The 245,207-nt window shown below is 38.8% G+C and overlaps 4 protein-coding genes across 19 annotated transcripts; 2 read left to right on the top strand and 2 right to left on the bottom strand.

The window, feature by feature from the left end:
• Positions 1-8,217: 8,217 nt before the first annotated feature.
• Positions 8,218-121,539, bottom strand: SMAD1 (SMAD family member 1). 6 transcript variants are annotated; one of them, XM_026106171.2, is made up of 11 exons: positions 121,437-121,539; positions 119,857-119,926; positions 116,337-116,518; positions 115,102-115,186; positions 57,652-57,760; positions 34,287-34,914; positions 20,940-21,197; positions 18,016-18,132; positions 13,968-14,189; positions 11,544-11,800; positions 8,218-9,646 (listed from the first exon to the last, which is right to left on the bottom strand). In XM_026106171.2, the coding sequence occupies exons 6-11, from the start codon at positions 34,684-34,686 to the stop codon at positions 9,503-9,505; spliced, it is 1,398 nt and encodes a 465-aa protein (XP_025961956.1). In that variant the 5' UTR covers positions 34,687-34,914; positions 57,652-57,760; positions 115,102-115,186; positions 116,337-116,518; positions 119,857-119,926; positions 121,437-121,539; the 3' UTR covers positions 8,218-9,502. The 6 variants fall into 6 exon arrangements, with proteins under 6 accessions (XP_025961956.1, XP_025961955.1, XP_025961957.1 ...); XM_026106170.2 differs by lacking the exon at positions 121,437-121,539 and adding an exon at positions 120,898-121,239; XM_026106172.2 differs by lacking the exon at positions 121,437-121,539 and adding an exon at positions 120,484-120,677.
• On the top strand, positions 121,374-157,609 carry OTUD4 (OTU deubiquitinase 4). Of its 4 annotated transcripts, XM_064510771.1 has the most exons (23): positions 121,570-121,799; positions 124,582-125,139; positions 126,666-126,749; positions 129,387-129,437; positions 131,292-131,338; positions 135,519-135,591; positions 136,053-136,134; positions 136,939-137,083; positions 139,156-139,213; positions 139,589-139,706; positions 139,942-140,006; positions 141,479-141,579; positions 143,089-143,213; positions 143,355-143,535; positions 145,132-145,297; positions 146,680-146,800; positions 148,900-148,955; positions 149,508-149,591; positions 150,229-150,367; positions 151,743-151,822; positions 151,898-152,012; positions 152,725-152,765; positions 154,971-157,609. In XM_064510771.1, exons 2-23 carry the CDS (start codon positions 124,975-124,977, stop codon positions 156,204-156,206), a joined length of 3,333 nt encoding a protein of 1,110 aa, XP_064366841.1. In that variant the 5' UTR covers positions 121,570-121,799; positions 124,582-124,974; the 3' UTR covers positions 156,207-157,609. The 4 variants fall into 4 exon arrangements, with proteins under 4 accessions (XP_064366839.1, XP_064366841.1, XP_064366840.1 ...); XM_064510769.1 differs by lacking the exon at positions 121,570-121,799 and adding an exon at positions 121,374-121,483 and having other exon boundaries at positions 151,743-152,012; XM_064510770.1 differs by having other exon boundaries at positions 149,511-149,591; positions 151,743-152,012.
• A 2,417-nt stretch (positions 157,610-160,026) lies between these two features.
• ABCE1 (ATP binding cassette subfamily E member 1) lies at positions 160,027-177,050 on the bottom strand. 4 transcript variants are annotated; one of them, XM_026106166.2, is made up of 19 exons: positions 176,873-177,050; positions 176,235-176,316; positions 171,212-171,384; positions 170,816-170,901; positions 170,204-170,301; positions 169,687-169,804; positions 167,589-167,726; positions 167,369-167,438; positions 166,150-166,246; positions 165,142-165,231; positions 164,431-164,552; positions 163,633-163,854; positions 163,124-163,183; positions 162,983-163,041; positions 162,694-162,804; positions 162,458-162,600; positions 162,243-162,365; positions 161,040-161,151; positions 160,027-160,803 (listed from the first exon to the last, which is right to left on the bottom strand). In XM_026106166.2, the coding sequence occupies exons 3-19, from the start codon at positions 171,312-171,314 to the stop codon at positions 160,756-160,758; spliced, it is 1,800 nt and encodes a 599-aa protein (XP_025961951.1). In that variant the 5' UTR covers positions 171,315-171,384; positions 176,235-176,316; positions 176,873-177,050; the 3' UTR covers positions 160,027-160,755. The 4 variants fall into 4 exon arrangements, with proteins under 4 accessions (XP_025961951.1, XP_025961953.1, XP_025961952.1 ...); XM_026106168.2 differs by having other exon boundaries at positions 176,239-176,316; XM_026106167.2 differs by lacking the exon at positions 176,235-176,316.
• Positions 177,051-177,146: 96 nt separating this feature from the next.
• Positions 177,147-220,112, top strand: ANAPC10 (anaphase promoting complex subunit 10). Of its 5 annotated transcripts, none has more exons than XM_026106179.2 (5): positions 177,147-177,225; positions 184,146-184,262; positions 185,710-185,800; positions 186,668-186,788; positions 219,724-220,112. In XM_026106179.2, the coding sequence occupies exons 2-5, from the start codon at positions 184,148-184,150 to the stop codon at positions 219,952-219,954; spliced, it is 558 nt and encodes a 185-aa protein (XP_025961964.1). In that variant the 5' UTR covers positions 177,147-177,225; positions 184,146-184,147; the 3' UTR covers positions 219,955-220,112. The 5 variants fall into 5 exon arrangements, with proteins under 5 accessions (XP_025961964.1, XP_025961966.1, XP_025961963.1 ...); XM_026106181.2 differs by having other exon boundaries at positions 177,174-177,687; XM_026106178.2 differs by having other exon boundaries at positions 177,174-177,914.
• Positions 220,113-245,207: the final 25,095 nt, after the last annotated feature.

Below are 245,207 nucleotides of genomic sequence, written 5' to 3'. Positions count from 1 at the left end.
TTAGGAATGCATAATTATTGTATAACCTAAAGAGGTTATTGTCCATCTATTGCTCCATTTTAAAGCCTTCTTCTTGAGGAAGAGAAGCTGCCTTTACAGACATACTAACCACTTCTTAAAAGAAAAAGAATCTCTATGACAGCTGTGTCTTTTTAATGAGAACATATGGTCAAATATAGCCCAAGTATGCTACCTCCTCATTTTTTACTACTTCTGATCATCTGAAGTTTTTGCTGACAAATCATAGAAACCTCAACCTTGCTTCTAGTGCTGCAGGTGCAGCCTGGTTCATGTGTAAATACTAACCTTTACACATGCAGGCTTTCACCCACAATTGTTTGTATGCAAAGTATGTGTGTCTCAGATCAATTTAAAAAAAGACCTAAGTGTATAAGGCAACATCTGGTATCTGCACATTCATCCAGCATGTGGAAGCCAGTTACAACCATGTTTTCCAAACTTGTGTGGCATTAAAAAGGTTACCATATGGAGATAACTAGCAGTGTTATTTAGATTAGGTTTTCAGCTACACTCGGTTCCCTACAAGGACCATTTCCTGTTTATGTGACAGGCATGCCACATTTTTCAGGCATGCTAGACACAGTTGTAGAAATAATGAATTTTGTCTAGGCATCTTATGTATGACACCTGTGTGAGGCCATAGGGACTTCCAATGCAACAAATCATAGTAATATTACACAAAATGCAAAACGTGACCAGAGCGCACAGAAAAAACAATGCAAAGGCCACAAACTGCATATGCTTTCATCCACTTTACTATTGAAAAAAACAGAGCAAAACCACCCAACAACTCTGAAACAACACTGAATGAAAAACAGCGGATGCATACAACAAGATCACTCATACCACGTTCAGGCTACCCTTTCCCCTCTCCCCAGTCTAACACGGTCTAAGTGCTAAACTAGACTGCTTTGGACTGGGAACCAGTTCAGGTTCCTCGTTTAGGACTGCTTCGTACAGCCACATAGTCGTAGCCCAGCCACCCACCCACAGCCACTGGCACAGAAAGGAGCGTTCCCCGTGCTTTATTGAGTGACTGGAGGAAAAGGCAGCTGTGAGCGCATTCCCCAGCACTTCCGCAGCCAGACGCTCTTCTGGGACTTGCCTGTCACTGGCCAAGCCCCCTGGACTAGCTCAGTTGCACGGCTGCAGCTCATGGCGCTCCTCTCCTATGAAGGAGAGGAAGAGAAGGGAGAGAGACAGAAGTAAGAACAGCTTTCAGTTCTTTTCATCTCCCTGCCCAGCTTTACACATCATAAAAGCGACATCATACCTGTGTCCAATTCAAGAGGGTGGTGGTCAGAGGCCACTGTACTGAATCCACCTCTGACAAAAGGCCAGGAAATCAAATCTTGTTGCGTAGCCCTAACCTGGTGGACTTCGACAATTTCTGACAGTGAAGAAATATACGTTGAAGGTTGGGGGAGAAAGGGGAGAAGGGAGAAAGATGTCTTTGTCCGCACATGCATCTCCTGCAGAAAGACATGCACACACACGCTTTGACATATTTTTACAGTCCAGGCTATAGAAAACAACAAAAAACAAAAAAACACCAAATTGAATGACCTTGCCACTGTACATGCATCTTTTTTGCTTCTGTTGATTACTCACAATATAAGTCAATCTGAGGCTTGTAAAGCCCTAATAAACCTGATGAACAAGCACATGTGGCCCTTTGGTGCAAACACACTCTACAGGATAAGCCTTCTCATACTCTGAGGCAGGAGCCTCATGTAATTATTTTGATTAAAAAAATGCATATACATGCTTTTTTTTAAATGTGAGCCCATCAAATGTGAGCCCATCAAATTCAAACTAAGCCCTATTGCTGTATCTGCTCAAGTTTGTTCTTGTGGAAATTGCTGGAGCATTGATTGCAGTAATATGATTCCTGACAGTCCAAGACCAATACAATAAGCCAGAAGACAGACCTGGCCACAGCGCCCAAAATATATTCTGAATTAGCACCAAACCAGCCATTACCAGTAGGGGTACAAAGAAACCCCATACACAAATCAAGGCCTCCTCCATGAAAGAGTATTTACAAAGCTTTTCTCCTGGCACAAGATAAAAATCCATCTCCTGGAACCAAAAATCTTCAGAGCACCCAGATCAAGGTAGTTTCTTTCTGCATTGCTGCAGAACATGGCGTGGACCAAATCCAGCAGACACAGGGATCAAGCTGTGTCTGAGCTGTTTGTACGGTTTGTTTGTATTCAAACCATTACCTGAGTCATGTTCAAAAGGAAGCCATGCTTGCATCCATTTTTCAATCAGCGTTGTTGCCAGCCCTAAGGTGTATGGTGATTTTGACTAGAGGAGACTGGTCTACAAGTCTGAAGAAATATCTGATGGGAGAGCAGCCATCTTTTGGTCTCTACATAATATATACCTGAAAGCCCACAGCACTTTCAGATCTCAAAATATCAACAGAAGGCAGAAGCGAGGGGCTCTCTGAGATGAGACAGAAACTGCTTTCCTGCCAAGAATCAAGTGCTCCAGGAAAATAAAAAGTCTTATTGCAGCATCACACACATCAAGTCTCATTCTTCTGCTTGTACTAAATTAGACTCAGGAAACTAAAGGAGAAAAACCAAACAAACAAACCCCCAAAATTCCAAAGTAATCCTATAAAAGCAAGGGAAGTAGAAGTTAGAAGCACCATTTTTCTTTTCATAAAAGAATGCATCTACATTTTACAGGATACTGGAAAACAAAGAAGCTATAATAGGAAAAGCAGAATATTCTTCACAAAGGCAGACTGAGCTGTCCCACCAATTCTAAGCAAGTAATATGTCCACTAAACCAAACTCTTTGAGCAAGGAAAGCCTGTCTCACAAGTGTAGAGTGCCTGTTGTAATACAATTACACATCTTAACATTTACTACAACAGAGATGTAAGTGTCAGGTTTTTAGCAGTGCTATGTGAGATCCTAAGGCCTGCCTACAACCTGAAGCACATGAAAGAGCTTGTTTCTCCTTCCAAGCTTTACCTTCTCCTTCCAAGCTTTACCTTGCTAGCTACACAGCTGCCTCCTTTGAATTTTCTAGATTTAAAGCCTCAGATGAACTGACACGATCATGAAGAGAAAATTGAGATTTTTAAACTTAAATATTAGCGGCAGTATGAAAAGGAGGATTAGGAACCAATTCTTAAGAGAAAACTAGGAAACTGTGTCCATTAGAATAAAAATTCTTACTTTTCAAAAACACAATTGAATCACCTTCTAGACCTCTGGACCTGTTGTGAAGTGCTGGGTTGTGTTTGACATTATTTTTGATGACACTGGCTGCACAGGACAAGTTCCCTCCACTGAGATGGCCATGCCATTCTTTTCCCTAAAGCAGTTGTCAGACCCAGGTAAAAACTATGCCCATCTTTTCCATTCACTGCAATAGAACTGCTCATGATTGCAGCCACATTAAGCTCAGGGTATGCTTATATTGTAAACACAATAACAATTCTAGTAAGATTATAGTGGATTTGTATGGATCAGGAGACTGTCTCTTCTTTACAACCACTTCTTGAAAACCAGTTCACCATATACCTCGTTAGACTTAGCTGCTGCAGCTGAAGAGAGCATCAACTCCCACAGCTGGGATTAATGAAATGGGAGCCACCTTGTCAGCCACCTCCACTAAATTCAGCAGAGGTAGGAAACAGCCTCAGCAGCTCACAGCATGTTAATGTACACGGACAAACTGGTGGCAGTTAGCAGCGACACACCAACGTGTGACCTGCAGCGCCTCAGGACCAGGCACAGCGCCAGGCGAGGATGGCGGCCCCTGGGAACAGGAGCTGTTTCAGCCAGGCAGCGTGTATCAGCAGCCCTGTGAATCAGAGCTCAGCCACGCAGGCCCAGGCTGCAGCCACGGCAGGCAGGTGCCAGCTACACACCTTCGTTTGTCCTGCACAGGTTTCCTTTCTGAATATCAGTCACCAGGGCAGGTGGAGAGTACAGTAGCTTCATTCCAAAAAAATTAAAAATAAATAAAATAAAATTGAACAACTCATTTATTATGGAATCTGTTTAGAGAGAAAGACGGTAAGAACAAGAGCAAAGCTGTCTTGTGAAGCTGAAGGCAGTAGTCGGGGAACATGACCACTAAATAAATACAAACACATCCCGAGTGCCTGGGCTGTTGTTTCAGTCAGGTGCAAACCAAGTGACATATCACCACATAAAGAGGAAAGAGGGGGAATCTTAAGAAGTCTTTAAAACAGCAATCCTAAGCAAAAGTGAAATCCAATAGTATGGATCTGTCTCACTTCACCTTTCTCCTCCAAAAAGCACTGCATTTCAGAAAGTGTGTTTGGAGGGGGGCAGGGGGGAGGCACAGTGCCTGTGAAACATGCATATCTTTATGGGTGGCTTCCAGTGCCTACGGCAATCCATAGTTCACCTGCCTTTGGCAAGCATACTGGAGAGTTTTGTTGTCTGACTGAAACATACACCCTACAGCAGGTATGAGAAAAGAGTCTAACAGAAAGCTTTTTGGAAAGAGCAAGGAAAAATAAGGAAAGTTAAAAAAAAAAAAAAGATTCAGAGGTAGGTTGGGCTTAGAGAACTAAAGAAAAGATAGTGGCCCCTAAAAGCATAACACACCAAGAGGGTTTCTCTTGGTTGAGCTGTTAAAGTCCAAGGGCAGAAAGGGAGAGACTAAAATAAGGGCCATTTTCACTCCTCTCCCTCACAAAATTGTAAATGTATTTGGAGAAAATGAACTGTGAGATGATGCATATGAAAAATATATTGCTCTACCATGACTGGTGATGGCAGAGTTATGTTGTATGTTTAGGCACACATCCAGAAAAAGGTGACTGCCAGTTCACACACAGTTATGAATCATGCATCTCCTAAGGAGAGTAAGAGGCTGCAGTGTACTGAATGAAGGAACCAAAAGCAGTTAATAAATGCAGTTTAAGCTCATCAAAGCACAGCTGACTTCTAAAGTGTTGATCAACAGTTTGAAGTGTGGCAAGACAAGGGAAAAGAACAGGCCGAGTAGTACACCAAGAAGGGGCCATGTAAGTTTCGGACATCTCTGTACTTCTTTATTGTTTTAAAACAATAGCCACAGAGCTGTAATCTTTCAGGCTAGAAAGACAACTGCAGTTGTGAAAACAGCAGGAGCAAGAGAAGTGATTTAGAAAGAGAATGGCTGTGTCCAACCAGCTAGCAATGACAGGTTAGTGAGTCCTAGAAGATCAGATCCATGATATGTTTAAACATGAATTATTTCTTTCCATCCCTTCCTAAAACCACACAAGCAACCATGACTACCGCTCTTGGCTGGCATCAAGTCTTTTAAAGGCTTCATCAGAGGCTTTTATATGGTTAAAAAGTCATCCCCACCTCAAGAGAATTATTTTCTTTCCAGCACTTAAAAGCTGAAGCACAAATTCCAAAATTCAGCTCCATAGAAATACTTGTCTCAGCATCCCACACTGTTCACTGCTCTTCCTCAGTTCTTTTTCAAAAACAGTTATGCATGCCTTATTGTTTTTTCTTAATGGGGACCCCTCTCAGCTTTTCACCTTGTAGTAGTCCCTTCTCTATTTGACTCTGCTGTTTAGATTAGACCCAGGAAACCAAGGGAAAATAAAACCAAAAGGCCAACAGGGACTCACCTGGTACAGAGCTGACAGTTCAGGCCCCCAGGTTTCTAGCTCTTGTCTTCCTGTGTTTTATGGGAGGCCAGAAAGAAACTCTTCTGTTTCTGTCTTATGTCTTTTCCAGTTTTCTGACTCCAGCTATCCAGAACAGGGCAAATTAGCAAGCAAATTTCTCCAAGCCTCTCCAGAAATCTTCACAAGAGCCTCAGCTAGGAGTTTTCTCCTCCAATATAACTTCTGTCCTACCTCCTCTTTTCCTGGCTATTAGTCCTAGGTGCTACTCCAATCTACTCTGCTCAGCTAATAAAATCCAGCTGGGATATTCTGCGCCATCACAGGAAGGTACACTTTTTGCGCACACCTAATGTTCCCTGGCCACAAACAAAAAGCTGGATAACAGATAAAGAGAATATTATGTACACTGCATTGCAACAGTATCAACAACATAGAAAACATAGAAAAACACACAACAGAAGAGAACCTGCAAAGCCTGGGATCCCACAGAAGTACTACCAGTAAAAGTTTTTGACACATCAAAGAGCTAGTATTTTCTGATTTTAATCCCAGTTCAGGAAAAACAGAGAGGAATTACAGTAATGTATTTAGAGACAGGCTCTTGAAATATAAGTGTGTATTTTCTGATTACATCAAACTCTGAATCTCAGTAAGATTTTGTAAGTGGAAAATGACCTCTGGGGTACTGCAAAAAGCTTTGGTTAAAAAGTAAAAAACAAACAACCCGCCCAAACAACCTTGCAACTCCTTCTCCTATCCCAAAGGCACCCTCAAGCAATATAAGAGAATATAAAATTGTAAAAACCTAAGTCCACTAGTTTCTCTTCAATGATCAAAAAGGTCAAACTGTGCCATCTGACTGAATTTTCATTGTTCTGTTCTCCCACTTGGCTGCCTCAAAACACACAAGACACTAATATTCAAAACCATTCACAACAAAACTGTTCTTTCTTACTCCAAAGCTTTTCAGGGTTTACCAAAGATTTCACAGGGTCATCCAAGTAGGGAAGGGCAGAAAGGGTCTTACTCTTATTCCTTAAGACATGCCTGATTGCTGGTTACAGCACTGATTTAATCAAAAAAAGCCAAAACAAAACAACAACCCCCCCACCCAACTGCTGTATTCCAATAAAAGGAAGGAAACTAGGGGGAACAGTTGCAAGTTAATGTAGCATGGGTAGGAGATGAAGAACACTTTGTTGTTCACGTTCTCTCCGTTTTTTTCTGATTTTGGTCATCTTTAAATTGTATTTATTTTTCTATGACTTATGTTTGCATTCATGATTGCTTCTTTGTGAAGAATATAGGCTAAGCTGAATTAAAAACAAACAAAATTTCTCTCTTTGAGACTGACAAATACAAGAAAGGTTCCTAACCAGGTCATCCTACGTATGCAACTTGAATATTCTGCAATTAATTTTTTCCTTCAGGAGCAGAGAGAAGGTTCGTTTCAAAAACCTATACCGAACCAATGGAATTAAGCTTAAAAACAACAGCAGAACAGGATTGACTCACTCTCCAAAAATGGATATTACTCATCACAGTGCCATACGCATGCATACATCTGGCTGAGATGATCATCTCCGTTGCTCAGCTTCCCCTTGTGCTTCTGCCCAGTGCACCCCCAGTGGGCTCACGGCTAGGTACAGGGGCTGCCTGCCTGGTCTCCCCTAAATCTCCGACTCCTTCCCCTGCTTGCCAGGCTCTGCAGCTGCCAGGGGACAGTCCCCAGGGCCCAGGCAGAGGCGTGGGGAAGGGAGCGCGAGGCTCCCACTGCTACGGCAGGGAGAAGCTGCTGAAGGGGCAGCCCTTGCTCCAGCAGGTCTCCAGCAAAATCGCGGCAGGGCCCGGAAGGAGGCAACGTTGCCCACAAGGTAAACTGGCCTAAGGCAAACAGTCCAGAGACTCTGCAAAAGTTGGTGCACAAAAATGGTGTTCAAGTATCTCCCTAATGGAACACAGGCAGCCAAGGAACAACTCCCCCCGATGAAAAATACTATGTGGGAGGGAGGCATTTTTTGAGGGAGACCTCTAAACCTTTCATGAAGCAAGATCAGACTCACTAGTTCTATTTTACAAATAGGGAAGACAGAAGCAAAGAGAAGAAATACCTACACAGCAAGGCCAGATCTCATTTGAGTTCCTATTACTTTGTAGACGTTTCCCCCGAAATTGCTCAGAGCTCAATGCAGTATGTAGCTGTGCTTACTGAAAAATTACCTTCACACAGCTCTGCAGATTTGAGTCTGCTAGATACTTCAGTGAAAGGCAGAGAAACTCTCTGCTGATACAAAGACTGTATGTTGAAATCGCACAGAAATTTTACTAGGTGGTTAGGATACTTAAGTGTTACTGCATCCATTCTGATCTTGCCTAGTTAAGAAATCTTTCTCTCTAGAGAACCCATTTATCTCCTACACTGAGTATAGTAGTAGGGTTACTAACCTGTGCTAACTGTAAGTGTCCGAGTTCAGCATCTCCTCATTTCTAGCTGTTCCTCCATCTCTACATCTGGTTTGTTAAAAACTACTAAGAAGTGGACAAGACAAGGTTTTAACCAAATGTAAGCAGTAACAACAGGTTTTATTCAAAACTTCCAGTAAAGAGGACTCACTAGTTTTGGAATAAAGGTACTTAGAAGTACTACAGCTTATGTAAATATAAAAGATCAGAGAAAAGAAAATAAACCAAGCAGTTAAAAAAAAAAAAAAAAAAAAAAAAGAGGTTAAAAATATATATATTTTTTATAAGTTTGAAATAGACCCATTTTGAAGTCCTCCAAACAATTAACAGTTACTAGGTTTGGCAAAACAAGATTCTCTTACAAAATTAAAAGCCTACTTCTGTTACATAAACTGTATAAAACTGCTCAATAGTTAAAGAGCATACTGTACAATTTTGTCTTGAAATACATAGAGCTGCAGCCTTTGAACTGCAGGAATTAATTATTTTGTCCTCTTCACAGGTAAAAGAATTAACCAGCTGCGCAATTGCTTTGAAGGGAAAGGAAGAGGCAAAAATAATCAAAATATAGTGAAGCCACTATAAAAAAATGAAATGCACAGCAAAACTCAGACCTCAGTTTAAACTAACAAGCTATGTTTACAATATATTCTACATTTCAGTTGTCATTTTCCCACTCCCACCTCCCCCCACTCAAATATTCCTAACTCCTTTATGGTCTAAATCTAATTAATTTCTAAACTTCCAGATAAACCATACATACATTTAGCAAAAAACATACCTAACATTCTTACAGCAGTATGGTCAGGACACAATTTCAAAAAGATTATTACACAGTTACTGAGATTAAACCCTTTTTTTTTTTTTCCTTTTAAGAGAACAGCAACCATCAACTAGACAAATGGTTTTAAAATGTACTGTAGAAAGCCTGCAGAAAACAGACTTCACCAACATGGGCTTGTAGCGCCAGAGGACACAGGGAAAAAAAAGAAAACCAAAACAAACAGTGAACGCTGAGCATAAGAAAGAGAATCTCGGAGTGCCAACTACAGGGAAATCCTTTGGGAACTCAGACTGACAGATTGTGTTTTTGGTTTGGTTGTCCCTGTTACGCTAAGCCCTGAAAATCGACTTTGCAATAGAACATTACAATGTAAACTAAAATTCTTGATACCAACAGTATGTCAAAGGGATTTATTTATTTTTTTCTGAATCCAACAGTTGGTCACCGAAGTCAAGTATTTTCATGGCTCTTATTCAGCTGTTGCCAGTTCGGGGCGGGGCGGGGGGGGGGGGGGGGGAAGGGGGGGAAGTGTGTCTGACTCATATGTCCTTCAAGTACATGCAGGGCTCAATAGTTTCCAAAATGCAGGAGCTTGGGACCTTTTAAGACACTGAAGAAATAGGATTATGAGGAGAGCCCATCTGAGTAAGTACTTTATCCAGCCACTGAAGGGGACCATGAAGGTGTATCTCTATCCAGCATGGAGTGCTCGTGACATCTTGGCGATGATATTCAGCTCCCCAACCCTGGAAACAGAATCATAAGTGGGAAAAGAAAAAAAAAGAAAACACCTTATTTTATTATATCAAATACACGAGAAGCATACTTCAATCATCTTCTTTCTTACTGAAATTACTTAGCTTCCAACAGTGATTACCACTGTGGTCACAAATGACCCTTGATGTACCAAGTATTATCATATTTCAACAACTAATCTTAAGTAAAAAAAAAAAAAAAATTAAAATTTGGAGGAAGTGACATTTTGAGATCTCTTGGAACTAAAGTTTTTAAATTCTCAAAGAAATAACTGGTGGCAGTGCAAAACTTCCCTGTACCTCACTGCCAAGTTGCATGATATCCCATAAAGACTCTGAAGAGGGGGATAATGAAAAAGCTGTCTCTGTCGAAGCCAAAACTAGAGCAGACTGAGGAAAAAGTGCTGCCAAACAGATTGATAAATTAAAAAACAACATGTCATAGACTGACAGAGAAGTGGGGGTGAGGCTTCTGTCTGACAGAGCAAAGCATCTTTTGCAGGATGGACAGAATAAACCAGAAACATTGGCATTTCTTTTTGGAGAAACAAGGCATGGTCATTCCCCAATAGGCTATTTCCCAAGCTGAGAAAAGTGCTGATAGGTTTTTCTTTCAGCTCATACCCAAATTGACTACAATAATTATCAAGGATATAAGCAGACATTTATACAACATTACAAAATAATTTTGTAAGTGAACCACAGAGAGGGGATGGGATGGGAGACAACAGTAAGAAGATAACTGCAGTTACAGTTTGCTCTACATTAACCTCTAACGAAGGGGTTACTCAGCTCCCAGCGTAGCTGGCAGCAGCTCTAACTGCTGTGCAGCACAACATCCAGCGTGGAGGAGGCCCTGTGCGACTGTCAGACAACCACCCATACACACCGAAAGTTTCTATCTCCCTATCTTCTTCCCTCAAGCAGTGCACTTCAGCAGATTACCTGTGTTGTTTGACTGGTTTCAGATACATGACCAGCCCCTTTATATCAGTGCATATTTTGAAGCTCATGACCACCCTAACAAACCATGACCATTATCCTTATGTGCCCTGTAGAACAGAAAGGTATGTGTATTACTCTCAGTAATTGCTGCAACTCCTAATTTGGGAGCTGCTGGTCAAGGCAGATTTAGAGGATTATGCTATCTATGCTCCAGCAAATGCTATAATCACCTACACTGCAGTCCCAGCTCACCTCTCAAAAAATGTCAGCCAGGAACAGAAGCATGAAATTCAGCAGGACTTCTTACAGAACAGGAGATGGGCACAGACTAACACGGTCATTTAAAAGGGCAAAAGCTGATGCTACATAATTGATTGGTGACTTTTCTGCTTTTAGACCAAGTAATTAACCACTCAACTCTTCTCAAAATGTAGTTGTACTGTATTAAGCCATACGCCCTCCAAAATTAAAAAGACAAGCCCCACAATTCCAGAGTAATTATGCAAATAATTATATATATAAGAAAATTTTATATATACAAAATTTTTATATATATACACACACACAAACATACAATTTAAATACAAGTATTCAACTGAATCAATATGGTAAAAATAGAGGCAATACAACGAAGTTAAAATAGTTAACAGACATGACGGAAACACTTCACGAAGTGACTAGCAAGACATCTGAGAAAACACCTTCTGGAAGTCACCTCAGTTTTAAACGTCTGTGCGTTAATAGAAGATTTATTTTTCCCATGAAGACAAATTCATGTCTTTAAGATTTGTCTTACATGTAAAGAACATTATTCTGTAAATATTTAAATTTAACGGTCATTAACGGGTTGATGCAGAGAGGCAACAGACCATTCAAAATCACTGTATTAAGAAAGGATAATTTATTTTGCTTACAAAATATGCTCAAGCAAATTTTCACATACCTTTACAAAACTCATACGGAGAGTGCACATCTTAGTAAGCTCATACACTGTCTCAAAGCCATGGTTCACTGACTGAGCCAAAAGCTGAGCAAACTCTTGATTATTGAAAATCTTCAAACTGCAGCCACTAGGAATTTTGCAGACGGTGGTTGGATGGAAACCATGATGGTAGTTGCAGTTCCGACTTTGCACAAAAATACTGCTGTCACTAAGGCATTCAGCGTACACTTCTCCACCAACATAATAGAGATGAACACCTGGGAGGAAAAAGTTGATGCTGGGAGGTCAGATGAATTCAGACTGCATATCTATTTTTCATGCTCTGACTTTGTAGAGATACCTTTTTGCTTAAAGGGATGAACATTAATTACATATCAGACCATCATCAATCTGTCTTAACACTTGATTTTTACTTTTCTGTTCCATCAGTCGGTGATTTTAAAGGAGCACGTGTATGTACGTGCATAAGAAAAAATCAGTAACTGCTGCAATTAAACATGCTGCATTTTTGGCAACAACAAACCAGCAAGTACTGCAGTAGTTCTGATGCTGTACATTGGATGACTTGACCACCTGAAGTTTGGTCTCATTATATTTATATGAAACGATGAATGGGAACACAGGAGGAGAGAGCAGAAAACTACTGCATGCTTTGCAGATACTAGAACAGTCCTAAGCAGGTTTCTCTGGAAAAGTCCTGAATATCAGTCTGGCTAGCATGAATCTTTTAGACTTGTTGTAATGCTTTAAGACCAGGAAGCTGGCAAAAGAAAAGTGTTCACGTTCCTCAAGTGTATCCCTGAAATGAGGGTAAACACCAAATTTACAACCCTCTCCCCTTCTACCTTCTGCTCCCTCACATGCCATTGATGGCAGCAAGCACCAATAGCATTGCATAAGATACAGGGGACCTCTGTGGATATTCACTGTTAGTAGGACTCAATTCCAAAGGCTTTGAAAAAGCATGAAAATTTGCCTATTTTAAATGGGTTAATGCCATTAAAATGGGTTATTTGCTGTTTAAGCCATTCACCTCCCACAATGTCAGGAGACAAAAGTGAACACAGAATTTGAAAACTAAATTGAATTAAGTCAGATAGCTTTGACCGTGCTCTATCATTTAAAATTTTGCTGGTGACCATGTCTGTGCATGTGTGGATACACACATATACCCCATCTGATCAGCAAAACAGCTTCTGGCTATGCCTGCAGGTTCAGGATTTACTCCTTTTTCCTAAAGACTAACAGTTTTATGTCATCATTAACTGCATACATTTACTTAGTCAACAGCCTCCTCGCCTCTTCTACTCTAATTTGATACATACACAGTTGAGTGCTTCAGTAAAACTTTGCTTGCAGTTGAGTTACTTTTGCGTTTTTAAAGGGAAAAGTGAACAACATGTTAAATAAATATCCCACTACTTGGTACGATGAATGGAGAGGAAAAGAAGGAACAAGTATTAGGTCTTGAGTGGCACAGCACAGCTATGATACACTGCTGTGAGCTGCACACGTCCTCATGTAGAAGAAAGTTTTCCAGGCTAAAGGCTAAAACTTGAAGACCTAACTCTTCCATTCAGTTTCAATTCTGTCCTCTTCTAAAGAGAAGAATGCTTCATTAACTGGTACTTATAACCACTGCTTGGACCCTGAACTGTTTCAGAAAATCCAGAGCTTATTAATAATGTAAGCACTTTAAAAAATTAGTCTGGCAGGAATGCCCCATTGTAGGGGGCAATGTTAGTTTTGTGTGACATTTGCATGACAGGCAGGTCCTCAAAAAAGAGAGGAATATATTAAGTCAGATATGAAATAGAACCTTTTTTCTTTTGCAGGACGTTGTCACAGCTATTAAAGAGAAGATGAGCACAAGATTCCCACTGAAAGAATCACCAGCCTGTGAAAGAAGTCTCTCTCAGATGCATTTGCAAAAACTGTTTCAGCAGGTTGTCTCTCTAAATAGATGTTAGAATAGTTAACTTATGTTGGCAGTAAGGATAGCTAAAAATTTTGTGTGCCAAGAACTACTGTTAGGATTTACATGTGTACCAATAATCAAGATAAATCAAGACATTTCATTAAACAAACTACCTTAAGCTCTGATTAAGATTATAATAGTCTTCAGGCAAATAAAAATTGATTAGGGATAAAAGCTTCCTGTAATTACACAACAGGTAAGAACAATACTTTGCTTATAACACTTGGCCAGAAAATTATATATTTACCAATGTTCTAATAAACACTTATTGCATGCATTAGGAAGATCAGCCTGCCCTGGAGGCTGGCATCCAAGACTGTCATGTTGAGGGGAGGAAAAAAATAAATACAATTAAAAAAATCAGCCAAACCACATACAAAGACAACCAACCTTACCTGATCCCACCCCAAAACCCCAAAACTTGAACACAGAGATCTAAAACTCACCTTTGCCAATATGCCGCCTCGTATTCTCAATGGTGGAATTCCGATTAACATTGGAGAGCAGCCCAAGGCAAAACCTGTTTTTGTTGTTGGACGGATCAGTGAAGCCATCGACCAGCACGCTTGTGGAAGAAGCGTGGAAGGCCTCCCCGACACGGTTATTGAGCTCGTAATAGACGATGGAGCACCAGTGCTTTGGCTCTTCGTAAGCAACCGCCTGAACATCTGCAAAGCAACCAAGGAAATGTTACAGTCTAACGGCACTGAAATACAGGACTCACATTTAAAGTGTCATAAACCTACAGATTTTGGCTTAAGATCACTGAAAGATGATCTGGATAAGCAATTGCAGTTAAATGAAGGCTCTTCTGTCTTCAGTTATTTTTGACTTCTTCAGAACCACAGACATACAAAAGAGCAATTTTACATCAATATTGCTAACACAAGACTTGCAAAAGAAAAAAAAAAAGTTGGCACTAGGTACCCACAAAAATGCGCATGAAGCTCCCAAGCACATACCAAGCAGTGCCCCACTATCCCTGCTGCATTTTCTGCAACATACCATGGTGTAAACTAGACAGCAGAGAAATGCTGCAATTACACAGCTCAACTTTCTTTCCAATCTAGTAAATTAACTTCAGTTAATTTACTTCAGTTCATTTTACTCAACCACCAAATTAAAAGCAATTACTGCACATACACTGCCGGGGAGAAACAGCAGGAAACAATCGCACAAGAGCTCACTGTAACTTTGGGTACCAAGAAGTATAACGAGAGGGTTTAAATGTACAGCCAATCTTTCGGCATTCAGAGCATACACAGATCTTTCTCCCGGCCTTTTGGGGGGAAGGGCAAGAAGACTTCCAAAACAAAAACAGATTGATGTTTGTCCGCAGAACATGCACGAGGTAGAGCTTAAATGTGAATACACACTACTTAGGAGCCGAGGCTGAACAAGGGCATAACGTACAGAATCCCAACAATTACGCTGGAATAAAGAGTGGATGAAGCCAAAGAAGGTATTATTTTATGAGAACCTTTTGTTCGTCAAGTGCTAGCAAATACGAAATCTTAAATTGTTCGTTACCAAAACAATTACTTGTTGAGTAATAGCAAGGATTTCTCACAACTTTGTTTTCTAGATTCTGCTAACAACAGGCTCCTCCTCGACGAGCCCTTACTGAAGCTGTGAATAGTGCAGAACGCCAGCAGGAAATTCATGGTTCGTAACTTCTGTCCATCAAGCTCTGGAAACATGTGGAAGCCTTGAGGTAACACTTGTGACTCTGCACCGGGACATTTTTCTTCTGATAATACAGAAGGTCTTTACCAAAAAGTGTTTCACAGTGGGTGTCCAACAGCAGCATAAGCTTCTTTAGATGTCTCCACCCAGTGTGTATTCCTTCAAGTGCCAAGCACAGCTACAAATTATTAAACTGCCTCCAAACAAAAGGAAGCTAGTGAAGGGATGTGGTTGCTTTATGTGGTTTCTTTTAAATGAAGGATACTATTTCCTCGCTCAGCCTAGCACAGTTGGACTTGCTGCTGAGATACCAACTTTGCAGATTAAAGCTGTAACTACAGGCCAAAGCACTAAAATGAAAGTAAGAGTAGTATTACGGGAAAACTTGTTTCTCTGGTGAGAGAATTCCTTCTCCCAACCCCCCGTCTCACTCACTTAAGACCAATGCTCATATTTTCCTATGTTCACAGAACATACTGTCATGATTTTTCTGACAAGAGCAGAATGAAAAACATCCCACCTCCCAACCAGAATTGCACAGCAGCTACAAAAGGTGGCAAACAACGGAAAGCAGAATAACACATTCTGGATCACTATGCAAAACTTCCAGCATTATGTCCACAGCTGATCAACAACTTGCTTAAAACACCGGCAGAAAGGAGCTGATACCATAACATTTTCTATCCTTTCAGATCATTGTAAAAATCAGCCATAAATTATTAGTGAGAAGTTATTATACTTTCAATTCACGTGAAGATGCCAGCAATTATCAAAGCTGCAGCTTTGCCCCAGTTCTCAAAGTCAGGCAGAAATCTTGCCAGCTGGCCATTCTTCCACAATGAATCATCTCTCTCTCACACAGATTTCATACTAACTTCCTTACATTTGCTTTAAGTCATGCAGAGCAGGTGCGTTTAGTCTCTCCATTCCCAGCATGGGCCAACAATGGAAGTTACCCAACTTCATTGACAGGATGCAGCTTGTTAAGTCAAATCTCTAAGACTAACAAATCACCATGAAGAACAAGCTTCTAAAAGCTTGCAACAAAAATGCTGCAGTCAGTTTACAGTAAAAACTGGTCTTGAACAACCTGCAGCAGACTTTTAAGGAGTGCTATTACCGCATACTTATACGAATAAGAAACGTAGAGGCATGGTATACAGAGAGAAGCAAGGTATCTTTTTTTACTGAAGGGACACAGAGGTGAAAATCCATTGTACTAAAGTATTAGGAGGGAAAAATACTAATAGACATGACTTTCAATTTTGGAATAGTTGCATGTTAAAAAGCAAGAAGAAAAATGTAAACCAATTTTTTTGTTATTAACTCATGTAATATAAAATCTAATACTGTAGGATTTCTCTAAGAGGGGGGAGAACAAAAACATACGAAACTCTGCAGTCAGGCATAAACATTGATAAATGTACTTTGGGCCTCCAGCAGCAGCAAGGACTATACACACACACACACTGTACTGGATCAGTAAAAACTGGAAATGCTACAGATGGGGTTTATCACATGCAAAACTCATTCCATACAGCGAGTAAATAGGTTACCATAGAAGCTATCCAAATTGTTTTAAGAGGGCAAATATACTTCCTGAAAACAGACATTAAGCTTAGCAACAAAATGAGTACAAAATCAAACAATACTTAAATTGTTCATATGCTTGTAATCTTTATAATCATTCTGGCACAGCATTCAGCTTGCTGCTCTTTCTTGGCACGGTCCATAGCTGTGTAAGCTTATGTGTTCTCTGAAGGGGCTATTTCTCACAACGTGATGAATGCACTAAATCTTTTATTCAGCAGTCACGGCTGGCTGCAAAGGCTTTCAAAAGCAGTGTGTAAAAAGGTTGTCTGTGTCACAGTACATAAAACAAAAGAGTTTTCTTTAATACAGATTTTAAAGTCTGTAGCAATGCCACCTCAGGCAGATAGCTCTCAATTCTGGACCATGTGCCATCATTGCATGACCTAAAGACGAAGGAGAAAGGGGAGGGAGGGTGGAACAACAGCAAAATGATTAAAAAAACCCAACAAACAAAAAAAACCCACCCCAAGCCCTTATCACCAGGAGAAAGGGTGACTATTCAAACCAGAGCATGCTCTTTAAGGACTGAAATTTAGCGTTCAGGACTAAAACATTGTAACGTAATGACAAAAGACAGTTTTATGAGATGTATTGTCTCAGAAGAAAAAATACGGATACTCCAGCTGCTTGTATGAAATGTCTGTGGGCTGTACATAAGTGAAGGTATTAGCATCCATCTTCTGATCAAGTCTTAGTTTGGAGAGCTATACTTGACCATATATACAGCTATCCATAATTCAGTAGGCACTATGTAGCATTAACTGCGCTGTCTCAATAAATCAGTGTAATTATAAGAGATAGAGAAATTCTTTTCCCTGCATATGTTTAATTGCTGCATCACATGTATAAGCACACAGCATCATAGGAATTCTTTCATTTCAGTAAGTATCAGACATTCCAGATACAAAACACATAAAAATGACTTTAGTCACGACTTGGTTGGGAATAAGACAGTAACAAAACCCACATATTTTACATTTTAAGAGTCATGTGATAACTTCTTGTCCTAAATACATATTTACTTTTATATTTTTTTTAATCTTCAGATTTTTTTCATCCCTTCATAAAATAGGCTTTTTGCTTTTCTGCAGCTAAAAATTTCCACAAACAACATGTATCCAATATCAATACTCAACTATTAAAAACATCCCAGAAGTTCTGAAAGTTCTTTACCCTTAAGAAGCAAAGCAGCAAATGAGAAGGAAATGTTTTTACCTCCTCTGTGTATGTCAGGGGGCATTGCGGGTACCATCATGTTGGTATCCATTGGCTGGGAGGTATCGTGTGTCATCTGATCTTCTGGAGGCAGGTAAGCAGGAGGGGGCGTATCAGCTAAATATAGAAAAGGCAGAGATACACAAGTCCTCTCCTCTCTTTAAAGTACATATACATACTCACATAAACAGTTTTAGCCTAGAAATGCTTCCAGCCTGACTCAGCTATAAACTTCCACCCACCAGAAATCTGAGAAAGCAATCATGGACCTTGATTCAGGAAAGCAAAGAATTACTGTGCATATTAAGTGCAACTGCAATAAAAACAAGTCACTTCCCCCCATCAAGCCACAAAGGAAAGCTTAGCTACATTTGCAGCCCACAGTTTTTGCCGGTTGAAAAGGCCGCATAGATACTAAGGCACACCGAGCTCTCCGTATCAGGCCAGGAATAAATATTGAATGGGGTAAATGTGAACAGAATTTGAAACAAAGTTTTCAGTTCCAGCTTTATTATTTCCAACATGATTCCATTAGCAAAGTATGCAAACATCCCAAATACATCCATGACTTTATTAATACCATTGCAAAGTATCAGCTCTATTTCCATAGGTAAGTAGCAGTAGAAAGTATTTAAGCACCCAAATCCTATAGAAGTAACCTTCTGGATCAGGATTTTATTTGCCCCTTCATGTCTCTTAATAGCTGTACCAAGCAGTTGAGAATTGAATCACTAGTATAAAACTATCCTGTGCACTATGACCATACTCACGAAAGCACTGCCATTGCCTTTGAGCCCTGTTTGAACCTCACTACATGGGTACTTGCATTGCCCTCCAGCTGTCCAGTTCACTTCTGGGAAAGCTTCCCAAACAACTTCCTAGAAGCTGAAGGAAGATGCCAACTTCACCTTTTCCCAACACTTCCGAAGACACTTTCCTCCCCATCAATTGCACAAAGATACATGCAAAAGAGAGAAACCCTTGCCTGATGCCTACAAGCTTTTGCTGCTAAAATCTGGGATTTGACTGTCACTGTTCCACCTCTGGTGAGGTGTTCCACCTCTGGTGAACATGGCTGCTGCTCATCCCACATTTATTTCCATTACCGAGAGGATGAACTACAAACTACCACAGCAAATAATAATAAGAGACCTCCAAAATCCTGAAAACCAAAACAGCAACAACAAAAGCTAGAAGAACCGTATCACTGCTTTGAAAGCTATTTGTTTTTAAGAAAACACAAGCTAATGAAATATATTATCTACTTATTATATAGGACATATTCTGTTGAGAGCTTTATGTCTAACGCTGGCAAGTGCATTAACAATTCTTTTTTTTTCCCCTTTTTCTGCATGATCATACAGGTGATACACTCCCTCGGATGGGAGAGGGGCAGGGAAAGACACAGATGACAACAGGACTGCATTACAGCCTTAACGGTCGGCACTGGAGTTTAAAAGTCTCATGCCTTACTAAGCCTTAGACAATTGTGTATGTGCAAACACGATGTTAGTGATGCCCAGATAAGGAAATGGGACTGTAAGGCCAGAGGCAACAAATTAGCCAGGATCTGGAAAGTTTTCAAGATCTCTGGATAACGGCCTTTCTCCTTTTTTTGTGTTTTCCAAATGTGGCCTCCTCTTTCCTTACTAGCAAAAGATGGACAACTGTCCAGAGCTAAGCATGAAGGAAGCTAGCATCTTGACTCTCCTCTAATTCAATTGCTTCTTCTGCAGCTGCTGACTCCTTCTTTACAGGGAAGAAGGCAGCACAGACCTCTCAAAGTTCAAGTGAACTTCCACAGACCAGTGTTCAGGAAGACCTTCTCATTAGAGAGGCCTGTATCTCTGTCTGCTGGAAGAGCCTTAACCATGTTCACCATGCTTTCTTAAAAACACGACAGCAAAGCTAGCTGGTTTTGCTGTAACTTTTCTCTCTCTCTCTCTTTTTTTTTTTTTTTTAAATGAAAACCCAATACATAGACTCTTCTTCCTTCCCTCCTGCCTCTGCAAGTTCAGTAGTCTTAACTCACAAGAGAAAAAATTTTAAGAGAAACAGCTACAGCAGCAGGAATCTATGAATGTTAATTTTACGTAATAGAAAACAGATTTTCACAAGTCTGCCGCTTTGTTTATGCGCATCCTTTTTCAGCCCTGAAGAAAGCACGCAATAGAACATCAGTAAATATTTGTATAGAGTCCTTCTCCTAGCATTTAGATCAAGGGTTCTCTCACAAGCTGCTTCTGCAGTATTTTTATTCATCTATGAGCAAAGGAAAAAAAAAAAAAGACAAGACTGCTTCATGGAATTGCTACAGACAGCAGTCAACAAAAAAGCAAGGTTGTTATTTCTTTGACTTTAGGAAGCAAAACGGTCTGAAGATTTCTTTTCAGGGCCTTAAGGGACTGTTTTAGAGTTGAAGTATATTTGTTTCTTGAGATTACATCATTATTTGAATAAATTTTGTCAAGTACAGTAGCATGATCCCCTTGAGAAACATCCTTCTTCCGCAGAGCTATAACCTTGTGCTGAATTTATGATGATCTCTTTCCTAAGCAAGAATCATCTGTGGCATTATTCTTCTGTCGAAACATCCCATGTGTATTAAGCGCTATGCTTTGTGGGCTAAGCAGTTACACCAGTTCCCCCCCCCCAAACATCCCTGATTTTGTATCCCTGCCCCCACCACCCAAAGAGTTTTACTCTAACATTTTACTTGTGTTTGAAAGAGGAAAAATATTAAAAACCCTTAGTATTATTACTAGACAAACCAATTACATAGTCTTATTACCTAACAACTTTCAACTCACCACTGAACATAGGTGTTGGCTGATAATCCAGTATAATTAAGCAAAAGAATCATGATACCTGTGATGCCCAGCCACGTTCTCACTTCACAACTAAATAACAGAAGATGAACATACCTGGCATCTGGAAAGGACTTCCTGGGTCTGAGCTGGCTGGAGAATGCGGATAGGTGCTGCTGCTGCTTCCCGGCGAGTTTGGATAGCTGCTGTTTGGCGAATGGGGGAACGGGTGACTATTGGGTTGCTGAAAAGAGTCCGGGAAAGTAGCGTTGTGTGGCATGTGGGGCTCATTTTGTCCCAAGTTGCGGAATTGAGCCAAGAGGCTGTGCTGAGGGTTGTATTCGCTGTGTCTTGGTACCAGCACTGGAGGAAGCACTGAAAAGGGGGTGGAGGGAGAAAAAGGAGCAAGCCACAGCATTAGAGTCAGTCTTTAAGAACCAGGCTACACAGGGGGAAAAAACATTCCCTGTCCCCTAAGGCATATTCACATGTGCCATAAAAACGAGGCAGTCAAATCTAGGAACACGTCTAAGCAAGAACTGTTGCCTTATATCTAGTTACGGCACAGCTTGAATTCACAGTGATGGTGCTAGCTACCTGGTTTGCCAGACAGGAGCTTGTTTTCCCAGAGGGCCAGAGAAGAACCACCAAGAACAAACTGCAGTTCTACGTTTTAGTTTTATTCTCACAAAGAAATGTGTGAAGTGCTGTTATATTACAATGCTGACATGCAGTTCGTTTTACCGCACTTGTGATCCTGCTAATCATGTAATGGCCTGTAACCCAAACCCTTGCTAATAAGGGCAGATTTTTTTTCTGAAGACAATACTAACACTATTTAGGCCTTGAACTGAGCCTGGTCCCAACAGCTGTAATTTTATTTTTAGCCTAGGCTATGTTCTTACAAGTTCACATTGAGACTATTATTAACCCTTCAAGTCAGTTTACAAAGCTGCAATTTAAACAAAGTTGTGTGGTTAAAAGAAAAAAACAAAACAAAACAAAAAAAACAGCTGTGCAACAAATGAGTGCCAGCTACATGCTACTATGGGATCAGAGAAACACCCATTAGAAACCACTGGCTTCAGCACGCTCCCAAGGCCTCCTCACCAGAGGCAAACAAAGGTCTTTTTAACCGAGAGTATGAACGTGACACCAGATACACTAAGATAAAAGAATCGGCTCTTTTTCCTGCGCTTCAGCTTCTATCTTTGAATGCATCACAGCAAAGGCTGAGCTACTCAGAAGATTAAAAGCTGGTCTTTTTGTAGACTGAGATTTTTTGGGTGATGGGGGGGAAGAGGGGAGGGAGGGGCAGGGAGAGGGAGATCCATGAACAAAGTGGGAGTGAAACAGAAAGTTACTCTCCTCCATTTCTGCCCCCTTCCCCCCCCGCCTCTTCTTCCCACCTCCACGGCTGAGCAAAACCAGACAAAATCTCCCGTGAGCGCCTGCCAGCTTCAAAAGAGCTGCCTTCGAGGGAGGGTGCAGAAAAGCAAAAAGCAATGAAAGCAGGCTAGCCACGCTAACTACCAATCCTCCCTCCAGACTCCTGCGCTGTCCCACCATCCTGGCAGCTACGCGGGAGGGGAACAGGACCACGGACACCTGACGAGCCTCTGCAGGCATCACTGCATCACCTGCGCTAACCAGGGTGTGACACCTTGTTCCAGTCCATTGGGGTACTTTCACTCTTTGCCCATACAGAAGCATTCAGATACTTGAGTATCCAGGAGTCTAAGGGTACCCGTATATTGTTCTACGCATAAACTAGCCTAAGGTCTAGGTCCAAATTTTAAATGGATACAAAAAGATGCCACACAAAATACTGTTTTGAAAACAGCCACACATTACCTAAAAAAGTAGTTCTTCTTTCTTTTCTTTTGGGGAGGGGGGTATATGCATAAGACAGAGAAATGAATCCAACAGATTTTTGCTCACCAGTGGTATTAATGTACAGAAAGTTCGATCCTACAGGTCTTCCTTGAACACACACTGGGTGGGGGGGGGAGAGCTACTGAAAGTAAAGCTGCCTGTTGGAGTCAGAATCAGGTTTTAAAGATTTCATCTGATTTCTCAGATTCTCAGAGCAGCTCCACCAAGTTTCCAACAGATCTTAAATATTTGAGGTGGATGTCATTTCTAAGTAGATTTGTTTAAGTATGGAAGAGTTAACTATCTCCACTTCACAAGGATATACAAAGCTCCTAACTATGGCATTTTCTGAAGCAAAACACATCCATCTACCATACTATGGAAGTTCATTCTCAATTGCAAAGCACCCTCAGAGAAGCTGCATCTCTCAGCTGTACTGACTCTCTCTTGCCTCTAATGCAACTATTGCCATAGGTCACTGGAAAAAGCAATACAAAACAGATAGTCAGCATTCAGGTCAACATCATGTATCCAGTCACCTGCAACACAGCAAGTCAAACCCGATCTCTCTAAATATTAGGATCCCTCAGAGTTAAACATGTTCTGTGAAACCTAACAGTTCTTTCACAGTTAATTCAAATAATATGTTAATTGTCAGAGCAAACATTTGCTGGCCTAATAAATTACAAGTGAAAAAACAATGAGATCATGCATTAAAAAGTATTTTCCCTTTCCTGGCTTTATGAGTCTTCCTCACTTTTCTGAGCTTTAAAACATAGCTTTCCTATCTCCTCATTTCCTGTGGATGAAGGTCAAACCATTAACTTTGGAAAAGTTAATTTCTGCAGAAAGTACATCATCTACCTTTCCCATCCCCTACCTCATGTTAAACAATAACATGTATGACATCACAGGAAGCCATACGATTTATAGGTTTTCAAAATAGCTGCAGAACAGGATATTTTCTGTATATTTTTTCAGCAATTAAAATAAAGCAGCGTCAGATTTTCCCAAGGCACATACACACCTTATCTCCAATTGGGCAGAACCACTGTTGAAATTTGGAAGGACTCCAGATACACCTCATCTTCCACACTCTCCCTCATACAAAACTAGCTTCGACCACAAAGAATTAAATGCCAGCTTCTTCAAAATACATGTGGACAGGGAGGGAAGGAGGAGAAGGAAGAAAAGAACCAATACTGATACAGCAAAAATGGTCTCAAAAATATCACTGCAGAATTTACTTAAGCACTCTCCTATTTCAAGTCCTCCCTGCACACAACCAACCTTAAATGGAAAGAAAAGGCACCCAAAGGCTGTCAGGTGGGAGGGAGACCACAGCACCCCAATGAGTCCATCTCCAAGACAGTCACTCAGTGCCATAACCGGATCTCTTTGCAGCTCAAGGGCTTTTGCAGTCTAGCTGCTCCTACTGCAGTCACAGAGGAGTTAATCTGAACGTTGTTCACTCAACAGCGAAGAAGCGAGCTGGGCTGCTCAGAAGTATGGAGAAATGCCAGGAGTTCAAAATGTAAAAGGGGACCGTTCTTACCCCCCTCTCCCCGCCGTAAGGCGGCAAGCTTCTGGTCAGGTTGCAGACCCCAAACATATGGAATAACAAATTACTATGGCTGAGTATAGCAGGGGAGGAGGCTGATCTCTGTTGCAGCTGCCAGCTCCAGGAAGAGGTCTAATTGAAGGGGAGAAAGCATGAGAGTTATTCAGTGCAAAGCCAGCACACCTGTTGCTATAAAATAATGAAGTCGTGCACATCTTTGTTGTAGGGATCTCTGCAGGACACTGCTGTAACGGTTTGCAGACACAATTTTGCCCTTTTTTACCTTCTTTTGTGGAAGAAAACAGAGATATATTGATCCCAAGTTCTACATTTATTAAAAAAAATTGTTTCTATTCAATAGAGACATATCTGTTTAAAGGAAAAGCACTGTTATTTGTGCTGTTGTCCTGAAAAGCTACTGCAACAATCATATCAAACAACATCTCAACAGATTTGTAAATGGGATCTGATTAAAACGGTTAAAACCAGTTAATGGAGTAGAACCACAAGTCATGAGCCAGGTTTATTTCTTTACTTTCTCAAACAACAATTAAAAGGTTTTATGGCCTTAACTGTGTCTAAATTTTGCTCTGAGATTTTGTATAGACATGGACCTGGAGTTGAGAGTTAATGCATTACTACCAGGAGTAATACTACCGATAATGCCTGAACAGGAAGATAAATCATCTGAAAGTCAAGCTGCCTATGTTTGTAGAACTGTAGCTAAAAACATATCCTGTATTTGTCAATAGACTAAAACTGTCTGGGAACTGGGCAGCTTGTTTTTAACAGGCAAATCGTACTGAGAGTATGCCTGCACCAAACAAGTGGAGCTGTATTGAAAGAATTACAGCCACAGGGCAATTTCACCCACAAGGCTATTTCATCTAAGAGCCAAGAATGCCAAAAACATATAAGATAGACCAAAGACAGCCTGGCTGTTCAGATAAAAAAAAATTCTTCTAGTAGGAACCTTTACAAAAATGTAATGGCGGCCTTTGACGAAAGCTACTGATCTGTATGCTTTGTCCCTCTCCAGTGTAACATCCTGTTCTCTGGTTAACAGGTGTGCTGTGTTAGTGTAAAGATTTACTTAGTTTTCTTTTTTGTTTCATTTTCAACATGTTCCAGAGACAATGATTTTAGCAAACAGAAAGTTTCCAATTTATGATTATAACTTGGAGTCTGTATATTAAAAAAAAAAAAAAAAAGAAAAAGAAAAAGAAACAACACTAATTCAAGCAAAAGGACCTGTTATGTTTTCAAGGTAGCGTATTTTCCATCCAGATGGATTCCTGTTATCTTACATGAGCCCAGATGACAGCTAGTTTCCCTCAAGGGTTCATTTTTCTCCCTTTGCAAGTTACATGAGCATTTTGGTAGGTACCTCTCTCTCCATGCCTGGAAAATACAGAGCAAATAATGGAATGCAACAAGGGGCCACCTGAGAGAGAGCAGACTTTGATCAATCTTCCTTTACAAAGTAAATTCTACTTTTTCTGTGAGCTTTGAAAAAGAAAAGATCAGCAATTGCTGCTGCACCTTCAACCATACTACTTTTGAAAATGATGATGATGACTCGCTAGACATATGTTACATAGAAATGTTTGTGCAGGCTCCTACCACAACAGGGCCCTCAACCCTAATGAAGGCCTCGGGGCACTATCATTAGACAGTGCCTTTTAATTTCCAAGCATCATATAGCCGTATTTTCATATGAATTTATGCAAAGCCACTTACATTTTACTGGAAAAACAGAACTGTGGGTTGGGAAGAAGGAGAGAGACCCTCACACACTAGTTCATGGTACCTGGATATAGGTATGAAAAGATGGGAAGGTGGGGGAAGGAGTACAGGAGAGGAACTTGGAACTTGTATCCAAATTTCTAGATAAAATAATCCTGCAAAGATGAAACAGCAAAAGAAGAGTTAGGAAAAAAACCAACAATACAGAAATAGTATTCAACTAACAAAGTTCAGCCCTTCTCAAGATTTCCAGCTTAATTTCCTGCCTTTGACACCACAGCAGCTGAGCTCAGCGGTGGCATCCTGGTGAGCAGTCCAGTCCCTCAGTGGGAACAGAGCAGGTACTGCAGTACTTTGAGCTGAATGCGCGTAGCTTTGCTTGCTTTGTAGCATCGAAGAGTCATTGAAGCACACTCACTGAAACGTCTTGCCAAGATCTTGCTTGTAAGCAATAAAACACCACGTAGAGAGAAAAATTTTAATGTCATTAGGTTTGTGTTGCCTAAAACAAGACATGGCAAAACTGAATATCCTTTCACCGGAGGACAAGTTCTCACATACAAAGACACTTTCATGTCTATACTGGGGATAGAGTTTACTCTTGGTTAAAAATAATGAATGTTGTTGTGGCCAAAGCAGTTCTCTGAGGAGCTAGCTATTTTATGTTGTTCCAACACCACCTGGCTTAGACAAGGCTCTGCTACAAGCTGTAGTAACACAACTTTGGTTTACTGTTTTCTCAGAAGCAGAAATAACATTTTAGACTTTTGTTCCAAACCCATGTTCTGGTAACTGCAAGTGAAAAGGCTCAATAACTGCTATTCAGCAGTCTGTTCTGGGTGACAGACAGACACACATTCCAGACTTGCTATTCCAGGAAAAAGCCAAAACCTGTCTTATTCTCTCAACTCTTAATTTTATTTTGCAGTTGCATTAGACCTCACAGCTTGATTTGTCATTTTACATAGCTGCAACTGAATACTGTATCTACAAAAGGGTTGTTGCTTCACTTACTTTACTTTTACATCAGACATCTGGTCTAAATGCATTGGCAAGTAACATTAGTACATTTCCTGCATTACAATATTCAGCTAACATTAGATTTTATTTGCGGATCCTCTGATAAGCTACCATGTTGATTAAACTGACATTTGCCAAGACCGGTTTCGGAGTTCAGTACTAACTGTATGCCCAGTGAGGAGTTCTTGTAAGCTAATGTGGGAGAAGAATTAGTTTTGATACAGGAGGAAGTTAGAGCGTGATAGTGTACATTAACCCAGACATTTACACAGACCAGAGTTCAAATTACCTGTATAAAACAGAGCATCTTACTGAATAGGTTAAAACTTGGATGTCTGGTATTTTAAGTTAAAAGAAACATCTGAATCTGGTTAAGTAAAATAAAAATAAAGAGAGAGAGAAACAAACATATTTTCTTCTTGACAACATCCATTTACTACAGTTTTCTCTTCTGACACATGGTGAGGTCAGACAAAGACATCCCTGAAATTTAGACCATTCCCTTCTTTCTCCCTCCTTACTACAATTCATTTCTCCCAAGCGGGTTTTGGTGATGTATTTTAGGACTGAATTCTGCAAAACTGACACGAAGAAAGCTTTATGCTACTTGCCAAACAAACTGACAGTTGTTTGCTATTTCAGGGAACCATCCTATAATTGGAGCCACCTGCTGTAGCATGCTATTTTTAACATTACGCCCAACACTAACATCGCACAGCAATAAGGCAAAACTTCTCAGCCATGACATCCTCTGCTCCCTCATCCCATGCCTGGAGAGGTGCCGACTGCCTGCAAGCAGTATAAAAGCGGGAACAAGAATTTTACTAACTTGCTCCTATGGATTAACTCCTCCACCCTGTTTCCCTGTTTCGAATCAGCTGGTGACCTCCATTTCTCTAATTTCTTCCTTTAATCACTGCAGGAAAAGAAAGCACTCCAATTTCCTTTTCGCCTTTCTTGTCCCTTCCATTTCATTTATATTCTTCCCCTCTGAAAGGACACTCCAGTCCTCCCCTCCCTTACATTCCCCAGATCAGAGAAACAACAACTTCCCTTTTGCCTTCATTTTTCCAGGCTCTTTGCAGCCCCCCTTCCCGCTCCAGATTCCCCAACTGGTGCGTCTCCTCCTCGGCCGGGGCTGCCGGTGTGGGGGGGCCGCACGCAGCTGCCGCGCTGCGCTCCCTCGAGCCTTGCTCATCAAAGCTTCCCCAGCTGGCCGGAAACAGGCCACGGGCTCCAGGGCCGACTCCAGCTCTCCCAGGTGCTGCAAAGAGAGGGAGGCAGGCACTGAGCAAGCCCTGCGATCCCTGAAAGCTCAGCTAGGCAAGGCACAAGCCCATAGTACTGAAGAAAATCTCCAATTACTCTTATTTTTTCTCTCCTACTCCCATATTTGATCTTGACACCTGCCAGTTTGATAATCTCTCTGAAAGCAGCCTAACGCACAAGCTGCATGCTACACTTGAACCCTGCTGCTTATCAAAAAATAAAGCACTAATTTTAGTGATCTGGTAGGTAACTTACTGCAACAAGCTATATCAGATCTGAAGTGCAAGGTGACTACACAGCGACAGATTTTTAAAGACCTGCTTCTCAATGTACCCTGTCTAGAAACAGTTTGGGAATATTAGTACTATATGGATTGATCTTAGGCTGGTCGGGAACAGGGAGAGAGATGGGGATGATTAACAGACCCATTTACTTTTTCAGTAAAGTATCTATACCTACATACATACACACGGAGAGCGAGAACGAGCGCACGGGCACACCCACACAAATATACATAACCAAACGTGTAAGATTTCAAAAGGCATTTCAAATTTCCTTTAACCTTGTATTTTTTTCTTTTATTAAAGAGCAGAGCTGCTGCACTACACAGGGAGCATTCAAGGTACTTCACTGGCAGGGCCGCCTGAATATAAACCTGCCCTGTCCACGATTTCCACCAGTTTGAGTTTCTTTCTACGCTGCTGGTAACCGCAGTAGGTGTGCTGCCTTATGGAGGCTCACTTAAAGCAAGCAGCAGAGAAGATCAAAGACAAATATGAAAGCAATCAGGTTAAAGCCATAGGCAAGGAGTCCACGCTGGGAGCAAAAACAGCGAGGCACACCTACCGTTCTTCTCGGAGCCTGCGGACCTGCTCTGTTATTGGGGCAAAAAGCAGCTCTACACTAGGGAAAAATGTTTCTTGCCACCAAAGACAAGCTTGTTGAAGCAGACATCCATCTTGGATTCATATCCAGAACGGAAAGGAACATCGTGACCTTTAGGCAGAACTGAAAATCCAAAGGCTCTGATGGTTCATTCACCCGCATCACGAGAGAGCAGCCATTGCTCACACTGCCATTTCGGTGGGACGTCAGCACCACCAGCCTTGTAAAAAACCCCTTGGGGTAGGACGGACTGCCACAGGCTCTCCAAACGAGAAAAGAAGCTTCAGAGTGGAAAATCATCCACACTTTATTGCTAACTACAAACAACTGAGCAGGCCTGGTGATTTGCTGCCTCCAGATGGATGTGCGAATCGGCTGACCAGCACAACCTACGTTTCTCGTAGGGTAGATGAGCTGCTTCTGAGCTCAGTTTTAGTACTTCCTGGCATGACGTGGTTCAAGCACAGCAAAGCATCAACTAGCACCTCCAGAAATGAGTATTGAAAAATATTACCCAAGCCAGGCCTAAGCTCACTTAGGTCAATGAAAAAGAGGTTTCTTCCCAGCCTGCCCCTGCAGAGAGAGCAGCAGACTGCAGACGCAGGGCACTCTCAGAAGAGACTTCAGTTGTTGAGGGGAAGAGCTCATATCAGGGTAATCCCTTACGTACTCTGTACTTTCAACCACTTATACTAACGAAGCATGAAAAAAGGCTGCTTTTTTGCCTCATTTGTAACATATTATAAACTCAAACTCTCTTTAACCTAGAAGGCCAATGAGCAAGGACACTTAATAGAGGCAAACACGCACAATTCTGCATCAGATGGAACATGGAGCTAAATTTCTTTTTACTCATATTTTCAGAAAATGAAACATTCAGTCTCCCCATCTTCTTCCTTTTCCTTCAGCTAAGGCAAGGGAACTGAATATCCTTCCCTAAAGCTGTGGTAGAGGTGTGATTTTTTTTTTTCTTTTTAACAGCAGTGTCAATTCAAGCATCTCTTTATCCTCCTTCTTCTGTATCCCATCCCCCTTGTTTTAATGCTACAAGTGCATAGGGTGAACTGGATCCAGGCTAAAAAAAAAGGACAAAATTTTTTTTTTTTTTTAAATTCTGGATCACATCTTTCACCTGAGTCCATTGACACAACAGAAGGCCGAGGCAAGCAACATAAAACATAAAAAACCCCAAAGGAATAAAAAAAGAAAAGTAAAAAGTATCTCAAGAGAGACTTTCAGAATGTCATTTCACAAGTTCTCCAGCAAAACCAGGCCATTTCTGGTACTTTCAGAGAGAAGTGAGGAACAACCTGTCTGCTTTTTCTCCCCAGTCCCTATGTACACCTATGCCTGATTATTTCTTAGGTCTTGATTGTACTTGAAGAGAGCCCAAAACCAGGTGCAAGCTTGATTTCAAGATATCGCTAATCCAAAAAATGAAACTGAGGAGACAAAGCAGAATTCAGTCAAGTGAGTGCACCAGTTTAGCTGACCATGCCAGCTTTCAGAAGGCCTCCTTAATTAAAAGCTTGTCTTGCCAAGGGAGGAATTTGACAGCCATTAACTACCCTGCACCAGAAATAATTCTGCATGCAACAGACCTCCTATGAAACAGCTGCAGCAGGGTGTGACTGCACCGCATCGCGAGAAGGTCCTGCTTCCCAGCAGCTGGTGTTCCTGCCCCAGCAACCAGACGGCCTCTGCTCTCCCCACTTGTTTGCCTGCGAGTCCACGTGGGCACCAAGTGTGCAGAGCTAACCTTGCCGCAGAGATGCTTCCTGATGGCTCAATTTTCTTGACCAGCTCACCACAGGATCAGATGGACGCCAGTGCCTGTGCAGAGCTCCCAGCTGCCAAACCAGGCTGGGTCTTGATACAGTATCACCAGCTCACACCTAAGTGTTTCCCAGAGGACACGTTCTCCTCATTACACAAAGGTAGCAGCACAGTCCGCTTCCAGGGATACCTGCGCTTCTGCAACTGCTGCCGATTCTTCTCTTCTCAGCCTCCTCTTATTGTTCACAACCGGGTCCTATCTGGCCTTGCTAACAAAAAGAAATCTCTTGCTTGAATTAAGGTGTAAATATGCAGTTTGCAGACATACCACGGTGAGCCAATGCTAGTATTTTCTCAAGCTAAATAGCTAGGTTGGAATAAGGTATCAAGGTAGAAGAGTCTTGCATCACTCTTACACTATTAAAACTGAGAAGTAGCCATAAGACCAATTCCTCAACTTGGAGCACTACATGATTTTATGCATTTGAGGATTTACTGTTGAGCAGGTCTTCAGAACTTCCACAACACCGAAACAAGTCACACAATAACCACCACCAACAAAAAAGAATAACATATACAGATGCCAGCCCATGCACACACTGTATACTTCAGCTTTGGAGTAACTGGACCTATACAAAGAACTTAAATACTGACCACGCTGTCAAACAGCCAGAAGTCCACAGCATACTTGCATAGTCCACACAAACTGCACGTCGTACACAATCTAAGCTTTCAGTTTTGTCTTGTCAAGAGAAAGTACATTTCTAACCCTCAGGGCTGCAATGATAGCCTTGGAAACACAAACCTTGATATCTGCTAGAGTCTGTAGACAGCTGGAAACAGTGAGTCATGCGTGAATTCCCACTACCCATTAATCTCAAAGTGTAAACACTTACGCAGCAGTGATGGTGTTTTAATGTCTAGGCAAAAATGGGAAAAATATGGTGAGCAGAATTTGGGAGTGACTGTCAGGTAACGAAGATAAGATGATGCTTGGAGGACAGGGAGAATAGGGAAGGGATTGGGGGGGGGAAGAAGTCATAATGACTTATGAAGCACAGATCTCCAAGCCAAATAAGAGTTCAGCTACCACTTGCTTACCAAAGCCACATTTTCCCACTCATCTCTGTGCAATATCCCTCAAAACAATGGCAGACCCACAGTTGATTAAGTACAAATCCATCCTTTACATACCCAGCCAGACACCTCAGTAAAAACACAGGGGGATTCAGCCCCATTCTCGCACTTTGAAATCTGTTAAAAATCCTTAAGACATAACTTCAACATGCACATAACTGTATACCTCCCTACCATGATCTAACAGAGCATCTAAAGAGAAGTGAAAGCTAGCTCCTGCTCCGCCGTTACCTCCAGAATGCTTTAGCTGGTTAGAGCAGCACGTTGACCTTGTGAACGACTGAACACTTTTCTCAACTCTGTCAAACTGACTACAGTCCTAATGCTTGCAACAAAACTGTCCAAGTTGTGTATTAAGCAGTTGACCAATATCTAGTTTTTCCCTGAGGAAGGGTACACTTTGGGTGAAAGGGAGTTATTTTATTTCTACCATCTCCAAATCAGTTAAGTTCCTGTTTCTTTTTCCCCCACAGCAAAAATTCTGTAGCTACACTGCTCTAGAGACACTTCTCTTCTCCAGAAACACTTTAAAGAGCAACCCAGAATTCAGGCTCACAGTTAATAACACATAGCTTTGTTTCCTGAATACACAGTTTATAAGATGACTTAACACCCAAAGAACACTTTTGCAACCACTTTGACTACTTTGCAGTACTCAGCAAAAACATACATTGCAGTTATACACCTTGGAAAGTTTCGTTCTATTTTTATCTTGCATATCTCACTGAAGTGACATAACATTTATAACTAAACATTTTTAAATATGATATAAACAGTCCAAATGAGAATGTTCTCAAACTCAATAGTTGTTTCCCAGATAAAGGCAAAATGAGTTAGAACATGTCATTTTGCCTTAACAATAACAGCAAGAGTTGGACTGTTGCTCAAGCTGACTGAACTAGATGCTTTTCAGGAATCTTCATCTTCAGTATATTGGAATACTGAATGCAAGCAATCAACACAGACACATGCAGAAAGCCTGCAGAACAAAGACACAACTATTTATTGTATTATCCCACTTCTGCTCAACATGGAATTGGTTAGAAATTTTTAAAACTGTTTTTCCAGTGCAGAGGGTTCATTTGTTTAAGCTTCTGCTGCATAAATACGCACTTTATAGTATTACCTTTGCCATTCAAATGACTTCCAAATTAACACGAACACACCAAAGGGAAATATTTAACATCTAGATATGCCTTACATGTTACAGATCCAAGACGAATGCAATTCCCATTTACAGGACAACAATCTTGTCATTTAATCCCTTATTTCCACGGTAGTTCTTAACTATCTGTGCCACCCTGCAGAGACAGCCACACTGTTTGTAAATGTCTAACACAGATGGGCTTCCCAAAAATAAACCAGGGAACTCCACCCACACCTGTAATACGCACTTCTACACATGTCCCTGTACAGCCTCACAAGTAGCTGGAGACTAATGTAGATATATTCAAGCATACTTCGTCTTAGTCTCTGGAAATATTCTGTTAAAAAGGGGTTTGTCATTAACAAGCCTTTGAAGAGGAGACAATCAGCTGCATTTTAAGTTACAAATGAGGAAGCAGGTAAGAGGTAAGCAAACTACAGTTACAGAACACCTGAAAGTAAAATTTCATAAACAACAAAACATTACTATCAAAGCTTTACGTTGAGGGGGTATCTTCTGCTGTCTAAAATCATGGTTGCTTCAGAGGGCCTAAGCTGTGGGAGAGCCTAAAGACAATATTTCTCTTCTGGAGGATGAAGAAACAAAAATAATAGAAGTGATAGGAATCTCTTTGGAAATAATAATAATTAAAAATCACACTACGTCAGAATCATTTCAATGTACGAACTGCAGCAATCTTTCACATTAGTTTGCAATATTCCATACAGATTCACTGACCTCCACGCTTCAGTAAAAAAACAAGTAAATCGAGAAAGAGTTGGTCAGGTGATACCAGGCTCAGCAACGTGAGGATCACACTAAGACTATTCCTCTGTGTTGTGATAAAACACATCTACACAGGTGAAACATTCATCATGTGAAAGGCACAACCGCTAATTAACGCTTACATCCAGATAAATCAATGAGGAAGAATCTGATATGTGCAAACAGCCACCTTTGCTTATTTAAGCTGATGAGTCACATGATTAATTGCCATACTTTGCAGCGTTTACATACGGTGTAAAGGTACGAACAAGGAAGAACCTACCAGGACTCTCTACTCGCTTGTAGTGGTAGGGATTGATGCAAACCTCCTTCTGTTTTGAACCAAAGGGAAACTCGCAGCATTCCAGTGGTTTCAGTTCATGATGGCTCTGCAGGTCTGGCCAGCGCCACACTCGACAGTAAATTACATGTGGTAGCCCTTTCCGGTGCGAAACCTGCAGCCTGCCATCCAAAGAACGAGGAATTGTGACACAGTTGCTGGGCTGACCAGGACAGCTTAATGCTTTTTCCAGCTCTTCCATAGCACCTTTTTTCTTCTTCAGTTTTTTCACTAATGCATCAACAGCTTTCTCTGCCCATTTTTCTTCTTCATCCCCCTGCTTCCATCCCAACAGCCTCTTCACTGCTGGACTGGTAAAGGAAAATAAACTTGTCACATTCATGGTGACCCCACTTGGTCACACTGGAGACCACAGACCAGGCAGAAGAGACTGTCCTGTTCTTCCACACCACAAACTGGATACAGCAGATTGTATCAGTAGTTAAAAGCAGTTTGTCTCAAATAATTCTTTTCCTTTTAACTTTTCAGTCCTCAAGTCCCAAGACGACGATGCTGGCATTCCCCCTTGACAGAAGCAACCTTCTCATTCTTTACTGTTCCTGTTGGCAACCTACAGGAGAATACCAGAAGGAGAGGAAAAGAGATTTTACATTTTAAATTAACTGGCAACAGTTAAACATATCCTCCAACAGTGGTGGAGTGACAGAGAAAACAAGAACAACAACGAAAGCGTTGACAACATCCAGAACTGGACTAAAGGAACAGCCTGACAAAGACTTTTATTTAACCTGGCCTGCTGAAGCCTGCATATTCCTGCCCCCCCAAATAGTCCCGAATAAATGAGATGATCACCTTGTAAAATAATGACCAGCATAAACACAGAGAAAAAGGTAGGCTTGGGGAGGGGGGTGAGAAACGAGTTAAAAAAGCAATTCCCCATCAGCTCAGTTCCCTCCATCCAGTTTGCTGTGTGCCCTCAGTGATTTTTGTGCCACACAGCAAGGGAGGCAGCAACTGTGCTTGCCAGCTTCAAACGATGCTTCTGCTCAGTGCCCAAGCATGGCCTCGGTTAGAGCCATGAGGTGCTCAGTACAAAAAGAAAACCCCAAACAGAAAAAAGACATGGCAGTCTTCCTGCACATACTCGAAAAAAAAGGGTAAAGGTTCTGTATTAGAAATTTAGATAACATTAAAAATGGCCCAAACCAGTCACTCAGAGTTCATCTTTCCTTAGTAAGTGTGAAGGGCACTACTCATTCTCAAGCAAATATAGGAACCTCACACGGCAAAGCATTCCAAGAGCCAGCACAGGACTGGCAGCTTTTTTTGGTTTTATATGGCAGCTGGGCGCGATATACCCCAACAGCATCCTCCTATCCACCTCTTTGCAAACTGCAAGTGATACAGCTAGCAAACCACTGCACTAGAGTTTGTGCATATCACAACGTGAAATAAAAATAGTTTAGCTACACCTCTGAGTTATTTTGAGTTTCAAAGGCCAACCAAAAGAAGAAAAGTAAACTAGAAAGATCTTTTCCCTTACTCAGGTCACATAAGAAAGCAAAACTCTGTCACGTGCCACCTAGAAGCCATCACAGCTCATAAGCAGACCGAAGGAAAAGACATCACGAATTTATTTTGGCCTCTACATCCTGACCCTTCAGCTTGCAATGCCTGCTGGACATATGCAAGAACGCATGAAGGAGTAGGGAGGAGGAAGTAGTTCTGGTAAGTAGTCCTCAACCTGGGAACGTGGAACAGAGGGCCTGTGAGCACCAAGCATCATATTTGTCCGGGCTGGGACCAGGCAAAAGGCTTGCATCTACCTGGGGAAGCGGGACCCAGGACTGGCAGGCAGAAGAAAAGAAATGAAGAGCACTAAACCACCACTTTTCAAACAGAGCATGAAGACAGACAGGAAATGTATCCTGGAGGGGACAGCAACAGGTTGCAGAGGAAGGGAAAAAGGGAAAAGGATAAGAAGGTTTTTGTTACCATCAGAAAGACAAAACCAAACCAAAACAAAGCCACCATACATATACAAAATACAAAGTATCAGTACATCCAGTGTGTTAGATAGAATTTAAAATATCTGTACTAAAAAATGCAATGAAATTTAATTATTTATACAAAAAATGCACTAATTCCAAATCTCAAGATTGCAGATGCTATGGTATCTTCAATAAACTGCCATCAATTTTAATGTTTATATAGCGTACCAATATCCTTGGAGTATTTTCAGTTGAAAACCATCCACTTGATTCAAATTAATCTGTCACTAAAAACTAATTACCAAGGTTCAGTTTTATTAGGTGGATGCATAAACTACATTTATGTGAATAATGATTATGAACTAAAATAGAGATCATGTCTACCTGCACTTAGTACTGGTACTTCCCATTCTTTTTATGCTAAGAATTCTATTTGAAATAATAATGTCAATGGAACAGAATATTTGCATGACCTGGGGGCAAATTTAAGAATTTATTTTGTTACCTGGGCATGTGCTATATTACTAAATGAACTGAAACCCCATTACTGTCACTGACTGCACTCGAGATATATTTTATCCTTATATGCATTGTAAAGTGCTCTATTAAAATGCTGCCCTAATTTAAGAACCTTATTATCAGACGCCCTGTACATGTGCTTCTGAAGTGCTTGTAAGTAACATTTTCAACTCATGTATAATCTGTAACTCAATATTCTGAATATTTTAATATATATATATCTTTCAGATAAAAGATGAAGGTTCCCCCACATGGTACGCTTACAGGTAATCAAGCCTGCTTTTGAGTTCACATCCATTAAAATTAAAACCAAAACATTTAAAATACTTGATGAAGTTCTAATAAAAAAGCAGGTACAAAGTTTGAATCTAGATCCCAGGAACTTATTTCAACATTGATAATATACGCAGACAGGGTTCCATCTAGGCTTGAACCACATCCAAACTGCTTTAAAAAAATAAATGGTCAAATTCTACTTGCCATGGAAGAAAAATCCTGTCTATTAAATCTGCACATTTACAGCTGTACCAGAAAATATAATCCCCATGTGCTACTGCACAAGCTTGGCAAAGATTAAGCAGACATTCAGATGCAGCCACCACTACTCAGACCCTAGGAACAGATTTTTCAAAAGTTCTTAGTATTGATCAAATCCTGTAACGCACACATCTTCCATTCCCATAAACATGTGTTCCAAAACATATTTTATCATCACAATCCAAAGCAGTATCTTAACAGCTGGCATCTCTCTGGCAACAACTGTAGCAAGAAATACATGGTGTGTGGGGGGGTATATCAGGTACTTGGAGATACACTAGAATTTAATGCAGTTCAGCAGCTGCAAATACCAGCACTATCTAGTCTGCCACTAAGCTACCGTCCAGGGACTGCTGCTGAAGTAGAGCCTGCTCGAATAAAATTTAAGCATGCTCCAAGCCCTGAACAAGCCACAAGGCAAAGTAAAAGGGAAAAAAACCCACAGGCTGCTGCATACTACTCTAACACCGAATGTTAATGTCAGTATTAAAACCAAAAATAAAAAAAGATGGCGTAGGTGGAGTTTTTGTTTCCAAGGAGGAGAAAGCGCATGCAGAGCCCTGAGCTTCGGCCAGTACATTCCGTTTCCCTTTCGGCCGCTTCTGGTTTCTGCAGTGCCTCATTTCCTGTATTGCTTTTGCACAAAGTGGGCTTATCAGGTGGAAGTGCAAAATACAGATTAAACCACAAATCAGCAGATGACACACTCTCCGTCTCTCTTCCCCAAATACACCGCCCTTCTGGGAAAATGGGTTAGCATTGCCAAGAGCTGAGTGACCACCAGCCCTCCAAGGGTATGTTTACTCACCGGGTATGGGTGAAACAACCCCCTGCCAAACAAGGGCACACTCTCCCAAAGGCAGCCTGGAATCGGTTTAAAGGAAATGGAGTTGTTACCCACTCTTTACACATCAAAAAACCATGCACCTTTTATTATGCGCCCATCTGCTGATGGATGAGTTGGAATCAACAAGCTTCTTTTAAACACCACTGCTCTTTTATTTGTCTTCCTTCACTGCTGTTACCTGTTGTGTAATCTTTGGACGGACAGACAGACATACGTGTAGTTTGCGAGTAAAAAAAATGAGTATTATACAAACAGCTGTTTAGCTTGCCTTGCATTTAAAGGAACTCACTTAGGCAAAATGCGTAAAAGTGAAGTTTCCAGCCCTCAGAGAAGAGATAGATATCCTGTCAGCAACACTAAGCAGGCAGTAAAATATTCAGAGAGACGGTTTTCTAATTCCCACAGGAGATCCCATAGGAAACTCTCCCAATTTGCATAAGTGATTGTTTTTAGTGGGTGGAGAAGGGGTTAGGACAATTAAGCGATGGCCTCCCACGGGGGAGGTGAAACTACTCCTAGCCCAAGTTTCAGGCAAACAAGAAGCACCTATGACTATAATACTAATTTTATTATTTGTATTACAGGCTCAGGGATGCAGGCAAAAAGAATCTCATTAAAAATTTTTATTATATGCTCAGCACAGTCAGGCATAAAAATGACCAAGGACTGTAGCGAAGGAAATCGCTACAATTCTTAACGGAGAATTTGTTCTTTGACTAAAATAAGATTAAATGATTTTTAAAAATCTAGTCAATATAACCCCTTCTCAGTATCCATTAGTTATTGACAATATAAAGAGATAACAAGCAGAGAGATTTTAATTTGCTTCTTCAAAAATACTTATGAAATTTTACTTTCTCTGAAAGATACTTCTCTGTTCACCAATTCAAAAACAAACAAACAAACAAACAAAACCCCCCCAGATTTTGGCTTAGAAGCCTTGGAGCTGTCACTTCACTCCCTGCAAGAACTACTTCCATACATTACTAAAAAGCATGCAGTCTAAGCACTTGTAATGCTAGAATGTGCTACAACAGACTGTGCAGTAACTTTCTCTATCTCCCTATTCTTGGAATAAGTAGCAAGAAGTTTTATTTTTCCTTCTTCTCAAAACATGATGTGTAAAGGGACATGCGTGAAGTCTTCTGCTGCTTTACTCTTTTTATCAGTGTTCTTTCTTTGCACCTTCTTAGGGTAGAAGATCCCATCTGGCTCACCTTGGAAGAATGCATGGAAACCTTGTAGACACCTCAGTGGCATTACAATATACACACAAAAAGGAAGCAACATTTAATTCAGACTCCTGTAAAACTCATCAGAGAGGCTCTTTATACAGAATCTGACTTGACTATCCTCTTATTTCTGAAAGTGACAATCACTATTTCCAGCCTGTTCTACGAAGCAGCCTCTGGCTTGGTTCCTGAGAGCCAGACGCTAACCAAAGCATCACCTCTGAGAAGCCTCCTCTAGGGCAAGTGCTTGCTGTATTTGAATGAGGGATTGCCCTAAAAAGAACATCTCCCTTATATCATTGCTTAGCCTCAGAGATAAACCTTTTAGATACCAATAGTACCCTTTAATTCAGCAGAAGTTAAGAGAGCATAAAAGGAAGGCTCATGTAAAAAGCAGCTGTTGACTGGAGCCCTACTAACTACAGCAGAAGTTCATAATGTTTCTTGCAAGAACTATCTAGCAGTTCCCAACAACTACCAAAAACATTCTCCTTCAGAAGGAGGACTTGCGCAGCTTCTAACTTATAAAATTGAGTTGGTTTATTGAATAAGTCCTGAATGTGACCCAAGCCCCAAAAAGCAGATTCACTGCTCACTCAAAATGAAATGGCAGGGCCAGTGTATGCTTTACCTACGGGAGAGAAAAAAAAAAAAACAAACTCAGTTACTAAGGAGCAGAGAGAAATAACCTTATACTACCAATACCTGCCAGCAATCATCACACTTCAAACCACGTACAAAGCGTCAGGCTGGTTTCTGTGATGAACCATAGCTTTCTTGCCATTCCCTTCCCACCCAGCTTCCGGCAGACAAGTCACTGAGCCATGCCCTTAAAGCAGTGATTGCCGCTATTACAACAGCAAAGCAACACTAAATTCTCACAGGTTTTCTAGATTTGTATCTTACCTTCTCAAATTGAAGTTACTGTATAATACCTGGTTTCCATACACATTAGTAACTGATGGCTGTGTTATAATCCAGCTAAACTGGCGTAAAAGTCTTTGTAAATAATTAAACAATTGTGTGAGATGTTGAAGAACACAGTAAAGGCCTCTCTTCAACAACTAAATTAGGCTTCTCTTTTGCTTAGTTAAGAACATTTCTTCCCTTCCCAACACCAAATACTGCCCTGTGTAACTGTTCTTCTGACATACTAAAACTGTATACCTGAATCACAAATTCAAACAACATATCTTGCAAGCAGCTTATCTACACCTAATTAAAGCACTGTTCCTCCCCATTTACAAGAAACACTAACACGTAAGGCCTCTCTAAATGATCATCAAATCCTCAAACTGTGCAGTTTTAACCATGGTTGAAAAACAATGGTAAATTTCTAGTTTGCACGGCTGAATTTTACTCATTACTGTGTTCAGATGCACATGAGACTCCCTGAAGTCGCATGCCCTCATCTTCTTCCTTTAATGCCTTTTGGTCTCCTGAGCTGATTCAACAACAGAAAAAAACCCAACTCTAACCTAAAGTTTATCCTTCAGTCAGCAAGCTGAATAAGTCTGGTACACACCAAGGCTAGTACAAGTAGACGCACCAAACCATATCCCCAGGTGTGAGCAAATCTCATCTGATGTCAGCAAGCAGTTGGATTCAACCAGATGTTTCATCAAAAACTCTCTCTGGAACTGCAAGTTAATATTTTAACTGAAGTCAGGAAGGAAGTAGGGTTTGATAATTCAGTAAAAATTTTAACACAGATGGGATTACAAAATTATGAATTAATTTAAATAATCCAAAAGATGAAAACAACGCTGTGAACGGCAACATTCTCTCATCCCAAGACAGTGTTCCTCAGGTTTGTTTGAAATGCCATAGAAGAGGAGAGTCTTCATTTTTTACACTCTCTCCAAGCTGAAGGCCTCTTAAAAAAGGCCCAGAAATAAAACCAAACATTCAAGAGAAAAAAAAAATGCAAATGGTTGGCAGCAGACAGAATGAATTACTAGCCCTCACAGAGGGTATTTTTTGTGCGTCTTTGGGACAGATTTATCCACTCTTACTGAGGGGTATTTAACTCCACAAGGAGTGCAGTAGCAGGCAAGAAGTCGGCATCCTTAGTCGACATAGGCCAAGCCCAGGAAAAGCAGAACAGCCGGCAGACCAGTTTGTCACACTGCCCACCAACTTTGGAAAGTTAGGATGTCCATAAAGGCACCATAACTCGCCTAGCTATTGAAGTAAGTTGGAATTCCTTTCCTAAAGCGTCAAAAAGATGAGAAAATAGTTTTTTCCACTTTCATTGTAACAGTCCTGTGTATTTTTTTTTCCACAAAGATCATTCCCTTTCCTGACTTTTTGAACTATCTGTAGAAAACAGGTGTTGTTTACAACAAAAACAAACACACATCTGTGTGGGTGTGTTAATACGCACAAAGGCAGGATAACTGAAAGCTCTTCCTATATTTAGATCTGTCTGGTCAGCTCTAATTGCATAATTTAATCAAAACCCTCTCCAACGGAAATACATCCATATTCATCACTGGCATCAAAGGAAACATCTTTACAAACTATATCCTTTTACAAACCAACACATGGTCCCACACCACTTGTCCGATTGTTGAATTCCTCCTCTGGGAAGGGCATGGAATTTTATTTCTTTTTATCAGCTGAAAAAAGCATTTCCCTCTAATTCAGCAGGATAGGATGGGAGGAGCTTCCTTCACAGGTGAGACGAGGGGAATTTGTTAACTTTGTCATTTTCATGGATTTTTTTTTAAGTAGTTAAAACATGCATGCATTTGTAACATAAAGGAAAACTCTTAAAAACAGGAAGAAAAATGCCCATGATCACTTAGGTATCAAGATTTTTGAGCTAAGCTCATAAAACACAAGATGTGTTTTATCTTTAATTACAGAATGACACATATTAGCATAGCCTGCAGGGAATGAGGCGCACGTCTGTCGGCCCATTCTAGGGTGCTTTTACAACAGAGCATTTTAAGGAGGGAACCACACCACATGCAAAACAGTTAAGCTCAGCTGATACAAGCCACTGTTCCTACTAATGATTCATTTTACTAAGAGCTTGCACTGATAGAGTTACATCAGCTACATTAAACCACTACTAAAGACCGTGACCCAGACCCCATTTATCAGAGACTAAGTGAAGACGTTAAATTACAGCTCAAGATCCTCGGTTTTAAAGCTGAATGTTTCACCAAAGCAAGAGACAACAAAAACTGAGGAGGAAAAAAAATTATTTATTCGTGAATAAAAGTGCCATTATGTTAAGCCTTGGTAAAGCAGATGAATAAAAACTGATGAAAAGTAAAACAGAAAGGAAGATTGCTAATTTTTTGTTTTTGTTCACAGATTAGTTCCCCATCTACCATTTATATACTTGAAATAAAAGCAGCTTCTTCAATTTGCCACTATTAAAATATAACTAGGTGCATATTGATTAGAGGCACACTTTATTTTTTGAAAAGGATTCCTCTAGTTTTCCTCTCTTTTGCCTAATTTGCAAAATCTAAGGAGTTTTTTTTTTTTTTTTGGTCTTTAAATGACTTTTAAAACACCATATATTCATCACATCTTTAAAAAGACAAGACGCAGAGGGGAAGATCTACATTAACTTTTGTGAAATGTCCCACAATTCACAACCGATTCACAACTATCATTCTGGACAGAGAAAGTGTTTAAAGATGATATAGCTTTACAAGCCAAGTTTACACAACCCAGAAACAAACACCAAGATCTGCCAGATTTCCACCCTCCAACGAAACATTGTTTAATTACTGGATGCCATTAGTGGTCTTCTCAAAATCAGGACTGGACTCCCACATGACGCAAAAACCAGTTTGTTTCTGGTCCCCAAGACAGTCAGTGAGCAGCAGCTGCACTATCACCAAATGCTCCTTGGCACTCACTCGGTATATGTCAAGCCACCTGAATGTGCCAGACCCTTTATAAGCAGAAGAGACCAAGATCACAATGCTTAGAAACGCCTCTTTAGCTTATACAGAAGACGACGAGAATGTTTAAAGACAGAGATTTACAAGCAAATATGTATTTACAGGGCTCCACCTGAGATCAAGCCAGGAAACTTTCAGTTTGTCTTTAAAATACACCAACAAATACACATCTAGATTGATAAAAGCCTTTAGTGACATGTGAATTACAAGTTTGAGCCCGTCTACACTAAAAACTTGAATTGCCTTCAACTACATGCCAATGTAATGCTAGTACAGTTGCAGTTCCACTAACATAAAAAAAATTATACATGTGAATAAAGTTACTGACACAGAAATATAAAGGCATTTACATTAAGTCTCTATTTTTACAAATGTTTTGATCAAGATAATTACTTTACTAATTACTAAACCAAAGTAGCAATTGTGGTTAATCTGAAGACCAAGCCTCAGCAGCACCAGCCTTCCTCCTAAAGTGGTAGGCACACCTGAAACAAAAAATATCGTGCATTATCTTGGTCAGCAGCCAGGCCAACAACCTTCCACGTGAGTGTCGGTTCACTGATGAACTCAAAAAGCTCCACTCTTAGGAGCAGTTTACTCTGAAGGAGTCTACTGACTGTAACTAAATTTGTTATCAATGCAATTTTTTCCTGACATACCTAAGCCCATAAAAGCTTGCCAGTAGAAGGAGTCACAGACTGCTGAGGTGCCGCTCAGAAAACACAAGTCCTGTTTCCTTCCACATAACTTTGGGCAAGACACTTTTTCACTTGAAGCCTCAGTTTCTCCCACTGTCAAGCAGAGACCCCCTCTCTGAAAGCTACTGGCTGAGAGGCAAGTATTATTAGATGAAGAAAGCCATAGCGGCAACCACAAGCACAAAATACTTGCTAGTAGGACCGTGCCAATACAGCTACACGAGAGCACGTGCCATCACCCCAAGCAACACATACAGGCATGCCATACAGGCAGGGGCAAGTGACTGGGCTAGAGGCAGCTTGCCCCGAGCAAGAGCTCTATTGCTATTTCAGCGAGGAGCCCGAGGCTGAGGCATTTGGGCTGAGACCTGGGCATGTACCAGTGCTAGTGCATTGATCTCCGGCAAATAAAAGTGCCTCCTAACCACTGCCAGCAAGGAATGAGAGAGCACAGATCCAGAGGCCTCGGACCCACATCCCCCCTTTTAAAAGCACAAAATGAAGGCGTCCCTGTATTTGAGGATTCAAGGAGATCCAGAAAACTGCAGAATGAAGCAAAAACAGCTGTCACCACCCCACAGTCAGAATATCTGCAGAATAGCATGTCAAACTGTTTTCTCATATTCCTGAGATCAAGGCTTTGGAGGATTTTGTACAAAGGTGTCAATCAACAGACAGGAATCAATAGATAGAGAAAATGACTGCAATCTATTCATCTGATCCCCAGTTATCTGTAAGCTTTATCTATGCTTTTGGAAGAGGAATCAAGCCACATAATCACTAAGCATCCTTTCTTTATCTGTGAGCTTTTTTTTTACTAATAGACCCTTATACGATTCTATCTATGGAATTCAGGAAACTCATTATTCATTCCACCGTTGTTTTCCAAGCCCAATCTAAAGTTTTAAAATTTAGGTTTAGCAAAACTGAAGTCCTGCAACCTTACAGCTGAGACACCAAAACATGGTATTTCCTGAACAACACATGTTCCCTAGGGTCAGCAGCAGACTAGTTAAAACAGGCATAACGCTTCCCAAATTTTCCACTGCTGTCTGCTACTGAACAGCAGTGATAGCTGTCCCAGTACAGTGGTAAAGCCCTGGTAAAGTTGCAAAGCAAGCCTGCCAGGATGAATTTCCAGGACTTGCAGCTCTCCAAGACTCCTTAGTTCTAGGCTAAAAGCCAGCACACAAAGAAAGCACACAGAGATTTCAGACTCCTTGCCTTTAAGCTGAGAATTTAGATGCCTTTAATTCTGGGGCTGAAGCAAGGGCTCCCAGGCTGCCAGGTTCTCAAGATACTGAGCCTTTCGGCTCAAGCGATGCAGGCTGCTGGCTGGCCTGGAAGCCTGACAGCCGTAGTGTCCCCGGCAGGGGAAGACCAGAAACTAGGCCAAAGCGTGATGGAAACCTGCCTACATTCAGAAACACGCAATATTAGTCACAGCAGCCCGCCACCAGTGCTCGCAGCACTCAGCTCCTGCAGCGTAGGTCTCAAACTCCTCCCTTCACCGATGTACACCTGGCAGTGCAGGGTGGAGAAGCAGATGCCTGCCAGGGGTCCCTTGCTGAATCTCCAGAAGGACAATCAGGAAGGTGTATTATATGTGGTGGACGCAGCCCTGTGCCCCCTTCCCTCCTTGCAAGCAGCACAAGTGCTACATGGACACTAAGCATCTTTCCCAAAGCAACCTGGACCTTGGCTTCAGTGATGATGTTGCTTGCGTTGAAAAGCCAATACCACATGTATCACTGATATCTGGGTGCCAGGACTGAGACCGGGAGCCAAGCAGTAATCAGACTAGACTGATCAGCATCAATTTTATTCACTTTCTTCACAGAGCATATTGGACTGCCGTTTCTTCCAACAGGACACGCACCCTCTCCAATTTCCTGGAAGTCTCCTTCTGTATCTTGTCCAACCTGAGGCAGTGAACACAAATTCTAAGTTATCAAGCTGCCCACTTTCCTCCGATCTGCCCACTTCCTTCCTTCCCCAAAATGACCACGCTGCAATCTATGAGCACAGATACACACAGAAGCACTCCTCAATTCCCTTCAGCCAACATAAAGCAAATTAATTTTAAATTGTGGGTTCTTGGAAACTCTGGTTACATTAGCTGAAACCACTTCAGGACCTGCACAGGAACAGTTCTGCCAGCAGATCTTAGGGTAGCTCTTCCAGGACAGCAGGCAGAGGAAGTCTGCTAGAGCAAGAAGCTCCTCAGCCAGCTCTGAAGGACACATGATGGCACAAAGGCAGATGCCATCACACCAGGAAGATAAGGACATACATTTACTATCCCGCTCTGTAAATAATTCCTTCAGCAAACAATTGGTTAGGTGACTGAAAAGAGCAACACAGGAGAATGAAGAGAATGTTTTTGTGGCGGTATCATCAGGAGGGCTCTGACATGCATCTTCACCTACTTGCCTGCTCCCAGTTTACAAATTACGAGAGATTCATCAGATCCAACTATAAGCAAATATCGTATCTGACAGACTAGTAGGGATGAGGGCAAAGGGAACACTGCCAGTAAACTGTAGTAAACAGCCCTTCGGTCTTTATGCCAGTTATACTTATGTGGTGTTTTCTGCACAGTACAAAATTTCAAAGGTGGCTGAAGCCAAGCTTGAGAAAAAAAAGTCACAGTCCAACTCCCAAGTATCTGGATAGTTCCTTGGCATAACGCTATAAAGCTGTAAAGGAATTCAGTGAGAACCTCACTCAGGCACTGCAACTAGGAAAAATACCAAAGGAATTTAAATTTGTAGATATTTAGGCTTATTCATTGAAATCAAGAAACATATTTAAAAAACCTCCAACAGCTGCCTTCAGCCAGCAAGGTCATGGGTCCACAACCAGATGAGCAGCTCCAGCACTTGCTGCCACCCAAAGAGAAAAGGTCTTCCTCTATTCCCTTGTGCCAGCTTTGGTATTCCAGCATCATTTCTCTTCTGCTCAGGTCTGTCAGCCAATTCACCTTCCTAAGCAGCTGGCAAAAACAATGAAAAGTGTTCTCCAGAGCAGCTGAATCAGCTCAGAGCAGGATAAGTACCAGAGTCACCCAGCCAAAATACGCGAAGAAATGGGTGGCTGGTGTTCAGAGGAGCAGAGCTGTTAGAAGGAGCTCTCTCCACCTTGTGGAACCTCCTCCCTTCTATTTTTAAATGATATCCAGGACAAAGATTTACCATTAGTTCACACAGATAGCAGTACTGCAGTCTCTGTGGCATTCCCAACCTTGTCAAACCTTGTCTCTGCCCCCAAGGAAAAAGCTCTTTCATAGCTGGCTCTGAATAACCAAACAGTCTAGCAAGCACTTCAGCCCTCCTCTGGTACCACTGTTTTCTGCTCTAGGTAACTAGATGGCAACCTTAAGGAAAAATAAAAGTGATTTCATACCCATCTGTGCAAAAATATCCCACACTACAGAGTTTTAAGCTGCAAGCATTTACGGTGTTTCCCAGATGAAACCTAATACTACACATTAGGAAAACTATAATTAAAGTTACCTTATTTTTTTTAAGTTAATACAGACAAAGAGTTTTCCTTTGGCTACTACATCCAAGTGGAAGCACTTAACACTGATACAAGCATGGATAATAAAGGGCCTATTATTAAGTATGCCAGACTGCAACAGCAGCAATGGGCAAAAATGCAAAGCAGGAAACTGTAATAGCTGAGATGGCAACCTCTACATAGCCAGGTTTCCTGAGGCACTCAACGAGGTCAAAATTCTCACCTTTTGAAATTGTACAGTTCTTCATTGAATTCACCAGGTAATTAGAAGAATGCAATGGAGACAGAGACGTAACCAATTTCTGTTTTATATAGCTACATAGCTCCTATTCTCAGCAACACAAAGGTGGAAGTATCCAACATTAAGAGGAAAGACCAAGAGGTTGTAAGTGAAGGAGACCAAACTCTGGTCCTGAACATTGAAGATTCATGGTGAGACCCCAATAAAGCCCCATGATCAGTGTCTCTGTCTCCCTACCTCAGGAAAGCACACATTTTAGATGTGTTTGAGATTCCTGAAAGACTACATGTTTGAAATTAAGCCACTGTAATCACATTGTTGAGCTGACAATTCCAGAAGCCATCAAGCACATGTTATCAGCTCTCTAAGAAGGTCCTGGGTAAGAAATTTCAAAACTACTTTCTATCACTGTTCTGATAAAACAATAATGCTGTGTTAATACAAACAGAAAAAAGAAGTTCTCAAAACAAACACCTGCTATCCATTTGAAAACAATAAGAATTTGTTCTACACCAAAAGAACAATTAGTCCAGGAAAACTGGATAGAACTCCACTTGCTTCAGCGCAGACACAAAATCGTATCAAGCGCCTACTGGTTAGGGACAGACAGGGATCTCAGGAAATACTAGTTGACAGAGCCTCATTTGCCTTGCATAGTCGGAGTCACAAGAGAATTGTTCTTTCAAGCAATGCAGCATTTTCACCAGGAAGTCAAACTCATGGATTCAGCAGTGTTAATCTAAAAATGTAAAACTTTCAACACAACACTGAAGATCTGGCCAGAATTCTCCAAAGAATGGACTCTCATCAATTATGATGAAAATCCCAGCCAGGTCACTTAGTTTATTTCTCTAATTTTGACCACTTCAAAGAGTTCTATTTAAAATGTCCTGTGACCTTACTGCACTTCTTTTAAGAATTTCAAATACAAATCAGGGGGAGCAAAATGCAAAGCAGAGGAAAAAAAAAAGAGAAATAACCCCTCCCCAAATTTTACATAAATTTTGGAATATTTTTAAACCATCCAGAAGTCTCAAAGAGCTGCCTTGCTCATCCTTCCTTCACTGTTTGTATCCTTCAGGTTTGCTTCATGCATAGCTTTGTTCCATTAAAATTTAATTCATTTGTACCCATCTCTGTCACCTTGCTTCATACGGCACAGATAAGAAGCCACTTTTCAACCACTTTTTTCACTGCTTGCAAACTACTAAAAGATTCTGATCTACAGCAGTTTCCTGCTGTTAATTATATATCTATATATAAGTAGCATTTAAGTATTTATATATAAATAGGTAATATACACACACTTTGATAAATTTGCAGGCTCTTCTCAACTTTACACTGGGTAAGTCTACCTTCCTCTGATCCAGGTACTTTAACCCTCCACACCAGTGCACGTTATTTTAGACATTCATACTGTCTCCATATTGTGCACATGAAAATGCAGCATACGTGTCAAGTGTGAATAATCCCATAAATATATCACAATAAGAATAAGGTATCTTTAAGTGTCTCATGCTCTGCTTTCATCACACTACATAGACAGAATCCTGTCATTATTGGCAATGCCTTAAAAAGGCTTGAAATGGGGAGTCTGAAATGATATATCAGATAAACACCCTCAGTGTCTTTTTATATAAAACGCAGAATAATGAGATATTAATTCCCCAATATCCAACAAACTGAGGAAGAAAAGCCCAAGCGAGTAGAAGTATTATAAACTATGGTCACTACATGACCCAAGCAATCTGAACATCAAGGTTTCTTTGAATTCATAAAAACCTTTCTGACCTGCTACACCAGCATGTCAAGTGTTAGCTCTGTGTGCATACATGCTTTTTTGTTTTCATCTACCTAGACAGGTTTCGAACATATATGTTAGAGTCTTGAAACTTCTGCAACAGACAAACTCTGTAACACTGTAAATCCTGAAATTCATTTCCTACTCCTGCACAAAATATATATGAAAACGGTACGTTTGCAGTTCCCTCTCTAAAAATAGTTCTGAGTGCTGAAATAGGGTCCATCAGTTGAAGCTGTTAGGCAGACATGATTCTTACTTCCATAATGAATGTGGAAGGGAGAAAACAGTGAAGACACTCAAGACTGTCTATAATCACTTTAACACTGTAAAAATATTTAAATGGATATCTGATTTCCAAGTTATCCAATGCTGGATTTATAGTCCACAGATCACTTTGATGTGGATTGGCATTTTAATGATTTTAATGATAAAAACTTGCAAGTTAAATATTTCTGTAGACCACTAAGTGCTATAATTCAGACTGTCTATACTGACTTATCCAGACAGTCTCATCTGCTGCCATGTTGGAAAGAGCATTCCCTTTATAAGCAAAGAAATATGAAATAATACTTCAGAAATCACTGGTGAACCACATTAATCATTTGTTTACATGCCAAGTCAACATAATAGTTGTCTTTGGATGATACTGCTTTGAACAGTGCCTAAATATAATGACTTACAAAAAGGCATGTTTAAAAGTAATGTCTTCCTCTTTGTACTCCAGACTTTGCCTGTGCACACTATGGAAAGGGTGACAGAGAACAAGAAAAGATGGGTGACTGCTGCATCTATTCCAACATGAGTCTCCCATGTGGATACTCTATACTGAAATAAAAGTGGCATTAGTCCAGAACAATTACAGTCAGAGTTATGCTAGAGAGACAAAATTGTGCAAGTATCCAGAGTAGCTGTACTGGTCAAGTCCCCTGTACGGGCGAGTCTAAAGAAAAAAGCCTCAACACTTAATCTAAACTCAGCTTTTACACAGTCTCCCAAGCGACAGCACTCACAAGAAGAGTACAACTGAGTAAAGGAATTTGAACTTGCACAGAACTCTTCGTAATTTAAAGACAGTAACGATAGCACGCACGGCACTGCTGTCAGGGGATAGCACTGTGGCCGCACTGCCACACGCCACTTCTGTGGTAGCAATCCTGATGTCAGGGTACCTGATATCACATATTCCCCCCTTCCCAAAATACAAACAAAATTGACCCATCTACACAATTCAGTAAAGTTCAGCATTTCATGAACTGAATACTTGACCTCATGAAATCTAACTAAAAGCATATGCTCAATCTTTGCTCCTATTCAACTATGAGGCATTTTCACAGCCAACATGTAAAGGCAAAAAAAGGAAGTGGGAAGAGATTCTGTAAGATCTGGGTTCTCTCCTGAAAATGCTTTACGATCCTATAAGTTAGCTTGTTTATATTACGAAATGTTTGGCTTCTCTATCCTGTTAAAAAAACAAAGGCACCCCCTCAAATACACACAAAACAAAAGAGCTTCTCTGATGCAAATTAACATTTGTTCTCCGAGGAGGATAGGGATCTTTGTGGCAGCCATTAACAGCCAAGAGTGTCCTGCTCATCACCCCTGAATCCCACCCTTGTGAGGCACTTCACAAAGGGCCTCATCTAACATTTTCTCTTGTTATTTTGAATCTTTAAGAATGGGCACATTCTAGTGGAAATACTTCTACAACAGTTTGCAGGGATACAGCTCTATCAGTTAAAAAAAAAGTATCAATTTAAAATAATTTAATTCCCATTCCAAATGAAAACAGCTATTCTAGTATAAAACTCCTCTATGCTGTTCTACAGTTACATGATTTTAGCTGGAGGGAAATAGCTAGAGAAGTGCAAGATGCCTATGTAGATAAGCCTTTAAATCACCAGCATTTCAAGCCATGCTTGCCACTTTGGTGCTTACATTTTGCGACTTTTCTGTTAAGTAAGCTTCAAAGGTAAACATGTAGAAACTGTATCATCTTTATTAAGACTTGTATGCTTTCCCTTTTTTTGGGAGACTGCTACATTTAGAAGAAAGGCCTCTGGAACAATGCTACTCTGCAGATACCAGAGGGAAACAAGTTAAGTTTTTGTGGGCAAAACAGACCATTCCCTACTCCAAAAGGGCACTGGGGTGAGTCTGTCATAAAAACCTAAACCACAAACAAACAAACAGCATTAGAAGAATCACTTCATTAGCCATCAAGTAGGCTGTGAGACTTGATTTTCATTCTCACAGGTTTTTTATGGCCCTCCTTTCAATAAAGTCATTTCATTCATCTGTGTTAACAGAGTACAAGAGAGCTCCATGTCCACATTTTATACAATACTGTACCCAAAAGCAAGCTTAATTCTTTTACACCACTCAGAAAGCACCTTAGCTAAAGTACTTTGTGTTGAGATGTAACTGAACTTGAAGGCTAATGAATCTTTCGCACACACTGACTACTTACTTTCTTTGCCTCTCTCGTATCCCTTGAAATTAGTTTAGCTACACTTGTGACTAAAAATTAGTATATAAAAGTAAGAGATGTTTCTTGCTTGGCAGGGAGAAACTCAAGAGATGCAGTGCTGAGTTACACCAAACCAGGTATGAAGAGGTGGTGAAACCACCAATACAGGCAAAACCCTCAAATCATTAAGTAACACACTGCCTACTAGAAAGAGGAAGAAAAAGGATTTTTAGCAGGATTTTCAGCAGAATTTTCCTGAAACACTTCATAATGATTTTATCAGCACAAATAGCAAGACCTAAGGTACTTAGTATATAATACAGTGAACATTTTATTACCTGTGGCAAGCTACTTTCTAAGCTCTTTAGAGCAGAAACATGAATTTTAAACCACAGCTGCCTTTGCTAAGGAAAGTAGAGTGACCTATGCTAACCCATATACAGAATTACAGCCTCTGTTCTAATAAGTTTGGTCATATAGTTCAAGATAGGACTAAGATGCTCTGTCCTATACAAGAACTCAGATCTACAGAAACATTTCAACAGACAGTCACAGCCCTTAGTAGGACAAAAATACCAAGAAACAAAAGCAGTTAGCTTGTTTGCCTGTTTGCCTTGATACACGATAGCAGAGTCAGCAGGTAAAGCCGAGCTGATTTTGAGCCTTGAGAAAACATACACACAATTAAGAGATGTTCACGTACAGCCACTTCCCCCCCACCTCAAAAGCTGCACATGCCTTCATCTATTTCAGTCTGTAATGATTGCAAGCAAGAGGTTAACGGTCAGCCTAAATTAGTTCAGCATTTATTCTTCACAGGGCCACGAGCCTTAATTTCAACAACTCTTTGCATAACTTAAGTAATAAGCACGGTGCTCCCTTATTTGATTCCTAAACCACCCATATCTGAAGCACAATGGGACATGTCACAGACACTTGCTTTGCTGCCCTTATAATACGGTTTAATTATGATGACTGAACTAACGGGCTCACATCATAGACTTTTACAGGTTGACCCCGTGTCATCCTGATGTATCATTTTGCACCAGTTCAGTGCTGTAAATCAATTTCAGATCTCCAGCAGGTTGAAAAGGCTGGTAATGATGCTTTCTCTGCAGTCTCTGGGGACTCCACATTATACACAACTTACATTATTTATAAAGCTGAGATGATGCCTCCATTAGGCTTGTAAGACTACTCAAATGAGCTTTTATTTTACAGACACAACTTGGACTCACAGAGCAGACCACTGGCCATATGTGATATACGGTGCATTCATGCCTCAAATGAAAAAAGGTCACAATCCCTTCATTTACAAAATTTAACTCTTTATACCAAAGTAATGCATAATTTAATCTGAGTAATTTGCCAGTATTTGGAAACATGAGAAATACCTTTTTTGACCTTTGCATTGCTTTTCTTTACATTCAACTCTTCACTTTGCGTTCAGACTATAGAAAAAGAGTGAACACTAAATTCATCAGCTCTTAAACATTTGATTTGACAGTTAATATTTATACACAAACTGAAAGATCTCAGTCCACTTGTTTGGTCACTTTTCTCAAATATATTGGATCATCACTTCTTCAATGGTACACTAAAAAAGCAAGTGGAACAGTACAGAATAGGGAAAAAATGTATTTGATTACATACCTAGTGGTTGAAGGGGTCAAGACTAAAGCAAGGACAAATCCCTACCCTTAGGGTAACCTGATCATGCCTTGAACTGATCCTCTCCGATAGCTGTGGAAGGCTTCTGGATCACCCAGCTCAAAGGAAATCACTCTCAAGCTCCCACTTACGGTCTGAGGTGAACTGCAGGATTTGATCCCTAAGACCAGGGCAGGAATTTCAAACAAAAGGGCCAGGTATTTTTCATTTTTTTCACACTGATGATCTTTCAGTCACAGTAAAGGAGTGAACACTCAAACTAAAAATTCAATGGGAACCTCTTACAAGCTTCAGAGCACTACTCCCTGATTCAATGGAAAAATAAAATTAATATTAATCAGTTGCAACTAGAAACTAATCTCTCATAATTCAGTGCAGTAATTATGGACAAGTATAAAAATTGAGTCAATGTTAACACCTCAAGTTCCTTCCCCGGATTTGCTCCTATTGTCTGACACAACAAGGTGCAGACACTTAGCCACACGAAGACTGGCAGAATTACAGACACGTCTGTAAAGACAAGCGGTCTCTGTGGGCTAGGTTAGCTTCAGTTTTTAAGCCTTATTCTTGTGTGCTATTTAAAAACACATGCAACTACTGAAAAGAAAAAAAATCAAGCATTCTAAGTTTTCTCTTGTTGACTGCTCCTCTGTGAGCAAACCAGATCGGAGCTATCAGGGATGATGGGTTTGAAACGCAGCTTTTTCCTACACGTGTTTATTTCAAGACACCAAATCTTTAAACACCGACATCCACTAAACAGTGACACGTTTCATGGCAATGACATTTTCCATTTGCTTGTATCCGAAATACACCTCTACTTTTACTCTTCCTCACCTTGACCTAACAATACTTCTCCTTCCTCAAATAAAAACGTTAGCTTTCTTACATTCACTGAGTGACACTTTTTCTTGAAATACACCAAAAGAATTATCACTGGTCAGAATAAAGCTAAAATCACCCATATACTGTAAAAGCAGACTGTTAGGTCAGACCACATAGCTTCTTCAGGTGGATGCACTAACAAAAGAGCAAGCACAGCAGTCCTTCCCCACTCAGAGCTCCCACTGACTTCGGTTTATAAAAAAAGTCGCGATTTGGCCCAGATCCTTTTGAATGCATGACTGAGTATTTCCCCACCAGCAAATTTTAATCAGCTTTAAAGATCTATATTCGGGATAAGACTATTTGGCCGCAGAGCCCAAATATACGAAGAAACTACCTTGCGAAGAGGACAATCACACGCGTCCAAACCTCCTAACAGCGAGGAGGAAAAAGAATCAAGTGAACTTTCCTTGACCTCTAAGCAGAGATTTGTCATTAAGAAAAAAAACGGGAGGGGGGCTGCGGGAAGGCAGAAACGGAAGAAAGAAAGAATTAGGGAGAGGGGCCCGGGGCCACCCGCGGTGCCCGCAGGAAGGCTTCTACCCCCCCAAAACAACGCGGGGCTCTGCCCGCTCTCGCCGAGGCTGCGCCGCGTCCCCGGCGGCCGCACAATGGGGCCGCGCCGCCCCGCTCCGCTCCGCTCCCAGCGGCAGCGCCCGGCGAGAGGCAGCGGCGGCTCCACCTGCCCCGCGCGCGGCGCCCACGGCGGCACCTACCCGGAAACTTCACTGCGGGCGGCCCGCGGGGGACGGAGCCGCCGGCGGCTCCGCGGGCTTCCAGAGCGGCGCCATCATGCCGGCGGGCACAGCCTCGCTCCCTGCCGAGCCTCTGCCCACGCGGGCGCGGAGCGAGGAGCGCGAGGGCGGCGGGGGCCGCGCCGCCGCGGCCGCCCGCGCTGCTGCCAGCCCGGCGGCGGCGGGGGGAGCCGAGGGGCCGCGGAGCGCTACCGGCTGCCGGGCGGCGGGAGGGGCCGAGCGAGCCGGGGCCTCCTCGCGCCGCCGCCGCTGCCCGCGCTGCTGCTGCTGCTGCTGCTGCTGCCCGTGCCGGTGCCGGTGCCGCCGCCGGCAGCCCCGCGCTCGCGCTGCTCCGCGCCTGGATTGATCTGGTCTCGCTGGCGTCAGGGAGTCGGAGCCGCCCAGCCTCCCCTCGCCGCGCTGCCAATGCGGCGCGCACACACGCGCGCACACGCACCGGCCCGGCAAGGGATCCTCTCCAAATTACCGCCCCCGCCGCGCACAGCGCCGCGCCCCGGCCCCGGCCCCGGCCCCGGCCCCGGCCGCCCGCTCTCGCCGCGGTGCTGACGGCAGCCGGCGCCCGGCACTCCCGGCAATGGCAGCGGCGGCGCCGGGGGCTCGCAAGCGCCGTGGCACGCTTGGGCATTTCTGTTTCTCCTCCCGGTTTCTTCGCCGCCAGGACGCACCGGCTCCGCGGCCGCCAGGTCTGCCCCGCAGCCCTGAGGGCAGGCGGGGTTTGCAAACACGCTTTTCTCCTCGCTAGGGCACCGCCGAGCCGCTTCGGCAGTCCCTTGGCTCCAGCAGTTGGGGCTTTAAGAAAAACTCCCAGTATCATGAGACTTGCAATTCAAATTAATAATTGGTAACACTCTGATTGAAATGGATTTCATCCTGCCTCTTCTTTAGAGGTGACTCACTCCCTTACCCCCGACCGGTGCTTGCTTTTAATACTGAGGTCATTATTAATATAATACTACCTTCCAATAACAGATCACACTTTATCCCAAGGCACTTGACCTGTGGGCCTCATCCTGGCCATACTTACTATTGCAGCTACTCCTAATTTACACAAGTAAACCTGTTAAAGTGCATGAGGCTTCTTGTGCAATCAGATACATAGTAATGAGTCCTTACTCCATCTATGGCCCTCTGAAATAAATTTGAACTCTATTTGTATCTTCAAGTGTCTATTCAAAAGTAGATCTGGTTGAAAGTTTGGAGTCCACTTGAGGAAAAACAAGCTTTTCTAGATACTGTTTTAAAAGGCATCTTTACGGTACTTAGATGAGTGTAGCACAAATGTGATTGAATTAAAACTGATTCTTCAGCAAATACCCTGGCTTTCACCCCATCATCATTGCAGAAAAGAGATATGAGGTAACAAATGAAGGACTTGTCTGCATGAGAAAATATTACGATACATCTATACTGGCATAATTATACCACTCTACTCATGCCAGTAAATTTTCCTGTGTATATAAGCTCTAGGTATTGTACTAATCTCATTTTAAAATACAGGAAAGTGAGGCCCAGAGAAGCTCAGGCCCTGCAAGTTACAATAATAGTTTTACACAGACGAACAGTAGTCCTTGATTACTCACCTGTACACTTGGGTGTGTAAGAGTCTGAATAAACAGTACCAACATGGTCACAGACAGAGCACAATGGCAGTGGTAAAAAAAAACCCCATAGCTTTATGGCTGAGAGGTTATTTGCACTTCTAACTTCATAAACTAAAATTTACCTGGGTAGATACACAGAGCATACTACAACAGAAGCATGAGGAATTCCTACACAGAATGACACCACCATATTGATGGGGGAAGCCAAGAGCTACTAAAAGGATCAGCTTGGGATAAACTTTGTAGTTTACTACTTACATTTTGCACTTTAAATGACTCAAAATGAGTGAACTTCAGCAATTAGCTTTAACTTGTATTTTATATTTGTACTGTGGGCAATTACAGTTAGCAAGTAAACCTTTCTTTCTACATGCAGTCATGCACTGATACAGTGTTGCAACAGACTGAAAATAAGACTGGTAAAGGTTTATCTCAAGACAAACTAAAATGTTTTTTAAATTAGCCAAAGTAATGACAAATTTTCCAAGCAAAGCACAGAAGAAACATGAGATTGTTGCTATTTTTGTACTGTGGCAGTGCCTAAAACACAGCCAAGCATGGTAGGTACCACAGTAGTCTGTGCGCCAGGAGCTTGGAGTGTCTTAATGATCCAGTCTCCCACAGAAAAATACATGGAAAGGGCCTTACATGCATCCAAAGTCTGCTGTGCAGGCTGGCTTTGCAGAACCGCGACGGGCAGCGGGCTCCTTCCATTTGCTTCTCATTGCTTGAGCGTCTATTCAGTACATGATTCACACTAAACAGATATGACAAGACGATAATTAGGGAAGCACTGCAGTTTGTCAGGTGTCTTGTTAGAACCACATTTTTACTGCTTTTGTTGTTGTTAGGGTTGACTGGTTGGTTCACTTTGGCATGAGAGAATTAAATTATTTTCTACTTATGCTGAGGCTTGGGGAGGATCACATTAATATGTTCCCTTACCTAAAAAGGGTTATAAAAAAGTGTGACCCACTGACTCAAAAATTACCTAGTATTGCCTTTTCCTGATGTTTAACAACCAGAAAGGTTGTTCTGGGCAGAGCTGGTTGGAACTGCCTTAAGCCAGATCAGCTGAGTGAGAAGACTGGAGGGTGAGCAAAAAAAGGCAATGCAGAAAAAGTGTGCCATGGTCAGAAGCTGCCAAGAGACTTCCCTGGCTGGACTATCTTGGTACACAGCCGAGTCAAAACTTCAAGTCTGCCACCCACTTTAAGATGTCCAACTCACAGCAAACTGTCTAAAACCATTATTCGGTGTGCTAATAGTATCCGCAGTGTCTTGCTTGGATTCTGCACATTCACTACCTCAAATTCCATCAGCTATTTTTATTACAACCTAATTAAACATCACTAGAATCTGACTATCTTTTCTGAATGCCATGAGGAAACCAGAAAGGAGAGAGCACAGGGCCATGTACACCCAGGGGATATAGCCTGATACTCTTCGTGCTACCCCTCCAACGGTGCAGGCTGCCACTGACAAAGGACGTTTATTTTCCTGTCATATCCTACTCCACAACTGCATGATTGTTAGACCTGGTACAAGGAAAATGGCACATGGGGCTGGCAGCAATGAAGAAAGAAAGGAACCATCCCATTTGGAAACAGCCTAACATTTAATCAGATTAGGTGTAAAATCAAATGGCATCAGTCATAAGGCCTGCAAGCCTGATTTTTAATGGAATCGGGGCAGTTAAGCAGATAAACTTCTAATAAGATTTTCAAAGGAAACTTTAATCTCTTAGATACTTTTAAAAGTCTCACTAAGCACCTGCCTAATCACCTTTAACATCTGTCAGAGACAGCTTATCAGAAGGCACCATGCTAAGACATATTCATTATACTGCGTATTTTCATACTATTACAGTATATATCAAATACCTAAGAAATAATACTTACAATAATAACAATAATAGCTTTCAATCTTCCTCTAAAATCAGAGTTTATATGCAGATTACGATTTAGTATTTCTTGTTAACCTCAGCCAGGCAATATACATTTCATCTGGCTTATTCAGGAGGTTCCAGGTATAGCGAGTGCCTTCTGGAGACAGTTAAGTGCCAAACTCACTAACTTTGCTTCACCTTTATGTTCACCAGATTTCTGCTAGGAAGGATAGTCAATAACTCATGGAGCTTCAGGGACAATAAAACTGTATCAAATACACAACTTGTTATTTACATTTAAATCGCTGAAGCCATTTTCTTTTTAGCCACTACAGTGTTGCCTGAGTGTGGGAAAAGACAAACGGTATTTCCTGAGAGGAAAGGTGGTTCTGTCAAGAAGAAGATGAGTTTTTTAAGGATACCTGATTTCATAATTTCCTTCTTTCCCTGGCTGGCTGGTAAAACAGTATTGATCAAACCCTATCTTTCATGGCTTGTCTTCTTGGAAGAGGTGAGGAATTAAACAAGCCTGCCACTTCTACACTTAATAAAATAGGATATGCAGACTGTTTAGCAACTGCACAGATCTCTCTGGGAAAGATGCCTCAGGCAAAAGAGAGCAAGTGGGAGAAGGTAAGAAGTATTTTTAAGAGGTCATCATAACTGCCATGCTTCATACGATTTCCCAGACCCGTCTGGAGACAGGGAACTGCCTACCCACAGCAGCACAGGCTTCCCAGATGATTTCCCGTGCTGAGAAAGGCATTTGGCTTTGAGCTAGCCTCAATATCCCGGTCCTATTTAACAACAGAGGTGGTAAGATAGGCAGAGGCAGACTGAAGGGGACAGCAAAATGGTAACTGGGGCAGAGCCGTGCTGCCGGCACCCCTCGGCCCGGGGCATGGAGGCAGCCTGGGCCGGGGGGCAACCCTCCTCCTCACCTCCTGCCCCTTCACCTCCCCTGCTCCCCAGTAGCGGTACACCGTGCTTGGCCGTTCAGGGTACAGCGCAGGGTTGGCACAGAGGCTCATGTTGGCCCTCAGCAGTGCTTTATTGGGGAGGTGGAATTGGCGGGGTGGTGGTCCCTTGAGCGGGCCAAGGAGGCTGGCGCTTGGAGGAGCTGCTCTGATGCCATGCCCGCAGAAGTGATTCTTGCCTGCCCCCATCAGAAGCCAAAGTAGGCTGTTTTGTGCTAGAAGTTGATCTGTTCTCACATTCTTGATTGCCAAGATTCAATTTTGCGTACGCTGAAGAGAAGCTTTGAGCTGACACTGTAGATTACATATAAATGTAGAGCAACTCAGCTGTGAAAGGCCTCAAAGCCAGGAGTTGTAATGTGAGGACTCTCTATGCTCCTGCTCTGGTGTGTCCAGCCATTTACTAAAACAAGCCCTTCATGAGTTTCTCTGTAGAGCCCAATGTCCATTTTGGACCTGCCTTTGTCCCCTGATACACTGTTGTATGCAAAAGAACAAAGAACACCTATTTCACTCCTTAACGTGGAAGCTCTTCCTAAACTGGTCCACCATGATTAACTGGGATTTATACAGAATAAATGTGGAGCTGATAATATTGCAAGATTATTGCATGTATTTCCCTCTTACAATAAATAAGGTTTCTACAGTAAATCCATCTGTAGATGCCAAAAAGGTCTTTGATCAGGTTGAATAGTCGTTCATCTTTTCTACCCTTGAGATGATGGGATTCAGACCAAAATTAATTACTTGCCTAAGATTAATGTACCCAGCTAAAGCTGCCAAGATACTTATTAGGAGTTATGAATCGAAAAGCTTTGGGCAGAAACAAGGCACTAAGCAGGGCACTCCCTTATCTCCTTTATTGCTTGTTTTCTCTATGAACTCTGATATAGGGACTTTGCTCCAGCAGTGTTATATTACTCGTAAAGAAGGGAGGATATTAGGTTGCACTCTATTCTGACAGCAAATCACATACTGCCACTAAGTGTACTATTGCTGCCCACCATACTGTAAAGATATTGTACTTTGCGGAGAATGAAATACTTGCCTTGGATCTTGCCTGGGTCCATTTAGAAGCTTTTGAAGAGAGTTTCACTCTCTCCCTGCTATGACTGCAGTAACATGTAATGGACTCTATGTAACCAAAAATTATTGGTCCTTTTAAAATTAAAATTCTCTTCAGTCACTCAGCTTAAAAAGATTTACATAACTGGAATAACCTAACTCTATTACTGGTTTCTTGGAAGACACCACTAAGATTAATCTTCTCTCCCACTTTAATTACTTACTATTTTCAAGTTCTTACAGTCCTTGTTCTAGTTGCATCTTGTTGCAAAAACCACCAGAGAATGATATGTTAAAATTTATTTAGACAGGTGGCAGATACAAAAAATAAAGCTAATAGCTCCATGAGAAAAGAAATCAGAAGTGGTCTGGCAATCCAGAGCTCTTACCACTTGGTCACAGAGCTGCACCCAGTGGCTGATGGAGAGTATGAGCAGTGCCCTAATGGCCAGCGCTGTGGGGTGGCTGCCTTGTCTGTCAGAGCCCTCCAGACAGGGCTAGGCAGCAGGACACTCATGTAGCTGCACTACAGTCCGAGGGTTAAAGGGGCCTTGAGGCTGGACTGGGTTGCGGGGATGGATGAAGGCTGGGTGAACCATGGTAACTGCCTGCATACAGAGATCTCTCTCTTTCTCTGTACCAGGGGAGGCTACAATGGTGCACACTACACCATTGGAATAGCAACAAAATCACACATATTCCGTCCAAATACACCTCTTTACTTCCATGATCTGTTGATATTTTGTGAAAAAACAATGAACCCATTTTATATAATGATTAAAAGCATCATAAAAGAGTGAGGCATCCTGTCTCATTTTTATTCCCCATATAAATGGCACCTATAATAAATTTTACGTAATTTAGAAGCCTCTATTCAATTTTTCTAGACTGGTGCAAGTCTAACTCACATTGCCAGAGTTCAGTGTCACTTCTGGCTGCATAAGTCAGCAGTGAAACAGTCCCACCCTCCCTCCTCCACAATGGCTGCTCATCCTTATCCCCATGTCACCCACCTCCTTTGTGCTGGCAAAATTGTTTGTGCAGCTGCAAAACGGACAGGCCTAGGGAACTGATCTGGCTGGGAAAAACAAATGCTTTGGGGGCCAAGTTAAAATCAACTTGGATCAGTTCCCTGATCTGGTTCACCGTGGGGTTGTCCAAATCCTTGTGCTCATCCTCTGCAGGGCAGGAATAAGTGACTGAGGCGGGAGAAACAGCCAAACTTACCTTTTTGACAGTGTCATTGGCTTCTGCCAGTTTAAAGCGGTTGTGAAACTGTGGTATAAGGAAACTTAGCTGGCTTTTTTTTTTAAGGAAGGAAGAATTCCTTCATTTTGAGCACAACTGCAAATGTGGTTTTAGGAGAGCTACACTGCGCATAGCAATGGGGCTCATGGATGAATACAGAAGGCTAAGAGAAAGAGCCACAGGACTTAGGAACTCAGTGAGCTTGTGGAATCACTGCATGTGATAAAAGGCAGCTGCTGGATGCTGCATTATGTGGTAAAAAAAAATGTGGTTGTTCTACTGTTCATGAGCTCACAGAGGCCTAAGAATCACAAGGATCCCTGTGAAAAAAATAATAGCTGACTCTTCAAAAGGCAGAATTGCACTCAGTTGGCATAAAGAAGCCCATATGCTAGGGCACAGAGTATGCCTGCATTACTGCGTCTTGTTCTTTCCCGTTCCAGAGTCTTCCTTTGCTCTTTGCTTAAGGTGCTGAAGAAACTGAACTGAACAGTAGGTAAATTAGTATTTAATTATCTTCCCAATGCAATGGGTTCTTAGTGAGTTCTCGATAACAGATGGTCCTGGGCATATATGTACATGTATTGTATTAGTTTCAGTTTGCACTTTCAGGATGAAATTATCCTGCAGGTTTCAAACACCTTGGCAGTCACACAGTGTGTTGAAAAAGGTCATCCATATGACGAGAGCATTAAGACCTATTTCAAACTCCACTATTCTCTTTCTTGAACAAAAATTGCCAAATTTTTGACATACAAGTTGAGCATCTTTAAAAACAACTCTGACTAAACTTTATATACTATTGCACAAATCACATCTGTAAATCCTCATTGTAAGTAAAAATTGCAAAGTCAAACACTTAGAAGTTGTGAAAGATCAAAATGAATTTTGCTGCTATAATCTTAATTAAGTATTCAGTTCAGGTGCATCTTGATACCTGTTTTTAATTGAGTGCTCACCTATGCTTCTTCCAAAAGATTCCTATCTTGTTCAAAGAACAGAACAAATAGTAGTCAGATAATGGATAGTGATTTTGTTTTCTCCCTTGTTTACTGCATGTCCCACACTCCTATTTATTGCATGCTATTCAAATCCTACTCTGAAGATCCAATTATTAATTTAATAATAGGCTTTACGGTTCTCATTATTGTAGGGCCCAGCCACTCCTTGTTATCCCTGTGAGCCTGAGTTTATAATCAAATCTATTTTACTTTCTCCCCACTTTTCCTTCATTCTATCTGATCACAAGACCACAATCTTGCTCTTTGGCTTCCCATGTAATCTCTTTTTTCCTACCTACTAGCTTCCCATTCCCACAAATGTTTACTTTCTAAATTCTTGCCCTAAACTCACTACCTTGTAGTCTCAGTTTTCCCCTGACTTTTTTCTTTATCCTTTCACCAACCAGTTACTTCCATCTCCCCATGACTCATTACTCATGTGGTGTCAGTCATGCTCAAAGCCCCGTTCTAGTTTCCATCTCTTTTCCTTCAGCCGCAATCTAGTAACCCTCCCAACGCCTTTCCCCCCTCTCTGCTCCGTGCATCTGTTGTTTCTGCATTTGAACCAGGTAGCTTTATCCTACAACTAATTTGACTGTTAGCATTCAGTTGCTGGGAAGACATGAGAGAGATTCTCCAGGCAAAATGACAGACAAGTCTACAGGCACTGCAGGACTACTCTTCCAGGAAGAACCAAACACAGGTTCATGCTGCAGCTAGCCAATATGAAAAGTGTCTTTGCAATATTTAGTTGCAAAACTAAGACTTAACTGAGGGTGGCTTATGGCTTGTAGCTCATCTCTTGATACAAAATTCATCTCTCCTTTCCCTACCAGATTTAATTTCTCTTCCTGAGTGGACAGAAGCACCAGAGTCTCTCTGTCTCTCTCTCTCAAAAAAAAGGTCTTTAGTATTTTTAGTACTTCAAAAAAAAAAATTGTTATTCCTTATCTTTTTTTCAGAAATACTTGAACTGTTTGACTGACATTTTCCACACTTATTCAGGCCTGAGGCACACACCTAGGACACTTAATGTTCGACGAAGTTCTAAACACATAAAATCAATATGCTCTTGATACGGGAAGCACAGGGAGACCTTAATTATAGGAGATGACCTCAGTCTACTAATAATACAATTTAAAGAACCAAAGCATGCTATGCATATCCAGAGATTCTGCTGCAGTAGAGGTGTCAGGGAGAAGAAGGAAAAAGACTTTGTGACTTATCAACACTTAGGAAAATAATTTTCTAAATCCCTCAGTCAATAACTTCTTAAAATGGCAAAAAAGTACAATGCAGAAAGAAGGCACTTACGTGTGCCTCTTCAGACAGTTAAGTATAAAGTAGTTTTCAGTGTAAAGCATTTTATCTGGGTTTCTAAAAGTATCACCTTTACAGATAAGCATCAAATTCTCTATATGGAGATCACCACAGAAAGCCCCCAGGCAACTGCATATAGCAAGAGAGAGCAATACCGCCTTACTCTAGCTGAAAACCTGTAGTGGCCGTACAGCCAATGTGCGGTTGGTTCGGCTTCTGCAATGTCCAGCCTCACCGTACATGAACCCCACAGCGCAGAGTTGCTCGTGTGCCTAAGGGCTTCAGCACCTAGAAGATGGCACCGATAGAGCACATCACCCTCATTAAGCAAAGCACACACTTGTCAGAGAGCAACCAGATGGAGCAGTGTAACAATTTATAGCCTGCAGTAAGGCAATCTTGCACTGTGATCTCATCAGATCTTGAAAAAAATAGGTCAAGCTTGGTCAGTGTTCAGAGGAGGTACACTCTAGGGAAAACACAGATACTGTAAGAAACGATGGTTTAGGATCCAGCTGATGGAACTGCTGAGGCACTGCTCCAAAGCTAGGCCACATGCTCAAACGCCTGAGGACCCCAGGTAGGTCCCTAGTCTGTCACGTCTGAGGGCCACTGGACTGCAGGGACCGTATTTCTCACTTTTCAGATGAGAAATACAGTTACAGTTATGCCTTGTGAGTAATTAAACAAATCACTCTTCTTTTTGCTACAGACATGGCATTCAGAGACAACATAAATGGAGAAAAGAAGCTTGTTTGGCTCCTATAATCCTGATACAACTTTCTTGTCTCCTCTTTCAAGAATTGTTCTTTAAAGGTTTTCAACATTAGGACACCAAAAGAAAGAGAGAAACTTAAATTGCTTTAAGACTACAAACATCATAAATGCTTTCTAGCAAAACATATGCAAAAGAAAAAAAATTATACAATCTCTTCCTTTACAGATATATTCCTTTTCCTTCACATTCACACCACTTGTCTATTCACACCCCCACTCACCAACCCTCCACTCAACCCATTCCTCCAGATACTGCTGACTAGCATCAGTTGCCATTTCTAATGTGGTTTCACTCTTACATCGATTTTAAGCTCCTTGGTTCAAATACTGTATCTTTTCTTTGCCCATAAAACATCATATGCATGTAAAATTGTATGTATAACTGTCATGTTCTAAAAAACATGCAAAGATTTATCCCCAAATAATTAAAGACAGTGACAAGTATGCTTCCTGGGGAATCAAGTAGTTAGAGTTACAGTGTAATTAACAAGTCGAAATTTAGCAAGGACACCAAACTGCCCGCCGTGGCTCAAGAGGAAAGTGCTCATGAGAACTCTGATAACTGCAAGTGGCCAGGACACTGCTTTCCTATCTCCCTAACAGTGTAACACCTCCTGCAGAGCGATCGCCAAGGCCAAAAATGAATTTACAAACTTTGCACTCTTCGTATGTCTGTGCTGTTTGGATGTGCATTACCCTATCAGTCTGAACAAAAAAGTTTCCAGATTTTTTAGGCTGAAAAACATTTGAATTTTATGTGCTTGCTTTGTTTTGATTTTTATTTTACTTTGCCCTATGTTCCTTTGTCTTTGACAAAAGTGAGCCAGAGAAGCAATGCCTGCCTTATCGTTGATTTGTGGTGTATAATCATGTTAAAGACAAATCACTGGTCTCCTAGGTACTACAGTGCCATTTATAACGGACAATTATCTCTGCATGGTGCAGTTCTCATGATCGAGTGATTGTAAATGCTTGTTATCAGTGCAGAGCCAGCTAAATACTATGTGCTTCTCTTTAAAGCTGATTTGATTTTCCAGTGCTGTCTGTCATCCTTGGAGTTTTCTCTAGCACACAGCTCAGTTTTCCATCTGCAGACACTGAGTGTGAGGTCCTTCTGAAGTGCTCCGTGTGAGGCAGAATCTGTGTACTGTTCCCACCTACTACAGACAAGGACTACCGTGCAAAACCCGAGAACAACAGCATATGGCACGGGGAAATCTCCAGCCATTGCACTGTTCTAAAAGGACACCCTGCTAAGAGCAGTGACAATTGGCAAATGCCAAAATAAAGGGCAAAGGAGCTTTGAATACAGTGGCATTGTCTACAGAAGGGAAATGCACCAAAACATTCCAGTTAGTTTTAAAATTAGCTGGAGAAGATGCAAAGAAGTCTAAACCTTAATGACCTCAGTACCATAATATGCCACTAATTAGCTCTATGATGAATAAATAGGAACAAAATAAGGAGTGACAGACTAGGTCAGCCAGTGGTTTGCCAAGTCTCGTCTTTCCTACTGGGGCCTGTATGTGATGTTTTTAAATCGTTCCTCCACTAACTTTTAATTGTAATCAGGACTGGAATTGCATTGCGTTACACACTATACAAACATGCTCTGAAATACTGCACTTGCTCTTTGATCTTGCAAGGCACGGTAAGAGCAGCTCCTCACACTCACCTCCCTCGCTGGTATTTGTGCAGCTCCTGGTGGGCATGCACATGCCTTCATTTTTCTCAGTCTCAGGTTTTTTTCAGTTTTCTCTGCCTCCTCCTGTCCTCTCCCAGTTAGGCCTACAGGGTTCTTCCTCCCCCACCTGCTTCTGCAGCCTACATTTTGCCTGTTGCCCTTTGTGATAATTTTTCTTCTCTGAATATTTACCTACCTGGTCCTGCTCCTAACGTTACATTCTCTCTCTCTCCTTCCCGCCTAATGGAGACCTTGTTATTTTCTTCATCATAGGGAAGGGAATACCTTATATACTCAATAACACTTTTAAATTTGGGAAAAAATGAAAATTCAATGGCCTTGAGTTCTCTATTCCTCCAATTCAATGAACAAGAAAAAAAGTGACCTTAACCTACACTGTCTGTATTTTGAGTGTGCCAAAGGACTCAAAATGTCTGTTAGAGGATGTATGCTCTACTCCGGTGGATCCCAGAGAAGCAGAAAACCATCAGAGCGCAGCAGTGATGCATGACACCCCTTCCACACTACAAGCAGAAAGGGCTGAAATTAGCTTTAAGCCTGTTAGTAAACCAACTGCTCCTGAGATCATGGGTCTGGTCCCTTCTTTTGGTACTTCAATAACAGGAGTGTCAAGAAGTACAGAACATTATTCTCTGTGTTTTTTCTGCAAGTTAACTGTTTCCCCTTAGAGAGATACTAGCATACACAGCCTGGTGAGGAAAGATGTCCAGGAGCCTCAAATATTGTATCACTCCCAAAGACCTCAGTTCTCCTTAAAATCCACCAAACTTCCTTAGACCCCCATAGGATCTGTACTTTGAGGATCCTTGGATGTGTTATACATTTCTATACCTCCAGGGCAATTAAACAGATCCCCAGTTCAGCTTAGCGTATGTCATAAGCAGTCTATCAACACTGAGAAACCGCTCTGAAACACTATCAGTTCACTAAGAAGACTATTGCATGCAGCTTTCATAGCGCCAAACAATCCTGAATTGTTTGGTGTTCCTCTTGCTGGGATACTCCATTTGTGTGTGTGCTGCAGGGTGTGGGTGTTTGTCTTTTTTCTTCTTTTTCCTTTTAAAACTCATCAGCTCAGTGGCTACCAAGAATACAAATGCAGCAAAAAGAATATTAGCACCATGGTAAGCTATTACATCCCTGGAGATCTGGCAAACGATGGGTCAGGGTCCTTATATTAATAAAATGGATGACTAAACTTCACTAACCTAGACCACTCCGCTAACTATCAAGGTGTACAAGCTCTCAAGAAGAAAGCACCCTGCAGGTATGCAGGTGTTGCTTAGGCAGGTGTGGGGCACAGCTCAGCAACAGCATTTAGAAAAGGAGTCCAAGGCTTTTAAAGGGACCGTGCTCCTCTTCCCAGAAAAACAGTATAACCCATTATTAAATAATTCCACTGTTTTCCATTAAAGAGTTTGCCATAAGCAGGAATGCTGTAGTTCTCTTTCCACCACTGATCTTTATTTCATTCACAATAACTACTTTAATTATCAGGTACACATTTAGCGGGCAGAGGGTACCTAAGAGGACTTTAGCCCTCCCAGTGGGCTGGCCCAGCAGAGGGTGCATTACATTATTTTTCTCCCATCCCCATTTAGATTAATGCTGTGTTTGGTCCTAGTCAAGTCTTATGAAAGGTTAGAACAAAAGACAATTTAATTCTCACCTAGTGGGCATACGTACTGCCAACACCTTGATGACAACTTTCTTCCTCCTTACAGTGAGATAAGTGACATTTGCCTTCTAGCATTACCACACAGGAAAGTAATGACGGTTACCACAGATCTCGTGAAGCCTGAGCCTCACTTTCAGCAAGACAGACATGATAAAATCTTCCCTCTTTCTTCAGTGACATGACTAATAAATCTATAAATTCCCTTCTCCTCTCTCATTTTGCCAATAGCTGTCTTATCTCCAGTTCTTACTTAAACACAATTTCAAACATGGAAGACATGTCTATACTATGAACAGGCAACCCTAATTCTGGCATGAGATCCACGGCATGCTGCAGTTTAGTGCTAGTGAGCTGAAGCTTAAGATTTGGCACCTACAAAAAATGGTGACTGGAGTGACTGCTCCTGACCCTTTGCTGGCCTTGTGAGATAGCAAGCGGGCTGGGACCCTCTTCTTGCGAACGAAACAGCAGGCTCCACTTCAGATTTCTTTCCAAAGCAGGTGGATGATGCACAACTGAAAAAATGTGGCAAGCATTTATGAAATGGACTCACTATTAAACACTGTGTACAACAAGTAAGGGGGGCCATCCTGAAGCCCTCCTGGAGTTTTGGCAGCTTTTCCGAGAGATCATCTGTGAATTACTGGAGATGAGTCTGAAGCGTGTGCTGTAGGCAATAAACAAGAGTGACTTTAAGGGGCCACATACATTGACAGAGTAGCACCTCCAGGTAGAGAATGCAATCACTGGCATAAGGAGTGGAGACACATTAATAAAAATTGAGGAGAACCTAGGGAGTAACTTAAAAGTATTTTTTAGTAAAAACATAAGTTTAAACAACAAAGTCCAAAGAATGCAAAAGGCTACAACCATACTAAAAACACTCAATTAACTTGCTAGTTTACTGTATCTAAAGATCACAATAATTATACCTAAACTAGCATTCCCAGCATACTCCCAAATTCCTGGATGTGCATCCCAACTACATTTCAGCCTCACATCAGAGTGAGACATGGGCATTGATCAGGCTCCCACTTTGTCTTTCACTACAGGGCGAGAAACACACACCTTAGCTGCTAGGGAACTGTGACACGTTTTGGCCAGGTCTGTGCTCTGGAGGACCGGGAGAGTGAGAGCATACCTGCCACTCAAGCCACTTTTACTTAAGCAGCTTTCATCTATTATTTGCTCAAATGTGAAAGCATACAAAATACAGATTATTTCCCATATGAAAGCTTAGTACCAAGGGAATATTTGCAAGTTAAGCCAACTAAAGTTGGTGTTCCTTAAGACCTGATTCTAATTCAATGGTAATCAGTGGGAGTTATTCCAGTGACTTTTACAAAGATCAGGTCCTCTAGAATTGTTAGATATTCCAATTTTAGAACTACAGTGCTTTTTTTAAACCTGCAGTATCACATTAAAATTTATAAATAAGACCTCAGTCCTGAATAAACACTCCTTTTCAGAGCAAAACGGCACATGCCTGCAATGTTCCAGGCTGCGTTTGAAGTCTTCCCATCGAAGGCTAGCTACCTGTATTTTTTAATATCCACTGATCTTTGAAAAAAGTGGAAAGATTCCTATTAAGCTCAGAGGAATAGTAGAAGAGGCTTTAAGTCTTCTGAATGACCTTTGCTAATCTAAAATCTTTTTAAGCGTACTTAAAAAAAATAAAACTAAGATTCTCCTTTATGGGAAAGGCAGCTGTTCAGGCTAAATGAGGTCAGTCTGTAGTTTAAAAACAGCTTTTTAAACTGCCCAGTTAGCAAAACCACCTCAAATCTTACAGCAGTAGGTAACCACATGTGACCTCACAGCAAATGACCACTAGGTAATTCCAATTTGACTACAAAACAGCACTACATTTTGCACTATCTGTTTATATTGTACCAAGTTGAACTTGTGGTTCTGCCAAACCTGGTTTCATAGCAGAGTGGGATTTTGGTAAGAGTTTCAAACAGATCAAAGAGAGGAAAAAAAGAAGGAAAAATTCTGAATTTGGCCAGTGACAAAAACAAACTAGATTTTTTTCTGTTCCCCACCAAAGACTGTGTTGCCTTTCTGAGCAGAAAGAACAAGACGAAGGTAGAGAAGAAACTGTCTTTGCAAACTCGCATATATGAAAGATATTGAAAAACCTTGAGATTTTGTTGTCTTAAGATATTTTTAACCTACAGTTGCTTTTGTCTGCAGGTTAGGATCTATTCCTCTCTCCCAGAGAAAGCAAATCCTGCGATCTGAATGCTTTACATCTTTGTGCTAGAAGAGGCCACAGATGGGCAAGCAGTTTGATCAACGTGGGAGGAATTAGCACAGAATAACAGTAAGATATATTATACCATCAAAAAATGGCATGTCTGGAAGGAAAGTTTTGAGCATAAATAAATACTGACCTTAGCCAGAATAACTTGCTCTCTTCAACATCTGCAGCTGTGTAGTTATGAGGCAGTTATCTGGCTTAGTATACCTTTTTCACATCTGCCAACTAAATCAGAGATAGAAATACAAAAATCTAGCACAAGGGGACATTGTATGGATTTGTGACGCTCCCTGAAGGACTTAGGTTTTTAAATTAACAAACATATTACATTAGGACACAGGTATATTTCTCTGCTTTGTGACAGGTATAATATTGGTCCAATACTGTGCCTGTTCCATTATGTAATGGAAACTATATCTATCTTCCTCTGATGAGCTCTCTGAAACTTCCAAACATGGGTAAACAGAACTACAGTATATGAGACAATAAGTTTGGCATACGTCTATGACACTTCATACTTCTAGGATGAGCAAAATGAATAAACTCTTATTTTAATTGCCTTAAAACACCATATGTGAGCAAAAGCAACAGAGTGGTAACAGATCATAAGAGCACAGAGAGATTTTCACAGATGTAGCTCATACGGCAATTTAGTGATTTTTCATCATTTTCAACATCACTAGTGACTTCCAAAGACTAAACTGGGAAGCCTTAATAGAAATGGGCAAGGCAGAGTTGTTCAACAGGAGTGCCAATGTTTTTCAGCATGTAGCATGCAAGTTGGTGAAATCAGCGGCAGGTTATATGTCCCCTGCCTGCAACATTTCCAGTTACGTTATGGTCCAGCCTAAATGACAAGGTGATGAAAACGCATGGGTGTAACATGCCTTTATTTCAGCAACATGTATGACACAAGTACTAAAATACCTAAAGTATAACATTGTCTTGAATAATTCTGTTCTAAATCTTCAGGTGCCAGTGAGATATTTTTATGTTGTTGCCCCATGCTTGGAAAATACTATGGGAATTGTTCTTGAACTATATTCTAAGATGGCATAAAAAACTCAACCAACCCAAAATTCAACATCTTTTGCTTTCATTTTGAACAACAGTTGTACTTTCAATTCATAAAAATTTTATATTCTTTTATACCTTTATAATATCAAACTATATTTCAGGTAAAAAAGGTGATGTTCCAAATGGATTGTGCAAGCTAATGTAATTTTAATGTACTAAAAGATATAAGGACACTAAACTATAAATACATAACCAAATTTTAAAAAATTGCATGCATGCGCAGACATAAAACAAACAAAAAAGTCAATCTCAATTTATAGTCATTAGGGAAGGTGATGAAATTCCACATGATTCCCTCGGTATTGCCACCAATATGACTTGTAACTTAAAACAAGCAAATAATGTTTTCATACAGTAGGAAGAACAGAGAAGGGAATTGTAGAAACCAAGTAAATGAAAGTAGTGGTGACAGACGTGAGAGGTGATAAATATGCTCCTTACATGGTAGAAAACTACCCGTTTTTTTAACTGAATTTGTTTTCTGCTGGATTAGCATAATGAAACAGCTCAGACAAATGCAAGCACCAGTACAAAAGAGAAAGGTAGGACTGCAGCATGAGAAAGATATGCTTAGACTGCCGTGGAGCCACTACCTTGGATAAGCTAGAAGGCCATTGCTCAGGAATAATGGTGGTCTCTGTAATGTCTCAGAAACTTTCAGGTCCAGAATGATCCTGAAAAAAGCTCAGGAGGAAGAAGCTGGGCCTCCACTGTAGCATCTGAAGGGCACTGGAAAATACAGAGAGGCAAGCACCCTGCTGCTCAGAACACAAAAGACTTCAGTCAGGATCAGGCCACTCAATGGGGCACTGGCCCGATCAGAGGCCAAACTGGTACAGGCTGGCCTGCAGCACCAGGCCACAGCACCATGGCCCCTTCCTTGGCAAGCAGTGCTGGGCATTGCTCCATAGGCACGGCCCTCCAGAAAGGAGCCTGTAGGCTGCCCTATAGAGCTGAGGCCCTCGGTTCCACAGAGCACAGGGAGGGGAAGTGCTTGGTGGCAAACACTGGCAGAGATAAATTCTCTACAGCAGATAGGGTCTGAAGTAATCCAACAGCTTTATTGAAGGAAATCGGTATGTTCACTTCTGTTTCGACTGAGGATATGCCTTCTAAATAGTTGTAACACCATGCGCTATTATTTTCATCATTATTAGCAGTAACGTGATGTTATAAACCTACCACTTGATATTTCTTCCCCTTGTGAAAAAGCTCTTCTGTACTTGCTTCTTATAACAGAGTGGACCTTGCCCAAAGATGGTCCATTTCTAAAAGCTTTTTACAGCACACTGAAATCTATGTATATGGCCAACTTGGCTTAAGCTGGCGTGATGGATGAAGTCTTGGGGTAGAATGAATAGCCTGGATTGGGGCTCACTTGGACCAAGTGTTGATTGACTTAGAATAATTTCTTGCATCTTACTCGGTGAAATCTATAGCTCTGGCCCTCATAAAATACATCTTTGAATTATCCTGAATTCATGTAGGCAGTGATTCCAAGTGTTAGCTTTGAAACACAGAAATTCAGTTGATGCAGCAGATGACACAGAGCAAAGGAAGGCAGAAAGGTGACTATTGCAGAAAAACCCCATACAAATCTAAAGTAAAATTAAATTTTAAAATGAATTTTCCTCATCCTTCTTCTTGACCCTTCTTTTTGTTTCCCATGAACACTGAAGCTCCTCTTGTATACAAATATATATAGGAAGCAAATCTCAGTGTCCTGCAGTAACACAAGAAGAAGCTGAGTTTATCTTCACATCCAAGCATAGGTGTGACAGAAGAAATATCAGCACCTTAAAACAGTATTACCTGGCCAATAACAGCCAGCTCAACAAAGATATAAACAATTTTCAAAGAGCATTATACATGTGCATAAAATGTTGAAGAATAATTTTAAGTGTCAAAGGAAATGAACCAACACACAGAACCAGAAAAGGCTACGTTAGTTGCTTTCTTTTTTTACTGCGAATTATTCACTGAATTGTAGTAAAGAGGTAAAGCAAGTTATTTTCCATCAGTAAACAGAAGACCTGCTATTCTAAATATTCGTAAACAAGGCTGCAGCGGGCGTGTGGTTTCACTGAACAAAGCGTTCAGTGGCAGGCTTAATGTATCGCTTCTGCTCCTGCCCTCCACACCACCACTCATTCTCCTTTTCCAACTGCAGCCCACCATCCCCTCAGATTATGGTTATATAGACATTTCTTTCAGGGTTCTGACTATTACCCCATTCCTCTTTGCAACCCCGCCACCTTATTCCTACCCTTTACTGTCTCCTCAGTCATGTCATTACAGCTCTTTGCGAGGCAGCTTAGCTGGGTCACTTTTAAGAACAAGTGTGTGTACGCAGCTCTGCAGTCAATGCATGGATTACACTCACACATCAGTGCAGCTTCTCCAGTCTTTTTCTACACTCCTTAGCCTCCTGTAATCTAAACTTCAAGCTTTTAAACTTCAGCCATTAAAGCCAACACTAAAGCACATCCATCAACCTCTTAATATCTACATAGTTCTTTCAAGTAAATCCAACATTTCTTGAGAAGTTAAATCTGTTTGTTTTGTGATGATTTGGAACTGAAAACAGACAGCCTGGCTAGCTGGAACTTAAAAATGTAGTATCTACAGTGAATCCAGTTTATTTTTTGGCATCATGTTGTGTTTTTCTCAGTTGTAATAATAGTTACTATGTTTTAAAACAAATATCTAGCAACCAAACAGCTCAGATATATTTCAAAAAGCCAAAGCCAGTGCATTTTTTTCACTTGTTTGACAATGTCATTCATTTACACACTCCTTACTAAAACCTGGGGTGATTTTTAATAGGAAGAGAAACTATGGGAATGCCTGAGATGGATAACTAGGTTGTAACTGGGTCAAGTTACCCTTTGGAAGAAGTGAGTGAACAAAATGTGAAGCAGAGAAATCCACTGCCTTTCCCGTTGGAGCTTCATGCAAATATGCTCTAGAAACTCACTACAGCGTGTTGTCTAGGGCTCAACCACTGTACCAGGCCTCCAGGGATGCAGTTTCACTAACACCTATCGCGGTCACTGCCACTGAAAAATCCTCATGCCTTACCCTCCACTTCCATTCCCTGCTCACTCCTGTCCCCATTGCGCTCATTTGTAGTGCTGTTCCTGGTTAAAACTAAACGGTGTTTTTGTTAGTTTGGTTTTGACCCCCAGAACAGTTCATCAGCTAGCTCTGCAACTGCCGGTGCTGGCACAAGGAGGTGGGTGGCGGGGAAGCAGAAGGCAAGCGCCAGGTGGGACTGCAGCAGGGTTAGCTCTGGGTACGGCTCGAAGATGCAGCTGAGCCAATCTACTGGCTTGCTGCTGCCAAAAACATCAGTCGCACGCCCTCCCTCCCCTCTCTTCTCTCCACCTGTTTGCAGCTGTGGAGCCGTGCCCCTTTTTCTGTGTGCAGCCAGTTCTAAAACTCAAGTGACCTTGCAGCGAGCCAAGTAAGCTCATTAAACCACTAGGTAACTGTTCCTGTGTTTTGACTGCATGGGAGCTTAAGTGGCTGGCTGAAGGGTGAGACGCACAGCACAGGCAGTGCAAGAGACGTGTAAGGAGCGCACAGGCAGCAGCAGGGATGCAGGTCAGGCAGTGACAGAAGAACCATCTCCTTTCAGCAGCAGTGACCTGTTGGTTTGGCTTAGCTGGATCATCTAACTGCATCCTTATGCTGTTTTGGCAGCAGTGCTGGTGTATGTCAGCTAAAAATGTTGTGAAACTACATCCTGCGTCTTACTTCACCATGCAGGTAGGCAACGGGCCTCTATGAGCAATTCACATACCTACAAGTTAAGAATATGCTGATGTACATTTTGCATCAAAGCCCTATCTCAGGAGCTACATATAATTTCACAGAAAACCCAACAAGTAGCTTTCAGAGAGGTTCACAGATCTGCATTTTAAAATGCGGACCATTACACCAGCAGTAATTCTCTCCTGAATGTTATTGATTTAAATTTTGAGATAGTTTGTTTTGATTCAAAACATTGTTACACCTACAACTGCATTTGTGTTAGGTTGCTGTCCAAATTTTCATATAAATTACCTCATCAGCTAGCCAGAGGTCTGAGGCTGTCCCTGACCTCATGCTGCAGCATCCTGTCCCCTCAGTTTTGTTCGTGGGCCTACACTGCAAAGTGGATAACCAAACAGACACACTGAAAATATTCCATCTGCCCTCTTTTCCGTTTTTCAGAAGTAGTGCCTCAGGCTGTAGTTTCAACAGCAACACCGGCTTATTGTATACCCCATCACCCCCCTCTCCCCAACACACTTATACCTGCCAACATTTCACTGATTGCAACCTTTCCCTTGTGCCAGAGTGTGTGGCTGTGCTGCGAATGGGAGTAAAGGTTTTATCTAGATAAAACGTAGTCTGAGAAAGAAAAAGAATTAAAGCCAATTAATTCCCTTCTCTGATTCACAACAAGGCTACACAAACAGTGTGTTATGCTGGAATGAGCAAGGCCATGATTAAAAAGACATTTGTAGGCATTTTGCTTACTCTGCCCTTCTCTTGCCCCATGGCATATTCTCCTGCCTGAGCTTCCTCCTCCATTGCGCCAGAAAAAGGGCACTTGATTTTTACATTGGAGTCAATAATAGATAGTTCAAAGAAACAGAAACTCTCCATCCATTTTTTTACTTATGCAGATACATTTTGCATTTTTAAGCAACACAAGTTTTAAAACAGTTTCAAACTCAGCTAAATGGTCAATAAACAATCTATGGCATCTGAATCAGTAAGTGACCATCTTAAAAGAACCATCCAGCATGGGAAAAAAAAAAACCATTGAGAGAATGAAGCACCTTCTACTCCACCAACAGGCGTAACAGGCTGTCCTGGGTGCCTGAGGTGTTACTGGCTTTGGCAGAGCAGGCTATGCCATATCTGAACCAGTTAAACTGGCTTCAGACATACCGCAGGAGCCCAAAGGCAGGTACTTATTCATCCCACTGGAAAGGATACAAAAGTTGCAAATAGTGTCAGAGATTCCCATTGCTGTTGTCTTCTTTGTCTGCCAGGGTCACTGAGCTGACAAGCACCCTGGAAAGTATGCCGAGCTGTGTAGACTGTAAATCTGCTATGTCCAAATGGTACACCCAGTGTGAAATCTGCACAGTGGCAGATTTCATACATAGCAAGTACAAAAACTGGTGTACTGTAATGATAAGTTAGCCAACAGTGTTTTGACAGTGAATGTCAGGTGAAAGGACTGCAGCTACCTTACAAATGTTACCATCTTTGTTGTGTCTGTGATAGTTTTCCTGATTATGAAATACGTCTCCTAGGTAAAGAAAGAGGTGGGGCATATAATTTGCCAACCAAGTAGCCGGGAGCGAGTCCTGGGCTGTTTGTGTAATGGTTCCTTAGATGGACTGTACTCATTTGTTCAGGAGAGACGATTTCTGCTCCCTACTAAACATGTAGTGAGGATAATTTACATGTCAACACCGTTAACTATTTCAGTAGTAGGAAAGAGATGAAGTCACAGATCTGCTCAATTAACTCTGAGCAATGTCTCATTTTGATGCAACAGTTAAATGATATTTGGGAGATCTCCTGCTTTCTGTGCCTCCTACGAAAGAAGCCCAGTGGAACTCAGCACATTCAAACCAAATCAAGGTGCCCAGACAAGCAAAGCAGCGACACAGCCTGCTGCCTTTTCACGACCTGTGTGAATGGGGCTCATGTTGTGAGTGGGACTTGAAAGAGAACGGCCAACATACTATCTTTTTGGATTCCACTGTTGTCAGAGCACTTTTGCTTTGTTAGACCTTCTGAAAATGTTTATCATCTTTGTGGAAATGAAGTTACACAAGACAGGGTAAGAGAATCTAACAGCTCACCACTGCTGCTCTCCTAGTCTCCCCGCTCTTCTCCCCAAAGTGTGATTACACTGTTTACCTGCTTCTGTCTTTGGAGCTTGTCAGGCCTGTTCCCTGAGCCAGTTCAAATCACTAACCTAGCACAAAACTGATCCATGAAAAAAAGTTTCTATTTTTTTGCTGGCAACTGATCTGAACAGACAGCATGCAATATATGTTAGAAATGGTTCAAAGCTGGGGGCAAACACTGTCATGGCTGAGAGCGATGGAAAGGGTAGAGGAGGGAGAATGAGACTGCTATGTTTCACAGGCAATGAATTGTTAGGGCAGCTCAGCTGATCCTCTATTTCCATCCCGGGCTCACACAAAAAGTGACAGAGCTCAGAGGTGAAAAGAGGACAGTGATACTATGAATCACACTTTTTATCATAAAGATACTAAAAGGTAAATTTTCAACAATTGGGTCTCCATTACATGGAGCTCATGAAGATTCAAAACTCTCTCCTTCACACTATTTGCCTCAAACTAGTCCAATTTTTGCCTTTTGTGCGATAATACAGTGGTTGTGTTATCACCTATTAGCCAGCGAATTCTAACACAGGCTAAACTTCTGTTACTGACAAGACAAACTGTACTTAGCATATACTATATCAGCATGCACAATAGTTCATGGGATTGGATAATTAGGTTGAAGTTGGCTAACAGATTCTTAAAATCATCTTTTATCTAAGTCTCGACAAGCACACCAAAAAAGTGTCAGGTGCCATAGGCTAATATCCCAATTTTACCAATAGACTGGAGACAATCCACTGAATCATGCTTTTGCTTTTTCTGCCTGATACAGTCAAGGGGAAAGCCAATACTAGCCAGAGATCAGCGATGGTGGGAAAAGCAATTTGCAAACTCAAAAGAAACTGAGTCAGTAAGAAGGAAAGATTTTGAGGAACTTTCAAATGTTCTAATCTAACCATTCTTGAGCCTAAATCATGCAGATTTCAGTTTCACAAAACTATGTGGATTTGGCAGAAATGGTGGCATAAAGCACTCCTCTACCCCTGCCATTGGCTGCTGCTCCCACACCATAGCAGCCTACAAAGGCGGGTGAACCATTTGATCTGTCTTAAATAACACAAGTCCAGGTCTCGCAGAGCATTCTAAAAAGCTGCACTGGTTCACTGATCTGTCTCCCGCGGAAGGGAAGTGTACTTCCTGAATACTTTGTATCACAAGACACAACTTTGCAATCAAGTCAGAGTCCTCACTGTGGTTGGACAGCAGGTCACAGTGGTGCATTGCTTACATAAAAGGCTTCATCTCCAAATATTTTAAAATGGCCAAATATAATTTCTGGGGAAACAAAGACAGGGAGAATTCTTTCTTCCATTCTTAACTAGGAGGAAAGGGCTCCACTTTTTCAATTAAGAGGCTAGCTACCAATCAGTGATTTCTTTACCTCCGACCTTGCTTCCCAAAATGGAGTCTCTGCAAGGCATTGAAAGCGAGAGACAAAAGTTCAAGCGATACAACTCGCAGATGACAATCTGTGCAGCTTTGTGAAGTTCTCCCCCTCCTGTTTGTTCTTTAAAGACATCATCCACATTTTCTGTGCTTTTGTCATCATTCTTGGTTCTGTTTTTGCTTTCAGCATACTACCAATGCACACAGGACTAGAACTGCACACACAATTACACAGCAGTTTTCAAACTTTTTTGACTGTGCTCTCTTCTCCTTCCCTATAATTCTTTCCCCTTTTCTTTTACCTTATTCCCATTCACTTACCCCAAATATATATTTGTACCTCCATTTTCATGCTTGCCTCAACCTAGGTGTCCCAGCTCTTTGAGTGAAACAATACACATTTTCTGTTCTCCCTGCTCCAAGTCTTTGTGTAAAAAAGCATACAGCAAAGTATGTGCAGGCTCCATCCAAGCAAAGCTCTTCAAATCCTACTTCCCAAGCTCCCCAGGGGCCCCTTGCACCCTAGCAGGTTTTCTGCACTCCTCAGAGCCTCATCAAAGCACTTGCCTCCAGGGGCCTTCCCTCATTTCCCTAATATCTGCATCTTTTGCCTGCAAAGACACCTCCTGAGACAACTGCCTCTTGCCTTACAGCCTTGCTCCTCATACCTCAGTCCCCCAGCTGCCTTGCCCGGACTGGTAAGCCTGGGCTCTCTCGAAAGAGGCGGCGCTGCTGGGCCTGGAGCATTGTGCATGGGCACAGCTTGAAAGTTTCAAGTTTCACAGTTTCTTTGCAGTCCATTAGCACCAACGCATGCACAGAAGGCAGCTCAGCCCCAACTGTCCCCCTCCTCCCTATTCCCCTCCTTTCCACCCATAGTCAGGGGGCTGGTAGAAGTGTCACACTATTCACAAGACCACTAGAAGGAAGGAAATTTTCTGGAGGAGAGAATGAGAGGCAGAAAAGGAGGAGGGAAAACAAGAAGGCTGGAGAGAATTTTCCTGGCCTTCCTGCATCCTCACCCAGGGAAGCCACCTTCCCCACATCCCCAGTGCGAGCACCTGCTAGTGTCACACGCAGAGCTACAACAGAGCTTTGTGTTTACCTTTTTAACATCACATTCGGTCCTTCGTCATCATTCTCATGACTCCAATCACTTAAAAGCAAGGGCTTTTTCCATGAGCAAGGTTATACCACTGGTCCGAACTCCTATGTTGTCTACTGTCTTCTCAGACTCTCTTCAATTAGTTGCCTTTCCCTCTGCTCTACTCTCTTTTCTTTCCTCCCAGGATATGCATATTATTTTCTCTCCCTCCTCAAAGCTTCTTCAAATATTAGGCTGGCCTCCTTGGGGAGGTGATACCCAGGCCCAACAAAAGTGCAAGACTGAAATACACATAAGATCAGTGGCCTGCTTGGAATATGCAGTATTCTCCTTTGTGAGACACTGTCCTGGCACTTAAAAGCTGTCTATATGAGATTTCTATCACTTTGTCATCATCCTTTTCTTTTTGCTGTCAGAGAAATATCTTCTAAGAGGTGCCATGGTCAGTATGAGAAAACCAAAACAGAGATACTACTTTCACTTACTACTGAGATCTCACTTAGAAGTTACCAAATAATAATAATTCTGTGTTGGGTAGGTGAAATGGAAATCATCCAGCTAGAAAAGAAAATTACTTCTGAAAATTTGTAAGAGGAATACTCCTTCACTTTAACATCAAACTATCCATTGAACACATCTTTGGTACAAACACACTAAAGTCAAGGGAGTCAGAGCCCTGTATTTCTTCACAGGCTGGAGGAGACGTTACCAGAAGGTTTTAGACTACAAAGGTGAATGTTAGAAAATGTATTAGCAATTAATCTTACTTCCTTTTCTCTCACATTACAATCTACTTCTGTTCTTCTGTGTTAGCTATCTCTGTGATTCCCAGGACAAACTTTTCCTTTGGTTACATTTATACTTTCCTGTAGAACATTAACAAAATGTCACACTTTTTCGAGAACACTGTTAACAGTTAATTACTCATGATATCAACTAAACGGTTAAAGTGTTTGCTTTGCTAGGCTCTGCAAAGATACATTTTAAATACACGATACCCTAGTCGAAAGGAGAAGCTTTTTTTTTTTTTTTAAACAAACATTTCTGTAATTTGTGTTCAATTTATTTTCTTTTTTTTATTTGTTATACCTCTGGCAGATGTTTGGCTCCCTCTCTAAACCAGTCCTGATCTTTATGGTCTATCATTCAGAAATCTCTCCATAATAATCATTTCTGCTGTGCTTTTTGATATAATAAAGCAAGGTTTGTGGGGAGAGATAGTCTCTTATTAGAACAACTGATAGAGATAGGAAAAAAAAATCCAAGCTTTAAATTATAAAAGATAGGGCTCCTTTTTGATGTAGGCAGTATTTAAACTAAGCAAAGGCTCCCAGGTGAGTGTCAATGAACTATATAAGAAATTAAAATATGTTTGATTATTGAGAAGACTTGAATTACATCTAATTTTAGAAAGTTTGTATTTAAGCAAGTCTTCACAAAAGCACTAACTAGTGTGAAGTTTACTAACACTTTTTGTTAAATGCTTAATCTACACCAACATCAAAACAAAGACAGAAGGCTGAGCTCTTTACATATAAGAAGGTGGCTTTTCACACACAACCTTAACAGTAAGCCTTGTGCTTTTTTCAGGGAAATACAAAGCTCAAGACAAGGATGTTGCCTCAATTTACATATTTTCCAAGAAGTGGAATTTGCAAAACTACAGACAACAAACATTGGTTGATCACTCTAGAGAAAAAGGTGCAAAGGCAAAACTCAGGAATGGATTTGTTTAAAAGCTACCACAGGCAGAAAGGACCTTGAGCTATGAATGGTTTTGTTTTGCCAATCTACTTACTGTTTTAGTGACAAAAATTCTTGAATAATTGATTCTGACTTTGCACGAGTGTGAATTGGATAACTTATCCTTAAAAAATCTAAAACTTTGTTTGTATTTAAACAAGTCTTTCTGAAGACCTGTTTTCTTAAACAAGTCTTTATATGGGAAAATAATCCTTGATTTTGTAGTCATCATGTGAGTAACTTCTATTAAAGTCAGCAGGGCCTTGCCTACCATGAGATTTTTTGAACCTGTAACTCTTAATCAGTATAGCTCTCAGCTTTTGAGCCTGAGGAAGCTGTCATACAGACCATATTCAAATGTAGCTGTGTTATTCCCACAGTGCTGTGGAAAGGAAACCCTTGTGTTAACAAAGTAGTATCCTGCAATGGAAACAAACTGAAGAAATGTCTCATAAACTGATAAACACTTTGCAAATGTAACGTGTCTTCAGAGCTGAAACTACAAACCAACAACGATTTTTAAATCTCTTTTACAAATATAGGTTAGAAGTGTTCAGAATTCATGAGAAAGTTTTCCTTCAGTGTAGACCATGGCTTGATGTTTATTCATATACTGTAGTAAGCAAATGAGAAATTAAGCACTGTGTAAACGATGCATCATTTTGATCCACACTACTGACATTTGGCATAATTGCGGGCATACATAATATTTTCAAATGACAATTCTCCGAACAAGCTGGGGCCTGAGCTAACAGCAATGAAAGGCAAAGAGAGGCTGCCTACATATTCAACTGAATTCTACGTTATTCAATTACAAATTTTAACTGTCTGTAGTGTTTGTCCACAACACACAAATACAAGTACCTTGAGTACTTCCATTTCTGCAACATGTAATACCTACCTTCAGTTGTTGCTTTAGATGGGAAAAGCCAACCCTATACCCTTTCCTCTCCAGCTGACCACAGTTGTTTTGAATTAGGCCCCAAATGTCTTTAATGCTACCTCCACAAGTAGTTTGATTTAACATTGGTAGTATCGTGCAGCTCATGATGTTGCTGCTCTGAATCAGGTCACCTAGTTGCCAGGGGAGTAGCTGTAGCTCCATGCTGCTGTACATCTTGCTTCTAAGGCAGACAGGAGTACACACGGAGTTGCCCTGCTAATGGGAAAATGACTTCATCAAGAGTGACTGGCAGAAAATGATGAATATCGCTTTAGAAAAATCAAAGAGACAACGAAGCAAGGCCAGTAACAAAGTTCTAGTGCTTTCAGGAATCTTTAGTACATTGCTGATGCCAGGTACTTCACTGATGTCTCTGGATTAGCCCTGAGAGCCTAAATTTTCAAATCTGCCTATTTAGTTTTGGTATCTCAGTGTTTGGCTATCCAGTTCCCAACGATTAGGTGTCACCACAACTAAAGAGCATGTTCTGAAGAAGCAGTCAGGCAAGCCAAGATACAGTGACAGCAAAAAGACTCAGGTGGCAAGAGGGACCCCAATGGGTACAACAGCCAGTCTATATACATTTAACAGCTGCAGTTGTGCCACATGAAAAACTACAGCTGACTATCAGCTGTGCCCAGCCTATAGTGGCATGACCACCAATGGGGGGTTGGCTGCAGTACCTGCAGGGAAGAGCTGCACAGCCACAGAAGAAAGCTATCTCTCTGGGAAAAGGAGCCTGCACAGCAGGGAAGTATGAGCGGTTCTTCATGCATTTGTTTTTACCTTGTTTCTAAATACAAGCTCAGCATAGAAAATATTTTCCCTATTGCCAGAAATGAACACTTTTCTTCATTTTTTCCCTAAATTTTCCTGTGGTGTAATGCCTACAAAGCTTGCCAACACTGCTGCATGGAACGGGTTCTGCAACCTTAATTCCCCTTCTGCTGCAGGAGAAAATCTAGCTCTCCCATCCTGTAATGTTATTTGGAACAAGAAAATCTTTGGAGATGAGGACGTGGTCAATATTGATTTAAAAACCATACTACTTAAAGACAACTAGTTTTCTAGCTTATTTCTTAAAGGAAAATATGAAATTAGGCATTCTTGCTCTTGGCTACTGGTTTCTGCTTTTTTCTGGAGACTCACTGACAGCACATACATTTAAAACAGCCTGTAGGCCAGACCTATCTGTAGACTGTAGAAGTCTTTATGTGTTATAATGGAGACAATACTAGCAAAATGGTTTTGGTGAAGTCACAGCTTATGCCTGCAGAACTACACCTGTAGCCATATCATCTATTCTGGTTTTCCAAAATCAAAATCATATCAAAATCAATAAGCTCACTAGTATAACTGCATCAGCAATGGATTTTTTTGCCAGCATGGCTATGTTGGCTACAAATCCCCTCTCAGCATACTCTGACCTCTCTATGCTAGTCAAAGAGCAGACCCAGGTCTGCTAATAGACCTGTCCCTAGACTTAATCCAAAATAGCTGTTGAAGTGGAAGAGAAATAAACTTGTAAACTTTTTTCTGGTGTCCTTATATACTCTCAGTAATACTGTACTCTGTGCAATTTTATGTCCTTTGAATGTTTTGGCCTACATTACTTAGAATAGGTCAGCTAGTCAGTCACTATCAGAGCTGCCTGCTGTACCTGGCCACACTGCCCCTTGTGTTACTAAGATGCTCTTTCTCTCAACCTGTTAGGGAGCTTGTGGTTGCCTGATGCTCTCTCTCATTGATAGCTTCATGGATTGTCTTCCCTACAATCCCATGATATGTAGCTATTCTTTTTCTTTCCAGGCTTAGGTTTCTTACACAGAACTGTGAAGAACCTCTGAGATCTCAAAAAAATCTGTGACCATTTTTAAACTTTGGTGATTGCTTTTTAATCACGGCATATTTTCAAGCTTCTCTTCATAAGGAAAAATACTAGCAACATTCTAAAATCTCTTCTGTATTCCAGGCCTCACAAATTAGAGAAGGATGGGCAGCCATGGGCTTTGGATGCTACAAAATGCTAGCCTCTATTTCCAGATGATACTTTATCTTCCTACTCTGACTACTAATAAAGGTAATAATGTGATTATAATTTTAATGATTTTGCTGTCAGACTGAAAAGCTTCTGCAGCAGCTCATCCAGAGATGCAGACTAATATAATCAATAACATTTTAAAAAGACACCTATATGGCTAAGAGAGGATAAGGGCTGGCAACTTTGTATAGACAAGTTCCAGACATTATTTTTCTTTCCCAAATGAGAGTTTAAGAGCACGCTAAGTAGCCATTTCCCTTAAATGTAGTAAAGATGCCATAGATGGTGACATCTTGCCTTTCTGAAAGGCACTGCCAGCACTACTAAATACCCCTCAAAGCATATACATGCCCCCTTTCTAAACTGTAGATTCCCAGTCTAGGAGACTGTTATGATTTGAGCACAACTGTAGAGGAACCAATTAGATGCATGTGGGGCCAGCGTACACCGGACAAGCAGCCACTCGCTAGACCTTTAATACCTCGCATTTCAACAATAATATATTTCTCCCTTCCCTGTATTTACTAAGCTAAAGGCACAGTATGGGAATGATAGCCTTTTGCTTTTAACTCTGTGATGCAATTTTGGTTTTAGGCTGAACTGTCCTCACGTCAACAGTGATTATTCTGCCACAATGCCATTCCAGAGAAAGTAAAAGATGGGCATGTTGCATTAATACTTAAGATACTTTCTTTACCATTAAGAGTTTCAGAAAGCTGAGGCATTCATGAACTTATTAAGTATTACTAAAAAAATTCTCTTTGTTTTTTGTCCTGATGGAAGAAAATCATAATGATCAAACTGTCTCTGTGTGTGTCTTTCTTCCAACCTGAGTAACTTTTGCATCCACACGGCAATTGCAGCCAAATTTGAGAAAGGACAGAGGCCTCAAGATAATTACATTCCTGTAAGTTTCATGTAGAAAGGGATTGTACTAAGGACAGAGACCCTGAAAATGTGTTTATGTATGTATCCCATCTAGGGGAAAGGCTAAAGCACAAATTTATTAAACATCTTGGAATCCGCAGAGAGGAGAGACTTTCCCTCAGCTATGAGAAAAAACTCAGTCAGACCTCGCACATTCTTGGAGACTACGTCAAACAACAGTAAGATGCAGACCGACAGGAAAATTAATCCCAGTCTTCACTGAAATACAGTCATAGATCAGCCCATCTCATTCCAGCATTTGGCCTGAATAACATAGCCACTATTTTCCTGGGTTTTGACCTTGAATGTCAGGTTTATCTTACTGGGTTCCCTTTGGCCCTGGCACATTAGTTTTCTGAATTAATTTCAAAAGTCAGTATGTGATGATTCTGTTTGTATTGTCACATCATATGCTGACTTATCATTTGAATGGAGTAACATTCGTGAACTATTTAGACTGCACTAGCATGCTGCTGTAAGGGTCACCTGTATTTCCAGCTTGTTTTGAATATGACTGCAGACTAGCTGAGAGGATTAAGAGGCGGATATCACTGTATGGTTGTTTATTCTTACATTCTTTACCTAAGAACTCGCAACTGGGCACTGTTGCTCCCAAACAAATGTTAGGCTACATGCATTAGTCTGTCTTCATGTGAGTGGTTCTTCTGTTAAGGTATTGTAACTGCTCCAGATTAGTTTCTAGATCTTCATCAGCCACTAATTCTAGCATCAGCAGCCAGAGTTTGTGTCAGAAGCCCACAGTTCCCATATTGGGATAACCGCCTGCTTTTCTGTTAACACTTTAAAAAAACATAATTCATATGCTAACATCATACAGTGTGGAAGTACTGAGGATTTTTATAATGTGAAATCATATTTATAGCTTTAAGCAAACATTTCTGTTCAAACTACATTGTCACTCCAGTTTGTGCAAGGTCACTTTTTGCTTACTGAACATGCAACTTGAGACACATAACTGATAGATGTTAGGAAAAGAAAGAGGGTGACTATATATTAATGGTGGAGATTAAGAGAGAAGCAACATTTCAGGGTGATCACTGTTTTTAAATGATCTAGCCTTGGAGCTAATATTTGTTGTTAGTGTAATGTGACTGAGAGTTTTAATTAATGTTTATATTCTTTTTAAAATTTGGTTTATAAGAGCAAGTGGAGGAGTCTTAATCAGATGAGCCAATGAAACAAGCATGGACACCATTGTATGCCTGCATGGGAAAAGTGAATAGTGCAGCTATTCTGAAATAGTTTTGATGGCATAAGTCTGGAATGACTCCCCACTGTGACATTTTTATTCCAGAAAATCATTGATTTATTTTGGAAGACAGTGTATGTATGCACAATTACTCTGAATAGCTATTCTGGCCAACACTGCTATGCAGACAAGCTTAGAGTGTGATTTTCAGAGCCATATGCAGTTTTTTAGTTGTCTAGTTCACAGCAAAAACTGCGGGAAGATGGTGTTTAAATCTCTCAAATCTCAGCACAAAATCTCAAGCCTGTAGCGAGAGCAATGTAAAGTATGTTTTAATTTATACGTTGGCAGCTTTTTGTTTCAGTTTAAGTAGAAACATAATTTTTAATGGTTGAACTACTGAGAACATGAAAAAACCCTTTCATTACTTACTTGATCTTACTTTACATATTAATTGTTTAGCTTTGCGTAATGAAATTGAATATGTCAAAATTACACACCATTTGAATTGAAAATGTGGCATAGTTTGTTCAAGAAAGCTCAAACAAAATGATAATTGTTACATATTTTTCCCAATATTAATAATTTGTCATTGAAAGAGTCTGGATTTTGCATTAAAATTGCTTCAAATTCACACAATAATTTGTAATTCTGTAGCACAACTGTAAGCCAATGGCTGAAATCTCCTTGAGACTGCAAAGGATTGAAAAAAGATCTTTAGGGCTCTATGCAAATTCAACTATTATCTTGATTTTGTTCTCTATGATTAAGATCCACAATACAAAAACTACTATATAATTAGCGTCCTCATTAGCTGTTTCAAGAAACTGAGTCTGTTGTTGGCTGAAATTTCCACCAACTCATGGAAAGCAGCCCTGGAAGAAGCCTTAAGAGGTCATCCTGAGCAGAGGCCAGAGCAACTATACAACCTCTGTGATTCTTGAAGGAAAGGTGTTGAAAGCATTCTTAAAACCTATTAGTTTTAAATACTGATTAAAAACAAGAGAAAACAAACTGCAAAATGTTCATGAATTTTCCTTTTCATATTTTAACTTGCTGAATTTTGCTTTAATTTTTAGCTTTAGCTTTATATAGCTTTAATTAGCTGAATTTTGATAAACTTCAGTTGAAGTTTTATACTGAAAATAAAAGTGAGTGTGTCTATGTATGTATGAAATAGTAGGGAGCGTCAAGATAATTAAATTAATCTTTCTGACAGATCTTTTCAACAGTTCTGTTAATAGGCCTAGAGCCTAGAGTAGGTTTCAAACTGTGAGCCACAGAACTGCAGGAACTTGTGGAATTCAGGGAGTCTGTGGACTACTTCCAGGGGATCAGAGAAAGATAAGAAAGACCAGCAACTGAAAGGTTTAGCCAGAGAGCTGCACATCCATAAGAAACGTTTCGTGAATCTGCAAATTGAAAAAGGCTGACCTAAACTGTTGTCAGTACTTTAAGGAAGAGCTGTCTGTGCCTGTGCATGCACAGAACAATCTAGAGAAGTCTGCAAAGTCACTGTTGCGTGTTAGCCTGAATTCTAGCAGTATCAATTAAAATAGCAATTTTGTTAGAGAACTTGTCATTAATACAGTCACCAGTTTTACTGCTGGGACAAGGTAACAGAAATTTTTAATGTTACTGCTTAAACCATCATAAACATAGTCTATACGTTCATGTTGTTCTATATTTATACTCTTCTCAGAGGCCACAGCTGTATTTATACCTGGCTTTCTGGGACTAACTGAAGAATTTAATCTCTTTCACAAATAGGTACAATGTTTATCTTATCTGTCTTGGAAAAATGAGATAAACAGAAAAAGTAGTAGTAGGTACAAATGCAACAGCTAGGTATAAAATCCTCTGTAGTTGGGTACATATTCAAAAGTACCAAGCATTAACCTTCCAGCTTGTCAGAATGCTGCATTTCTTCCACTACCCAGACCTCAGCAGTAAGGTTAAACCTTTGATAGCCAAGCAAGCATCCCAATATTTTTATATGCCCAAATGTATTAAAAAGCATCTGAACAAGATCCTCTATCCATGCTAAAAGAAAAAAAATAAAGAGAAATCAGAGGAGTAAAGGTGGACTTTGTCTGCATAGGATAAGATGCTTTTGACTCCTAGCCCTTCTAGGCAGTTAAATTCTAATGTAGCTGAGAACTCCATTCCTGTTTCAGCAAAGCACTTAAAAAGCCTGTTTGAGATTTACTGTGGTTAATGAGATTTAGTATGCTTAACTTCACACTCAAACTCATATTGTTTTCTGAATTGGCATGGTTGATAACAAAGGAGTTTGTTTAAAAAAGGAGAGAAACAAACAGTTCATAGTCTTCATAGATGCAAATTCTATCTATCTGTAGTTTACCTTTGAAGGAGTGGAATAAACTGCAGAATAACCCAAACCTTATTTGTACATTTAGTCTAAGTGGACTGTGGTACCAGAAGCACTTTAAAGGCAGAAATCACAGTCAAGTCATTTAGTTTTGTCATGCAGAACTCATATATACCCACATAGCCTATTACCACACTGATACACATTCTTTGTCTGCTGGCAGAGATAAGAAAAGACAGTTCTGTTTGTACCTTGGCACTTCTGTTTCCAACCAACTAAAAAGCCACTAGGCTTTGCTTCCAGTCACATGCAACCACAGAAATGTAACAATAATTGCTAATCATATATTATATTGAAATCCCACTTGCAGCCAGCTTGTCATATTTCAGTAACTACACAATTTAAATGCTGTTTCTAGAAAACACCTAGCTATATTTGTTAAAAAGAAAATCATCATAAAATGAAACAAAATCTTCTGTATTTTCCATTATTTCCAGACTCGCCAGTTTAGATGTTTATTTTATGGCAAGCATATTGCTGTTCTTAAGCAATTATGTAAAAATTATCATTAATAAAGGAGACTGATAACTGGGAAGAGTAACTGAGAAATGGTGTGTACTACGGTCTCCAGCCATCCTAGGCAGAGCATTGATTCTAACTCTCAGAAGTGATACTACCAGTGTCAGTATTTTTGTAAGTCTTCTTAGCCATAGATTATTTGGATAGAGTTAGAAGCCACTGAAAGGAGAGCTAAAAGAAAAAGTTATTGCATCTTGTACAAGTCATCAACCTCAACCTCTTCCTATATCTCTTGACTTGTAGAGCACTGGAAAAGGTGCATTCCTTTGAAGAAAACTGAGAACTTATGTATATGGCAGATACACGACAGGTAAGAGGAAGAAAGATATACTTGCACTATTCTATTTAGAAGAAAAGAATGGTAGTAACTAGGCTGGCAAAGCAAGTTTCACAACCATACATAAAATACATGTGTATCTATGATATATTGAAAACGTGCTGTCATTAGGTCTGCAAAATAAAGCAGCTGAGTGGCAAATCAGTATCTGAGAGATGCAGACTAACTACAAAAAAAAAAAAAAGAGAGAAAATGTGGAAAACTGAAAGAGCAGATTTCAATTCTGGGAATACATGACAGTAGCAGCCTTTTAAGATGTTAAATGAGATGTTTAATGAACCCAGCCTTTACTGCAGATTTAGCCAGAATTTTTCAGAGAGAGAATGTATGACGCTTATCAAATGATTATGGACTGTAATATCCATGGCAGCTATCCCACTTAGTTAAACGTGGAAGTCTGTATGGAAAAGATGGTATTGCTAACCAAAATTTGAGGTTCTGTGGTCTTTCTAGGATGTGACGCAGAAGCAATGGTGTTAAGGAGGGGGCTGGGAAAATCATCCCCATTCCCAAACTGAAGGATAGAGCATGCTAATAGTGTCACTGAAGTGACCAGAGTAGATCCAGAGATGACTCTTTTGCTCTGCTGACTCTACACAGAACCTGGGTACCTAATGCAGGTATTCCAAGTCATTCTGTTGGGCTAACTACCTGCTTTTTAGGTATTGTAAATACTAAGCTGGGCTGACATGCCTAAATAGGCATCTCTTGATATGTAACAGAATGTTTGCTACGAATCATTAAAGGAAACACTGTTATGAAGAACATTAAGTTTATATATGCATTTGAGTGATGTCATATGCTGATTTAACAGAGGTGCTCCTTGTATGACTTCTAGTTTTTGTCTTAGTTAAAAAAGTAAATTTTCAATTTCTTCCTGTTAGAAAAGGTTGACTTCTTTTTACAGTCACTTTTAAGACCAGCAGCATACAATAAGGAATGTAGTAGTCCACAATGGTCCATTAGCTAAGTATGTTGTAAACAGAAAAAATATACTTGCCAGTTAGCTCAAATACTGTATTTTTCTCAAAGGATAACCTGCTCTATGTACATGAATAAACTTCATTGCTAGCCATCTTGACAATCATCATACATCAAGAATGAAAAGAGGAGGGAATTGTCCTTTGTGTTAAGGAGATGTGGAAGGAGTGTCACAAATAAAACAGCAAAGAAGCAAATTCTGAAGGAAAACATCTGGCTGGTATCCTTCAGAATGCCATATTTAGCAAGTAGCACTGCCGCCTTCCCTTTTCCCAGCCAATGGCTTGCAACTACAGAATGAAGCACTCAGCACTCTCCTAGACTCTGGTTACATTTGTGTGATCAATTCCTGTTCTCAATGCTGTTCTCAAAAAAAAACTTAAATTACCTTGTGTTCATGTGTAAAAGTCTCCACTTTCTTAAAACATAAGCTTTAAGAGACACCAGGCAATTAGGCACTAACATTTTGTTTCTGACTATGCAAACAGAGCAGTCCTCTGACAGTCCTAAGATAGTCACAAATGGTAAGTCAAAATGCTTACAGATAGTAGTTTTATGCCAGTGGAGTCCCTGTTTTTCAGACCCTATTTTCCCTTAAGCCTTAGTATTTTTTAAATATTTGTATCTCTTCTACCTGAAAGAGACCATCAGGAAAGGCTGTCAGTAATTTACTGTGGAGACAGAGGGGGAAAATTTGATTGTTAATACTAGATTATCATCTGCTATCACATGCTTAATGTACTGTAAGATATAACGATGGGAAAAAAAATTGTGTGCTTTATCACAGTGCTCAAACTTGATTGCTTAAATATATGGCCACATTGATGTAGCTGGTGAACAGAAGATCATATTTTGGACTGTGTTTATTAGACTTGCATATAATATGTAATTCAGGATGATGGTAGAAACAAACTGCTTACTATATCTACTTACCTGCTTACAGAACAGAAGGTTGACAAAGCAGTAAAAGTATATCTGTGTACATTATTCATGTACATTTATCTGTCGGCAGATGTAGTTAAAATCCTCTCAATAATTACTTTCAATATTGATTAAAAATAGTGTGCATGTTTTACCATAACTGGAGACGATCTTTTTATCTTTTACGTATTCTGAAAGGCACACTTGATAACGCACTCATGAATGGTCATACAGGCCTTAAATACTGTGGTCATTTACACGGCATATCATGTAAATTAGTCAAGTAAATTTAAAAGAGGGACCAAAATTTTGGCCACCTTTAAGTTACTTTACAAGCATCACAGAAATTTCACGTCTAACTGTAACTGTCAAGGAGCTCAACTCTGTAGCAACAAGTTTCCTGTTACATTCACTAGACTGCATATATTTGGCTGTGCTAAGGGAGACTAATGGTTAAAGCACTCCTGTCTCTTTGTGGCTGAGGGAAAGCATCAGAGCTCAACATTTCACAGATTTCTGGGAAGCTAATAAGATGTGTGGCTGATGCTGCATGCCAAGAAATGGGCAAATGGCAGCAGAAAATCATTTCAAGTCACTTCAGGACCTTTGCTGAGTCATATCAGTTTCAGTGCCTGCGCGAGCGAGTCGGAGTGGATTCCACATCAAACCTGACACTACCAGTAAGGATTTTGGCCTGCCTTTTATATTTTTATAGCTAATTTACAACATCTGCCTAAGAAAACCAAAACAAATTGAAAAGTGGAGACACAGACCGTGTGTCTGAAGATCTCATATAGCCACCAATTTGACAGATCCAAACCCAACTGCACATGCACCACTACTGAAAACCAGTATTTTCCTTACAGTCTGCCTGTTAAATGGTGAAACTATCATCAATACAGACAGAATTATTATAGTATAAAATTTCTACTAATCCCTTTTCATTTCGTGACAGAGCAACTGACGTATCTGTCATTCTCATCCACGCCTTGCCAATTTTAGGCCTAGTATGTGGCTCAAGGCACCTCCCTTAAATGAGGTGGGTGGGCAGAGCAGAAGCCGATTTATTTATCAGAGGTAGCACTGGGAAGGCACTTTCACTCAGAGATTTCAGTTTTGGGGGCACAATTTTCTTCCCTTGCTGCATGAACAGAAGAGACCCTGTGCCTACCGAGCAGCAAATTATAATAACCACACTCAGCTCAGCTCAGCTCAGCTGAGCTCAGCTCAGCAGTGCTGGCCAATATGTTTCATCAGAAGGCAGAGACAAAATTCATCTTATTTCCTCTCTCTGCTTGTCTACTTGCTGAGAGCCAGAGGACAAATAGCACTCAATGCCTATTGTACTTTCGATTCAGACCTCAGTTAAAGGCTTGGGTAGCTTAACCAGTGGCAGTGCAAGCACTTTCTGCACCAGGTCTTCACTGCTGGGTTGATATAGGGAGTAAACCCCTATACAGTGTATCCCAATAATCTATCCATGAGTAGATAATGGTTAAGATATAAGACCCACACCGATTCCTATTTCCTGACTAAGTAGAGACAGAATATAAGCCTTTTTGGAAATAAGTGCTATAATTGCCTTACTGCTGTCAAGAATCCTAATGTATCCAGATGGAGAACACCATCCATAAGAGAAGCAGATACAATTCTCACCTTATCTTTGTCAGCTTCCAACCTACCATGCTAGCTAGTTCTTACCCATACTCATCTTAAGCACACAAATCTTTCAACGGTATGGGCTGCGTCAGGAGAGATGAAGAGGGATGAGCCTGGGTTTCACTCACATACCAAAGCATGCCTGCAACCTATGTGTTCGCTCCAATTCTTCCAACAAACCTCAGTTAATACAATCAACGGATGGACTGCACTAGTTTTGAGAGAATGTCATTATTGAGAGCTGTGTTAATTGAACATTTACAAACCCAGTTCTTTAGCACTTTTTAATTTATTTGTGAATTTGTCTGTTTTTTAAGAGTGTGTCAAAAATTCATACTTGGAGTATAAACTACTTCATGGGAGCTTCAATAGATCTCCCAAACAGACCTTTGCTGGTAGACATGAGCAAGTCTATCAGGAAGATAAAAGAACATACTCTTGATTTCATCACTACCATTTTTATTTTCAAAAATACATTGTTTTAGAGCCATTGGTCTTAGCAGTGGTTACCTTTATCTCTAGACCATAAAGACTTAGAATAGTATAGCCTAGGAGTTAGACAGTAGTAAAGATTTATTAAGTCATGCTACTTACTACAGCAGTGTGCCTTGTTCACTCTAAAGGCTGCTTCAATTTCCCTTAAAAGATTATTTGAACAAAAATAACTCAGAGTCAAAAAAATTACTAGCCTGCAAGCTGCAGATTTATCCCATCTGTCTTTAATTTAATTATACTAATTAGTTGAAGCAACTTAAATATCATATTCTTCTTTCTGTCATCACTGTTTGTAATCTCTATATTTATCTGCAGATGCCACAAACATTTATTTGTTCTTGCTATACAGTTAACATTGTTATGTCAGGAACCCTACTGCAATGAAGTTTCTCTTTAACAAACATCCACCCTAAGAGAAAGAACAGTGTCGCTACAGATAGCAACAGGCTATAAGGTGATAACTAACTTGCAAAGATTCTACATTTAACAGTTTGTCATATATTAGCAGTTCAAAGTAAAGATTTTCAAGATCCTATGACTAATCTTAACTATTTTCTTATCTTCATTAGTATATTCACTCATGCTATTTAACTATGTGTTAGCTATTATGTGGAGGGAAATAGCATCCTCTGCTTTCTAGCAAACCTAAGTGTTAATGTGATTAAACATGGTATTATTTTGCAACTAGGCAGAAATGAACAGTGCTCCTAATCTGTTAGGAGCACAGATAGAAGTTGCAACAGATCAAAGAGAAGGAAGAACAAGAGGACTCTTAAAATGTCCCCAGTTCTTGAAATATCTGGGAATACTTTTAAAAAACACAGTGCTATTGTTTCTGTATGAAACACACATCTTCTACACAGGACTTTTCTGGACACTGCAGTCGCAAATTTAGTTTGAGAAATTTTGCAGGAAAACATTCAATCTCTAGCTTTTGTTTCTTTATTGCTATTTGATAAGCTATAATCAGGTTGTGCTATTTAAGGATGTACTTAATTACAAACAAATAATCAAAATGAAATGTCGCATTTTGTGGGTTTTTTGCAATCTAACTGTAATCCAGGTCATGGATTTATAAGATACATTTTTCTTATAAAGAAGTACACTTTGCATAATTCAGAAGGTTTTTACACAGAACTGTATTCTCAGATGGATAAAGATGTGTAAATTCCTCAGAATCAAAGGGATTTGATACCCAGGAGGGAAAAGCAGACAAAACAGCCCATCAGCAACTCAATCACATGAAAGACCACAAAGAAACTCCAAAACCACCCACACAGCTGCCTGAGGAGTCTGTCAAGGAATGAGAGGCTCTTGTTCAGCGTAAGTTGCTGCTGGAAATGTGTTTGAAGAGTTTGGCAATACATCTGGATTTTACGAGTGGCACACAAAGATGAGAAAAAATGAAAATGGATTGAATTCTGTGCTGCAGTATATTGGCAGTGTCACATCTCAGCTAACTAGTATATAATATAATTTACAAGATAATGGAACAATCTCCTGCATTCATTATTTCCAGAGGGGTACCTGATAAACATATTAACAGTGTAAGTACACAGTTAACAAGACAGTCACCTAAAAGGCAAGGAAGATAGGATCCTTTTCCTGGGATCTTAACCTGTTATTTTTATTTTTTAAGATATCTAGAAAGCCTTTGTTTCTGAAAAATCAATATTCAGGTACTGAACATCAGAGAGAGAGAAAACGAGTGTAGGTATGAAGAAGATTCAACCTTTTTGTTTCTACTCCTTTGCTGGAAACTATCAGTAGTTAGAGAATAGCACAATTATTATAATATCACTTGTTATTGCTTTTTATCTGACTGTTTTATATAATGGTGGCAGAAATGTCCCATCTTTTTGCCTACAAATCTGAAGATTTCTCCTCAAAATTCTTTGCATTCCCCAGTCAGAAAGGAATATGACATAAGGCATGCACGTTCAAAGTATTAGTCAGTAAGCACGAAAAACAACCCGTTTCAAATTCTGATCTCTATTACATCAATGTAGCTCAGCTAGCTGCACCACTGAATCGTGAAGAGCAATTTTGATAAGACACTTATTTAAAGTACATTTTAAATAAATTATTTTAGCTGCCTTCAAATTGCTGCAGGGAGTAGAAGGGAGAGTGAGCAAGAATCTGAAACACTGAAGACACTTGTCTTGTGAAATGCTCCGTCATTTTGTTTGCTTTGTGAATCTGAAGTAAAACGGAAAAGATCTTAAATACACATGGTGAAGGCTGTGAACTCCTTATTCAGTCTCTGTTTAATCTTCCACAACACTTTTTGTTTAAAATTGTGAGTGACTCATAGCAGTGGCTTCAGCCAAGCTGAGCACAGACAGACTCTGTGCGTGCCCACACAAATGCTGATGAGTCTATTCCCAGTGTTGGCTTGTAAGATTCCCACTATCACTATCTGGAGCTTTTTTGGGGAGAGATCATTCTTTGCATAGGCCTCTGCCAAGGTATCTCATGTTCTGGTGATGGGAATAGCTGGAGACAAGAGACTCTATATTTTCATTTTCATTTATGACCTAATACAGCAGATTATTTTTTGCATTAGATCAAATGAAATATTTGTCCTGTGAATTATGCTTTTATAGTCCCCTGCATAATGCTCTTTTATTTGCAGTAAAAAGCTCTCCAGGCAGTACCTTTCATATAAAACAAATTTATGTAGCAACAACATTCTCTATATAAGAGCCTACTCACACGGCATTGTTTCTTGTTCCATACAGTTAGGAGATTTTAGTGGCCAGGGCAAAAAATTCATTAGCTTTGGCCATGTCAATTAAAATCTTCAATTCTCTCTCACATGAGAATCCTCTTCCTCATGCAGACTTCTACCACATGACTAGCTTGAAAACAGTTTTTTTATTCTATAGTATATTCTGCACTATAGTCGCCCTTCTTGTTCCTGCAATAATTAGACAGCATGCTTTCTTAACATGCAGATCTTCTTTTTTAAAAAGCAGGCAGGATGTGATTATCCGCTAAGTACAGAAGGCCTAGTCTAGGGGAGCGTAACTGTGCTACAATGACCTCAATTTTCAAAAAAAGGGTTCTACCTCACCTCATTTTTCTGAGATGGATTGTTTTCCTCTGGAGATGTAGTTTTCAGTCAGATCAACTTTCTCATCTGGCATATCTCATGACAGCTCAAATGCCAATGTCATGCATGAGGGAGCTAGTGGAAATGTACAGCTTGGAGCAGAGCAGGATCTTCCCTTCTGGCACTGCCTGAGCTCAGGTTAGTGTAAATGATCCTGGAACCACACAGTAAGATTCTAGTGGCCTAATATAAAATGAACAAGCGGTGCAGAAGCTGTACTTGAAGTTTTACTGCAGTTTAGAGGAGTACTGCTCTTTATGGAGCCAACCAACTCTATTTCCTGGCTCTTCTCCTTTTAAAAATGCAAGAATGTTTCATATAAGATTTATACGATATAATGAGGCACCATGGGGAGGTGTACAGAGTTTAAGAGTAGGATGAGGGTGAGGTTGAATTATGGAATTCGATATCAAAATTTGGGTAGGGGTTGACTATATTGAAGTATCATCCTAAGAACTTTTTCATGAATTTTGACTTAAATGCTGTTCATACTCTAGTAGATTTCTACCATACTGAAATATATCCAAAATGTATCTGATAACAGGGCACTTCTAGTTCTTGATCTGCGTCAGGGTGAAAAGCACGCTTATGAGGGTTGTATTCAGGGAATGAAATTCAAGTCAGATGCTTACCTGAAGAAATCTGATGGTAACAGCCCTGATTTCAAGTTACACATTTCAGGACTTTTTCTTGGCATTTATGCAGGTAGATGAAGGCCGCCTTGGTCTGTAGGGAGACTATTATCACCAATGGGACTCATAATGAACTTCTATTTGTGAAGATTTCCCTGTATTTAGATGAAAAATCTCAAGTAGATAATTTGAATTGACATCCCTCACTTCTAGTCCTCACTTTGCCATTTTTAATAAGGCATTTGGTTTTTCAAGCCTCACACAGGACTACTGTAATACTCTCTGTATTTACAAAGCCTCAAGTTTTATCAGTGTCACTCAGATTAGTCTTTAACATTTATAGTTAAAAATCTTACTCTCTCGTTTCATGACTAACCTAGGCTCATCTAATACTGTTGTATTCCCAGATGGAAGTCTCCAGATGTTTCAAGAGATGCATTTTATAACTGATCAGGGAACTAGGATCCTTGAGTGTACAATGGCATGCATTAGGACAGTCTCGACCTCAGGCAGCAAACCCAACTCATTTCTCTTCTGATTATATCATACTTTTTCCTGTTACTCAACTCACATCTATTTCTAGAGCAGCTTGACTTACAAATTGATTAGAATTTGGAGGAACTTGGCATATGTGAATATTGCACATATTCTGTACAGTATAACACACCTTGGAGGAAATGACAGTAACAGAAGCATATGGAAGATATTCAGAGTTCCTCCCATTTAATGTTGTCTATACCACAATATCGACTCATAAAATGAAACCTTGAGCTTGCCCTGCTTGAGCAGGCGGTTTGGACTAGACGATCTCTAGAGGTCCCTTCCAACCTCAGCCATCCTGTTATTCTGTGAAAGCTAAAAATAATGTTCTTAAAATATGCTACTGCCCAGTGATGAAAGTATTTCTTCTATTCACATTCTGCTATATTGGTTCCATCAAACACCAGGACAGAAGTTGGATGCTGCCTTTCCATCCAAGGCATGATTTGGATGCCTTTCACTACTAGCTACATCCAATGGTGGTAACTAAAGCAGTAAAAAAATAGCCAGTTGCTTTCCTAGATGTTTTGAAAATAAATTATCTTACAGATGCTTAAACCTTTCCATTACCTATCTACCTAAACCCTCATGTGGATTGTAATTTACTGTGAAATTTTAAAATCCGAATCATTTTAACAAGGAATTTGTTTAAAAGGATGAATGAATTCTGGTTGAAAAATGTTTCTTTTTACAAGTTTCCTGTATCAAAGCTGTAGTTTATAACCAGCAGACAGCTTCCACATTCAGGCATCCTTCAAGCCTCTGAGAAAGCAGGAAAAAGTTCATAAAACTATTTGCTGTTACTGCTATGACATCAAATAAGCTTTGGGCTTCATATCATCACAACAATGGGGCATAGTGAAAGTAGAAGGAAGTCATTTCAAATGCTAGTTGGGTTCACATCATCCAAATGGCTACCAGATGGGGCTCTACACAGCCTGGAGACTCCACCTGGGGAGCTACAGTTCCCTGGGCCCACTGCCACTGGATGAATGGACTCTCTGTGCCACCGCCTCCCAGCCTGTGAAACCCAGCCGATCACATCTGGTGAAAATCTTGGGGTAGGCTACTGGAGTAGACATCAGTGGGTAAGCCGTGGGCAGAGGGGAAGGCTGATGATGTTTCCTAAATTGTCCAGTAGTTCCTTAAGTGTCTGCTTTACATGATTTATTCATTCTCTGGGATTAGGCAGTGAGATTCTGCAGCTAAAGAGAGAAGGATATTTTCAGTAGCTGCATGGATTTTAGTGCTGTCCTACCAGCCAAGGCTGGGGAAGACTACAAATATCTTGTCCCAGGCAGAGATCAGGAGCTATAACAAAGGGAATGTGAATTAAAAAAAAAAAAAAAAAAGCATAAGAGACTAATACATGAAAGTTAGCAAAAATGAAAAGGGTGATCAAAACCTAAATATTTAAGCTTCCACTAATCAGAATACATAATCTAAATGCAAAAGCACACCAGATGAGTTATCTCTAATTTTTGTACAGTAGTTATAATGAGTATTTTATTTTTGGTATATCAGGTTACTCATATAGGCAAAGTTACAGCTAATTTTATGATACTAGAAGAGTCTGATCTTAGAGTTGGCAGGTGGACATCTACCTATAGTGACATTTAAAGATCAGACACAAATTTAAATTAATTGATAGTGTATACATTTGGTTAAATAAAATCTATAAACCTTACTTTCTGTACTGCATATACTAGTCATTTACTAGAGACAAGCTATCTCAAAACACTTGAGAAAAGTAAAACTTGAAAATAATGCTCACTTACAGGGCTTTGGGTGTGAAGCCAGCTGTTCTAACAAGCTGCTTAATTTAGAAACAAAAACTACTTGTTAATTATTAATCCCACAAACCGTTTTAATATTTTGATTTTTGAAACAAAAGGTGTGCTATTTCTTAGCTTGTAACACTGTATGCAGTGGATTGGTTTGTTTCTGTTAATTTTCTCATGAGCTGTTTGCTATTTTGCTTCTTAATATGTATCTTCTTGTACATTTACATTAGCAAAGTCAGACCAAGAAGTGTATCTTGTATAGAGATAAGAAAATGGTATGATTTGCAATAATTCCTAGGTTCCTTAGAATGGTAGCTGAGAAAATTGCGTCTCTTTCACTGATAAGCTTTAATTTTCTTATGGTGAATACTGCTGCATTATTGAGCTGGACACTATATCCCTTGCGTTCTGTCCAGTGGATTTCATGTATGTAAGCAGGACCCAACCGGTTGCACACTAAGAAAGGAGACATCCTTCAGCACTATCTAATTGTGGTTACACAGTTGACCTGGATCTATCTAGTCCTGGGCATACCAGGACATGAGGCTTTCATGGTTTTGTCCACCAGTGTGGAACTGAGTAGCGGTAACAGGACACCACAGACCCTCTTAGAAGGCAGATGGGGCAGCACTGGTTACTACTCTGTACTTTTTTACTACTTAGTCAAATTGCTGCAGTATGTATCCGCATACTTTCTAGGCCGAGCCTGTTGTAAAATTTTCATTCCCTTATGCACAATGTACTGCTGAGTTACTAACCCCCCAGAATACTGGTCCTGGATTTATCTTGTAATAGTTATGGATTTATCTGGAAAGCAGACATCATGGATAGAAGCATATCTGGGTCATGTTTTCATGCCTTTATTAGCAATCATTGGGAAAAAACTAACCTGTTAAAGGAAAACTTTAATTTTGGTGAAGCTACATGACTCCAAGAATAAAAGCTCTAAAAATGAAGCTCCCACAAGGCTGGTTACCTAGTGAGTGGCACCATTCTTTTCACTGAATAAACCACGAACTCAGAAGTTTTGTGCTCCTAGAAGTATCATTCCTTGAACAAAATACAAAACTAGGGTCCAGAACACATGATTACATGAAATATAAATAGAGAAGTACCAATTTGGATAACTGTATTCAGCTGATATGCTGAATCTCACTTCCATTGTAATTACTGCATAATTTTGCTCTGCGCTGATAACCACTCCCCATTATTAAACCCAGAAATAACTGCCTTCTAACATTAACTGTAAAGACAGTTCACATATATGTATGATTTGAGTATCATCTGTACTGAAACGTGAACACAAAAGTGTCTGATTGTTGTGGTATGTCAAACCCAGACGAAACAAGAAAGCACTTAAATCACACAAGAGGTTGAGGTTCTCAATCTGATTTTCACACTAAAGTATTTAGATTAACTTCAGAAACTAATTCAGTCTCCTGGATCCTTACTGTAAGAAAATGAACACATAATCTTTATAATCTTTATGCTTAAAACAACTACTCCTCTTCTGTGGTACCACATTTCCAGTGCTTTAACTTTTTGTTTGGACTGTCCTTTATTATACGCTGCAAGAGGAAGAATGGCAGTAAGCAGTCTTCAAAACAGACAATTTACTCTAGGTTTATGTCAGATACTTTCATGCTCTAATGTCAAGGAGGCATGTTCTCATCACACGGTTCTTAGAAGGTATTCACTACTTTAAGAGGCATTGTCTAAAAAATGTCCAAGTCAAGGAGAAAAAAACTCTCCAAGGACTTCTGCAGACCAGAGTTCAGCTCTGAGGTATGAAATGAAGCATGGCAATAAATGCTAAAACAGGAGTGAGCAGCGTAAGGTAGCTCTGATCAGTATTTCTAAATAGCTTCTTCTCCTCTACTATTTTCTTCAGAGAGAATGCATTTCTTTTCTCCATTCAATTCACTCTTCTTGTGCCTGATCTTTTAAAGTGAAGCAGAATAAGAAAATCAACCAAACAAGAAATGCTTTTTGTAAAAATAAAAGCTGTGCATTTATATTCAAGTGTTGTCTCATTTTGACAAAGCTGAACTATGGGAAAACATTTTTCATGCTGCACTATGGGAAAACAAACTTCCGTTTGCTTTGTGCAAACTGTATTCATCTGTATTCTTGTTTTATTTTACCCTTTACCCATTGGTGAGATAATAGAGATTTCACATTTCTATTTTGTAGTTAAAAATATACATATATACATACTTCTGAATTAAATGGAATCCAAGAGAGAGAAAAGTTACTCACTGGCTTGTCAGTTTAGGGGCTGACACTTCACTTGGTGTTGTAAGGCACAGAACAAAACTGTTCTGTACTAGGATTAACAGAAAGATAGCTACACAGGCAAAGACTAGTCACAAACTCTGAGAATACCTGAACCACTGAAACTAATATGAGGAATCAAACATACCTCCCTACTTTCTATCTCTTAATCTGGAAGGGAAACGTTGATTTATTTGGCTGATGTTTATCCATGAGAAGTATCAACTGACAAAATTTTATAAAATGTGATATATTTTTATGAAGGTTGGGAAATAGCTGAGTAATTCAATGACTAATGTAGTGATGAGGGATGTAATGGTTTATTCCTACCCATAGATCACATCATGCGTTAATTTTCTGGAATTAATGAGTTCCTGAAATGGGGCAGTAGAACTATGTTGATGTCTCTCAAAGTACATGACTAAAAGAAAGAGAACTCATAGAACATTAAAATTGTTCATGAAATGTATCAAGACAAGTATTGCAGGCCTCATTTAGTAAATCTAGAAAAAACATACATATCCCAACAATTAAAGTTTAAAGTGTACTTTTACAGTAATGGAAGAAGGATGTTGGGTCAAAGGTAAGGTAGGAAGGCAAAATTTCACTGCACCGCCATCTAAACTGGACATTTTTCTGTTATCATGGCCCCACTGGGAAGCTCCTGAGGCAAGTGCAGATCTCAGCATAAATTTTACAAGCTGCTCTAGTTTACAGTAGTCACTTCAGAAGGACTTCCCATAAGCCAGCACACCTGGACCACAGATCACTCACTTCACCTTCATACATACAGACAATAGACTAGTCCTGCTGCAGGACACTGAGAGCCACAGACTGCTGCCAGGATGATATAAAATGGCCAGAGGGACTAGGAGCTAGCCCAGTTATTATAAGAAAGGGGACATCAGAGTATTACCATGGGGGAGCCTGGATAGGTCACTATAAAGCTATCAATTATCCAGATTTACAACTGAGCACTCTTATTTTTTTGTCATGGTAGGCAGCATGTATGCAGATTTTACCTAATGTCTTTAAAAGTTTAATTTTGTACATCATTCACATGATAACTCATTTGCTTTTGCTTTTTTTAAATTAATTTTGTCCTTTTACAAATCAAATCACAGTATTCTGAACATGGAAAAAAAGTAGCATTCATGGCAAAAAGTGACAATGAACCACTTACTAATAAAAAAAAAAAACCAAGAGCAAGAATTCTGCGAGAATCCAGGAGAAGCCTGCAGTCAGGTTGACTTACTGACTAGCTAAAGCAACGTAAAATACAGCTGAGACGAAGCAGAGATGGAGTAGGTGGCTGAAATACATAAAGCTTGGGCTGCAGAATTCCCACCTTCTCAGCCAGTCTCATCCAAGGCTAATGTATGTGGAGCTCACGAGAAGCAGAATCAGAAGGAAAGAAAGGGTGGAAAAAGTGTCACAGCATAGAGATCACATAGCTTCTCTTAACTTGCATGAAATGACTGAGGAATGAGAGGGAAATCATTTTTTTCCTAATGATCTGTAAAATCTGGAAAAGTTCTTGAGTCTGAAATGGTATAACTGCTGCTTATATAGGCATATGTGTGTGTATGTGGCTGTACGTACATACATGTGCAGTTTTGGATTTGTGATGACTGCTTATTTAGCTAAGGGGGAAAATTAGGATGTTAGGACTGTATTTGGAGGAGAAATTACTTTTAACAGTTTCCTTTGCAACACTTCATATCTTTTTAATACAAAAATTGTCATAAGAAATGACTTCTGAAAAGCAGTGTTATAAATGTGGAGACAAATCACTGAAGTGAGAAAACTTTATTCCTACTTTAACGATAAGCATCCAATTAGTGGCGGAACCACTACTGCCACAAATACCCACTACTGCTACAGAAATGCAATCTTGTATGCTATGTACAGCCTGTAATATTGCACTCAGGAAAATACAGAAAAACCCATGCAATTTTAAGCATTTGCTTAACCCTTTTCTGAATCAGAGCCTAAAATGTTCCTAGTATTATTTCCAGTCCAGTACAATTATTAGATTAGATGAATGGAAAGTGAATAGCATCAGGTAATTTGCCTATTCGAAAGAAGAGATTCTTTTAGACTTTTTACACACAATACATTCTTCTCTGTCCATCTTTGCTTCATTAATATTAATAAAAGCTTGTGTTTTCAAGACATCTATAATACCGAATTACATTAGTCAGTGGCTCTAATTATGTTATTTCTTGAATTCCAAACTGACTCCCAGCCTTACTCATTTTAACAGGTTTAAATAAGAATATGATTCATCATTTACAGAAAGCACATTCATTACATAAGTTACACAGTTTCACAACTGAGCACAGTGACTGTCTGCCTGGAAGCTACAAATAGGAATAGAGAGGATTTTCCATCCTTAGTTTGAAATTAAACTTAGGCTACTTGTCAATCATGTGAGCTCTGGCTGAAGTGAGAACAGAAAACATTCATCACATGTTTTAGATGTTCCAAACTAATAATAGTCTGGGACTGGTTTTCAAAGAAAGCTATAGCTGTGCTTAGAAAGGGTGTGAATCCTGAGTACAGCTGCTGCAAATAAAAGCTTTGTGTCTTTTTTCTGTTGGATTCCTCATGAGGAAAATTTACTCCATATGTAGCACATATAATAGTTCTGCAATTCTAATGAAAAGTGTTAGCTACAAGCAGATTGTACAGCACCAAACCTCTAGTATATTCAGCAGTGTACTGTGGCCTACAGATGTGATTCCAATAATAGTAAGTGAGCTCATCCTTAGTGTAGAAGATTATTCATTAGGGAGAGAATAATGTAAGTGATATGATCATTACATCACCTTTTCCTGTACGTTATTCTCACTACAGCTGACAGGAAAAACATTTCTCAGTTTTAAGTTATATTATTTTCAAATTTTGCAGAGTCTAGATAAAAGTGATGTTTGAAAATACATGTATTTTTAAAGTTTTGTTTGATAACAGACAAAGAAAAGCTAAGGTGGCACTTTTGGATTATTTGTTCTGTGTATGTTTTCTTCATATAAAATAGTTATTCCATAGTATTACATCCCACTTCTATTAATACCATTTTCAGAACAACTAGCTATCTTAATTTTTATGCAACTGTTCTGAAGAAAAAGTATTTTCAATCTACATAATGAAGACTCGTGGCTGAATGATAGCATCAAGCTTTATCTGACTAGTGTAACAGAGGTCTTAATATTAAACTCAAAAGAAAACTGGTACAAGTTATAAACTCAGGGAAATTTCTGTACAGATTACAGCAATAACATGTGGCCATGAGGATGGAGTCAATGAAAACATATGGAAAGACTTCTGGGCTTTCTCTGTGCTTTCGGTAATAAGTTTATACCCCTATATGCAAGGATGAGGAGAAAACCACATTCGTGATGAGTAAGAAAGAATTTATCATGATAAACAGTGTGTTTATTGATACTACTACATGAAGGAAGGATAATGTAAACCAAGAGCAGATACCTTCCTAATTTTGAGACTACAGCGTTCATATTTTTGATATTACTATGGGGCTTTTAGTCTTATTTTTCCAAATCAGACTGCTGGTCCCCAACGTCCTCAGCACCTGCCATCAAAATGAGAATTATGAGTTTGTAAAACTTGTAGCCTAGAATATGTTAATACAGACACACACATTTATATATCATGGCCTAGTTTTTAAAGTTTTCACTAAATAAGAGTGTTTTGATGATTTGGAATGTTTATGTGCTGAGACATGTAAATACTGCATATCGCTCTTGGAACTAAATTAATTTAGGAAAAAAAATACCTGTTTCAAAGTGTAAACAGTAGTCCTGTTTGTACTGCAGACATTCTTTATACAATTAATACAATAAAGCCTTTACCATAAGCCCATTCCCTGAGCTCCAGACAGCTCAATTTAGTATATTTGGGGGATTAAATATTGAGGTGGAACAGGGAACAAGAACAGACTCTTCATTCAGTTCTGCTTTCACTGGCTTATACATCTTTGCATAATCACTTGTCACCATCCAGTATTAATAGAAAAAAAAATGTTGTTGGCTTAATCATTGGGAAGTGAATTGACCTAAATATTCTCTAAAGAGAAATTACCACAAAATATTTATCCTGTTTTCGTCTTCTTTGCTAGAGTACCTACTTGATGTGCTTGTTACCTTGATGAGGATTTCCTGCTGTTCTGTGCACCAAGCTGTTTTAGTATGTGTGTTTCTACTTGTAGTACTGCATTGTTTTTACTGAACTGTTACCAAGCAGTGCAGTATCAGTCACTGTGCTACAACATCAATAGACAGTCTCCCAAACAAGATTAAATGAAATTCTGCAAAGCTGCTGGTAGATACAAAAATTTATTTTTCTCTCATTACTATCATTCACAGATGTGAATGGAATAGAGTTTTCTCATTTTTAAATTCTGGCATTTCTGCACAATCACGTGCAAGAACTACGATTAATAAGTTGTCATTAATTGTAAGGTTTTCCTGATCTAAAGCACACTAATGCTTAGAGAGTCTACCTTTTATTAATGTAGATATACTTGTAGACTGGTGATCTTGGAAAACAGTTGTTAGGAACCAAACCAATTCTGTAAGCAGTGGAATAAAGACAGTATGGTTTTCTACAGGTCAGCATCCTGCTTAAACTAGTATTACTTGTCTCTTTTGCTTTTCTGTTCCCTTCTTCCCTCGTCCCAGTTTTCCAGCCCCCTTCTAGGTGTTCTGTTTTGGATTAGCAAGTGGCAACATATGCTATGGCTGCTGTGGAGCTATTTGTGAGCAGTTTGCCTCACTAGTCCCCACATTGATTAGGCAACTGGCTACTGCTTCTTGGGAGGCAAGAGACAATGGGTTTTAATAGCTTGCTTCCTTTATGAAGGCAATGTATTCGGGTCTCTTAATGTCTTTGACATCTCTACTTCTCCACCAGATCTGGCTGACCAATAGATTTAAAGATTATTACAGTGAACTGGTAAACAGTCTGAATGCAAAAACCTCACTTCCATAAAAAAAACAGAAGAAAAATATAGTGGAGAAGTTGAAGGGCTGGAAAAGAAATGCGTCTCAAAATCTTCATCTCCTTACAGTGAGGAGTAATGAATGATTTTACTGTTACTGAGACTGATCAAATGATTTCCCTCCTTTTCTCCCCTGCTTCAAATAAACAACTGAAATAATTTTCTAAAATATTATTGCTTTTTCCCTTTAATCAGTATTTTCACGATTTTCTTTTAGTTAATGTCCAGGTTCCTTCTGTGCCATTGTTTAAATTTTTGGGGGTTCATATTTGCAAGCTTTTCTCCTCAAAAAAAAAAAAAAAAGAGACACAAAGACTTTTTCACTGTGGAAGTGGTATTTTAAAATAATTACCTGATTAGAGGTGGGCCTATAAGAAAAACACTAAGTGTTACAAGATCATACAACAGTGTAACTATCCCTAATAATTATAAAATAAAATGTTATTTTTTGTGACATCTGGACAAAACCACATGGTTTATAAATGTTGAATTCAATCCTTTGTGATAACAGTGTTACTTTAATCAACAGATATCAAGATGAAGCCTATAATTAACTAGACTCTGAGAAACTGATTAAGGGCAGTTTTCATAGTAGATACTATCCATATAACCAAAGTGCTCATAAGAAGTCCCACAGCCAAATGCTTTACTATCTTCACCTCTCAAAAGACTCCTGTGAAATAGGGAAGTACTGTTCCCATCCCCTTGCAGGCATGGGAAGCAAAGACATCATTTTTCTGCAGCAGAAGGCCTTGCTGCTAGTGCTTATACTGGATCCTATCTGCTGACCTTGTTGTGCCACTGGAACACGCACCCACCTGGGCGCCTTTGCCCCCAAGGGCTGTGTGTCCCTACAACAAGTTGTACAGGTAGAAAAAAAAGTTTGCTACAAGTTGGGGCAGAAGCTTCTAGGTGCCAGTGCTGCTGTGCCACTGGCAGTGTGGTTGGTGGCTGAGGGTTGTCCTGGTATGGGAAGATAGTTTCTTTCAAGCAGGGATATCTTTTGTCAGCTTACAAACTTGTGTGGGAACAAAAGACAACTTTCTTAGAAAACTTTGCAGTGCAGATGAGACCTGAGGAAGCGCGTCTCTTTGGTTCCAAGGACACATCTCGTACTGACAACACCAGCTAAGTGCTTCCAGCCCCCTTTCCTCATGTCTGATCATTTCCATGCCTGCACTGACGCCCTGCTTGTTCCAACACAACTGTCTGTGGAGCTGAATAATAAACCAGATCAGAGAGCTAATCCAACTTGAAAAACACTTTTCCTCCCCTCCTTTTTTTTCCTCCTCTTTTTGAAGATGTGCTGTTGAGAGAAACATTCACAGAAACATTTCATAGACCTGAAAAACCAGAGGTCAGATCCTCCGTGACATTACAGTCAAAAAGAAATTAGGTAGTAATTACATCTGCGAGTCTGACCTTAGATGACCTGTTTAGAACTGTGAGAATCTGAGTCTTCACTTTTTTACTCTGGCACCCTAATATATAGTTAATCTTCTTCTCATTTAGTTAATGAACCATAATTTAATCTGTCATCATCTAGATGCTGAAGTTGTATGTATTTCACAAATTTAATATCAATAAATACTAAAAAAGTTGATTTAAGCCCTAGATCAAAGGTATACAAGTGCAACAGTCTGAACGTTGAATATATTTGCATTAAAGATCTAATTGAATTAACTGTTCACACAACTTCTGCATAGTCAGCTTGTCATGGTTTCCTTTGCAGCTTGACTACCTCCATTTTTGATAGAGAGATTTAAAAGGTTTCCTCCCTTCCCCTGGGATTAAAGACAGTGATGAACACTAATTAGCCACCTGCACTGAAAGCACAGTGCTACAGCTTGTTTACCTTACAAAGGCTGCTGTACCCCTGGGGAAAAGTCATATTGTGGTGTTTTTTTGTTTTAAACATCTCAAGTCCAGTTCCTTCAAGAGAAGTTTAACAGTTTATGCAATTTTTAGCATTACTGGGAGGAGAAAAAGGCCCCTTTTCTCACAGTGCTATCTAGATTTCATAAAAGAAATAATAAATACTCACTTAATTTTCTTTCTAACTTTTCCTTTTTCAATTAGCAAACCGTGCTTATAACACCAACTGATTCACACATTTGGTGTCAGCTGCAGCACTCTGCTTTCTGTAACATGTAGAATGAGATCTTTGAAAATAAAAGTAACATTTAGCATTCATGGGATTCTTCCAAGAGCTGTGCTCATGTTAACATTGTAGCCAATAAAAATATATTTTAAAAAATAGAAATAAAAGAAGCCTCTTTCAAATCCTTATATGTAATGATGATTAAGTGTTTTATTTTTATTGTCAAACTATGTCTTCGAAGGAATCATTATTTAGGATTATCAGTTGATACAGTTATAATTCAAACCATATTCTACATTTTGTTTGGCATTTTTCATCACTGTGACTGGCTAAGAATGGTAAAAAACATTCTGCTTTGTTTGTCTTTTGTATGTTCTGATTCAGTGGCAGGCAAGTACTATGTATGGGCCTGATCTAAAGCCCAGTGAAGTCAACTGGAATGTCTCCAATGACTTCATTAGACTTTGGATTGGGTTTGAAGTGCAGCAATTTACTCAACTCTGAAGCATAAATTACAGACATAAAAACCAAATTATTTGTGTGTTGCTGGATTACTGAGAGCAAAATGTATGATGTCAGAAAAATAATAGACAGAGATAGCCTGCACAAGTTGAAAAAGCTTAAAATACAGACAAAGATAGGGGAATACTCTTTGGCAAGAGTAGAGGCAGTCCTAGCTCCAGAGCTGATAGAGCAAAGTTGAGTAATTTGACAGACAATTAAATGATTAATCTAGTAGGAGAAGATGCTATCTGTCTTACTCAGTCACCACTCCGCTGCCTGATCACTGGACTAATGTCTGGATGAAACGATTGTCTGCTATCACAGCAGGGAGAGTTCTGCTTCAGTAACAACTGACGGAAACTGCTTTGGAAATGTTAAGAATTCCAGTGGCCTAAGCTCAGGGCAAAGGTGGATGACGTCAGCCAAACTCACCAGTTGACTTTATTGGCAGAATAAGCATGACAATGTTAAAGAGAACCGAATGTGAACGTCATTTAAACAACAAGAAATCAAACACTCTCCCCCTGAAACATAAATATTTGTTTTAATGAAAGATCCACTAAATACACCACTTTCCTAAATTTTATACTATATCTCTGGAATTAGGAGAGATGCAAGGAACTATGCACTTGTTACAGTCAAAACTTAGTTAATTTCCCCTTCTCTGAAAACCTCAAGATGTTGGCATCTGGTCTTGGCTACCTCAAAGAAACTAATCCAAATATTAGTTATGAAATGGTTATTTGGTTGAATCAGCTCATCAGAGGTGAGTATTCTATTTCAGCATGCAAGTAATCCAATCACTGAAGAGTAATTCCACTTCATAAAAAGATTAATTATTCTGGAATAAAACCTTTTTTTATTCTGGAAGAGAAGATCCAAGCAAGAGCTGTTATCATGAAATAATTTATTATGCAACAGTTATGTTAATACATTTCTGTAGATGGGTAAGACCTAAATATTCAAATATTCATTTCCCCCATTTCAGGAGTATTTTTAACTTTCAGAATTTGGTTCAAGTTACTCTTTAACTAGGCGCATATATCATAAAGTTTATCTTATTAACAAACCAGGAAGGATTTATATTTAGAGACGTCTTTACATAACGTACTGAATACACAAGGTATGTGAAACTGGGATTAAATGTGGGTAAAATACCTTTATATCAGAAGGTAATATATATTAAGCCATGTAACTGAAGGACACAAATACTTTGTGTATGAAAAAGTTGATAGGCAAACTAAAAATTGTATTTAAAAAAAAACTTACAAAGATGCAACTTCAACTTTAATATAAGGTTCATATCTTCAGTTAACAAATTTCATCTGACATTACCTTATATGAACAATTAATTTAAACTGTAGCTATTACTGATCTGTTTAAGTAATTTTTTTGCTATTAAAAGTCTTCTTCCTTTCCCAAAGGCAAACAAAAAAAAAACTATAAGTAGAAAAACCCTTTAACATGCCTTTTTTATTCAACTAGAATAAAAGAAAAATTTCTTGTTTTTCTCATCTTTTACTTTCTTCATATTTTGACACTTTTTTTTTCATAAGAGCAAAATAGAAACAGGGACAGACAGGGAAATAGAGTATAAAAGACAACATTTTTTTTTTAATTAAACCAGATGCCACAGTTAGGAATACAGATAAGGTTTTGGGCACACAAACAAATCACAGCTCTGTCTGAAAGTATGTCCATTTTTTAAATTATATCAGTCTAATATTTCTTCTCTTTACAAACATTTCCTCACTTACTGCGTTAAACTGTCATGGTCACAGTAGTACTATCCAGTTTGGAAAAAAGGAACGGGAAAAGAAAAAATAGTACAGAGAAGAAACCCATGGAATATATTTTGAATAACTGGAAAGAAAAACTGAGTAACTGTCTTAAAAAAAAAATCAGTGGAAAAGATGTACTTCTGCACTAATATTTTCCTTCCTTTTTACACTGTTATAGGAGAAACTGCTTTGTGTTTCTTAAATAGTATCTGTTTTCTGCCAGCCAAGTCTCTTACAAAACCTCACCTTACAGGTACTGACTTCCTTTGTTCCAGTAAAGCATGTGCTCAACTTTATATATGCATACTCCCCATGAATTAATGTCAACAGAAAATAAACCATTTGATACCAAAAAAACCTTTGTTTCACTTTATTAACAAAATATTTTTGGTAGCAATCCCAGGCAGGATTTTTACATTTTCCTACATAAGATAGGCAATTAGATAGTATGAAAAGTGACTTTTGGTTCTCTAAGTTTTATTTAATCTGGGAACCAATATGATTTAGTGGCTAGACTAGCCTAAAAGACAGGGAGCCAGAAAAGTCCAACATTTTCAGGAAGGTTGAGCCATTGACTGAACGACCTTGGGCTAATCACTTAATCGTTATGCTCCTTAGTGAAACCAGCTGCAATACTGGGTCAAAACACACACACAAAAAATCACTGAGAAACAGATGCTTAAGTCTGGTTCAGTTCTCCAAAGTAAATAAATTACAAAAAAGAGTAAGACAAATATGGCATGACAACAAGACATTGCTTTAGCAACCTTACTAAGTCAAACTGAGATGCAGCTGCACTGAAAGCCTACACAACTACAGTGTTGCATATCACAGAGCTAAAAGCCAGCACGAGATAGACTCTGATGTCTACTTGGTTATTAAAGGCTCACACTGAACCTGGAATACCTCTCTGACTTTGGAAACACCAGTGGAAATCCATGGAGTAGCATCCTATAAGGCAGAGTCTAAGTTTCATACACACAAAAGAAGACACTTAGGTCAAGGAGATGAGCACTAGCAACATTCAATATTTTCTGTGTTTTGTTGATACATATGTTTACTGTACAGCACTGTGCATTTTTACAGTACTCTATCAAAGAGAAAACAGTTGTCGTAGCCTTCGTTCCAATCTGGGCATTAGCTTGGACTACCTCATGGCAAACAGCAGCATGTACAGTAAATACAAAATTAATCTGGCCATAAAGGTACAAGAATAGAAAACAGAAAACCATCCAGGTTCCATTTTCAGATGTCGGACACTTCGTGGATAATCACGTTCATATCAAATTTTGATGTTCCAGTTTCCTCATCTACAAAATGGATCTAGTAGCACTTGTTGAAAAGGTACTGTGCTTTGAGACTAAGATGAAAAGCTTTGTAAAAGAGTATTTCTCAGAAATATGTTCCAGGTTTAAAAGGTCTGCAGTTCTGGAGAAACTGCACATTGCTAACTACGGCAGCCTTGCTTGACTCTTTACCCTTTCAGTTAATGCAACATTCAGTTAATCTGGTATGTTATTAAAAACATCCTGGAGTAGAGGGGATACACAGTTTAAATGCTCTTATGTGCCACCATCAGCTGAATTCATACTACATTTTAAAAAGAATGCACATGAATTTTTTTACTTAAAAACATGTAGAAGCCCTGAATCCTACTGAAATGCCACACAGTGTGTAGAAAATATATTCTTTCAAACTTAATGTTACTTGCAGTGGTTCACAAAAAAAAAGAAACAGAACTGTATTTTCAGCAAAGTGCATATTTGTTATATTTCTTTTCATAATCTTAATCCCACCTACATACTTCAATACTGTCACTTCACACAGTAAGAGCAGAATTAGAACGTGACCTAACCAAAGCACAGGGAGCCACTAATGTATCACTTTGGCATACAAAGACCCTCTCATGGCATCAAGCCAACAAAACCATGTATTTCTGTGCTTGCATATAGCTGGCAGAGGCAGAATGGGCAGGAAAAATAAGTCCCCTGCTGCCTTTTCTACACCTCAGAGTTGTTGTAGTACAATGCCTGGAGACAGACCAGACTTAGAATTGGACATTTCTCAACACTTTGCTCTGGAGCTGGGCTGCATCCTTCATGCTTTCAGTCAAAAACACCTCTTCTATTTTTTTATCGTCATACACTGAGCATACTGATTGTGTTCTCTTAACAAAGTGTCAACTCGGAGGTGACTGCTGTGTTCTTTTTCTCCCTGACATTACACTTGAACATACCAGAAAAATACAAGCTAAAATGTCCAAGGAGCTAATGCCATCTAAAGGCTAACATGCTGAACTGCAATCTACTGCCATTATAACCATAAGGAAGACCACTGCACCTGCGACCTACAACTACTACAAATTTTCACTTAATTCAGTTGCTGAGAACAGGCTAGGCACCCGAAGGGTTCAGTTGGAATGGAAAAAAAACAAAAAAAAAAAAGAAGTTCTTATTACTTAGTGAGATTGTCTCATCCAGAGTTCATCTCAGTGAATTCTTTTATTTAACACCAGAACTTTACTAGTAATATGATTTATTCTGATTTTAATAATAAGTATTATTTCACGTTACCGCACTCGCACTTAATTTAAGCAAGGATGTGTCAGTAGTATGAACTATTAGTCATTTCAATACACACTGCAAGTCAAAGAATTCTGCAGCATCATTAAAATTTGATATATTTGAATGATATTTTTTTCCAGCTTTCCTAAAAGACAGCCTCCTCCAATCACCTAAAACTTTCTTGAACATGAAGAAAAGTACCTGGTTTCTAGGAATTCCTGGCTTTGTGCTTGATTCAACTATGAGGCTAAAAAACAGTTCTCCTCCTGGTAACTTCTTCAGGTCTCTAAAACAAAATATCAATCAGATTTTTTTTTATTTTAACATATTTGCCTTTGTAAAATAAAGTTATTTTAAATTAAGCAATGTTGAAGCATAAAATTTTTATTCTGCTCAAATAATTTAGGTTGAACACAAGTGGTATTATTTAGCAGTACAAACTTTTTGTTTAAGCTATAAGGAAAGTCAAGTTGTTGAACAGATTAATCTCTGTTTGCTAAACTGCTAAACCAATTTTGGACAAACGGCTTTTTCTGCAAGCAAGGTAGCAATATTTTCTTCACTTCTTTTTACTCAGCTAACTCACTTAAGCAAATTATCCCCAGCTAAGAAACTAAGAGGGAGATCAAGAAAGATTTTTTCATATTCTTTCCATTCATAAATAAAAAATAGATGGAAAGGATGATCTCTACTAGTTCTACAGACACAGAAGATTGGGTGATCAAACCAATTAAATTGCCTTATTACAAATATATTTCCATTTTTTAACAAAATGATTTTCAATGCAAAACAGATAATCCTTTTAAGAAAAAGGTTCAAATACATTTGTAGTAACCTTTTTTAAAAACTAAAAGCAACTGTAAAGAGCTACTTTTGTGAATTTTTTCCAATTCCCATATACCTCCAGTAAGAACTTAGTATGAATCTCAAGTAAAAGTTTAACAATTATGTAAAACCTATGTAAAACCTATGTAAAAATTAGCAATCCATGTAAATGGTATGTTAAAATGTCTCAGATGTATGTGGATAGTGTGTCCTATTTGTTAGGAAAAAAAAGCTAAATTATGCATAAGACTACAATCAACACATTTTAACAGTTACCAATCAGTGAAAAAAAAATCAACCTTTAGGAAAAAAAAGACAACTGTAATCCAAGATTAAAACCAATTCTTTAAATCAAAGTTTTCTGATCACTGATTTCAATCATTTTCATGATGGATGATTTAAATCACTCCTGTAATATATATTATTGTTTATTCACTTTCAGTTACAGAAAGTATTTTTTTTCTACTTTTGAAACAAACTACTGCTGCCAAACTCCTCACTTTTAGCTGAAGTCACACATTTACTTCTGTAAACAGGGTCAAGTCCCTCCACTTCCTAACCCACACCATGGATTCCTGCTGTCCACCTTTTGCTGACAGTAATGTACTTACTTGCAGCCAAGCAGTCAGCTGCATCAGTTCTCTGATCCAGATGAAAACAAATTTGTTGAAAACAACAGCAAATTATTTTTTATGAAGGACAGTGTAGGCAGAGAGGAGGGAGCTGGAACAAGCTTGGGAAAAGGCAGGACTGCTTTTTTCTGCAACTGTGCACTTCGATTAGTATGAAGAGACTAGGGAAACAAAAAGTACACTTTTTTAGTACATGGCAAATGTTCACATTACCTACAGTAATATCCTACACTGATCTGAACACAATTACTCACGTTTCATCTTTATAGAGCTAAGGACATTCTTTTGTAATGGATATGGATCTACCCCCATCCTTCATCTCATTTTTCTTGCCCTAAGAGCATACTTTGATATCATGCACCCTTCCAAATCCCTCATCTAACTCCATAGCTATACTAGAATCCTATATTAATGAATTTCTCTACCTATGTATTAACAACCTCAGAGTTTTCCCCCTTTGGTTCTCTGTTCTTTTCTCATCACCAAATACCTCATGTAACAAATTTTGCTTTGAATTAACAGTCCCTCGGAAGGCTACATCTTCCCACTTCAGAGTCAACATCTGACTGTGAAAGGCATCATCAACTTATAAAGCTCCATTCATTTAACGTTAGCCATAAGGCTACCACTTTTAACTAGACTTCCAAAATAAAAGACACAGTCTGCTTGACCATCTGTCAGTCTCTTCCCTTCTCTCTGATACAACTCTGGAACCAACTTGCCAATTTCAAACAAATATGATAGAAGAACAGAAGTTCTCAGTGATGCTAAATTTCTGTAAGTACCATGAAAATCAATAGCTGGGTCAAGCTGAAAGACCCAAATTACTGTCCCCATTGAACACTTAAGTTATCTGTCCTGGTTGGCCTGCTGGCTGGAAAATGAGCACACACTATTGCCAGGCCAGTCAGTACAAAACACACATTTTAGAATCACACACGATACGTGCTACCTATTGTTCAGCTAACACTTGGCAAACAGAAAAGAAAGATGAGAGTATTGCAAGGCATGCTAGAGAGCTAGAAGTCTAATAGAAGTGGCAGAGCAATGTGGGTGGCGTCTAGAAATACTGTGGGGAATAAGGAGACAGGGAACACGTCAGGAAGCTAGTGCTACTGTCACAGGAGGGAGGGGGCCAGGATGATGCAAAGACAGAAGATGGAAAGCCATGGAAACCAGCATTCAGTGCTTCTGCTGCTCAAAGATGTGTCATGTTTACAATGCAACTGCTCATGACTTCCAAAATCTTAACTGACTTTTCTTGCCCATCCTCTTAATATTTCTTGACCAAACAAACCTATGACTTCAGACCAACATCTTCAATAGATTTTAACGAAGAAGTGTTCCTCAAGGGTAGGAGGAATCACTTTTACCACAATGTGCTTTTTACCACTTTTCTCAGACAAATGATTACCATTCAGTATGAGAAATCCAACACAAATTCGGGACTACAATAGTATATTCTAGACAAAATCTCAGACTGCACCTACTACTGCAGTGTCAAAAATACTATTGGTAGTGAATTAAGAAATGTGACCAATAGGTCATGTGCAGCTCTTACATCCTGTCTTTTTCATTCTGTGTGGGACAGGGGTTGTAATTAGTTACTCTCACAGGAATTCATTTTACAGACTCAAACCAACCCTTCTATTGCTTGCTCTATTGTGCTGAGAAACTAAGTTGTTGGCTGTGACATTAGTTGAGAGTTTTATGGCATTTTTAAGGAATGCTGGCTTGAAATGTTAAGCACCTTGAATCTGATACTGTATGAAGCATACATGGATTTAACACAGAACTAAAGCAGCTAAAGTAATAGGCCAGGAGTTATAGCATTGACCAAACTCTGGAGAAGGCAAAGTGTTACACGATGAGTACTTTTTTTGAAAGATGCTGGTTTCAAACTTAGTAGACTGCACTTCTGCAGTCCCTTGAGATGTAATGAACGTATGTAATACTGGGAGTGTATGATCTTTCAGTTGTGCATACAGCACAAACTTCCAGTCAGCTATAAATAGCATCCAGGAGTAATGCAGCCACTACTATATTCTGCTATTATTACATTATGCTATTCTGCAAGACAAACATGAAATCATGCCTATTCTTTATCAGCAGAATTAAAAATAAGTTTGTCAAGACATACAGATCCATAAAGAAAATTGTTTTTTTCTGAAGATACTCTTATCCCTCTTTAAGCCTGATCCATCGCCTACTAAAGTCAATGGAAATCTTTCTATTGACTCAATTAAATGTTGGACTAAAGTACATAAGCTACCTCTGATGACAGGAAAAATATCATTTTCTTATCACCACGTAACAGTACCTCTTCTTTACTGTTTTATTTACTGTTATAGTATTTTGTGTATATTTTTTTCAAAGCTTCTGCATGAGGAGAGCAACAGTTTTGTTTTGCAGGTATCAGTATGAGCGCACCCTGGGGAAGAAATTTTAAAGATTCACAAAAGAGTCTAAAACCAGGTTTCTACTCTTCCTACCGCCCTAATCCAAGCAGTACAGGTCTCTTTCTAAGCTTATGAAAATGAGTTACTGCCACAAGTCAGTTCACTTAAGGGGCATGAATTTTAAAAAGCATCAACTAGTACACAGAGCTACAATGAATACTCTCACAAACAACAGAATACACTTTAGAAGAGTGGAAGGAATAAAACAAGATTTTTTAAATGCTCAGGATCTATTCATCTGATGGAGCACAATCTTACCAAAAAGGAATTAAACTAAAACTTTGAATATGCTGTTCAGATTTGGTAGAAGGGGTTTGGGATAACCCTAGCGAGTACACAAAAAAAATGGCTTGGAGAGCTGATCTTGCCGAAAAACATCATGGAGCTCAGGGCAGGGGAAGCTTAGCTCTGTCAGCCAGGTCAGTTTTCTCAGTGTACTTCACTGCCTAGCTGTACAGAGCTGTATGACCAAGCAGCTAGCAGCAGCAAAGCATTGTTTCTTTCCACAGCACTACCAGCTTAAATGTATACTGAACTACAGCATGGGAAACATGAGACCAGATACTGATAACCAACTTTCATTAGGTTATTTTTAAGCCTACTGTCTTCAAAAGTACTGTTCACATGCTAACAGCCTATTTAACATACACAGAAAAAGTATATTGAATCAGGCCTTACCAGATCGGTTTACATAACCTGCTGGTTAACTAATGGTTTACATAACCTGATATTCTATTTCCACCAAAAATGGTCATTTCAGACAAAGTTAAACATTTCATAATGAACTATTAAGCAAATAGGCAACCTAAAAAGATTTTTTTAACCAGCCACATTGTGATTTTTTTTACTGTGTGTCCTTAAGTGTTAGACTTTATAATCATCATTGATATTTATTCTAGCTAGATCTAAGTGCTTATTTATTTTTTTATTAATTCCTACTAAATGTTCTGGCTTGATAATATGTTTTAGTGATGAGTTCCTAGCCTAAACAAGCATTTGGTTAAAAAAAGAAAGTCTGAATTTGTTGTACACTTGCTTACCCTTCTCACTGCTTTCCCACTATTGAGTTACAGAAATTCTACATATTTCATCCCATCTGTCATAGTATTTCTGCAAAAGAGTAGTGCAGCATGAGAGTTATCACTTATTATTCATGTAGTTACATACACATACTCAGGGCATAGTTTAACAACTCTCTCTTTGGGCAAAAAGGCAGCCGATGTGATTGCCATGGTCCCTCCTCCCAGTTCAGTACTGGCTCCTGTGACACACCTGTCTTTCTGGGGCCTTAACACATGATAAAAATTACTTGTCAAAAAAAAAAATCCCCTCTTTAAAATGTTTCCTGTTGCATCCCACAATCATTTGTCAGATGCAAATCATTTGTGGGTTCAACTGAGTCCTGAAGGAGGTGAAGGCACTGCTTAAACTGGTCCCACAGCCAAAAATGAAACTTTAATCCAATCACAGCCCGACGCGGGTGTCAAAAGGAACAAAACGCTCGAGCGCTTTGGGCTGCACAAGCGCTGGCTCCGTTTTATGCGACGGCGACACCATCTCTAGGGGCAGGGCCACACTGCCGGCCCGGCCCTCTCCCCGCCGCAGCAACTCTCCCGCCCTGCCCTCCCCCTCCCTTCACCCCACCACCCCGCTGCCGCCTCACCTACCGCACCGCGCCCGTGGGGGGGGCAGACCTCGCCCCCTCGGCGCTCCGCGTGATGCTCCCGACCCTGATTTAAACGACAGCGTCCGACGGGGACCACCCCTCCGACCCCCCCGAGGAGCCCTGGCCACCGGCGCGGCCGCCCGCCGAGCCCCGTGCCGCCGCCCGCGCCCCTCCCCCCGCGGGCGGCCGTTGGGCAGAGCGCGGCGCGCGGCGCCCGCCCCGGGCGGCTCCAACGGCAGCTCCCGCACGGCGCTGGGTTCCCCGCTGCCACCGCGGGGGCAGACTTGTAACTAGGCCAAATTCATGCGTTTTTTTCACACAAGCAGCGTTAAAAAGGATCCATCCCGCGCCTGCAGCTTTCACGCCCTCCCTTCAAAGCACAGAAAGGCATCTGAAGTTGAAGTTGCAGCCTCACTCTGTCGTCCGTGTCAGGGGGCCCGGGGAGGGGGAAGGACACGGCACATGCCGCTTCCTCGGCCCGTGTTGAGGAGCCGCCGCGGCGCCTCAGGCCGCCCGTTTCGGAGATGCTTTGAACCACACCGGGGAAAAACAGCCCAGCTCCCGCTCGCGGAACCGGGTGCCCCGGCGGGGCGGGGATCGCAGAGCAGCACACTTTGACCTGCGCGTTAACCAGAGCCCGCCCGGCCGCCCAGCGCAGACGAGCGCTGACACCGCGCACCCGGCGCTGAACCCGGCCCCACGCGCCTCCCGCGTGCCAGGGCCGGTGGGCGGGTACACGCACACCCCCGCCGCGGGCACAACCGAGCGCGCGGACCGACGCGGTAGGGGGAAGGGACACGTTCCTGGACGGTACCACTGCGGGGGGGAGGAGGAGGACTGCGCGGGCGACTGCCTCTCGGCTCGGCACCACCTGCTTCCTTAAAGCCTCCCACTATATAAAAAAAAAAACCCTCAGGGGAAGCCCACGCCACGTGCCGCGTCTTCCCAAAGCACCTGGGGCGATTCACCGGCTGTCTCCTTCCTCCCCTTTGCGACAAATGGTACGAGCCACAGCCACTCGCACAGGTGTGGCCGGTGGGACAAACCAACCGTGGGCGGGGGGGGGGGGGGCGGGCAAGCGGTGTGGGTGCGCGCGTGCGTGTGTAGAAGAGTGATGAGAAGCGGCGAGGCGGGAGGGCGAGACCGGGACGGGGCTGGCTGCGGCTGCATCATCGCAGAGCGACCGCCGCGGGAGATTGAAGTGCCTGCGCCGCCGCTGGGGCCCTGGCGAGGCGAAAAGGAGGCGGCGCCGCTCCCGCGAGCCGTTTTCCGGCGCGGGGGGGAGGACGAGGGGGGAGCGCGCCCGCCCCTCCTCCGGTAAGTGCCAGTCAGCGGGTGGGGGAGGGGTGCGGGACCCGCCCGGTGGCGGTTGGGGGCGGTTAACTCGTCTGCGTGTGCCCGCACCGAGGGCCGCGCCGGGCCCTTCAGGGGGCGCCGAGCGGGCCCAGCCCGCGCGGATCCGCTCCCAGGGCATGGGCGGCCGGGCCGGGGAAACTGCTCCCCTTGCGTCCGGCTGGGAGGCGGGTGGCGGCGGCAGGCCCCAGGGCCGCCCCCCCCCCCCCCCCCGGGTGCCTGACCCTGGCTCGCCCTGAGTCGCCCCGACGAGATTTGCTAGCTGTAAGGATAGGTGTGTGTTGGTGGGTGTGTGTGTGGTTTTTTTTTTTTTTTTTTTCCTTAATCTGCGCTGTCTGGAGCGGGGAAGGGTGCACGTGAAAGTGGCCGAGAGCTGCGCTCTTCTCAAGGTTGCGCTTTCATGAAAGCGTGAGGCGGCTAGAGGTGGTCGTGCACCACCTTTGGGTGCCCCCATGCCCTGGTGCTGGCCTAGGTGTTAGCACAGCCAGGCAATGAATTGAATCATAAAGCCAATTTTTTTTTCTTTAAGTCTTTAGCTTGAGTCAGTTTTGTGAGCTGAGTGTGCCTGCACTAGTGGTTGGTGCAGGGGAACCACTGATAGCTAGAACTGCTGTTTTTGGTGACAGCACTGGTTAAAGGTGTTTACAATAACTAGTCACTGATTAGCCACACGAGTTATAATTTGGTCATCTTTACCTTGAGGGACCATTCATTTTAATGGTGAGGTGTTTCAGGTGCCTTTTGATTGACGTGTTTCTCTGTATGCCTTTAAAATTGTGCGTGTACTGACCAGACTTTTTTAGTGGGACCTCCACCTTTTTTAGAAATAAATGACTTCTATAGCAGTACATGAGCAAAAATCTGTGTGGATGACCATTGACTGATTGACTTTAGGAGTTGGACACAAAAAGAGCAGGCTTTTGGGGACCTGACAACTATGTGACTCTAATATCAGTTTATTCACTTACTGGAACTACGTTTGCATTCTGTCACGCACAATGATCTTACTTTTTGGGTGACCTCATGTATAAAGGCATGTTGAAGCCTAACCGACATGATGAAAGGCATTTACCTTTCCTCTAACTGGTCTCTGAATCATAGTGACAAAAGGCTGACTGAAATATGAGGGAAGACAAATTTGTGAACATGTTAGAGGATACTTCTGGCATCAAAGGTGACTCATAGAATTAGGGAAAAATGGAATAATCCTAAGAAACTCTGTAACTGGATACTAGTTTGATAGCTCACAAAAGCATCTAGTCTTACCACCTAAATCTACAGGAGAACCAAGTGTTACATGCAGAAATCTGTTACCTTTAATTTCTTAAGTATGGTAGCTGAGTCAGTGCCAGCAATTGTTTACAGTTCAGCATTGCACTGGACTTCTGTCTTTTTGGGGGGAAGTTTGAGCTTTCCCTCCAGTCCCTCACTAGTGCTTATACCTCACACTCCTTGTCTTAAAGGCCTTATATCCCCTTGCTGCTTAACCAGCTCCCTGTGCCTTAGAGCCTCAGGTGTCATCAGGGCTTTCCTTTCCCTTCTCTCAGTTTCTCTGCTCCTTGCTTACAGAGACCTCGAGGAGATGGCTTCTGTTTCCAGTGGACCAGCTTCTTGGTGGCAAAGCTGGGCCTCTTAGGAAGTTTGATACTGCTTATACAGAGCTACTGCAGTACTCAGCCTGGTTTGTAACTCCTGCCTATCCAGTCAGTTGCTATTGTATACAGATCACATCATGGCTTCAGTCATAGCCTTCCCTGGCCTTATTTCTGTTGACTGAAAGTAAAAATTAGGATTTTCATATAACTGTCAGAAAGGAGAATTTTGAGGGTGGTAGCAAAAGGAGGTGGGATGAGAGGATGAGTCTTCTTGGGGTTTCTCATAGTGTCTGCCTTAAGTTCAGTGACCAGAAAGGTCATTCCTTTCCCACTCTTTCTGACTTCAAAATCTGTTAATTTGAACTAAAGAGTAACTGGTAAGATTTTACTTACCTGTCATGTTACTGAGAGCTTTCTAGCTTTCCCCTTAGGTAAGTTACAAATCTACAGTAAAAAAGCCTTACACATTTGGAAAGCTGCCTTCCTTGTCACATTTTATGCACCAAAATCCTTTCTTCCCCCAGCTTCTAAGGGCTGTCCCTGAAATGCCATGCAAAATTTAGGTCGCTTATAATAATAATAAAAAGCATGTTTGTTGCTGCTTGCTGCTGAGAGAAATATTGAATAGAGATGACTCTCTCTTTAATCCTGTTTTTACTATCTCACTTCTACTTCCATCTTCCTGTGGCTGGATTTCAAAAATAATCTTACAGTATAATCTGTTGAGGGAAAACATTATATATATACACATAATATATTTAGATAGGTAGGGTTTAGCTTGTGGACATCCCGGTGTCACTACAGCTAACAAGCAATGGCATAATGCAGTGTCACACACACGAAGAAGTCCTGTTCTGCATGGCACCACAGCCGCTGCCGCTAGAGCAGGCGCGGGGGGGTCCGCAGCCTGCCCCGGGAGCGGCCGGGCTCGGACGCAGGCGGGGAAGCGGCGCTGGCGCTTCGTGCCGGGGCGGCAGGCGTGCGGGCAGCCCGGGGCTCGGGCCGGGGCAGTTCCTGCTTCCTGCCCCTCCGGAACTACAGCTCCCAGAAGCGCCGGGGCTCCCGGCTGAAAGTGAAAATAAACTCCAGGTTGCATCCCCCCCCCCCCCAGTAGTAGCACATGTCCTTTCTCTTTTGTTTCTGCCTTGCAGCCCGGGTGCGTGCTACATCTACGCAAACGCCGGGAATTGCTGCCTGGAGGAAGAGGTCGGGTTGGGACCCTGCTGGAGTGTCTTCCAGGAGCCGCTTCTAGGCCCTCTAGAGAAGCCTGCAAGTGACATTTTTTTTTTATGGGGCTAGAAGTCCAGACTGTGCAGTAGAAGTTTCCTCCTCTTCTCCGTGATTCCCACATGCAAGTAGATAAAGTGAAACCGGCTGCTTTTCCTGTTGTTGCTGCTACTTCCAGTGCTGAGAGAGAGGCTAGTGCTCTCTGCCCCCACCTGCTGTGGTTTTCTTCACCTGCTCCTAAAGCTGCTCCGTGGATTTGTGTTACCATGTGGGGTTAGGAGAGGTGCAGCGAGCGTCTGCAGCATTCAGCAGTGAACATGGAGGCAGCAGGTAAACCAGATGGCGGGGAGCAGAGTCATCAAGGCAGCGGCACGGATGCTCCTGGGGACGCTTCTATGGACCGCTACTTGCGATCTCAGGGCTTATGTAGAAAGAGAGTTGCCAAGGATGGATCTTGTCTCTTCAGAGCTGTGGCTGAGCAGGTAACTAGTTTTTTTTAAACAAAGCTGCTTTGCACAAAAGCATGGGAAGTGGAGGATCTCATTAGTGGGTGATAATTAATGTTAAAATGCAAACAAGTATAGGTTAAGGTGATACAGTTGTGTGGCAAAAAAGAGAGCAGTATCTCGAGGAGAGAGATATTCCATGTGTACAACATTCATGTACCGTTAAGAAATTTTAGCTTTTAAGTTTTGACCCCCCCCCCCCATTTTTCATGTAAGATTTCAGCATTTGGGAACAACAGCTTCATATAAAACAGTTTAGGAAACTGAACTTAGCAGGAGGAGCTTGAAAGCCTTGTTCTTAGTTGTGTTAAGTGGTTTATTGTAAAATTGGAGAAACTGAGCAATTTATCTTCCTGTTGAATTCTCCCCTCCCCCATTTCAGTGTAACTTAAAGGAAAAAAGTGACAGTGTCATCTTGTCTTAAATACAAACAAACAGCAGTGGGAGCTCTGGTGCTTCTGTTTGGGAGAGCCCAAATTCCTATGCTAATACACAGTCCATTTTTTTTAATTACTTTCTCCACTAAATTTTATAATTTCAGGCAAGCAGACAATATTGTTCTGAAAGTAACTTTTTATGTTAATGGAATAATGGCTGCATTGATGTTGTGATGTTTTTCACTGATATATATAAAGAGGAGAATTCCCTCAATCCAGTGAGAACTTTTTTTTTTTTTTTTTTTTTTTTTTTTAATTCCCCTTACATTTTTAACATTTGGTTCTTGCTTTGTTAAAGGAAGGGTGTTTCATTCAAAGTCAGTAGGTGGTTATCCACAGGTTGGCCTCATCTCTGTTCCCCTTCATAGAGAAAAACATTCTGATCAGAATTTGGAAGTGTTTTAAATTGAGGGTAGTGTGCAAGGGTTGCAAGAAATGATGCAATTTAAATTGACTGGAACTTCCCTATATTGTATGGGGGATGCAGACAAAATCATGCTGGAGGTAACTCTGAGCCCATGATTAGAGCGGTATTTTCTGATGGAGATTTGAGCAGAGGGTAGAATGTAGGTGTTGTACTGCATTCTGAATTCCTGGCTTCCAAGTAAGTGTTTGGACAACAGAGCTACACCTCTTAAATCGAGGGAATGTAACACTACTCTTTTAGATTTGGTTGGATTTCATTTTGACAAATACATGTTGGTAACTGATTTTTTCCCTCCCTTCTCACAGTAACAAAAACTTACGTCATCAACTAACTAAAGTCATTTACAAAGGGGTCAGAGAATGGCAACAAATGCTGTTCTAATTATTTCTCAGTAAATCTTCCTAGAATTGAATATTTGAATTTAGTAGATTTGTGATTTCTGCTGTTAGTTAATTTTGGCTAAGTAATTGAGGCTTTACCTGGATAAATATTTCATTTTTGAATAAATGTTTTAAATATTCTTAGAAATAAAAACAGGCTATTTCCAAGCAGTATTTAGTATACAAAAATTGATTATTTATGATCTTTCCTCAAAAATCTTAACTAGTGTCATTTTTTTCCCATTTCTCCCTTTGTAGGTGTTACACTGTCAGTCTTGGCATATCGATGTTAGGATGGCTTGTGTAGACTATCTTCGGAAAAATAGGGAGAAATTTGAAGCAGTAAGTGTATACGTATTTTCTTCCTCCTCCTCCTCCTCCTGAGTATTTCAAAATCTTATTTTATTCCTTCTACTCCTCTAAAGTGTAGAGTTCCTTGTAGCTGTGTGCTCTGTGATGCTTTTTAAAGTTTGTGCACCTTAACTGACTCATGTGGTAGTAACTCATTTTCATAAGCTTAGAGAAAGACCTGTGCTGCTTGGACTAGGGGAGTGGGAAGAGTAGGAACTCTAATGTTCATTTAAAAAACCAAAACAAACATAAAATATCATTTTCATCTGTGTTTGGCCAGTGTTAACAATATACATTTTTTTAAAGGAGTGAAGTAAATAGCAGTGCTCCTGTTTGTATTTATAAGTGTTCCAGTATACATACCATTTAATTAATTTCCAAGGTAGCCAAAATAGGGGTGTATGTAAGTATTTGTTGCTGAAGGAGTATTGCTCAATTGTTTTTTTCCGTGTTCTAAATTTACCTGGATCCAGAATAAAATAAGGCTGTCTTATATGCACTTTGGCATAAGGAAGAGAAGGTAAATAGGAAGGAAGATGTGTATATTTGTTAGAATTTCTGACAAGCCGCCCTGTGCTCAAATGTGACTGATCGCTGTTAATAATGTGGAAGTTTTCAAGAAAGAAGAAGGTTCAATATAGTGAACCTCTCTGAAAGAATGCAGTTCTGACTCAACTATTTTCATTTGCCATAAGGAGTGTTTGATTCCTTTGCTTCCAGTCCATTTCATAACTTATCAGCTCTTAGATCTTTCTCCCCCACCCCTTTTTTTTTTCACTCAGCTGCTGACTCTTTCATCCCTTTCTCTCACTCCAGAGTTACCCCATTCACTTCAATATCTGCTTGTCTAGTCCTGTTGTTGCATTGTGTAGCTTTTGGAAATAGTGACCTGTCTGGCTTCTTGACTATATGTGTGGGTTTTGTTTTCTGTTTGTGGGGGGGGGGAACCCCCCCCCCCCTTTTCTGCCATCTTGTCAGCTGAATAGCTGTGGTGTCCATCCTAGCTGTTTCTGCTGTTGTGGTCTTGCTTCTTCCCCAAACTTCCAGTCTCCATGTATATAAAATCTAACCGCCTCCCCCCTCAACTTGACCTAGGTGTGATGTGACCTCTTCTCTACCCATCTTCACTCTCCTTCTGAAAAAGCCTCTTTTTAAAAAATTTATTATGCTTTTCAGAATAGATGTTTCATGTGTAGGGCTGAGGTGTTCTCATGTCTGTTTTCATTTCATAGTGTTTCTACTCCTTCAGGTACTATACTTCTGTCCTGCTGATCTCCTTTGCTTCTCTCATCTCTTACTGTACTTTCTATTTTGCCTCTAATACAGCACTGTTTACTTTTCTCCCTTTAAAAAGTATACCTCATCCTGCTTGTCTCATCGGTCTTCTTGGTAGTTAAGTTCTACTGACGTGTACTGTCAGTACTAGTTGAAGTTATCCAAGTTCCATCCATCAGTTCCAAGTCTGTTATGACCATTTCAGCTCGGATTTCTGCCTCTTTCGTCCCATTGATACTGCTATAACCAAAGTAACCACAAACTTCATCCTCATCCTTTTTTGAAGTGTTATTTTTGCTGCTGTCTGTTATCTCTTCATTTTCTTCTTCTCTCTCTAATTTTCTATGAGACCTTTCTGGTCTCCTTTGTTGCTCCTTCTATACATTATCTCTAGGTCATTTAATTTCAACACACGCGTGCACATAACTACTGTCTATGCTGATGTCTCACAAATTTATCTTTTTACTTAGCACCTGACTGTTCTGGCCAAATTAAATTTTGGCCAGACTTTTTGATCCTTCTCACGAACAGCAGTGTCAACCCAAGTTCAAAATGGTTGAAGTAGCACTCTCAAGCTCATTACTCCACTCAGTTTTTCTTGTTACTTTTTTTTTTTTTTTAATCGCTATGAGTAAAGAGGCCATCCTGCCTGTAACTTGAGTTCGTAACTGGAACTACTTCTTTATTTGGACCTCTGTGGATCTTTATATTTAGCTAAATCAAGCAGATTGTTCCCAAATAATCTTCCCTCTTCTTGTATGTTAAGGGTAGCTGAACAGATTGCTTTCTTAGCTTGCCTCTTAAAAAGTTGCCCCTTTGTTTGCATCCTTTCATTGGCTTCCCTTTTCTATATTGCTTCAAACATAAGATGCCTTTATTTCCAGTGTCCTTTATGACCTGCTTACATTATACATATTGCTACTTAAGTTCTATAGAAATACGATTCCCATTTCTGATTGTCCATAGCTGCCAATTTTTATTAACAAGATCTTGAATAAGTGTGCATATGCTCCCGCCTGTGATGCTCTGCATGCCCAGGACAAATTCCCCATGACACCTACTTGACGGTATCTTTGTTTTTTTTCGGATTCCCCTTTGCCTGCTGAACTCCATATTTGCCGTGACAACTCCAGAAGCTATTGTTATTCTTGCTTGTTGGAACTTGAACCTATATTTTTGACCATTTATTTCCTTGTTCTGCATTGCTTTATATTTAGATTGTGAGCTTTTTGAGGACAGAGTTGTCTTAAGTTTCTAATGGTAGTTTACCATTGGTACAGTGGGTCATAGACTATGGATCCTGCATGCTATGCTAATAAAAATAACAATCAATTTGTATTTTTTTTAATACAGTTCATAGAGGGGCCATTTGAAGAGTACTTAAAATGTTTGGAAAACCCACAGGTATGTTAAACTTGGTTAATACCAAAAAGCGGTACTTTTGTTAGCTAATTGGATTTTTTTTTTCCTGCAAAAGTTGTCGACTGAACTTAAGAGGTCTTTGCATTATTTGTATACATATATGCGTATTCCCTGTTGCAGAAGGATATGGGGTTTTCTGTTATTTTGATTTAAACATTTCTTTTTCCATGAAATTTGTATTCAAATGTTTCTAGCTTATGCAACTGCAAAAAAATAAAGACTAGTGTTTTCTTTAAGTCAGTCTTGAAGGAAGGACTGGGTGATGAATAGAAAGTTACTGATGTGCAGAATATTAGAAAAATAGTCATGGGCTGTTGCAAAGACATTGATTTAAAATAGAATTGATTGTATTTTAGTTGCATTTACTAGGGAGTTAACAATTCATATAAGCTGGAAAACAAGACTCATACAGCATTACAAAATCTAGTAACTTTTTGCTTTTTTAAAGATAGGGTTTGTACATATTTTACTAAGTTTTCCCATCCTAGAAATTGAAGCATGATTTTTCTGCTATGCCAACAAAGTCCCTAATTAGAATGGCCAACCAGATGAAGTCTGCTTCCAAAATGAGTGGTGGAAGGGGGAAAAGTTGGCCCTGAGCCTGTTTGGCTTCTGTCTTGCTTTGTTCATTCCAAGATTTTTTAATTGTAAGTTTTGGTATTCAGACCCTGAAGTTATATGCTATGCCAAATGGTAAGGCATGCTATTTTCTAGCAGAACTTACTCTGCAGTGAACTGCACTGAAGTAAAAGCAGAGTAACGTGTATAGAAAATGTTTTTTCCCTACATTCGTACTAATGGTAAAAAAAAAAAAAAAAAAAAAAAAAAAAAAAAAAAAAAAAAAAAAAACCACCAAAAAAACTTAATTTCTCTAATCATGTAAGAAAGTTACCATATGTTTACTTTTTCAAGAAGACATTTTGTATTTCAAAGCTGACATCACAATTTTATATATATAAAAATACATGAAAAAATCAGACTGCTACAGATTTCTGCCTCACATTTAATTTCAGCTGTCTTTAATTTAGAAAAAACAAATTGTGAGAATGCTCTGATGTCATGTTGGAGCATTATACAGCAATTAGACTGGTAATAAAAACAACAAATTTCTAATGACTTGAATCTGGATTATGGTGTTACTGACACTTCACTGTTTAACGACTTTAAAAGGCAGACTTCTGGTCCTTTAGGTATCAATACACAGCTGCTCGCATCAAAAATGCGACTTTATCTAGTACAGGATTATTTTGGCTGTTTGGAAGTGGTTTGTCCACTTTGTTTTGGAGTACTTCATCTGTCTGTGTTAAGATACTTGTATGCTAGTTGTCTGTGTTTTAGGCAGAAGACTTAAGCCACAAGGTTCTTGTTCCAGGTCTTTAGTTTAAAGCCTGCAAAACCAGACACTTTTGAAGGAAGAGATTAGCATTTTAAAAAGCACTCAATAAATGTAACACTTCTTTCAAAAATCACTTTTGATACACTAGCCTTCTGCTTGTCTGAGTTTAACAAAAGAAAGATAGAAATACTATGTCATCTTTCAAAGTCATGCTTCTTAATCATAGCTCTGTGTTTATGTGGCTGTTCTTGGTTCTGTTTTTATATAGACCAGTTTCTACAAAGGAAAAAAACCCTCTAACTCCTGCATGTTACCCTTACTGGAATAATTATTGTTATTTCAAAATGCCTTTTAATACAATCAAAGTATTTTGGCAGAAATCCAGGCTCAGTGTCAGTATATTAATTTTTGATAATGATTCCTTGTTTCTATTTACCTACACATAAAGAAGTACAATAATTGTGCATTTGGTTGAACTTGATTTTCTTTTTGTAATACAGGAATGGGTTGGACAAGTAGAAATAAGTGCCCTTTCTCTTATGTACAAGTAAGAAAAAATTTAAATACTTTTTGAGTTCTGTTATGATGAGCTAGCTTGTTTCAACTAATTCAGTTGTTTTGTTAATTAACCAGTTGGAATACAAAAGATATGACAACATATTACATTATTCTCCAGAAAATCATACACTTAATATAAACATATCTTATATGTATATATTAAGAGTGTATGTGTATATGTATGTATATATGTGTGTATATATATGTATATATGTGTATATATATATGCATATATATATGTGTATATATATATAAAAAAAATATATACTTGCAGCTGTCAAAGTATTAAATAAAAATAGAAAGTGAGCTTTGAAAGTGATATCTAATCTGGGATTTGAGTAACTTGCAATAATGTCACGTCTCACCCGCACAGCTACGTGCGGTAGAGTCATACTGTTTGTATTTTTTGTTAATTTTCATATTGTAGTTTTTCCTATTACAATTGCTTTTTTGCTCCTCTTCCTGTTTCTCACCAAGTTTTTAATAATAGCCCTTCTACTAAGATGTGGTCTTTACCCATTTCTTTATTCCCTCCATACAAACTCTGTGATGTAGTTTACTGGTATGAGTTATTGTAGGCTGTATGCTAGAAAGCTGTTCTCGTACATCTCCTAGTGTGAAGGTATGTGTACTGCTATGAGGCTGCCTGGTGTACTGCAGTAGCTTACTCTGTTTTCTTCAGTACAGACGAATAGTAGGAATTTGCTGAGGTCCATAGCCTGAGTTTAAGCTTAAGAAATGTTTGAGCATTTGTGCACAGACAAACCCTCCTCTTGGTGCTGAAAAGTTTTGCTGGTGTATTTTAAGTAAATATAATCCTATATGCTAATCTTACTTTACAAAGTAGCATACACTTTTATAATAACTGTGCTTTCTAATTGCTGTGCAAGAGAGAGCTATGTATAACAGCTTCTTTCTGCTGTTTGTAAACCAGTTGGAAAATTCAGTGTTTCAAAATGGGTACTGTAAACTAATGACTACTTTTGTTGTTGTTGTACTTCAACCCTTGATCAGACAATTGACATGAGGAGAGATACTAGTTAAGTGAAATATTACTTTCAGGTACTGGGGTGAGTGTGAAGTGCAGGAAACTGCGTGAAGTTCTATGCTTGATTGCATTTTATGTGGCTAGTGGGACTGTTTAGAGTTGCATGTGCTGGATGAGTGGAAGAGAACCAGACTGCAAGTGAGTAAGATTTGGCTCGAGATGTATGGAGCGAGGGTCTGATAGTTAGACAGAGCCAGGGTGTAGAGAGATGCACCTCAATTAAAGTCAACAAAGCTGCATGCTTGATTGCAGCAGAACTGGATGGTTTTGTCTATCTGTTTCTTGTATCTCTGGTCATGGGAGAAGTATTCTGATGAAATAGAAGCAAAGTTTATTTTGAAGTCAGGGTATATTGGCATCCAGGACCACAGTTGATAAATTAATACTGAGACAAATACAGGTTAAGAGAAATATTTCCTGTCTCCATTAGAAGCATAAGGAGGCGTGTGTCATAGCTGCAACTGCAGGTATTTCACAGCAGAGTTGAACATGTTCGAGTTGTCACTACCACAGTTTGTTTTGGGAGAACTGGCTTTATTAAAAATGCAATTTTGTAGCTCTGGGAAAGTAGGAATGGTAATAGGGGTAGAAGAAATAGTTGTTTCCCTTCTTCCTTGCTGACAGACTGAAGGAAAGCAGAACAAGTATAAATTTCTTCTTCTATTCCAAATGAAGAAGAGAGTTTCAGAGTTCTCAAGCATAAGATACAAATGGAGTGTGAATAGGTTTACTCCTCAGATGTGTTACAAGTGTAACTTGTTTATCTAGTAAATATTTGTATCTCCCTGAAGCACGTGGCCCCCTGAGCCACGAAATTCTGTTCCTCTCCACTGTTTTTCTGAGGTGTATTAGAATTTTTTTTTCCTTCCAAAAACAGTGCCTGTGAGTATACTTAATAATTTTGCAAGACTGATTAAACTTCTGCTAGTGTGAGCAAGGAAGAAGTTGAAGGAACAGGCGGATTGGTGAGCAAAGAATTCGAAGGGAGGATTATGTGCAACGATACTTAGAAAAAATAAATCGAGCTAGGATAATGACAGAGATTGATTATGGCAGCAAAAAAAATAGCCAATATTTGCAGTCTCTCTCACCTTTTAGAAAATAAAAGGGAAATAACCTGTCCTGGCAGTATCAGTTGTGGCTTTTCCTGTATCTGTTACCTTATATCTGACATTTATGCTTTTTAATTCAACAAAATAAAATGTTTTAATGTAAATTCTAAATTTGCTAAACCATATCAGCCCTGCGCTTTATAGTATTTTTAATTATCTTAAAGATAATAAGGCTGAGTTATTTCACCTGGGAAAGCAGTCACTGCATAGGACCAAAACCTAGTTTGCAGCAATAAAATTTTCGAAGCCCATTTTGAAGAATTATGCTGGACTAATACCCTTGATGATGGCTGTCTTCCAACACTGCAACTTCACGCTCTGTATGGATTCGGTCCAACTTATCAAAAAGTATGCTTCAGTTCTGATTTGAAGACAACAGACCAATTTTTTTTGGCACCTTAAGTCCAGCAATTCAAGTCCAGCAAAAACCATGTGACACTGGACCCCACTCTTGCTGGTTTCATCCATAGAGGAATGGAAACAGCCATCTGGATGTCTTTTTTTACAGTGCACTGTCAATTTTAAAATGCGGGAGAGGTCCCTTTCACCAGATAGATGAAAACAGTGAGACACGTGGAAGGCATGATTTTTGTGGAGGTGCTGGGGCCACAGTTACAGTATTAGATCCTCAGGCCATGCTTGGGAACGGTCTGTTGGGCTGTCGGCACGCTCCTCGGCATGCTTTGGCAGCTAGGTCACAGGGGTTCCCCCAGCAGTTCTGGATGCAGTTTGGGAGCACGAATGTTGCATAGACTGTTCTGGTTGTGGGAACTTGCTTTGGGAGGTGGGCCATTCCCTGTTAGCTGGCCTCAAAGCCAAGGAAGGCTCTCAGGCATGTTTAATTTGCTAGTACAGATGTAGCCTGGATGATTTGCTCAACTATCAGAATGAGTGCCAGCATTTCCTGGTTCTCTTGATTAAAACCAACCTCCTCTTTGTTCTAGTGGATTTCCAAATGGCAAAATGTGAATCTCTTCAGGATTGCGGAGCCATTGTCTTCACGGATGCTGCTCTATTTGTTTCGATTTTAGTAGTGTATTTTATTTGTCATTGGCTCAGTGCATGTCATGCTAGCATATTTTAGTGTAGTAGGCTGATGTATTTGGCTACAGTAAAAACACACTGAACTCTCTGCTCAACCTTACTGACTTCTTTGTTGCTCTTTTCTGAGGTGTTTCATTGCTTTGTACGAATTAAACTTTCATCTTTCTTGTGCTGGGAATGGTTACAGAAAGATTTTTGGGACAGTGCAAGAGAATCCAGCTCCAAATTGAGGCAAATGGAATAATATGCAAATGTTCTAGGAACACTACATAGGATCCTTTTAAAAAGCTGACATAACAATCAAAAATGAATTATATCAAAAACTATGTATCTGAAAATGTTGCAGAGTTGGGACTGATAATGATTGTACTGTTGCACAAGTGCTTTTAGAAGTTTCTCCACTGAAAATGGAAAAAGACAAAAAATGCTGGTATAGTAAGAAAAAAGAGGATACTAAATATGGGGGTAAAAATATAGAATGGCAACTTTACAAGCAGTTTTAATGCTTGGACAGGGAGAGAGGAGTAGAAATAGCTTGAACAAAAACAAATTCTGTATTTTAGTCATTATTAGCTGCATCTATACTAAGTCTTTTCTGTGATGTTGTTAGCTGAGAACTGCTGTGGTGCACCACGGGCTCCCCTTTGTGTGAAGGAAGGCTGAGGTGCATCATAGAAGATATAGTATTGCCCAGAAACTTCACACACAGAAAAGTGGAAGCATGATGCAAAACACTGGTATTGTCAAATGTAAATATTTTGCTGTTTGAACTTTTGAGAACACACAACACTTCACAGAAGTAAACCTTTTTCTGACCAGAGACAGTTACACTAATATTCTTCAGTATTCTTTCCCAGTAACTGTATTCTACGGTTATGCATGTTCCTCGAACTTGACTGTAATGTTTTAGTTTTTACTGAAATGTATTTTTATGTGAATTCTTAATTAGTACTTTTTTTTCTTAGGAGAGATTTCATAATCTACCGGGAACCAAATGCTTCTCCTTCACATGTAACTGAAAATGGCTTTTCTGATAAGGTAAAATATTTAAGGCTATTTTGAAAGATTGAATTAAGACTATTGTAATTAACAGCAAATAATTTAATGTGAAACTTATTAATCAATACAATGAAATGCTCTGAGAATTCAATTTAAACTATTTCTTTTGTATATATTTATGGTAACTATTCTGTTGATTTGTATAGCCATTCTTTTTAAATAAATGTTCTGTATTTGGGGTGTAGTATACCTTCATAATAATGTAAAATTCTGTTTTAAAAAATACTAGTGATGCTGACTCACATAGTTACCTTCATATTAAATTCTTTTTGACTGGGTTTAAAGGACACCCACTAAAAATTTTGGTAGTGTTTTATTGATACTTTGAGATACTGAAATTCAGCAAAGCCTATTGGCACATTAAATTGCATTTTAAAAGTACTGTTCCTACTAAAAATGAAGTAAGATGCAAAACCTTTCTTTTTTTTTTTTTTTTTAAGGTATTGCTGTGTTTCTCAAATGGAAACCACTATGATATTGTTTATCCCATAGAGTATTCAGAAAGAGCTGCTCTCTGCCAGTGTAAGTATTGTGTTGGTTAGTTAAGTGTGTATTTTCACCAAAAATCTTCAAAATGATCCCTGTCAGACTTCAGTTGGAGAGAAAAGACTCTGTATGAAGGTTTATTGCCACTTCAGTGTAGCTTTATTTTCTAATTGAATTGTCAATGATTGTATGATCTTGCAAGTCTTGAATTCTTACCATGTCATGATTTTGAGTCATGATAAAGCAGATAGATACAAAAAGGAAAAGACTTATTTGCCTCTTTGAGTACTTTATAAAATTAGTTCACCAAAATTTTTGTTTATATTAATCTGTTGCATTGTATCTGGTTAATGTTCTGGTTTTAATTTTGTACTTCAGACTGTTTTAAAATCCTCTTTGTGTATGCAGCTTCTCACAGAAATCCTGGGAGTTGCATGTGCGAAAAAACAACCAAACAACCCCCCTCCCCACCATCTTCATAGGTTATTGTTTTCTTTACTATATTGAAGCAATGCCCAAGAAGTCCTAAGCAGATTTGAGCCACTGTGACACCCACTACAGAAGCATGGGTTCTGATCCTTCATGAAAAGTTTGCCCATATGCTAATCCAGTTATAATGTTGGGGCCAATTGAGACCTGATTTCTAGTAGTTGCATGCATACCCATTTAATGATAGCAGCTGCAGCTGTTTGGGCTCTTAATGCCTTCATTGTTTCAGCTAATAGTTAAAAATCTTGCTTTTCCTAATTGAAATAATTTGAAATGTCTCCATAATGGTGGTGTAAAATCCCATTTACCTTGTAATTGATTTTGCCCTTTCTTTCTCCTCCCCTTCCCCAGCTCTTCTATATGAACTGCTGTATGAAAAGGTATTTGATACAGATGTAAAGCAAATCATAGCAGAGCTTAGTGCTGTTGATGTGACAGAGGAAAGTAATGATAGCAGTGAAGTATCTGCTTCAGATTCAGACGATGACAACTACAGGTAACTGGGATTTAAATGTTAAAGTAAGGTGCCTGTGAACAGTGCACATTAAAGATGTTCTTTGAATTTATGGTGGGTAGTAGAATCTAACAGGGTTGAAAACATTTAAAAATATTAAGAGGAGAAACACAAAAAGAAGAGGTTAAAACAATGAAAGAATGAAATACATAATCTTCACTTCACTGTACCTAAGGATAGGATGCTAGTTCCTCTCTTTCTTCTGCAGTCTGGCTTTGGGTCTCTTTACATAATGGAATATTGACACTGAATATTGCCATTGCAACGTGGCCCTCTTCCTGTTTAAAACAGCAGAATCCCCTGGAAGAATTGGCAGTATGCCGGTTGGGCATGGTAACACCAAGAGAATTACTTGGCTTGCTCTTGTAACTGAAAAGTTGGATTAGATTCTTGTAACTCTAGTGTTGCTTCCACATCTTGAAGGTTGAAATGCCTGCTGTAGAGAGGGCACTTGGATTTAGCTAACGGATAAATGCATATGTAGCTTGCTCCATTTTGTTCCCTTTTGATCTTTATAAAGCGAGTATGTTCAGGGGTTTATATTTCTTTTGCTGGGCCTGGATGCTCCAGCTAGTTGAGTTTTTGGCCTATTGATTGCTTCTATGTTGCATAATAACGCTTACTTTGGCAATTTTGCATTTACATATTAGCAGTTTTTCTTCTGTTGTCTAATACTAATCTTAAAATTCTGGCTTGTGTGAAATGCTGTGGAAGTTGTGCTATGCTAGTGCAGCATGCCCCCTTTACTTGCTGAAAACCTTTAAAGCCCTTTCTGTGGGCTTTGCTATAGTGCGGTGTGGCATGTGGCAGAAGGATTTTGAGACCTTGGGAGCTGTTTTTGTGTGTGTTATTTTATTTTTATTTTTTTTCCTCATACTGAAAAACCATGAAAGGGAAAGCTGTTGGAAATTACCACAGAAACAAAACCCATTTCAGGAAAGGGATTAACTTCCTTTTTTTTTTTTTTTCTTCTTTTTTTTTTTTCTTTGGGTGGGGAGAGGGAGAATACTAAGGAACCTTTCCAGTTAAAATACAAAATATTTCTGCCTACAGGAACAATTATTGTAGTTAAATGTCAGTGTGTGGAAGCCTTTGTTCCTTTCTGTTCTTGGAGCTTCCCTGGGGTTCATATACAGTAGCACTACTCTGTATCACTATTGGGATTCTTAAGAAAATGCACTGCTAACCTCCATGGCACCTTTGTAAAGAAGGTCATAGACTCACTTGAGAATATCAGACTTAATGTTTTTGATTTAAATGATATATCTTTATGATGTAAGAGCTAGTGTGTGTGACTCTTGACCTACTTAAGTCAAATTACAAACATTTTGCTATATTTGTGAAGTCTTATACTTTTTGCATGTCTTAGTTCACTTTAGCTTCTTTTATCAGCTAATTTTCTGGAAGAAGATGTCTTTGATTTTATAAAAGTTACATTTAATAGAAGCATAATTGAAAAATTAAGAAGCTATTTTGGTTTGGGAGAAGTTAATGCTGCTGTAGGGAACTGCCATTGTAGGGAATACTACTTTTCTTCTTTGTGGAAAGCAATTTTCCAGTGATGTCAGGTGTAGAAAATAAGAGAGAATGGCCTGACTCAAGTTAACTAATAAAGAGAGGGTGGGTGAGTGTGGTGGTTTTTCTGTGTGGGGTGTGGTTTTTTTTTTTTTTTTTTTTTTTTTTTTTAATGGTTTCTTCTGTGGTTGGCTTCTGTGCTTTTATATGTAGTTGCAAAATTTTTAGAGAGAGTATTTGTGTGTGGGGGTTTTTTTTTTTTTTTTCCTAACTGATGGCTAGGTAGGTCCATATAAATTAGATATCATACAACTTTGTGCTTAGAAAAAAATCTTAGTTATATGTGGTATAGTAATGTAGTTGCTTTAAACTTAGCTTTTTCATCTAAAGAGATGAGAATGTTTTATAAAGCATTTAGTGTGGAAAAATATGAAAAGAAGGGTAGGTTTAATACTTTTATCCACTTTCAAGATATTTCTTACCTGATTTTGAATCCTTTGTAATCCTATACTACCATAGCGCCTTCTGTCCTTTTACAGAAGTAAAGCTACAACAGTTAGTGATATGAACGGATTAAAGTCTCTTTCTGGCAAAAAGGTATGTTTATGTGTTAAGATTTATTTTCTCCCAAACAACTTGTATTCTGCTATACTTTTTCAGTGCTTAGTGTTTGTGAGAACTTTGAGTTTCTAATTTTCCTAACATGCAATATTTTAAAACTTAGTTCTTTGAAAAGTAACATTTGTATTTGATGTGTCAGAAGTATCCTTTTTATTGATGTTTAGTTCTTAATTTTGTTCTGATATGTTTAAAGGAATCATGTCGAATTATTTTTTTAAAGCTCTTTATGCTTGTGTATACTTTCAGCTTCTTTGTATTTCAATTTAAAGCTTGAGTGCTGTGATTCATAAATGGAAAGCTGTAAATATTTATGTAATTGACCACTCTAGCACATTGTTCTGTTTCATACAGCACCTTAAGAGCAATGGGAATCCTTCCTTCTTGGTCTTGCCTAAAAAAGTTCTTAAATCACTCAACCCATCAGTTTACAGAAATGTTGAATATGATGTTTGGCTACAATCCAAATGGGGTAAGTAAGTGAATACTTAAAGTAACATCTTTTGCAAGCTGATACCTAAAGTGGAGCCCTTTTAGAACACACTGATGTAAATGGCAGTTTGGATTTAGGCATGGGTATTCCTCATGTGGGTCATTGTGCAGATATAGAGCCTAAACTACTGGGGTTTTCACTTTAACTACATCACTAAAGTAATTCTTTTAGTATATGTAATGTAACCGTAATATTTCTGCTAATCTATTTACAGATCAGCAAAAACAAGATTTTTCTATTGCTGCTGGCATGCAATACTCAGTTGGAGATAAATGTAAAGTAAGTAATATTGCATTTTAGTTTTGTTAGAGATGCCATTTTTTTTTCCCATCCTGGTTAACAGTTTTGATATCATCTTTATTTCTTCCTAAATATTTTTGCTTGTCTTCAACTGTACATATATTCATTACATAGCATTCAACAGTGTTCATGATTTGAAGCATACATGTAAGAGAGGGGTGTTGGAGAACATAATCTGATCATTACAGTTTTGATGTATAGAAAGTCATGTGCTTAACTGCAAGAGTTATGTTAAATAAGATGACTGTGGACATAAGCTTAAGCATAAGCAAGCAAGTATGTGTGGGCTTTCTGGTGCTGTATATCCTTGCTGAATGCTGTAGAGTGCTAGCCCCTGTATGGGAAGTAGGTGCGTTTGAGGTAGTTCATTTAGTTCAAAAGTACCTTTTATCATAAAAGCTTTTCTTCAGAGGGACCAAAATGGTTATCATAGTTCAATGTATTGATGTTGAGCTCTGGAGATGATTATTTTGAGAGTGGCTTTGTTCTAATCTCATTACTTTCAAAGAATTACAGCTCATTTTAGCTGCTGCAGATTCTGAAGTTCTCTTGTGATTTTTGGGGGGGCTTCTTCCTACTGAAATGTTGAAAGAATGTGTCAAAAAGAAACAGCAAAAGTGTGCTTTGCCTATGACCCTCTCTTATCTGCTATGTACAGACGCAATTTCTCTTTAGTTTTTATTAAAAATTGGGGTATGTAATATTTGTAAGAAGAAATAAGCAGTAAGATGTCCCTTTGAATTCCATAGTGCTCAAATTCTAGATTAAACTCTTCAGGTGTGTTAACTAAACTGTTTGCACTTAGCTAATTATGGTTCTTTCTAGGACGTTGAATATTCTTACATTAATAGTAATACTGTTGGTAGATATTCAAATTAGGCTTGTGGTCCGTGTCATGCAGCATGAGGACCATTTCAGTTTGTAGCTTTAACAGAAGAACACTGAATGTTTAGTTTTTATAGACAAATAACACTATGGCCATGTATGAACAAAATTTCTTTTCTTAAAAAAAAAAAAAAAAGTTTCTGAAGAGTAACTTCTGAAAGATTGCTCTTTGTAGAGGAGATACATATATATGGCACACTTGTACGTGCGTGTGCACAATTTTTTTTTAAACTTTGCCTGGATTTTAATGAAGAAACTTTGGGACTTATTCTAAGAGAAGGTATTTTTGGTAAAGCATATCTTTTAAACTGTTTCATGTAGTTTTGAAAGCTGTTGTTTCATTAAGTAATGTTGTCAGGAAAGCTCTCTGTTTGTTTTTCTTTCTTTTTTCTTTTTTTCCTATGGATTGAAGGTTTGCTTTTGATACATTTACTGAATTACTTGGTGTTTGTTTCTTGGGCCTTCTGTTACCTGGAGGAAAACATCTATTTTTAATGTTGCCTATAGCTTCAAATTTTCATTTTCTTTGAACCTAATCTCTTTTTTTCCTTTATTTTTTCCTCTAGGTGCGCTTAGACCATAATGGGAAATTTTATAATGCTCATATTCAAGAAGTTTGCTCAGAGAATGGTCCAGTTGTTGTATTTGTAGAAGAGCTTGGAGAAAAGTAAGTGTGGTTTTCTTGTTGCTGTGTTTTTTCGGTGTGGGGTTTTTTTTCTTTTTGGTAAAAGAGTGCCAATTACCAGTACCTTGGTACGGGTAGTGTTACTTTAGTTCAGAGTTAATTTCAGCCATTGATACGTATTGACTTATTACTTGAAGCAGTACTACTACAAAATTGTTAGGAAACAATATATGAAAAAAAGGAAAAGGAAGGTCTGTTTTTTATTATGTATATAGAATATTTACTGCCATGCAGTCTGCATATTACTTGCAGAGTAGATTGGTAACTACATTATTATGGGTTTTCTTCTTTAAACAACAAAAAACCCCTTAAGCTAGCATTTTCTGCACAAGCTCCAGACTTAAACAGATTGACGCTATCCTAATTAAGTGTTCCTTTTTGTGTTTAATAATTAGATGCTAGATTTGTGGCAAGCTTTTCATGTTAAAAGGCCTGTGAAAGCACCTCGCATTCTCTGTTGGATGACTAGCTCTGTCTGATTTCATACAGAGGGTGCCAAGTTGCTGTTTAGATCAGTGCTGTTGCTTTGTGCTACCTCAGGGCAAACTAACTGTTTAAAGGGGAGTGTGTTTTGGGGTGTGTGTGGGGGGGTGGGGAATGTGGGTTTGAGTGATCTTGAACTCTGCTGTAAGTTCTGTGACTCTCTTCTTTTGGGCAAAATAAAAGCAGCTGAATTTGATATCTAACCATGTAGTTCAGGAAGAGGAGATGCTTCCAGGCAGGGTACATGCAGGAAGGGGAAAGATGCCAGTTAATCTTATGTGACTGCCTTCTGTAAGAAAGCTGAAAATTTTGTAAGAATAGAAAGTTGCATTGCACACTGTTGCCTTTTTAAATTGGAGTGGAACTGGGTTGGACCATCTATTATAGAACTGAATGCTGTCACTTCAAATAATGTAAACAGCTGTTTGGACTTCCTAATAGTATCCTCAATTAAAAATGCAGTTGTTGCTCTGGAATATAAAACACCAATATAATGGTTTTCAGTCTTGACATCTGTTGCGGTATTTGTGGTAAACTTGCCTGTTGAGTGTATGTCGCTTTTCTATGATTGCTCTCCTTTTCTGTCTGTCCTGAAGACATTATAATATTCATTTCACAAGTAATAACTGATGAGCTCCACTCTTTGCCTACAAAAAAAAAGCCAACAAACTTTCATTTTGGTATATGTTTATTACCATAGAGAATCTATGTCCTGTGGAATACTGGTTAAATTTGCATAATTTTATCAGACTCTGTAATTAAAAAAAATCAGCATTTATTCTTGTTTTATTCATTGCTTGAGTTTAATCATAAAGAACAAAGGATTTTGAATGTAATGTTTTCAAAAATGAAAAGATCCATCTGTTTTAATAAACGTGTATTAATTTTTGCAAGCCTTAATCTGGTATTAAAGATCTTTTTTTTTTTTTTTTTTTTTTTTTTTTTTTTTTTTTCCCCTTTCCCCCCCTCCTCCTTATTTTTCCTTCTCCCCCCCCCCTTGTTTTGTAGGCATGCTGTCTCACTGAAGAGCCTTAAACCTCTTCCACAAACCTCTCCTATGGAGGGCTGGAACACTGTGCCAGGGAAGAAGATAAAAAAGTTTTTCCCAACATGGGGACAGAATGCTCAGCCTGGTACGATTGTACCTGTCTTTCAGTGAGGGAATCCTTATTGTCAGAGGTTTTGTCCTGTAGGGGTTTAAAAACAAAACAACCCCCCCCCCCCCCCAAAAAAAAAACCCTCAATATTCTATTTTTTCCACCTCTGTATCACAGATGCAGATTGCAGAGGGCCAAAGAATCAAAGCAAGCCAATAAAACCCCAGTCAGCACTACCTCCTCGACTTCAGCATACTGTGGGAACCAGGCAGCATCAGTTCTTATGTTCTGGACCCCAATCTCATCAGACCTCAACTGAGCAGAAAGCTCTAGGCAGGAATCCTTGCCAAACTGTAAGGTAAAACCACAAATAACATCTTCCTTATCTTGGACTCTAGCCAACCTTCTTGCAGCCCAGGTGCCTGTTTCAGATGCTTCCCACATGCTGTTTTGAAATATGTTGCTAATGAATTCATTAGTGTTCTGAGTCCTTAAGAATACATATAAGAACAGGAAAAATAATTTTTTTTTTAATCTCCTTCAAAATTGCAGCTATCATGAGCTCCCACTTACTTTCTTGCTTGGCAGCGTCTCCCTGGGAGCCCCTCCACTGTGCACAAGACTGCTCCTTCTTGGAAGGTGGATGTTGTTTTTGGGATGGATGTTGGTTGCGGCTGAAGCGGTGACTGAATGCAGCACTTCTTGGGCATGGCTAGGATCTGCCCTCCACTTCAGAGAGCTGATACCTGTTATGGCTGATAGCTAGCTAGAATGTTAGACGTGGTACTCGTGTCACTTTTGCAGTTGCTATGTGAAGAGACACTATTGATAGAGTCATTTCAGTTTTCATCTGGATTAGCTGGGGAATGCTCAGAGAGGAAGCCCTTTTTTGTTTTAATTGTGTTGTGTGGAATGGCTACTCTTTGTTAGCCTGTAGTACTGAACTAAAATCAAAATACTGAGTATATAATTTAAGATACTTTACTCTGAAGTAAACCCTTCAATACAGTTTGATTTCATGGCTTTATCAGAAGGAAATATTTCTGCAGTAGACTGGAAAGTTTCTGGTCTACCTTCTTTTATGATGTACTATTAAATAATACTTTGGATTCAGCTTTAATCGCATGTTAGACAAAGCAGTGCGTAGAGTGATTTTTGGAAGGAATATGAGAATAGCATTTTCCCTACAGTTGATGGTAGTGACTTCTTTCTTCATTGTGCTCCTGCAGTAAAGGTTGTCCTCATTATTGCCACCCTCCTTCAGTCCTGTTTAACAGACTGTTCTGTACTTGGATACAAACACAAACTCTTTACGGTCTATTTGACCACTCTTCTGCACTGTAACTCCAGATGGAATAAAGGATGCTGGGGTATCTTTTGAGACTGCCACTTCTGTAATGGTGCTCCCCCCCCCTCCCCCCCCCATGCATAAGTATCCTAAAAAATTCAGTTAAGTAGTTCAGAAAGCTCAAACATTAATTTTTGTTAACTTTGTATAGTAATGCTTCTGACATTTGAAAACTATAATGCATTTTCCCCTGTGTTTACAGAAATCCTTTATTTCCTTATATTTACATAAATCTCCTTTCCCAACTTTCTCTTGTGTGGCCATGGATAGCTGACAGGGGGGTGGTCTGTTCTCAACACGGAAATGCATTAGATCACTTGATGTGTAGGGATTTGGTCTTTAACTATGATCTAATACTTAGTTTGCTTTACGGTCTTTCCAAATAGTATCAAATGGAATAAATCATGGATTTTTTTTTTCCTTTTGTTTTAACTTGCAATAGGGAGAAAGTGATTTAGGTGCGTATAGAATCACATAAGTAATGCCGTATAATTAATTGTCTTTTCTTTTTTCCTTCTTAATCCTGAGTTTGTTATGTTTGTTTGATACTAGGTGGTAATTGGATTTCTTTGACAAAGTGATCCTGTCTTAATTCTTTCTTTACAGAAAACCAGATCGTGAGAGAACCGAGGATCTGAACCAGAGTAACAGAGATTGTAACTACTTTGGCCTGTCTCCAGAGGAACGCAGGGAGAAGCAGGCTATAGAAGAATCTCGTTCACTTTATGAGATTCAGCAGAGGGATGAACAAGCTTTTCCTGCGCTTTCTAATGTATGCTTTTTGACTGTAATTAACAGTGCATTTTTCTTAAATATCCTTGAACCATTAATTAGGAATTTTTGATTTGCTGTTCTTGCATTATAGTGTAACTGCAAAGTTAAAGGGTATTCTCTTCACACTTCTTTCTATGCAGAAATATGTGCATCCGCAATACTCTATATATTTAATGCAAGACATGAACTTTTTGCTTCCTTTGTGAATAATTAGTGTCCACCTTACACAGTTCTTTAGGCACCAAAATGTAGTAGAAATAAGAGCTTTCGAAGCCATGAGCTTTTTGTCTTCATGTTGCTTCTGTCTTTGGAAAGCTTTGCACTCCTCTACGTGAGAGTAGAATCAGCTTAGCTGTTGCCTTTTCCTTGTGTACTAGGATTAGATCTAAAGGTGAGGGCAGAACTTGCGCTGAAGTACAGCTTCATGCTAAGAAGTAGCTCAGTAAATGGCAATGTGGTCTTGAGTTAGTATCAGAGATGACTGTTTCTTATTTAGTTCACATAAAACCTGTTTTATCTATAAGTGACTTTTCTTTCTAGCCTGAAAACTGATTGGTGTGAGAATTTGCATGGTGTCATAATAAATGAAAATTTTTTGGGTCAAACTTGCTCCTTTTTTCTACTGTGGAGCTCAGCTGGCTTCAATAGACTTGTTTATGTTTAACTGAGGGAAGGATTTAGCTTTTAGATTTTGATGGATTATTTTGTTGATGCCTGTGCTTGTGTTAGGTTTTTAAGGCAGATGAAAGTTTCTGTACATCCAGGGAGCATATCCTCTGGGGAAAACAGTTGTGGTCTACATAGGTTTATTCTGAAAATGTGTGGGGCTCTTTGGATTTAAATCCCTGGCCAAACGGAAATGAGAGCCAGGCTGGGGAAAAGCTTGCAGGTAAAAGATGAGCCTTAAATGTCTTGCTTTGTAAAAATTACTTTGAGTCTTTAAGTTCTTGAGCAATTTACTTGTATAGTGTAACTGAGGAGAAAAGTAGAGCTCTTCTACTCTGCAAAGAGCAGACTTAGGGTCAGTTCCCTCCCTTAGGCTTCAGTCTCTCTCTGGGCTGTGGTTAAGTGTGCTATATGTGTGCACCCGCAGAAGGAGGCTGCAATTTTAAAGTGGAAATTGTCTCAAAGTAGAGTAAAGCTTTTCTTTATTTATTTTGTAAAGTAATGATATGAATGCTTTTAAAGGAGACCCCTTGAAATTTAGCAACGAATGAGGTGAATCTGAGTGATACCGATTAAGACTTTTTTTTTCCTCCTGCATATCAACAAGAGAAATGTGTGTGTGATGAAGGCATAATAGTGTCATATCAGATGATGGCAAAGTTTCATCAGGCTTTTTTAAAAAAACGTTCATTTCTACTTTGTCAACTTCTTTAGAATCAGTCAGTTTGTCAAGCTGCTACACAGACTGTAGATAACTTCAACCAGAAAAAGTTCTCAAATAATGAGAGAAGAAACACCAAGTGGACTGCAGAAGTGGAAGAGCAGAAGAATAAAGGTAATGTAAAAATAAATATTTTCAGAACAAGTGTTGCTTGGGTTTTTTGTTTGTTTTGTTTTAGTTTTGTTTTTAATTGTCAGCTCCTGAATTTACTCAAGATGAGGCATGATCTGTTCAGCCAGTGAGGTGAAAATGAACACTGTGTTCAACTAAGCCAGCCCCAAGGTAGCAAAGGTGTGCTTAAGGGAGAAAAAAATGCATGATTTTCTGCTTTGTGAATATGGCTGAGAGAACAGGCCCCTCCTTGGGATTTTTGTAGTGGAAGAGGGAAATGAAAAGCCAAAATGCAAGGCTGTCAGAGCCACCATACATTGGATCCTGTTGAAACTGGAGTGAGTGTGACAAAGGGCCAGTGGAGGAGTATTAAGGGTGCTTTCTGAAGTCGGTTAAGAGGAAAAGTGGGTTAGAGTTTTCAATGTGGCAGGGTTAAAAATTAGCATAAAATGCTACAGGAAGAGGGAGAGGAGAATGTGTATTCAAGAGGTGCCCCCCCCCCCCCCCAAAAAAAAAATTTACAGTAAAATAGCTTTTGAATGGTCAAAAGTTGTTTGGGTTTTCTCATCTTTCCCCCCGCCCCCTCAAACTCTCCTTAGTTTTCTTTGACTCTAAGCTTTTCCCCTTTTGTGAGGAAGTGGAACCTGGCAGTAATAGATGAAATCCATAGCTTTTGGGTAGTTGGCAGGTAGTCAATAAATTCCTGCCAAATACAGCTGATGGTATTTTTGTATTTATTTATTTTTCTTGTCCTGTCAGTTTTGCCATATCTAAACATTAAATTTGGTTTTAGCTGCTTCTATTTTTTTTTTCTGACTAAATAAAATTCGAACTCTTTGGCCTCCTTGTAGCAGCTGTTCTCTTTGTGTTGTATTTTTTTAAATCTTTTTCACCTTATCTCTTTGTCCAGTAAAAGCAGAGGCATTCCTGTTGCACTTTTATGGCACTCTTGCTTCCTTGGTCTCTGTTACAGGACATAATGCTTTCTTGAAGGGTTGCACAAGGGCTGATGTTACCTATTTTTCATTCTTCAGACCTCTGAAAAGTTTTCATTTGTCATGCCAAAAAGAGTGTTTATCTAGAGGAAAGTTTTTACCACAGCATCATGACAGATTTTACTGGCTTGCATAGCACATATTCCTTTCTCTATGGTTTTATGATGCTCTTGATTGCTTTGCTTCTGGAAGGTTAAAAGGTTAAAAATCTTGAAGGAATGAACTGCATTTTCCTCTGAATGTCTTGAGACCCCAGTAGGTCCTTGGGGAGTTGGCAGTAATTTCTCATAATCAACATTGTTTTAATTTACAGTGTAGTCTGTGTTACAGTGACAGTGCATAGACTAATTTTTAAAAAATGCATATGCAGCTACTATTAAACGTATGAGTGGGGAAAAATTTGATTGATGGACAAGCAGGGGTTACCAGATTTGAGCCTAGCTTAGAAAGTGGAAAAACTTGTACATATCTTATCTTATCATATGAAGGTTATGCCATGACTGTTTCTTTTGGTTTGTTTTTTAACACCCCTCCCTTCCCCCCCAGTATTTGCTGGTGCTTGAGAAATTAAGCTTCTTATATCGGTCTGAAAACTTTCTAGATCTGTGGAATGTTGAAACATTCTAAACTGATCCTACTCTTATGCAGTCAAAAGTAAACAAGACTTTAAACTTATTTTATCTTAGCACTTGAATATGGAAATACAAATTGAAACATTTTCACTTGAATCAAAGTACAAATTTATTTCTCCTTCACTAGGAGGGAAGTAGGATGAATGGTATGTGTTTAAAACAAAGATGATTTTCTTTCTCGCTTCCCCCAGGCATCACCAAAATAGATAACAACCATCATTACAGAATTCATGCAGAGTTTTGAAAAGCCTGGTTAGAGTAGTTGCTCTAAGTTGCTGCCCCAACAACTGGTAATTTTGGGATCATTTGATATTGGAAAAAAATTTGAAGTTTATATTTTCTGAAGTAATAGATGCTGAGGTAGATTTTATTTTGAAGGTTTAATTTTTGGAAAGACAAACTTTAGCTGGCTTAAGTTGTAATAGCCATAAGTGGTATAATGGTTCATTTACTAGGTTATGTCTTGGTGTTACAGAGTCAAATTCCAGGCAGATCCACTTAAGTCAGAAGCTTGAGCCAAATTCATCTGAGGTAATCTTAAAGAAAAGAGCTAAATTTCATTTTATTTTTTTTTTGTTATTGCTTCTCTGATACATGATTGGCAGAGCGATAGCTGCCTTTCGAGCTGTGACTGCTGCTGCTGCTTTACAGCTTTTAGTGAAGTACTTCTAAGATTTGAGGCTTGTATTGCTGTCAGCTTTCCTCAGCCCCTTTAACCCATACTTGTGGTCTTTCTGTGCAATCTTAGTTCTCAAATCTAGGCTATCAAGAGCACTTATGAATCTAGATTTGTAATTACTTAGTACAGTCTGTGCCTTAAGTGTGATTAGACCACAGAAGATTTGAGGTTTACTAATAGCTACTATGCTAACAGACCATGATCTCTGAACTTTGAAGATTCATGGCCTCTTGTTGGCTCTCTATCTTTGCTGCCCTTTCAACAAGCAAAATGTTACACTAGCATAACAATGATTGGGTGCTTAGCCCACATCTTATATAGTATGTTTTAATATCCTTGAATATGTCTTTGAAAAACAAATTTCGTTATTAGACTAGCTATGTCTGTTTTTAACTTTGCTCTAGAAGAATAGTCAAGATGAGAGTTATCCAAAAGCTTCATCTCCTTTGGAACAAGTGAAAACAGACTCTCCGATTCTTGCTGAACAAGTAAGAAATGTTTGTTTAATTTCAAAGTTTTCCAGTCAGGAGACTTCAGACAAAGGGGAACTTCATCACAGCCAAGTATGTGTTATTAATACTGGGTTTTAATTATGTACTAATTTCTGTGGTGATAATACCAAAATGCCCCACTTTACAGTTACGAATCTGTTATGTCCAATGTAAATGGACAAACCATGGCAAAGGCAACTGTGTATCCTTTGTTTTCTGAGAGGGGATATTTCATATATTTCTTATAAGTTAACAGTGCTTTTTACTTTAAATTCTTTACCTTTCCTTTTTCAGCTTTCCCTGAGGTCATTAGTAATAGTTTGTGAGGGTGGCTTTTCTTTCGGCTGAGAGAGACTAAACTTGGTGCTTGTGGGGTTGTTATAACTGATGGTTGTCTGTGGTACAGGCACATTTTGGATAGAGCTCAGTGCAGAGTTCTTCATGCAGCTGCCTGACATATCTCAAATCTCTTGTGTATAGCCCGTCGCATTACTAGTTGGTATTTTGCTATTGTGATGGTGGTAGTCTGGATAATGCTGGCTCATCCAGCCTTTACTGGTATAAGTTGGACTCATTAGGGCTCACAAACAATGCTAATTTAGAATAATTTCACATGATCTTTTTGCTTTCATAGAAGCTGACAGAATGCTTACCAAGTGCAACTCCAGCACCCTCACCAATCTTTTCTGAGGTGCATTTGCCTCCAACAGTGCCTTCTGTACCAGCCATTGTGCCAGCTTGGCCAAGTGAGCCAACAACCTATGGACCGCCAGGTTTGAAGAAACATTAGTGTACTTCAGAAACGGCTATCCCTGAAGCGTGTTTAACTATCTTGTTAAACTGAAAATGCCTCTAGGAGACATAATTTCAAGTAACTTCACATCCCAAAGGCAAACCATCTAAAGGAATGTAGTTACTCACTGCTCAAAGCTTGTGAAAGTTTTAGTAGATTTTTGATTGCCCATATATATAGTTCACCTGACTCCTTATCTGAAAGTGGAGGAGAGATGAATACACAACTACCTATTTTTTCCCCGAGTGGGATAGCTTTGAGTTTTGAGGGGCTTATTCTGAGAACCTGCTTGAGATGGAGCATGTTTTCAACATACTGAAACTGGCTCCGTGTTTGTATTCCATGCCGCATGTACTAAGCCTCTCAAGTCACTAGGGACTCTGCTTGGGTCTGGCATGTGTGGAGCTAATGAGTCCATTTGGACCTCAGTTCACTTGTCGCAAAAGCAGTGCAATGCTTTCTCTGTGCTCTATGTGTCTCTTGATGTGTGGAATTAGCTTAGATTGAATATTGCTGACTGGGTCAGGCGCTGTATCTTATCCCTCTGTTAAGTTTCTGTACAAGAAGTGGCCTTGGAGTCAGCATAGCATGTTCACATGGTACTTTAGTTACTGTAATAATCCAGACATACTTGGGTTGATTGCATCAGTGACAGAGGATGCGTAGCCCAGGTAATCTGATCTCAGATTCAGAGTTGGTTGTAAGTGACAAGTTTGAACCAGAATTGTAAACATGCATACACAAGCTTCAGTTCCCTCTTTAATTTTTTTCCTCTCTCTTTCTCTTTCTCTCTCTCTTTCTCTCTCTTTCTCTCTCTTTCTCTCTCTTTCTCTTTCTCTCTCTTTCTCTCTCTTTCTCTTTCTCTTTCTCTCTCTTTCTCTTTCTCTTTCTCTTTCTCTCTCTCTCTCTTTCTCTTTCTCTCTCTCTTTCTCTTTCTCTTTCTCTTTCTCTCTCTCTCTCTCTTTCTCTCTCTCTCTCTCTTTCTCTCTCTCTCTCTCTTTCTCTTTCTCTTTCTCTCTCTCTCTCTTTCTCTTTCTCTCTCTCTCTCTTTCTCTTTCTCTCTCTCTCTCTCTCTGGCTTTCATATTTTTAAAAAAAGTATGGGAAGGGTTTAATTATTTCTGGGAAGTTTAACTGTTTCACTCGTTCTGAAAACTACTCTCTGCATTTAGCCAAATATTCCTTTGTTTATAACTTCCTGTCTCAAGTATTTCTTCCTTTGTCTCCCTGAATACTTCTTCCCCCTTTTCCCCCCCCCCCCTTTTTGAAGCTTGCTTTCCCACTGTCACTTTCTTGTTTAATGCTGTATGTATTTGAGGGTTTTCCCCCCCCTTTTTTTCTTCCCCCCCCCCGTAGGTATTCCAGCCCAAATACCTGCTCCTTCATTGATGCCGGCCCCAGCAACGGGACCTGATTCTATTGTATCCCAGGCTCAGGTAACATCTGCTCCAGTTGCTGGAGTTCCTGTGTCGATACAAGCAGTTAACCAGCCTTTAATGCCTTTGCCTCAGACTCTGAATCCTTATCAGGATCCACTATACCCCGGATTCCCCTTTAGTGAAAAGGGAGAAAGAGCTGTTGCACCCTCTTACTCCCTGTGCAATACTGGGGAGGACTTGCCTAAAGGTGAGAAGCTGTCTGGTCTCTATCTTATACCGTTTTTCCTAATAGATCTGCTTAAAACCTGAATAAAGGCAACTTACTTGTTCTGTTGTGTGCTTAGCCTGTGTCAAAACATCTAATTGTTGCATTTCCATGACTTACGAGGGGGAGGAAAAGATACACAGATGTCACTCTTCCAGTTGTGCATTTACATTGTGGTGGTTTTAAGTGCTTACGGCTAGAAATCTGATATAATTAGTTTATGGTTGTTAGTTTACCCCACCATAACTTGAGGCTTTGTGAATTTTCTTCAAAGATCTGTTCTCTTATACAGTAATGAAAGTAACATTTTATTTTGTAATCAAGTTTGAAGCTTGTTCAACCATTTCCTTACTGGCCTGTGCAAATGTAGACTTTGGCATATTAAGAATATAGAATATGTGCATTAAGAGCATTCCATGTCTACTGCACGGTGGTGTACATTTACTGAATTGTTCTAAAAAAACTAGAAGGTAAGTTCCATAAACTGTTAGAACTGAAATTTGAATTGCAGTTAAGTTCCAGATAATCTTACGGTGGCAAAGGGGGAATCAAAGATGTGCAAGCAGCAGCTTAAAATGCCAGTGTTGGTTTTGTTTTCTCTTACTACAGTGGAACTTTATGCAGGGACTAATTCTTGTATCAGATGAAGTATGATATTACAGGTCTTCATGGATTTTTCTGTTTTCTTCCCTAGATAAGAATATTCTTAGATTTTTCTTCAATCTTGGTGTGAAGGTAACTTTCTAAACTTACTTATGTTTCTGTGTTTGTAGTACCATAAAATATGCTTGTATTTGGTAGTATAGAACTTTGCTGCAACTGTATGCTTCAAGTTTCTCTTGAAATTTGAAATACTTCCATAGTTGCCATTGTTTTCTGTTAATTGGGGGTCCCGACACCAGTCCACGTTTTAGTTCACGTTGTCGATGGAAATAAATGTATCTCAACAGTGTTCAGAACTATCTAGTAGTCAGCAGGCTATATGCCGTCAACAGAAACTGTGCTTTAGAAATTCACAGAGAAACCAGTGTAAGTTTGAAGACACTTTGGAAGCAGTATGGAGTAAAAGAGAAAAAGCCCTCTAACTTTGTACCATGTCTGTGTATTGGTAAAGCCATCGCAGACCTTTCCTTGTGAAGATTCCCTCAAGCTACCTGCATGTCTGTCCTACCTACTCAGGTTAAGGACAGTCTTTTACTTTTAACCTTATAAGTAATTAAAGTAGTGGTTGATGTGTATATGTGGTGCAAATTTGGGGGAGGGGAATGTCCAAAGAGGCAACATTTTATTCTGTTTTTGTTGGTAGGGCTGGTTGGTTGGTTGCTTAGTTTCTCCCTTCTGCGCATAGAAATATTCCTTTTCCCATGTCCTCTTACCCCTTCTCTCAGGTAAACTGCTTTGGAAAAAGTGTTAAGCTCACAGGCTTGTTCCATGAGGCTTTGGCTATAAAATGTAATGACTTTCTTTGTTGGTGTCTGCATATGGAGGGAGGAGAACTAGCAGATTTGGAAGGAAGAAAATATTCAGCATAACATACAAATAAAAATTAATTTGATAACTTTGTGTACCTAATTCAAGTCTTACGGATTTTCTGTTAAACAAATGAAAAAGTCATCAGCAGGTGCCACTGCAATGTATTTGAACATAAGCCTACACATATTTGGGAATGTATTATTTAGGATGTAGTCTGTCATTTTGGTGCTTCAGCACCATCTACTGGTCAAAGAACCATGTTTTAGTAGTTGTGCTCTTTGGTTGGTGACAAAATAAAGGTATACCTACCTGGGAACTAGGTTTTGGATTCCCGTGCTTTGGTTGCAGATGCTGTCACCCTGTTATCCACACTGTCTTAGCTGCTTGTTCAGAGTGAACCAACAGCTTCCCATTGAGAGAAAAGTCTGGTTCGGTAGTTTGCTCCAGGGACGACTCTGTGGGTGGCACAGACAAGACCGTGCCAAGCTTTGGGCTTTGCTCCCTACCCAGTTCTCAAATATTTTCTTAGACAACCTTGTGCTTCCAGTAGCCTTGCATGCTATTGTGTGGCCTGAAATGTGTACCTTTGCATTGTACTACTAAAAACATCCTACAGCTATTATTAAAATCCTATAGCTACTATTAAAAACATCCCTCTTGAGCCAGTTGCTGTCCATGTACTATGGATGCAAAGTCTGTACCCTGAGTCACTGCATGATAGTTAGTTAAAATGGAGGTAGGGGAAATGGAAGGGGGTCACTCCCTGAGGTAGATGACTTTAGTAGTGTTAACATAACCCATGTTCACTAATGGCTCAGAAGAAGTTGCAGCTAAAAATGTTGGGTGTCCATACTGTGACTCCCACTAGTATCTGGAAAGTATCTTGTGTAGTAATCAAACCTGTACCCCTACTTTATGAAAAGACTTCTAGCAGGCTAATCAGTAGGTTGCGTGAATAAATAAGGGTTTCAGTCTTTAAGGATTGTCCTTGGGACAGTGACCTTGTTTCAGGTGTCTGTGCAGGTCTGTTTTTGAGGTGAACATGTGTGTATGGTATGATTTTGTTTTTATTGTTATTATTTTTTCCCTCTGGGAATTTTGAAAAGTGAGGTAGTAGGGCAGATTGCAAATTAATAATTGTGATTTTTGGAAAGTGAATTGGAAATGCATATCTTAAAATATATAACTGACACATGGCTTACAGCATCATGTTTTTAAATTAACTGTACAGGAACTGTGCGATAAAGTTTCCTTAGTCATAACTGTTGCCCATTTTCAGCTGTATCTGGTGGGAAGACAAAAAATGGGAACATGATCCTGAAACCCCAGAAATTCTTTGGAATTGAGGGCACTCTGAAAAAAGTTACTTTCGTTTCTGTAATTAACTGTTTCAAAATGGTAAACAACCTGTGTGCTATTATATGTATGTGAATGTTCAATAGACCAAAACTTTTTTTTGTCTTTCAGGCATACAGCTGTCCCATGTGGGCACCCCATTCTTACTTGTACCCCCTGCATCAGGCCTATTTAGCTGCTTGTAGAATGTACCCGAATGTTTCCCTTCCTGTGTATCCGCACAACCTCTGGTTCCAGGAGGCTCCGACTCAGAATGAAAATGAAACTGCACGAACAAACAGGCACTTTCCTATTCAGAATGAGGCCAGATCCAATGGTCAAAGTCCACAGGTTGATAATAGGTCTCCATCACTGTCTCTGATTATACCTACAGCTCAGGTGTCAGAAAGTCAAGGACAAATCTGTGTAGAATCGGAGACTCCAGTGCAAGCTCTTCACACAAACTATGACGAGTCCCTGAGAGGGAAAAATATGTTCCCACAACCACCCTTTGGACCCAATCCCTTTATAGGAGCTGTTCCAATAGCACCTCCTTTCTTTCCTCACTTTTGGTATGGGTACCCAGTTCAGGGTTTTATTGACAATTCAGCAGCAAGACCTAATGTTGTCATGTCACCTGAGGACAAAGACGCAATACCTAGCACCTCTGCAAACATGTATTTGGCTAAAGAATGCAGCCCTCTGGTTCCTGGAGGGAGCTGTGTAGAACAGCCTAATGGTGGCAGTAGCTCCAACACCGTACCGCTCCCTGTGGCTGGTGCAAGCAGTGACTGCGGTGCCCCAAATGAAACTCTGGCCAGGGCACCTAAGTTGGAGCAAACTTGTACTTCCACTTCTCCTGCTAAACAAGCAATAGCTGGGCTGCAAAATCGTGCTCCGCAAATACAAGGGATTGAGAGGCAGGCAGTGATGCCAAACACTGCTACACCACTGTTGGCAGAACCACCAAAAAATGAACTGAAAAATACCATTCCCAGTCGTAAGGAGAAGACTGATAAAGTTAGAGACTCCAAGGGTACTGGTAATCTACAGGCAGAAAGCAGGGCACAGAGAACAAAGGAAGAAAGCTCTGAAGATGAAAGTGAAGTTTCTGATATGCTGAGAAGTGGCAGATCCAAGCAATTTTATAACCAGACTTACGGAGGAGGCAGAAGGCCTAGACTGGAATGGGGTTATTCTAGCAGGGGAGGATACCAGTTCCAAAGAAATGAGGAAGCCTGGAAAGGACCACCCAGCAGAAGCAGAGATGAAGGCTACCAGTATCAGCGAAACTTTAGAGGGAGGCCATATAGGAACGATAGGAGAAGGGCAACACTGGGAGATAATCAGAGGGGGCATCAAGCATAGAATGAATGGATAATTGAAAATTTTCAAATGCAAAAAGTAATTTGATGTAGATGTTTAAAATATCTTTCTTTTCAATAAAGCCCAAGGTCTTAAGTTTTGGTGAGTAAAGACCAGGAGGATGTGAACTCCTAGCATTTTGTTTCTTGGGGATTACAAAGTTTGTTTGGCTTAGCATTTTTTTCCTCAATGTCAAATTAGAAAACATAATATAGGTTTAGTGTTTGAATTCTTTTCCTCAAAGGTTTGTTTGTGATATAAGATGGTTAAATGTGTTTCCTAGAGTGACAAATTATAGCATTTGATGTGATCTGGATTCTAAAATTGATGGTAACATTGCACCAAATATAAATGTATATTTTATCATACAATGCCTTAGTTCTGAACTGAGCTAAAGGAATTCTCAGCCTACTGCACTGTTGTCTTTGATATGCTTCCAACCCAAAGGCCTTTCATCTCAAAAATCTGTCAAACTTGAATGTTTCTCTTCTGTGTGTTACACATATGGCAGCGAGCTAACCTTGTGTCTTAGGTATGTTGTATATAGTTCTTTTAATATTCATAGGGTATATTTTTGAATTTTAAAAAGCATTTATTTGTTGAAATCAAAATCAAGACAAGCAGTCAAGAATAGCTGTGTATGAATTGATAGGAATGGCTGTTTCCACCAAGAATTCTTAATGCTGGTGCAACTAGAATGGTGCCTATGCCAACTTAATTACAAAGACAATAAAAATGTAGATGCTATGCATTTCCAAAATAATTCTGCATCTGTTATAATAGCAGAAGTTTTTTTAATGCCACTTTAACACTAATGCACTGACAAATCCTAGATGTTTTGTGAGGAGAGATGCATAAAGTACATGTTACTTTTCTTTTTTTTAAGTCTGTATGATGAGCTACTGTTCAGTATTCTTTTTGTTGTTGCACTGTTGATGCAAATTTGTGTTTTGCATGTACAACTCATTGCTGGAACTACTTTTTTAAAAACAAGATGGATATAGTCTCCAAGTGTGCTCTGCTTTTCCCTAGAATTCAGAAGAAAGTGGCTTCTGCCTTATATTTTTACACTGTCAGAATTCTGATTGCTGTTTCTTCTGACCCCTTGAACGATCTCTGCAGTGTTCCTCTTGCCTTTGCAGTTTGGATGTTCAGCTGTCCAAACTCAGTGTGCAGTGTGCACAGTATTCACTCAGCTCTGTTGCTCTGTAAAATAAACTGTTGTGTATATTTTTATATCTCTGTATATACTAGTGTAAGAGGTGATGGTACCCTTTTATTAATGTCTGAGATTGTACACCCTTGATCAGGAAACTTGAGTGATGATAGTTATATGTGGAAAAAATTTCTTTTCAGATGCATGCTGTGTACAAAACCCCTAATTAAAATAAATGTTTGTCCTTTCACTTTTTTCCTAAGTGATATTTATGTATTGGAAGGTACTCTTGTAATGTCATTAAGTCTGTGTTTTCATTCTGCTGATACAGCCACTTGTGGACACTAACAGAAGTATGAACAATTAGCAGTTAATGTATTGGTAAGCTGCAAAATACTTAAGAGGGTGCACAGACTTCATTTCTGGTTCTTGTCTGAAATGGTGGCAGTAAAGGCTGTGCTGGGTGGGGTGTGTAAGTGATGATTTTGTTTATTTGTTTGCTTTGTTTTTAACCTAAATACTCTTCCATTCAGGAATGTACTCAGGATTTTAAGAGGGTGTCTTTTTTTCAGGCTGAGAACTAAGTAAGCACTGAGGGCTATAGTTTGTGTGTGTGTGTGTGTGTGTGTGTATATATATATATGTGTATATATATATGAATGAATACTTACGGAGGTTTCTTGTCATGCTTTGTAACCTTCTAAGACAGACAACTTTTGTAGCCCAAATCTATCTAGCAGTCACTGAAATTCATTCAGTGCTAGAACAGGCACTTAATCATATAAGCTTTGCAAGAAGAAAGGCAGGACACATTCTGCAGCTATTTCTCAGGAATTAATGGTAAACATAGGTGTGACAGTAACTGGTAGGGCTGTGCTATTAGAATTTAATTTTTAAATGACTTGCAAAGTATTTAAGCTGGGCCTGTGCTCAACCTTGCTGCTCTAGGAAGGTTAAAAGAGGACTCAGAAGTACAGATGTAGTGTATTTTCCCTGCCTCTACTACTGATAAATAGTTTTTCCTCTATTTTTGCTGAAAAGCTTTCTCTGTGCAAGATGTTTCAGGCTTCTGAGTCCCACTATGTATTATATTTAGAATATATTGAACTGAGGTGTAGAGCTTCGGATACTTGCTAAACCAAATCTTTAACTAACTTACCCTCATTTGGGCTGATTAACGAAAGATGGAGAACTCCAGTCCAAGGCGGTTTCTACTTCTCTGCATGACTTTCACTGAACTCTGAATTTCTTAGTTAGCCTTAGTTAGCGTCTGCTCTTGTCTATGCACCAGTCTTGTTGCTGGCATAAGGCTGTATTTATTACCTGTACTCTTTCCTGGAACATCTTTGTTAGCATAAGCACAATATAGATGGATTTATGCTGTCAGACATCAATAGGTAGTGTGTATGTAATGCCTGAGTCTACCAAGACTATAAAATACCTGAATTACTAACAGACATAATGGCTTAGAGAGGAAGGAGGGGGGAAAAAAAAAAAGGACAAACTGTTGCCATTCCCCTGTAATTTATGAGACAAAGATACAAACAGGAAAATAAAGCCAAGTTTTCTTTTGTCTCTGATAGCCTTTTTGACAATAAAGGCAGAGTAGGCAACTATTGCATGGAAAATACCTTCCCTTACTTCACTGGCTGTGAGCTATATAGCTGAAAGAAATTTTGTAGACATCTGAAAATAACTATTTGTTCAACTTTCTACTTATAATACTTTTTCCCTCCTGCTCTCTGAAGGACCTTACTTCAAAAAGCTAGCTTGTTAGAATCAATTTTTTTATAAAGTTACTTCATTTTTGTCTGCATTAAGCAATCAAAACTTCAGGCATTACTACTTCTTGCATCTTCATCTCTTTATTCCCCTGGACAGATGATGGTGTGTTTCAGCAATTATGAATAGGGCATGAGACAACTGTGATTCATCTGCTACCAAATCTGGATGGAAGGATGACTTTACCCTCCACTTCCCTTCCTAAAAGAACTGGTTACCTTTTATAAAGCAAAACTTTGAAGGTAGTGCACATGTCCTAGAAAGGGTATGTTTTGTAGGATGTATAAGCTACTTAATGATGTGTCATTTTAATGTGCTTCTCAAAAACTGAGCTGATCTTAATCACAAAGTAGAGGAATGGTTAAGACTTCAACAGCACTTTCCTCAATCAGATAAGCTATATTCTGCAGGCAGCTCCTCCCACATGTCAGCTAAACCATGTTACAGCATGTGGCTTCTACTCTTCCCTAACTTTCGTTGGTCTCATTTGACTAGGTGGCAGCGGCTGCTGCTGCAGTCAGTGATCCCTCGCAGTCTGTGTCTGCTGCAGCTCAAGGGAAGCTTGAATCTACCAGATGTGGTGTGGCCTCTGTCCACTGAGGCATCACTCCCCCTCTCAGAAGAAGAGGGGCTGACCTTCCAAATGGCAGCTTGAGAGATGTCAGTACTAGAACTCTACTAGCAGCTACTGCAGAAGCAGCAAGTCTTGGTAGAAGCAATTGCCACTTTGACATGTTGCAAGGCAGCATTACTGCTTTAAACTGAACTCTATACAGTAATAATAGGGTTTAAGGCAGTTCCATGTATTTATTTTCATAGGGCCAGTGTCTAACCTTAAAGTAGTAGCTATCTGCAAAGTACAGCACAGATTTTGATTACAAAAGATTAAAAGGATTTTAATATTTTAAGACTTTATTCAACTGATTATTCTGCTGTAACTACATCTGAGAAGATGTAAAGGGACAGAGGACTGAGGTGTAAATCTCTGTATTGTCATATGTAGTTTGTACTGCATCTTTTGTGTTCTTTGCTAACATGAGAAAAGGTGTGCATGACAACATCATATAAAAATACACACGTACATACTCACTGAATTAGTAATTCAATAATTTTTGCACTGTATCACAGAAGAGCGTTTCCATTTATTTATGAAACCCTCACTGAGAGATTCAGCTTTTTTAAAATAAGATTAGTTTCTGTCTCTTGCTATTCTTTGCAAGCCTTCATCTTACACAGGAAACAGCTTCAAAGATTTTTTTTTTTTTTTTTTTTTTAAGTTAAAGTCCAGTCACCACTTGGTACGTGAGTAGAATGTATTGAATTGAAAACCTCCCTTAAATTTTGAAAAATCTGGAGACACTTTTGCACAATTTTAGGGTTGTCTATTTTGAATTATTACAATGAAAATATGGCTGTTACCATATATAGAAAGTGGCAGTTTTACTCTGACTAGAATTTACACTGCTACTGGCCTGTGGTGGTGCACACAGCAAGAGAGTTTAAGCTCCAAAAGATGAAGTGTTCTAAAACCTGATTGAGTCTTTTAACCCACGACTGTTCAGACTTCAATTTGCATTTGTATATGCCAATTAGAGAGATGTTCAGAATCAATATTTAGTCATCCAAGAAAAAGTAGTTTCCACTCTTCTTTTGTTCCACATCCTTAAGAAGAAAAAAAAGTCAGTGTTACTTAAAATAGTTTTTGGCAGACTAGAAAGCTGAAATGAAAGGCACTTATCTAAATTGCTTTCTGCCTTCCTTATAATTCTTACTACTCTTTTCACATGTTTTTTTTCAGCAGAGCAAGACCAGCAGGTCAGTCTTCATTTTGTTCCTTACTTTCAAACCTGGGCTTATATTAAACAGTCACAGTTTCAGCACTGTAAATTCTTTCTTACCTTGATTGAATTGAGTTTGTTTATTCTTGGTCTGTAATTGTTGGGGTCTCTTCTAAAAGTGATTTCAAGTTGAGATAAAAACTTATTCATTCCAGCCAAAAGAGTTTGAGGACTGTTAAAGAGAATATAACTTTAGAAGCGGTACATGCATTCTCCTGCTAAATTTTCAGAAGTTCTATGCTTGTAACTACAGGTACATCTGCAGAGCTAGGCAGCTTTTATCTCCATCCTGAGCTCATCCAGGTCTGGTAACACAAACGTGGTCCATGTTAGACATACTGGGATGTGCTACATGTTCAGTCAAATAATGTCTCAAACAAGAAGCCATAACTGCTACCATCATCTCTCAGGAGTATCTGAGCATGACACTACAAGGCTTCAGACTGCTTCCTTTGCATTCTCTTTACTTTATATATGCAACACTTGTGTGCACTGCCACACAATTATTTACATTAAAAATCTGAGCTGCACTATTAGTGAGGTGTAGCAAAAATTGTAACAATATACTGAAGCAGTTAAATAATAATAATTAAAAAGACCAAACAAACTAGCACATACAAAGAACTGATGTGTTTACTTCATCCGGCTAATATTAAAGTACTTAGTAATTACACTGGTTTAAGAAACTGATTTCTGTTAAACTGCTCCTCAAAAAGTCTCCATAATTTACATAAAATTGTTTACAGAAACAAAAATCAGAAGGGATGGCTTTTACAGTGTAAAGATCATAGCCTATGTACATTCTATGTTGCTGTCAAGACCTGTACTTCACATGGGACCTGTGGATGTGCAAGAAACACCTTTAGTTAACCCCTTTCTTTTAACATACTTGGAAATTATTTTCCTAAGCACACTCAGCCCTTTTTCATTCCTCCCAAGCAATGTCTCTTAGTTGTTCTCCTCTGACTACAATTTAATTGCTATACAGTTGCTTTAGACTGTTTATGCCAGGAGACAGCCCACCTTTTGAGGTCTTAGATGGAGACTGCATCTACACTTCTAACTCTGTGCTTAGGCAGCCTTGCAGTGCACATCAGTACCATTTTCTCTCCTTTGCTTCAAAACAAAACACAGGGCCTCAGGACACTCTTAATTCAGTTTAAATGCAGCTTAAGTTTAACTAGGTGAGGATTTTTCTGATAAGCAATTTATTTCTTTGTTGTCCTCTTGTATCTTGTTTACTAATCCAAACAAGTCTCTTACCTGTTTGCAAGTGTGTTCTTGGAAGGAATACCATCAAAAACAATCACACGATCAGCAAGATAAGTAGCCATGATAAAGTCATGTTCTACCACAAAAGCTGTTTTTTTAGCATGGAGAATGAAACTGAAATAGAAAAAATTGAGAGATAGCTGAATATAAATTTATTGTAAAACTACTGAAAATTTCAGGCAGTTCTCCCATCATGCATATATTACCGTTTAATGACTCTAGCAGCCATCAGACGCTGTTCAGAGTCCAAATACGCTGAAGGTTCATCAATTAGGTAAACATCTGCAGGCTTACCGAGACAAAGAGCTAATGCAACACGCTGTAACTCACCACCAGACAAAGTTTGAACCTATTAAAGGATAAAAAGTAAACCATATTTAATTGGGGTACAGGTATAGAATTAAAGAAGAAAAGTTAAGATGTTATCTCAGGCAATTAATACCTCTTGGTCAATGATGTTTTCTATCTGAAGAGGTTTCATTACATCAGTTACAAACTGGGGGTGTGTATAGGCATCTCTGATCTTCTCATGCAGTAGCTGACGGACACTTCCCTATTTAAAGAAAAATGTTACTGCTTAGTTTTATGCAGCCTACCACAAGAAAACAAAAAGAAAGAATATAATTAAAACAGCTTTTTGTTCACAGCACAAAGAAATTCTGCCTGTGTATTAAGAACATGCTTTTTGTTGCTCACACAACACTTAAGTAATAAATAAGGCTTAAACGTACTGTAGATTTAGGACTGATCTTCTGTGGCTTGTAGCTGACATTTAGAACTGGGACTTCACCTACAAAAAGATAAAATTCATTATGAAAACAAGAACCTTTCCAATATCTTCAAAATAGGTTTCAAAACCTATTAAACACTACCTCCTTCATCAGGTGTAAGTCTTCCTGCAAGCATTCGGATAAATGTAGTTTTGCCAGTTCCTACAAAAACGTAAGTTACATGTTACTTTAGACTTAGATCTCTGACATTTAAGTCACTGACAAAACAAAATAAATACTTTAGAATATACTTTTAAGTCAGACTACTTTGATAATTCCTATATTCACTTCAAGCAAGTAGCACTTGCTATTACTGGCTTTTTCAAGCAGAAGACACATTTGAAGCTACAATAGTCTAGACTTGCTGCTAGCTCACCGGGTCAATCATCATATTGCCAGTCTCAGTTCTTAAGATGGGGTAACAAAAATGCAATGACATCATTAACATTCAGTAACTTCAAGTTCCTACTAATTAGATAGTGAGTTTATGGCATTGATATCTTCACTAGGAAATGAGGAGGTCAACCTCACTCAAAAACAGTAATTTAGAAGCCTGGCTCACAGACTGAAAAGAGGCTTTGGAAGCAGTTTACAACAAGAATTCCACTCACCATTTTCCCCTAACATCACCATGATTTCAGAATCAGTGAATTCTCCAGCCACTATGGACAGTTCAAATTCTCCCATCTTTTTTTTCATTCCTGGATATTTGTACATACACATCTTCTTAACCTCTTCTTCATTAGCTGTCTCAGCCACTTTAAAAACCAAAGACGCATCTCGAAACCTTAGATTTTCTGTTGGAACATAGCCATCTAAGAATATGTTTATGCCTATGAAGGGAGAAAAAAAAAAGATGTTTTTTAAGAAAGGCTACATAAACAAAACCAAGACATTGATGGATTCTGATTCTTGGCTAAAAATTCCTGGCAGATAAGGAGACTGTTGGGTTTTAAATGGCATGTGAAAATAGGCAACAAAACCTCTTATTTGAAAGCGTGGAAACAATGTGAATTAAGTGAATAATAATCTTACTAAAATTACAAAAAAGCTGTAGAAGCTCATCCTGAAAGCCTGTAATTAGTACAGTGTGTAGAGTTTAAAGGAACTACTGCTGTTGGACCCACTCTCACAAAAAAAACCCATTTATCACTAAGTCTCAATACAAGAAGCATCATCAATGCAGTTGAACACTACATACGTACTATGCAACCGTGTCCTGCCCTTTCTTTACTATTTACAGTGTCTTTTGTGTAACTCCACTGTTCACAAAACACTTGCAAGTATCAAAATCACATCCACAGCATTAGACAAAGGGCATTTTAGTTAAGGCTTCTGGACTAAGCTATACATTTTTTCTTTCATACGATTTTTTTGTAGGATTAAAAGAAAAACACTGCAACAATTACCTTCTCTTACACTGAAAGGCATAGTAACAACACCGTAAGCACTTGGCACACCGTACAGGCAGCAGATAAAGTCAGACAGATAATCCAACACACTTAGATCATGCTCTACAACAATAATGTACCTGAAAAATAGAGCCACAAAGATATTTTTATAGTTCATTACTAAACATTTTTTTCTTACTATAGTGTTGCATACTTTAAAGCTATCACCATGATTCTCATTTTAATATGCATTCTTAGCTTTATACTAAATAAGGACAGAGTTCTAATCTCTGATAAAAAAAAAAGCAGCTTGTTAACTGTCCAATAAGCAAACATTTTGCATGACAGTTAAAAGTTCATCCTCAATATAAACTGACAGTTTCTGTAGGTACAGTGAGTGAAGAGAGCTTGACTGGCTGGAGTGAAAAATACTTGATATATTTTAAGAAAATAACTGTTTGTGAGAAAGAGATAGAACAGCAATATTAGGGTGAAAAATAACCACCTATATTTTCATGTTCTCACTATGTTGTTTTCCCCACTGCTGAATTAGGAACTAGTTTCCAAAATGCAAAGCAACAGAATACTATTGGCGTAGGATATTTTAAATATCTATTAATGTACCACAGGAAGAAGTTAGCACTTGCAGGGCATGGACTGGATTTTTGTTCAGTCTGTAAACCATCACTTATTACTACGTCTAGCAAAATAGATTAAGTTGATGTTTACCTGTCAGGGTTTATTAGAGATCGAATAGTTATGGCAGCCTTCAAGCGCTGCTTAACATCTAGGTAGCTAGAAGGTTCGTCAAACATGAAGCTAGCGCAAAAAGAAAGAAGAAAGTTTCAGTGAACGCAAGCTTTAGTTCATTAACATATTCAAATCAATAGTACATTAAATACTAACCTTTCAAACATTAAGTACACAGAAATAAAAAATTATAAACATTTATACAGAGACAGAGAGAGGGAGCGAGGGAGGGAGCGAGCGGGAGCGAGAAATATGTACTGACACCTGCCTTGAACCTCTGATAACTATAAAATGAAATTGTTAAACAGTCCGAGTTAAGTATTACCTTGCCAAAAACTCTAACAAAGTTATGAAATGTTAGAGAAGTCAGCAATCAGTTAGGAATCCCACACTCAGTTCCGATTCAGCTTAAATTTAACATGAACTTTGAAAAGTGCGAAAGTACCAATTTTAGGAGACTGGAATAAGGGCCTCTTCCAAAAAAAAAAAAAAAAAAAAAAAAAAATCAGAAAACCCTCAGTCTTCTGATCTTGCTTTCTTGCTCCCAAGGCCAGGAGTCAGGAAACAGCATAGATGGGACAGAAATTTCCTGGTTGCAAGATAAGAAAAGAGGGACGCAACAAGTTCCCAAAGGTGGGCAAGGGTCTCCTTTTTGTCCTTTTCTTATTCAGAGAGGAAAAGTGAAGTACACTGTCAAACAGGATATATTCATGCAGGATTAGGAAAAGGTTATGAAGTTGTGATGCTGTAACTTAAGAAAGGCCTCTGAAATTAGCCATTTCTAGCCAAAGGAATTACAGTATCAGGAAAAAAGATTATATATGGAAGAAATCTGGATCCCAGCTGCTGAGTTGGCATAACAAAAAACATCCAAAAAATCAATTATTTCAAACAAAAAGTATTATTTCAAACAGATCCTCTAATATAAGTCAGACGATACTCTGAGACAGACTATTAAAAGCAGTGTGTAATAGAAGTAAAACATACATATCAGCCTTCTGAATGCACACAACTGCACAAGCAAATCTCTGGAGTTCTCCTCCTGAAAGGTCCTCAACATTTCTTTCTTTCAGATGGGTTAAGTCTGGCAAAAAAAGTTTAGATATTTGTTATGCCCAACTGATGAAACAGTTCATTATGTTTATTATCTATAGAAACATGTATAATCACAGTAAATATCCTATTCAGAGAAAGAATAGAAAAAAAAAAGTATTCAGTTTAGATACAAGCATTATAATGCCATTCATAAGTCATAACTTGCTTTGGCTTTTATCAATAGCATTAAAAGATTAACTTGAACTGCTGTTTCCTAACATGCTGAAGGGTTACATTTCTATTTGTTTTCCCAGCATACATTTGGTGAACATTTCTGGCCCTAAAAGGAAACTCTACCAGTTTTAAAAATGTTTCCTGTTAGATCCAGCTGAAAAGAAGAGTTCTGATTTTCAGGAAAACCGAAAGCTCCTTGAACATTATAGCCATTGGGTGAAGCCAGTATTTTCTTGTCAGCTTCATGAGCAATCAATTTCAAAAACTGCCAGTTTTGCTAAGAAGTTCAGTGGGGCTCACAGACCACACTCTTGGCAGCAGGATGCACCCCTACCTTTACCAAAACAAACCCTGTTTTTAATTTAGCAACACCTACATTAGCACCTGAATTTATTAACACCTGACTCAAAACACTTTAAAAATGCACTGGGGCTGAACTATACAGATTTTCTTCTTAATAATTACATTCTTCTCAGAAATCAGTATTACTTCCCTTATAATCATATATACATACATATACACAATTTTAAGCCATTTGAAAAAAGGGTTTTCATACTCAGGTAATATTTTCTTTACACAACAGTTCTAACAACAGAAGATGCTAAGATTTTGCCAGAACTGCATATGAGCAAGAGCAGCAGACTGTAACAGGAATTTTTCCAGATTTAAAAATAAGCACTTCCTACTGTGTAACAAGGACTGCAATCATTTCTATTCCTATTAATTAACTTGTATCAATTAATTTCACTAGAAAGTATTTCTGGCATTGGTTCAGATACGCCTACAGTGAGTCTTATGTTTTACACCAAAGCATCTTTACCTTTTTTTTTAATACAGTTTAGTTTAAACCCATCATTATATTAGTGGCAAACTTTATTTTTTCAGTAATTATAAATTTCTCAAATCCTATCAAGTTTGATTTTACAAAACTACTTACCGAGCTGCTGACAAACAACAGTTTGTGTCTTAGTTTCATCCTTTCTATCCAAAATTGACCCCACTGTTCCCTGAATGATAAATGGAAAAAAAAATAACATTTAATATTTCAGATAGTAGTGTATTTTTCACACTAGATTATACTACTAAATAAAATCCTCAAATACATGAGAAGTACTACAGGAGAAGCTCCCAGCTTATTAGCTAATAAAGTTTCTTACCTTTGCAGCTTTAGGTATCTGGTCCACATATTGAGGTTTAATTATGGCTTTCAGGTCATCTTCCAGGATCTTGGTGAAATAATTTTGTAATTCAGATCCTCGAAAATAAGTCAAAATTTCTTGCCAGTCAGGTGGATCCTGTGGCAAAATTAGAGTCTATGTTTACTTACACTATTTTAAATGCATCAAAAATGTTTAATTTTAAAATTCCAATCAACACAACAAATACATTATGCTTGCAAGATGAAAGAAGCCTGGATAAAAGGTTTTTACTAATTTCCTATGTTGCCTCTGCAATAGTTTCCATTAAAAAATTTTAAGTGCAAAACAAAGGCAGGAGCTCAGACTTTTCTCAGCTGCATTGTTACTAGCTCTTTCAAGAAAAAGCATCTTAAATTTGCACCTAGACAGCCAAACTGTTTCTTTAGAATAAAGTTAAGAAACTGTAAGGGTGAAACTACTTCACAGGAGAAAACACCGGTATAGATTAGCATAACTGAACTTATTTACAAACCAGAACTTGCCCGGCATTAGCTCTCCAAACCAGCTAAGCCAGGGAAAAAGGGTTGGATTGATAGAATTAGCCTCTCTGCTTCCAGCAAACATTTCCAAGGAAACAAAAAATGAAAAGAACTGTTCAGAGCAGTCACCCAGGGAAAAACACAACTTCTTACAGTGTCATTTTATGCAGCATTCTATTTTGGTGCTCAATTATTATGATGGTAAATAGCACAGACACAACAGAGTGACACAGCTGTATTTCCAAACCACTCAACTACAGAACGGAAATGCTTCGTAAGTTTTAGAGCAGAAGCAACATGGAAGACTGAATTCATACCACGTATTTCTGTGGTCATAATGATTTGGCTCTTCACACGAAAGTCTGATTTTGGAAGCATGGTAATTCAATTAAGTACATTCAAAGAGTCAAAAGTTTTGCTATTTCTGCAATATTACCACCTGAAACAAGAAGTCCACAAAATAATGTAAACCACACTTAAATGATAATGGAAAATTAGATGGAAAATGATTATTCTTCTGCAGTTTTAAGTGGCAGGCATGAAATAAATTATCCATTAAAATATCACCTTTTCAGATAAAGAAACAAGTGAAAAGAAGTTTGAGAATACTTGTTCCTACAAATTATTTTTCTTGGAAAAGAAAAATGAGTAACAGAAATCAATTGTCACTATTGATTTGAAAGTGAAAAAGGTGGTAACTGAGAATACTACCTGATAAGAAGAATCACAACAGTTTGAGAGACAGAGATATCTCTTTTCTCTAATAATATTCACTCCTTGGACCGCAGTGGTAGGTATTTTATAAATATTTTGCCTTTTGGCTGCACAAATTGACTTAGCACAAATATATAGGAAAATGGCTTCTGGTTTCCCATGCAGACAAGCAGATAACAAATTATGATATGTCTGACTCTCAAAAAATACTACCAAAATTTATAAATATTTAGTCCACATTATACAACATGAAGAAGCTAAGGACTTTCAAAAGCATATAAAAACGTACAGTGGGATATATCCTCACCAACAACTTCTTACAATAACCAGATATTTTACATGAGATCACCTTTCAAAAGAATTAAAGAAAAGAAAGCCTAAGAGATAACAGGGTTAACAGGATAAGTACTCATATCACTAGATTTGTTCAGAGAAAAACAAAGTTAAACTTGGAAGCAACTCAATAACTCAAGCTATCTAAATTCATTGATGTAAATATGGAAGTTGTGTGGAAAAAAACAAAATTGAGTAATCTTTTAAAGACTGTTATAAAAAAAAATCACCTATGACTTAAAAACACACGTCTGATACTCATATTCAATGAGTTACAATAATGATTTAGTTTGTAAGCCTTATCTTTCTTGAACAATATATGAAGTTTCCAAAAAAATCTTTTCATAAACATCCCTTTCTTACTGTTCTGCGTTGAGCAGGCCACTGACAGCTAAGATGAAAAGTGCCGTCATCCCTGCAAATTCTACCACATTCACAGATGTGAAAATTCAAAGCGAAAGAATATCATAAAACATTAACAAAACTACAGCTACCTACAATGCCAACTCTATTCTACTGCTGATACGTACGTCATATTTTCCAAGATTTGGCTTCTGTTTTCCTGCTAGAATTTTCAAGGCAGTTGATTTTCCAATACCATTGGTTCCAACCAATCCCAGTACTTCACCTGGACGAGGGATAGGCAACCTGGATACAACATTGATAATGTGGATAATATTAATTTAATGTCATCAGACATCAAGATTTGGTGGTACAGTAAGTGTTATGACTTGTTTTCAAATGTATTAATGTTTCACCTTATTTTGTTAATCTGCCAATACAGTCTTCAAATTAAATGAATATTCCTAAAAACTAGAAGACCATAAGTAAGATTTAAGAACCACCTGTTTAACAGGATTTCTGTGAAGCGACCACTAAAATTCCATCTCATTACAATGCTTTTTAATAAGAGAAACACAGCAATCAATATTCAGAAAGGGAATTACTGAGATGGTAACAAAAAACACCGTGATGTGAGCTTCTAGTTCAAATGATCAAAAACTTGGAATTTATGTTTTTTTCACATTAATTTGGAAAAAAAAATACCTGTGAAGTTTGAAGGCATTAGCACAATATCTATGTGTTGTTTCTTTCTCCAGGTTGCTAGGTAAGTTTACAATTGACAGGGCTCCGAAAGGACATTTCTATAATAGAAGATTACGTATTACTAGTGCACACAAACAATTTATTAACAAAATTATCTTTTGTTCTGTACTCCACCTAGCTGTGCTGTACAGAATATCTGAATGAAATATTTTTAAAAGAAAATTACTCATATGAAAACATAGCTTCACTTTGTTTACATAGTCAACTTTCTCCAGAACATTTCTATACCATGTTTTCAAAATTAAATAGTTGGCAATTTAGAGAGTCAGTCTATCATACAAATGAGGTACACAAGATATATGCTATTGCTCTAGCACAATAGTGTCTTTCTAATGCTGTATCTCTATCACCACAAAAAACAAACAACTCCCTCCCCAACGAAACAGCTCAGTAATGTGATACAGTACTTTGCTTTATACAAACAATAACTGTTAACAAGATCTGATTACTTAGGGAAACAAAACTGCTTTATGAAGTTGCAGTATGCATTAGTAAAGATAACAGCATAATGAAGAAATTTTATCATTTTAAATAAAGCAGCCTAACTTTTACCTTGATGCAAATACCACAACCAATACAAAGCGTTTCTGAGATCCATGCTATTTTGCTCTGTGATGTGACTTCTATGCAAAGTTTTCCTAGTGAAAAAAATAAAATTAACTTAAGAAAGTTTTTGATTAATCAGATTTCTTATTGGTACTACTGCATTGCATAGAGAAACATGTATTAAATAACTTCACTGAAGCCTCGGATCATCTAAAGACCTGGCATTACTGCCATAATTAGTTCATGCTTGCAGTGATATTTCAACTTATTATGAGTCTTACTTTGTTTTATAAAGCTTTTATATTATTAAAAAAAATGAAAACTTCTGCTAGCTCCTTGTAGTAGGATATTATTTAAAATTTCTCCAATTATTTAAATATTTTGTTAAATTATTTCTCTTACCCATTCGAACCACAGGACAACTCTTTTTGCATTCTTGACGGCATTTCTTTGGCTTACACTTGTCATGGTTAACGATAGCAATTCTTGTTAGTTTGTCTGCCATAATGCACAGCTTAAGGTTAAACACGTATACCAGTCAGATTATGATGAGGAGGAACTGGAGACTTCCAGAGCTTAAAAACAAAACAAAACAACAACAACAAAAAAAAACAACAAACAAACCAGAAAGAGAACATGATTACTGGCAACACAGAGAAGGCCACACCCATCTAAAGTTACTACTGGTAAAGTTCAGAGATGCAAAATCTAATCCAGTCTTCAAAGTGAAAATTTGTATTTGCATACAGAAAAATAATCCAGTCACAACAGACATACCATGAAAACGTTTGATAGACAGGAGCTTCATTTCTATTTGAACAACTATGCTTAAATTCTGTATTTCCTAATAGAGTATCATTGATTGTAATAGATTATAATAAACAAGGTGCTTTCTAAAAAGACTATTTTTAGCAGAGGAAGCTCTTGAATTATTAGATGATTGAATATTCCTGAAATTACAAATAAAGTGCTTGAGCAACTGAAATTATGACTTGTATTCCTCTACACAACTGCCTGTTGCCTTGCTTAGACACCTATAATGCAGTTACAAGCACTGCATTGCACTGAGAATCTATGAAGTAGCCATCTGTAGCAGGGGAAGGGGAGGAGGGCGAATACTTTTAGTTTTAAGTCTTGACAGATAAAATCCATTCCTCTTTTACTTAAAGTGTACTGATACTTTTTTGCTTGTAAATATATTCACATAGAGTACTGAAAATAATAGTAATGATATTATCTTCATAGGAGCAATTCACCACTATGGACCATCCCCTCCACTCGCTCCTGTTCCAGAATGTAGCAAATAACTGAATTATGAGGCTATCAGAAGTTTACAAGATTTTACTTTGGGACAGAGGACAAGCAGATTTTTTTATGTCTAAAGAAAGACCACCAACATGTACAAACCACCTCCAGTTTCAGTTTAACACTACTAAAGAAAATGATGGCAGTCATACAGATGATGTCAATTCAAAATCATTTCAACTCAATGAAGTATGTGTCAGTAGTTCAACATAACTGGTCAAGGAGTCTTGAAATACTCCAAGTTACCACACAATCTGCACATGGTCTTTCTTCCAAGAAAAGAATTCCAACAGTTCTTATTAAAGTCTTTTCTACTGGGCACACAGCTCATCTCTGCCCCAACAAACTAAAGAATCCTGCAGTGCTTTAGAGACTATTTACTACATACGCCTATCGTATGAAGAAAGGTTGTGACTTTCAGTCCGCTGAAAGAAGCAAGAATGTATGAAAAGATGGTATATGGCACATATTTATTTCATTAAACACTATCCATTCCTAAACCCACTTGTGAACTACAACTGAAAGGAATCCTACAGACACTAGTGTGTTATGAAATTAAAAAAGAAACTGGCATCTATCTAATAGGGAGCAAAGATCAGAAATGAAGATGTTATTGAACCTTTAAATCCATTATTTCCATACTTACCAATATTTTAAGTGCTTCCTTTTAAAAGTGGTAGCCTTACTTCCTTTTTCAATGCCCAACATATTTTTAATGTCTAAAGATATTCTTTATCAGATGTAAATCAATGCAATTATTAGTCATGCCTTCAACTTCTACCATGATAGTCTCTACTTTTAATATTTTGAAGATTTTTGTTCTTTATTTCCTAACAGCTTACATCTTATTAAAAATAGTCTTAATAAAGGAGCTGATGTTTTTTAATATAGGATTGTTTTTAAATACCTTTAAAATATTTTATGACAATTCTACGTGATCATAACAGACTGACAAATTAGGGCTGCACATTGTGACTGCACCCACAGAATAGGCCACAGAGAGAGAAACTGGCTGATTCCATACCACAGTAGCTGGTACATTCATTAAGGACATGGGCTTACGATTCTCGCTTCAATACATTTTCAACAGAAGAAAATAAGAAACAGAAAGTCTTACTCTTAAAACTATAAGGATGTCTGAGTCAGGGTAATCTTCTAGAAGACTGGAACACTGGAGTTTGTCAGTGTTTCAAGGAAGACGAAGAACGATTAGGGAACATATCTCACTTCTATGAAAAAAGTCCTCTAGTTTGTAGTGCACAGGGTATTAGGAGGTGGATCACCCACTTGCTCTCTGGTTTTCCAAAGTGTGTCTCATCTGGGTCAGCCCAAGCTCCGGCAAAGCTTGCACGTATGGCTGAGGACACTGAGCAGCCAGACCATACTAGTCTATCTCCTGGGCAGGGCTCTTCCTGCTAGTCATCTTAGCTTTTCATTAGCGTGAAGGCTGTTTTCTGTGATCCACAAAAGCAAGCTCTAGTAGACAGACCTGTCACGTTTCGGGAGCTTACCTCCTCTACACGGCCTCCCAAACCTGTGCTGGAGATTAGTACCTAAGTGGTACAGATAGCAGACCAGGACATAAACTCAGTCCTCAGCCATCCCACCTTCCCGTCTGGCATCTCAGCTTAAAGCGCTGAAGGAGGAACATGGGGTGGGTTGCTCTAAAAGACAAAGTCAAGCATGGCTTGAAGCAATTAGTCTTTGCCGCCTACTTCAGTGAGCTTTCTAACCAGTCTTGGTGGGAAAAACAGACTAAAGTTTACACCATTACCCGTTGCTGAATGAGACCTTCGTTAGCAAGTAATACAGCAGCTTAGGAATTTTTTTTAACTTTGTGTACAGAAAAATGTACTTGATTTATATATGAAAACGCTTAACTTTGGTGAAGGGCCCTTTTCAAGGGTCCACAAGTTGCAGGTGTTAAGTATGCCAAGCATTTTTCAAATACTTTATGGGGGGGGGGGGAGGAAATAGAAGAAAAAAAGAAATAGAAGTATTGAACCAGCATAGAGACATTCACTCATGCCTCCCTGTTCCCATCTATACGATAGAAGTGTCAGTTTTTTGAAAACTCTCTGGGGGTCTTAAGTCGTTTTCAGAAGAAAATATTTTGTAACTTCTGTAGCTTCTACAATAGCATTATTTCCAGGCCTATCCTAATCCTAGACAGGATAGCAACTGTTCATAACAAATGCAACCTCCTCCCCAAAACAAAAAATCCAAAACACATTTAAATTTCTACAGCTTCAAGCAAATTAAAAAACACTGTCCAAAACCAGACTGAGCTCAAGTTACATATTTCTATACAATTATTTCAGTGGCATTTAACATATTGAATAGGACTGTTTGATTTCACAGTGCAGACAGTGGAACTCTCAAAGCACTGAATATAGGTTAGGAACATATACAATATGTATATGCTACAATATGGCATACCAGTAATTGCTAGGTAGAGTCAGCAGTTTAGGGGCAGGAGGAACTGGTATTCAGAAATGTTTAAATTCAATTCCATATTTCTGTTTTCCAAACCAAGAAGACCAGAATTAAAAACAAAGTGCAACCATATTAATTTGTTACTAATGACAGAGTAATACATTAACTTAAATTAGTGAATTCTGACAGAAAGACAACAGGAAATCTTTCCAGAATGATGGAGTGGTGACACAGGTAAAGAGACTGTGAGAGAGAATAACAACTGCTAGCAAAATAGTTCTAAATCCTTGGCAATATCATTTATTGAAGCCAAAAGCTGCCCATTAAGTCTGATTATGACACTTAATTCAAACACTAAAGCATATCTACAAATAAGGAACACAGAAAACGTTATCACAAGCATTGTAAGTCAATGTTCTTATGCTCCCAGATGCAACTGCTATCTGAGACACACGGGGTGGTGATGTTGGGGGGAAAGCATGCAAGCAGGCTGCCACAAAAGGCAGAAGTTATCTAGATTCTGTAGAAGAAATTTAAAGTACTTCCATCAGGAAACTCTCATATTTCTTTTTTCTTTCCCAGACATTAGAGCTACATACAAGCACCCTGCAATTTACTGAATCAAGTCAATTATGACAGAGGACAACTTGTAATAGCACTGAATTATTATTCAGAATTAAACATGCAAACATTAATAATGACAATGAAGACTGAAGCATAACCAGAGACAAGACAATTCAATTCAAAGTTGTGAAGGAGAGATCTGTGTTCAGAACTGAACCACACTTCAGTTCCTTTGAAAAAAAAGCAGTGAAAATTTTAATAAATTGCATTTCATCAGATCTAAATGATAAATAGTGGGAAAAAAAATGAGGATGAATGGCAGTTACACTTTCCTCTGAAAATTATCAGCCTCAAGAATCATCTGTCAATGCATCTTTAAAGAACTATATCCAGTTATGCCACAACAAGAGCAAGAAAGCTACAAATTAGATACCCAACGAAAATTTAAATGAAAGACATGAAAATTTGTTTTCTTGTTATTACATAAGGGAGTGCATTTATAAATGCCAGAGCAGAAATAACAGTAAATGTTAAAAGTACAAACAGGGATCTACTGAGAATTAAGAACTAGTCTACTAGAGCTAGTCTACTAGCTTTGAGGTTTGTTTTGGAGACAAAGGTAATGTTGTACAAAGAGAAGTTTAAACCAGCCCCAAATCTCTTGTTACTGTATTTATCTCAATATATTGCTTATAAGGCACAACATTAATATAAAAAGAAAAACAATGTTAACAAGAAAACCATACGATCAACTATGCTGACACAGCATGAGTGGGTATGTTTAGCTGGTGTTGAACAGTATTAATTAATTATCACTCAATCCTTAGTATTTCCTTTTAACAATAAGTGAAATGCATAAGAATAAGCCCATATATTAGCAACATCTTCTACCACATGAAAATTATATGACTATTTAACGATCATTTCTTTAGGACAACAGTTTAGAAAAACTTTTCTAAAGTTTTTTCTAAACATAGTGCAGAACCTTAAATTTGAACTTGAACTGTCACAGAAACTTGCAGGTGAAGCAACTGAGTGCATTCCAAAGAGGAAGCACTACCAAGGTCCTACAGAAAATCCCTTTCTGTATTTTTATGCATCTTAGAAAAAACAGCCTTACCTACCACCATGTGAAACCTGCAAGAAGTCTTGATCTCTTCACCACACAAGCGCACACACGTGGATTTTAATTTTCTGACAACCTGGCAAAACAGGGCTTTTTTCTCCACCAGAGAAATTCCTCAATTTCAGGGAAGAAAAATACTGATTTTTACCTGCCAAGATGCCCGGCCATGACAACACGCTAAGCCTGTATAGGGGTCTCTACACGCAAGCAATTCCTATGCCTAATCCCAGAAGCACAGCGGGCTTTTCCCCTTTTTTCACTGGGCTGCTATATAGCAAAGGACGGCCAAAATAAAATAAAATAAAATAAAAAGCTGCTAGGAAAAACTGACCGACTCCGTGTAAGTTCGCCAGGAAGCATGAACTTGGCGTGGGGGCAAATCCAGCTGGGAGAGCGACTCCTCCCACCCGACAGGCACGGATGCTTCTGCCCCCGGGGAAGGCACCGGGCTGCACAGGGGGTTTTGGGCTGCGCGCAAAAGCCCCCTCCGGCCCCCGCTGCTCGCTCGCCGCTGGGCCCGCCCGCCCGCCGGCGTCACGAGAAGCCGCAGGCCGAGTCCCCGCCGCCCCCCGGCCCCTTCGCTTTCTCCCCCTCCCCGCGCGAGGCTGCCGCTCCCTCCGGAGGCCGCTTACCGGGAGGGGGAGGGGGAGGGGGAGGGGCGCCGCCGCTGCCGCTCCCCGGCCGGGCTGGAGCGGGGAACCGCGTCGCGTCCTGCGCGGGCCGGCGCGCAACGTGCTCCCGCCGCCACCCGGCCAAGATGGCCGCCGCCCCCGCAGGGAGGGGCCCGGGCCGCGCACCATAGAGAGAGACGGGAAGGGCGGGCGGCTCACCATAGAGAAAACGCGCACGTTGAAAGAGAGAGCGGCGCCTCCGGGCACAGGGAAGGGCGGGGCTGGCGTCGGAAGCGCGGTGGGGACGCGGCTGTTGGTGACGTCATCTCCGAGTGACGCCGCCGTAGAGGGGGCGGGGCCACGCTTCGTGAGAGGTGTGTCGGCTGCCGCGGCTGCCCGCCTCGCTTCTGCGGGTGCTACGGCTCGTTCCCGACCGCCGGGAGCGGGGACGGGGACGGGGACGGGGACGGGGACGGGGACCGGGGCCGCGCCGCCACCTGCCCCCTTCCCTCGCGCCACGCTGCGCGGCCCCTCTGGTGCCCGCGGACACCTGCGGGCGCTCCCCTCCTCCACCCCCCCCCCGGCTCTTCCCTTTTAAACCCAGCTCGCGCAGTGCTCTGCGCGTGTGCGGCCTGGCGGCGGTTGAACGGTCAGCGCCAGCTCGGGAGCTGCTGGCGGTTTTAAAAGTGACTGCGCGAGCGCGGCCGGAGTCCCTCAGGGCGGCGGCGGTGGTCTCCGCCTGCCCTTTGCCCCCGCTGAAGGGGCCCGTGTGGCGACGGTCTTGTCCCTTGGCCGCTTCCTCCCCTCGCTTTCGCCGCAGCAGCACCGCGGATCAGGTGGGGACGCCGCTCCGCGCCGTCGCGGCGGCGCAGGGGAGGCTTCGCCGCGTAGCTCCTAGTCTCGTCGCTGCCCTGAGCCAGCCCCGGCCCGGGGGGTTGCGGCTCCCGTGTCTCGTCTCCAGGTGTCACAGCAGCCGCGGAAGCTGTAGCGGTGCCCAGACGAAACGTCCGCTTTCTCGTGCGGTATGCTTGCTCGAGTTTTAGAGCGTGTTTAGCGACTAGGGGTAGGCGCTTACTTGTGAGTAGTTACTTGCCTTGTATTTCTCGTTTAGTGCATGTGTGTTTGCTTATGCTTTTAAATTATGACACCCCCACCTCCACCAGACTGGGAAAGGGGATGTATGATCTGGTGGATAAGCACAATCGATGTTCTGAGTCGGTACTGTTGCTTAAAACTTCCAATATTTTAAATATTTCGGGAGACTGGGGAACACATAGCCGAGTAACTAAAAATTAATTATGATTAAAACCATAACTCAGAATGAAAGTCCTATATAGAAACTGTAGAGCTACCAAAGAGGCCTGAGTGAAAGCGGCTTCATTTGTCAAAGATGGTTTTATCCTCTGGTTGCTGTATTTTCTAAAGACTGCTTTTAACCTTTCCTAAAGAAGTGCTTGTATCCTTACTGGAATTTTTTTAGAAATCTGAGCTTGTGTAAAAATATGTATTTTATGCATCTGATTAGATTGATTAGGGATATGAATATATCTTTAAAAATTATTAATATTGTTCTCATGCATTGATGTGTAATTGCTCTAATTATTTTTAGTAAAATATGTGTGACATTAACTGTGCAAAAGACTTGAGCCATTTTCACTGTTGGCTTCAAAGCAATATAGTGAAGGTAGAATAAAAATAGTATTTAAAAATGTATTAAGAGAATATTCTGAGGAATGAAATGTGTGAGAGAGATGGCTGTTACTGAAATAGGTTACTACTGAACATTTAATGTATTTGTCTTTTTCAATGAAAAATAAGAAACAAAGTAAAATGCTACTTTCTGGATATATCTTTAGATCTTTAAAGGCCTTAAAATTGGCAAGGGACCACACAAAGAAAGTGGGAGCAGGAAAAAGTTTGGGGGGATAAAATGAGTACAATTAAGTAGTACAATTACAAAAGTCAGAAAAGGATAAGGAAACTGCTTTATAAGTCATGGATGTTGCAAAAAGGCTGAAGGAGTCCATGCCTTCTTTGTTCAGTCTTCATGAAAAAGTTGTCAGATACTTGCTAAAACTGTATATAATTAGACAATGGGAACGCAGGTAAGAATCAAAAAAAGAGCTAGTTGAATAAGAGGAATCGAAGTTGGCAAGAGCTGATAAAATTCACCATAGAAAATGTAGGGAATTAGCTAAGTATTTTCTGAATTGTTGGAGATTATCTTAAGAATCTGTGTAAGTCAAGCCTCTGAAGCCTGGAGAAGTTCAAATGTAGCCTTTTGTTTCTAAAGAGTGAGAACAGAAAATATGAGGATCAGCGAGCCTAACTGTGATCCTCTGAAAGATTCTGGAGAGGTGGAGGAGTAGATTTTTTTTTTTTTTTTTTTTTAGCAAGTAGAAGACAATTAAAAAAATTAGCAAAGAGAAGTCTGTCTAGCTTTGGCTTATTAGGAACATTCTGGATCAAACTTTTTTTTTTGACAGTTGCCAGTGCAGTTAATGAAGATATGATACAAGTGGTGTGTCTTGACTTTCACAGGGTTTCTGCCATTGTCTTGGTCGATATTGTTTTAAGAACAAGCTGCTGAAATGTGGTCTAAGATTATTTTTTTGAGATGTGTACAGCTGCTTGAAAAATTGCTTCTCTAAAGCTCACTTGTAAATCACTGTGAAACAGGGATGTCATGAAACATCCTCCCAGAGACTTTTGTTTTGAATGTGTTTTTACTGAGTTTTCTTCAATGGTAAACACAAAATGTGTATGTTGCCAAAGTTCAGAGGATTGCATAAACTGTATAGGACAGGGTCAGAATTCAAAACGATCTTAAAAAGTTGGAGAGCTGATCTCAAATCAGTGAAATTCAGTTTAATAGATACAAGAATTGAGAGCTAAACACAGGCAGGAAAAATCAAAGGTAAAATTATTGGAAAGGGTATTACTGAACAGCAAACGGTCTCCAAAAAGCACCTGAGGACTAGAGTGTGTAAATATTAGTAATTTTATGTTGTTTCATATAGACAAGTGTTATTCTGGCATATGTTAATGTGTATGATTATATATAAGACTAGGCAGGTAAAATCTGTTGAATAAGGACCTTTGCTAAAGTGATGTGCCTTGTTTTTAATCCTGGTACATAGATCTCTAGACTCTGCAAGAATATTAGGTTTATAAAACTTTGCTTGTGAGGGAAACTTGAAAGGAATAAGTACTCTTAATCTAGAAAAGAAGTAACAGAGCAAATTGGGTGAGAGTCCTCAGATATATAGTTTACTACATACAGGTTAGTGAATAGCTAGTCTTCCATTTACCTATAGAACACAAGAAGAAATCATGTTTCTTTTTGGAGGATAATATTTGGGTTGGATATTAGGATGACAGAACACTGAAGCTTGCTATCCACAAAGGCTGTTAATCTCTTTTGTCAGAGAGAAATGGCTGGGCAGACATCTGTTGGGTGCAGTCTGATCTCTGAGGTCCTTACAGGTGTACATTTTAACAGTTCAGCATGTACAAACTTGGTGGGATCAGAAATTTTCATTAGAGAGAACTGCCTTGTAATCTGCAAAAGTTTTTTTGCGCCTGGATTTGAATGGAACTTTAGCAGGAAAGGACTAAGATGTGTCACACTCTTTCTTCTCTTCAATGTAATATAGAAGAGTGTGTGTGTGATCAGTGAAGGATTTGCTTTCAGATAGGCACCTTTTAAGTGTCTGCCATTGGTATACTGAGAATGACTTGTCTAGCTTAGATTGTGAAAAGTAGCTGTGTTGAACCATATAAGTTGCATTTCACTCTGTTTATAAGCCTTACTTTTAATAAAACTTCTTTCATGAATGCCATTTCACAGATGTCCTCCGGAAAAGAGCAAACACATGCTCTTTTTTGGAAGGAAATGGGAAGATGCTGAGGGATAGAGAGATCAAGGGTGGGTGGAGGCCCAGCCCTCTTCTCGCCTTAATCAAAAGATGGGTGTATAGTACACATGGGTGTATAGTGGCACAATGGAAGTGTGACATCGATCCTGTCATTGAAACATTAAAATATTCATGTTATCATTAAGGAAACAACAAGCCTAATAATAGTTTTTTCAGAATAACTGGTTTAGAAAATTGGAGATGTTTCCAGCCAGTGCTTCTATAGAGGCAATGTCTCTTTCCATTTTGCAGCATATCTCAAAGCCAAGGAAAAAGGCTTTTCTAGACAGATTACTTACCTTTTTCACAGCGGGGGGGGGGGGGGGGGGGGGGGAGCAGCAGCACTGATTCTCATTCCAATATCTTTTCAGTCTAAGAAAATTGCTTAAATTTTTTGTTTGGTGACTTAAAGCAGATGCAAATGTGTTTACTAAGTATTAACATCTTGTCCAAAATGAAGAGCTTGTACTTCTGCTAGTAAAATGCCAAAATGTGTTACTGGAGTGTGCAGGTCTGTTGCTGTTCTATTATCACCATACTTTTATCGGCTTGTTAGCTTTGTAAATTCCTGGTGTATTAGAAAGCTTCAGCAAAGCTATCCAGAATGTATTGTTGCTTGCTAATCTGGTTAACCAGAAGTTCAGTCATGGAAAAATTTGCATGATTAGTTCAAATCATTAGTTCAAACACTAATGATTTTCAGTCTTTCATATTTCTAATGCATGATTTATGGCAGGCTTATTTGCCAGCAGTGGTTTGGAGATGAAATCTGGATCTTTAGTAGCTTTGCCCGTTAAAAGGAAACAAGCTCAGGCTGTGAAAATGGGAAGCTTAGATTGTGCTTCTCGCTCTGTATTTCAAGCCCACAAAATGTATGCCTCAAAAGTCTATGGACCAGTGCAATACATAAAGTATAAATCTTGGCAGCGTTAAGTTGTTTTGGACTTCTTCATGTGCCTTGAAGCTTATAAGAAATCTCAACATCGTGGTCTTCAGAATTCTGGATACTTTAAAATTTTAGTAATTTTTTTTTAAAGCATGAATAATCAGCTTTCTGAGATAATCCAAATGAATAATGTAATTTCTGTGATTTACCTTATTTTAATACTTTTGCATACTTATGTCTTCAGGTTGTTTTTTCATTAATCTGACAGTAGTTATTTGTAGGAACAAAGATGTGACTGAGACCTGGAGTTTTTTATGTTTCTGATTCAAGAGAAATAAAGGAATTGGAAGACTTACTGGTGGTGATATTTAAGAGAGCTTGTACTGAACTGATAATTTAGCTTTAATCTGCAAGATTAAATTTCCCATGTGTATTTTTAGAGGTGGGAAGAACAGGAATGTTAGTTTCTGTATAAAAATGAGAATTAAGTGCAACTCATCCTCTCGGTTCATTATCACAAAAGCAACAAAATAATCAGTGCAGACTCTGGATAGTAACTGACTTAAGCTTCAAATTTCATGAGTTTAGGAAAATAGTCTTCCCCCAAAGGTTAGTGAGCATATTTTGGTAATTAGGATAAGAAATGGCTGTGTTTTCAGGTAGCTGTGAACTACAAGCATTTTGTATTTTTTTCTGGGAGAGGTTTAATTCCTCGGAAGATCAGAATACTTGATCAACGTATTTTATTGAAGTTGCTATCAACAGATTTAAACTCGTACTAATTTGCAACTAGAGTAAGTTAAAAATTTTTATTTCATTTTACTCTGTACTCTATTCTATATATTAATACATTTATGGTGTAACCAGTGTAATAGAGAACAGCTGCATTTAAAAGGGGCTATTGTAAATACCTGCTAGAGCTTTAAAAACAAATAATACAATATTTAAATATGGTGGCTAGTGAAGATGAATGTGCTAGTGTTTAGTACAGGAATGGCTAACTTAATTGTTATGTTTTTAATGTTGTTTGATTTTGAACACTTTTTTTGGTAGGAAAATGCAATGGAAGAGACTTCAAAGCATCTTATTGCATGAAGTTCTTTAATTGGATGTGATTAAGATTAGTATATATATGAATTAAATGAGTAAATACGTGAGATCTTTAGTAGCTGTGTGAAGTTTTACCCATTTTTCTGAGAGTCTGGTGTTTGAGCAAGGCTTTCTGTTTGTGGTCTGTTGTGATATATGCTGTTGTCAGTGTGTGGGTTGTTTGTTTGTTTGTTTGTTTTTTTTACAACATAGGTAATTATTTCTTCAGACTTTTTAATGGCAGTCATGGCTGCAACCTTGTATGCAAGTGACTCTCAACAGAACCAGAAGTCTGCCTTAGCTTTGTGTTTGCAAAATTAAAATATGTAGATTTTAAATGAGAACCGGATAGAAGATGTTTTGTGCAGACAAAGATGTAAACTACAGAATTCAGATTTCCTGTGTCCTACCCAGAAGTTTTAGCTGCAGAGCTATTCTCCTCTAGAACATCTTGGTTTCTTCTCTGACTTGTGTCATTTCTGTAATGACTGAGGTCTGTATGGATACCAGAATAGTTCCATACCTCATTTTCCATTTAGCAGGAATACTGGAAGACCTCCTTCTGAGATTTAGCAGGGTATAATATGCTGACATGCATGTAAGCAATGGATTAGAAATCAACTAAAATTTCCTGATTCTTAAGTGCTTTGTATTTTAGGCTTTTAATGTAGTTCTTGTATGGAGTTTTTCTTTGGGGTCCTTTGAGGGAAAACAGTCTTTTATACTATTTTCTAGGTAGAAGGTGCTCCATAATCAATGAAAAACAAGTAAGGCAATAGTTTAGGCACAGAGACTGGGTGTGATTACTTGGGCAACATATTACAGGTTAATGATTCCAGATGAAGTTGTGAAGTTAAGGAAATGGATCATGGATAAATGCTTTGATAACCTATCCCTGCCAAACTGGGGACTGCATGATATGTTTAAACTTTGGTTTCCTTTATTTAAGAAGAAGTATCTTCAAAATGACTGACTTGCTGTGGCCTCCGTATAGGCTTCTGAACTTGCAAATTAAAAAAAACTTGCAAATGTAGGGAAAAAACAAGTATGTAGCACTGGCCTTAAATCAACAAGGGCTGTTTTGATTTTTTTTTTTTTAAATAAACTGAAGAAAACAAAACCTGAAACCCTAAGTAATTCTGTATGTGTGAATTAGAATGATACAAGTAAAATGTTTTATGAATGTTCCAAGTATGCATCAAATTCTTATGGATACAGACTTTTGAATGTATGTGGAACCATGTAAATGATTCATATATATATATATATAGACAGAGTGGGAGAGAGAGAGGCAGAGAAGTGTGGAGCCAAAGAATTAAAGCTGTTATATGAAATAACATGGCTTTAGTTTTCCCATTGAGCTGAAAATATATCAACTAACTCGCTTGTTCTCTTTTCTCAGAAATGACTACCCCAAACAAGACACCACCTGGTGCTGATCCAAAGCAGTTAGAGAGGACGGGTACTGTTAGAGAAATAGGCTCACAAGCAGTTTGGTCGCTTTCATCGTGTAAGCCAGGTAAAATCACAAAAAAATTGTAAACAGCTGGATGTAAATTTTTCTTCTTAGGAAAGCAAATATAAAATTTTATCTTTTGGTGAGAAGACCTACTTTATTCTTTATCTTTGACTCATGGAATAATAGTTCCAAAGTGCAGCACTAAAACTATTTTGGTATAAACTGTATTGTAGAAATAATTTTGGCCTACTCTGTATTTGATGCAATTTGAAAGTGTAATTGTATCAGAAAATCCAACATCAAAGAAATATATTAACAAAACAGAACTTCTGGTTTTAAACTAAATTGTTTTTACCTGCACAGTGAACAAACTAAACCATGTGAGCAGCAACACTAATAGCACTGCATAATTGTTTCTATACCTGGGCATTTTGCCCAGATACCTCTAATTTTGAGTGAGAAAAACAATTAATGCAGCTAGGCAATATAAATGCTCTGTCCAAACTTTAAGTGCAGACTTAGTCATTATAGTGTGTCTTCCTAAATTATTGCAAGTAAAATAAAGCCATTGTTAACGGTACAGAGGCACAGTTAATCGTAGCTTGCACCTGCTCAAAATATTTGAAAATGTGTGCTTTGTTTATTGGAGGTGATTTCAGAAATACCTGATGGGAATTGATCTGATATCTTGCTGCAGTCTAGGAACAGCAATCAGTTTATGTCATGATATTGTGCTCAGCCTGGAGGTCTTTGATCTGATATCCTGGTATCTCTTATTAGGAGAAAAATACCTTATTGGTCAGTCACTTCAAACAGAGTGAAGGTTCCTTTTTACTGCAGATTGAGCTTCAACTGCTAAATGAAAATTGCAGCTAGTGTGGCGATCAGTAAAAGAATGTGGTTAGCAGAAGGGATTGATAGAGTAGGAAAAACAAAGATTTGGAGTTCCTTCTTTTAAATGTAATAACATTAGCTTTTAGTAGTACTGTCACTGAGGTGTCTAGTTTTTGGCATCTCTTCATTTCCTATTCTAGCTATTAACTGGTTCGAAAAACTGAAAATGTAACTTAAGAATCTAATTGAATAGAAAATATTATATTTGGCTGAAACTTTATTATAAAGGAACAGTCTTTGTTAACTAGTTTAGTAATGTGATTATAGACTAGGTGTAAAAGCCTAACCATTAAGTATTGTTCTTGCAGTTTTTACAAATTACTTCTTACTGTTTGTAACCCCAGGATATACGGAGTGATTTCAAATCCCATAGACCTCAATAGGAGATAAGGATGTAAAGATATTCTAGTACTGAGCTTTTATTGACAGAGTCCCCCATTCCAGTTTTGTTGCAAAAACACAGGACAACTTGGGTATTTAGCAGCATTTCCTTGATTGTTATAACTTAGGATGCATGTTTTTGGTTTGTAACAGCTCTGGAAAAGTTATGTCTGTGATGTCTGTGTCACAGAAACAGGATACTGAGGATCATAACCTCTTCTTTTTTTCTCAGGATTTGGAGTGGATCAGTTACGAGATGATAATCTGGAAACCTATTGGCAGTCAGATGGATCACAGCCTCATTTGGTGAACATTCAATTTAGGTACTAAAATTACTCTGTATGGGTTAGGACTTTTTGTATAACTTTGTGTTGATGACTATTTGCAAAGATGGGAAGTTTGAAAGTGCAAGGACTTCTGGATTAATCCTGTGTTACCCAGCTGGCAAGAAGCCAGTTAGATGGTGTTCATAAAAGTGATTGTGTGTGTGTGGGGGGGGGGGGGGGGGGGGAGGAATGGGGATGGGGATGTTAAATGATGTTATGGCTGCTAAATGCCTAAATAAGCAATGAAAGGGAACGTAGCAGACCACTTGTAACAGTTTCATATTTACTGATATAAGGTAAAATTTTGATCCTGACTCTGTGGCTTGCTTTGACTGTCACTTGAAGGGTAGATAACATTTTTTAAAGCAGGCCTGTATGATTTAACAACTGACTATCTGAGAGACCTTTTCTTACTCTATTATGCTGTTATATCTGGCTTTAGAATGCTTTCAGTCCTTTTCTTTAACCAAACTCTATGATGATGACAGGCATTTGAGTCACCTTTCTCTGTTTGCCCTCTGGGGAACTCTTTGGTATACTAACAGAGCTCATATTTAGTAACCTAAACACACTTTACATCAGATATGAGCATTTTATTGGCGTCTTGACCTTTTCTGGGATTTCTTTGTATACTGACATTTCTGTAGACAGACAAAGGATAACAATGAAGACCAACTTTGTGTGAGCTTACTGTGCAGAAGCACCCAATTGCTGTAACAGCAGAGGTCTTAATAAACTAGTAGATGTGTTTTGCTTGTGTTAAGTTTTGCAACACTTGAATCCTTCCTTGTTACAAAATAGCAACAAGCTCTTCCTGCATATTTTTCCTTAGGATGCTTAAATAGCTTTTGTTGCTTCTTGCAGGAGAAAAACAACAGTGAAGACTTTATGTATTTATGCAGACTACAAATCTGATGAAAGTTACACTCCCAGCAAAATCTCTGTCAGAGTAGGAAATAACTTTCATAATCTCCAGGAAATCCGGGTAGGTCAATGATGTTTCACTTTCTGTTTTAACAGTCCTATCTCACTAGATCATTTGACTTAGTAGAAATGGTTTTGGAGGTGAAATATGGCATTGTGCTTGGAGGGGGAAAGTGACTGGGTTTGTTCTGATGCTTTCTTTTGTTTTTTATTCTGTAAATGTAACCTTGGTTTCTGTGTTTTGTCAGGTGCCATTACAAACATGGTTATAATAGACTTGCTATGTCAATCCTGTAATGAGGTTAAAGAATGGCATTTTCTAGAACAGGACTATTTAGTCAGCCAAACTTTGATCTCACTTCAAGTATCTGAAGACCCTATGCATGGCATACCTCAAAAGGGAGACTTTGGTTTTAAACACTATGCAATTCTAGACTTAAAAAAGAATTCAAACTTTCTTCACGAATGGATTCCTCAGCTGTTGAGTCTTGCCAGGAATAAAAATTTAGGACTAGGGACTTTAGTTATGGCTGTGTATTGTGTATGCAGATACCTTTGCAGTCAGGTGGCTTTCACTTTTAGGAGGCTGGATGTGCTTGTCGTCTTAACTAGTGTCTGATGGCTGAAGAATCTTCATATTAGTGAGAATCTGTTGCATAGTTGATAATAACTGACTCTAGTCACTATTGATGGTGGGACTAGGGGAATTGCAACACTATTCCAAACCCATTTAAAATAAGAAAGATACATTGTAATTTACTAATCTGAATTGGATGCTTAATCAGATGTGTTGGTAAAAATATATTTTACTTCTGGGTATTAGTTCTGATTTTTTTGCAATGCTTTTTTTTATACTAGACAGTCACTGCAATATGCAAATTTTGGAAGGGATACAATATTTCTGTCTTTTTGTCAATATGTGATGCAAAATACAATTTCCAGTTCTGTAAATGTAGAAATTTGATGCTTAAGACTTTGAACAGGACATAGTTGAAACTGGATTCGTAGTGTTTTGTTAAGATTTTTATATACAAGGCTGTAGTAAGTCAAAAGCTGTATTTATCCATGGTGATACTTTGTTATGAAGCCAGTAGAAGGGTTCTTTAATGGAATAACTGCGATTAGATTTGAATCATTTTAAGTACTTAATTTTGCATATATGCTGGTGTTTTGGTAAATAGTAAAAGCAGATTTAAAACAATCAGTCTTTATAGGAGCTGACCTTGTAAGCTAACCAGGTTACTCATGAGCAGGTATCTTAGATAATTTTGAGTTGCTGTAACCTCAAAAGTCAGATTCCTCATCTCCAGAGCTCGACAGCTACTACCTGATACACTGGGGGGCTTTAGCTTACATCCTTTATATGGAAAATATTACAGAAAAAGAAGGATCAACAGTGACTAGAAAAGGGAGGTGCTAAATAATGGTTTGAGTTTGGGCTTTGGGGAGTTTTATTGTTTTTTACTTTGTTTTTCCTGTGTTTGAAGTTCCAACAAGAAGAACAACTTCTAAGTAGAAGGTTGCAGATGCGGTTGGGGGCATAAGAGGTGTAGTAAACATGCCTCTGTTACAATGGCATTGAATATATATTCTTTCCCTGATTTGTGGTTTTCTCTCAAGTTTTGGGAGTTGTACCTTTGTCCTAAATGTGAAAGCCAAGGATCTTACACCATTTATTTTTTTTAAGTATTGCTTTGGAAAGAAATGAATAGTCACATTAAGTGCCTTTGATCAACTGGATATTCTGTCTTTTGATCTTCTTAATTACACAATTTGGGAATTACACACTGCGTAATAGTGAAAACAACCGAATCTTTTCCTTGTGTTAGTCCATGGGTTTGTTTTCAGAGTGTCCACTAGATGTCATTGTTGTCCTTAATTATCAGTTTCTGATTTTGTGCCTGAGTCCACTTATCAATAGTGGTCAACCTTTTACAAAAGTTTTCTACAGCTTTCTGTGTATAACCTCAGTAACATAAAATTTCTTATAAAGTCACTTTTGAGGATGTAAGTGTTATTAAAGATCTACACAAACAATATAATGCATTGGTAGAGATACTTTGAATTTAAGTGCTGTTCTTTATAAGCATACTAGTCTACTGCTGTTTCTCAGGCTATATTTCATATTTCTTCCACGTTAAAAACAGATTTTATGCATAATGTACTTAGTAAAAATACTAAAATTTGTTTTCTGTGTTTCTTTTATAGTCTATATTAATATGTGACTGTAAAATGTTGCATGAGACCAGTAATCCTTATGTGTAATATGTATTCATATGCTTTCTTTACTTTAAAACTGAGGAGAAAATATAGTCAGGCTGTTTACAGCAAAGTATTGCATGTCACTAGTAAAATGTTAATGGCTAATTCTGTGGCCTTTTTGATGTTAAAAATTGGCATCAATTTTTATATTTCTAAATGCTTGATACTCAGAATGTGTTTATACTGAAACTTCATCTTTTCTTCAGCCTCTCTGACACAAAGGTCATTAAAGCAGTGTGAACTGTTATGAGTTCTTCAGAGCAAATCTACTTAATTATACAGTGATTCCATTGGTTTCAGGACTGATTAACTGGGTGCAAAATCCCACTAAATTGTTTTATATTTTCCATGGATGTTTGCCTGACTCGTAGTGTCTAATGAAAATCCTGTGATGCTTTCATGTGTTTTCTTCCTAAAGGTCTAATTCTCAAAACAACGCAATGTGTGGTTAGACCAGGTTTTATGACTAATATGAGATTAGGTTTAGTATATATAGTCTAGCATGTAGTTTTGTCCTTCTTGGAACCTAAGATGAAGCTATTTTCTCAAGAAGAGATTTTCTTCCTCTGAGATATGTCATTCACACCCCATCCTACAGGTGAGAACAGTCCTTGTAATGTGGCAGTGTTACTCCCTTGCTCAGCTGAAGGAACTGCAGTTGAGAGGTATGCAGTAAGCCTTTTCCTCTGACTTAAGTGCCAGTTTATCACAGCAGTCAAGTTTGGGGAGCAAACATCCTCTCATTTCCAGTTCCAGGGCTCCCCCATGTAGTGGGACAGTCAGTTTGGCTGAACAAGGTAGTCTCCAGTAGCAATTTTGGAGCAGCATCCAAACTTCACTACATGATTTGAGTTACTACACTTTCTCACAATAAGAAAATAGTCCACAGTAAATGATATGAGTGGAAAAGGTTGCTGCAAGAGATTTCTGGTCTCTTTAAATCTTACTCTGCCTTGTATGTTCGTAACTCTCCAAGACGTTCAGGTCATCGGCAGTTCTTCTCCCTTTAAACAATTTAAGTGCTACGATGCTAAGTTCAGGTAGGATGTCAGGGTATGTTCACCTGGTTTTAATGGCTTCTCATGTCAGCAGGTGATGTAAGGACTTTACACAGCAAAGCAAGATACTTGTAAACTATTGTACTAGCCAGTTCTGCATCTTTGGTATAAAAAACACTCTGAGAAGGTGTGGGTCAGACTTTCTGAAAACAGTTACTTTTCATACCAGTTCACACCTGAGAAGACACTGGTATCTAGTCCCAAAATTAAAGCTGCTCAATGAGGTAGAGCCTCTCTGGAAAGAGGCTCCAGAGTTCCATATTCTGCTATGCCCTATGTAAGACTCAGAACAGAATGCGATGTACATGTCTTGGCATCAACTAGTGAAGATGTTAATATGCTTACAGATGAAACACTCTACAAAAAAAATTCACAGAAAGTTTTTCTTTTATGCATTTATCTGAAAACATGATCTTTCTGCTTTTAAAGCTGCTACTGTTAAGTCAGTCTGCTGGTTAGATATATTCTTGAATTTTTTTCTCTAGATTACCCTAAAATGAGTTTGATGCTAATTGTATTATGTTGAGAAGTACATTCAAACTTTCTCTTCCTATGCTATGTATGATTCTGTATAATAAAAGTGTTATTAGAGTTGTTAAAATGTATAGCTTTGTATTTAAAATTAAGAGGGAAATACCTTGCTTATGCATATTTCAGCATTTCAGGGATAAAACATTCAAACTGCTACATGTTATCTGCTAAGGTACTTCTACTTTGAACAGTGACTCTACATACATTGTATTCTCTTCAGAGATCTTCCAATGGGGCTAATATTGAGTAATCTGGAATCTATCTTTTTTTCCCTTATGTATTAGCATTTATTCTTTACTAAACTCCAGTTAGTTACACATGTGTAAATGAGCTGAAGACAGCAGGCTTGCATAGATGTAACTGAGGCTGTTTGTCCTTTTAAAACTTTATTACTAGTAGTAATGAATTACAAAGGACTCCTAGCAGCATCAGATTGCTTGAGAGAAACTGCATAATAGCTGATAGTTTTTAAAATAGAAAAATATCTCTTTTTAACTAGTTGCATGTTTTGGTCTGGAATCACAGATAGGAAAATGGAAACACAAAATATATCGTAACTTTTCTTAAAGATGATTTCTTGTCATGTCAACAAAGTACCACTAGTCCCTGTTAATGGCGGGGGGGTGGAACTTGACAGTTTCTTAAGTAATGAAGCTTTCTTATATTCTGTTGGCCTGAAAAGGCTGTTCGGAGAGCTATGAAGAATTCCTTTGTTTTTGCACACAGATGTGTGTACATGCACTACCTTTCACAAACTATACTGAATGTGAGTGAGGAAACTCAGTGTTTGCTTGCCCCTGATGTGGTTTATTCCTGCACTGCAGTAGGAGTAGTTGACCAACAGACCTCTGGTTAAAGTACAGAAAGCCTTTTTCCTGGCCTTTTCTTATTTGCTTGCAGTGGATAAAAACTTAATCTCTGTATGAAATGTTTTTATACTACAGTAGATATCATTGTAGGTACACGTATTCAAATGTTAAGGATGGCATGGCTGTCAGTGTTGTATCATCTTGTTGAGGCACTGAAGTAAAACCCAATGAACATCTAATCTGGGACTTTTGTAAGAGACACCTGATTTCATTTTCCTTGTTAATTTTACGAAGAAATTGTATCTATGCAAGCTAAAAACATGTAAGCTAATCACGTTTTCCCTGTTTATGTATTTGAAACAAACTCTTTCATCCTCCAACCCTCAGTGACTAAAGGCTGCCAGGAGTGGTGCCTTACACCAGCAGGTAAGATCGTGTGAGCACCATTAGGACTAATGCAAGTTATGGGCCTTCAGTGTGTCTTCATGGTTTCATTGAAGTCTTCACAAAAGCCTTATTAAGTAGTTCCTGCTACCCAAGCTAAAACTGGGATAGTCTGATATTACTGTTTAGTTGTGAAGATACTCGTATTTACTGGATAATGCCTTTCCTTGTGTTAAGCAGGGATGTAGCTCTCTTGTTGTCTGAGAATAATTTGAAGCAGATAACAGCATAACTTGACCAAATACTTCTGGTATGTGCAGGACCAAGGCAGCTTGCTGTGGTGTGTGATGTTGTCTTGGGCATGTTAGGCTTTCATATCAAATTTTTATAAATAATTGATAACAAGGCCCAGCCTTAACCCCTAAGAGCCTGATGCAGTGGAACAGCATTCTGGAAAGGTATTGTTTTCACCACTTCGGGTAGTTTACGAGTGCTTTGATTTATTGTTTAAAAGTACTTTAGGTACTGCTAGCATATATGCCATTATATCAGGCAGCTGAGCACAACAGCTAGCTACTGCCAAAAAGAAGACTTTGCTGCTTTCTTCTTAGCTGTGTGGCTCTACTGCCTCCTTTGGACCAGCTCTTGTGTTTATTGGACACTTTGCTAAGCCAGTTGAATTCACTAACATAATAGAAAACTCACCCTTTTTTCTTCTGTTAGTGGTTTGACAGCTTGGTAAATTGAGCTGACTAAAAGGAACACCTAATGAGCACCAACACTCTCATAATGTGGAAAATATGTATGGCCAGGTGTTATAGAAGAGGCAATGTTTGGGGATCATTCCTCTTTTGATGGTGTGCTGTTATATTATTTTGAGATGTGTGGGTGAAGTTGCATGAGATGAAATCCCCTAATCTAAGAGAGATCTCCAGCTCTCATCTTGCAAGATGGTATGCTGGACCCACTCTGGTGACTGTTCTTTGGCCCCACAGTATATCCTCAATGACAACAGACAGCTGTTATTCAGTCATGTTTTGATGTGTTTAAAAATAAACTTGAAGTGCTTGGAAATCTTAAAATCAACAACCTTGCCTATTGTTCTAAATAGTTCTGTCTATATAAAAAGTTAAGTGATAAAAGCCATGGCCAAGGATGAAAAACACAAGAAATTAGGCATTCTGAGGAACACGGTCTGTTTATCTGCCTTGCTGCAACTCCTAGCTGACAAAAAGCCAAGATTAGTAAACAAAAAATGTTTTGATCAAAGAAGCTGACTCCTGTCAAGAGAAATATTAGCTGATACAGGTGAAGAGGTCACTTGAGAAAGCCACCTGCAGTGCAGTTTTGACAGTGGTTCTGCATTAACACCATATCTACAAGATCAGTTGCAGTGAATGTAACCATGAATTATGTCTTCTGATTCTCTGTTATCTTCTTGTTGTAACCTGGCTGTACATTTTGGCGGAGAATCCAATGTTTTGCTACAGAACTTTACCCTCCTGAGGGCAATGCAGGGTGACTCCCATAAAATGCCTCTGGCTTATTTTGATAGGTAATATATTAACAAGAGAAGAAATGTGATTGTGGAAGTATTGACAGTCATCTACTTCCTTGCCCTAGTGAATGAAATGATCCTTTTCTCTGAGATCATGCAGTGTCCCTGCTGGCATGTTTTTTTGGCCAAGCACCACAGACAGGGATTCTTTGCTGACATAACAGATGCTGATCTAGAGCAGAAGAGCACCCAAACTGAGGAGCTTTTAAGGGCGTTAAGGAAGTCTGGACTCTATTGTGATCTCTTTACTCAAGACTGTCCACTTACTGTAGTGAAGACTTTTCCAGACATCATCTGAAATTCACCAGCTGGCATTCTTATCCTGCTCTTTGTATGTGAAGTAAACTTAGCATCTTCTCGTCCCCCAGTATCTAACTTGTTATAGGACTATTGAGTCAAGAAAATGTACTTCTGGAGTCTCTGCTCAAACACCTCTTCAGATGTATTTTAATCTATATTGCTCTGAAGATGGAGTACTGAGTTGTTACTGTTTTGTTTAGATATCCAGCTAGGCTTCAGGTACTTCAGTTAGGAACCCTTCCTCCCTGATCTCAGTTTCTTCCATAGAAGAAAAGATGCAAAGGTCTAACCCCCAATTATTCCTCTGGTTCAAAATGTCATTTTTAAATGTTCAGCCTGTTTTCTGCAAACTAAACTTGATGGTAAGGCAGTGAATGAATATATTCAGCTGTAGTTTCATTATCTGTCTTGTCTGTCTGCCTCTAGGATGCTCTGCAGGTGAGGTCATCACATCAGATTGTTCATTTTGATTGTTATCTTGTTGTTTTGCTAGTTGGGATGGATTTGCTTCACCAGGATGCAGGCAATATCCATTGCCTGCCTCTGAAATTGGCCAGTACTGGAAATCCGCAAAGCAGGGGAGTAGAATGAGCCACTAGGCTTTGTTAGTTTTTAAGCCTTGTGCTTAATGCTGGGGGGAGGAGTCAAATTCAGGAAAACAGTGGTGTTCTCATTTGAGGCAGCTGGCACTCCTTATTTCTGCCTCCCAAAAGAGGATGTTTTGATCCCACTGGGATGTTCGCATGAACCCCTGTTTATAGAAGGGCTAGTTTAATGATCTAACATCTCTGTTCCTGCAGGTGTTATCATTGTAGATGATATGACCTGCTAATAGTTCTTATGCTTTTGGTAGCCTTAATTAGTGTATGCTTCAAACTGAGGAAATCATGGAAAGATTCTAGCATATAGCAGCTGTCCTGCCATTTATGCCCTGTATACACTGGAACAGGGTTTACCATGCTATTATGAGAAATGCAGTTATCTAAAATATCCTTTAGTGCACGAGGGGTGTGTGTATGTACAAACAGTGGGACCCACATTAGTTCTATCATCTCTGAAGAATGGAAGACTTTGGTACATGCATCATGAAATTCCAAAGTATTTTTGTCTGAGCTTGCTCTGAAATGGTATTTTAAGAGAAATTAATATTTATATTCCATTGGATCCTAGGAAAAAACAAAATGCAGCATTGGTTTTCTGCTGTGGCGTATGTTGCACATAGGAAGTTTTGTTCTATATTTCATCATTCAAAAAAGAATATGAAGGGACTTTTTCTTGCCTACAAAGAGACTCAGGCAAGGGTACATTAAAGTGGCCCTGAATACTATCATTCTGACTTTACCTTCTGAAGCTGAGGAAAAGGCATGCACAAGGAAGTGGCAGCAACTACATGGAAGGCAGGAATTTGAAGTACAGAGCTTAAGGGAGCTGAAGGGTATGAAGACTGGGAACTGACTGAAGTACAGAATTTTACATATTTGCGAAAGGATCTCCTGGGACTATAAGCTAAGCTCTATCATGGAAGAGGAATTAGAAAATATACATAACTTTTCATGTAAAAGTAGAAGCTTCTCTCCCTGCTCTACCATCCATGAGAAGAAGCAAGATACCTTGCTAATCTGTGATCAGTTTTATATTAATAGTTTACGTTATGCTGTATAATATCTGTTTTATAGTGAGTGGTTACATGATTCCATCCCTTTCTGTGCATGAAATTCTAATAGGAAGATTTGGAGGGGATTCTTAAAAAGCTTGCTCTTTGGGAGTTTTTCTTTCATGAATATTCTTCTGGTATGGATGGCATAAAACTCCACAGATACAGCATGTGTTTTTATCAATGCAGGGAAGTTATCTTCTAACAAGTTGGAGGAATTTTAATATATTTTAACGCAAGCCACCTCATTTATCTAATTACAATGCAGTAAGCAGTTTTAGTCTCTTTTTGTAGCAGACAGGAACAGGACGTGAGTCGTGTTCTGCACTTGCTGTGTGAGATGGAGAGAGCCAGATACTGAAGAACACTTTTCTATTAGTATTTTTATAGTAAACTGAATTAAAAAAAAAAAAAAAAGTAATGATGAAGTTGTGGCCTTACAGCAGATGTATGGTATATGCATCTGACTTCAAAATTTAGATGGGCATATTCTTCAAAACTTTTGCAGGAGAGTGAAGTTGTTTGTGGTCACACTGATTGTCTATGCTATTGAACCAAGATCCCAAGTCTGAGTATGCATCAGATAACCTTATGTATATCTGGGTGATATCTGGGGACTAACTCTGCAAGGGGGACCTCGGGTATGTGCCTGGACAGCTTTCCAACGTGCATTGTGGTTTTGATCCCAACAGGTGAGTGTAGATGCAGCCATACAGAGTCTGGATTCTGAACCCTGAGCTCCAACCCTAAGGTCACACAGCAAATGAGCCATGCTTATTCAGGCTTTCTCAAGAGGCTTTCTAAATAAACTGTTCTACTACTTACACTGCAAAGTAGCTAGGCTAAAAATCTGCCAATGTTTATCTGTTTTAATCTGAATCTAGTTGTTTCACAAAGACTCATTTGGTATCCCACTTATACCTGACTGATTGAAAGTTGTGATTGTGGTGTTCATTGGTACCAGTTTATGAATGCTTGACAGTATTGTTCAAATTAATCTTTTTTTCTATAATTGCCTGGCTTGCATTGTATAATTTCCACCTGCTTTATGTGTAAATGTGTATGATGCTTTATAACTTGGGGTTTTTTAAAGTTCCTTCTTCAGTTAAGCCAAAATAAAACATTCCTTCTTCAGTCCTTAAAACCTTGTGTTACCATTTGTTCATCAATTTAAGTGAGGACTTTACACTGTACTGACTCAACTTTTCTGTGCAACTTTTTCTGAAAAGTTATCCTTGTTGTCAGTGGTGCTTTAACATTGATTAAGTAGATACTGTAGAGATTTAATATACTGTATGCTTCTGCATTATGATACAACGTTGATTGATTATATATTCTGCATTATATAAAGTTGATTTGCTTTACAAAATCCATATTTGCTCGTTGATTTTTCCTATGATTGTCTCCTGTGCTGCAGAGTTCCCCGGCAGTGACAGTAGGCTTTTCAGTTTTTATGGTAACTGCACAATCCCCTAACATAGTAGAATATAGCCACAAAAGATTGACAGCTTTCAATGATAATTTAACCTCTTACCTGCTTTATATCCCTCAAGGAGTTCTTGGGGAAAACTTGAATACTGAAGAGCAGTATACTTAGAGACTAGCCCCTTTATCATGGCTGATTAGTAAAAGTGAAGAAGAATCTCCTGTTTCCAAGAAGATTCTGTACAAGATGTGAACAGAACACAAGTATGTGATGATAAAAGTTCTGTGAGACTAGGGTCTGCCGCTTTTCATCTTTGCATATTTCCCCAGCAGCATGGCTATCTGTTTTAGTAACATTTGAAACTCAGCTTTTTGGCCTACAAAAACTTCAGTGAGAGCTGTCTTATGTCTGTGAGATCTTCCTTTCCTTCTAGTATATAGATTTCTGCAGCTGATTTTGTGTGTGAATGTGTCTGTCTGATTTGGAGTCTTTTTGAGTTCCATTTTGCTCTTAAAACTTGTGTTGTGCTGGTTGCTTTTGTGAAAGCACGTAGGCCCATTTTATGTAGTCTTTAACCCTTTGTGCTACATACAGCATCCCTTTGTTTCCTTTAAACCACTGATTTTTTCTTTTTAATGCTTGGATAGAGCAGAGACGCTGATCTGTCTCTCTCTGATAGCATTTTGAACTTTTTGGAGCTCCTAGGGAGATCAATGTAATGTGCTTTAGCTCATAGGAATTGATCTGAATGTATGTATTTAGGTACAATAGATTATATATCTTTAAAACAGTAGCCACTCCTTCACTCCCTGCAACTCAAGCTGTAATTCAAACTTTCGTACTATCAGACTGAGGGAATAAAAGCATATTTTTCTTTTACATTCCCAAAATGTAGCGAAATCCCCATGGACAGTCGTGTTTACAAGAGTAACTGGCTGCATTCAATTGGGGGTTATAAATGTGCTTGCTTGAATAAATACACTGAGCTATCGGACAGAACAGCCAATAGTTCGTTGGACTAATTGACCTTGTCAGTATAATAGAAACACTTGCAAATAAAATTCCCATTGCCAGCAAAGTTGAAAATGAAAACCACTTTAAAAAACTGTGTGTATCCTCTAACTATCTTGGAATGCAGTGATTCAAGCAACAGACGTGGGGGGGAAATCATTAACTAGGAAAAAGTTTTATGTACCAACATCTTTGAGTAATTTTTTTCATAGCATGAGGTTATATGCATTCCTAAAAACATTAAGGAGTTCACTTTCCCTTTCCAGAGTTATGTTTTCTAACAATTGTTACTACTTTTAGCATATCTCAAGTTCCCTTGTATGATTTGTTTTCCTGGTCTGCTTTTATTATAGTGTACCCATCTTTAAAAAGACAAGGATGTTTGGCTAGTAATGACAGCATGTTGTAATGAGGGTGGAGTACGTTTGTCACTCTACAGTAATGGCTGGCTTGCATTAATGCCAGTGTCCAGAACCATACATCCTGCAGCAGCATATCTTTTTGAATATATTTATATTGCACAACAATGGAAAAGAATCACAGTAAATAACAGGCTATCTGAACTTCCAATCACAAGCATGCTAGAACCATTTTTTTTACTTAACCAGTGAGGAGAATCATGCATCTCTGTTTAAAAAAAAAAAAAAAAAAAATCACTCCAACAAATGAACTAGTCATATATCTCACATTTTCTTTAAAAGTGTTGGATAATGCCACACAGGTAGAAACTGTATTTAAAAAAAACACAGTGGAAGATAAAACAAGCTTCAGTGTGTGCTCTAAAAAGGTGATTTTATTTTGGTTAGAAAACAAAACAGGAAAGATGGCATTTGGAAAAAAGTCTGAAAAACAGTCTAGCTGCTGAATAAACTTCAGAGATGAGGGCTTAAAAAAAAAAAAAGCTTGGGGGGCTAAGGGAGGGGAGGAAGGATGGTATATTTCACCTTAAGTAAGAGACAATGTGTAATAAGGGATTTCGTGGTTTTACAGCTCGGTGCATGTGTTTGAAAGCTGTTCTCTCAGCAACGTGGGTGGCAGGTTATGCTACCATATAATGTATTGTAGTTGGCTCTCCACACTTGTCAGGGTTAGCGTTCAACCATTCGGAAAATTTTCCCATTGTTCTATCATGTGAACCAAGGCTAGTGTTGAATTCCCAATAACCTTCTGCAGGAAAAAAAGAGACTTAATTAGAAAGTCTGAAATTTGATTACTTCTGTTATTGTCTTAATGTACTTTTCTGTGATTTAGGTGCTTATCTGCAAATGCTGTCAATTTTTTGTCAGAAAGCTGAAAAAACAAACTTCACACTGTCTTGCAGTCACTTCAGCACTTTTAAAAGAAAACTTGTATACTCAGTTCTGTCTTTCTTCAGCATTAACACTCTATTTCCATCTTAAACAAGTTTGCTTTAGATGGATCATAGCTTTTGGCAGCTACTGCATTTTTAGCAAATAATACTGTTTCTAGTAAGAGTTGCAAAAAAAAAAAAAGAAAAAAGAAAAACTTTGTGTGAGGTCCTTGTAAACTGAACCTTGGGAACGTTATGTTATTTCTGTATTTTCCCTTCTTTTGTGCTTCTTCTCTATTTGTGTCATGGTTATAAATTATATCGTTTGAAGCAGAGAATTAAAAACATTTTATTTTGTGATTCCCGTAATTTAAAAAAGAATGTTTGCTTTATGTGTATTTTTTTTTCTTTTTACCTGTTATTGCAGAGGCTGGCACACAGAGAAATAAGCAATTATGGTATTGAAATTCCATTGTGCCAGCACCTCCAGGGCATAATCCAAAAAAAACAGAAAAATTGCCTGCTGGGTTGTATGCAGTATGCTTGTGTGAACATCAGTGTCTGCTGTTCACACATCATTTTTTACTGAGAGTTCCTGTTGGAATAAAGGTTCTGTGTTTGGAGAGTGCACTGGGATATTTGTTGGTCCATATGTTTCAAAGTTTGTAGGGATTTGTAATTACAGTTTACCAGTGTAGGCTAACTAGCTACTTCTCGCAGATAATCATTAGTGCTTCAGAAGTCAGAGAAGCAAGCAGAAAATTTCTATTTGTGTCACGGTTATAAATTATATCGTTTGAAGCAGAGAATTAAAAACATTTTATTTTGTGATTCCCGTAATTTAAAAAAGAGAATGTTTGCTTTATGTGTATTTTTTTTTCTTTTTATCTGTTATTGCAGAGGCTGGCACACAGAGAAATAAGCAATTATGGTATTGAAATTCCATTGTGCCAGCACCTCCAGGGCATAATCCAAAAAAAACAGAAAAATTGCCTGCTGGGTTGTATGCAGTATGCTTGTGTGAACATCAGTGTCTGCTGTTCACACATCATTTTTTACTGAGAGTTCCTGTTGGAATAAAGGTTCTGTGTTTGGAGAGTGCACTGGGATATTTGTTGGTCCATATGTTTCAAAGTTTGTAGGGATTTGTAATTACAGTTTACCAGTGTAGGCTAACTAGCTACTTCTCGCAGATAATCATTAGTGCTTCAGAAGTCAGAGAAGCAAGCAGAGATTTGTTTTTAGGAATAAAAATAAACATTATATCAAGAAAAAACTGGATGCTCTTTGCCACTACATTTTAAGCGTTCTGTTTGAAAACAGAACATGGCAATAAGGAATAAGGTGTGTGTATGGGGGGAGAGTTGATGGCATGGCAGAAGAGAAATTCAAATATTTACTTCTACTGCTTCAATATTTTAACCCCATCCCTTCCTTTCTTTTCACCTTTAAATATGTGCATTGGCTAATTGGCATTTAAAATAGTGCAATTGCATCCAGTACTACAGCTGATGCTGTGTTTCATTGGTCAGGCTCATGTGGAATGTATTTGTGACACTGGATCACAAGTTACAACTTAGTTGATCAGAATTCAGTTAAACTGTAGTTTACAAGACATTTGCGATACTATTCACTTGCAAACTGTAGTGTGTAGCAGTATTTGCTTTTTTATTGTTTCTTTAATCTCCTTGTGCTTGGGCATTTTGTTGGAGATCTTGGTAGGCAAACTATTGAATTCACAGAGTGAGGATGGCAGTTTCTAGTTTTCTGGGTTAATGAAATTGAAGAGAAAAAGAAATGGTTGTATGTCAAAGGGATAAACCAAATAACAAGGTTTAAGCTAGGAAGTGTATTAGTTTAACTTGATACTTAAGGTAATTATTCATTTATTTGGCTGATTAAACACTGCTAAAATTCATCTACTAGTATAATTGGCAGTGCAAATGATGTCAATGTACACTTGCCAGTATAGAAACTATGCTTTTGGTTATCTATTAAGAGAAACTGGAGACTGAGCACCTTAACTATTGTTTTCTTAACTATGGTTAAGATCATGTAATATGACCACAGAACTCTATACATGTGTCTCTTCAGTGAAATAATTGCAAAATGTATTTCTTTTTTTCTATCATTATTAATACTGTAATGGACTACTTATTTTAGGTACAGGTTTTCAGGAGAGAAGACTATCTGTGTTTCTTTTTCAGAATAAAACACAATGTTTTTTCACCCAAGTGTGTTCTGTGCTCAATGGAAAATTATGTAGGAAGTTTATAGTTCAGTTTTTATAACTTCTTGTGAACATGCAATGTGCTACAATAATGTGTACTGCAAAAATTAGGTCAGCGGGTTGTTTGAGGAAAGAATTAGATCCTTTCATCACTGAAAGGGAGAATGCTCGCTCTGAGTTTCTATGCAGTGTTAATTGTGGTGGTAGTCTTGCATCTTTTTCAGATTTCATTGCTTGTAAAGATTTGAAGAGAAGTTTCTGGCTAGCAGTTCAATTCTGTGTGTGTCCAAGGACACACTTACTGTGTGAATTGCTAGCTTGGCTTTTTCTTGGGTGTTTGAAGAGGCTCCTGCTCAAGTAGGCTTCAAGGCTTGAGCTAAGGAAACCTAAAAATCTTCGTTCTTTTTGTTCATTTGCTGTATCATTTGCTTTTTGGGAATTCTGTTGGAGGAATGATGAGATGAATGCAGATGCTTGACTTTACCACAGTTATTTAGCAGAGTGAGAAGCCAGGTACTGTTGAAGAAGCTGTTTCTGGGAGAGGTGACTTTTCCACCTCCAGGGACCAGCATGCTATGGATAAGATCTTGGAAAAATAACTTCTGGTGTTAGCAGACCTCTATTTGAAAGTAAAGTTCTGCTTTTCTGTAGTAAAGGGCCCTGGATACAGCCTGGGAATTGTTAAATGAAGTGCTATTTACCTGGCTATCTCCTTTGCTTTTTCGTCTTCTCTGCCACATTCTACAGCCATCCTCTTTCCCATCCTTTTGATGTTACCCAGACTGGAAACATCCAAAATTATCTCTGTCTTTGGGTTCCATATGTAAAAGAGCTTTTTGGGAGTCCAGTCCTGAACTCTAGCATCTATCTTGAAAGACCTGAAAGACAGTTCCTTTGAGTAAGTGTTAAGACAGTGCTTGCTCTCTAATCACTCTTTTCTTTTAGAAGTGGAGAGGTTGTTAGTCAGTTGGAAATATTTTGCAGTGGCATTTGAGCTGTTTTTTTCACAAACTTTAAATTGGGACTGGAAGGATAAAATTAGTGAATTATAAATAACTAACTTTGATTTATTTGATTGTCTTCACTGACTTAACTGTGGGAAGTAATCCCTAGAAGGAGTACTAGGTGATTTTAAACAGCGCAGAGTGACAAATGAGTACAGAAAGGTCAAATCAAAGATTGACGTTGATCCCTTTGGGTGCTTGTACTAACACAGTATAAAAATTATTTAAAGAGGAAAGCCAGCCATTGACATTTAATAGGGGTTAAACATAATAAAAAAAGATACAAAAAGAATGAGATTTTTCTGACATATTTAAAGAACTCAAATTTTTATGCTGCCATCTCAACTGGTACTGGAGGTCACCACACATCTGTTTTACTTTGGCAACCTGTAGGAAGCAGCAGCTGCTAACACCTCATGACTGTCTTCACCCCTTTTTAATAGCTTAGTAGTAAGAATAGGGAAAGTAGCCCCAATGTAGAAGAAATTAAGAGCTAATTGGTCCACCGTTTGTTGTTTTCTGGCCTATGTGTAGCTTCCATGTTAAAAGTATCATTACTTGCATCGGTACAAATTCAATCTGATTTCACTAGCGTAACTTATTTGTAGCAAAGACATCAAGTGACGTCTAAGTAAGAATTCCAGGGGAAAAAAAAACCCAAAACTCCAACACAACCCCAAATCTCCGTGAATTCACAAGCAATGTTAATATAAACAGTAGTTATGAATATGTTATTTTCTCTTTTCAAAAATGCAAAGACTGAATATTTTTCTTTAGAAAAAGTTAGGTGCATAAACTTATTGCATGGAGGTATATGAGGGGCTTTTATCATGAGAATCATACTTGCACTTTGATTCCTGAAACATTACATTTCAGTCGGAAACATGAAAAACTAAGATTATTCACAGCATTGTTAGGAAAGTAGTTTTACGAACCTGACTTTTATCAAAAATTTATGGAAAAGAATGCTGTTCACATGTTCAAACTAAAGGAATTGTGGTAGTCCAAGAGAAAATATCACCTGGCAAGTGGTACCTAGAATAAATACAAAGTTCTTCGGTAAGGTCAGTGACTGTCTTTAGCTCAAAACTATTTTTGAGACTTGAAAGCTGTCCTTTCTAAAGATAGGTCTTGCTCCCTTGCTTGCTAGCATGATTTTTCAGTCATTTTCAAATGCCTGCATGGAGCTTTGCTGAGAATACCACTAAACAGTGTCTATACAGGATTCTTTGCTAAGTTTTGCAAAAGTCAGATGTGTTTTTATCCTGTTTCCTGTCTCAAGTAGCCCATGGAAATGCTTTCATAGACCTACGGTATAGTTTATTTCTTACTGAGGACTGTTCTCTGTCCTCATCTGTAATAAGATAATCAAGATCAAGCATGTGAATCAGAAAAACTTCTCCCAGGATTTTCCCATTATTCTGCAGGAACACACAAATGAGGATGGAGTGAGTGGTAATGCAGCATATGTGTCTTGGCTTGAGGGCCTATGTTCTCTAGCCTGTTTAATCCAATTTCTGAACTAGGCTTAAATTGCCTTCCTATTTTAGAATGAATTCTAGAATGTTCCATGTCTCATCTTAAAAGAATGTTAAGAAGTAAATTTTCTTTTTCTTACTGAAGCTTTTTATGAACCATGTTCTCAGTCAGTCTTATTTCAGTGAACCAAGAGAGTCTAGCCCACAATCTTTTACCCCTCACACTTTTTCTCTGTTGTATCTGTCAGATGTCAAATCCAACTGTGTGTATGAAGGATTTTTTTAATAACTTTTACTAGTAAATGCAGAAAATCCCTGATTTATTTCTCTTATGTGGAGATTCATTTGTTTCATAACAAGGAAAAAGAGATGTGATTCACTATCTGGAGCAATGATACAATAAAATTCTCAAGTAAGTTTCATTCTGCACGAATAAGATGCATGTAGGGTCTTTTTTGTTTTGTTTTTTTGACATTATGACAATCACCACGTCTAGTTTTCATAAATAGGCTATGGGTAAATCCCGCACTGCTGGGCTGAAAACTTTTGTTCTGGAATTATTAGACTTTCTTTTTTCTGTACTGCCTGTCAAGAGAGGATGGGGATTTACTTGCATAGAAGAATCAAATTAAGCAGAGTATGCATGTATTGGACTTTAAGACATGAATGTAAGCCACTTATGTTTGTAATCTAATTTCAACAGCAGGTTACCTACTTCATATTTGTAAGCAGTAAGATGACATCCTACAGCGTCTCTACTTTCAGGGCTCAGTAGGCCCATTGGTGAGCAAGTTTTCAACTGTTTCTTGTTTGTTTTGCATGTTTTCCTTTTTCTGGTAAGAAAGAAATAGTTTTTTTTTTTTTTGGTAGCACTCGGATGTAATTTATTAAGGTTTTTTCACTGACATTTAAGGTCACACAGGAGCTACGTTTCTGTGTAACAGATGCAATGTTACATCTATGCAGTTTGGTGTGACTATCTTCTTGTAGTATATTGAAAATCTAGTTCTCTTCGATATTTAGTTCAGAGCCCTTTTCACTGAGGGAATGGTTTTCTTTGTGTTAGGTGGACCTTCTTTCCCTCCCTTAAGAGGGTGCTTGAGAGCTGTCTGCTACTACTACCATAGACTTTTTTTTTTGGTGATATTCCCCATTACTCACCTTGTGAAGCATTCCAGCAATTGCTGGGATGCAAAGTGCAAGGCTTAAAGCTTAATTGCTAAATTATCCTAACTAAATTTTTCTAGATGAATTGATACAGGATTAGTTCAGCATGGCTAGGTTTTCAGACACTTAAGTTTAATATTTATTGCATAATTTGATCTTTTTTCAAATACTTTTTAAATATAATTTAACTGTAACTGTGTCCAGACAGATTTCCTGGGTATGACTAAAACAGCTTTGAAAGTGAATTATGAGCTGACTTTTTTTTTTTTTCCACTTTCATACAAACAAAATATGCTCCCATTGTATATGTTAGAACAAATGGGAACTCCAGATATTGGAAGGAAAGTGCAGTTTTTCATCAGTTTTACAAAATTTTGCACCTCTGTAAGATTAAAAATATTACTAATCTTAACTTCCCTTTGTAATAAACCTGTGCAGTGCATCCATTTATATTGTTTCTGCTTATATTGCTTATTACTTGATAGAACTGAAGTTACAGACTACCTGATAGTTCTGCTTCTTGAAAGTTGATGGGACCTCTTCCTTTATCCTCTATCTCCTTGTTTCTGGCGATAATACTGTTTTAATTTTTTGTCTTTAGGGTCATCTTGTGTATGACCATCTCTTAAAATGTAACTATTGTAGGATTTTCTTTTTAAAGATTTCTAGTTTATAGGCTTTAAAGATGTCTAGCTTATAGGAGATTCCACTTCCTCCCCTTTCTTGCAGCATTCTGTGGTGTTCTGTCATGCTTCACAAAAGGCAGCTGCCCGAATTACCACCCTCTTGTGCTTCTATTCAATCTCCAGCCTCACTTGTAGACTAAATTGACCTGAACTTCAGAGTCTCCCTTACATATTGCAGTCTCCTCCCTTTCTGTAGTATGTTTCACTGCTCTTCTTCAGTCTGTTTTCTGTTCTCTTTCTGTATATTCCTATCTGCTTTTTCACTTTCTGCTCTCTCACTCTCTGGTTTACCCAGCCTCACATCAGGAGATGGCTGAAGTGCTGCCATCTTCCCTGAGGATGGCCTGACTGCCCCAGAAGTTGTAGGACATGATGTCCTTATTTTGGATGGATGCTGTTTCAAAGAGGAACTAAGTTTTTTGTTTTGTTTTTGTTTTGTTTTGTTTTTTGTTTTTTGTTTTTTTGGAATAGGTTGCTTCTTGCAAACCATTTAAATAAAAGCTACTTTATCAGGTGAAGAGATGAATATACTTAATGCCTTAGGCGTATATGAGACAACTCAGGATCTCCTTCAGTTGATGATCAAATTGGAAGATGCAAGTCAAGGCTCTCTTTGCTTCTAGAAGAAAATATTAGACAAGCGATCTATACTTTTTCCTCTCAAAAGCAGTTAAAGCATTTGTTATCCCAGAGCATATCAGCTTTTCAGTGTTTTATTTCCTTGACTATATAATCCTCTGTAGTATTTTACATTCTGATTTAGGAGTATGTGTTTTGTGTGGTCTGGAAATTATTACAGGCATGTTCAAGGCTTACAAATACATATATTTTAGTCATTAATGATAGCCAGACTTTCCATTTGAAGAAGGTGGAAATCTGGCAGTAGTTTACAAAACTGAAAGTGTTAGTAAATTTGGACAGGGTTTATCTGTGGTTAATACACAATGGCTGGGAGTTTGAGCCAGCCATAGCGTTTAGTTATCCAGGTTTCTTTTGAAGTTTTTGGGAGTTGCTGCAAAATTCTTCTTCTTTGTTCTTAGTCAGTGAATTTGATCTTAACTTAAAAGCTGTAGCAATAATATTCCAATACTTAAAATAGATGTGAAGAGAACTGAGAACAAGGAGGTTGGAGAGAATAGTCCACTTCATTGGAGGATAAGCTGAGGGAGGAGTAAGGCAAACTAGGATGTCCTGTATGTGGCAATACTTTGCAAGAAGACTTTTGGTAGCTTTTGGGGACAGAAGTGAGGAGGCATGCTTCCAGAAGTAATATTGCTAGCAAATAAGTTTGAGAAGCATTTCTTATTTTCTTATTTCCGTTTCGTGTTCCACAATAGAATGAGCCTGGCTTGAATAAGTTTTGTTCTGTAATGCCTGGGAATAGATTGAAGTTTGAAATAATTTAAGCTATTTAAAATCAGAATGATCTGTAGGCTTTTGAAATATCTTAAATATATTTATATAATTTTATATATATATATAAAAAATATATAATAATATATAAAAAATAGTTTTTCTTCCACCATGCTTAGATGTAGCATGAGGGGGAGGAAACTGAAGTCATTTTGCATCCAGTAATAAATAGGACACAGATCTGCAAATGAAAATTTCAAAGACATTTTGTGTAGTGAGTGAACCTTAGCTAACTCTTAAACTCTGTGCCTCATTTCCTTTGTTATGAAACCTTAGTCCACATACTGACCTGTATTCTGGTAGTTCTGTCATTAAAGGACATTTTGGGTTGTGTCTAGAAAGTTCAAATGCAGAAAAGTGCTATCTGTGGAAATTAAATTTTTTTTCTCAAAAGAAATCTCTCTTAATTTTTTTTCTTGTCTTCTAATTAGATGGAAGTTACTGCAAGGGTTTTCAAAGGGCCTATGAACCCCATCTACCATGTTTATGCCATAGTCTTCTCTTTTTACAGCAATTGATTATTTAAATGTATTAGAACTAGGAATTTCTGTATTCAGTATCATCACACAGCATGCCAAAAGTATGATTTTATGGCAGTCAGTCACCTGCCAGACTTCTACTTAGTAGGATACTTACCTGTTATGTACTACCTAGTGGTTATAGGTCTCCCCTTAGTTATTTGTCTGTAAAATAAAAAACATTTCACATTGAGATAACCTTTTAGGACTGAAGTGCTTTCTAAGAGGTACAAAATGTATGACTTCACTAAATTAGACTTTAATTTTTTTGAAGTGTGCACCTGTACATTTTCTAATATGTTTTTGTAAAAATCTGCACTGTTTCCTTTCTCCCATGTGCATCTACAATACTCTGATCTAATGATAATTTTATTTGGATGGTGCCCTGGTAAAAATGTTGCATTTCCCCCTACTCCTTCCCTCTGTGAGAACATCTGTATTCTGCAGAGCTCAAAGACTTGCAGCAAGCCATAGTTGCTTTTCCTACCATTTACTTCTTGGGACTAGACTTTTCAGATACTGTCTGTTTCAATATGTCTGCAACATGGACTTTAAACAACTTACATACCAGAAGTAGGCGCAGACTGAAGCAGAAAGTTTGTTTTGGGCTGCATTACCTATTTTTGATGCTGTCAGTCAGACCACCACTCTAGAGCATAAGCTCAAGAATTTTTTGTTGCTTTTTCAGCTTCAGCCTACTATCTGCCAAGCTCAAGGGAAGTAACTGATTCACATTAGAGCCAAGTCCCTGTAGGTCTGAAGGATTTCCCTTGGTAGTAGGAGTCTTCTCAAACTTTCATAGCAGTGCACCTGCAAAGGTATGGCATTCCTGTGTACTTTGACAACTGCCAGCAGGAGACTGCAGATGAGCTCAGGACATGTTTGCCTTTCCTTTCTACACTCTTGACTGCTTCTTAAATGAATAATGAAAACCATCTTTTGTTAAATCAGAGACCCTAACTTTCACAACTGTTATGACATGCATCAGTTGAAGGTAGTATTACTTTCCGTGACAGGTTTCTGTTAAGATTGAATCTGTTTGAGCTAAAGCCAAACTAAGTTTAGATGGCTTACTACTGAAGTAATTATTCCTGTTGCTTAAAGACTTGCGTTGATATTTTAGGCCTTATTTCCACACATGCACATATGAAACTCTGTGCTAGACTGCATTGTTGCTTTCTCTGTATTTCTTGATTTAGTTGCTCTGCTTTCCAAAGGGATAGGGAGAGGGTTTTAATATTTTTCTTATGCTCCATTGGACAGGATACAATGAGAGGCACTCCTCTAATGAGAATTTAGTTTTTATTGATATGTCAATCGTAGGCTGTATCACGTAAAAATTCAGGTGACCAATCTACAGGAAAAATAGGGTTTTAAAGACACTGTACTTGAGAACCAACTGCCCAAACCTATTTAACATTTTTACCTATGTCTGAAACTTTATATGTATCTTGGGATGCATCACATCTTTTATGTAATGAGTTGAGAGCTGCTTATACATAATCCCTTGCAGATCATTAGAATTCTGCATGTGGTACAACAACATACACCTGAAAGCAGTGTTTCTGTCTTTCCAGAGAGTCTTTCGCAGCAAAATCTGTGACAAATTCCTGATTGTCTCTGCAGTTCCGTTTTCTAGAGTCAAGAGTTCATGCTCTGAAATTTGGCTGAAAAAGGAAGTATTCTGAGATTGTCACCTGACTTCTCCCTTTTTTCTTTCCTTTTGCTTGTTTTTCTGCTTCCCAGAGTTAAGTAGACAATCGTTTCTCAAACTGCAGTTGGAGAAGACAGGGAATAAGACAGTTTTGCCTGCCAGTTCCATGGTAGCTATGCATTTTGGCAGGCTATTCATGTCTCAGGCTGCATGTACCTGATTTTGGAAATAATGCTGGCAACTACTCTGACCAGAGAGGTGTAGGACCATGAGTATGATGGCTCGGGTGGTGGTTAGTTAAGTACCACGGACAGGGTCCCTTCCAAGCATATGTCTGGACAATCCATATATCAACATAGGAGACTTCCACTAAAGTGAATTCACCTGTCAATGTTTTTCATGTGGGCGGTTCAGTAGAGCCTTGACCATTTTTCAGATGTCAGTATTAATGATTCTTTATCATGTCATACTTTTGAAGCAATTGTTTTTCATGTGGATCCATGTCATGACAGTCTTGGTGTCCCATCATATGTGCAGTTGTATTCTATTTTCTTTCATTTGACAATAAGTTTGTGCATACTTGCTCACCATAGGCTTTTCCAGTCTAAGACTTAACTGGTGTGCTCTCAAGACTTTTTTTTTTTTTAAATTTGCCCTTGGAATATTTCAGAGATAAGTTATGAAGATGATGAGGCAGAACCTGACTGTCCCTGTCTAAAGTTTTGTGGATTAAATTTCAGTGCTATATTTTCCGTAAGTTCATTCCAGTTGTGGTGTAAAGTTCTGTCTGAATCAAGAAATACATTGGGTAAGAGACTACATTTTTGTATCAACAGAACCAAATCATTCCAACTGTTCCCTGCTTTTTCTTCTTGTAGAGGGAAATTGTAAAGATCAGAGCATCTGATTATAAAACAGTATCAAAATGGGTCATTCAGTAGAACCATTTTACTAGTTGCCTGGTGAATCTTTCAGTAAATGGATTTTAGATTGTATTATGGCTTAGTTGGCACAATCTGCTTGCCTGAGAAACATACCTGATCTACAAGTGGGCAGTGTGGCTCTGACATCTGTCAAGCATGTGTTGTGTTTTTTCTGTAAGGTAGTATAACAGTCTCCATTTGAGCATCATAGCTGCTAATCTTTGGCCCACCATGCACCATGGATGTGGCTTGCTAGTTACCCACACTGGGTCATATCAATGCATTTTTTTGAAGAGTAGCCATTTACTTTACAACACCTCCAAGAACCACAGTTACTGTTGTTTGGCTGCTATGATTGAGCCTTCTCCATTGTTTTCACAAACCGTAGGAATTTAGGTGTCAAATTATAAGGAGATGAGAATAGATCCTTTTTGGGGGAGGGTGGGGAGCACTGGCCAGCATAGGACTTGTACATGACACTGATAAATGCTGTTTTGGGGAATTTCAGTTCTTCAAAAGTATTTTGCATCCCTGAGATGATGCCCAAAGGGGATATACACTGGCAACTTCATATCCCGGTTTCTGTTGGATAGCCATGATGAACTAGTATTGATGCTCAGGTTGCAAGTGGAAAACAATGAGTTGGATTGGAGGGGGTTGGGGGATTAGGGTTGTTGCTGGTTGTGTTTTTGTCGTGTGGTGGTTTTTCTTTTTAATTTGAGACCAAGCTTCAAACAGGGTTGTCATCACTGATACAGTGTGAAAAAACTGTTCTTCGTGCAGATCTCTGTCTGCACTGGTTATATGCATTGATAGGATTTCATATGCACAAAAACTGCTTGTGAGCTTTCAGCTATACTTGCATAGAAAATTGGTAAAATTTGGAACTAAAAATATATTATCCTCTGATTTTTATGCTACTTGCTAAGTATTGTTTTAAAATCCTGTGTGACTTGAGTCCTTTTCCCCTCACAGTCTGTTGTTCTTTTACAAGATGTCAGGTGTATTTAAAATTTGGCAAATCCCATTTTGAGGGATCAGATAGTCATAGTGGAGTAACACTGCATTAACTGATGCTTTTCCCATCAGAGGATATCTTGAGGACTTTTCACTGTGAACGCCTAGTATGTCAAACAAAAGTGCAAGTGTTGTTTTATAGAGTATTTTATAAAGAATATTTAATTTTGCAAGACTTCTTACCACTTCAGTTCAGAAATGAGTAAAATGAAAACAAGCTGTGAGTGACTCTGGACACGTATACATTGTCTCTTACAACCAGCTTAAGTACATGGACTTGGCACACTTGATCGTTTGACCATTTATACTGGTACAAATGATTCAGAGAGAATTCAGCAAGATGTGTTGAAAAATGATCTGTGCAAATTGAAATCAGATTTAATGCACTTTTGAAAATTTTGCCTGAAGTACTTTGGCATTTTTGTAGTGTTTCCATATTGTGTTACTGAGCTGATGGAGCGCTGTTCTAGCATATTTTCAGTGTCTTTGTAATCTAGTTGGTGTTCATGTTACTTTTAGGCTTAGGTATTTATTTTGTGTCAAATATTTATTTTGGTGCTCTGTATCAATAAACATCAGTTTTTCAGCTGAGCCTGTGTGTTTAGTTGTTTTTATTCTAATCAGATACAACTTTTTAATATCTAGGCATTGGGCTGTTTTAAGCTCTAGCAGAATATACCAAAGAAAAGGCTTCTTTAGAATATTTAGCAAGGATCTTTTTGACCTTTCATTTTCAACCTCCTCAGTCTTCCCCAAAATTACTACTTATGGCTCATTTGAACAAAAAAAAAAAAAAAAACACTTATGTATGATAGGAATCTGTAGCATTTGCAGGTTTCGTTGCTTATTATAGCTTCTTCTATAGCCCTTTTTCTGTCCACCCAAATTACAGAATCTTCTTGAGAGATGGGCTGAGCTCCTCTAAACTCTTCAAGAACTACTGTTTGGAAGAATGGAAAGCTTTTCTTACCTAATAGACTAAGTGAGATTTCTTGACTGTTTAAGGAGGTGACTGATTAAGACCACAGTCACCTCCTTAGGTGGTCATTGCTTCATTAGAGCAAAGAACCATGCTTTTCACAGTGGACTCTTTGAGTGTGTTTCTGTGTTTCTTGTTAAACTGCTCATGTGGTGTCCCTCCTTTGACTCACTTGGAACTTGTGAAGTTTCTTTTGGATCTGCTTCACTTTTTTGCTGGAACTGGTGCATCACTGCTATTAACTGGTTCTCTTCCTTCCGAAGTGAACTGATGGCTGAAGCCCAAACTCTACTACTTCGTGTGTTGACAGTTTCAATACTGGAATTATGCAGAAGTCTATTGATTCTAAATCCTGGTAGCTACATGGTAGGGCATGGCAGTTATGGAAAGAAAATTCTGAAGACAAGGCCTGCCTTCTTTCTTCTTGCCAGTCATTGTGGAAAAAGTATTTGTGTAGCTGGAGAAAACCATGGCTAAACAAGGAAAAGTCTTTTCCATATTTGATCCCTTGGAGAAAGTCTGTGTATTGATAAATACTTTTTTCTGAAAATGGTATTTATTTCCTCTGGAACTTTTTTAATATAATCTTCCTCTACTTGGAAGAATATATAATTTATTGAAAGCACCTGCTGCTTTGAAAAGTGCTTTTTTTCAACTCTGTAAAGAACTAGTAAAGCATGTAGAAAAGAACTATATTTATGAAGAAGAGTCTAGCCACTACTTTTAATTTCAAAGGTGGCTAAGTCACTAAAATAGCCAAAATGTCTGAAACATAATGAGGATTCATATAACAAACTTTGACAGTTTTATGAGAAAAGTAGAAGAAGCAAAATTAAATGCTGTTTGGTTTCACAGTGTTTTAGAGGCAGTCACAGGAAATACGTATTGTCATTTTGATCTCGTAGTACAGACAATCTAAAATAAAAACGTGATCAGGTACCAACATCTTAAAGGGAAGTAAGTATTTTGTATCATGCTGAAGCTGTAATGGTAGCAGTAACTCTCAGCTTTGTGTTTAGGAAGAGTTTTTTTCCTCCAGAGGAAAAAAGCGAAGATTGCTTTTCCTTTTTGTATACATTCTGGGTAACTTATGCCCTTGGAGTTTGGGAGCCCTGCCTAACATAGTGTGGAATGTGTTTATAATGGTCATCAAATTGAAAAAAACACTTGCAATGGTTTTATTCTTTCTCTGTCTTCACAAAAGGTATCTTGAGAAGGCAGTAGAAATTGGGCATTGTTTTGAGGATGTTTGTTACTGCAAATATAACAAACGAGTATTAAAAACCTAGTAAAAGAAGCAGCTTGAATTAAATGCTACTTTGAAGAGACCACTGAGCATAGAAAATGGGCCAAAAATTCAGTTTAAGTAGGCAATAGAAAAAAATGTTTGCATAAATCATTCCTTTAGATGCAACAGTGTGTGACTCTTGGGTATGAAACTAATTCATGGGCAGAAAATTTACAGACTCCTCAGTGCTTGAGCTCCAAAATGTAGCTGTAAAGTGCATAGCCTACAGGTATTGAATTCGAGTATGACACCAGAATGGTATGGGAAAGACTAGGGAATGATGTAAGAAGACTTTACTATCTTTTATTCATAGACACTGTTTTAGGCAGCTGGCTGCAGGGAGTTCATAAAGGAGTTGCTACAGTCAAGACATCCCTGTGTAAGAAAATAGTAAGAGTTTATGCAGTCCTTGTTTCAATTTAATGACCACATAAAATTAGTTTATTTAGGAACCAGGAAAGGCTAGCCAAATCTTACTAGATTGAAATAAATCACCTCAAGAAGCAATAAAACTAGCTGTTCTACTTCATATTTCGAAACATGTTTTGTGAGGGAAAGGTGGTAGCATGATGTTGAAATTCTGTAGTCATTTTTTGCTGTCCAGATTATAATGCCTTCTATATTGCCTGTCTTATGTGTTCTCTTCTAGTTGGCTTCCTGCTGTTTGCAGGTAGCGTGATTTGCTCTGAAATTCTTCCATTGTCAAGCAAGCTTCTATGGTCTCCAAACTACAAGTGTGTTCCCTGCCCCCCTAAGTTGTCCAACTTTACTCAAGTTTTTCATTTGGGTCTGATCTATTTCGGAAGTGTGGCTTTTATGATCACTGTATCCATCCTCTCTCCTGTACTGTTATTGGCCGATTTCAGTTAAATTTAACAAATAAAAACAAATAAGTAAGATAAATTAGTTCCTAACATGTTTTTGAAATCTGTGGGTTGGCTAGAGTTAAGTGCTGTGGAGAAGATACCTCATCTTCTTGGCCATCCTCAGAAGCAGCACCAGCTGGCTGGCCAGGTGGTGCACTGCTGCTCGTCAATACACAGAGTTGCAAACAGACCACAGCTGGGCTTTCACTAGTCCTCCTGCCCAGGGGGAAAGCAGTGGGTCCAGAAGTAGGCACTGGGGATAAATGTGCAGACAAAAACATTTTGCTAGCTCTGTTGTTCTTTCAGAAGATCTTGTTCTGCCTATCTCTTCTGCTTTACCTCAGTCTAGTTAGGATGGCTTCTGTCTACCTGCTGCCCTTAACCTCTTCATGCTGTTAATACTGATTGCATGCTCTGTCTTTAGTTAAGCGGCTAATGCAAATAGTTTTAACATTATGCTGCTGCAAAGACATTGATAATTTCCTTATTAAACTGAGGGAAGAAGTATGTGTGGATTTTGATTTCCTACCCTATAAGGAGGCCAGCAAAACCAGTGTAGAATACGTTTCTTCTTAAAGTTTTGGTCTCACATTTTTCTCATCTTTCTGAAGTCTAAAGTCACTTGGGCCATCATCTTTTGATCATTTGCACCTTGCATGATCAAACACTCATTAATTGCAATAGTAGCTTTGCCAAATGTATATGGAATTCTGTAAAAACCTCTGGACTATACAAGAAAGTAATGAAACAGAGCTATTGAATTTTTGGGGAAAAATTCCGTTGATGATAATATTTATACTTTGCTCTTCAAAATAACATGGATTACTGGAGTGAGAGTATGTCCATATATAAAGCTGTAGCATGCAGAGAACAAGTAAAATAAGAAAGCAATGGAGAGAAAGCAGGAGAAGCAATAGATAGGAGTATATAACAGCAGCAAAGGACAGGTGAGTCTGACTTTCCATTTCAGTTTTTACCCCTTTATTGTTTGTTCTTCTTGTTTTGTTTTACTTCGATGCACTTTTTTTTGATCAACCAATTGTCACAAAATTTAGAAGATTACAAACAGACTTAAAACAGCAAGCTCTTAGCATATTGTAGTCTAGAGCTGCAGGGACTGTCCTGAGTTACTAATATTTAACTCATATTTATAATTCTTTCTTTTGTTTCCCTTTTTGGACCTTTTTCTGGTAAAAACGCATATAGATTTAAAAACTGGAGTTTTTTGTTTATACAGGTAATTAGTAACATAGCCAATAGAAAAGCTTTCCTGGAGAACAGTTAATTGTGACTGAATCTTACTCAGTGGATGGCCTACATATGAGGAAAAAATACAGGAAAAAAAACTTTAAAATGTGGCATTTCCTCATAATGGACTTCTGCTGGTGAGTCAAGGTAAAACATCAACATAGGTGATTAGTGCTTTTGAAGAACGGAGTTAACAGCAGAATCAACCGAAACAGGTTTAAAATATAGTTTTTATTTTAGGTAGAGCTGCTAGTGCCACCTGTACTTAAGGTTGCATGACCTTTCCCATTATAAGGCTTAACTCTTAGTTACTTCATAACTTTTGCCAAAGTTCAGTTCAGACTGAGATTTTTCCATGCCGGATGTCTGCTTTGGGTTGAATTTTTTGAAAGTTTCAGCCAAAACAGTTCTGTTCCGAGAATAAGGCTGGTGAAAAGTGTGCTATTTTGCTTGTGTGAAAATATTCTTGTGTCCTTTTTCTTTGATGTTCCAGTGCCCCCAAGCTCTGAGGCAGGGATTTGAAACTTGGCAAGAGTTCAGCCTTTGTGTCGAGGATGTGCTTTTTCCCTCTCTGTAAAAATCCACTCAGACTTCCACTCAAACTTCCAGGCTGGTTTACAAGGCTTTGAAAGATTGCCACTTGCATGGCCTTAATTTCTTAACTTCTCAGTAAGCTTCCTTTAGATTCTGTTCACACAGGGAGTGCTCCAGGCAGAGTTGAGCTGGATATTTCATCCCATTTTTGCCACAGATTGTAATAGCTGGATCTGGTTGCTGACATTGAACTAAGAGTGGGCAACCTCTGTCTTGTACTACCACTGCCTATTCCATGTCGTCCTCTTCCTTCCCGTCCACCGAAGGACCTGGAGCAGAAAGAACCTGACTTACCTGGAGGGGAGGAATTTAGGAGCACACGTGCGTGTAAGCAGAGAAACTTGGTGAAAGCGGACACCAGACAGTCTAGATCACGTTAGAGAGAATGCTGAGGATATGGGTAGTAATTCTGAAACAAGGACTAGTAGCCAGGGATGAGGAAGAAATGAGGATGGATCAAAGACACATTGATGGGATGGAGTGGAGCACGTTGTCATACTCTTAGGGAAATGGGATAGAACAGTCTTTATCAGAGTGAATAGCCTTCTAAATCTTTAGTAGAACTCCTGATCTCTGCATCACTACTTTGGTCACAGAAAATGTGCATCATATTGGCAAAACATCCCTCCCCTTTCCCCTTTCTAGGAGATGCTTCTGGATAATAATTGTTAGTCTGTTTTTAAACTTTAGTAGTTGAGTGGGTCTCAAGGCTTTAACCATTCTGTTGAACTGTGTAGGCATGATTTTTTTTTTTAAAAAATCTGTTTAATTACACCCAGAGGAGGTTGCATTATAGGAATGCTATTTAGGCGGCCAAAATCATGTGTTTTTTTTGTTTTTTTGTTTTTGTTTAACATTTAAGTCTAGCTAACTCAGACTTGTTGCACTTAATGTATTGTAGTTCAGTCTCTAATTCTATCACAAGACTTTCACCAACTTAATGCAAGAAGCAACTATTTGATAGGAATGGCGAAAGGGGTCATTTTGAGGATGAGTCCAGGGTTTGAGCAGTGAAGGATATGTCTTCATCTGTTACAGAATTTGGAACATGTGCAACAAGTGAAGCAGAAGAGTTTTCAGGAATAAAAAAGGATGGCTTTGTGACTAAGACAATTGAATGCTGCTTGAAGAGTTGTGAGCAATCTGTGCTTTAGTCGTGGTGTTTTTACATGATGTACTTAAATAGCAGTGTTCATAGGTGGCAACTCATATGTTCTGTACATTCCAGTGAGTGACTGGAGATGAATTTGCAGAACTGTTGAACACTGAAGCTGCAAGTGAATTTAATGGGAGCTACATGTCGTGTAAAATGCTGTTACTAAGAACTTTAAAAATCAGATCCAGGATGTCTCAGATTTGACAACTGAAACTAAGGGATATTTGGATTTAAATTTTGTGCCTCAGTTCCCTATTCTTACTGATGTAGAAATTACTTGTCCCATAACTATAGAAAGGCTCAGGAAGAAATCGATTGCCTTTCTAGCAGGACTGAAAAATAATATGCTATAAATAAAGCATATGGCCACTTCCCATTGATCAGAGATGAAACAAAGTGTTGATAAGTATGTACTTAAAGTACTTATGTACTGTATCCTATTACAGTAAGGAGGACTTAGTAAAATTGCATTGGCAACTTTTATAACCTTCAAGTGCTTTTCTTTATGGCCCTAATAATCCCATTAAAATAAGTGTGATTTTTTTTCTGTGTGGATGTAATATGCATCCAGCTTCCTTTTGTACAAACACTCCAATTTTGCTGATCCCTTGGGACATCTTGTGGTTCTGGAGGTGGAGTCATAATTTTGCTGTTAGCAATTTCTGTAGCAAGAAAGAGTACAAATCTGAACTAATTGGATCTATCTAAAACTGAGGATGTCCACCTGTAGAAAGTGGTGTATTTTTGTACTGTGTTAATCATGCTTAGATCCGTATGGAATGCATCAAAAATTTTTGATCTTTGAAAGTTTGATTACCTATAACCTCTCTAATTCTTTCCCAAATTGTAAGCCTTTTATCATAGTACTACTTGAATAAAATTTGTTATTGTGAATCTTGTCCTTCCTATGTAGTGTGGAGATGGAAAGAATACTTGCTCTAAACAGTTGGCTGCTACCTCACCATGGTAAATTTCCCTATGTAAGATTGCTTCAACAGTACATCACTTATTTCACTTTGTAAAGCCAGTTGTTGCCTGAAGCGTAATATGAGGAGGGGAAAAAAAAAGAAAAAAAAATCTGAGGGTTTTATGAAGGGGCAGGGTTACACAACAAAGCAGCGAAGCAGTGTTTCTGGGAGTCTAGAGGCCTCAAGAGACCATGACTCCATTTTGCTCCAGGAGTGATATGCTCTGCTGCTAGGTTTAGTGAATTTAATGCTTTGGAAAGCCTGTAGCAGTGGAGAGAAGCCTCTTTTAAGGTGGAGGAGTCTGGGTCTCTCTCTCTCCTTCCCTCCACCCTCCTTTCCTCCCTTACTTTTGAACATTACAAAAACTCTTGGGTCACTCGCTCACAGTGCTTGGTATTGCTTCTGAAACAGACATCATGTGGGTCTTCTGAGAGCTTTAACAAAGGCAAGGCTTTTTAAGCATTTGACAGGATGTTTGCTGTGCAGTGTTTTCAGGAGAAAGATGGGAATTTTGAGCTGCTCAAAGCATAGATCTTCCACAGAGGAAACAGGGTGCAAAGAGGAGCAGTCTTTGCTTACTGTGTGAAATCCACTTGCTTGTAGAGAACTGATTTTTTCCAATACTTGTATTGAGTTTTGTGCTCTTCCACATGTGTTTTGAGCTGTGCTTTGGAGTTGGGTAATAGATAAAAGCTGTTACCACCCTTCTGCATAACATCTAGCTTGATTTCAGTCTGCTGACATGTCAGTGACATGAATTCGAGTTAAAATTCTATTGCTTGTTTGATTTGACATCAATTTCTGTAGCATTAGAATGAAAAAAGGAAAAATTAATCATACTGCCCTTCTTGTATGAAAATCAGGATAAAATGGACCTTAGGATGCAGTTAAATGGGTGTGCAGGAATATTAATTGGCCAGGCATCTGTCTTGACACATAGGCAATTACCTGTGTAATGAAGCCTGCAAGCTATCCTGTATTTTCCTTCATGTCACCTTCCTCCTCTTCTTCCCTGCTTTCCCTAATAATGCAACGACTTCTGAAAACCAAAACTTCGTATGGATTTATGTCCAAATCTAAGTCATTCTAGCGTGTTTCAGTTCAGACTGGATAGATCCAGATTGTTTAAATGATTTAACTTTAAAGATGCGTATTTTCTCTCATCTTCCTGACTAGTCTACTTAAGCAACAAGATCAAAATAGTACTGTATGGTTTTATTGAATTTATAGTCTTTTTTGTCTTTTTTTAACACATTTTTATTTTGAGATTAGAGCATAAAATGAAGGGCAGCTTCTGAAAGGCAAAAGCAAATGCAACTGTATTCAAATTGAGTTGTATGCAATTATAACAGCAGTAAATTAGTTGTGAATCTTGAACTGTATTATTTCAAATTCATTTGGAAAATAACTAAAACATGACCCATGAGACTCTGTTCTATGAAACATGTTTAGTATGTGATCTTTTATATTAAGTACGTTAATTGTTCCTGAATGCTTTGCTTTTTTTGTCTTGTCTTTGGCAGCAACTTGAATTAGTGGAACCAAGTGGCTGGATTCATGTTCCTTTAACAGATACTCATAAGAAGCCTATTCGCACGTTTATGATTCAGATTGCTGTTCTAGCTAATCACCAAAATGGAAGAGACACTCACATGAGGCAAATCAAAGTGTACACCCCAGTGGAAGAGAGCTCTATTGGTAAATTTCCTAGATGTACAACAATTGATTTCATGATGTATCGCTCTATAAGATGAACTTTCTTAATGAGAAACAACAAGAGGAATTTTTCTTGATGAGACTATCATTGTTTAAATATTCTAATATTTAAAACCAGGTTTTTCTTGAATGTAACTATATCTTTACGTTTATACTTTGTATACTTTTGAAATAAAAATAGTCTTGTGTTACAGTATTTTGTAGTCTCTAATTTCTCATTACTTTTGCTTGGAGGCTGCAGGTGTTCTTGTGCTATCTGGGACCAAAAAAACCCAGGCATGTTAAAAACATATTTGCTACCTGAAATCAATAACTGATCTAATACAATGCTTAGTCTTTTTTTCCAGGTGATTTCTTTACTTAATGATCATGCATGGGAATAATTGGTTATATATTGCTGCTGTTTATTCCTTTACCCCAAAGTTCCTCTTTTTTAAAGAGTGTTCAGCTTGAACAGGCATGGTTTAAAGATATTACCTGTCATATTCATCTGTCCTTGCTTATGGTAAGTAATGTGTTCTATCCTTTTCTGTGTTTTTTTTTTCTTGCTTTAATATTTCTCTGCATGGATCTAGCCTTCTGTGTAACTGCAAAGGATATGATAATCAAATGAGGGAGAAATGGAACTTTCCAAGCTACTCAGTATAGTATATAGAACGATGTAGAAATGTTGAATGTAGTTTATGTTGCTGTGACAGTTGTAGTACAACAGGAGGAGACTTAGGAATGCACCGGCATCATTCCTCATGGTTTGTTTCACTGTATTTGTGGTGGCTGACCAAACAATGATAGAACCTTCTCCAGAGAAGGAAAGAAGACAGTGGGAGAGAAGAAATGAAAGGCTGACAAAGAAGGGTGAGAATACAGCTATTGAAAACCTTTATATACTTAACGAAGTAAGCTATGTTTGTTGAACAGTTTTGACCTTTGGTTTAACTCCACAGTTTTAAGGAAGATAATAATTAAAATGTATTTTTCCTGCTAATGGACCTTTTAGAGAAGTCAATGACTAACCTGAGTTTTCTGTTAAATGTGGATTCAGTTGTTTCAGGAGTACCTTAATGATGTTCTACCTTGCCATGTAAAGGTTGAATCAACAGCAGAATTTCTGTTCAGCAGAAGCTGATTGAACTGATGCTTTTCACAAAGTCTCAGTCAGTCCAGTGGATTATATAATGCTGTGCCAAGAAGTCGTACATTCCTATTCACATGTTTGAAGCAGAGTTGTATTTTTTTTGATGTACCACCTTGCATTTTTATCTCTAGGCAGAAAAGTTTATTCTAGATTTTTCTGGTTATTGGTCCCCTTATTCCTCAATCTCTTACTAAATTTTAAGATGTACTCAGGTCTGCAGCAGCTAAGATTGTAGTTACATGTTATTCTTGTATCAACAGCAAATTGAATCTGAAGTTAAAGTACTCTGACATTTTGTTTCTACTTTTTTGCCAGTTTACCATCCCTGTAGTTGTGCTTCTGCAGATGCTTCTCTAGCTGCTTTCTAAAACTAATCTATGGAATCATTGGATCATTGGGCCTTTAAAATGGATATGTTTTTATTATCGTGTGGGGAAAAAAGTAATCTGCAGTAAGAATGAGAGAGTGAACAGTGACTCATGATGAAGGTGGGAGTATATTAAAAGGGAGAGTGCAACTGGTAAACCCTTCAACCACTGCTAATGGAGTAATAAGATTTAATCACGCCTGAAAGGTAATACAAAAATACAAGCTCGTTATTACACTTTGTGTCTTTCTCTTTGATATTTAGTATTACTGCAGACAAGTGCAGTGACCATTCTAAATCCAGCTTAAATCTTTTCTATGTTGTGTTTCGTAACACTTGTAGATGTATTGCGTTGGTATTCAACATCTGTGCAAGTACATTTGTTTTTGTAACACTTTTGGTGCTTAGTCATGTGAAGGCTGCTGATTTTTAAATGATGAGATCCCAGAGGATTGTGTCTGGGGGGAAAAAAAAATACTGTCTTTGTGTATTAATTCAGTACTTCATATTTGAATTAGGATAAACAAACTGGTCTGCCAAAAAGTTTCAGGAAGTTACTGCACATACATTGTGTATAGCATCTTTTTTCCCCTTACTTTGTTTTTTTCAGGTGCACAGTTCTCTGGGATCTTAGCACTTAATTTTGGTGCTTAGTCATGTAAAATTTCTCATTTTTAAGTTTAACTGTTAAGCATAGTGATTTCCCGAAGACTGTCTTTGAGAACAGAAAATTCTTTTAAGGTTTATTTAGTTAAAGTATATATATATATATATATTACTCAGCTAAGTGCTTATTTGGAAGATTTCAAAAGGTACTGTGAAATAGATGACTGCTAATCTGTGCTAGAGATGTAAAATAACAGGTCTGTAAGAGCCTGCATGTATTATCTTTGCAGTGGAAAAACTGCATGATAGGAGAAACATGCACAAAACCATACATTCTTGTATAAGTAATACTGATGAGTATTAGAACAATTTTGACATTGATTTCTCTTGAATTTGCAGTTGTCTCATGAAAACAGGAATATTTTAGCTCAATACTTGTTTCTCATATTCACTTCCTGCTCATTCTGAAAAGAAGCTCCTTTGCATCTTTTAACAATATTTTACATTCATAACTGTTTCTTAGTTCAGTTTTACTCACTTTATTTTCCCCATCTGCTTGTCTTAACTCCAGAAACAGATAAGCCCCTAACCCAAGACCTTTCTGGTAGACCCATGAATAAATTCCCAAATTTTTACAAGCTTTGTCTATATACACATTCCCTCTTTGCACTGGTTATCCTTTCCAGCTGGAGACGAAGATTATAACGGATGTTTTCTTGTTATTACTGTAGTAATATCAACATCTGATAATTTACCAAGCAGCAGCTCTTCAAGCAACTGAACCAATGGAGTTCAGCGAGTTTGTTTTTCAGACATTTTAGAATGCTTCAGAGCTACATGTTGAGAGGTGGCCCAGGAGGCCACCTGTGTTGCATCATGCTCTGTTGTGGCCCTAACTTAAAACGTCTGATACTTTATATTCCCTTGTGACTAATGTCAGAAAATGGAGGGAACTGCTGAGTTATTTGTAAGAGACTAATAAAGTATGAATTCTTTCTTTTAGTTTACGGATGAAATATAGAAGAATTCCAAGTTAAGGATCGGATCCCTGTCTCTAAAGTTGCTTTGCTTTTTTGGAAACATCCTCCAGTAAGTGACTGAATGAGCACTTCTTTACTTTTTTTCCATTAAAGTCAATGGAAGAGTGCTCTTTCATTTCAGTAGAGTTTTAGATTGGGTTCTCTTGTGTATTCAGTTAAAGGTACCTTTTAAGTTGCCATGGATTTTTCTTGTTTATGAAGGCTAAGTCCTATGCTTTCAAATTTTTGTTGTAATTTGACTGGCAGTGTTATCTTAGATTGATAGTGTTACTTCTCTAACTTGGCTGTGAGTTTTATTTACTACAGAAATATCTCTTCCATTTTACATTTGTACATTTTAATTATTTGCTGTATTAAAAAAAGAGAATTGCAGACTGTACTATAGCTGAGTAGCCAGCAGTTTTCTAACTTCAGGCAATGTATAAAAGTCAGTCTTGAACTTGCATTAAATTACAATATCAAAAGGAAAATTACAGGGCAGTTGAGAAATGAAATGTAGGAATCATCTTGTTTTAACTTGTGCAATGTTTTGTTTTATTTTTGTTTTCCCCTGTAGCTGGAACATTGTCTTTCATTATTGAAACAGGCAACAGTTTATATAAATACATATATACTTGCTGGAAAATTAGAATAGCAAAAAAAGGAATAAACAGAGTAGTGATATATTATGTGTGAATTATTATGATCAGCTCTATTATATAGCAAGCATTCCACCTTGATTACAAGATCCCCTTTTCCATATCTTTTCTTTTGTCATCTTAGACTTCGAGTAGTCTTCCCCCCCTGCTCTGCCCCACACCCCACCCCAAAATATCTGAACAGTCTTTAGTAGTGTAAGATAAAGTACTGTAAGAATATTTGGGAAAGAAGATAAGATGCATTTGTCTTAAGAAATCATGACTTGGCAATGATGTTAATCACCACTTTAATTCAAATAAAGTCCTTCAGGGTTGTTTGTTTTTTTTTTTTTTTAGTTTAACTTTTGTTTGTAAGATACCTCACTAGACCTTAAATGAAGTGCCTTGCAGAATAGAAATTTGATTCTTAGCATAAGTGAAAAAGCCTCTCTTTAAACTAAACCTTGGCTTGAGTCTTTTTTTTTTTTTTTTTTTAGACACCAAAAAGAGGGAGAAGAAGTTTAAACACAGAGGCAGAGCTGGAAGTTGGAACACATCTGCTTTGTCTATTCTTTCTTTCACTGTGAAGTAGACTTGCTGATGATAATACTATTTGAAAGACAAATTTTGCAGTAATGCAATTTCTGCATATAACTCAAGTTTACATTTTAAACTATGTTTTATTTTTGTTTTTGTTCAGTCTGTAGGGTAAATACTTGCCAATATTGTGTGTGTAGGATATAGGTACACAAACTTTTCTTTTTGTCCAGCTTACTGTGTATTTACATTAGTAGACCTCAGATGGGTCTGACTCACCCTCACTTATTTAGGCATGACTGACATGCTGAAAGCATCACTTGCTGCCTAATTCTGTAGTTGTCAGAGTTTTCACAAATAGGCATGCTCCGAGGTTATGAGGAGCTTGGAGCTCTAATTCGAGCCCAAGTTATTGAGAACCCAACATAAAATAATCAAACTAGGTGCATTTTGAACAGTTAACGTGTAGGAAGTTTTCTGATAGTCCAAGGCTTAATTTGTGGTTGACATAATGAAGTATAAAAGATTGAAAACTGAAGTGAGTCCTTCTCTGGCACTTGCTTTTCATCTGTATTGTAAAATTGTAAGGAAGTATTTGAAGCATCATGATTTTGGCTTGGAATCTATTTATATGCTAGTGAGTCAGCCAGATGCCAAGGTTGCCAGTGTTCATTAGTAAAAATGCATGATCTTTTATGTAATAAATTAAATAATAGAAGAGACTGAAGTACCATGGAGAGCTACCCATTATTAGGAAGGCAAATCATCATAACTTCATCTAATATGAAGTGAGCTGCAACTCTAAGCAGCATTCCAGTGCATGAAAAATTCACACCTCTCACAAAGTAACAGCTATCAATAATTATGCAATCAGTAATTATCAGTAATTATGCAGATTCTAGAACTGCAAGCAAATGATGTGCTCAAGCAACTTATACCACCACATTGTAAAGTAAGTTGAACTAGCTACAGAGCAATGTTCTGCTTGCTATGAGTGAGAATAGCAAGACTGGGCCTATTACAGTTTAGTCACATTACGTGCTATAAATAAAGAGGGCGAGTCAGAAGCAAGTATAGTGGGCTTCTCAAGAAATCCTGAAGATTTCAGATGTTGTCAACCATAATATTTGTTTTATTTCAGAAGGACCACTGGGTTCTCTTACAGCTCTGATTTTCAAAATGGATCTGGATTAGTAATATAAAAAGTGAGAGCTCATTGCTCTACCAAGTCTAGCTTTGAGTGAAAGAACAATCAGTCATCCTTGCTCCTATTGAGTCTTGGTATGTGAATAAATTATGGAGATTATTTTTAGTGAATCTTTGTCTTGAGTTTGCAATCCAGATCTGCAACTTAAGTATAACGCATCAGATTTCTTTGGAATTATTTGAGTGACCCTAGATTGACATCAGCATAGTTACGTTTGCCTGAGTGTGAGAAATGCAGGTCTGCATTACCATGTATTCTTCTGAAGAACACATTAGAATGCCATGTTTCAAGAGCCCAACTTGTTTAGTTAGTTCTTGGATGGTGCAGCTGTAACCCTTGGACTCTCATTTCTAAATTTTATCATTATATGCAAATGATTATTAAATACCGAATGTGTGATTGCAAGAATGCCTTGCATTCCTCTGTGTGTATTCACAAAAATAGCTATTTTATCTAGTAGTACTTTAACTGCCACATTATTTTACTTTTTTAATTAAATGTTATAGTTTTTCGCTGGAGTATAAGATAATCTATAGGAAATTTAAATGTTCATGATATTAAGAGAATGCACACTGCCCTCCAAAAATGGGATTGCTGAGGCTTCCAGGCAACGGTATTGGGTGGTCTGCTGTTAGTTTGGAATACTTAAGTGTCCTGTTTAGATCAGAAAGGTGTTAAGTTGCTTATATAAACTGTATAAACAATCATTAAACACTGTTTAATGAAGTAAGTTTTAAGTAATCTTTCACATGACATATTTGCTGTAGCTCCAGGCTGACATTTCAACAAGCTGCTTTAAGTCGGCCTAACAATTACCTGTGACAGTTTCTCCATTTACAGCAAAGAATAAATGTTTCTTACAGCCAGTCAACAGTGCTAGCATGGTTTAGTTTAATGGAGGAGAAAAAATTTCAAGTAATGAAAGTGATGCTAATGCTGCTAGAGGGTATAATCCAGATGCAACTACATATGAAATGAGAAAGTAAGATTAGGATCACTGAAGGCATTAAATATCTGAACTCTAGTCCCACTGAAGTTAATTACTGCTGTTAATTTCAGTAAGAAACACTTAGGCTGATATTTAATACTTTAAGTAATTGGATAATTTAAATGGGAGCAATAAGTTCCCAGTTATGTAGATAAAAACAGGCCGATGTTGAGCAGTTTCAAAAATTTCTTTCTAATATGCTTTCTTAATATACAAAACTGCTTTAGGAGTAAATTTCAGGCGAATGCAGTGTGGCATTGTAAATGTCACTTGTTGAAATCTGGAATGTAATATGTTAAAATCAGAAGGTAAAACTTCCTTCTGAAAGATGAGCATAAGAACTCTACACCACCTAGGTTTTGAGTCAGTTTATGCCTATAGATTCAGTTCTGGTTGTGCTAGTCGAAGAGGCCTGCCGGAATCATCACCCTCAACTGGTTATCTTCCCCCAATTTTCAGTAAAGCCCAGTGATAACTTAGATCTACTAGCTGAGCTATTTCTGTGGGGTTTTTTTTTTCTTTTTTCAAAATGTGCTGATATACAAAGACAGATTGTATAAACTATTTAACTTATAGCTGAACTATTTAAGTTTATTTAGACTGATTTAAGAGTTGATCTGCAGTGTATGGGATGGTTAATTGGCATACTTAAGGGGTAGTAACTCCTGGTGGGATGGTATGTGATGAGTGACTTGACTTACAGGTGAAGATGGGCTTGGAGACAGTAATCTTTCTCTTGCTATATCTAGAGCTGGAAGGTGTGTCCTTAGCCTTTTCGTTGTTACTTGCTTGAGCTGAAGTTTGGCTATTGAACTGAGAAAAGCTGGGTTGAAAAAGCACTGTTTTAGCTCTGCAGAGAGCTGCATGTTCCATGTCAGTAAAAAACTCACTGATAGAGCTGTTCGGAAGTTTATGCAACTCCTTGAATTGATTTTGGTTACTGAAACTAAGCTAGTAAGAACAGGATTTAATTTTCTACTTTTCATCACTTTATTCTTTAATCAACTAAGGGGAATAAGCCTAAAAAGAATCAATCAATTAATAAGAAATAATTAGGACTTGAATAAAAAAATTAATATAAATTCAGCTAATCAATGAACTCGCCGAAAATGAGATTTATAACAAAAAGCTGAAGTTTTTAACCAAAGGTACTACTAAAATAATATTTACTGTAAGGAGTTACCCAGGTCTACTCAAAGTATAAGACTGTAATAGTGCCTGTGGGACAATATCTAGGTTACAGAATTGTCCAGAGAAAATAGCTAATGGCTGTTTCATTTCAATATTTGTCACATTCTTGTAATGAGGTTTCATATAATCTATAACCTGAAGCTGCAGAGGAGTAAGCAGTCTAAAAAATAATTTGATACTCATTCAGCCTGGAACAAGCACTTTCATGGCAAGCAATGATTTTGTGGAAAAAAGTAATATCTAGGCATTTTATTTAGAAAACACTTCACCAAAAGAATTCTGTTTTCTGAATTGATATGTTTCCTGAAGGCACGGTTGTAACTGAATCTTCTCACTCTTGGTTTAACAGTGAGTGAACTTTGGTTCACCCATTGGTTAGAGATTTTGAGTAGAAGGTAAACTAAACTCATACTGTTCTTCCGTAAAGCTATTAGTTGTCTATTTTTTTTTCCTGTACAGCTACTTCAGGTTGCAGTCCTGCTACCATTGAAAATCAGCTGTAAAATAACTCTGTTCATTTTGGTGCTTCAGGGTAGAACTTCTATCATTGTATTACACATCTCAAGAAAATTTTACTGTTTGGAACGAATAAACCTAGAAAATCTAATCCTGCAAATGTGTTTAAATTAACTTTTATATTCAGTCTAATGTCATTTTTTAGAGGCATAATGTCATAAGCTGATAGGTAGGCCAGGATCTTATGGTAACCAGCTGGCATTCAGTATTAAGGCATATTCTCCTGCCTTTAATTAAGACTAGTCTTAAATGTCTCAAGCATTATGTTCTGTCAGTTGCAGTTCTTTTTTCCTATTAATTGCCAGGTGACAGAGGAGATCTTCAGCTTTTTCTACAGCTTCTTCACAACTTCCAGTGTGATCAGTGGTTTAAAAGGACAAAAGTTTAAAATAAAATCTTAGTTAGTATGTGGAAATGCTTACATGCCACTGTAAATCTTCAAGTACAGCTACCTCATCTTTCAATTAATTTTATATACCTTCTTTATGTTTAACTTTCTCTCCTTCATCATACTGAAAAACTGGGAGAAATTATTTTGTGGTTGCTTCTTAACTAAGTCTCTTCCTAGAATATGTAAACCTCAGTGGAAGTTGTAAGCATCTGTACCAGATCTCCTTCATGTATTCCTAGATTCCTAGTCCCACTGTATTTTCATACTTTTGATCAATTTTTTTTAACCCCACAATACAGTAATGATGTAGGTCATCCAAAAATGTTTTTTCCTAATAGTTTTTTTTTGCACAATCTGTCCTCTTTTCTAGCCTTCCTAATCTCCCTTTTCTACCTCCAGTATGTGCCTTGGTCTGATTTCTCCCTACCTCTGATTTACTTACTTATTTTCCCCCAGACTTCCTGTTTTCAAGTAGCAGTACTTTTAACCGGAAATAGTTTATCTGGATATATCTGAAGAAACAGCACATGCTTTGTCTCTTGTAAATACCAACAAAGTGCTCATGTCATCTGTGAGTGTCTCGGAAATACTGGTTTCTAAGTATATCATTCTCATTAAATATCTGTTTAGACCCTATTCATCCAGATAAAGTAGTTTCTAACAAGAATGCTAATTCCGTTCTTGTATTAATATAAATCAAGGGTAACCTTTTTAAGTCAGTGGGATAGTTTAAGTGAGGAGAGAGTCAGGTCTAAATACATATAATAAAAAAAGATTATGATACAAATATCTTGAGAAGGTTGCAGTGACAGTTTTATCTACAACATCAAAAATTAGGATCATCTATATTCTTTTTGCAATCCTCTAGCTCCCATGTATTATGATGTAGTCTTTATGTAATACCTGTTCCCCTCAACCCCCCCACCCAGACCTTGTTTTAGGCATGAATCAAAATAGTATAGTAAAAAGAATGTTACCTCTGGCTCATCTGGAAACTTGGTGAGTATGGAGTGAGTGAGGTGAAATCTTACAGAAAGAGAGAGCATATTTCTTTTTTTTCTTTTGATTAAGACAGAAAATTGCTTTTCTGGAGAGCAGGCATTTATCATTAGTTTCTAACACAATCACTGTAGCAAAGTCACTTGAATATTTTCATAGGTGGTCACTAGTTGTCTGTTTCTTGGTTTTTGTTGTCTGCTTTGAAAGCCCTGGTTCAGATTTTCTAAAGTCGTGTTCTCAGATGTTGCTAAAGTCAGTACAGTCTCACTTTGAGCACGTAAAGTGTTACATAATACCAACTACTTTGGAAAAAATAGTTTCTAGTTATCTAATTTTGGATATCTGGAAGTAGAAGATAATTTTGTCTTAATCTCTGTGTTTCTCACTTCCTTCATCTGTCAAGTAGGGATTAAACTGTGTAACTTCAGAAGAATTTTGTGAAGTTAATTTCAGTACTGTTTGTCAAGCATTAAAGCTATAGAGATAAATATTCTAGAACAACTTGGAAAAGAATAATTATGGCTCTAGAGTGAGAACTGCCTATCGTACAAGAATAAGGCCTGAAATAAGCACCATCCATTTTATTTCGTTAATGAGTTGGCCTGTTCCCCCCCCCCCAAAAGGCATTAAAACCAATATTAATTCATATATATGGGGGGACAAAAGTTTGCATTTAGTTAATCTGTTTCTCTGGCTTCTGGTGCCAGCTGTAGATTTCTTATTCAGAAAGTCATTGTCTCTGAACTCTCAGCCATTTGCAGTCCTTGTTTCCTCCCCAGTCTCCAAACTGGGCCCAGTCTCTTCTCCCGAAGTCCATTTCCAGTGCTTGTTTTCCCCCTCACTCTTCAAACTGGGCTCAGCCTCCTCTCCAAGTCCAGTTGCTTTCCCACCCTAGCCTTTAGTTATCCTTTGACTCCCATTCTCATCCCCCAGAACTCTTATTTCTCCTGCTCCCTTTCCCAGGTTCACTCTTGCAACTTTTTTTATCCCATCAGTTGTATTATTTTTCCCTCGCCCAATGACTGGTTTCCTCAGTTTTCCCCCTAAACCCCTTATTCTTCCCCATATTGTGTTATACATATTCTGTCTGGATTTGACTGAGCCAGTGCTCTCGCCATTCTGCTGAGGTAGCAAGATGGATGGGATTATTGAGAATGCCAAGGGAGAGATTTTCTGAGTTTGGTTATAATAGTCAACCCAACTGCAAGGATACAGTAATCGAGAGTAGCTACTATAGAAAACGCTTGAATTTGCCCTATAGCTTCACACCACATCATGTTCAAGATTTTTCTGTGGGGTGACCCACAGCTGTGGGTGAGGTTACACAACCACAGGAGCTGTGCATTTAGAGACCATAGTTGCTATGTATGAGCATCTAATGATGTATGGTAAGTATAGTGAGGTATGCAAGAGATATAGGCTCAGGTATGCTCAGTGAAGATGGTGTTTTCACAGATACTTGCTCTTAAACTCTCTCTGCACTGGGCACATACAGATAGTTAATTTTTCTAGTCTTGGCAAAAAATGGGCAGATTTTTAAAAAGATTTTTTAGGTACTTCCCTTCTCTGTGTTCTCTTTCCTTTCCCATCTAATTTCAGCAACCCTACTGTAAGGCATTTGAGTACTAAAAGTTTCCAAATAAAAGGTTGTCAGAGTATTTCTCTGAAATGGCTGAATAGTTTTGGCTGAAGTTTTCCAAAATAAATTCAGCCTGAGGCAGACAGCTGGTATGGGAAATTTCAACTAGAAGAGTTACAATTTGGCTAAGTTTTGAGAAGCTGAGAAGAGATTTGTGAAGGAGTTAAGCCTGGGTGATATTTCAAGTTTCACCAAGTATCATTTTCTAAACATATTCTTTGTTGTTTCTTGTGTGCCTTACCCTTTGATTTAAAACTTATTCTCTATAGTAACCAGCTTCATGGAGGTAGTTCTTGCCTATATTTCCTTTGGACAAGATAAAACTGTGGAAGCAAAGCTTTTATGTAACACGAGGCTGTTAGGCTTCAGTACTGTAGAACTACTTTTATGTTTGGAGTTTACAGAGTAAAAAAAGTCTTTGAAATTATTTGCTTCCCCAGACTAATTGAAGTAGCTTTGTAGATAGGTATAGTCTGTCACTTGTATTAGAAGTGTCTCAGTTCTTTTATGATTGTTTATCGCTTACACCATGGATTTGTGCTAGCAGTAGCACTACTACAGAGCTAGCTCTCTTAGACGGTTTTAACCTACCCACTGTCTGTAGCACCATGCTGTGACTTCGCTTTCCTAGCATGCAGTCTGTATGGTAGTAAAAGAAGCAAAGTACACTCCTCTTTCCTTGTTCTCTTCAACTAGTTGTGTGAGCCAGACCTACTTGCACTGATTCAAAATTCTGTCATTATACAACTTTTCTTTCTTCTTTTGTTTTCTTTCTTTTTTCTCTAACTTTGAAAACCTGTAATTTCACAGGATTTCAACTCGAGATTACCTTCATTACTGCAGCCCTTTTCGGACTGAGTGATGGGTCTTGATTCCTGGCATATGGCAGTGACCTCCCCAATCTGTTTTACATTGTTTAAAAGCCAGTATCTTCTGTCATACAAGGCTCTCTTTGCCTGGTAGATGTTCCCATCATCTTTATTGTCTCAAAGTAACAAGCCTCCATCTGTCTGGCCTTCGAGCACAAGCTCAGTGTTACAAATAAGAAGGCTACTAGGAGTTTCTAAATCTTGGACCTCCCAAAAAGCTGTATTGAAGTAGTAAGGAAAACCTTGACAAAGATAGATCCGATCATATAGAGCCTTTCTGTGCTTCGGTGGTCCTGAAGCACTGAAACCAAAATGAAAGCAGCCAAAAAAGGATGTCAGTTTGCCCTTGTGTATTCCACTGGAAGCTAATTAAGGTGTAAAAAGTCTTTGCCCAGGCATTTTGTGTTAGTTTCCCAAACCACACATTCAGAGGGTGATAGGATAGAGGAGTGCCAGCTCAGGACAATCTGTCCTTGGAGTGTAACTTCTTGTTCAACACACCTGTTAAAAGTATAATCTGATGCTAAAAGCTTTGAGCATTGTTAATGTGATTGGAGGGCTCTTACGATTTACAGTGACTAGTTCTGCATGACCTGACTTGTGGTCCTTTGGCCCTTGGTTCTCCCAAGCACCTCCCACTGATGGAGAGGTCTGTCAGTACTCACACTGAATTTGGAAATTTGAAGATAACTTTGAATCCACCTTCTCTGTTTTGTTCTCTCTGTACTTCTGTCTTGTCCTCTAAACTTGATTTCAAAAACATTGTGAATCTTAGTTTATTCCCAGTCTCCCCTAGAGGATTTTGTTACTATCAGGAAAAAATAAATAAATAAAAAGGCATGTAGCTGATGCACTCAACCTCATGTCTGTCACTGTTATGAAGACCCACCTGACAGCAGCCTGGGCAACAGGAGGGGTAGTCCAGAAAAGGAAAATAAGATGGGCACCATGTGTTTCACCAGTGCTTTGCTGCTTCTTCCAGCAGGGTACAGAGATGAGGTTCAAAGCATTACCACTGAAAAGCCACTGTACCAGATAAGGGAAAAACAAACGAGTCTACTAATGTTGTTCTTAACTTCAGAAAAATTTGAATAGAAATGATGTAAAAGAGGTCTAAATTATTTCTTCTAATAGCAATTAAAAAAAAAACTTTAAGAATTATTTCTATGGACATGAGATGGCTTAAAGAAGTAATATTAGACCCTCCAGAGCAAATGCATACCACCTACTGATAGATAAAGGGAAGTTTCAAAGTATCAGAGATGGAAAAACAAGGAAGTGGAGAAGATGCTGTTCAGAGCACGCCTTAAAGCACTTGAAACTTGTTGGAGTTGTCCAAGGAGCCATTGGATGCTTCCCAGTGATTACTATCAGGAACAGGTTGTTGGGCTAAATGGATCTGTGGTTTGAAATGATACTGCTAGTAGGTTCGTAGATGATATAAGTTCCTGAACATTCAGCTGTTGGCGAAATTTGCTTAGAACATGAAGCCAAATGAGTGTAGAAATACTGTTTTGAGAATCAAGCTTTGCCTTTCTGTAACCCCCCAAAAAAATCATCTGAGGGAGCAGTGTGTTTGGGGGGGGGGGGAACCCAAACCTGTTTTCTCATCACAGCACACTGAGAAAATGTTTAGATAGATCTATAACCTTAGTAATGTTATGTTCTATAGAATTGACAAGGGCTTAGTTCTTAGTCTGAATGCTATGCTTGTTTTGAAATTTTAATAATAAACAATTTATATGTGTATATGTTTTAGCTTAAAATCACACTTTGTCAGATTTGGCTGTTAATAAAAGCTTATGGTGGAATCAGCACTCGGTCTATCCAGTGAAAATATGAATGGACCACACAAAATGATTCCACTATGTCATTTCTTTTACTTCTGTTCCATTAAAATAAACTCCTTGCCACAGAAACTTACTTGTCATTTCCCACTTCTCAAAAGCATCGCAAATAGTGTTGTTTCTAAAGCTTTTCTGCTTTTTAGCTTTGGTATCTACTTGACTCTGTATTTGCAGAAGATCCCTTTATATTCTTCTTTACCATTCCTTTTCAGCCACATACATTACTGGATCTTAAATATACTTTATTAAGGCAGTTTTTGGCTAATGCTGCTTACAACTACACCTGTACTAATCAGATTGTGTGTCATATTCATCTTGGGTTCTGTGATCATTGATTCCAGCAAAAAAAAGTGCTTTTGATCTTACTGTATGTATTCTTCTGCCCATGGCTGCTTTAGAATTTACTGAGAGAAGTTCTTTTGGATACAGTATGCTGTTTTTTGTTCTCATGGACATTAGAGCTTACCCAGCTCCACTGAAGTGAAAGGAAAGAGACTTTGACTTTATGGGCCTTTACTGGACTGGATAGCTAGCTTATTATCTTGCTTGTATATTTGTGATCTCTCCTATAACGTATGGCCCTATGTGGTTCTCATTTCTGCTAGGCTTTCTTGAATCTTTAAAACTATGGGCATATTCTTATTCAACCTCCTTGATTCAAATCTAATTTCTTTTTCTTCTGAGGATGGAATTTCCCCCTCTTTTACAGAGCATAAGAACAATCCTTTAATATATACTTTCGTCTCTTCTGAGGTTTTAAAGTTACTTTTCTGAAGCGCATAACTAGAATTTGTTTAGAAAGTAGGGGAACTGATTTAGTAGAGAAACACTCTGTGATTGCTGCTTCATAAGCACAAATGAATTGTCACAAAATTTCTTTGAATGTCTTCTTGAAACTTGACTAGGTATGTAGTGATAACTACAAATCACTGATGTCCAGAAAGTAGTGAACTGGAACTCTTCTGCTGAAGTCTTCATTCTCTCTCCTTTCTTTCTCCCAGCCACAGAGCTCTATTTCGTCTCTTGTCTTTGGGCTGACTCTTTGAAAATACCTATGTCATGACAGCAAAAATCTGCATGAGACTCTAGGTTAATCTGTACTGAGCTCTATACTGTCATTAACTGTTATGAGTTAACTTAGTTTATACAAGCTGCAATTATATTTCTGAAGTGCAAGGTCATGCAAGGCTACCAGTGGGGCAAGACTTGGTCTTTAGGATTTATCTATATATTGCATTTGCAGTGGAGTCATCTCATGTGCCGTTCCCAGAATTGCTGATGATACTGCCAGTAAGAACAATATGAGAACTCAAAAGTCTTGTCAGTTACAGGACAGGAGGTGAAGGAAATTCATTACATCTGAAATATTTGTAAGGAAATTTGAAGTTAAATCTTTCATGTCATTTGATTAAAGATTTCACTGCTATTAGGACATTGACCTATATTAGCCTGAGACAAAACGTATTTTTTGGCCTGCTTTAACAGATGTGAAACAGGAAAATAAGGATACCTTTTCTCATGTTTTAGTAGTACAATGTACATGCTGGCACTGAAACATATTGAATAGGAGTGACTATTTTCTGCATTATTGGTTTTTCATTGGTCATCAGGTATTTTTAATTTTTTCACCCATTGTTTTTAATATGAAGATAATCCAATAGAGACAGATAATACGTGGTTCCAGAATCTTTCACAATTTCTGGTTTGTGTGTATTACTGCTTTTTCATTTATATGACTGAAATGAATACAGGATGATGCTTAGTCACAAAATAGTTTTCATGAGGCTAATATCAACGCTTTAGATAACTTCAGCTAAGCCCTGCAACAAATGCATTAGTAGTAAGTAAAGTCTGTGGATGACTGTAGCATAGGTGAATTCTAATCTTGCATTAGTAAATGTGTCCGTTTTAAAATTCTAGGTGAATTCAAAGTATCATTGACTATAGATTTGGAAACTGTATTAATTACAGTAGAGAAGCATATATGGATTTAGCAGTGTTCCATGATATTAGGATGTGCTGTTTTAAAATAATAAAAAACAACTGCAGCTGACATCAGTTAGGAAAACCGAAGAAAGTAAATACAAAAGCAGATTGGCTTAAAATCTCTACGCTATAGTGTCAGCATGTACATTGAAAGCTGGTTCAATACTTGTACTTCAAAAGAAGAATGTCTCCTTTCTAGTGCAAGTATGCTGCTGTGTACACCTTTGGCAAGATGTGAAGTTTATCCTGCATTTAGATTGTTGTATTAGGACAAGGTTTTTGAGCACTGTTATATATAATACCATAGCAATGGCAAATCCTGAAGTTGGAAAACTTCAGTATGAGGTTGTAGCATTTGATATTTTTTGACTAGTCCATTGTCTCTACGTTCTTATTTTTCTGTAGTCATAAGGCCCTATATTTTACTATTACTGGATATAATTATTAAAATAACTTATTTACTGGAAGGGAAAAAGTTCTTTGTTTCCTAGTGTTCACTTAAAAACTGAACATGAAGTAGTTTGTCTTTTATACTGTGTGTACTAGTATCAGTATATACCCCACTAGACTGTGGGATTGAGAATGTTGCCAGGGTAAGGAAGGTTTTAGGATGAGGAGTTGTGATATAAATGTATTATATAGTAACACCAACTTTGGTATTTTCCATGGCATTATATCACATTCAGCAGAGTAGTTAGATGGCATTATTAAAACCATCTCCAAAAGACTTAAGTGGAGCATCAGAATTCAAAGATAGACTTCCAAGTGATACGAGTATGCAAGATTGGCGTCCCAGTAGGGCTATATTTCTAATCGGGTAACAATAGGCAGTAAAATATTAGATGTGTTGTGAACATCTGTTGTATTTCTTATTCTTTAACCTCCTTAACAAAAATTCTTGTTTTAAGCATGATTCAGAGTGCATTTCAGTTTGCAAATTAACTTTACCTTTTAAAGCCTGGGATCAAATAATAGCTCCTACAGTTGATGAATACCTATAAAATTCTGTTACATCTTTTCTATGCGGTTAGTTTCCAGCACCTTCCCTTAGTTTGCAAGGGTGTGAATAACCTGCATTTATGTGCACTGCCAGTAGTGTTCACAAGCTGGCAGGCAGGTAATGTGAACTCACAGGACTCTGCTTGAATGCATCACTTCTGCTGTGCTCTTACCCACCACTGTGCCAACAGCTGAGAGAGCTGCGAGTTTTCCCCTAAACTCACATCTTCTGGCTCATTGTCAGTCAAGCCATGCCAGCTGCACCAGCCAGTAAAAGCATATAGGAAAAATAAATTTGTCATAGGAAAAGTACAGAAGAGTGATTACTTTCATGCAAGACTACAGTAAAGACACTGTTAGACTTTGCTAATGCTGAAAATAAGCTTACAAAATTGCTATTTTCCGTCAATGATAGTGTGCCTGAGGACAGTTCTACTCAAAGGCTTAGGCCAAAAATTGTTTTTTAAAAGTGCTATAATGTAAACACTTTTAATAACTATATGAATGGATGAAACAACATCACATCATTGTGCTGTATCATTCTCAAAGACTTCTCTGTAAATAATAGTAAAGGGTGTGCCAGCTGTTATTCAGAAAGACCCAAGAGATGCAAAATTATACACGATGAAGAAATACTGCTAAGGAACTGCAGTTTCTTCAGTAGTTTGTTCGTTAAATCTCCAAACAGTTGTTTTTCACACTATTTATATTGTGATATAAAATAGTAATAAAAAATAGCTGTTGAAGTACATTTCTGAAACTGAGAAACTTGGTAGATTTTTGTGTTCTCATCTTCCCTAAACGTACACTTACCATTTCCCTTTATTATTATAGGGACATCCAGTTACTATAGGGAAATATTATAGGGAATCCACATGGGATACTTCTTTTTCTGTAGAACTTCACTTTAATTACAAGTAATAGCTTCAGGATTTCTGTGATTATTTAGTGTCTAATTCTTTATCCTCCAAAGAACTTTGAAGGACCATGCAGAAGTTATGGTATTGAATGCTTAAGTTTTAGTTCAAAGTTCTTAATCTGGATATATTTGTCTAAGTAACAACACTATAGATACTGCTTTTCATTGATTCTATTAAACATGCATGAGTTATCTCTTGAAAGTCAGCAGTACATCTAAAATTAACATTAAATAAATAGTGTACTTAATGGTTGTCAGAACTGCCTTAAAGCACTGCTGCAAGTGCATCAGTTATTTAAATTACAAGAGTAAGGTCAATCTCATTGATTTGTATTTAATACATTTTATTGACATACCAGAGACCTAATTTCTGGCCTTCAGTCAAGACCTATTCTACATGTGGCAGACACAGCTATTGAAGATAAAGTGCTTTTATTGCTCTGGAAATGAAGAGTGCTGGTGATGGAATGTTGTCAGATTTCCTGAAGTCAAAACATTTAGAGAATATAAAACTTGCAAAATATTACAGGTGCTTAGATACGACAGTTACAGACAACCTTGTCAAAATTCGCAGAAACTAATCTGTACCAAGGACTAGATTTTCCATTCTGCTGGGGAAACTTAAAATGCAAAAACAGACTTACAGCAGTAGGAGTTTTCATGGGAAAAATATTCCCTTTGTGACAGAAAGCTAGTAAAGACTGCTTTCCCTTATACCTGCTGTCTCCCTGATCCTGGTATAAGGTCAGGAATGCACTAGAATGAGAAGGTCTGGGAAAGATAAGGGAACAGTGCTGGCAAATTGCACTGTATCAATTCCTCTCCTGGTATGAAATGCCTCATCAGTTTTCATCTAATGGTAGAAAGAGTGGGTCATCTGTTGCCTGGTTAGTTTAATGTGCATAACACTTATGAAACTATATTGGGTGCAGAATATTACATATGACAAGCCAAGAAAAAGATAAAATATTTTTTGCAATAAAACAATAATGTAATAGTAATATTAAAAGTTAACATAGTTATATGGTAACATAGTTAATATAAGAAACTCTGAAGGCTCAGGCTATTACTGGTGTAGCTTATGACAGTCTTTCTTGAGGAGAGGAGGTGCTCTTTTGGCTTTAGAATACAGGACACATCTATTGATGTGTTTCTCCTGCATAGGAGCTGAACTTAGGAAAGCCGGAAAGATGCTCTGTGTTGCTAGATGATCCTTCAGATACTTTAGCTGAAGCTATCTCTTTTTCTCTGATAATCTAAAACTTGACAGAAATGATGTGTAAAGTAAGTATAAAAGCAGCTGCTCAGTTTCCTGTATTTTGGCATGTAGTTTGGATGAGGAAAATTTCAGGAGACATATGTCCCAGAAGATTCCCAACATTTTTTTCACGGGGTTCATTAAGCCCGGTGAAGCCCAGGAACTTAAGTAATTCCCATGTCTATATGAAGTCTCTGGTCTAGGTCACAAAGTTGACTTAGAGGCTTAAATGCTATCTAAGGGGCACCCTCCATTTCCATTTCGTAATACTTTTTTTTTTAAATCTCCAAAACTCCTGCTCACTTATCTGGCTATATCTAAAATCCATAGGACCTATATTTTCACTGATTCATTTTCTCTAAGTGAGGCGTAAGTGTTTTCCTCAGGATATCTCTGGAATTGCCTACGTCTAGATTTTAATTAACAATCACTATGATTTGCAAGTGTGCACATTTATGTAAAACAGCAGGCTAGCCTAATTGTTTGGGCATGTCTCTAGGAAGGGGGAGAATTGCGTTCTGTTCCCTGCATTAGCTAAACGAATATTTCATTCAAATGGGCTGGTTCAACATGAAAAATCAATAATTACTATTTTCCTTCCTTTACTTTCCTCATTCCTTTACTTCCCTTATTCCTCGCCTCCCCTCTGACCTCCCTCGTAAGCCTCATGGTTAGTGTGCTCCTCTGGTAGATGTGGGTTCAGATCACTCCAGGTCATAAAGGGCAGCAAATTCTGGTTGTCCATGTTCTGAGTGAGTGTTCTTGCCACGAGCCTTGCAGACATGCGGGCGAAGGTGAAAGGAGAGGGAAATCCATCATCACCTCCTTCTCTAGTGCAGTCCTGGGACAGGGTAAATCTCAAGGAAAGCTCCTTCCTGTAGCCCAGAGAGGTGGCTAAGGGCCTATCTGCATCACAGGCTCAGCCCCAGGGCTGGCTCTGCCTGCCCACCCATCCCAAAGCTAGCACTGTTGAAGACCACAGTGCAGATCCTGGTCATGTAGATTTACCGACTGGCTTTCTGTTCGCATCCTGTAAATATACTCGAATTCCAGGAGAAAAGTGAATCCATCTCCAGGACGTTTTCTCTGCACAGTCTTACAGGGCTCCATTCTCAACCTTCCCCATTTAAGGACTGTTTTCTGAAGTGCCTGTCTTTCACCAAACATTGCCAAGGACTCTGAGATAGCCAGCTTGGGACTGTAGTTCTCCCTGTGTGGCAAGGCAATAAAGTTTTGAGAGCTGTTTCAATGAGCACCTTTTGTGATCTAGCTCTCTGTTTCTTTGCAAAAGTGCTGTGGTCTTGTACCTTTATATTTATTGTGGCTCAGGCACAATGTCTTTGTCTTTGAAGCTGCGGTAAGCCAGGAAAGGGAGAAGGATATGAGTTTTCCTGACTGTTACATTTTTTTGTGGGTATTAGAACCCTGAGGAAAAGTGATGTTGCTGCTGTGGAAGGTCAGTTCTCATCCATAAATGAACAGAACAGAATATCCTTTTTATGGATGGATCTTGGGGATTGCCCCCTCAACCATATTTTGGGGAGAAAAAATGTTAGAAGGAGCACTGCATCAAAATGTGAGTCTGTACAAAACTGTGCTGTTAATTGGAATGGTAATTTATGAGGCATTCTATTAAAATACATTTGAATAGAATTAATGCATTTCTGAGATTACTGTGATGATGGCTTTTTCCCTGAAAGGAAAACAGTATGTTCTCAATGAGAAATCCCACACAAATGGATGAAATATGGTTTGTGACTTTCACTTATACTCTTTTGTTTTTTTTTTTTTTTTGGAAATCATTCTAATTTTTCTTTTGAATTGACATAAACTGTTCTTGAGCAACTAACAACTTTTTAGCTTATTCCACCCTCTTTTCATGGATTTCTCATGCTTCCAAATAGCAGTGATAATACAGTTAGCCATTTAATCACTGAATTAAAAAAGCCTTTTGACTATTGCTATACTGATTTCTGATGTAGATAGTTTTTTTTTTTTCTTGGATCTCAGGGACTAAGTAACTTGAATTTATCAACTTGTCCCATTTGTACATGAAAGGGCCAGGGCAGATGACAAGTTTCTCAATAATTAAAAAAGATCTTGTTGCAGAAGCCCTAGTTGACTGAGATTATATGCTTGAATCTTTGGGAATTTAACTGCATCAGTTGCACAGAATTTGGTGTGTAAAATACTACTTAGTCTAACTGATATGAATGAAGAAGTTGGAATGTGGACTTACATTTTCTTTATTCACAAGTTCTGTTTAATATCAGTTTCAACTAGCTTAATTGCTAGCTGGGTGAGCTTCTGCAGTTGCAAACTTTTCTCATTCCCACTTGGCACACAATTGTTCAAAAGCTATAGTCCAGCTCTCTTATGGAGGAGTAATATTAGTAGCAGCTAGAGAATTTTAAAACGTTCACTTCCTTACATATGCAGCAGACACTGGGTCTGCTGATAAGCTGCTTTACATTACTGTAGCATACTTCATGCAGGTATAAAAGCTAGATAGGAGAGGTACTCCTAGATGTGCACCAGAGTGGCCTGTGCATTGCCTCTTCTCAAATTCTGCCAAGACTTTTTGTTGGGGAGAAAAAAGCAGAAGTGGTGTGGTGTGGAGACACAGCAGTCACCAGCTCCTGAAACCAACTGTAATTACCAGTGGTAGCTGGAGTGAGATTGAATAGTTTCTGTTTAAAACTGGACTTTTTCATTTCTTCAGTTGTATGAAGTGATGTTCTAACAGTTCAGAAATTGGGATCTGGATTAACTGGAGTAACAGCTCTTGAAACTGCAAGACTGAGCTGGTAATGCTATCAGAACTCATTTTCTTGTGAAAGAGCATATCCTCAACAAATATAAACTGACATACTGCCATTACTTCTAGAATTACTTGTACTACCTAATATTTTGATTGCTTAGCTGTAGGAAGGCAGAACTAAGCACACACAGCAGAGTTCAGATTTTGGGTTGAACTTTGAAGGTCATATACTGCCTAGCAAAATCAGTGCAGCTCTCCATTGTTAACACCTATTTTGCAGGAAAAGCCTTCCCTCTCAATTTCACTGGAATAATGCAAATATTCCCACAAAACATGATCTCTTGTTGATCAGGACATAGTCTGCAAGCTGGACTACTTAGATTTTTTCCAGGTGTACACAGATATGTTAATATGGTTGCATGTGCTCTGCTTGCCCACTTACTGGTTCTTGTGTTTAGGAATGTAGTGCAATGCTAAAAAATGAAAATGTGGCTCAGCAGGGGACATGAGCCATACTGTTGTGATGCCCCTACCTGCTGCTGTTGCAGCACATTGTTCTGATTTTCAGCAAAGCTGCACCAGGCTACATCAGCATAGTCACAGTATGTTTATCAAAAAATGGTTCTTAAGAGAGAGTTTTTTGGAAACTTAATTGAAATAGTTAATATTCTACAGTATTTTTCAACCTGAAAAGTTGAATAGACTAATAAATATTCCATGTGGTATTTATCCTCCTTCCATGCTCTGTGGAAGATTAGCATTTTCTATTTTAGTGTAATTTCGAAGAGATTTCTGTAGAATCCTTCAAATTGTCTCATCCTCAACTGAGGAGACAGACCCTGAATTAGAACTCATTTTGTTTCTATTGCTTGTCATTATTGTTAAGGCACAAACAAACCAACATCATTAAATGTTAATTTAGAATTCCAGTTGACAGTCATAGTCTTAGAAGTTTTTTTATTTTCTTCTTAAAGATACAGATACAAGAGTAAAGAAACCTTCTAAATCATCAGCTCCATTCCCCACTTCTGCTCTCTTAAATAGACTTATGTAGAGAAGGATATTAATTTATATAATACCAATCTATACCTACTTGAAAGAGCTGTAGGCTAGATTAATATTCTCACAGTTTATTAATATTCTCTCAGGCTTACACTGGTATAATTAACATTGGTTGAAGTGGCTTCACTGCCTACAACAGAATTACTCCAGTTTACAACAGCCAAGGGAATCAGGTCCAACAGTCATACTGTTGTGCTGCTTTGTGCACATCAGTGGAACAAGACTGGTTACTGTGAACTGTGATTTATCTCCTCCAAGAATATTATAAAATCGTATCACATGATTTCTACAACTAGTAAAATATGGTTTTGTAAATAGTATGTACTTCTGAAGCTTGGCCCACTATCTTTAATAGGGAGACACTGATATTTGTGCGTAGTCTCTTTGGTTGTGCATGCACAACAAACCATTTTTCTATATATAGCTCATAGTACTTAGTTTGAAAGCAGTCTGTGCACAATCTGTGCTCCAAAGTAAGGAATTTTACAATCTTAATAAGCAGGAGATTGTACTGTTAAAGACAATGTATTTTCTTTGAATATCTATGTATTTGGTTTTATTTTTCATGTCACATTACTCTTCAGAATTTCTCCTGGCAGGTCTTGGGTTATTTCATGATTAATTTTACTGTAGCTGGTACTATTTATACATTTTGAATACATAAACTGTAACACTGTGTACTGTACTAATATGAAACTTTGAGGTGCCAATTGCTCTAAGATGCAGCAACTCACTGACATTTCTCTCTTACAAAAAGAAGACAGTCTTTGATAAATATGTTAATCATTTTTTAGAACATTAAATTATTTGCACTTTTGTACTGTTGAGAAAATGTTAATTTAGAGCTGAAGAAAGATTTCTTTATGATGGCATTCGGCACATCTCCCTAATGAGTGGCTGTTTGCATCATAAACCTTCTACGTGTGGTGCTTAACAGCAGGTGTCTGGCAAAAATTCTGCAAACGTTTTAAAGTGTACTATAACTGACAACTTGTGAGATAAATTTTAAATTCTGAGTATTTACGTCTGAGCCAAGAAGTAAGAAAAAACATGAAACAATAATGAAAAGAAAAATTAATTTAAGCAGCTTGTTTCTGCATTAAAAAAGTATAAACAGTTCCATCAAAGGTTGCTAAACATCTTACTTGTGTTGAATAGTACGTACGTAAAGAACAGTAAGTTCTTTAACTTACTGTGCTTGCACTGTAAAGTTTTAAAAGGTGCCCTTTCCAGCAGAAACTGGAAGTCAATGGCTGTAATTGCTTTAATTTTATTTTATTTAAATCAAAAATACCAGTTCATCTGCAGATTAGAGAAGACTGTGGTTAATGCTATGGAATGTTAGTAATTCTTTGAGATAACTTGAACATGCTTTACTATGAAATTAATTAAGGTATATTAATTGTGTTGTGCATTGGCTACCCGCATCTTTAGAGCCTGATTCATATTGCATTCAAGCTAACAGAAGATTTCTCAGCTGACATCAGGTTTTAAATTAAGCTATTGTGAGTTAAAACCTGTGAAGTATATCTTTCGTATTTGTTTCGTATTTACTTAACTAAAACCTCTCTCCTTTTCAGGACTCTAATGCATTCCTGATCTCCACTGAGTTCAGTGGGAATTTTTGTATTGTATCATCCAATGACCCTGATTTTATGTAAACAATAATGAGCTGTAAACCTGCCATTTCCAGTCAAGAAATTGATCACTAAGTTGTTCCTTGAAAATATTGATTCAATGTTTGGTGATAACTAAAATGCAAATAGAATGCTAAGAATTATTCCAAAAGGAATGTGGAACAAAATGTGGAGGTGTAATAGGAAAAGTCTGAAAGGAGTAACCTTATTTTCGTTAGATAAACTGATAAAGCTAGAAACTCCTTTTTCAAGATATTTCAAAATTTCATTAAAAAATTTAAGATCTGATTCAATCTGTGATCACAAAATTATTTTAAAGTAGGTTGGCAAACAAGAGGAACTGTCTAAGTTTCTGTCTATAAATTATTTGAATTGGTCTGCTAGCTGAGAGACGCAGATAAGTTGTTCAGAGTTTAGGTGTCTTCACAGTTTTTTTAATATTTTGCTTGTTTTATGTTATGATAACTCTGAAAAATATTTTCAAAGGTGGGAGGAGTGTGTTGTCTTAGACTTGTTCTTCAGAAACAAGTTAGCAGTCAAGAAATCACCATTGCATGTTGAATATTTCAGGTGTTCATGCCTTTCTCTCTGGCCCGTGCCAGAGTATTCTTACTAACAAGAGGTTATGAGGAGAATACGAATAAGCATATAATGTCACTACTTACTCTATTTGTAGGGTTTTGGCCTGTGGTGCTGTCAGCCTGTATCTTTTATAAATGA

Source organism: Dromaius novaehollandiae, chromosome 4 (genome assembly GCF_036370855.1).
Source record: "Dromaius novaehollandiae isolate bDroNov1 chromosome 4, bDroNov1.hap1, whole genome shotgun sequence".
Classification (NCBI taxonomy): Eukaryota; Metazoa; Chordata; class Aves; order Casuariiformes; family Dromaiidae; genus Dromaius; species Dromaius novaehollandiae.
The sequence above is the reverse complement of the archived record's forward strand: the minus strand, read 5'-3'. Positions and strand labels throughout refer to the sequence as shown.

Bases quoted from the DNA above. Each gene is read 5' to 3' on its own strand.
- SMAD1 (XM_026106171.2), bottom strand. From the start codon at position 34,686: ATGAATGTGACAAGTTTATTTTCCTTTACCAGTCCAGCAGTGAAGAGG. The intron at 18,133-20,939 runs GTATGTTCATCT...TTCTATATTTAG, and splicing joins AAGTCCTTTCCAGATGCCAG to CTGATACGCCCCCTCCTGCT. The intron at 14,190-18,015 runs GTAAAAACATTT...GTTGCTTTGCAG, and splicing joins CCCTGACATACACAGAGGAG to ATGTTCAGGCGGTTGCTTAC.
- OTUD4 (XM_064510769.1), top strand. From the start codon at position 124,975: ATGGAGGCAGCAGGTAAACCAGATGGCGGGGAGCAGAGTCATCAAGGC. The intron at 125,140-126,665 runs GTAACTAGTTTT...CTCCCTTTGTAG, and splicing joins TCAGAGCTGTGGCTGAGCAG to GTGTTACACTGTCAGTCTTG. The intron at 143,536-145,131 runs GTAAAACCACAA...CTTTCTTTACAG, and splicing joins AATCCTTGCCAAACTGTAAG to AAAACCAGATCGTGAGAGAA.
- ABCE1 (XM_026106166.2), bottom strand. From the start codon at position 171,314: ATGGCAGACAAACTAACAAGAATTGCTATCGTTAACCATGACAAGTGT. The intron at 169,805-170,203 runs GTATTTTTTTTT...TGTTGTATCCAG, and splicing joins AATGCCTTCAAACTTCACAG to GTTGCCTATCCCTCGTCCAG. The intron at 163,855-164,430 runs GTAATTGTTGCA...CTCCCTTCATAG, and splicing joins GCCTTTCAGTGTAAGAGAAG to GCATAAACATATTCTTAGAT.
- ANAPC10 (XM_026106179.2), top strand. From the start codon at position 184,148: ATGACTACCCCAAACAAGACACCACCTGGTGCTGATCCAAAGCAGTTA. The intron at 184,263-185,709 runs GTAAAATCACAA...TTTTTTTCTCAG, and splicing joins GCTTTCATCGTGTAAGCCAG to GATTTGGAGTGGATCAGTTA. The intron at 185,801-186,667 runs GTACTAAAATTA...TGCTTCTTGCAG, and splicing joins TTGGTGAACATTCAATTTAG to GAGAAAAACAACAGTGAAGA.